This window comes from Ochotona princeps, chromosome 22, assembly GCF_030435755.1.
Source record: "Ochotona princeps isolate mOchPri1 chromosome 22, mOchPri1.hap1, whole genome shotgun sequence".
Classification (NCBI taxonomy): Eukaryota; Metazoa; Chordata; class Mammalia; order Lagomorpha; family Ochotonidae; genus Ochotona; species Ochotona princeps.
The window spans coordinates 16,966,989-17,180,111 of record NC_080853.1 but is presented as its reverse complement, the minus strand read 5'-3'; the positions used below and the strand labels follow the sequence as shown (position 1 = coordinate 17,180,111).

Sequence of the window (213,123 nt, the reverse complement as noted above, 5' to 3'; positions counted from 1 at the left end):
TTTAAAAAAAAAAAGATAAAACAAAAAAAGAAATCAGCAAATGCATAGATTTTTATACACACACACACACACACACACACACACACACGGAACAGTACTTACATCTAAGCACCACTGTCAGCATCTGCTGAACTGTAGGGCAGAGGGAGGAGAGCCCAGAAAGGGGCTTTTCTGGTTGTTGGGCTGTTGCTGATGACAGGAGATTGAGTCATTCATTGGTTGCTCCACTTATCAAAGGCCACACTGATGTAGATCAGCCCAGCACTTGTGCTGAGCACTGGAAAAACACGGGTGACCAGCAGCACACACACACACATCCCATAGAATGGCTGTACTCCCTCGCGGGCCCTGGGAGCAGCACGATGTGCGCGGGCCTGGGATGGAGAGGAGCCAGCGGCAGAAAAGGACGGACGCAGGCTGCAAGCACAGGAGACAGAGTCTGTCCAAGTAAACTCAAGGAGCTCGGCCTCCGAACAGCAGGTGGAAACGAAGGTGGGAGAGCCCACTAAGAGCCTGGCAGTGTTTAAGGGACATGGACTGTATCTTGATGGGGAGAGCCTAGCAGAGTCAGTGGAAGATGCTGACACCTGGGGGCAGGGGGTGGGGCTGTGGGACACCACAGACACTGCAGACCCAATGTGGCTCTCCACCACACAGAGCTACCGTGTAACTCAGAGTTACAAACACAGAGTTACCTCAAACACAGAGTTACCGTGTTTGAGGAGGATGCAACGATGCAGACGGGCTTGCATGTGTGGGTCACCTGTGTGTAGCTGAAGCAATACACCAAGGGTCCCCACTCCTGGGGGCCAAATAAGAAGGGGCATAAGGCTCTGGTCCAGGATCGGACCTGATGACTGTTAGTCACATCCACATCCAAGGTTCCAGGATTCCCCTGCAAGCCAGGGAGTTGGACTTGGCGTGTGGGGGGGATGGCGGGGGCTGTGGGCTGGAATCTGTGGCTAGGGAGCTGCCCTGGGCAGCAAATGGGTTAATGCTCAAATAACTTTTATATATGAATTAATGTGTAGAGTTGGGAGCCAAAATCTGTTCCATTAATTTTTCCATCCATTCCAGGAGCAGTTAGGTACACACAGTAAAGTTTATTTTGGTGCATGGTATACTTCACTCCATTAAAAATAAATTAATCAGCAAATTCCTGCCTGGCTCAGCTCTGGTTTCTGTAAATAGTGCCCAGCTGTAATGAGTTACAAGGTGTTATTATCTCACACACACAGGGGCTTCACTCTAGGGCTCCGCGTGCAACAAAAGCTTCTTAAATAAACTCAGAGAAGGCGGGATGATTTGTAATGTTTTCACAGAAGTGGGACATACCTCACCCATATAGAATTTCTTTATATGACTCATTTTATAGCAAGTTAAATGAAGGAAGTTGGACGGGGGAAGGAGGGGCAATACGGTTCCCCGCCCCTTTCTTCAGTGTAAGAAAGTCCCCCAAGATGTGACCCTCACTCCAGAGGGAGGGAGGAGGGGACTGGCGCACAAGCACTGGACCATCCTGGCCCTGCAGCACATGTGCCAGGAGTTGGGAGGGGACACAAGTCAGCCAGGACCAAGGATTGCTTCTCCCAGGAGGGGAGGCCCTGACAGGGAAGGTGGCACGCTCTTTACCCAGTTCGTGGGGATGACAAAGGGACCTTTGTTCTGGAGGCCTCCTGCAAATGACGTGGGATGGGACAAGCCCTGCGGCCCTCAGAGGCCTCCTGCGTCCTAGAGGCTGGCGCGCCTGACCTCTCCCCTTGAGCTGGACAGGGTTAGCGTGCTGCATTTACCATCTGAGAAGTTTCTAAAAGACATAAAAAAGAGCCTGGCAGAGATAAGGCTCTGCTTCTTTTCATGGCCAACTCCGCCTGGTGGCCCAGAGCCAGTGGACAGAGGCTCGCTGCCCAATTCGAGTTGACTGTGTTACCAACTGCTCCTAGGCCATGGCAGGCCCTCAGCGGGGTGTCCCCCTTTGAATCTACCCATCCTTTCCTCAGCTTTTGGGAAGCATTGTCAATCACATGCGGCTGCTAGAGGAACTTGGAGAGCTCTTTCCTGGAGCTTCTCCTGAGGAAAAGCAAGGCATTCTCCCAGCACTTTATCCTACCAGAACAGACTCCTGAGCACGAGAGAAAACTCAACTGAAATGGGGACAGGTATGCGACAGGGGCTGTACATAGGTCAGTTCAGGCCTCTCTATGCAGGTCCTGGGACAAACAGGCACTTCTCTTCTGGCAGCTCCTCAAAGCCAGCTGGCTAAACGACTGGAGGGGGCAGCGTGTCAAAGACCCTCGTCGTTGTAGGTAGGGGAAGGGGGCTTCAGGATGCTCTGAGGATTCTTCTCCACTAGAGGGCGCCAGCTCACCTCTCCTGTTAGCAGCAGATCCTCCCCATTCATGGAGTCCAGGTACTGCATCTGTGAGGGAAGGGCAGGGACAGCGACAGCACAAATGTGAAGCACAAATGTGATGTGGCGTAAGCAGAGAGAGGCAGGAGGGGACAGGAGGACTTCTTATCTCCCAGATTATCTGATTAAGATTTGGAGAGGCAAGTTTCAGGGAAACTCACTGGGAGGTTTTAGGGCACTGTCTGCCACACACACCATAGCCCCCAGGCCCTCCCTGGAGAGCTCTGGCAAGACAGGAAGTCAGGGCTTGTGACTTGCAGAAGATGTCCTGTCTATTTCCATCAATGCTGCTACTAAAGAATCCTGAGCCTGCCCTCCTGGCAGTGCTGCTCAAAGAGGCCACTCCCCAGGCTGGCAGAGGGGACAGGAGCCCCTATCACTAGCGGCTCATGCAGAGATAGGGTACAGCACATGTTCAGTGCTTCTCACTTGGACTCGGTCCTGGTTTGTGTGTCCCCACTGACCCCAGAGCTTGTCAGTGCCCCAGCACCATGCTGCCCTTGATTGGTCATGAAGACAGCTATGATCCCAGGCCGCCCTGCTGCTCCCTGACCACTCTTGGCTGCAGTCCCAGTGTTCACTCCATAACACAGCCCACAAGTCCTGTGTCCTCCTGCTCCCAAACCCACAGCTGTTCTGACACCAGGAGTAGAAATTGGGTCCACTCTGGGCTGCCTTCCACCTTGGGCCTCCAGGGTGTCACTGTCCCCGGCAATGCTGGATGCTCGGGCTGGGAACCTTAGGGCAGGACCACTTGTTGCGGAAGGGAAAGGGAGGCCAGGGAGTGAATGCAGGGCTGGGTCTCAGGAGATAAAGGCGCCTGTGGGGGACTTCTGGGTGGGGCAAGCAGTGGGATGAGAAACACCTCCATGCAGAGAGGCAAAACCCAGGGTGAGAAGTGATCTGAGCACAAGCTGACAGCAGGTTTAACAGATGAGCTCCTCCCATCTGGGGGAGCAGGGAGGGAACTGTCTTTTGGATTTTGGGCCACACCCTCTTCCAACAATTCAAGCTGCTGGCCCTGGAACTTCATACTGGCCTCTCACACACACCTCAGGTCTAGATGTTCACATGCCCTGCTATCGACCCAGAAAGGAAGCTTAACTGCATTGTCATCTTCTTCAAAACCTACACTTCCCTCCAACTACTCCATTTCATCCTCTACACCACAATGTTGCCCATCTCCTGGATTAAAAATCTCAACATTCTTTGACTGGATCTTGGCCCACTGGACACACCAAGCAGCACATGCTGCTGCCAGACTTCAGTCAGCTCAGGGGCCACTTCCCTAGCGTGCTGGGTCCCAACAAGCCTGTCCCTGCCCTGCCTTCCACAGCGCTGGGGCCACACAGATGCCACCACAGACCCACTCACTCCAGGGCGGCTTGGGTGCCTCACTGTCCTCACCAAATAATGAGTCCTCAAGGCACATGATTGGGCCTTATTAATCTCTACTTATCCAGCAAGTAACTGGCACAGCCAGTGCTCAAAGGTTTGATGACAGAACTGGGTCCCCAACAGAGCTTCTGGGTTCCTAAGAGCCCCAATCTCTGCTTTCCCATTGTCCAACTTTCACTGGGGTGACAGGGGGCTCCTTATGGGGACACCAGGGTGGTAGCCCTTTCCTTTAGGGTCTTCACAGAGGTCCCAGCTGTGCCCTGTCACAAAGTGCACAGGTGCCCTGGCATGAGCCCACCTTGGCAGATGGAAAAGCTGGCTGGGGTTCTCAGAAGACACAGCATGTGCCTTGCCAACTGCTACTTCCGTCCGAGGTTGAGTCCAGGCAACTGTGCTGGGCTCAGAACTCTCTGAGGGTGGGGCCCTTCTGCCATGCTGCTCTCTCCCCTGGCTCTGGCATATTTGAAGAACAGTCAAACAAGCATCCTGGCTTCTGGAGTCCTCCACCACCTAGGCCTCAAGAGCCCCAAGATGTGGTTTTTCCCATAACCAATTGGCCAGTCCAATGGGCCCTGTCTTCTCCTGAGGAGCTAGGGTCTGGCTTTCCCTTTCCTGACCCTGGAGATTAGAAGGCCATGGCCACAGGTGAACAAGGGAATAACTATGGGGTGAGGCCCTTCCTACTTATGCCCAGGAAGCAAAGGTGACTCACGGGACAGCCAAGCTGCTGAGCTGTCTGGAGCAGCTGAGGCCTCAGGTGGCCACATGAATCACCCAACTTGGGGTCCCAGGCCAGCTGTGCAGCTGACTCACCGGAGATCCTGGGAAGGCTCTCCTGTCCCTGTCACTTGGCCCACTCAGCTATGAAGTATGAGTTCTCTGGGAGCAGTAAGAGCAAGGAGTTCACTGCCCAAAGTTGCAAGAAAGCTGGGTAGGTAAGCAGTCCCTGCTGGGAAACCTCCTACAGCTCAGATGTTGGGGAGCCCTGGGGATCCACAGGGGTGAGCGGGGGACTGTGCACAGCCGTGGAGAACAGCCAGTGCAAAGAGGCTGCAGGGTGTCTGTGGAACACTTCCTGGAGCCCAGGCCCATGAGGAATCAGACACAGGCAGTGAACCCAGTCACAGTGGCTGTCTGCTGCTCTAACCAGCATCCAGGACTCTGTGGGCCCAGCATCTTAGCATGGAACCTGGCATGCAGCACACAAGAAAATGTGCAGAGAATGAGTAGCTGCAAGGTTCTGAAAGCAGGATGGGTATTCATCAACTGTTCCTCTCTCGTTCGCCCCCATTCCCTGTCCCCCGGCTTAGTTCGTAGCTGGACATGCAGCAGATGCCCGCTACTGAGGTGATGTGGTCAGAGTCCCCTCAGCCTCCCATGATCCTGATCGTCTAGCATCCACAGATCTCTGGGAGGACCTGCTCACCTGTTTCCTCACATACTCCACCAGCAGTTCAAGCTGCCGAGGATCTTCACACTTCTGGTTGAAGAAGGTTCTCCAGAGAGCAGCTGCCAGCCCATGGTCGTCTGAAAGGATCCCCTGGAACACAGAGCACAAGGACTTGTCTCCTGTGAACAAGCTGGCCACTGGGGAGCTGGCTCAGGAAGACATCACAAACACCGTGCAACAAAAAAGGAGGAGCTATGCCAGAGAGCCGGGAAGGCTCTGACAAGAACATGTGGCTCAGCCCCTTCATCTGATGCACATGGCAAGAATGTGAGATCCAGAGGAAGGTGATGCACAGCTGGGACCCGTGTCTGACTGACCTTCCCGGGAACACCTCCCTCTACTGCACACTTGAGAGGCCAGGGAGAAAAACTGGAGTGATCGTGCTCCCACTGTCTTCCGTAGGACACATACAGGACACATGTGGGTGGGTCTGGATTGTGCTGTTTTCTTGTTTTAATTTGAAAGGCAAAGTTAGAGAGAAAAGAGAAACAGATCCTCCATGTGATGCTTCACTCTCCAAATGGCTACAACAGCCAAAGCTGGGCTGGTCCAAAGCTGGGAGTCCAGAGCTTTTGCTGGGTCTCCTAAGTGGAGACCCTTGGCCCTTCCTCCACTGCTTTCTCAGGCCATTGACATGGAGCTGAATAAGAAGTGGGAGCAGCCAGGACTCAAATCGGTGCCCATGTGGGATGCTGGTGCCACAGGCAGAGGCTTAGCTTCCTCTGCCAGGTGCCGGCTCAGGACTGTGCCTTTATGTTTTATGCAAGGGCAGAAATCTTAAGAAGAAAAAAAAAGCAGGTATCTGCTTCTTCAGTTACCCAACTCCAGGCTGGCCATGGCTGGCCTGGCCTCTTCCAAGGCTGAGGAATATACTATTCAGTATGTGTGCTATGAGTTAATTCTGCTTGCACAGGGAAGATCGAATATAAAAGAGGTTCCTTAGATCCTCAGCCCCAGGCTGGGCTGCTTTCTAACCTGGACCTCTAAAGAGGGGCGAGGAGACGATCCTTGTTCCCAGAATTGACAGTGACAAGGTAAAGGTGGAGGAGTGGCCCTGTCCTGGGGCCAAGGCAGTGTGTAGAACCTGGAGGCCAGGGATCAGATCAAGGCTTTGATCTGCTGCTGCCCAGCTCAGTGTTGGCGGCAATTCACCAGAGCTGGGTCTCAGCTTTCTCATTAAAATACCTTCTCTGCCTATAGTATCCTTAACTTACAAAAGCAGGACAATGTGAAGGTTTTTTGTTAAAGGTAACATGTTGAATCAAAGACAAGAAAAGCATGTGTGTTAGGCAGCTGTGGATACTGTTCAAACAGCAGAATTCAGGAGCCAGTCCACCTGAGTCTAAATGCCAACTTCTGTCAGCTCTATCCCCTGATGACTGTATGGCTCCAGGAAGGCCATCAGCACTTCTGTGAGCTCTAGTGTCTCATGTATTAACAAATCAGCATAATGATATGAACCCTGATACTCCAGTGAGGAGTACTAATAATGGCCATCAAAAGCTCTGTAAGTGGTAAATACTGCTCAAAGACTTAGGACCCTGTACCCACTGTTAGACTGTGGGCTGGTCTCTAGGGCACTGTGCTATGTGCAGTCTGGCTCTAGACCTGCTGCTGGGCAAGGCCATGTCTCTGTGGAGTTTGGTGGAAAACATTCCACCTGCTCTGAACATCCTCTGCTAAACACGCCTACAAATTCCACAGCTCAAGAGAGTCCTGGCCTGATGGCTGAGTCAGGAAAGCCATCTTCTGGCAGATGGTATTAGAAGTCAAAGACAAGTTCAGGCACATCACCAATTCTCCAAATTTTCTGCTAACACAACAGTCTGCTTAGGTCTGCACCGCCCTGGGCACATGCTGGAGTGCTGCTGGTTGCAACCTACACGTGTTAGCTACACAGGTAGAACAAGAATGGGGACAGAACAGGCGGCTTAGGGACTTGGGGAATGAACAGAGTCCGGGACAGGAAGAGCTGGGAGCCATAGCTAGCTGCTCTAGGCAGATGAGATGGCCCAGCAGGGGTGACTCAGTCATCAGGAGCTCCTGGGCAGTTGGAAGAGAACCAAGAGGCAGGCTCCTTAACAGGGATGGCGACCTATCTGCTCTGTCCATCAGGTCCCTTTATGCACCCATTCCTAATGACCGTGTACCCAGCAGGGCAGTCGTTACTATCCCCATGTCAAAACCATGGACACTGAGGCTTATGGGTTACCCGGTTGATTGGTATTAGAGCTAGACCAGCATCTACTGATAGGGTTGGAGAGGGTGTCTGACCAGTTCTACTCAGAACACTGCACCTGGCACAGAGAGGCAGTGCTACAAAAATGGCAACAACAACAAAAAATCAATGCTAGGAAGTCCAAATGAAAAAGTGCCAATTTTATATTAAGGAAGCAGAGAAGGAGAAACAGTTTCAGGAGCCCAAGGCTACACTGCATAGCAAGTTTCTCACAGTCCAGGAGGGTTCCTACCTGCTTTTGCTCAGAAAGCACACAGAGAGAAAGCAGCCCTCAGGAAATGGAGACGCAGAGGTATAAACTGGCTGAGAGCAAGCTGGGAGAACGTCCTGGGCATTATGGTAGAGTCTCACTCAATGACAACTGACTTGACATCGCTGTGTCCATGGAAGGAGCAGACCAAACAAGACTGTAGGAAAGGGCTGCTGTGGAACAGCACTGCCAACAAGAACCTTCTGTCATGGTGGAAATGCCCTCTACCTGCACAGCCAACACAGGGCACTGCCAACCGACAGTCACGGAACACATCAAGTGTGACTAATGTGACTCTATCTCTCCTTCTCTCTTTATATCTGACTTTCCAACAAAAATAAATACATCTTTTTTTTTTTTTTTTGAAAGAGCTGGAGCCAGAGTTGTGGTACAATAGTAGGTAAAACTGCCATGTGCGATGCCAACATCCAAAATGGGTAGATCTGTGTCCCAGCTGCTCCACCTCCAATCCAGCTCCCTAGTAATGGCCCAAGTATCTGAACTTTTGTCACCACCTAGGAGACCTGAATGAAGCTCCTGGCTTCTACCTGGTCCAGTCCTGGCCATTGCAGTCATCTAGGAAGTGAACGAGCAGATGAAAGATCTCTCTCTCTCTCTCTCTCTCCCTTAAATAAATACATCATCTTACAAATAGACAAACACAAATTTGAATGTTTAGATATGGAAGGACACTCAAGATCAATGGCTCAATGGAAATACCATTACAGGGCCAATAACTTACACCTAGCAACATTAATATCCTACATCAGAGCATGGGTTTGAATCCTGCCTTGTCTGCTTCTGATCCAGCTCTCTGCTGATTTGCTTAGGAAAGCAGCACACGATAAGCTTGAGTGTTTAGGTCCTTGTCATTCACATGAAAACCTAGGTGAAGTTCTGGGCTCCTGGTTTTGGCCTTGTCCTGCCCTGACCATTGCACCCATTTGGGGAGTAAACCAGCACATGCAGGATCTCTTTCTGTCATTTTCCATTTTGATTAAAAAACAAAAACAAAAAAACCTTTGAAAAACGAAAAAAGCACTTTAGAAAAATAGTGTGTATCACAAAACTCCCATTTTCATAAAGAAAAATACCTAGGTGTTTTTCTCTAAGTACAGATAACATGTGGAAGGACACCACATACACTTTTGAGAAAGCTTTCTTTTAGGCCACGGACTTGGTTGGAGAGGAAATGCCCCTCCATTTCTGTTTCAGCCTCTTATATCCAGTTTCACGAACCTTAAAAATGAATGATATTGCTTAAGTGAAGGCATGTGATTTTTCTAGAAGACTGTGTCTGATTTATCTATATCCCTCCATCAAGTACCAAGCAAGGACTCAATAAAGGCTGGTTAGTTGACTGATGTAACTACACTAGGTAGTGCTGGTTCTCAAACACTAGGTGAACTGCTGGGAACATTTAACCCAGGTGTTTGGTCAAAGAGGGAGAAGTTAATACTAACTCAAATGGAAGGTAGTGATGGGGGGTCCTGGAAGCCTCCCTCAGAAGGTCTCATCAAAAGCTTTTGATGGCAATGGGGAGGGGCAGGTATTTGGCCTGAATCCTAGCTTGGTTTGAGTTCCAGCCCCACACCCCTTTCCAGTTTCCTGTTAATGCATATCCTGGGAAGGCAACAGGTATCGGCTCAGGTAACTGGGTCCCTCCACAACTGTCGGAAGCCTGGACTGAGTTCCCAGCTCCCAACACAGTTATCATGGGCATCTGGGGAATAAACCAGCAGATGGAGGAGCTCATTTTCTTTCTGTCTCTAACCCCTCCTAACCAAATCTGATTCTTTAAAAAAAAAAAAAATAGGTACAAATGTAAAAGGAGACTTTGGAATAACTACCTTAGTAATAATAATAATAATTAGCTTTTGTTGGGGGCATTGCTTGGTCTGAGACTTGACAAATGATCTTACCTCATCATATCCCAAGATTGCTGCATAAAAATTATTTGTCATCAGGATCATGTTCTTCTTCAGGATATAGGGGTTAACCTATAGAAGAAAATGGTAAGAATAATGTATAAAATAAAGGAAAACCCCACAAAAGCATGATTTTTGGCTCTGAGTATCAGACTCTGAGTAGAATAAGAAACAGAGTCCCCAACAAGGTGCTTGTGCATTGCTGATTCCCTCTTCTGTCAGGGTTCTCCTTCTTTTAAGTCCTGATTACAAATGACACAAAATAGTTTAATGAACCAAGCACCAACTATGTCTGGTTCTATGCTAGAAGGATGCCATGAACACTAAATAGACAGATATAAGACACAGTTTCTTGGGGCACATACCACCATTGAGAACATACTGAATATAAACATACACTTTATAAAATAATTACACTACAATATGTTGCCTTGAGCCCTATTCCAAATGCGCTGATTGATAAACTATTTGCAGTGCAAATGACCTCTGCTTGCGGGAGCCAGGGAAGAATTCCCTAGGAGTTGATGTCTAAGCAGAGCTTGAAGGAAGGAGAAAGTTACAGGAGATACTGAGGGGGGTCAGCAGCATTCTAGAAAGAGGGAATAAGGTGTACAAAAGTTCGAGAACCAGAAAGAAAATGTATGGGTAGGTCCAGGGAGGGTGAACACGCAGGAACAGGTAGAACACTGAAAATGTTTGTTGAGATCAGGTTAAAAAAAAAAAAAAAAGAAGTCTTAAGAGTCACTCAAAAGAGTTTGTTGTGGCAAAAGGCCAAAAGGAAAGAAGTTGTGAGGAGGAAAGAGAAAGGGAGGTGAGATCCATGAGCTACTTAGGAGAAAGGAGTCCCCGAAGCTGTGGAGAAGAGGGGAGAGAAGGTAAGTAGCTCTGGAGTGGAAGAGTTCATGCTGGGAGATGGATTCAGAGATTCAGTGCCAGTGACACAGGACCCTGGGAGCACTCCTTTCAGAGAAGGACGGGGAGACCTTCCAAGCCGAAGCGCACGCCACTCGCTGTCTCCACCCAGACAGTAACACAACTGAGGGCTGAGCCTCTGCTTTACGGTTTTCTGGGGTCCCAGCAGCAAGTCCCATGTAATGTGTAACTTAGAGTGAGGACTCAGTATTCAACTTGACAGTCTTTGAAATCACTTAAAGTCATCTGACTCTTTATATGGAGAATAATATTTGTATTTAATGACCTTGATTACGACCACAGCCACCCTTTCTCCATCTCCTGAGCACCTCATGGATATTACTCCCTCTGTTAATTACTGGAACTCATGTGGACAGATGCATTACTGTCACCAACAGACAGACTCAAGACAGGTGAAGTAACCGCCTTGGGTCTAAGAGCAAACTAGAGAGAAAGCTGTGATTGGCATCCATGTTGGTCTGAATCCAAAAGCCCATGCTCCTTTGGCTCCAACAGGTTCCCACCTCCAGGAAATAACTTGATCTTGATTCACAAATCAAGGACTGTTTACAATAGGTCCCTGAAGAAGGACAGAATGAGTTGAAAGGATCTGGATTTAGAATCAGAAAACCTGAGTTCAGGGCCATAGTTCTGCTATATATATAGGATGTGATCTAGAGCAAGTCAACCCATCCGAGTCCATTTCCCTGTCTTTTAAACACTCTAGACCCAGAGCTGATCGAAGAGCAAGTGAGTTAGTATGTATTCATTCATTAATTTAACAACTTGTGCTGAAAGCCTTGGTAAACTGCAGAGTACTCTGCAAATGCAAGGAAATATGACTAATACCTTCAGGTTTGTTTATATAAAACTAAAACTAGCTCCAATACTTTATGGTCATGGACAATTTTCAAAAATGAAGACAGAATTGTGAAGCTCAGGGCTGGAAAATGTGAGAATGGATGTAGCTGGGAGTGCACACCATGCCCTCCCCCAGCCACCTTCACTCCAGGCCTTGAGGACCATCCATCTATTGTTACTCTCTGTGCATGTTCCCCCACACCCCACATCCCACATGCCAGTAACACAATGTGGTACAATCTCTCTCACTAGCATGCAAGCTACACAAGGAACATCCACTAGCAAGGAACTATGATTAATCTTGGCACACCCAATTCTTGAGTCTGAGTATCGCGCATAGAAGGTTCTACCCAATGATACTAATTGGCCTTGCTGATTATTGTTGTTGCATCTGCCTACCTTCCAAGTTTCTGAAATTTCAGAAATATATATTGCTCCAAACTTCTACTCTATTTTTTCCCAGAATGGGCTGATTGAAAGGAAGAATTAAATAAGCCAGGGGCCAGTGCTGTGGCATAATGGGTTAAATTTCCACCTGTGACGCAGGTATCCCATGTAGATGCCAGTCCGAGTCCCGGCTGTTCTACTTCCAACCCAGCTCCCTGCTAATGTGCCTGGGAAAGCAGTACAGGATGGTCCAAGCATCTGGGCCCTAATAACCATGTGGGAGCTCTGGGCTTCTGGCTTTGGCGTGGCCCAGCCCTAGTCATTATGGCCATTTAAGGAATGAACCAGTAGAGAGAAGAAATCTCTTTCTCTCTGTAATTCTGCCTTAAAAAGAAAAGAAAGAAGGAAACAGAGAAGGAAAAAAGAAATCTTACAGAAAAGAAGAAAGAACTCAGAGCTAGAGTGCATTCCTTCTGACATGTGGTGATGCTACTGTCATCAAAACCTCTGGATACCTAATGCAGGGCTCCCCCCACTCCTATAATTGTTTTATTAACTGTGCAAGAAAAGCCCAAGCCACAAAATGGTATCTAATGAACCTGCTCAGCAGAGATGGCTGCACCCAACTCATTAACTTTGACAGCTCAGAAGGCCCCAGAGATCACCTATTTCAACACACTTAAGGCAACGGTGAACTGAAAGTCAAAAGGAGTAAGATACTTGTCCAAGGTGACACATCACGTTATGGTCAAAGCCAGCGCCAGGATTACAACCTGATTCCTAGCCTGCTACTTTCCCTAGTTTACCATCTGCAGGGCATTTCTGGATCAGTTTGCAAACCTCTTCAGCATGGCACCTAATATGTGGGCACACAAGCACTTTTCTCGGGAGGCACCTGCGTCCTGACTGGCTATCGCTCAGAAAGCAAGAAGCAGAAACAGAGCTCCTTACTAGCAAGGCTCAGCTACCCCCTGGTTCTGACATTTCTAACTCCAAGAACCTCTAGCTGCCTGTCCCTTTCCCCTCTAGCCGAGACATGGCAAGCTACCACAGCCAGGAATGGTTTTCAGACACCATCACCCTGCCTGGACTGGCTCATGAAAAGGGCCCTTCCTGGCAGCGCACAGAAGCCTGATCAGTGCAGACACATGATCTGAAGGCAACAGGTGAGGGTGAGTGACAGGCAGCTTCCTGAATGACTGGATTCATCCTGCTGGGTGCTTCTAGCCACCCTAGCAGCCAAGGGGAGCTGGGGGCTGTTCTCTGGTGAAAGCCTGATGGATTTTACTCTCTGGCATAAGCTTTGGTTTGTCAATGTGCAGGTTCCCTATCCTGCCACTGCCTCCTGGATTGTTCTATGTGGAGCATCGTGTTCATGAACACACGGATGCAACCGGCAGAAGAGCATCCTCTCCCAGACAGTGCCAGGCTTTTCTCCTGCAAAACTCATCCTTTCCATGATGCTTTGCTTTTATATAACGCCATACATGCAGCACCACCGCAAGGAAAAGGTTCCTTTTATATCAGTTACTCATATTTTCCCATTTATTTAAACCATTAAAATTCATGCAGATATTTTATAAGCATCAGGATTTGGTCACTGGTATTACTGAATGTTTAATAATAAACTAAACAGAAGAAATCAGAGGGTTAAATGATGACTGCAATTCCTGTAATGACTTAATTAAATTTTTATTGAGTACATAAACTATGATGTCATCTCTAGCCAACCACATGTCTGCTTTCCCAGCATGTCACAGGGTGGGAGCGCTCAATAGGAGACTCTGCTAAATGAGCAGCAAGTCTGAGCTCAAGTGGGGAGGGGAGGAAGGCTCATGTAACACACTCAATAAATTATCCGTTCATTTTTAAACAAAGTCCATGAGTTATAATATATTTGCCATGCACTTTTTATGACATAATAAAAATGTTACCTTAAGGATTACTTAACACATACTACAAATGTTATAGCAGAGGCAGGCACAAGGGGCAAAGAAAACAAACATGAGCAGGCCAGGGACAGGTCCTGGAGTTTATGTCCCAGGGGAACGGCACAGTATATTAAAAAAGAACACAAAAAAACAGGGATGCAAGAGTTCAGGGTCACTAATCAGTGGATTAATGAATGAGACAACCAACAGGGAACACAAGCGAGGCAATCAGGAATCCTGCAGGGCACATGTTTAATTAAGGTGGTATTGTTGAGGAGTAACATTAACTTTAAAGAAATGCTAGTTCATTTGAGGCCGATTCGCCTTCCTCTTTACCCCTTTTCACATTGCTGCTCTTAAAAACGTTTATGTGACTGCTTAACAGAGACTACCTGGATATAGGACTGGAGGGAGATCAAGGTTTAACTCCTTCATGAACGCCACAAGATTCTTCACATTCTGTTCTTGGTCACCGTTCTTGCTTTATCTCCTCTGGTCTCCCTGCTTTCATGTCACTCTTTAGTTAGGGTAAACTTTTGCAACTGCCACAACTAGGTTCTGTTCTCACATTTCTTAGCCATAATGCTACTGGGAACCCTTCTCTTTTCTTCATTTCTTTATCCACTCACAGAGGAGATGCTAATTTCTTGTCCTCTAAGATCCGGCTCAAGTTACTACAAAGCCTCCCCTCTCTCCAGCGTACAGGTGCCATGAAAGTGATCCAAGTTCAGAAACAATTCCCATAATCCACTGTTTACTAAATGCTAAGAACTGCTGAGAGCTTTATTTATATGAGTTTCCTTGATCCTTCCCAGTGACTCCATGAGATAGGCGCCATTGTGAACAAAGGAAACTGATGTGTGGAAAGTTATTACACAGTTAGAAAACAGTGAAATCAAGATTAGAACAGAGCACTACAACACTCCAATGCTTATCCATGTTGGAACCACCACCACCACCACAAAACCATGGCTGTTTCTCTAGAGCCCCCACACTTCAGGTTATCCGTAGAGGTAGAGCTAAAAAGTACGAATACAGTCTTAAGGAAACACAATTCAGGGACTCCAATTTCAGTGGTGACTAGAGAGACCAGCCCCCGCATGGCTCTTCAGTGCCCAACAACAATACATCAGACATAACTACATTAGCTACCCCCATTTCTAGGAAAACTGATAGGGTGGGCTAGGGGGAGACAGGAATAAATATGGTGGGACAGGGAGAACAGAAAAAGTTGGTTGGAAAGTTCAATAATTGATGATCAGGAAGTTAAAGTTAAAAGAAGGCAGAGAGATAAGTTGCTACCTATGGTAAGAAATCGTCAGAATACATGAATTACAATGGGTATCAGGAGAAGGGGGATTTTGGGGAGGCTGATCCAATGGATCAATTGGCTAATCCTCCTCCTGTAAGTGCCAGGATCCCACATGAACGCTGGTTCGTATCCCAGTTGCTCCACTTCCCATCCAGCTCCCTGCTTGTGGCCTGGGAAAGCTATGTAGGACGGCCCAAAGCCTTGGGACCCTGAACCCACGTAGGAGACTTGGAAGACTCTCCAGGCTCCAGGCTTCAGACTGGTTCGGCTCCGGCTGTTGCGGTCACTTGGGGAGTGAACCTGCAGACAGACTGATCTTTCTCTCTGTATCTCCTTCTCCCTATAAATCTGACTTTCCAATAAAAAAAAAAATCTCAAATGATAGTTAACCTTAGAGGTGGACATTGTGCTGCAGTGGGTTAAACTACCACTTGGGAATCCTGCATCTTGTATCACAATGCTAATTCTCTCTCTCTCTCTTTTTTTAATATATATTTTTAAAGATTCATTTATTTTTACTGGAAAGGCAGATATACAGAGAAGAGCAGAGACAGAGAGAAATATCTTCCGTTCGATGGTTCACTCCCCAAGTGAGCACAACAGCTGGAGCTGAGCCAATCTGAAGCCAGGAGCCAGGAGCTCTTCTGGGTCTCCCACGCGAGTGCAGAGTCTCAAGGCTTTGGGCCGTCATTGACTGCTTTCCAGGCCACAAGCAGGGAGCTGGATGGGAAGCAGGGCCTCCGGGATTAGAACCAGCGCCCATATGGGATCCTGGCATGTTCAAGGTGAGGACTTTAGTCACTATGCTATCGCGCTGGGCCCATCTCTTTTTTTTTAAATAAAAGATTTATTTATTTATTTGAAAGGTAGAGTTATAGAGAGAGCGAGAGTGGAAGAGGCAGACAGAGAGAGGGAGAGAAATCTTCCATCTGCTGGTTCACTACCAAATGGCTGCAATGCCTGTAGCTGGACAAGTCTGAAGCCAGGAGTCAGAAGTTTCTTCCAAGTCTTTCATGTTGGTCAGTCACTCTGCTTCTGATGCAGCTTCCTGAAATCAGCACAAGATTACCCTCACCGACAGAAGAAATGTGGACAGAGTTCTAGGCTCCTGGCTTCAGGCTGACCCATCCAGGTCTCCCTATTATAGTCATTTAGGGAGTGAATCAGCAGATGGCAGATTTTAATCTCTACCCTTCATGTAGATGAAAACAAACATTTTAAAAAAAGATTTATTTATTCTTTTTTTTAGTGGAAAGTCAGATTTACAGAGAGAAGCAGAGACAATCCCCAAAAGGCCACAATGGTCAGAGAGGAGCCAATCTGAAGCCAGGATCCCCCTCGTGGTCTCTCACACAGGTGCGGGGTCCCAAGGCTTTGGGCCGTCCTACATAGCTTTCCCAGGCTGCGAGATGGAGCTGGATGGGAAGTGGAGCAGCTGGAATATGGACCAGTGCCCATGTGGGATCCCAGCATGTGCAAGGCAAATAATTTAGCCAATGGACTATCCTGCCAGGCCTGAAAACAAACACTTTTTAAAAGGATAACTTTAGGGGCAGGTAAGCGGTAGTTAAATCAACATTTGTGATGCTTACTTCCAGGCGCAGTTGCTCTGCTGCCCGCTTCTCTTCCTGCCAGTGTGCAGGGTGGCAGCAGACCACGTATCAAGGACCCCTGGGGGAGGCTGAGACTGAGTTCTAGAACGCTGCCTTTGGCATCTGGGAAATGATGGAAGTCTTCACATCACTGTGAAGAATTCAATGGAAGTCACAAAAAAAGGGAAGAGATGCCTTTTCTGTAAGATGAGGACACTAATATTCCACTTTACATATTATGATGAAGGTTAAAAAGGTAACACCTTTAAGCTTTCAATAAAGCTTGTTACTTTTTTCTTCACATAGGTTTTAATATATCCACTGGGAACACTTACCGCACTATTTTAATGATCTGTTTACAGGCTGAGCCCCTCCTCCCACCAAACACAGAGCATTAGACTGTGAGCAACTTGAGGGCAGACCCGGTGCAAGGCTCAGCATGCATCAGCAGAGTCACACCATAGGATATTTCCTGCCACATGACCTCCTGTAGCACTGAGGTGCACACATTTAAGAAACTTCAGGAAAGCTCCTGGGGAGCTGAGCGGGTGCGCATACATACTTGCCTGAGAAAGCCTGACTCTTGCCTATTTACTCTGTCCTTGCAAGGGGCCTCAAGTCTCAGACTTCCTGTCACTTACAGGGTAAGAACCAAGTAATTCTAAGAAATAAAAAGGTTAAACATAAAATGACTTTCATTTCTACTGTTCTGTAAGACTCTGATGGAGGAATAGGATATTTTAAAATATTTGATAGGCAGCAAAACGGGGTGGTGGGAAGGAGAGAAAGAAAGAGAAAGAGATCTCCCACTCACAGTAACGGGAATTCTCCCATTGCCATTACTCACTTCCCAGATGGCCACAACAGCCAGGCTTGAATCAAACTGAAGCCAGGAGCTGTATCTATCCTTGTCTTCCATATGGGTGGCAGGGCCTAAGCACTTAAACCATCTTTCACTGCCTTCACAGGTACATTAGCAGGAAGCTGAATCAGGAGTAGAGCAGCCAGGACTCAAATCAGCACTCTGAAAAAGCAGGCCAGTGTCACATGCAGCAGCTCAACTCTCCAGACCACAAGGACAATCTCAGGCCACATTCTAGGAGGTAAAATTTGGGCTAATTCTCGGTTTTTATTTTCACCCTCCGCCAAGATTCATCTATTTTTATTTTTATTTGGGAGGCAGAATTACAAGAGGGAGAAGGAGAGACACACACACACAGAGTGACAGAGATCTTCCATCCTCTGGCTCATTTCTCAAATGGCTGCAACAGTTAGAGCTGGGACAGGTAGAACCCAGGAGTCAGAAGTTTCTCTCAGATCTTCCATGTGGTTGCAAGGGCCCAAGCACATGGATCACCTTTTGCTGCTTTTCCAGACACATTAACAGGGAGATGGACTGGAAGTAGAACAGTCAAGACTTGAACTGGTGCCCATAGAGATGCTGGTGCACCAGGTAGAGGCTTCAGCCCACATATTTTCAAGTCTTAAAGAAAGGACTTAAGCCATGGATAACAAGCATTAGCGTATTAAAGTTTGGGGAAAGCTTTTATTTTCTGTCGTGGAACACAAGAAAACAAAATTATTTCATTTATTACGGGTCAATGATGGTCATAAAAGTGTTGAACGAATTAGTAAGATAATTGCCTGAAGTGTAAGCAAAATCAGATTTTTAATTCTGTTCATTCCTACAAGAATGATTTTTTTAATAATATTTATTTATTTTTATAAGAAAGGCAGATTTACAGAAAGGAGACAAAGATTTTCCACTTGGTAGGTCATTCCCCACATGGCTGCAACAAAGCCGAAGCTGAGCTGATCTGAAGCCAGGAGCCTTCCCTGGGTCTCCATGTGGGTGTATGGTCCCAAGTCTTTCTCTGCTGCTTTTCCAGTCAACAAGCAGGGAGCTGGATGGGAAGTGTAGCAGCTAGGACACCATATAGGAAACCAGTGCCCACATGGGATCCGGTACATTCAAGCTGGAAATCAGCCAGTTGAGCCACCATGTCAGCCCAACAAGGATGGCTTTAGCGTAAAATAAAAAGGAAAATAAATGGTGGGGAAAAATGTAGGAAAAGGAGAACCCTTAAGCATCACTACAAGAAATATAAAGCAGTGCAGCAACTGTGGAAAAAAAGTTTGGTGGTTTCCTAACAGGTTAAACAGAACTGTCCTATGGCCCAACAATTCCACATTCTACCAAGGTTCAGAAAACATTATCCACAGTGGCTGAAACGTAAAAACAAGTGTCTATCAAGAGATAAATGGATAAATGGAATATATACACACAAAAGGTATGAAATTTTGACATATACCACAACATGTATGGATCCTGAAAACATGCTTAGTGAAGTAAGTGATACAAAAGGACAATATTGCTCGATTCCACCTACAAGAGACACATCCAGAGAAAGAGAAATAGCAGCTACCCAGGAGCTGATCACAAAATTTTCATTGGGGAAGGAAATTTTGGCTGTAGATAATGGTGACGGTTATATACAGTCAATGTACTTAATGCCATATGTAGCACATATTTTAACACAATCAATGGAAATCCAATTACAAATGGTTCTTTCCAGTTTTCTCAACCTGTAACTTAACCATGTGTATATATTAAAGCTTCTCTTACCATACTTACCCATTTTGCACAGTAATATTATGCAGTAATTTAAGTTCTTGACTAGACCATAAGCCTAGCTGGGCACAAAATTCTACATACACTGCCTTGAACATGTCTGATAAACAAGTAGTCCATGTCTTCTATATTGTCCCCAAGATGTCCATATGTTTATGTTAAGACACAACACTGCACACCATCATGGTCATGCTGAGGGTGATGAAAGGCTTCAAAGGAGGTATGCTTTGTCACAGTTACAAAGAGATGGAAAGGCACATACAGAAGTCTTTCATCTGCTGATTCACTCCCCAAACTACACTTCAATGTCCATTGACATGTATGAGAGGTGAATGGGATGTGGGACAGACTGTACTAGTCTGCTGCACATATTGGCAAACACAGGAATCAGGGCAGGGGCAGGCCTGGTGGGGGTCATTGCAGATAGCAGACTAGGCTGCAGCTCCCACTGGTTTGCATGAGGGCCGAGTATGTGTTGGGCAGAATCAGGCTGGACTGCAACACCCATTGGTTCGTGTGGAAGACAGGGCTGGAAACAGAACCAACCCAGCAATTGCAACCATCAGCATATACATAGCTGATTGGGGCAACAGACTGTTCCGGACCCTGTACTGGCATGCACATACAAGAATGAGGTCTGGGATCACCTCAGATGAAGTTTCTTTGAGGATCCCTCCAACTGAACTGCTGATCTCAGAACCCCAGCCATGAAGAGAAGTACAGGTTCCATGTTGTGACCATGGAGGGCATGTATCAAAGCTGAGGCCTCCTCAGAGACTCAGACGGAGCAGTGGACAACATATCAAGGTGCACATGGAGGATATGGCAGCCCATCTGAACCTGCAGAGTACACCTGGTACCACAACAGAGGACAGAGGACAGAACAAATCCATCATTACCCCAGTCATGAGTTCACAATGAAAATCTGGGCAAAAGGAGACTCTGTCAGCCAGTGGATTCTGGAGAGCATTCATTGTGCTTGTAATGGCAAGATTGGCAGCAATTCAGAACTGCTGAAATATCAAAACCTCTGGAGCAGTGCCCTTGGAGCCAGGAGTCTCCTCTGGTTCTCCCATGTGAGCACATGGATCCAAAGACTTTACTCATCCTCTGCTGCTTTCCTAGGCCATTAGCAAGGAGCTGGATAGGAAGTGGAGCAGTTGGGGCTTGAACTGTGCCTATATGGAACACCAGCACCACAGATGGAGGACTAGCTTGCCATGCTACTATGCCAGTCCCAAAGCAATATTTATTACACTGGGAATTAAAGGCTGAACAGGTACATTCAGTCAGAAGAAGAGGTATGTGCAAAACCACAGCAAGATGTAGCATTTCCAGAAGAGAGACTGTAACAGACAGCTCTTAGTAGAAAAAAGCAAAAAGCAGAGTTGGAAAGAACTATAAATACCCTTGAAAGCCACATGAAAGAAAATCAGGGTTCTAAGCACAGGTAAAGTACACAGATTTTTTTTTTAAGATTTATTTATTTTTATTGGAAAGTCAGATACACAGAGAGGAGCAGAGACAGAGAGGAAGATCTTCTGTCTGCTGGTTCGTTCCTGAAGTGGCCACAATGGCTGGAGCTGAGCTAATCCAAAGCCAGGAGCCAGGAGCTCTTCCGGGTCTCCAACACAGGTGCAGGGTCCCAAGACTTTGGGCCGTCCTCGAGTGCTTTTGCAGGCCACAAGCAGGGAGCTGGATGGGCAGCGGGGCCAGGATTAGAACCGCTGTCCATATGGGGTCCTGGCACGTGCAAGGCAAGGACTTTAGCCATTAGGCTACCACACCAGGCCCGACAGATTTTTGAAAAGCATCCCTAGAGGTATTCTGCACATATGGACCACTTAGTAGGGTTAAGGCCCAGAAGTAGGAACACCAGAGCAGGCTACCATAGTCGCCTAAGAAAGAGATGGTTTGGAACACAATCAATTATGTAGCAAAAGGAATAAAAGGCAGACTCGGCAGCAGCATCAACAGGATTTGATTATCAAGTAGATGTGGAGAGTGAAAACAGGAGGCTGTGACTGGACAGGAAGAGAAGAATGCAACTGTCCTTTGAAATCATGCACTGATGGCTTTCTGACTCTATACTCAACCAGTCCTGCAGGGTTTTAGCCATCACTGGGCCCTAATGTCTCCTGTACTGTAGTAATGGAAAATCTTACTTGGATAAGATGTAATATGAGCAAGATGTGTGTTTAGCTTGAGCCCAGCATGCGTCTCCAGCACGGTAAGGGCACAGCACACTAGGGCTTAGGAGCCCAAGCTCACTTGCCAGCAATCTGTTCACTGCACATCACTAGCCATCATTTCTCCGGCCTCTCTATGTTCTCTACCTGTAGTCGCGGTGTCTGATCAGCTGACATGTGGATTTCCAGAGACACTAGCATGCTGCTAATTGTACTCTGGCCTTATGACTACATTTAACAAGGTAGAAAAGCTGCAGGCATAACTTTGCTTTTTTTTTAACGATTTCTAATAGATTTGGGTTGAGTGGGTATAGTGGAAAACTAGCAAAACTACAGGATGTTTGTTCCTCACCACTTTCAAGCCTCTCAACTACACATAGAAGCCAAACAGGTGAAAATAATCAACCAACTAGTCATTGTTCTCCAGCCATGCCTTCTCCTGATTCGATGATGGAACATGATCAAAGTAGTGAGGCCTCCTAAAAGAACCGAACCACTGAAGTTATCCGTTGGTGACTCCACATGGCACAGGAAGTAAGGCCAAAGGATGCAGCCCCAAACAGTAAAGGAAACATTTCCACAGGCCATTCATATTTCTGTGCCCTCAATGTTTTATGGGTCAGAACTCTATATTTCCAAATTATTGATACAATACTAAACTATGAAAGACAAGACTCCCAAATGTAGAGAACAGGAAATAAAGACTCAGAAAACTCAAGAAACTAACACAGTTAACACTCAGCTAAAACATGGTGAGGATGGTCACCCGGGGGCAGGCACTTGGTGTCGTGGCTAAGATGCTACCTGTGATGCCAGGTACCTAGGTTTGTATCCCACTTCATTAGCAGGAAGCTGGGCTGGAAGCAGAGTAGCCAAGATGCAAACTGTCACTCTGACACAAGATCACAAGCAGCGGCTTCACCTGTCGGGCCAACACATGGGCTCTGCAGAGAAGTTGATCAAAATTTTTTGATATTTATTAATTTTTCCATAATATGCATTTTTCACAAATCATTTCAAGACAAAATATAAACAAATTTCATAGGTTGATTTAGGTTCTATCTCCAAAACACCTCATTACACATATGTAAATATTTAAAAATCTGAAATCCAAAAGACATCTGGTCCCAAGCATTTCAGCTAAGTGATGTCCAACCTGCATCATGTAACAAAAGAGAGTAGTAAAATAAACCAGGGGAAGTTATACTGTCTGCTTTAATACTACTAATGTGCAGGGCTGATGTGTTGGCATAGCCCACCAATCCTCCTCCTGTTGCAAGCACCAGCATCCCACATGGGTGCTGATTTGTGTCCTTGCTACCCTGAGCCCTGGGAAAGCAGGAGGACGGCGCATGTGCTCCATTTCTTGCATCCACGTGGGAGACCTGGAAGAAACTTGTGGCTTCTGGCTTTGGATTGGCTCAGCTCTGGCCATTTGGGGAGTGAACCAGTGGATCGAAGATCTTTCTTTCTCTACCTCTAAATCTGGCAAATAAAAATAAAAAATAACTACTACTAATGTGTAACACCAACAAGCCATTTCCCATTTTCCTTGCCAGAATTAAATTTTTTCTCTTGGAAAGGGCTGGGTTAGGATCATCTTTGTAGCTTTCATGCTTTTACGAGCTTGTTGACCACTGATGTGATTAGGAGAGAGACTAGACTGTTCTGTGATTCTGACGTTCATATCCAACGGCTATTTCAGAGCAGACAGCCCCCAGCTGGATCCCGCACTGGTTCTCAGACGTCCCCAGGTGCATCACTGAGCTGCAGATAACAGAGAAGGAGCCAGTTCTTCCAGAAACCTTGAACATGAAAGGCTTGCAGAACAAGTCGGATGTCCGGCAAACTGTCATTAACTCTTGTAAAATCTACCCTGGGTTGCAAACTTTTTTTAACTCATAGATTCTTTTCCAGGCCATAATGGTCCTTATAAATAACTTGGTCCAGGCTCTTTTATCTGTGTGTGCTGATTAATCACAGAACCTGGAATAGGGAGTATTTCTTTATTCTTATTTATTTTTAAAGATTTATTTTATTCTTATTGGAAAGAAAGCTAAACAGAGAGGAGGAGACACAGAGGAAGATCTTCCGTTCACTGGTTCACTCCCCAAGTGAGCACAACGGCTGGAACTGAGCCAGTCCAAAGCCAGGAGCCAGGAGCCAGGAGCTTCTTCTGGGCCTCCCACACAGCTGCAGGGTCCCAATGCATTGGGCCGTCCTCAACTGCTTTCCCAGGCCACAAGCAGGGAGCTGGATGGGAAGTGGGGCTGACGGGATTAGAACCGGCACACATATGGGATCCCGGCGTGTTCAAGGTGATGACTTTAGCTGCTAGGCCACCATGCTGGGTCCTCTTTGTTTTTAAACTTTCCCATCTTCTTCCTCCAGAGAAGTAGTCTATAAAAAACAACTCTGACTAATTTAAAGGCACAGTTACAAAGAGAAGGAGAGACCTTCCATCTTCTGCTTCCCTCTCCAATTGGCCACAATGGCTAGATCTGAGATAGACCAAAGTTAGGAGCCTGCAGATGCTCAAGGCTTACCACATGGGTGCAGTGACCCAAGGACTCGGACCATCTTCCAATGCTTCTCAAGGTGCATTAGAACGGAGCTAGATATGATGTGAAGCAGTCAGGACTCAAACCAATACCCTCATGGGATGCTGGTATCACATAAGGCAGCTTTATTGGTTATGCCAGCCCTTACAGAGGAACTCTTCTTTGGCAGGTAACTTACATAAGGACCTAAGCACAGCTGACAATAAACACCTTCTATTTTTGAAAGACATAAATATCTATATTTAAAATGCCAGGCACAGGGGCCAGTGACATGGCCTAGTAGACTAAGCTTACAACCACAACACCAGCATCCCAGCTAGTCAGAGCTGCTGTATTTCCTATCCAGCTCCCTGTTAAAATGTGCCTGGGAAAGCAGCAAGGATAGTCCAAGGCCTTGTGATCTTTCACCCACATGGGGGTCTTAAAAAAGCTCCTGGCTCCTGGTTTTGGATAGGCTCAGCTCTGTCCATTGTGGTCTCTTGGGCCGTGAACAATTCAACAGAAGACTTCTTTCTTTCTGGCAGTGAACCATTCAATAGAAGACTTTCTTTCTCTCTCTCTCTCTCTCTCTCTTTCACTATGCCTTTCAAATAAAAATGTAACAAATCTTTAAAATAAATGCCAGAAACAACAACATTCATTTGAAATCCAAAAAATCTTACTAGAAGGGGATGGAACAAGGATGAAAAGAAGAGTGGAGCAAGGCCACTGAATGATCACTGGCCATCATCTCATCCTTCTTCCCAAACCATGCACACACTGCAGGCATGTCATTTCTTCACCCCAGCAAGGCCCAGAAAGGGAGTAATACACACAGCTTACACCTTTTATGATTCTGGTACAAAGTTCTCTCCTGGGAGCTTAAAGGGGTTAAAAGTCCAACACCAAAAACTATATACCTTTGTAAGTCACGAGCAAAGAAGTACTGCAGCAGTTATTAAAAAAAAAAAAACAAAACAATAAAACACAACTCACTGAACAAAGTAGAGTAGGAGGTGTTAGAAGTCAAGTGATTTACTCATTAGGAACCACAAAGGGCTTTCCGAAGAACAGCAAAAACACCATTAATTTCCCTAGTACCCTCCTTTCAAAGGGCTTCAAAACAAGGGGTTACTATTTCTCCAGGCATAGCTGGAAAAGCTAAAATATTCATGTCCACCTTACTCTGCCCCAGTGATCCTAACAGATTCAGCCAGGATGAGCTATCTGCCTGCTATGCACCTGAGCCACACAGGCAGAATGGGAGACACAGAGTAGAGGTAAGCACTGGATCTCCATCCTCCAGAAAGGCAGCACCTCATGAGGCATGACAGACACAAAATCAGGTGTCTTTTCAGTCAGTGCCGCTGGAAAGCTCTGCAGAGGGTACCCTGATAGCTCCCACTGATCTAGCGCCAAGTCATATGGTGGGACTTCTCTTACAGAGACACCATTGGAGATGATGAGCAGCCGAGTCTTACATAGGGTCTCCAAGCCACACTGTGGAAGAGCAGGGATCGGAACTCAGTTACCTCAGACTTCAAAGCCTAAGCAGTAGGTAACTTCTCGGGAAATGAATGATCTCTTCTGGGCCTGTTAATACTGAGCAACCACACCTGAGTGGGGATAACACCAGCAGCACACACAAGGGCCCTCACTATGCCTTGGGGGAGAATGGCCTGTTTTCCCAGCTCAGAACAGCATAATATAGTTAATGTACGCACATGGCTTCTCAATCACAGGGTCAGCTTCTATGGGTCAAAAAGCCAAAGGCAGCCATGTCCTGCAGAAGGGAACAAAGCTCTCCCTTGCATGAAGAGCCAGTCCTGAGCTCTTCTTGTGGCTCTGCTGACTACTGAAACCTGCTTGGTTGCAAAGTCCCTGGCTCTCCTCATCCTGTCTACAGCCTGTGAGAGCAGGCACCCTTGGCTGGAGAACCCTGAAGAAGGGTGTGGCTTGGTGGAAGCTACGGAGAGTTCACCTGGTGGGAGTGAGGACTGCTTCGTTTGCCAAAGCTCCATTTTGAAGGCCAAGGAACTTGGAAACAAGAGTGACACATATGTAGGCCACAACTCCCAGATCAGAGAAGTTACTGAAAAGAAAAATTAGCCTTGGAGAATGCCAGGGTCTTAGAGTCAGTTTAGCAAATAGTTCAACTGTAACTGCACGGGACTTCAGACAGAGGAAGGAGAAGGTTCTCCAAAATCCAAGAGTCAAACTGAGCCTGGAACTAAGGAAATCTAATTCCTAGTCCAGAATTCTTCCCACTTTGGCTCATGGCATCTTGCTATAAGTTCTGAAATACCAATCATAAGTTTTGAAATATCAATCTCATCCACTTTCCCCCCATTCCTTGACCCTCTGCACACTAACTGGTTGTCCACATGGGCATGCATCCCTCTCAACTATGTAAACATCATAAAAAACAAACTCATTATTTAAAAAAATGTCAACTTCAACTTAGCAAAACAACAATGCAACACTCTGATGCACCCAGATATTCCTGTTAATTTTAAATAATTTTAACAAAGTGACTGTGCTCCTATCAATCAACAAGTTGGTTAGTTAACTAACTCGTTCCTTATTGCTTATATACTGCTTACTCCCCAAGATGGTTCAAACTGGCTTACAATTAAAGGTTTTCTTTTCTTTTTTAAAGACTTATTTATGTGAAAGGCAGAGAGTTATAGAGACTGGATAAGACAGATTCTTTCATCCATAGGTTCAGCCCCCAAATGGATTCAACAGCCAGGGCTGTGTAAGGCCAAAAATTAGGAACCAGGTGCTTTTTCCAGGACTTGGGATGTCCTCTCTACTTTCCCAGATACATTATCATGGAGCTGGAAGTAAAGCAGCAGGGACTTGAACCAGCACCCACATGAGACACTTGGTACTGTAGGTGGTTGCTCAACCCACTACTCCACAACACTGGTCCCTGAAGAACCAAAGTTTCTAAATCACATTTGGGCTTGTGATTTAAAAGCTGTGGGTCTGGCGGCCACAGCCAATTACTTTAATTTTGCTTCCCCTCATTTCTCCTTAGCCATAAAATGAAGACATACTCACCTCTATTATGGGGTAATGTGTAAGGATTAAATGAGATAATGTCTGCAGAACACCTGGCACAGAATTTGGGTCTACAGAATGCATCTCAATCAAAGTGCAGGTCAAAGAAAAGTTAAGTAATAAAGTGTGTGAACATCTAAATAAGGGAAGCTTTGCGCTAGCTGGCAGTCACGGCAAAGGAAAGCACGAGTGTGATACCACTCTCATTATTTAATACAGGAATGTCTCAAAGTCCATCAGGATAGGGACAGCTCTTAATTCACTATGCAGAGAGGTACACACACACACACACACACACACACACACACACACACACACACTCTTGCATCCATCTATCTTTTCTCCAACAGGAAAAGAGCGAATGGCTCTCCAGAGCCCTGCTGGCCCTCTGACACCACAGTCCTGCTGCCTGCAGCGAAGTGCTTCAAGAGTTAAAACATTTTTGTGCCAATATTTTAAGAGTGCAGAAGGTTCCAAATTACATGTAAAATAAACAATGCCAGACTGTGAAAACTCTTGGCTGCAACGTTCTCTGATGTTAACAAGAGTTTCTTTATTACTGTAACCTTTCAGAAGTGAATAAAAATTATTTCTCTGCCCTAGTTTTGCCCTCCAGTAAAAGGGAAGAGAACAGTGACCATGGAAAGAGTTGTACAATGACCTCTCATGAAGGAGGGGGCAGGGAAGGGATAAGTTTTTAAATACAAAGCCGTCCATATATGTTTTCTAGTCAAAGGTTAGGAACTGTATTGTGCTGTTGCTGATGATATTGTGAAATTTCACATCACTAGTATTTTTATGTAGCTAAAGCCCTTAGAGGAACAAAAGGGTATTTGCAACAGCCCAAAGGGAGTTGGCACTATGTTAAAAAAGCCCAACTCTTGACCAGGACTCGTCAACTGCTCAGTGAACCTCTTTTCTAGGCTGAAGGACTCTCAAAAGAGCAGTGAAGAAAATACACGTGCGTCCAGTACTCACGACAAAGCAGGTTGTTTTGCAGACACTTAAGGAAAGAAATCTGTTGGTATTAGCATAGAAAGATTTCAAAGCACAGCTAGTCTAGAGAATCTGCTTTTACGATTGCAGGGAAAGAAAGGGGATCGTTATTTAAAGGAGCCCAAACATTCTCTGTCCTCGCGCATCCCTCCGTACTTCTATTTGGAACGTTCTATCTGTCTGGCACACACCTGGAAACCAGAAAAGATCCAACCCAAGCTCCATTCCTCTATCTCAACAATTTTAAAGCACCTTACTTTCTTAACACTGGAATCGTCTACTTAGACGTTTGTTTTCGCCTCTTAGATTTGGGCATCAAGGACAAGGTCCGAGTCATCTTTGGCTCTTCAGTCATTAACACAGTACCTGAAGTCATCAGGCCACAACCAAATGGATGCATGGATGGATAAAACTTTGTTTGTGTCTGAGACAAAATCAGACAGAGAATGATGAACTGCTAACAAAACAAACCGGAACACAAGCTCTCCTCCCCAGAGAGGTGAGTTGATCTGACGTCCTCAGGCTCACCCAGAGAGTAGCTAGGCTGGCCAGAACTCCTTCCACTATGCCACAGTTCCTTCCAATTAATGTCTGAAATGGTGGGTTTAAATGTTTAGTTGGTAGTAGGATAAGAAATGCGACTAAGACTTCATATTGTAAGAAGGTTGTGTCATAAACAAGTGAACATTCTGCTATGAATTCAGTTAACTGGACAAAACACACAATCTTAGAGCTTCTCAAGAAGTGAACACAAAGGGGCTGGCATTGTGCCAGCGTATGTTAAGCCACTGCTAGTAACACTGACATTCCGTATTCAAGTTCTTCTTAGAGTCATGTTTGCTCTGTTTCTGATCCAACTTCCAGTTAATGCTCCTAGGAAAGCAGAAGATGGCCCAAATACTTGGACCTCTGCCATCCAAGATCAGGTCAGAGTTGCACCCTGGCTGTTGTGACCATTGGAAGACTAATTAGTGGATGGAAGACATTTCCCCCTCCCCCTTTATCTCTGATATTCTAGTTTTCAAATAAACAATCTAAAAGCAGAAACAACTCAAATGTCCACCAAATGATGAAGATATGCTTAAAATGTGGTATTAGCCATAAAACAGCTATCCACAAAAGTGCTCAGGCATACTACAACATAGCTAAATCTTAAAAACATTTTGCTAAATCAAAGTTGCCTAACATGGATGGTAATAGTGTATGATTCCATTTATTTTAAATACTCATTAAAGGTTAATTCATTGCCATGGAATGAATATGGTTTGTCCCCTTGCACTCATGCTAAAGTTCAATCCCTAAAGCAGGGCCTAGAATGATGAGCTAGTGGCTACATCCTCATGTTACATGTGCCAGGATCCCACATGGCCACCGGTTCACATCCCCCTTCCAGCTCCCTGCTTGTGGCCTGGGAAAGCAGTCAAGGATGGCCCAAGGCCTTGGGATCCTGCACTGTGTGGGAGACCTAGAAGAGGTGTCTGGCTCCTGGCTTTGGATAGGCTCAGCTCTGATCATTGCGGTCACTTGGGAAGTGAGCCAGTGGATGGAAGATTCTTCTCTGTCTCTCCTTCTCTCTGTAAATCCTCCTTTCCAAAACAAACAAACAAACAAGCAAACAAAAAACAACCGGAATCTTTCAAATGCTCCATTGGTGCTTTCTAATCCCCAAAACAACTTGAGGGGTTTTCAAAATGCACTTTGATTCCAAACTTTTCAAAGCACTCTTATATGTTAATAGTAATAAGAAGATAGAAACCTAAGCTAACAATGGCATTTAGAGGTGGGGTGTTTGGGAGGTAACCGGGATTAGATTAGATCATTAGGGTGGGGCTTCCGTGATTGGATTCTGGTAGCTTAGTCAAAGGGAGGCAAAACACAGATGACACATGCGCTCCCTGTCTCTGACCATGTGATGCACTGGGCCACCTTGGAACTCTGCTAGGAAACGCCACCCACCATAAAGTGATACATCAAGGGGGCCCTGCCAGAGCCTCCAAAATGGGAGCAAAACAGAACTCTTTATAAGGTAGCTTGTTTCAGGTATTTCTATATGCCAGTGGAAAAAAAAAACTAATGATCTATAGAAAGAAAATTAAAGTAGCAGCTTCTAGGACCTAGGGAAAGCACAAATGAGGAGTAACTATGTGTTAATGGGCACACAGTTTCTGAGGTAACGAAAATGTCTTGAAATTAGCTATGATGGATATATAAAACTATAAATTTATGAAAAACATTTAAAATGGCATATTAATTTATATCTCCATTTAAAAAAAAAATCTTTGCCCTCTAAGGTAATATTGACCTAGAGCAGTCAGGACCAACATATTAAATGCTTAAAATCCAACGGGCTTGGGGCCCAGCATGGTGGCCTAGCAGCTAAAGTCCTCACCTTGAACGTGCCAGGATCACATATGGTCACTGGTTCTAATCCCAGTGGCCCCGCTTCCCATCCAGCTCCGTGCTTGTGGCCTGGGAAAGCAGTTAAGTGCTCCAACCAGCAGAGCCAGTAACGTGGACAGGGAGAGGGTCTGGGGATGAAGCACTGACAGGACACCAGTGATGGTAGAAGTCTGTGGAGTCGTTAGCCCACAACAGTCGAGGACAGCTCAAAGCCTTGGGATCCTGCACCCACGTGGTAGACCTGGAAGAAGTTTCTGGATCCTGGCTACGGGTTGGCGCAGTACTGGCCATTGCGCTCACTTGGGGAGTGAATCATCGGACGGAAGATCTTCCTCTCTGTCTCTCCTTCTCCCTGTATATCTGACTTTGCAATAAAAATAAATAAATCTTAAAAAAAAGAAAGTCCAACGGATTCAATGCTGCATGACAAAAGGGTCTTAAGTTAGTAAAGTTTGTTGGTTAAAAATCTTAACCAGAAAAAAAAAATCTTAACCAGCCCAGCACGGTGGCCTAGTGGCTAAAGTCCTCACCTTAAACGCACCAGGATTCCATATAGGCACCAGTTCTAACATTAGCCACCCTGCTTCCCATCCAGTTCCCTGCTTGTGGCCTGGAAAAGCAGTCGAGGACAGCCCAAAGCCTTGGAACCCTGCATCCATGTGGGAGACCCAGAAGAAGCTCCTGGCTCTTGGCTTTGGATTGGATCAGTTCTAGCCATTGCAGCCACTTGGGGAGTGAAACAGTAGACAGAGGATCTTCCTCTCTGTCTCTTGGCCTCTCTGTATATCCGACTTTTCAATAAAAAAATTTAAAAAAAATCTTAACCAGAGGACCCGGCACAGTAGCCTAGTAGCTAAAGTCCTTGCCTTGCAAATGCTGGGATCCCATATGTGCGCCAGTTCTAATCCCAGCTGTTCTTCCCTTGCAGCCTGTCTGCGGCCTGGGAAAACAGCAGAGGTAGACCAAAGCTTCAGGACCGTGCACCTGCATGGGAGACCCAGAAGAAGTTCCTGTCTTTGGACCAGCTCAGCTCTGGCCTTTGTGGCTACTTGGGAGTGAACCTGCAGACAGAAGATTTTTTTCTCTATATCTTCTTTTTTGTGTGTTTGCCTTTCCAATAAAATAGATTAAAAAAAAAAAAATCTTAACCAGAGGTGGATATTCTCATGCAGTACATATCAGAGTAGCAGCTCCAGTTCTGCTCTGCTTCCGATCCATCTCCCTTGCTAATGTACCTGGGAAGCAGCAGAAGATGGGTCACCTACTTGAGTACCTGGCACCCATGTAGGAAAACTAGATGGAATCCCTGGTTCCTGGCTTCTGCAGCATGGCCCAGTCCTAGCTAATGTGGTCATCTGGAAAGCAAATCAGCATATAGAATAGATTTCTCTCTCTCTCTCCTTTCTTCCCTCACTGTCATTTAATTTTTCAAATAACTATACCAATCTTTAAAAACCAAAACCAAAAAACAAACAAAACACAAAACACCTTGAATACCAAAGTCATGACTTTTTTTTTTTTTTAAAAAGATTTATTCATTTTATTACAGCCAGATATACACAGAGGAGGAGAGACAGAGAGGAAGATCTTCCGTCCAATGATTCACTCCCCAAGTGAGCCACAATGGGCCAATACGCGCCAATCCGAAGCCAGGAACCAGGAACCTCTTCCAGGTCTCCCATGCGGGTGCAGTGTCCCAATGCACTGGGCCGTCCCCAACTGCTTTCCCAGGCAACAAGCAGGGAGCTGGATGGGAAGCGGAGCTGCCGGCATTAGAACCGGCGCCCATTTGGGATCCCGGGGCTTTCAAGGCGAGGACTTTAGCCGTTAGGCCACGCCGCCGGGCCCAAGTCATGACTTTCAGTAAGAACTTTTCCAGGCAATATAATATAGTGATTATGAACATGGGCTAGGGTCAACACAGTGGCTCAACAAGCTAATTCTCTTCCCTGTGTGCTGGCATCCCATATGGGTGCCAGTTCATGTCCTGGCTGCTTCACTTCCAATCCAGGTCCTCACTTTTGTACCTGGGAAAACAAAAGATAGTTCAACCTAGATGTTCCTGGCTTTAGCCTGACCTAGCCCCAGTCATTGAGGATATTTGGGGAGTAAATCAGTAAGTGGAAGATATCTCTGCCTCTTCTTTTTGTAACTCTGTTTTTCAGATAAATAAATCTTTCCAAATAAATAAATAAAAATAAAAGGCTCCAGAGTCTAGAGTATAGTAGGTTTTGTTTCAATCAGGCTCTCACATTTGCTGTGAAAGCCTGGTTAAATTATCTGATTGCAAGCTGATGTCATATAACAAAAGAAGCTGCTGCCTGCAAAGCCAGTTTCCTATATGGACATTGGTTCAAGTCCTGGCTCCTCCACTTCTGATCCAGCAACCTTCTAAATAGCTGACTAGTGGAAATGGCCCAAGTGTTTAGGTAACTGCTACTCATGTGAAAGTCTTGGAAGAAGTTCCTGGCTTTGGCCTGCCCCAGCCCTGGTCACTGCAGCCATCTGAAAACTGAACTAAAAGATGGAAAATCTTTCTATCCAACTCTCCTCCCTTTCTTTCTGTAACTCTTTCAAATAAGTAAATTAGTCTTTTTGTTTTTAAATTATGTAACTGATAGGTTTAATAACACTCTCAAAAGATACATTCTAATCCCTGGAACCCAGGAATATTACCTTATATTGTAACATTGGAGTTTTCAACTGTGACTAAATTAAGAATCAATCGATTGATCCATCCATCAATTTGTTATTTTGAAAGTCAGAGAGAGAAAGAGACAGAGATATCTTCTATCTGCTGGTTCACTTTCCAGATGCCTGCAATAGCCAGCAATGGGTTAGGCTGAAGCCAAAAACCAGGAGCTTCTTCTGGGTCTCCCAAAGGGGTAGCAAGGACCCAGGTACTTGGCCATCTTCCACTGTTTACCCTGTCCATTTCTGAGTTAGATCGGAAGCAGAGCAGCTGGGATTCAAACAGCACCTAGATGGGATGCTGGCGACTGGTTTCAGCTTAACCCGCTATGCCAATGGCATCCCTTAAATTAAGATTATTGAGGTAGGAGCCTATCTTGGATTAATCAAGTGGGCCCTAAATACAATCACACTTATCCTTGAAAAAGGCAGAGGCAGAAACAGATGCGACCCAGACAGAAAAGAGGGCAGCGTGAGCACTGACAGAGACTCAAATGAGGCAGCTGCCAGTCAAGGTGCACTGGCAGTCACCAGAAGCTGGAGGCACAAGAGGCAGACTCTTCCCTCCAGCCTCCAGAGGGAGTCAAGTCCTGACCACACTTTGCTTTTGGCCCAGTGAGATGGATTTCTGGCCTCTGTCACCGTTCAGACCTGATGTTAAGTCATCAAGTCCATGGCAATCTTTCTGTGCAGGAAACTAACACCCTGAGCCTTGGCTCTCTCATCTGTAAAAGAACAATAGAAATACTCCCTACCTTACAGGTAAAGCCGTGAAGAGTCAGATTCAAAAGACTGCTTGGAAAGTGCTGACTAAATGTTAGCCACTACCCTTGTGCGGCTCTGCTCAAGTCTCACAGGTCACGAACCCATGATCCTCCTACCAAGGAGAGAAGAGCATGCGAATGGCCAGGAGCCCTGAGCTCCACGCTTCCAACTGCTTCCTAACTTACAGTCAGCTCTCCTAGATGACAGCATTAGTCTAGGAATGGTGGTTCTTAGACTGGCGAATTTGTTGGGGGAAAAAGAAAAAGATTATAGAGTTCTCTCCACAGAGCTAGTCAAGTAACTGATCCAGGATGCAAGTATAGGACTTGCACTGGTTTTTTTTTGTTTGTTTTTTGTTTTTAAGATTTTTTTTATTATTATTGGAAAGCCGGATATACAGAGAGGAGGAGAGACGGAGAGAAAGATCTTCCGTCCGATGATTCACTCCCCAAGTGAGCCGCAACGGGCCGGTGCGCGCCGATCCGAAGCCGGGAACCAGGAACCTCTTCTGGGTCTCCCACGCGGGTGCAGTGTCCCAAAGCCTTGGGCCGTCCTCGACTGCTTTCCCAGGCCACAAGCAGGGAGCTGGATCGGAAGTGGAGCTGCCGGGATTAGAACCGGCGCCCATATGGGATCCCGGGGCTTTCAAGGCGAGGACTTTAGCCGCTAGGCCACGCCGCCGGGCCCAGGACTTGCACTGTTAACACACATCCAGGTGATGCTGTGGCTCTGATCTGGAGACCACGCACTCTGAGAATTTCTGGGTCAGATTATTTTAAGGTCCCTTTTTACCGTTTCAAAAGTCTAAGATTTCCCAGGAACACACATCAGATGTAGCACTCAAGTAATGAATGCAGCTGTACTATCCTGAGATAACCCTAAAATTTGGTTCTTTGACTAAGAAAGTAGAGGATGGAAGGGTGACTGCAGAGATGCATGGTGAAGACTTTTTAAAAAAATTTTTTAATTAAGTAGAAGGAAAAATCTGGAGCAATGGTGGGAACAGGAAGAAGCTGTCCCCCTAGCCAACATGCTGGCCCCGTTTTAATTTGTCTTAATCTCACTTTTCTGCCTTTTCATCGGGCCCCCTCCCCCTCATGCCCTCTAGAAACACTTCTAGGTGTCTCCTGAATTCATTTATTGGCTTTGCTGAGCGCAGTATAATACTGCCTTTGTTAGTCTCCCAGGCCGGCCCCTCCAAGCATGGTGTTCAGTCTCAGTATTCCTCTATGCTTAAAAAAACACAACCAGTGAATTTCTGAAAAAATCATTGTAAAATCAACTAAGGCAAATTCATTACGATGTCGAGACTTTCAGATTCTAAATGCAGGGAAAAGAAACAAATTCATCTGTCTTCTCCCTACCCCTTAAATCTCTATAAGTCCTGCTGAGTAGGAAACCTCTGCCGTACTGGATTAGAAATTCAGAATTAAACGGGTCTTAGGCTGGGTGCTGGACCTTAAAAATGGAATGTCCTGCAGTTCAAGAAGAGCTCTCATCCTTATCTATGAAGTCTGGTATATGACAGGAGGAAAGGTTAACTTTGGGGGAAGGTACTATGATCCGTGACTGGGGTCCTCACTCCACTGATTTCTGGTTGTATCACCTCAGGCAGATCCATTCAATTCCTCTGAGCTGCTACATCCCTCAACAAACAAACGAGATGACAGGAACAGGTCTTTGACCGGAGATGCACATCAGAAACCTCCAGAAGATTGTTTCCAAAATGCACATAATACCTCACATTCTCCATACAAGTGAGAGCCATCAAGAACCTCTGAGGCACCAGGTCTAGACCAAGTCCTTAATAAAAAGATTCTAGAATAATACAATATAAACTAGTATTTAGGTTCACATTTGTGAATATTTTGTCATATGTGCTCTATCCCTAGGTTTCCTTTCCCTTCAGCTAAATTATTTGAAGATGTTACAGAAATGAAACATTTTATCCTTAAATACTTCAGCACTGGGCTTGACGTGATGGCTCAATAGCTAAATTCTTACCTTTCAAGCACCAGAATCCCATATGAGTGCCAGTTCATATCCCAACTGCTGCACTTCCCATCCAGTTCCCTGTCTGTGGTTTGGGAAAGCAATGGAGGATGGCCCAAAGTCTAGGTACTCTGCACCTGTGTGGGAGATCCAGAAGTTCCTGGCTTTGGATTGGTTTAGCTCCAGACATTATGACCAAATTTGGGAAGTGAACCAAAAGGCGGAAGACATTTCTCTCTGTCTCTGTTTCTCTCCATAAATCTGACCTGCCTTTCCAGTGAAAATGAATTAAAAAAAAAAATAAGCATTGCTAAGAAGGTTGAAGTTTCATCCCACACGTGATAATGAGGGCACAAAGGTTTCTAGGCTAACAGGCACAAGACCCGATGCAGGATTTATGAAGAAAATCCCAGGCAGTTTTTTGGTGGGAGGACTCAATAGAATGTCCAGGCATTAATTCAGGAGCCATTTGCAATTAAGGGAGAGATGACAATCAACATGTAATAATGGAACTCAAACAGGATAAAATCTGGAGATGTCATGGGCAGAGAATGGACAAGCCCACTGGATGCAGAGAGTGAGGTACTACTGAGGATGACTCTAAGAACTGTAGTTTAGCGGACAGGACTGACGGTGAGGAAATTACAAGTGTGAGTTGCGTCAGTGCATACAGCTCTAAGCTGTCTCGTTACCTGGGGTGGGGAAGAATGAAGAGGACGCCCAGATTACAAACGAAAGGAATGTAAGGGGTTGCAGTGTTAAGCTGTTCTTAGCCAGTGAGTTGAACAGTACAAATATTTAAGAAGAGGTATCATAGATGGGTATTATACAGGGCACTGGATACCTCTACCTCTTACGAGTCCCTGGACTCCAGTCCCCAGTCACATCTCTGTTTTCTGCTGATGAGCACCCTTTGCAGGCAGGTGATTGCCCAACCGTTTGGATCTCAAATTGAGTTCCTGGATCCTGACTTCAGCCTGACCCAGTCCCAGTTGGTGCAGAGCACAAACTAGCAGATCGAAGTACTTGTCCTCCTGCTTTCTCTCTTCTTCTCGCTCTCATTCTGTTACTCCTTTGCTGTCTTTGTGCCTCTCTTTAGCTTCCTATATAAAAAAAAATTTTTTTTTTGAACCTTAAAAAAAATTGTGACAAGGGACAACCAGGTGAAACACTCCATAACAGTGGGCAGATGTGACTCCACTTAGGTATGATTTCTTAGCAACTCTGTCATTTCCAGTAAATGTCATGAAGATAGCTAAACACAGCTATCTGCTTCTGTAAACAAGCTTGCCAGCTGATTGGCTTAAAGTGTGGTTTGACCTTTAAGTTGAAGTTGATTGGATAATTACTGTACAACAATGCTAGCTTAAAAACCCCTGACTAGCCATGCAGTGCAGCTGGGGCAGCCGTCTTCAAGCTTGGCTAATCAAGGCTCCTCCTTCCATCCTACACTATGTCCAGCATGATTTCTCTCATTCTCCGTGACAAAATAAATAAATGTTTATTTAAAAACTAGAAACAAGAAAGATAAAATTTACTCATTTACTCATTGAATCAAGAAACATTTCTTGAGGCCAGTGTTAATATGCCTAGTAAAGCTTCCACTTGCAGCACTGCTATCCCACAAGGGCACCTGTTCTGATATAGCTCCTTGTTAATGAGCCTGGAAAAGCAGTGGAAGATGGCCCAAATACCAAGCTCCTGGCTCTGGCCTGGCCTAGTTCTCGAGGCTGTAGTCATTCTAGGAGTGAACCAGTGGATGGAAGATCTCTCCCTCTAAAAATGTCATCCAAATGAAAGAAAAGAAAAGAAAAGAAAAGAAAAGAAAAGAAAAGAAAAGAAAAGAAAAGAAAGAAAGAAGGAAAGAAAAGAAAGAAAAAGAAAGAAAGAAAGGAAGAAAGAAAGAAAGAAAAGGAAGAAAGAAAGAAAAGGAAGAAAAAAGAAGGAAGAAAAAAGATTTACTGAATGTCTTTTATGTATGAAGTTCCATTTTAGGTATCCTAGGAACACGAAAACAAATCAGAACTCACGAAACACACAATCTATAAATTAAGGTAAAAATGGCCATGAAAAATGATCAAATACATAGTTGAAAGTTTCATGTTTCATTTCATTTTAAACACAGAAAGGTTCATAACTTGTCCTTCCAGGACACCCCTGAAACGAAGTTCAGTGTGCCACTCAGGATAGAACACCAGAGTCCTCAGACTGGCATCCTGGTTACACGCACACACCCATCTGATGCCTTGGAAAACTGCCTAAAGCACCTGCTCTGAGTACTTCGGCTTGGGGGTAGGAAAGCTGCGCAAAGAAAAGAATTCATCCACCAGAGGTACATCTTATTTGGACCCTGCTTAAATTCATGAACCAATCCCAAAAAGGAATTACTCTGCCTTCCGGGAATGTAGCCGTCCTTCCCTGAATAACCGAGTGCTCACTCCAACAGCCAAAATCATTTAAAAAGTGTTCAAAAGAACAATGGATGAGAACAAACAACTATTCTTATTTTCATGGCCTGGCGCCCAAGGGATTATTCTTTATTTAAACTCACACCATTCATATCTGATGCCATAAAAACTGTACCTTTAGATTGGTCCTTGCCTTTAAAAACAATACCTTTGGCAGTGAGTTTTAATTTTGACCTAGAGATGTGAAGTACGGCAGAATTTTTACCTCATGGTAAAATAGAAGACTTTGAAGAATTGTTCAGGGGAGGAGGAAAGAGATAAGATTTATAGAAACCTAGAGGGAAATTTTCAGAAAAACTAAAGTTTTTGTTAAAAGTTAAAGCTTTTGTAGGCTTAGAAACATCAAATATCTTCTGTATAAATCGAGAATTTAAATTAAATAATTTAGGAAGGCGTGGAAAACAACAAAAGATTTAATAGTAGAGAAAATGATTTCTCAACTCTTCTTCTTCCAATATTTAAGATTAACCCAGCAAACAAACTCAGAATTAAAAAGGATATCTCCCAGTCCCACTTTCTCCAGGACTTATCATAGATCTCTCCTGAACTGCCTTCTTGGGCACCTATTCAGACAAGAGAAAAGATAACAGAAAAGATAACAGTTTGCATGAGATCCTGTCCCAAATGAATGCACCTGTAAGACAGTCAATACAGGTGAATGACAATAATAACAAAACAGAAAAGAGCAGGTATCAGGAGAGTACATATAAGTTATTATGGTACTTCCAGCCAGAGGAAACTCGGATTGGCTTCCGGTCTGGAGTGGGAGAATGTCAAGGAACTGGGGCTGGGGTGTTAGGGCAACCGAGGTCTATGCACTGTATGAGGAAAGACACAGGTGCTCAGCCAGGCTGCAGGGAAGTGCATGTGAAGCAAGGATGGAACGTTGTGTCCACTGCAGTGTTTACTAAGTGCCACGCACATGTTCTAGAAGGCTTTGCATTTTTAAGGTTCAAGAAGGACTAGGGGAAATGAGTCTGAAGAGGCAGTCTGGAGTATGATCACAGAGGACTTTGCAAAGCAAAATGCCAGGAAAGCAAAGTAGTCAGGACAGCAAAGCAGAGTTTCACAAAGCAACACAGCACAGTCCACAGCTCCTCTACCTCTTCCTAAATCTTCTGCATCACCCCATCATGGCAGTTCTGTGACAAAGCAGCAGAACACTGATAGCAAAGAATCTTTGGAAGGCTTGCAGAAAAACATACCAAGGAGCATTGATGAGTATAAAGTGTAACTTCTTTTTTTTTTTTAATAATTACATTGCATTATGTGACATAGTCCCATATGCACTGGGATTCCCCCCACCCCTCCCCAAATCCTCCTAAAGTGTAATTTCTTAACTACAGCCCATCCCTACCCCTCCCCATCTCTGTTTGTATGACCTGGGAAACTTAAACCTGCTCATTGTGAGCCACAAGGTGGAGATGTCTGGCAGGGTAGAAACAAGAGGAAGCTGTTGAGCCAGCCTCAGGTTGCCATTAACACTTTGAGTTGCTGCCTTGAGCTCATTTTTATGTTTGTTTTTTAAGTTTGGTTGAAATGTCACAAATGGAAAAATTAAGTAAAGCGCCCTGGTTAGCCACAAGACTGGACACACCTGGCTGCAAACCCAGCAAAGAACTTACTTCATTATTAGGAGAGGCAGAGAGTAAAATTTACATCTGAAATCAGGCCTGATTCAGGAGAAAGTGCTGAGGCCAAAGGCGCTGTCTGTTTTCACAGCTGTGTCAAGTCTTAGTTCTTTACTCTTACTAACACTCAAGAGCGCGGCCAGAGCCCAAGGAAAAATGGTCTCCAGCCTCTTCAGCTGCAACTCTGCTAACAAAGGTTTTTAAGAACCAGTTAATGAAATAAAACAAGACCAGATGAGGTGATATAATGAACTTTATTTCCACAGTTAATTTATATGTTTAAATCCCAAATAATTTTTTTAAGGTCAGAACACTCTAAATTATTGATGTGATTTTTCTAACCTCAAATGTAATACCTGTTTTTTTTTTTCCTGTACCAGCCTCACCAATAATATATGAGTCTGTTCCATTTTTCATAATAGTTGGGCTCCTTAAATTTTCCCACTAAAGGAGACTAGAATTCTAATCTCAAAAAAGGAGCTCTAGATTCAGATCTCTAATTCATCATTAATCGTAAGTGGTTTTGTTGGTTCTTGATCTAGCCCACACCAATCCACTCAATATAATGGCCTCTAGGAATTCTCTGGCCTGAGAAAAAGCACCACTGCATGGACTGGTTTTATAAATTCTACTTTTTATATGAGTTCTTACAGAAGTTCACTCAGGATGCCAAATACTACAGAGATAGATTTGCAAATTACCACCTTTAAACAAAAGGTTTTCAAAGCTGCAAAGAAACTTGAAAACCATGTAGTAAGTTCTACCATTTTTTTTTTTTTAAATGAAGAACCTGAAACACAGAAGAAACCCTTGCCAGCTAGGGTGAGAATCCAGTCAGACTGGCATCCTAGTGTCTACACCACCCCATTACTTGAGGTAGGATACTCAAAGACTGAGCTCCCTCTATACATACACACACTCTCTCACACATGCATGCATTCACAAAAAATAGCTAACGTACAATTTTTTAATGCTTATTTTCATCTTATCTGAAAGACAGAAAGACGGACAAGATGATCTTCCATCAGCTGGTTCACTTCTCTGACGCCTGCAACGGCCAGGACTTAGGGCAGGCTGAAAGCACGGGTCCAAAACTCAATCAGGGTTTCTACCATGGGGGTAGCAGGAATCCAAATACATAAGTCATGATCTGCTGCCACCAGCATGCACAACTAGTCAACAAGCTGCATGGGAGGTAGAACAGCTGGGGCCTGAGCCAGGTTTTTTGAGAGGGAATCAGAGTCTTTCTAATGTATCTTAACCACTACACCAAATGTCTGTCCAACATACAGTGCCCCCCAATATTTATTTAGATGAAAGATAGAGTTGCAGAGATACAGGAAACACAGAGAGATATCTTCCATCTACTAGTTTACTCCTCAAATAGCCACAATGGCCTGGGCTGGGACAGGTCAAAACCAGGAGCCTGGAACTCCATCCATCTTCCGCGCAGGTGGAAGGAACACAAACACTTGGGCCATCCATTTTATGCTGCTTTCCCAGGTGCATTAAGCAGACAGCTGGATCAGAAGTGATGCAGATGAGACTTGACTTAACACTCTAATATGGGAACATCAGCATCACAGGTGTTGGCTTAACCCACAGCACCATAATGCCTGCCACCACCACCACATATAGTTTTTTCTGCCTATTTATATAGTGTCTGTTTAAATCATGACATAAGAAAGAGATAGGGCCCGGCGGCGTGGCCTAGAGGCTAAAGTCCTCGCCTCGAATGCCCTGGGATCCCATATGGACGCCGGTTCTAATGCCGGCAGCTCCACTTCCCATCCAGCTCCCTGCTTGTGGCCTGGGAAAGCAGTTGAGGACGGCCCAGTGAATTGGGACACTGCACCCACGTGGGAGACCTGGAAGAGGTTCCAGGTTCCCGGCTTCGGATCGGCGCGCACCGGCCCGTTGCGGCTCACTTGGGGAGTGAATCATCGGACGGAAGATTTTCCTCTGTCTCTCCTCCTCTGTGTATATCTGGCTGTAATAAAATGAATAAATCTTTAAAAAAAAAAAAAAAGAAAAGAAAGAGATAAAGGAAATTGTAACAGGAAAGCAATAGTAATAATGGTCCCCCAACTCTTCCAGATCTCGGTTGTTTCCAAGTCATTTTATGTGTATGGCCTTTGTAATGAAATCAGAGCCTGAGCATTTCTCCTTATGAAGCCAAATGAAGGCTGTGTGGCAGCATTCCCTAAAACCTTGCTCTTCACAAGCAACCCTGCACCACGAGCAACAAGCTGGTTAGAAATGCAGATGCCCTGGTCTACTGCCGTTCAGTCAGAATATATATTTCAATAAGAGAGACACACAAACTGTGGATACAGTAATATTTCAGAAATTCTGAGCTAAAACACTTCCCTAAAGGTAGCATCCTATCTTGAATAATACAGATTAAAAGAGAGAAAAGAAGAGGAAAAAAGACAAGTAGTTCCTGAAGGGCTATCCTGATATCCACCTGGGCCAATCCTAATGAATCAGTTATGACTCATCTAAAGAACACACTAGCTTTCACACAGAATTCCAGAGGATGAAATTCAATCTATTCACCCATTCCTCAAGTATTTCATTAGCTCAGTGTTCACTACATAAGGAAAGAAAAAGCAAGACTGCTTTCTGCCTTTATGAAGTTTAGAGTTAAGTAACATGAACAATACAAAGTAACACTAAAATGCTCAAAGAATAAATTTACTGGAAGGAGAGAGGACATGGATTAAAAGATTTCTTGGTCCAGGAGTCAGCAGTTTGTGGCTGATGAGGCTATTAGATATGGGACAGCTGTGACCCACATGGCTCTAGTGGCCCAACTTCCAGTACCACTTATTCAACTGTGATATGAAAAACAGGCTCAGTAATAGTAGAGTTACTACTGCATCACTGCATGGCAGTCTACCAAGACTTTGGCTGGTGAGGGGATAGCACTGGTAACCATTAAATGGGATGCTTTGAGATTGCCAACACCACACAATGCTCACAGTGTGTTGCCACAGAGCTAGGCAGTTAGTACTTGAGGACATGTGCAATACTCAGCTATGTGAACAGCTTAAAGGCCACCAACCTATTTCTGGGCAGTTAAGACAGCAGGAAGAAATGCCAGTGAGGAAAACAAACAAACAAAAAACAAACAACAACAACAACAAAAAAAGATGACAATTACAAAGAGAATTAAACAGTGACTTCAAAATGCACGATGACAATGGGTCCGGAATCATGGCACAAGTTAATCTGCTGCCACCTGCAATACCAGCAACCCATATGGGCACTGCTTCATGTACCAGCTCCTACACTTAAAAAAAAAAAAAAAAGATTTATTCATTTTTATTGGAATGTCAGCTATACAAAGAGGAAGATCTTCTGTCTGCTGATTCTCTCTTCAAGTGGCTGCAATGGCTGGAGATGAGCAAGTATGAAGCCAGGAGCCAGCAGCTTCTTCCAGGTCTCCCACATGATTGCAGGGTTTCAAGGCTTTAGGCCATCCTCGACTGCTTTCCCAGGCCACAGACAGGGATCTTGATGGGAAGTGGGCTGCCAGGACACGAGCCAGTGCCTACACACGATCCTGGTGCATGCAAGGCGAGGATTTTAGCCACCAGACTACCATGCCAGGCCCCGCTGCTATACTTCTGAGCCAGCTCCTGCTAATCACCTGGAAAAGCCGCAGAAGATGGCCCAAATGCTTGAGCCCCAGCACCCATGTGGAGACCTGGAAGAAGCTACTGGCTCTTGGTTTTGACCTGGCCCAGCCCTCCCAGTGCAGCCACTTAGTAAGTGAACCAGTGGATAGAGGATCTCTCTGGGTCTCATCCTCTGTCTGCTGAATTCTGCCTTTCCAATGAATTAAAAAAAATCTTAAAAAACAAAAAACAAAACAACAAAAAAACAAAACAAAAAAACCTCCAATATATACAATCATCTTCTTAGAATGGTCTGTCCCAAATGAATGATGATACTGAGAGGCAAACTCATATCTACTGTGCTTCCTATATATACAGTTCCTTCAAGACAGGAGAATTGGCAAAACTCAGTCTGTATTATATTCTAAACACACAACTATCATTTTATGACAAGGCATAAAGACTTAGATCTTACATACAGAGCAAGCACAGGATATCACGAGCAAGTAACATGGGAGTACATAAAAATAATTACAACAAATTGAAGTAAACATAACATCTCATTTAATTCTCATGAAGTGTGGAAAGGTTTCTAAGACATATTATCAAATATAAAGATTTTGAAATAACATCTGAAATATGCAAGGGTGGCACAAAAAGCTTGTAGAAAGACGTTTGAAATAATGCACATTTTCATGAACATTTTTTTTAATAATCCCTCATATTTAATGGAAAAAAGCCAATATTCAGAACTGTATATACAACAGTCACATTTATGTTATGCTGAAAGAAAACACATTTACACAATAAAATCGTAGAGAGAACAACTAGAGAGATATCAAGCTTTACAAGCAACTTTTCACAATGGTTACAGCACTGCTGGACTATGGAAAGACTTGTTTTTTGAAAAAAAAATATTATTAAATGCTTTTCATTGTTTGGTTTTATTCTAAGCATGTATGACTTCTATATTACACCTATAAGCTTTGTTTACTTTGCTTAGTTCTTACTTTGCAAGAAAAACATTGTTCTATAATGAAATAAATAACATCTATTCATTTTATAACCTAACCTGATGGTTCTGCTTTGGATGTTCTAAGAAAGGAAGCAACAAAATGGGAAACATCAAGAAATTACGTACTAAGACATGGCCTGGATACAAAATATAAACAAGAGAGGAGACTTTTGTTTCTACTGTTTTTGGCTTCAATTTTATCATCCTATTCCATGGGATGCGCATATATTATACACTCCTTTTTCTCAGGTTAATCATTAAATGCAATAATGTGCATATTCAATAAATACTTTCCCAGGTTCCTAGTGATCAAGAAGCTTGCCTCAGTTCCTGCGAGCCAAGGACCAGCTCAAATACTAACTGATGTCAGACGCACAGTGTCCCTAAACCAGATTGATTCCCTTTATTCACCGATTCCATCCTTCCAACCACCACAGCGTAGGCTTTATAATCTTATCTCTATACACAGGTATCTTCATACTAACAAAATACAGTAATATATGCAAGCACATAAAAGTTTTGGGCATGTTTTGTACCCCTCCACCCTACTAGGCAGAAAAAACTGACTTAAAAACTTAACTGACACTTGGCAGTCAGCAACATTTCACAGAAAGCTAAAAGTAAGGTATTCTAGAACAAATAAACCATCAATCTGAGTCAGGCAATCCCTTCACCAGAGTTGTCTAGACCCAGAATGGGACAGCACTCACTTACCCCCATGACTCGGCCACGCTGCTCAACATCCTCCCACATAAAATGAACTATGATACGACACATGTATTTCCCACTCCGGCCTTCCTGCTTCATTCGGACTAGACACATCCTAGGGATGGGGAATAACACATATAAACATCACGGGCTGTTGGGATTGTTCACATCACACATGTCCAGTGAAGGTCTGCTTATCTAAAAGTGATTCTGGCATAGGATGTTGAATCAAAAAACTGGAAATAACCTTACTTCTTAAAAAGCAAAAGCAAAAACAAAAAAAACCTGTGGTATAAACCCAACACTACAGAGTACATTTATATTCAGTTTGAATTTGCTGAATTTTTACACATTATACATCTATGTGAATCCATACAGGTAATACCCACATCAAGATAGCTTATCAGGGACCAGCGCAGTAGCCTAGTGGCTAAGGTCCTCACCTTGAATTTGCCGAGATCCCATATGGGCACAGGTTCTAATCCCGGCGGTCCCACTTCCCATCCAGCTCCCTGCTGATGGCCTGGGAAAGCGCCTTTCCCAGGTGGGAAGACCCACAAGAGGCTCCTGACTCCTGGCTTTGGATCAGCTCAACTCCGGCTGCTGCGCTGCTTGGGGAGTTAATCATCAGAAAGAAGATCTTCCTCTGTCTCTCCTCCTCTCTGTATACCCGACTTTCCAACAACAACAAAAACAACAACAACAACAAAAAAAAAACAACAGCTTATCTAATACACCTCAGAAAGTTTCCTCACTTGTAAAAGAGACATTCATTTGTTGGAAGACAAGCAAAGAAGTCTAAATCCTTCATATTACAGATAATAACAGAGTCCTACAAAAGTAAAATAATTTGTCCAACACTTTACCTGCAAGAGCTAGACACAGAATTGTGCTGTCCTATATGTGGCCATAAGCCACCATGGCGGTTCTTGTGAACTTTTTTTTTTAAAGATTTATTTATTACTTTTATTGCAAAATCAGATATATAGAGAGGAGGAGAGACAGAGAGGAAGATCTTCCGTTTGATGATTCACTCCCCAAGTGAGCCGCAACGGGCCGGTGCCCGCCGATCCGAAGCCAGGAACCTGGAACCTCTTCCAGGTCTCCCACATGGGTGCAGGGTCCCAATGCATTGGGCCATCCTCAACTGCTTTCCCAGGCCACAAGCAGGGAGCTGGATGGGAAGTGGAGCTGCCAGGATTAGAACCGGCGCCCATATGGGATCCCGGGGCGTTCAAGGTGAGGACTTTAGCCACTAGGCCACCGCGCCAGGCCCAGTTCTTGTGAACTTAAAATGTGGCTTGTCAAAATTGAGATACAGGACAGTTTAAGATTTGAAAGGTTTAGTTACAGAAAATGAACACAATATATCTCACTTATTTTTATACTGCTTTTGCGTTGAAATAATGTTTCAGATATAATAGGTTAAATTTATTATTATTAAAATTAATGAGTTCCTTTTTACATTTTAAGATATGGCTACTATACGACTTGGTATTATATTTGTTGGATAACAAATTATAGAAAGTATTGATTACATGTGTATTTTTTTTAAAAGATTTATTTTATTTTTATTACAAAGTCAGATACACTGAGAGGAGGAGAGATAGAGAGGAAGTGGAGCTGCCAGGATTAGAACCAGCGGTCATATGGGATCAAGGTGAGGACCTTAGCCACTAGGCCACGCTGCCGAGCCCTACATGTGTAATTTTTTTAAAAGATTTTAAATTTTTTATGGGAAAGGCAGATTTACAGAAAGAAGGAGATACAGAGAAAGATCATTCATTTTGACTTCCCAAAAGGCCACAGTGGCCAGAGCTAGGCCAATCTGAAGCCAGGAGCTAGGAGCTTCTTCTGGGTCTCCCACATGAGTACAGGGGGCCTCCTCTACAGCACGAAGCTGGATGCGAAGTGGAATAGCTGGGATATAAACTGGCACCCATATGGGATCCTGGCACTTGCAGGGTTGATGATTTGCCAATTGTTTACAAAACTGTTTCCCCTACTGCAACATAAATTCTAATGAAAGAAAAAAGCAAATATATTTTTCAATATTCTGTCACCAGGGTTTAAATACAATAGAAAATATATATTTGCTGAACATATAAATGGATAGAGGAGCACATGTATAGCCTAGCAGTAAAAATACCCAGGTTCTACACTGGAGTGCCTGAGTTTGATTCCCGGACCTGGCAGACTCTGGGAAGAAGTGATGACAGCTTAAATAACTGGGTCCCTGTCACCGACATAGGACACCTAGATCCTAGATCCTGGCTCTAACTCCAGTCCAGTCCTGACTGGGACACACCTTTGGGGATGGAACCAGCAAATGGGGGCTCTATCTCTCTCAAATAAGGAATTCTCAAATTCCTGTGCAGAATTTAACTAATAGGGGCATTTATTTGACCTAGAGGTGAAGGTATCAGTTTGGACACCCATGTGCAACATCAGAGTCCCTGGGGTTGATATTTCCCTCAGGCTTTCAATTCCACTCTGCCAATGGCAAGAAGGACGGGAAGTGGAATAGCTGGGACATGAACTGGCACCCAGATGGGATCCTGGTCTCCTACATTGGTGGCAGGGGCCCAGGTACTCCTGCTGTCTTTCCCTGACTTCCCAGGCATATCAGCAAGGGGCTGGATGAGAACAGGAACACTCAAGATTCAAACCAAACCCTCCAATATGGAATGTCACCACCATGAGAGGCAGTTTAACCTTACTATGCCACAACACCATCAGTGGGCTGTACCTAACGAAAGGAATCTGAACAGAGATAAACTTAAGATACTGCACTTGGACCTAAAAGAACAAACATAGCAGTGCAGGATAGGCAAATCATAACTATATGTGTAAGCTGAATTGGAGTTGAGAAGGAGGATATTGTGTCTCCCCCTCAAAATAACATGGGCTTGAAAACAGTAACAGAAATATATCTTCAATGTGCAAATTCAGAAGCTGTGGTCTATTCTCCGTTGCTTTATTGGGCCATAAGCAGGGAGCTGGGTGGGAAGTGGAGCAGCCAGGACATGAACTGGCACCCATTTGGGATACTGGTATTTGCAGCTGGAGGATTAGCCAGCTGAACCATCACACTGGCCCCATGATTGATATTGTGACTGTAAATTTTTAATCACTGAACTCAGCCTAAGAAATACCATGCTACAGCAGTAACAAATTACATCATGGGAACAGTGTGGCTACTTATATGACACAGAACAAATTCCAAAGCAGAAACAAACTGTGGGAAGCTCAACAGACCTTTTTCCTAAGAGCTTTCTAAAAGTTAATCAAATCAGTAATGTCAACCTCTCACCAGAAAAGACAGTGTATGTCTTGATGCTTTAGTGTCAACAGAGTCCAATTCATCAACAGAAACAGTGAGGTAACGGAATTCTTCATTCATTTGACAATTCTGCACTTTTTTAAATACGCTTACCCTCTGAGAATTAAAAGGCACAGATTTTTTTCAGAGCATAAACTTTCTGATTCTATCAATACTAAGTGAAGAAGTATTTTTCCTTCAATAGATTAACTTACTTATGTGAAAGGCAGAGTTAAAAGAGGAAGATCTTTCACATTCTGGTTCATTCCACTTCCCATCTAGCTCCCCATTTGTGGTCCAGGAAAGCAGTGCAGGATGGCCCAAAGCCATGGGACCCTGTTCCCATGCAGGAGACTGGAAGAAGCTCCTTGGCTAAGCTCCAGCCATTGCAGCCATTTGGGGAGTGAATCAGCAGGTAGAAGGCCTGTCTTTCCTTCTCTCTGTAAAATCTGCCCTTCTGATAAAAAAAAAAAAAAATTTAAGTGAATCTTAAAAACAAACAAACAAAAAGCTGCTAATATGTCCCATAAGAAAGCTGCAATGGAATCTGAAAGGATTACTTCTGGCTAAGTGGAGAAAGCTTCCTGGGCTTGAAAGGATGAGCTGAAGCTGGACAGGTACAGACAAAAGATAAAGGGAACTTCAGCAGATGGAATATTTTAAGTGTATATGGGGCATTGAAATAGTTCAGCACTTCTCAAGGAGCAAGAAATAGTTAGATTTGGGGGAGGTCAGGGTTATAGGAAGCAGAAGCATGAAACTAGAAAAGCCCTGCAGGACTTTGAAATGTCTGGACTTCACCCAGTAGATGACAGCTAGCCACTGGGAAGACACACGTAGTAAGATCAGCATCCAGTTACTGAGAGGAGATGAGTCTGCAGCCAACCTATTTTCCTCAGCCTTAGCCCTCTAATCACAGGGGACAGAAAATGACTAATTTGGGGGCCAGGTACTGCAGTATAGTTAGTAAAGCTCATGTCTGTGGTGCTGGCATCTTATATGGGCACCAGTTCAAATCCTGGCTGCTCTACTTTCAATCTAACTCCCTGATAATGTGCATGGGAAAGCAGTGGGAAAAAGGCTCAAGTCCTTGGGACCCTGTACCCACATAAGAGACCTGGAAGAAGTGTCAGGCATCTGGCTTTGTATCAGCCGAGTTCTGGTCATTTTAGCCATTTTGGGGAGTGAGCCAACAGATGTAATATGTCGCTGACTCATCCTCCCTGTCTGTAACATCTTTATATAATAAATATTTTTAAAAAAAAAATGATAAATTTGATGAATATAAACTTTGGTAGAGTGCTGGTACTCAAAATAGTCTGAGCCACAAGAAAATGGCCTACATCTGCCTTTTGAAAGCTATACAATCAGAAAAGTGTGTGGGGCCAGCACTGCAGCACAGCAAGGTGAGTCTATGCCAAGTCCCAGCTATTCCACTTCCAATCCAGGTCCCTGCTAACATGTCTAACTTTGTCTTTTAACTAAACAAATAAACCTTTAAAAAAAGAAAGGAAGATAAAGAGCAAGGGAAGGAAAGAAGAAAGGAAAGAGGAAGGGAAGAAGGAATCAAGGAAGAAAAAGAAATGTTTGCTATAATCTGAATTTAATGTTGCTGGCACTCAATGACTCAATTGAGGCTAATCCTTGCAAGCACCAGCATCCCCTATAGACACTGCTTCATGTCCTGACTACTCCAGATCCCATCCATCTCCCTGCTTGTGGCCTGGGAAAGCGGTGCAGGAGGGTCCAAAGCCTTGGGACCCAACACCCATGTGGAAGACCCAGAGGAAGTATCTGGCTCCTGGCTTTGATTTGGCTCCTATCTGCCTGCTGTAACTATTGGGAATGCACCAGAAGATGGAATATCTTTCTGTCTCTACTTTTTTCCATTAATCTGATCTGCTTTTCCAATAAAAATAAATAAATCTTACATACATATATGCACACATGTACATATGCATATATGTATATATATCTGTGTGTGTATATATATATATATGGATTTAAACATGTAAAACAAAAGAAGCTTCTAAAAGACTGTACTTGTCTGGTTTGAGAGACACCTGATTCATGCAAAACTCTTGCAAATACAAATTTTTCAATATAAATTTTTTAAGATTTATTATTTATTTTTATTGCAAAGTCATATATAGAGAGAGAGGGGAGGAGAGACAGAGAGAAAGATCTTCTGTCCTATGATTCACTTCCCAAGTGACTGCAATGGCCGGAGCTGCACCAATCTGAAGCCAGGAGCCAGGAGCTCTTCCAGGTCTCCCATCAGGTGCAGGATCCCAAGGCTTTAGGCTGTCCTCCACTGCTTTCCCAGGACACAAGCAGGGAGCTGGATGGGAGGCAGGGCTGCCAGGATTAGAATCAATCCATATGGGATCCCAGCATATTCAAGGCAAGGACTTTAGCCACTAGGTCACTGCACCGGGCCCTTAAACTAAATTTATCACACACCCAAAGCAGTATTCCTATCAAAGAGAACCATACGGAGGACCCATCATGAGTTCTACTGGGAAAATACGATTCTGAACCATAGGGCTAAAAAGTTGCCAGTACAACAATCAGCTAACTAAAAGCTCAAATAACTTTTGCCCTGAGTTTGTGAATCAAATTCTCTCAGCAGCTAAGGACAGAAAAAAAAAAGTCCTGTTGTAAAGAACTTCTGTGTTTATCTTCTGCTAGGGAAAAAACAGAGCTAAAGACTGGGCCCATCTCTCAAGACAGTCATCTGCTTGGAACACCCAGACAAGCAGTTCGAGGCTAGTTGGGCCGTGTAACTTGAGTCTTAGCACACTGAGTTTACTCTTTCCTCTGTTTAAGAACTGATTTCAGTAGATAGTACACACACACACACACACAGAGTAATAAAATCTGTCTTCGTTTTGTCTATATCCTCCAGCCAGTTTCTGTCCCATAGGTACTCACTGTTATTAGTTTCTCAAAAATCCCCCACACATTATCTACACAAACAAGCTTATTTCAGAATGTAATCTTTTTACATAAATTGTAGCTTCTTTTCTCTCCATTTTCACAATACTAGCATTCAATAGACACTATTTTTTAAAAAAGATATTCCAGTTCATTCTAGGATATAAAAGCCAAAGTCACTGGAAAAACAAGAAAAACTATAGAACCACAACCTTCATGAATAGAGATTATGTTGCGAAAGACTGGCAGATGACAGAGTGTACAAGGTACAGGGAGTTAAGGTGCCACTTAGGGTGCCTGCATCCTGTATTAAGAGTTATGTTTAACTCACTATTTTTTGCTTCCTTCTTTTTAATTGGAAAGCCAGATCAAAGTTACAGAAAGAAGGAAGGAAGGAAGGAAGGAAAGAAAGAAGAAAAGATCGATCAATTGATCAATCGATCTTCCATCTGTTGATTCACTCCCTAAGTGGCCACAATGACCAGAGTCGAGCTGACCCGAAGCCAGGAGCCAGGACTTCTTCCAGGTCTCCCACACAGGTACAAGGTCCTAAGGCATTGGGACAATCTCCACTTTCCCAGGCCAAGAGCAGGGAGCTGAACTGGAAGTAGAGCAGCCAGGACATGAACCAACACACATATGGGATCCTGGCACTTGGAGGTAGAGGATCAGCCACCTGACCCATTGCATCAGGCCCTCAGGGCAGTATTCTTACACTATCCAAACACTTCTGCTACAACATGATGCGATCTTAACTCCAACATCGTTTTTCATCCACAGAAACCATAGTACAACAGTGAATCCCTTAGGACATCAGAGATAACAGATTTTTAGTATATTAAGCTGTTAGGGCAACATCTGATCTAGGCTGAATTCAACTTTTTCCTATTCTGAAAATAACTAATTTGAATGCTGACATTGTGTTGCAACAACTAAAGCCACCACCTTCCATGCCAGCATCCCATATAAGTGCTCGTTCATGTCCCATTTGTTTCACTTCCAATTCAGCTTTCTGCTAATGCGCCAGGGAGAAGAGCAGAAGAGGTTCCAAGTACTTGAGTGAAAGACTTGGGTAGAATCCTGGGCTCCTGGCTTTGGCCTGGCCCAACCGTGGCCAAGTAGTCTCTTGGTGAATGAACCAGCAGATGGAAGACCTTCCCGTTTTTCCCTCTCTCCATGTAACTCTGCATTTCAAACAAGTAAATCATTTAAAAAATAATAACTAATAAGAAAAAAGAAAAACATTTCACAGCCTAAATAGATAGTGCTAATGATTAACTGCTAACAACTATGTGCCAGGCACATGGATGCATGCAGTAGACAGATGGTTTCATTCAATCTTTACTCCTTTTTCTTTTTTTTTTTAATTGCAAAGTCAGATATACAGAGAGGAGGAGAGACAGAGAGCAAGATCTTCTGTCCGATGATTCACTCCCCATTCACTCCCCAAATGGCTGCAATAGCCAGTGCTGTGCTGATCCAAAGCCAGGAGCCAGGAACTTCCTCCAGGTCTCCCATGAGTGCACAGGGTCCGAAGGCCTTGGGCAGTCTTCGGCTGCTTTCCCAGGTCACAAGCAGGGAGCTGGATGGGAAGTGGAGCTGCCGGGATTAGAACTGGTGCCCATATGGGATCCTGGCACGTTCAAGGCGAGGACTTTAGCTGCTAGGCCACCGTGCCGGGCCCAATCTTTACTACTCTTTGAGGCTGGTGTTCTTACCGTCTCTACTCCACTATCTAAGGAAATGAATCTCAGAGAAATAACTTTCCCAAAGCTAAAAAAGTTAGTGCCAAAAAGCTAAGATCTAAACTGAAACAATCTATTTGCAGAGCTATGTTATGTTTTTTGTTTTTGTGGGGATTTTTACCTTTTTTTTTTTGCCTCATTTAATGACTAGAATAAAACTGCCAGAATCCACTTGCTCTATTTTTCATTTAATCCTCAGGAAAGTAAATTAGTTCTAAAAATTAGCATCAAATTAGAAGGAGCACATCAGAAAAGACCAACTCACTTGAGGCAAGCATACCTGTAAGAACAGAAAGTAAATGTTGGCAGTTCAACAGGAAAAGATCTAAAATTTTATTTTATTTAAATCAGACACCAACAAAGAAAAAAAAAAAAAACGTTTGGCAATTGAGGTTCAACAGGACAATGTAAATCTATCTGGCACATCTCAAAGATCACAGTCTGGCAAAAACACATTTGAGGGTTCCTGGGACATCCTGAATCATCCAGAAAAGGTTAAAGAATGTTGCAAAGTAAAGGGAAAATAAGTAAATCCAAAATGGTTAGCAGAAACAATGTCTCAATGACCTGGTACCCACTGTACATCAAAGCCGACACCTGTCACACTCTGAGCTCACACTAACCTTTGTGTCATGAGGTAGGTGTCTCAGCAGCTCAAACACTAGGTTCCAACAAGGAACGGAGCAGCTCCACATTAACTCACACTGTGGACTCACTGCCCACAGTGAATACTGACAGGTCAAATTATATCTGCCATTAATTCAAATTCATCATTTCAGAGCTCTATTGGGTAGTGAGGGTTGGGGAAAGATTCCAGTTTAAAAAAATCATTAAAAATACCCCTAAGAATTAAAAATAAACTTTAAATGGTTAGGAGCAGCTCCTGCTGCTCCTCCCAAGTTTGATGATGTTCTTAAACCCACAATTTATTATGGTGGTTCCAAGCTTCACAGTACTATCCTTGTCTCTCCGTGATTCCAGCGGCTCATAAATAATAGTGATCTCTTTTACATATAAGGAAGGCAAATAATCCAGTTAGCAAACTAAAGAAAAAAAGTGACATTCAAGCCTTAGTCCGACAGCTCCTTAATATCTATAAACACAGGCAGGAAAAAATTAAAGAGCAGGCAGAGAAGAGACAAAGAAAACTCACTGCACATGAAATCTCAAATAATAAAGGGCTAAAAATACCAACTATGCCTTATGACAAATAATAATCATGACAGCTCTCTTTTACCAAATCTTTTTAATATTCATTTGAGACTTGTCACTGCAAAATACATTTGCGGGGGGCGGGGGGGGGGCTGGCATTGTGGTATAGTGCATAAAGCTACCACGGGCAGTGCCAGCATCCCACATGTTCACCAGTTGCACCGCTTCCGATCCAGTTCCCTATCAATGCACCATGAAAGCAGTGAAAAGAAGAAAGAAGAAAACAAGGGAGGAAGGAAGAAAGAGAAAGATGGCTTACCTGGGAGCCCAGAAAGACACCCCTAGCTCCCAGTTTTGGGATCGGCTCAGCTCTGGACATTGAGGTCACTTGGGGAGTAAACCAGAGTAGCACAGGATTACAATTGATTGGATATCCTTTGTATGAGAACAATCAAATGGATACCTTTTGTACACCTGATTGGGTATCATTTGTGTGAGAACAGTTGAGTGGGCAGCATGTGAATGAGAACACTTGGTGGGATATACAAAACAGAAGAGTTCCAAACAAAAGTATAGAAATATTTGATGGGCTTTGTGATAAGTTCAATACCGCTTCCTTTATCCAATATGACCCTCGTGTATAAAGTCTGATGCCACTAATAAACTTCGGCTTTCAACCATCAGTCCGTGCATGTTATTATCAGCAGGACAGCGCCAAACCAGCAGATGGAAAACCTCTTTCTGTAACTCTCCCATTCAAATAAAGAAAATAAATCTTTTTTAAAAAGAAAAGAAAAAAAATGTGTTCTACCAGTCATTCCTTTAAAAAACAAAAACAAATGTATTTGCAGGGCCAGCCTGGTGACACAGTGCATTAAGCAGCTGCCTGCTCTGCTTCCAATTCAGCAGAAGACAATTTAGTGCTTAGATATTTGTAGCCATTTGGGGGGAGTGAACCAGTGGTTGAAACTTCTCTTTCTCTCTCACTCTGTTTCTCTCACTGTCTTTCAAATAAAATCTAGGATGCACTTGTATTCATAATTTCTTCTAATCTACTAATAATTTACTCATAATCAACTGTCCCCAGCTCACAGAAAGCTGACACTCTGAGAAAGTTAAGCAAATTGAAGTCACACAGCGGAGAAGACTGGAGTTGGAATGAAGCCTGATCTCCAAGCCACACCAGTCATTCCATTTTGCAATGACATAGTGCCAACAGCCTGTGCCTGCTCAACAGGACAAGAAGACAAACCACTGCCCACAGCAATAAAGCAACAGCAAGGTTTCCTTGCAATGATTCTCTCGTTGTTCCCAAAACCTTGGAGAAAGGAATTCTTGTCACTTCTGATGCCAACCTCCTGCCATGTCCTGGCAGCTCTGAGCATCCTTTGTACTCACGCTGCATGGGTCCTCTCACAAAGCCAATTGTGCTTTGGTCCTTGTTCCTCTAACACCATCTTCTGTAAGCTGCTTAGAGGGGATCTGATTCTAAATTCACTGAAGACAAGCAGGCACACAGGTGGGTCTGCTGCTTGGTCTGCTCTGAAGGAATCCTGAAGACTTTGTGCAGCTTGTGTCACCAGCGCAGGCCAAGGAGGCAGAGCACACACGGCCGTACCCAAGGCCCAGCAGCACTCCTGAACTGAGTGTATTTGTTTGTCAGCTGGCACACTGACCCTTTCCCAGGGCTTTGTACATGGCTACCTCCAACTCGTTTCCTAAATTGCATCCTCATGAAGTATAACTCTTCTACAGAGGAGCCAAGACAGTCAGCGAGTAAACAAGAGGAGGGGGGCACCTCCTGAAGCCATCTCTCCTGACAAGGAACCTCCTCCAAGAGCTACACCTGGCCTGCAGCCTACCTGTCAGAGTTACTACAAACAACTAGTTCCTGTGGATGTCAGGGACCGGGACACTCTGGTTATGCAATGTTAGTAAAACGTTGTTGTACAGGTCCTTGATTTATGGGGGGGAAAAAAACCCTACACATGTAGGTGTTAAAAACCCCACAAAGAACCCCAAAGATAAACTTTGGCTGGGGAACAGAGCAGATGTACCCAGCAGGGCTTACCATCTCCAGCAGGTGTGGAGAGGCAGGAATCAGGCAGGAGCCCCCATGCCCTCCAGCCAGGGCAGTTTTAAAACGCCCTTGGAGAGCCAGCCCGTGTCTGGCAGGGCAGTTCTCATGCTGGCTCGGACTGGAACTAGCTTTCCTTCCAGCCGCTTCCCACCTCCAGTCTATACTTTCTTCTCTTTCTCTCAGCTCTCTCCTCGCTTCTTATAACAAGATGCCAGTGTTTCCCACCTTGAAAGAAAAAATTAACAACCCAGTGCCCCTCCAACTTTTTTCCTCCCATAGAGTGAAAATCCTCTTACCTTTCTCACACAAAACTTTTTGTTTTTTTAATTTTGATTAATGTGCAATCCTTGGCGCTGGGTAACACAGCAGAGGCGCTAACTATCGTCAGGGGGAAGGCAGTGTTTTAAAATGATAACATCTGAATTGAACAGTGAAGGAAAATTAGGAGTGTGACAAGAGAGGAAGGAAGAACGGCCTTCAAGACAGAAGAAACTTGATGTCAAAGAATATTGCAGTGCAATTTTTTTTAAAATTTTATTTGAAAGTCACAGTTTCAGAGAGAGAGGAGAGATACAAAGAGATTTTCTACCTGCTGGATTATCCCACAAAGGGCCACAACAGGCAGCCACTGTGGTACAGCAGGTTACGCATCCCATATGGGCATCAGATTGAATCCCAACTATCCCACTTCTGATCCTAGCTTATAGCCTGGAATGGGCAGGACTCAAACCACAGCTCATATGAGAAGCTGATATCACAGATGGCAGTTCAACCCACTATGCCAGAATGGGCCCCAGAAGCAAGAAAATCTTAGGGCCGGCAGGTTAATCCTCGGCCCTGTGATGCCGACATTCTATATGGATGTTAATTGATGTTCTAGCGTCTCAACTTCCAATCCATTTCTCTGCTTATGGCCTGGGAAAGCAGGAGAGGGTGGCCTACGTCCTTGGGACCCTGCACCCACCACCTACATGGGAGACCCAGAGGAAGCTCGAGTTCCTGGCTCCTGGCTTCAGATCAAATCAGCTCAGTTCTGGCTGCTGTGGCCATTTAAGGAGTGAACCAGTGGATAGCAGACTTTTTCTCTCACTCTCTCTCCTTCTATTGTCTGTAAAAATCTGCCTTTCAAATAAAAAGAAATAAATCTTAATTTATTTATTTTACTTAATTTGGTAAAGGAGTTAAGTGACAAATCAAGTCACAGTTAGGGTTAGATGATACAGGCACCCAGAGAGACCACAAATACACTGGGGCAAGACAGAAAATAGAGAAAGAAACCTGCTTTTATCAAGTCCATGTGGGGATGCTGGACATTCCAGGCAGCAGCCTCTCCCAGAATTTTTTCTGTACCCACAGTCAGCAAAGACTATGTATGGACACACAGTCATGCAGCTGTGAGTGCAAATAATGCACAGCTGATCAAGGTCCTCTGGAAACTGGAAAGAAAATCTCAATCACAGACAAACTGTGGACCTTGGAAAAAACAGGCTGTGAAACATCAACAGCTCCTCCAAGGAACGAAGAGGATGTGAGAAATGCTACTCCTATCCTATGGGCCAACGGGGAACAATCACCCTTGGAAACGCAGGCAAGTATTCTGAGAAATCTGCCTTCATGGCATTTTTATGTTTTAGCAGCTTGTTCCTGGTTTTGTTCGGGGATTTTCATGATTTTCTGAAGCCACCACACCTCTCCCTAATGCAAGCACCTCCAAGAGCTATTTCAATTTGTCTATCTTTTGTAAATCTATTAATCTCTTTCACTTTGCACTTGGCTATCCCTCGGTTGCCCTCCTGAAGCTTCAAACTAAGAGAACAAGGCTAGAAGAACACAGATGCATCATTCCTCCTAATGCCATCCATTCTTCAGAACAAAGAGTTTCCCAAATCCTCCTGAAGGACCATAGCACGGAGCCACCAAGTTCCCTTAGTGTATCCTTCCACTACATTCCTCCACAAACCTGCCCTAAATGCCGTGGACAACCAGCTACCCTTCACTGCTCTATGTTCTTGTGCATGGTCTGTTTTTGACTCCTTATATGCTCTTCCTTTCTCCAACAGAAATTCTGTTCACTAGTGATAAAGCTTCCTGAGGACACGACAGAACCCCTCTGTATCCAACAGCACCTTACAGTTCTCTGTTCTTCCCCAGCATCTGCCTGTGCCATGGCCCACGTATCTTTCGTTGCCATTGTTTAAAAACAATCGTACATTATGCCCATATTCTACTAGACTATGTTCAATTAAAAAAAAAATTCTACAAGTTTATTTATTTGAAAGAAGAGAGATAAAGACAGGGAGTTCCCATTTCTTGGCTCATACACCAAATGCCCACAGTGGCAAAGGCTGGGGCTGTACTTGAGCAAAGCTAGGTGACAGGGCTTCGATCAGGCCTGTCCCCATGGGAGACAGGCCCAACCACTTCAGCTATCACTGCTGCTTCCTGGCACACATACCAGCGGCAAGATGGCAGACCACGTTTCTTAAAATTGAGACTATGTTCCAGCCTTCTCTCCACTGTTCACGGCCATGAACACACAGTAGAGTCTGATGAGGACTCAAACCATAAAGTTCCTGACTTACTCCACTAAAGTCTGTGGATTATCAGCAGAGAGGGAGACTAAGAACATGCAGACAGCCTTCCTCCTCCACTTTGCTGGAGATGGCACGCACCACCCTGCTGAGAACTTAAACCAACCTCAACAACAAAGACTCAGCAGGCGCAAAGTGGAAACTTGAAAGGTCTGTATGTAGCTGCAAGACTCACTCGGTTGCTATTAGTCAGGTACTGACCTTGGGATGTGGGCACAGGGATTATATATTTTATTTTGTCATCCACTCCCTCTAACACTCTTATACCTCTAGCTCTATGGGCAATAAAGAGTCTTTCATTCAGGCTGAATATTATCTTTGAGCTCCTCTGGGAACAGCCTAGCCTTCTCTGAACCCTCTCACCTTGCCAGGGAATAATTCCATGGCATTACCTCTGCAGTAACCCCTTCTTGGAAAAGTCATTTTCTCCTCCACAAACCCACTTTCTCTACCCTGCCCCTTCTTCTGAACCTTTACCATGAAATGGACCTCTCCAGAAAGTATGACACACTGCAAAGAACTGACAGGTAGAACTACTAGGTACTCCAGCAGCAGAAGCTTCCTCACTGAATATAAAAATTCACAAAATCCTGATTCATAACTATCTTACACGTCTTATCTTCCTCACTAGACTGTGAGCCACTTGAGAACTATCCTCACTTCCTAACAAGTACCCAAGACAGAGTGTGCACTCAAAAACTTACATGCTTAGAAAATAATAGTGACAATGTAAAATAAACTGCTGTCCCAGGCCCCTTGGCCAAATTCAGTGACGATGCGAGTTCAGAAGCAGCAGCATTGCAGAGACAAACAAAACCAAAAATGTTTTTCCGTAGCTGGCCCTGGTGATGCAAGGGCTCAGCTGAAGGCAGCCTCAAACAAGAATCCTTTTGACAGCGCAAAATCATTCTCCAGGTTTTTCAGATACTCGCTATGGTCAGAGCAGTAAACTTAGTTCTCCAGAAACTACTTTCCCGAGATCTGGCAATTCAAAAAAAAAAAAAAAAAAAACATTCCCCAGTGCCCACTTCAATGACTCTCCTATACCCTTCTGACCTTTACTTCTGCATAACATTAGATGAAAAATCGATTTTTTTTTTGCTATTTATTTCACAGCTGAAGAAAAAATATACTGTGTAAGGTGTTAAATATTTTTACATGCAACAAACGTGGCAGACCTGTATGCACACTTTGGAGGTGCTGAGGTAAATGTCAGCACTGTAATTTGTTACAGGTTTCTGATGACCAGCAATGAAAGTGACCACGGATTCTCACAATTCCAACCACTTTTACGTAAATGTGAACTTTCCTAAAACAGCCTAAGGAGAGAACTTTCCATCCAAGCTCACAGGGTCTCTCAGAGATACTGATAGTATTGTTCACTGGGCTAGGTGCTCTTTTGAAAAAAAAAAAAAAAAAATCTTTCAAATATTAGTTTCTTTCTGGGCCTATGCTTTGACCTTTAATAAAAATGTGCTTCAAGACACCAGTTATTAAAAATGGAAGTAACCGTGTTTAATGCTTGAAGAGCTGCCATTTCATATAATCAACCCTGCAGAAGGCTAGACCTTAACAAGTTACCAGTTTAAAAAAAAAAAAAATGACCTCACTTACCATACGTGGAGTAGGGTTATAAGAAACCATGAGTTGAATGTATCTGGCATTTGACACCCTAGAAAATAACAATAAAATATAAATGTGTGATGTATCAGGGAGGCATACTGACTATTATTATAAATATTGGTAGGAATTTGTTTCACTAAAATACACGGCGACTACAGTGTTTCCTGATTATACTATCTCAGGGGTCACTGATACCAAGGACTGACAGAGACTGAATGAGGCCAGCCAGCCCCCCAGTTCCAGCCTTGTTAGCACCTGGCTGTGTGGCCTTGGGCAACCCTCCCTAGTGAGTCTGTTTTCTCACTTAGTATAACCTGGCCTAGAAGATCTCCATGGTTCCTGCCAACCTCTCTGGAATTCTCTTCCCTTGCCAAGTTTGACTTCCCAACAGTCAGGCAAATGCCACCTTGACGACAACCCCTTTGGACTATCAGCTTCTTTCATTTGAGCCTCACAATCTCCTTCTTCGTATCTTCTTTCTATAAGGTTTACCAGTGTACTATGGACATAAGTAAGCTGAATTTATCCCAAAAGATAATCAATCTATCCCAAAAGATAATCATCGGGAATAAAAATTGAGGCTCTAGGTGCCAGAGCAAAGTGAGAAAGAAAGCAGACTAGGACAGTAGTCACCCATTCTTGGTTTCAGAGCCAACAAATCAGGGCATTGCTTTGACATCTCACCTCTGAAATTTCAGATTTCTAAAAGATGAGTATAGGTAGTTGGGGGGTTACCCCACTCACTGGATACAAAAATTCCTTATCACATCACAGGCAGACAAGCTGACAGGAGGATGAAGAGAAAAGAGAGCAATGAGAAATTTGGAACCTTAAGATACCCTGCTCTTGGGAGCAAATTCTAAAGACAGAGACAGTGGGGTACAGTATTGTGGTGCACAGGTGACACCAGCACCATCTGAGAAGTGTCTAAGTACCAGCTATTCTCTTTTTACTTTTTAAAAATTTACTTATTTTTGGGAAGGCAGATTTACAGAGATGAGGAGAGACAGAAAGATCTTCAGTCTACTGGTTCACTCCTGAACTGGCTACAACAGCCAGAGCTGAACTGATGCAAAGCCAGGAGACAGGAGCTTCTTCTGGGTCTCCCACATGGTTACCAATTCCCAAGGTTTTAGGCCATCCTAAGCTACTTTCTCAGGACACAAGCAAGGAGCTAAATGGGAAGTGGAGCAGCTGGAACACCAACTGGTACCCAAGCGCGGGTGCTTGAAGGGGGAGGTTTAGCCAACTGAGTCATTGCATCAGGCGCAAGTACTGGCTAATCTTCGTCAGGATCCAGCTTCCTATTAAAGTGCCTGGAAAAGGCAGCAGAAGATGGTCCAAGTACGTGGAGGCCCATTTAAGAGACTAGGGTGGATCCTGGCTCCCAGCTTCAGCCTGGACCAGCCCTGGCTTTTGTCGCCATTTTGGAAGTGAATCCACAGAAGAGTTCTCTGTCTCACACACACATACATTCCCTCTGCCCTCTCCCTCTCTTCCTATATAAATAAATCTGGGTGGGAGTGGGGGGAGTAGTAATAACTGAAGTATACAAAGCATTAAGTAATAACAAATAGGGAAATAAAACACAGGACAAGTCTCACAACTGCACTCTCCATGCCAAAAATAAGAAACACCTGGGTGGATAGTGTGCCACTCAGACTAGGTGCTTCACATGCGTCAGCTCAATGAGCCTCCTGGGTCATCCTGCCAGGTGGGTTTAGGGGTATTATACCTGCCTAAGAAGTAAGAAAACTGACTTTTAGAGAAATGAAGGCAATTGCTCATGGCCACAAACCTATGAAATGAGACACCTGTGATCAAATTCATATCTGTTAGATTCAAGACACTGTGTGTCGGGCCTGGCGGCGTGGCCTAGCGGCTAAAGTCCTCGACTTGAACGCCCCGGGATCCCATATGGGCGCCGGTTCTAGTCCCGGCAGCTCCACTTCCCATCCAGCTCCCTGCTTGTAGCCTGGGAAAGCAGTTGAGGACGGCCCAATGCATTGGGACACTGCACCCGTGTGGGAGACCTGGAACAGGTTCCTGGTTCCCGGCATCGGATCGGCGCGCACCGGCCCGTTGCGGCTCACTTGGGGAGTGAACCATCGGATGGAGGATCTTCCTCTCTGTCTCTCCTCCTCTGTGTATATCCGGCTTTCCGATAATAATAAAAAAAAATCTTAAAAAAAAAAAAAAAAAAAAAGACACTGTGTGTCATTCTGCCTATATAATACTAATGTCAAAAAACAGCACTCTCAGAGGACCCATACTACAGCAGTCACTAAGAATCCTCATCTTAAAAAATCAGGAAAACAGCCTCAAAAAGCCCAAATAACTCAAGGGCAGCCATATTAACAACCTAGTGTCAGGCTAGGGTCTGAATCCAGGTCTGTCACAAAGTGACACCAAAATTCTCTGCTGAGCTTACTGGGAGTGCCTAGCAGCTGTCAAGTGGACTTCCTCTCAGAGCCCAGCAGGAAGGTGAAGGCTGGCTTGGCCAGCCACACAGCTATTAAGACACATGCCATCTGAGAGTAGGCCAGCTGTCCTCCACCTAGAACGAGAATAGCCCTGAGAAACTCTCAAGCCTGGAACTGAAGTTGGGTCTTTTTTTGGATGCTAGAACAAAACATGAAAAAGTTTTCTTGGAAGTCTGTCTTTCAATCTGGAAAATGAAATTTGGCTGCTTCCAAAGGACAATCTGTTCAACTGCTACCTCTACATCAAAGCTTCCCAGCAACCTCCAAGAGCCTTTCCAATTTTCTCCAAGAGGGAATCAGCTTGGGCTGGAAAGCACAGACACACAGGCAGGCCAACAGCTGGACTCGGGTCACCGTCTTCCCTTTAAGGGGTCGACTCAGGGCTGAGGATGAGAAAAGAGCTGGCATACGATTTGAGTCTCTCTACCTATTGGAGTTAGAACAGAAACCCACAGGATAAAACCAAAAAAAAATAAAAATAAAAATAAAAATAAAGCCAATGAATGCTGACAGTCAGCCATGCAAATCTACAGCAGATTCTTTAGCTAATGAAAAGAAACCTGTTTGCATACTTCAAAGTGAAAACCTGCAATATGCCTTTGCCATGATCATACTTATTTTTTCCTTGTGATTAGTTCTTGATCATACTCTTATTCCAGTGTACATTCAGCGTGGTTTTTGAGGCTGTCTGCTTTCTCAACATTGAGCTGAGAAATAATTCACCACTGTTGACAGGAAGGAAGAATTAGCACACTTGTTTCTTAGTATGGAATCAAACTGCCTCATTCAAAATCTGAATTCTAGTTTACACTCACTACCTGATTTGGGAAAGTTACTTGACTTCTTAGGATCTTGATTTTCTGCTGCATAAAAATAGAGTGGGGGCCTGGCACAGCAGCCTAGTAGTTAAGGTCCTTGCCTTACCATGTAGGCACTGGTTCATATCCTGGCTGCTCCACTTCCCATCCAGCTCCCTGCTTGTTGCCTGAGAAAGCAGAAGAGGATGGCCTAAAGCCCCGTGACCCTGAACCCACATGAAGAGACCCAGAAGAAGCTCCTGGAGGAGGTTCCTGGCTTCAGATTGGTTCAGCTCTGGCTGTTACGGCTACTTGGGGATTGAATCAGCATGCAGAAGAATCTTCCTCTCTGTCTCTCCTCCTTTCCGTATATCTGACTTTCTAATAAAAAAATTAAGCAAATGGACTGAATAAAAAAAGAACTATCTTCCTATCCTATTAGTTTCCTCATCAGGTAAGAAAAGTAATTCTCTGTTTTTGGACTAAATTGTCCTCAGATGAAAAACTGGTAAGAGTCTAACAAACAAGTAGTCAAAAACATTTTCTTGGCTATGCAGAAACAAAAAATGAAAGATGGACACTAAATCATAGTTGCAATCCCATATGGTATTTAAATTTCTACTATCAATCTGCTGAAACAGTAAAACAGATTATACTTCATTTTTAAGTTGATATAATCGTTAAATAATCAAAATTGAATATAGTTTTTGCATTGATGTTACCATCTTACATATAAATATTTGTTGTCAGAGAAAAATATCAAGTATTTAAATTAAATGTTTGGCGCTTTAGGAATATGATTATTGCCACAGAAGTGCCCAGTATGCATTTGCTCCCAAACTCTATGGAATTTTAAATGGCTAAAATTCTCCTACTGACTTCACAAGCAGATGAAGATCTTTCTCTCTGTCTCCCCTTCTCTCTGTAAATCTGCTTCTCCAATAAAAATAGAATAAATATTTAAAAACAAAACAAAATGAATACTACACTGATACAATCCACTGCTCATGGTGATCCACACCACTATAATCCTTTCAGAAAGTAATTTAGGTACAATGATATGTACCATTTGACTTGAAAATCCTTTAATAGGAAAAAAAGAAAAGAAAGAATAAAAAGGATTAACTAGAACAGTCAAAAACTAGAAACACAAGGGTAGTGATTGCCCATAAAATTCAAAATTACAAATTAAGAATTTAACAAAAAAAAAGAAAGTCAATGTCCAAATGATAAATAAAACATGCAGAAGGCAAAACGGCATACATTTACCGTGGGTACTTACGTAAAAAGAGGTGAACAAGGGGGATAATAATGTCAGATTACCAGTCAAATTTTAAGTCTGGCTTTTAGAAATTTATTAAGATGTTTTCATTATAAGGGTCTATTTGCTTATTCTTTTGAAAATAGCTTGGGTTACATTATTTTGTGCAGGAGAGTATATTTCCTATTAAAATCACCATAAAAATGACAAGTAGATTCATTTCCCTTTTGAGAATGATTAAAGAGCAACTTACTTAGAAAGAACTCCTCGAAGTCAGTTTTCTCCACACAGCTAGTGTACATGCGCAGAGCTGCAATCTTAATCTTCTAGACAGAAGGAAGAAAAATAAACTCGAGACGTGACCAAGAGGATGTTCTACTGCTATTAGACGTGAGTCACAAAGCTTCCATTTCTTTAACTATAATGAAGGGTCAAAACAGCCTCCAGGAAATTGAAACATACAGGTTTGTTTCTTTTTCTTAAAGCTAGTCAATCACACTGACTTCACATTTTAGAATCTGAGTACAAAAATAGCAAAAGGTTTTCCCAGGGGCTGTTGTACAACCAAGGGCTAAGGTGTCACTTGAAATGCCAGCACCCTACACTGGAGCACAGCTTAATCCAGACACTCCGCTTCCTGTAGAGACTAGGACGGCAGCAGAAGACAGCCCAAGAACTTGGGACCCTGTCATCCACATAGGAGACCAGGATGGTGTTTCCACTCCTGGCTACAGCCTGGCACAGTGCCCCTTGCTGTAGCCACTTCAGCAATGAACCCACAGGCAGGGAAAGAGAGAGGGATGTCTCTCTCTCTCTCTCTCTCTCTCTCCATCCCTCCTTCTCTTTCTCTGAAGTCCTGCTTTTCTAATCAATCTTACAAAAGAGCCTAAATCCTTACAGTGCCAACAAATCATACCTGAGTCAGTACAATCTCAGCTGCTCCACTTCTGATCCAGCTCCCTGTTAACACATCTAAGAAGGGCAGCAGAAAAGGGCCCAAGTGCTTGGATCTCTGCTACCCACATGTGAGACCGGGATAAGAGTGCCAGGTTCCTGGCCACAGGCTCATCCAGTTGCAGCCATTGCAGCTGTTGTAGCCATTTGGGGAATGAACCAGCAGATGGAAGACTTCTCTCATCCCTAAACCTCCAACATTCTCTTTCAAATAAATAAAATAAAATCCCATAATTCAAACTCTCCCTTAATTTCAACTCATTTGAGTCTCAACCTCACTGTTCAGCATGATCCACATTAATTCTTTATAATCTGAAAGCCTTATTAAAATAACTAGCCATTCATCCAACCAAAGAGGGGGTAAAAAAAACAAGCCTCTGTTTTTCCCTCAGAGATGCTACTATTTACTTTTATCAGTAAGGCAGATTTATAGAGAAGGAGAGACAGAGAGAAGATCTTCCATCCAGTGGTTCACTCCCCAAATGGATGCACTGGTCAAAGCTGAGCCTATCCAAAGCCAGGAGCCAGGAGCTTCTTCTTTTTTTTTTTTTTAAAGATTTATTTTTATTACAAAGTCAGATATACAGAGAGGAGGAGAGACAGAGAGGAAGATCTTCCGTCTGATGATTCACTCCCCAAGTGAGCCACAACGGGCCGGTACGCGCCGATCCGATACCGGGAACCAGGAACCTCCTCCGGGTCTCCCACGTGGGTGCAGGGTCCCAATGCATTGGGCCGTCCTCGACTGCTTTCCCAGGCCACAAGCAGGGAGCTGGATGGGAAGTGGAGCTGCCAGGATTAGAACCGGCGCCCATGTGGGATCCCGGGCGTTCAAGGTGAGGACTTTAGCCGCTAGGCCATGCCGCCAGGCCCAGGAGCTTCTTTTGAGTCTCCCACATGGGTGCTGAGTGGTAAGGACTTGGGCCGTCCTCCACTGTTTACCAAGGCCATAAGCAGGGAGCTGGAAGGGAAGCTGAGCAGCAGGGACACAAATCGGCACCCATATTGCATTCCAGAGTTTAGGGGGGGAGGTAGATTAGTCAATTGAGGCATCGTGCTGAGCCTCAGATAACACTACTTATTAACTCTTTCAGGGATGGGGGTTTGTAGAAACGGTGTTTTTCCACTTACATTGTCTTTAGTTTTATAACTTGCATAGATTCAAATGAAACTAAAGAAAAGTCAATGAGGAATTTATAGGGCAAATTTAAAATATGTACGATCACCAAGGTAAACTAAAAGCGATACTCTATGAAATTCACACTTTCTAAAAATTTATTTATTTATTTATTTATTTATTTGAAAGTTAGAATGACAGAGAGATATGGACAAACATCTCTGGTTCACTCCCCAAACTGCTCCAACGGCTGAAGGTGGATCAGGCCAAAGCCAGAAACCAGGAGCTTCACCCAAATCTCACACATAAAAGGGACCCAATCACTTGGGCTATCCTACACTGCGCTCCCAGGCACACTAGCAGGGAGCTGGATCAGAACTTGCAGCAGCACCCACATAAGATACCAGTGTTACAGGCAGTGGCTTAATACACTAAGCCACAATGCTGGACTCTGCTAATGATTTTCTATACTCCCTACTGTTAAACCACCAATCTTGCTGATTGGCAGAAATATGATAAATTAAACAAGGATTACATCTCTGACTGTAATTAAGACTTTTTTCAATTGCTAATTTGAGCTCTGTCACATTTTCAATGTTTTAAACTAATGTTCATGCAAGATAAAATAGAACATATAATAAATGGAGATCAGATATACTTCTCTGTAAATAAACATTCAAAACCCACATTTAAACAAAATCCACAGTAAAACATTACAAAACATGAGGCAAATTAAACCTAAAAGTGAGCTAGCATTGTGGCACAGTGAACTGTCCCCTCTGATGTCATCATCCCACATCAGTGTGCTGGTTTAAGTTTCCACTGATCCCATTCTCATCCAGCTCCTACTAATGCACCAGAAAAGAAGCAAAAGATGTCCCAAGTGTCTGGGGCTCCTGCCCATGTGGGAGGTCTGGATGAAGCTCCTGGCTTCTGGTTATGGCCTGACCAGCCCCAGCCACTGTGCTCATTAAGGTAGTGAACCGTAGATAAAAGACCTCTGTCCCCATTTCTCTCTTTCACTCAAATATATAAAACAAATCTTTAAGGAAAAAAAAAAAAGAATAATGAAGAAAAAAACTGAAAAGAGAAAAATGATACATCAATGAAGCCAAATCTACTTATACTTAGCCTTTTAAAATTATCAATGAGAGGGGGCCCAGCCCCACAGCCTAGTGGAACCGCATGTGGGCACTGGCTCTAATCCTGGTAGCCCCATTTCCCTGCCAGCTCCCTGTTTGTGGCCTGGGAAAGAGTCAAAGACGTTCCAAAGCCTTGGGACCCTGCACCCACATGGGAGACCCAGAAGAGGCTCCTGGCTTCAGATCAGCTCAGTTCTGGCCGTTGCAACCACTCGGGGAGTGAATCATCAGATGGAAATACTTTCTCTCTGTCTCTCCTCTCTGTAAATCTGACTTTCCAATAAAAATAAATAAATCTTTTCAAAAAATACATCAATGAGAGAAGTGTTTGGTAGAGAGGTCAAGATTTCATGGTGGATACCCACTTCCCACGTCACAGTGCCTCAGTTCTGGTCCTGACCTGCTCAGAGCTCCAGCTTCCTGCTATGCCCTCCCTGAGAGGCAGCAGGTATGGGCTAAATTAGCAGCTGTGGGAGACCCAGACTGATCTCCCAGCTCCTGGTTTGGCCTGTCCCGGCCCTGGCTGATACAGGTAGCCGGGGAGTGAACTAACAAATAGGAGATCTCTGTCTTTCTTCTTTCAAATAAAACAAATAAATATTTAAAAATACACAAATAAAAACATCAAGAAAACACAAACCTTAGCCAGAATGATCAAGGATAAAAACAAGAAAAATGAAGAAGCAGCAGTCTTTTGGCACAATGATTGAGACACTACTTGGGACACCAATATCCAATATCAGTGGACAATACAGTGGAAATTGTGCCATACAGTGGGTTAAGGTGTCACTTAGGATGCCTGCAACCCATATTGAAATCAGGTTTACTCCCCTTCCAATGCAGCTTTCTACTAATGTGCTTGGCAAGGGAACAGATGAAGGAACAAGTATTTGGGTTCCTGCCGCCCACACTGGAGATCTGAATGAAGTTCCAGGTTTCTGGCCTCAGCCCACCCCAACCCTACCTGTATATTTTGAGGGAGTGAGCCAGCAGATGGAAGAGTGTTCTCTCTCAAATATTTTTTTGACTCATTGGACTCATCAATTCATTCCAGAATATAAATTTGATTCAATCAATATCATTCAACCCACAGCAGACCAAAAAAAAAAAAAAAAAACCTGTTTAACCTTGTCAATATGTACAGTTCTGGGAAGTATTTAACCATAGACCACACTAGTTTGCACCTACATCAAATTGATGTTATCCTAACAATATCATTAATAACACTATGAATACGACGGTACAGTTTCTATCTGTGAGACACAGAATTTAGGACATCTAATAATCCTTGTAGTTTCCTTCAGTACCAATATATAAATCTCTGAATGCTTTCAAGGCCCAAATCCTTCCTTGAGAAAAATGTTTTCTCCCACACATTTGTAAAAAGCTTTCACTTCAAGTAATGACAACGTCACCAGCTTGGCCGGTGTATTTATACAGTGCTCACAATGTGGCACCAGGAGCATTTTACAGTTCTTCACTTTTCCTGCAGCAAAGCCAAGCCTTTATACTTGGGTGAGCTATTTTCCTGGACAAATCTCTAAAGCAAGTCCGTTAAGACCATCACCGAGTGACTGAAAACAACAACTGAAGGAAAGAACCTCTTTAAGAATCAAGTGCTGGGGCCAGCACATTGGCTCAACAAGCTAATAATTGTCCACTTCCAAGTGCCGGCATCCCACCTGGACACTGGTTCACGTCCCGGCTGCTCCACTTCCCATCTAGCTCCCTATTATGGCCCGAAAAACAGTGGAGGATGGCCTAATGCCTTGGGACCCTGCACCTGCGTGGGAAACCCAGAAGTTCCTGGCTTCAAATTGGTCCCAGCCGTTGTGGCCACTTGAGGAATGAACCAGAAGATACAAGATCCTTCTCTGTCTCTCCTTCTCTTTGTAAATTTGCCTTCCAATAAAAATAAATAAATCTTTTTGGAAAGAGAAAGAAAAAATAATCAAGTGTTGTTCATATAAGTTAAGGAGGTGGGTGAACTAACTCTACCCAGTCAACACAAGATGCTCTGTGCTTCAGACGGTTTCAAGTTTACTTCATCTAACCTAGGAGGACTGTGTTACCCCTCTAACTAGCACAGAAGCCTCTAAGAGGGCTTTAGGAAATGGAAACCTGGTCTCCATATCTTTTGTCCCATCCTATAGATGAAAAACCAAACCTAGTAAAAGGCTTGTGGTAAAAGCTGTGGGAGAGCTAGAAGGGGCTTTTCAGTCATTTGAACCTCCTGCTCATACTTTGTGCTGGGATTCTTTCTACCACATTCTTGACTCATGGTCAACCATCTGGGCCCCTGTTGAAGCAAGACCAATGTTACCTTGTAAGTCTACCTATCCCACTGGAGGACAATTCTTGTTGTTAGATTTTTTTCTTTTATTGAACTTAACATCTGCTTCATGTAACATTCATTAAACATTATTGTGTCTACTGCAGAACCTCAGGTTAAGTCTTGCTCTCTATTTTATTTTTAAAATATTTGATCTTCAAATACCTGAAAAGACCTATCAAGTCTTCTTTAGTCCAACCCAAGCATCCCTATTTATTCAAACATATATTCAACGCAGTTTTTTTAGGTCTTCACAAAACACACCGCACATCTGTGATTACATTTCTTAACTACTTGTCTGGCCAGGAATAATTTTTTGGCATAATGCTAACATGGAAGCTACCTATTCTATGGCATGTGATTAAATCTTGTAAATACTATCCCGACATTACCATACAAAATGTCTTACTCAGAATTGCTATATAAAATAATAATTTAAAAGAAACCACTATATGAGACTATTCAAATAGGTCAAGAAAAAGCTACACTTAAAATTTTAAGTATGAGGGTCTGCTGTGGTATCCTACTGGCCAAAGCCCTCTCCTTGCATTTGCCGGGATCCCATATGGCACTGGTTCATGTCCCAGCTGCTCCATTTTCCTTCTAGCTCCCTGCTTGTGGCCTGGGAAAGCAGTGGAAGGGCACTAAGCCGTGGGACCCTGCATTCATGTGGGAGACCTGGAAAAACCTCCCAGTTCCTGGCTTCGGATCAGCTCAATTCCAGACATTGTGGTCACGTGGGGAGTGACCCAGCAGATGGAATATCTGTCTCTCTGCTTCTTCTTCCCTCTGTAAATCTGACTTTCCAATAAAAATAAATGATTTTTTAAAAAAAATTCTAAGTATGAGAGCCAGCATTGTGGTATATGGGTTAAGGCACCATCTATGACACGGATATCCCATATGAGCATCAGAATTGAGAAAACAGTGGAAAAAAGACTAAGAACTTGGGCCCCTGCCATTGACATGGGAGATGCAGATAGGTTATCAGGTTCAGGGTTCAGGCTTGACATTATCCTGGTCATTACAGCCATTTGGGAGTAAACCAGTGGATGGAAGATATGTCTCTTCCTCACTCTCATTACCTCAGTCTTTTAAAATAAATACATCTTAAAGATTTATTTATTTTTATTACAAAGTCAGATATACAGAGAGGAGGAGAGACAGAGAGGAAGATCTTCCGTCCAATGACTCACTCCCCAAGTGAGCCACAATGGTTGGTGCATGCCGTTCCGAAGCCGGGAACCAGGAACCTCTTCCAGGTCTCCCACATGGATGCAGGGTCCCAAGGCTTTGGGCCGTCCTCGACTGCTTTCCCAGGCCACAAGCAGGGAGCTGGATGGGAAGTGGAGCTGCCGGGATTAGAACTGGTGCCCATATGGGATCCCGGGGTGTTCAAGGTGAGGACTTTAGCCGCTAGGCCACGCCTCCGGGCCCTAAAATAAATACATCTTTTTTGAAAATTTAATGTAAGATTCTAAAAGAAACATGAGAAATACAACTGAAAACATTAAAGAAGGGAGCTGGTGCTGTGACTCAGTGAGTTAAGCCACCACCTGTCCCAGCTGCTGTAATTTTTTTTTCAAAGCAGAATTACAGAAAGAAGGACAGACAGACAGATCTTTCATCCACTGGTCCACTCTCCAAATGGTCACAATGGTCAGAGCTAAATCAATATGATCCAAAGCCAGGAACCAGGAACTTATTTCAAGTTTCCCACAGTGGGTTCAGTGGCTTAAGGCCTGGACGATCCTCCGCTACTTTACCAGACCATAAGCAGGGAGTTGGATGGGAAATGAAGCAATCAGGAATTGAACCAGCATCCACATGGGATACTGTTGCCACAGACGGAGGCTTAGCTTACTATGCCCGATCCTGTTCACTTCCTTTCTTCTTCTTCTTCTTCCTTTTTTTTTTTTTTTTAGGATTATCTTACTTTTATTGGAAGGACAGATTTACAGAGAAAAGGAGAGATACAGAGAAAGAGAGAGATCTTCCATCTGCTGGTTCGCTCACCAAATGACTACAACAGCTGGAACTGAGCTAATCTGAAGCCAGAAGCCAGAAGCTTTCTCTGGGTCCCCAACATGGGTACACAGTCCCAAAGACTTGGGCCATCCTACCCCACTCCCTCTTCTTTTCCCAGACCAAAAGCAGGCAGCTGGACAGGAAGCAAATTAGCCAGAACACAAATCTGCACCCATATGGCATGGCAGTGCTTTTAGGTAAAGGATTAATGTGTTGAACCACTGTGCCAGTTCCCCCATGTTCCGCTTCTAATTAAGCTCTGTGCTATTGCACCTGAGAAAGGTGGTAGTGATGGTCCAGTATTTGGTTCCCTGACTCCCATACAGGGGACCATGATGGAGTTCCACTCTCTTGGCTTTAACCTGTCTCAGCCCTGTCCAATTACAGCCATCTGGGGAATGAACCAGTGGATCAGATATCTCTGTGTAACTTTGCCTTTCAAGTAAATAAATCTTAAGGAAAAAGAGAGAGAAGAAATTGATACTGCAGACGTGAAAGACAAGCAGGCACTGTACTTCCCAAATCAAATACATGTGAAAACACAAAACAAAGGATTTTGCTGGTACAATACATGAGTTTAGTCATAGCTTTCTGAGGCAACACTGTTGAAAAGCAGTCGGTATTTCATAATGAAGCTAAGTTACATTCCTCCATCTAAACCATCCTACACACTTTGATGTTTTGATGTCATAAATTTTAAAATGAAGATCAGAGAAAGTAGATACTGCCACATCATGACAGATTTATAACATGCAATCTTTAGAGATTCAGTTGAGATTCACAACAGGGATAAAGATACATTGGAGGTTAACTTAAGCTAAAAGAATAAAGGAATTTTCCTAATGATTTAGGAATCCTTAATGCTTGCCAATTTCCCCTCTGGAATCAGAACAGAACAGACCAGAACAAGTATACAGTAGCAGGCAAGTGCAACCTAAAAATGACAAAATTAATTTTATCAATTAATTAATCTTCCTGTTCTCATTTATCTTTCAACTTGTAACTTTCAAACAAAATACACTCAAAAAAACTTTAAAAAAATATTTTAAGTATTCAAATCCAAATATTATAATCATCATCTCTTTGTTAAACAAGAAGAGAGATTCTGGTTAAGAACACTACCAAATATACCAACAGGGCTTGGCGCGGTGGCCTAGTGGCTAGAGTCCTCGACTTGCAGGCGCCAGGAACCCATACAGACGCCAATTCTATTCCTGACAGCCCCGCTTCCCATCCAGCTCCCTACTTGTCGCCTTGGAAAGTAATTGAGGATGGCCCAAAGGCTTGGGACTGTCTCTGTACCAACGTGGGAGATCCGGAAGAAATTCCTGGTTCCTGGCTTTGGATGGGCTCAGCTCTAGCCACTGCAGCCAATTAGGGACTGAATCAGCAGGAAGATATTCCTCTTTGTCTCTCCTCCTCTCTTTTTATAAAAAAGATTTATTTTTATTTTTTTATTGCAAAGTTAGATATACAAAGATGAGACAAAGAGGAAGATCTTCTGTCTGATGGTTCACTCCCCAAGTGACCACAACAGCCAGCGCTGTACCGATCTGAAGCCAGGAGTCAGGAGCTCTTCTGGGACTCCAACACAGGTGCAAGGTCCCAAGGTTTTGGGCCATCCTCAACTGCCTTCCCAGGCCACACGCAGGGAGCTGGATGGGAAGTGGGGCCGCACGGATTAGAACTGGCACCCATATGGGATCCTGGCGCATTCAAGGCGATGACTTCAGCCACTAGGCCATCACACTGGGCCCTCTACTTCCCTTCTAACTTCCTGCCTGTAGCTTGGGAAAGCAATTGAGGACAACCCAAAGCCTTAGGAGCCTGTATCCGCATGGAGACCTGGAGAAGCTCCTGAGAGTGAACCAGCAGAGGCAAGAGCTTTGTCTCTGTATCTCCTTCTCTCTTTAAATCTGACTTTCCAATAAAAATAAATAATCTTAAAAAAGAGAGAGAGAAAGAAGGAAAGAGAGAAGGACAGACATAAGAAAAGAGGAAGAAACTTTACATCTGCTGGTTCACTCCCCACATGGCAATAATGGCGACAGCACACCAGTCCAATGCCAGGAGCCAGAGGCTTTCTCCAGGTCTCCCAAATGGATGAAGTGGCCCAAAGACTTAAATCTTCCTCTGCTGCTTTCCCAGGCAAATTAGCAAGAAGTTGGATAAGAAGTCAAGAAGCCAGGACTCAAATTGGCACCCATGTGATATTTTCGTACTGCAGCCAGAAGCTTCCCTCACTATGCCAAGGTGCCAGCCCTAGGTAATACACTTTGAAGTTCCCAGAAATACAAAATATGAAATATCAATTCCACATTAACAAAGGAGTTGCTTCAAAAAGCTTAAAAGCAATAAAGACAAAGACAAAAGAAAAAAAAAAAAAAACAATAAATTTACCCATTTACTATATTTCAAAGGTCCTGTGAATCCCATAGCTTCGATTATCTTTGTAAAGGCACCAACTTTCTCTTCATCCGGTTGGGATGAATCCTTTGTAGCAGGAAGCTATTTAACCAAGGAAAAGGAAACCAAAATTAGTTGAAGAAAAAATAATTTAATACAATGTTTTTGTTCCCCATTAGATATGAGGGCATTTTCACTACTTAGATTTTCTTTTTCCACCCACAATTTTTAAAACTTTTTCTAAAAATGTTTACTTAGACAGCCAATGTGGTGTGCCAGCCTCCCCAATATAGCTGCCAGTTTCTGTTCCACTTCCTATCTAGCTCCCTGCTTGTGACCTGGGAAAACAGCGGGAGAGGGCCCAAGTGCTTAAGCCTCTGCCACCTGCAAAGATCCAGATGGAGTTTCTGAGCCAGCCCGGCCACTGAGGTCACTGCTTTCTCTCCCCAGCCCCCAGCATCTTTCAAACAAATAAGTAAATCTTTGTTAAAAAGTTATTCAAAACCATAATCAATAAAATACATATATGAATAATATCAATCAACGCTAGAACTGATTAAATATTTTTAAATCCTAATGTTCTCTGTGTAATTAATTTTAACACAATCTACATTAAGAATGACTACAGAAGACTATAATTGGGAAGTGAACAACCAAAAAACTATTCCGTTTATTTTGCTTTTAAAATGTATTTATTTTTATCAGAGTTACAGAGAGAAGAGGAAACAGAAAGACAGACCTCCCTTCTACTAGTTTGCTCCCCTAATGGCTGCAGTGGCCAAACTGGGCCTAACTGAAGCCAAGAGCTAGGAGCTTATTCCAAGTCTATTGCACCAGAACAGGGTCCCAATGCTTCGGGCCATACTCTAGTGCCTTCCCAGGCCACAAACAAGGAGGTAAATAGGAAGTACAGCAGCCAGAACCCAAACCGGCACCCATATGGAATCCCAGCCCAGCATATTGGCCTAGCGGCTAAAGTCCTCTCCTTAAACACGCCAGGATCCCATATCTAATTCCAGCAGCCCCACTTCCCATCCAGCTCCCTGCCTGTAGCCTGGGAAAGCAGTCAAGGACGGCCAAAGCTTTGGAATCTGCATCCACATTGGAGACCTGGAGGAAGTTCCTGGCTCCTGGCACAGCACCAGCCATTGCAACCACTTGGGGAGTGAATCATCAGACGGAAGATCTTCCTCTCTGTCTCTCCTCCTCTCTGGAAATCTGCCTTTCCAATAAAAATAAATAAAATCTTAAAAAAAATAAAAATAAGAAACTCACAGGCCTGGAGCATGGTTCAACTGGTTACCCCTGTAGCTCCAAGTATGGCTTCTCATATTGGCTCTGGGTCATGTCCCGGCTGCTCCACTTCCCATCCAGCTCCTTGCTTGTGGCCTGGGAAAGTAGAAGATAGCCCAAAACCTTGGGACCCTGTATCCATATGGGATACCAGGAGAAAGTTCTTGCCTTCTGGCTTCAGATTGATTCAGCTCCAGACATTGAGGACACTTAGGGAGTGAACCAGTAGACAGAAGACCTTTTCCTCTGTATCTTTTCCTTTTTCTGTGGGTTTGCTTTTCTTACGAAAATAAACCTTACATAAATAAAATATATAAAAAAACTCAAAAACTTCCCTAAAGTGTTTTCTTTTCTTTTTTTTTTAGATTTATTTTTATTGGAAAGGCGGATATACAGAGAGGAGGAGACACAGACAGGAAGATCTTCCATCTGGTGCGAAGTCCAAAGCTTTGGACCGTCCTTGACTGCTTTCCCAGGCCACAAGCAGGGAGCTGGATGGGAAGCGGGGCCGCTGGGATTAGAACTGGCGCCCATACAGGTTCCAGGCATGTGCAAGGCAAGGACTTTAACCACTACGCTATCATGCCAGGACCCCAAAATGTTTTCTAGGCAAGGCACTACAGTGCAAAAAAAGAGAGGACGGGCCCGGCACAGTAGCCCAGAGGCTAAAGTCCTTACCTTGCACATGCCGGGATCCCATATGGCTGCCAGTTATGATACAGCAGCCCCATTTCCCATCCAGCCCTCTGCTTGTAGCCTGGGAATGCAGTCAAGGACGGCCCAAAGCCTTGGGACCCTTCATCCACATGGGAGACCTGGAAGGAGATCCTGGCTCCTTGCTTCGGATAGGCGCAGCTCTGGCTGTTGCTGCTACTTCGGGAGTGAATCAGTGGATGGAAGATCTTCCTCTCTCTCTTCCTCTCTGTATATGTGCCTTTCCAATAAAAATAAAATAAATCTTTAAAAAAAAGAGAGAGCGAGAGAGAGACAGGTGACAAGGCTCAGAGGCTGGGGAATGGGAAAGGGAGAAAATCCAATCAGCGAGTCACTTTCTTCCCTGTACCTGAACCATGTCACATCACCTCAATGTGCCTCACCTATTCCCTCAAACTCCCCGCTTTACCTATCTCATTAGCGATTTTGTTTAGACACAAAGAACATCTGTGTGAAAGCACACTACAAACATAGAAAACAAGAATAATTCTCACCTTATTTGTGGTGTGATACTTTCTACTCAGTTGTATATGCATTCCAGGAATCTGCACTGAGCCATCACACCCTCGGGACTGGCTCATCTGAGCGTGCTGGAAAACAAACAAACAAATGTAGTCACACCGCATATTCATTTGGAGAGCTAATCTGTGCAAAGTGAAAACAACAGAATTTATCCAACCTTGCTTAGCCAATTTCTGATGATGTGATCACCAAGAGGATCCAAAGTAAGCACCATGAATGGTGTCTATACATGCCCATGCTCAAGAAATATTCTAATCACTTAAATATATAAGAATCGGATCCAATATATCTAGAATAAAGTTTTAGAAAAATCTAGGATTTAGAACTGTAGTGGGCCCAGTGCAATGACTCAGTGGCTAAGTCCCTGCCTTGCAAGTGCCAGGATTCCATATGGGCACCGGTTCATGTCCAGCAGTTCCACTTCCCATCCAACTCCCTGCTTGTGGCCTGGGAAAGCAGTAGAGGATGGCTCAAAGTTTTGGGACCCTGCACCGATGCATGAGAGACCCAGAAGAAAATCCTCGTTCCTAACTTTGGATCGGCTCAACAGCCATGGCGGCAACTTGAATAGTGAACCAGTGCATGGAAGATCTTTATTTTTCTCTCTGTAAATTTGCCTTTTCAACAAGAAAAATAAATAAACCTTTAAAAAGAAAAATAGAACTGTAGTAATACCTATTAAGTACTGGCAATACATGGAGGAAGAAAAGAAAAAACAGACCTCATCAATTTTAAATTTAAAATCTCTTCTGCCAAACTCAGTGGGCAAAGGTACCTTCCTGAACCTTAGGAGTAATGAGGAATAAAGGATATAGTATATGGAAAAATATTTCTCACAAAGTAGTTACTCGATTCACAGCACAATTTCTCAATCAACCTCATCGTTATTATCATCACTGCTCTAATCACAACTGCCTCCTCTTGTTCACAATGTATTAAAAAGCAATTTGGCAAAGTAGTAGTCACTCATTAAAGTTATTGCAGACAGGGCCAAGTGGCATGGCCTAGCGGCTAAAGTCCTCGCCTTGAACGCGCTGGGATCCCATATAGGTACCAGTTCTAATCCCGGCAGCTCCACTTCCCATCCAGCTCCCTGCTTGTGGCCTGGGAAAGCAGTCGAGGACGGTCCAATGCTTTGGGACCCTACACCCACGTGGGAGACCTGGAGGAAGTTTCTGGCTCCTGGCTTCGGATTGGCACAGCACCAGCCATTGCCGTCACTTAGAAAGTGAATCATCGGACGGAAGATCTTCCTGTCTTTCCTCCTCTCTGTATATCTGACTTTGTAATAAAAACAAAAATAAATCTTAAAAGAGAAAAATATTTTAAAAATTTTTAAATACTCATATACATAAAATTATAGGTTAAACTTTGACCAGAAAAAAAAACAGAAATTACTTATTTTATGAATTTAAAATCTGGTTCCTAAACTATCAAAAATATTACATTATCAAAAATAAATACTACATTATCTTCGTAACAAAAAAGGGGGTGGGGAAGGACCCCTTTAATTCTGATTTATTTCAAGAAAAGAAACACATGCAATAAGTACGATTTTTTTCTTCTAATTCTAACAAAGAAAAAAATATATTTTCTAACTCTAAAACAATACTATTTACATTTCTTCCCAAGTCACAGTATTAAAGAGTCGTCAGAATAGAGCACTGTAGCACAGCCCATTAGTCCTCCACTTGGGACACCTACACCCCACATCCAGTGCCTGGTTTGGCCTGATTCCTTGTCTTTCTAATCTAGCTAATCCTGCTCAAGTTTATCCTGGAAGGCAACAGAGAACGGGTCGAGTAACTGAGTACATGCCACCCATGTGAGAAAACTGGATGAAATTTCAAAGTCCTGGCTTTGGCAGGCACTGGGAAGTGAACCACCAGATTCTCTGTCTCTCTAAATAAAATATTCATTCAAAAAAATTTACCAGGATTCTCCTGGTCAGTCTCAAGGACATTAAAATTATGCTTTAATTCCTGAGTATCAAGTAGTCTTTGTAAAACACAGAGACAACCTAGACACAGAACATCCACGTTATACACATCTGTGTAATGGGTCACCTGGAACACCAAGCATGTAAACTAATTCAAAGAACACAACAAGATGACATGCTTTGGACTAAATTCTCTTCAGCTACATGAACATTCTGTGTCCCTGTAACTCCAGAAGAAATAACCGTTACATATTTTTACTCTTCCATTATCATGAGTTGACATTTCACACTACATTCAACTGCCAAAACAAAAACCAAAAAACAAAAGACAGAACAAAACAAAACAACAACAACAAAACAAATATCCACTTCTAAGGCCAAAATCTAGTTTTCACACACACATACACACATCTATAAATACATATTTGCCTTTTTTTATATAATTAACATTTCACCTTGCTCCACAAAAGGATTCACCTAACCCCTGAAGACTTCAATTTTTCATTTATTTAAATACTAATAACATTTTGGGCCTGGCGCAGTAGCCTAGTGGCTAAAGTCCTTGCCTTGAATGCGCCAGGATTCCATATAGGCGCCAGTTCGTGTCCCAGCCATCCTGCTTCCCATCCAGCTTCTGGCTTGTGGCCTGGGAAGGCAGCCAAGGATGGCCCAAAGCCTTGGGACCCTGCACCCGCATGGGACACCTGAAAGAGGCTCCAGGCTCCTGGCTACAGATCAGCTCAGCTCGAGTTGGTTCAGCCACTTGGCAAGTGAATCAGCAGACAGAAGATCATCGTCTCTGACTTTTCAATAATACTACAACAAATCTTAAAATAATAATAACATTTGGGCCCGGCGGCGTGGCCTAGCAGCTAAAGTCCTCGCCTTGAAAGCCCCGGGATCCCATATGGGCACCAGTTCTAATCCCGGCAGCTCCACTTCCCATCCAGCTCCCTGCTTGTGACCTGGGAAAGCAGCCGAAGACTGCCCAAGGCCTTCGGACCCTGTGCACTCATGGGAGACCTGGAGGAAGTTCCTGGCTCCTGGCTTTGGATCAGCACAGCACTGGCTATTGCAGCTCACTTGGGGAGTGAATCATTGGACGGAAGATCTTCCTCTCTGTCTCTCTTCCTCTCTGTATATCTGACTTTGTAATAAAAATAAATAAATCTTTAAAAAATAATAATAATAATAACATTTTGTAAAAGAGAAAAATATTCCAACATGATTTTTTTTTTAAAGAAGCCTAACCTTACCACTTAGGCTCTTGCCACCTCACTATGCTCTACAATAACAGTAGTCTGTTCATCCCTTCACGGTTCCCATCATAATATACCATTATATATTTATTTCTATACTTGCATGTTTTCTACTGCCACTATGAAAAACAGACATCAAGGGTAAGAACTATCTATACTACCAAAATCAAGTGAAGTACGCTGCACATGCGAAATACTCGGATATCTGCTGAGTAAACAAAGCCTATCACCTGCACAATTTTTTAGACTTCTTTTTATTTAAAAGGCAGATTACAGAGAAAATGAAAGATCGAGAGTGAGACTGATCCTCCATCCACTGGCTCGTTCCCCCAAATGACTGCAACAGCCAGGGAGGGGCGGGTCCAAAGCTGGGAGCCAGGAGCTTCTTCTGGATCTCCTAAGTGGATAAAGGGTCCAAGGACTTGAGTCATCCACTTTCCCAGGCCATAGTTAAGAAGCAGGATCAGAAGTAGAGCAGTATGGACTAGAACTGGCATTTATGTGGGATGCTGGTGTAACAGGCAGATGATTAGCCTGTTAAGCCACTGCACCAGCCCCATCCTGCACAATTTCTATTTCTCATTAATTCCTTCCTGTCCTGTCCACACACAGGCCACACATGCTTCACCCTATTAAATGGCCATGACATGTTACTCCTTGTGTCAAGTTTTGGGATACATACCAAATCCCTTTTAAAAGAATCATAAAATAAATAAGACCACATAGAAAAAACAAAACTAAATATTATACTTCAAGCTGAAACAAAACAAAGGTACAGGTAACTACAATTTATACACATGTATAAAATGGTACCATCATTTTGGAGAAACATTTAGCAGTATCTGTTGAAACTGAATAATCCCATTTCTAGCAACAAACTCCAACAGAAATATACACCTACATTCAAATGGTATGTACAAGAATGTTAATAGAAACATTATTCATCCATCCACAGAAGAATGGATGAATTAACCGAGATACCTTCATGTAACAAAATATTACACATTTACTACTATAAAGAACAACATGGATAAATCTCTAAAACAAGTTGAAAGAAAACAGAAACTCACAGAAGATTGGGTACCATATATTTAGAAGGCAAATTAATCTATGGTATTCACAGTGAAGCCTGTGGTTAGCCTCTTGGTTGGCAGTAGTGACTAGACGGAGATCAAAGAGGCTTCTGTGGTCCTGGTAACGTCTATTTCTTGATCTGAAGGCTGAGTATGCTCGCTTGGTAATAATTCATTGGACTATACACTTAGGATTTGTGCCTTTTTGATATTTATAATAGTCATAAAATTGTACAAAAATGTTTAGCTATGTGGAATAGGCATTGCAAACAATAGAAATTTACAAATGGAAAAGAGAGGTCATCAGAAAAGATCGCATACAGGAAGAAGAGATAGGGAAAAATGAAGAACGAAAAGGCATAGGTAAAGAAGCCTAGTGTAGTGTCAATAGAAAACAAACAAAAAAGAGAGAGAGAGACAGAAGACTAAGCTAACAACACCCTAATTCTATCTCATGGATTTAGTTTGAGAATCGATTAAATAATATATGTGAAAGAGATTCGTAAACTATCATGTATAAATCAGGTAAACACCTGTTCCAGACTACAATGATAAATTCTTCTCTCACTAAAAGGGGATCGCACTGAGGCACGGTGGGTTAAGCTGGCACCAGCAGTGCCAGCATCTTGTATGGGCACCAGTTCAAGTCCCCATCTGCTTAACTTCCAATCCAGCTCCCTGCTAACACACCTGGGAAAGATCAAGTCCTTGGGCTCCTGAACCCATGTGGGAGACCAAGAAGAAGCTCCTGGCTCCTGGTTTCAGACCAGCCCAACTCCAGCTGTTGTGGCCATTTGGGGAATGAACCAGCGGATGGAGGATCTTCCCTCTCCATTCTTCCTCTTTCTTTGTAACTCCATGGAAGGAAGGAAGGAAGAAGAAAGCAAGAAAGGAGAGAGAAAGGGAGGGAGAGATGAAGGAAGGTTGGTTAAAAAAAAAAAGAAAAAGGAATATAATATTTCACCCTTACTTTTTTTTAACAAGGTTCTGAAAGCTCAGAAGCTCCCAGATATGAGCAAGAGAGAAATGGAGATGGACTCAAACAATTTTTGAACACTATATTTTAGACACACACATATATGGATCTTTCAGCAAAACTAAACACTTGGAGTGGATGGATGCCCTCAACAGCTAAGATACCAGTCAGGATGCCTGTAATCCACATAAACTATCTCCCAGGTTCAAGTGTCAGCTCTGCTCCCATTCCAGCTTCCTGCTAATGCACACCCTGGGAGGCAGCAGCTTTGGGCTCAAGTACTTGGGTCCCTGCTACCCACAGGGGAGAGCTGCACTAAGTTCTCAGCTCCTTGCTTTTGCCCTGGCCTAGTCCTGCCTGATGCAGGCATTAGGTATAGCAGCTCTTTCTAACAGTCTCTGTTTCTCTCTACAGCTCTCAAATAAAAATTAAAAGCAAAAACAAAATGATAAGCTCTAGCAGGACATAGCCCACTTTGTCCTTCATTTATATTCTGTCTCAATGCTTAACTATTTGGGAAATAAAATCAATATTCAATAAAAGCTAGGTAGACTCTTTTAATTTTTTTTTTTTTTTTCAAAGAGAAGGACAACCTGGAGGTGGTCCAAAACAGAACCGCAGGAATGATCAAAGGGATGAATAAAAGGTCCTAGTGGAAAGGTTAACATGAATTGAGGGTGTTTAGCTTGGAGAAAAGACAACTGAAGAACTAAGGAGTAACTTATAATAACAACACTTGAACTGGAAGAAATCTCAAAGATCTTCCAGTCCAACCTTTTAATTTCAACGATGAGGAAACTAAGACCAAGGGAGATGTTGGAACTTGCCAAAGGTATTTTTAGGTCATTTTACTTTTTTTTTAAGTTTCACTTTATACAGGGAATAGAAAATGTGCCCAAGTAGCATGAAAATGGCAGCAAAAATAACCGTTACAAATTACTAAAGATACTCATTATGCCCAGTATCTACATATTCCCTATTTCAATTGTAAGAGAGACCTGTAGACACTATTTGTTTTTCTCATTTTAGAAATTAGGACACAAAGACTCAAAAAAGTAAAGTTCCTTAACAAGGGGAACACACATATAAAGCTATCTCTGTCCCTACAGAAAGCTGCCTTCAAAAACCTGAGTAGGTATGAAGGAAAAGAGTTTTATGTTGGTTTGTGCTTCAGTCAGAGACTGATTGATGTGTCATCTGGTAAAAGCTTTTCTCCTGCCAGCAGAGTGCCGTAGACACTATCCTGCAGGAATCCATCCCGAGCTTGCATCAGAGACCCACAGTGGTCTCAGGAGGTTTTTCCACACAATTTGGTTGGCTAATCTATAAATACATGACATTTGCACATACACACTAAGGTTTTCATACCAAGAAGGAAATGGCAAACTTTACCTGGGAAAGGCCAGACAGAGTTCTGCTCCACTGTCTTTGAGTAGGAAACACAGGTACCAACTGGCTGCATACTGGAACCCACTGGCAGATGCTAGCCTGATTCCTCTACAGGGAAAAAAAAAAAAAAAGTCAGGAATCTGTATCTGACTCCTTTTGCAAATGACAAAGGGTGGATCATGAAACTGTGACATAAGAAATATATATTTGTTCTCTACTTCTGGTTCCTGGCAGAGGGCTCTTAAAAAACATTGGAAATTCTGAGTGATAGTGGTGTTTTGTTTTTTTTTAATGTAAAATCTTGTTTCTTCCTATTCCTTTTTTTTTTTTTAAGATTTCTTTATCTTTATTGGAAAGTCAGATACATAGAGAGACAGAGACAGACTTTCTGTCCACTGATTCACTCCCCAAGTGGCCAAAACGGCCAGAGCTACACCAATTCAAAGCTAGGAGCTTCTTCCAGGTCTCCCACGTGGGTGCAGGGTTCCAAGGCTTTGGACCGTCCTCGACCGCTTCCCCAGGCCAAGCAGGGAGCTGGATGGGAAGCAGAGCCACTGGGATTAGAACCGGTGCCCATATGGGATCCTGGCTCGTTCAAGGCTACCATGCCAGGCCCCGTTTTTTGTTGTTGGTTGTGGTGGTGATGGTGGCCTTTTTTTTTTTTTTTAAGTATCTTGTCATTCATGAATTTCAATTTTACTTGAGTTTATGTTAATGAAGTAACTCCTGGAGCATGTACAGCTGGTTGCCAGAGGCAACAGAGCCCTAGACCTTTCACTTCAACATTTAAACCTCACAATCACCATCCAATAACCTGGATGTATTGCTATTATCCCATTTAAGCAGATAATGAAGTCACCTCTTGAAATATCAGCATCCCACATCAGAGTACCAGTTGAAATCCTGGCTGCTCTCCTTCCAATCCAGCTCCTTGTTAATGTGCCTGGAAAAGCAGCCAACGAAGGCCCAAGTGCTTGAGCCCCTGCCACCTGGAATGGAGTTCCTGGCTCCAGGCTTAGGTCTGGCTCAGCTCTGGATAATTGTGGCCTTTGGGAAGTGAATTAGTGGATGAAGATTTCTGTTTCTTTCTCTCTTTCCCTCTCTGATTCTGTGCCTCTCAAATAAATGTTTTGAAATAAATAAAGATAATAAAACTAAAGAATGCATAGGATAAACAACTTACTTACATCACACAGTTAATAAATAGCAGGGTTAAGATTTAAATCCAGGAAGGGCAGGCCAATCCCAGAATCTATATCCATTTACAAAATAACACAATAAAGGGAGAATCTCTAAGTCTGTTCCTAGCTCGACCTAGTCTTGAACCAATTTAAAAATAGTATATTGTGGAAAGGGCCACGTCCTTAGAATCAGAAAGCTAATTTGATTCTTGGTTCCAGTGTTGACAAGCTATACCTCTGTGATACTGGGGTACCTCTGCTGTAAAACAAAGCTAACATCTCTACTTCTCAGTATTACAAGGACAAGTTAACATAGGTAACGTCACAGTACCATTCACCTCAATTCAGAGCTAAATCAGAAGCTCCATTTCCTCCCGAGTACCCAGAAATCGGGTGAGGTGGTACTACAATTTCAAATGCTTTAAATATCTCACGTTCCAAAATAATGTTAACCACTTTCAATAGGCCACTCACAACACCTTACTTCCAATGAAAAGTGCTACTAAGAATATTTTATTTCAACTGAAGTTTGATCTATTGGAACATGCTTTTAAAAAAAAAGATTTTATTTATTTTTACTGGAAAGGCAGATCAGATTTACGGAAAGGAGACAAAGATCTTCCTTCCACTGGTTAACTCCCCAAATAGCTGCAACAGCCAGAGCTGAGCCAATCTGAATCCAAGAGCCAGCAGCTTCTTCCAGGTCTCCCACGCAGGTGCAGGGTCCAAGGCTTTGGGCCATCTCTGACTGCTTTCCCAGGCCACAAGCAGGGAGCTGAATGGGAAGTGGAGCAGCTAGGACGTGAATCAGTGCCTACCTGAGATCCCAGCACTTTCAAGGTAAGGACTTAACAATTAAACCATTGTGCCCAGCCATTCTTTTTCTTTTTTAAAGACTATTTATTTGAAAACCAGCATTACAGAAAAAGATAGGAAGGGACAGAGTAATATCTGCATTCTACAGGTTTATTTCGCAAATGATTGTCATGACCAGGGCAGGGCCAGACCAAACACAGGAGTCAAGTCTCATCTGGGTCTCCCACATGGGTGACAGGGAACCAGGCATTCATCATCCACTGCTTTTCCAGGAACATCAGCAGGCAGCTGGATCAGAAGTGGAGCAGCCATAACTTGACCCAGTGCCAATATGGAATGCAGGTGTTGTAGGCAAGTGGCTTTATCCACTACACCACGGCACCAGCCCCAGGAATGATTTGTAAATGAGACAATTTACTAGCATTTTGTTTGGCTAACACTGACAGGCTTATCAGAATCATTCAATGTCAGGTGGCAAAGGGGTGGGGGGGAAGCAAGAGGAAATAACAAGTAGAAACAATGAAAACTTCTGATTTTCTGAAAGATTTCATCATGTTTTTTTTTCCAATATAAGCAAAAGTCTTGGGCCCAGTGCCATGGCCTAGTGGCTGAAGTCCTCACCTTAAACGCGCCGGGATCCCATATGGGCACCGGTTCTAATTCCGGCAGCTCCGCTTCCCATCCAGCTCCCATCCAGCTCCCTGCTTATGGCCTGGGGAAGCGGTCGGGGATGGCCCAAAACCTTGGGACCCTGCTCTCGCATGGGAGACCCGGAAGAGGATTTGGGCTCCTGGCTTCGGATCAGCACAGCACCGGCTGTTGCAGTCACTTAGGGAGTGAATCATCAGATGGAGGATATTTCTGTCTCTCCTCCTCTCTGTATATATCTGACTTTGCAACAAAAATAAAATAAATCTTTAAAAAAAAAGTCCTCTCTATAATTCTGGCTCTACTTAAAATACCTTAAAGCAGCTCTTATTAGAAAATACGAGCACTGAGCTCTGTTCATTCCTTCTCCAATCCTACAACAATTCTTTACAAATCCCTAATTGAAACTGAGCAAAAAGGTGTTTGAAATCTGGGTCGGCCATTAAATAACTATGTGGTCCTGAACTAAGTACACAACTGAGGCCTCTGTTTTCCTTATCAAAAATGGGAATAATATAGGCTACCTCACCAGTATGATCCAAGGAATACTTTTTAAAAGCACTTAGAAATATAAACACAAAAGCATCATTGTTCTCATGAACAACTGTTAGTGAATCACATAAGATCTTCTTTCTCCAGCAAACTGTCATAATGAGAATCATCTTCTTTTGGTAGGAGTTTGATGCAACAGGTAAACCACCATTCAGGAAACCTGCATTCGATATCTACCAAAGCGCCTGGGTTCGAGTCCTGGCTCCACTCCCAATACCATCTTCCTCCTCATTATACCCTGGAAGACAGCAAGTGAGGGTACAAACACTTGTTTATACCCACCTGTTAGAACTTGCCAGGTTGTTGAAACACAAACAGAAAACTAACACCACCCCTGTAGGAGACCTGAATTGAATTCCTGCCTCCTGGCTCCTAGCTTTGGCCAGGATCAACCAAGCTGTTGAAGGCATTTGGGTAATGGACCAGGGAATGAAAGATTTTTTTTTTTTCTCTTGACTTTTTTTTTCACTCCCAGCTTCTGCCTGACCCAGTCCTGCTACTGTGTGGTCTTTTAGAGAATGAACGCCCCACCTCTTGTTCTGCCTGTCTTATAAAGTATTTAAACGATCACATACTGAAACACAGAAAGATGGGGGTCACAGCCATGGTGTAGTACATTAATCCTCCACCTGTAGTGCCAGAAACTCATATGGCCACCAGTTCCTGTCGGGGATGCACCACTTCTGATCCAGCTCCCTGTTAATGGCCTGGGAAAGCAGAAGAGGATGGCCCAAGTGCTTGGACCCTACACCCACATGGGAGACCCAGAAGAAGCTCCTGGCTGCAGGCTTCTGGCTTTAGATTGACCTAGTTGCGGCCACTGTAGCAGATGGGAGATCTTCCTGTGTCACTCCTTCTCTGTTGTAACTCTATATAAATGGAGATGACACATTGTGTTTTTGTTGTTCTTGTTACAGAAAAACAACACAGCACAGGTTTTATTGTTGTTTTAAAAGATTTATTTTCTTTTTATTGGAATGGCAGATACACAGAGAAGAGAGACAGAGAGGAAGATCTTCCATCTGATGATTCACTCCCCAAGTAACCGCCCAACGGCCGGTTTGGAACCGATCCGAAGCCAGGAGCCAGGAACTTCCTCCAGGTATTCCACGCACGTACAGGGTCCCAAGGCTTTGGACCGTCCTTGACTGCTTTCCCAGGCCACAAGCAGGGAGATGGATGGGAAGTGGGGCTGCCGGGATTAGAACTGGTGCCTATATGGGATCCTGGCATGTTCAAGGCGAGGAGTTTAACCCTAGGCCACCGCGCCAGGCCCAATGCACAAGTTTTAAAAGGTTTTTTTTTTTTTTAATATTTATTGATTTTTATTACAAAGTCAGATATAGAGAGAGGAGGAGAGAGAGAGAGGAAGATCTTCTGTCTGATGATTCACTCCCCAAGTGAGCGCAACAGCCGGTGCTGTGCCGATCCGAAGCCAGGAACCAGGAACCTCCGGGTCTCCCACGCGGGTGCAGGATCCCAAAGCATTGGGCCATCCTCAACTGTTTTCCCAGGCCACAAGCAGGGAGCTGGATGGGAAGTGGAGCTACCGGGACTAGAACCGGCGCCCATATGGGATCTCGGCGCGTTCAACGCGAGGACTTCAGCCACTAGGTCACTCCGCCGGGCCCAGGTTTTAAAAGTTGTATGCAATAAACAAAGTTTTTAAATTCCATTTTTTCATGAACTTTCTGAAGCACCCTGACTCACTCAAGAGCTTGAAAAAACTTTACAGATGATCTTGTTCTCCAGGCTCTTGGCTTCCAATTGGATTGGCTCAGCTCCGGCCATTGCGGCCACTTGGGGAGTGAATCAGCGGACAGAAGATCTTCCTCTCTGTTTCTCCTACTCTTTGTATATCTGACTTTTCAAAAATAAATAAATAAATCTTAAAAAAAAAAACAAGATGCAGTGTGGCCTGCTTCAATAGGATTTAGAAAATGCTCAACCATAACCAAATATGTTGCTTCCTCCCACTTTGTTCAGAAAAGTTTTGAGCAAGTCAGCAAAAAAATGAAATGAGAGGAGTCAGGTTTCCATCAGAGAAAATGATTAACAAATCAAGCAAAGCCAAGGGGTAGGTCTTTAATACACAAAAAAATAGACTACACATTGTTTAATTTTGGATAAGATTTGACTCCTCAAACTCAACAAGACATTTAAATCCCAAAGCTAGGCCTTGTACAATGGCTCAGTGGCTAAATCCTCCCCTTGAGATCCCACCTGAGCGCACCTGGCTGATCCACTTCCCATCCAAAGCCTTAGCACCCTGCACCCGTGAGGAAGACCTGGAGGAATCTCCTGGCTCCTAGCTTCATTTTGGCTCAGTTCCAGCCAATGTGGCCACTTGGGGAGTGAACCAGCAAATGGAAGATCTTTCTCTCTCTATCTCCTTCTCTCTGTAAATCTGCCTTTCCAATAATAAATTAATCTAAAAACAATTAAAAGAAATAAGATGTTGCTTGCGATATCTATGTCACAGATCACAGCCACTAGGTTCAAGTCGTGGGTTCCACCTCAACCAGGTTCCTACAAATTGTCACTTTAGCAGGATCAGGTAATAGGCCAAGTAGCTGTGTCCAGAGACCCCAATTGGAAGACAAGGACTGAATTTCAGGCTCCTGGCTTCAGCCAGACCCAAGCTAAGCTATTGCAAGCATTTGATAAGTTAAGCAGGTGAAAGAATTGCTCTCTTTCAAATTAAATGCATAACAAATTAATTAATTAAAGAGTTATTAAAAAGCTAATGCATTAATGCTAATGGTTGCTATATCATGACAAGAGTTGTACCAATGAGGTACATAAGGCTGGGCCTTTGGGGAGTCACTGATTTAATCCACTAGGGTAGAGGCCACAATGACACCTCAAGGAGAAGCCACATAAAAGGCAAGCTTGGGAGCAGCATGGTGACACAGCAAGCCAATTCTCAGCCTGGAGTGCCATCATCCCATGTGGGTGCTAGTTCGAGTCCCAGTTGCTCCACTTTCCCAGACAGCTCACTGCCTGTAGCCTGGGAAAGCATTAGAGGATGGCCCAAAGCCTTGGGATTCTAAACATGCATGGGAGATCTGGAAGATACTCCCAGATCCTAGCTTCCAATTGGCTCACCTCCAGCTGTTGCAGCCGTTTGGGAGGTGAACCAGAAAATGTAAAATCTTTCTATCTCTCCTTCTCTGTAAATCTGCCTTTCCAATAAAAATAAATAAATCTTAAAAAAAAGAATTTTGTTCTTAAAAAATGCAAATCAAAGCTACAATATCAATGACATACCACTTCATACCCATTAGCATGGCGATTATCAAAAAACCAAGTTTTGGTGTGCATATGCAGAAACTGGAACTCTCTGGGCCCGGCAAAATAGCCTAGCGGTTAAAGTCTTTGCCTTGAATGCATCAGGATCCCATTGGGCACCGGTTCTAATCTCAGTGGCCCCATTTCCCACCAGCTTCCTGCTTGTGGCCTGGGAATGCCGTCTAGGATGGTCTAAAGCTTTGGGACCCTTCTCCCATGTAAGAGACCCGGAGGAAGCTCCTGGCTCCTGGTTCCTGATTGGCTCAGCTCCAGCCGTGGCGGCTGCTTGGGGAGTGAAGCATCAGATGGAAGATCTTCCTCTCTGTCTCTCCTCCTCTCTGTATATCCACCTTTCCAGTAAAAATAAATAAATCTTTAAAAAAAATGGAAGAAATCGGAACTCTTCTGCACTGCTGGTAGCAATCCACAAGTTTTAGCTGTTATGAAAAACGGTATGGCAGTGCCTCAAAGGTTTACAAAATTACCACACCATCTAGGAATTTCACATCTGTATATATACTCCAAAGAAGTGAAAGCAGAGCCTGAAACAGATCATCTGTACCCCACCTTTACTGCAGTCTGACTGGCTACAATCAAGACAGAAGCAGGGGCCGGTGTGGTGGCATGGCAAATTAAGCAGCCAATTCAAGCCTCAGCTGCTCTACTGATGCTCGTGCGCTGGGAAAATAACAAAAAGTGGTTTAAGTGTCTGAGCCCCCGACACCCATGTGGAGACAGACAGAGCTTCAGGATCCTGGACTCAGCTAGCTCAGCTGGAGAATGAACCATCAGATGGAAGAGAGTCTTAAACTCTCAGCATACCTCCCTTTTTCTTACAGAGACATAAATAAACCTCTAGGAAAAGAAAAAAAAAAAAAAGTAAGTACTCATCCAGGCATCCTTAAAGAGAAAAGCAGATAACCAACCCAGAAAAGAGCATATTATTTAGCATGAAAAAAAGATCTGACACACGAAACATGGATAAACCTTGCTACATGATACATGCAACACGGAGAGTCAAACACTGCCTCACTCCACTTGTCAGAGGCACCCTACAAACAGAATCACCTACATGATTCTACTTGGCGTGTCAGGTAAACACATGGGGACAGACTGTAGGATGATGGCTGCCAGGAGCTAAGGAGAATAACAGAAGTTACTGCTTAACAGGCACTGAATTTCAGATGTGAGACAAAAGGCAGTTTTCAACCATATGAAGATACGATAAGCTACAAGTGCAAAACCAAAAAAGTTACAGCGACAGAACTGCTTAAGCCGCAGCTGTGTCAACGGCATGCCACGTCTGAGTCTTGGCGGCTCCATTTCAGATCAAGCCCTCCGCCAAAGCGAGGAAACCAGCAGATGGAAGATAGATGCCTTTCTCCCTGTCCACTCCTCTCACACTCTGCCACTCTTACAAATAAATCTTTCTTTAAAATTGGTTAAAAAGCTATGTTTGTGCTATTAAGTATTTTATCACAATTTATTTTTAGAAGTACGAGAGTGGCTTTTGGCAATTTCTGTGATTCCTAAGGGGGAAAAAAAAAAAAAAAACGAGCCCAGGACAGTTCATGACACCACAGCCATGTGTGGTTTCACCAAATGTCCAACTTCTCTGCTGGAGTTACGAAGCAATAGCAAAGTATTCATTTTCTCCTCCTTGCCAAGCCCATCAGTGGCTCTCCACAACTGCACTTGGGAGAAAACTGGCTGACAAGACAAAACCAGGAAGAACTAAGACTAGCAAGAATGCTTCAATACTACTTTTTGGTAGTCCAAGGGATGCTATAAATGGCATAAATCCAGAGCTATAAAACATTTTAAACTTTTGCTAGGGGGCCCGGCACAGTAGCCTAGTGGTTAAAGCCCTCACCTTGAATGTGCCAGGATCCCATATGGGCAACAGGATCCCATATGGGCGCAGGTTCATGTCCCAGAGGCCCTGTTTCCCATTCAGCTCTCTGCTTGTGGCCTGGTAAAGCAGCCTAGGATGGCCCAAGGCCTTGGGACCCTGCACCAGAGACCCAGAAGTTCCTGGCTGTTGGCTTTGCTTTGACTCAGCTCAGACTGTTGCAGCCACTTGGGGTGTGAATCAGCAGATGGAAGATCTTCCTGTATCTCCTCCTCTATGTATGTCTGACTTTCCAATAAAAACAAATAAATCTTAAAAAAAAAAAAAAAAGATTGCCAGGAAGGGAACCAGTATGGTGACTTCACAGCCTAATCCTCCACCTGCAAGTGCCAGCATCCCCTATTAAGCGCCAGTTCCACTCCCCATACAGTTTCTTGCTTATGGCCTCAGAAAGCAGTGGAGGATGGTCCAACTTCTTGAGCCCCTGCAACCTCATGGGAGACCTGTCTTCAAGATCCGATCAGCTCCAGCCACTGTGGCCATCTGGGGCGTGAACTACCAGATGAAAGGTCTGACCTTTCAAGTAAAATAAATAAACCTTTGTGGGGGGCCTCAAAAGCACAAGTGTCAAGGAGCAGACTGTAGCTGCTCAGAAAAACAATGTCCCTGATCCAGCTTTTGATAGACTTGGAAACATTACAGATTTTCCCATTGCTCTGTGCTCACTGGGTCTTGTACAGCTTCCATCACACAGCCCAAATGCACAGTTAAAACCTGGCTTAAAATGCCTGCCCAGTCGCACTCAGACTCTACGGGTCCGCGGGAGACAAACGCCCTCCGGGTCTCTCTGAGTTGGAGGCTTGCACACAAACTTGCCCAAGGTCACGCTGCGCGTGGACGACAGACAGAACCCCGTGAGAACCGCAGTGCCCCGCTCTCTGAGGCAGAAGACGGGCAAGCACCGTCCCGTCCGGACCCCGGGACACCGACCCCATCCTCGAAAGAAGGGGCAGCCTCGGTCAAACTGCCTAGAGCTGAACAGCTGCCTCAGTTTCCCCTCAGAAAAGCGACCACGCAACCCAGCTACCGCCCAGGCTCCCCTTTTGCACGTCCTTCAGGTGCTCTCCCAGCCGCCGTCCTGTCCGCTCTGACTCCAACCCGGGGACCCGGCGGGCGACCCTAGAAAATCACTCTTTCACTCACAAGGACTCGCACCAGCAACGCCATGTTCCTCAGCAACCATTTCCGGGTGAAAGGCGGGTTTCCGGAGTCCCCCGCCGCCACCGCCCCTTTCCTACACGGGTCTCTCGCCCGCGGCGCAGGCGCGCGGAGACTTTCGCGCGCACGCGCAGGTGTCCCAGGCTGTGTCCCTCCCGGTGTCTGGCGTCACAGTGACCCAAGGGCATTCTCTGGCGCCTTCCTCCTTGACCCCACCCTCCAAGCTAGTCCACTCTCCCTCCTTATCCCTCTCCTCTGCCAGCCTCTGCCCCAACGAGTCCTCATCCTAACCCCTGCTCCTAGACGCCATCTGTGACACACACACCCCCCCTTCTTTAATGAGAGTTGAAAAGAACAGGACCCTCGGAAATGCCAATATTTGAAAGGAGCCTGGGCTCGGCGCGATAGCCTAGCGGCTAAAGTCCTCGCCTTGAACGCGCCGGAATCCCATTTAACACGCCAGTTCTAACACCAACCCACCCACCCCCACCCCCCGGCAGCCCCGCTTCCCATCCTGCTCCCTGCCTGTAGCCTGGGTCCCAAAAACTTTGGGACTCAGCCTCCGCGTGGGAGACCCGGAGGAGGCTCCTGGCTTTGGATTGGCTCAGCTCCAACCGTTACGCTCACTTGGGGAGTGAACCATCGGACATAAAATCTTCCTGTCTCTCCTCCCCTGTATATATCTGACTTTGCAATAAAAATAAATATTTAAAACAAATAAAAAGAGCTTGAAGCGAAGTACTTGAATGTACCTGGCCCAGTTGGGAGCTCTCGATGAAGCTCCCGGCTCCTTGTTTCAAATCGTGATGTACCAAAATAAACGTATCTTTTCATTTTCCCCCTGAGTTCTTTGAAGAAGCCTTGTTTTAATCCATTTCCTGTTTTTAAAAACACCACACCACGGTTTGGGTATATTTTAAAGAGAAGAGATTTATTTTGGCTCACTGTTCTGGAAGTGCAAAATTGAGGGGCCACATCCGGTGCTGGGCTTCTTGCTAGCCAGCACTCTGAGGCAGGACAGGGCACTGCACAGGAACGATGGGGAGCCAAGAGTATGTTCACATAAGTGTCCTCGGATCTCTCCCCTTCTTCTTTAAAAAAAAAGTTTATTTATTTTTATTGGAAAGGAAGATAAGATTTACGGAGAGAAGGAGAAACAGAGAGAAAGATCTTTCATCTGCTGGTTCACTCCCCAAATGGCCACAATGGCTGGAGCTGAGTCAACCCAAAGCCAGGAGCCAGCAGCTTTTTCCAGGTCTCCCATGTGGATGCAGACTTCCAAAGGTTTAGGTCATCCTCTACGCTTTCCCAGGCCATAAGAAGGGAGCTGGATGAGAAGTGGAACAACTGGGACTTGAACTAGGGCCCATATGCAATCATAGCACTTGCAAGATGAGGATTTAGCCAGCTGGGCCATCATATTGGGCCCTCTCCTTCTTCTTGTTAGGCCGCCAGTATTCACTTGTGGGGACTCATGACCTTGTCTAGTGCTAATCACCTCCAAAAGGCCTAACCTCTAATTACTAGAATTGGCTTAAGTTTCCACTATTTTAAATCATTTTTTAAATCTATTTGTTTGAAAGGTGCAGTTACCAAGAAAGAAGCAGAAACACAGAGCTCTTTCTTCAACTGGTTCACTCCCCAAGCTCATTAGAATTAGACCAGGCCATGGACTGGGAACGCCTCAAAGTTTCTTTGGGGATTCCCCTGAACAAAACGGAGGAATCAAAACATTAACCAAGAAAAAATGGAAGATGGAGTAGATCAATCAACCACCTTAGCTATATGCTTGCAGTGAATAACTGGACAAGGGGAAACTCTAAGATAGACTATGTCAATCAGTGGACTCTGCACCAGCCTCATCGTACCTGGACTGTTGCTGATGATATGTTGGAGCTTCTAATTGATAGAGGTGACGCTCTGCTGGCTCTGCCTTCAAACCTGAGAGGGCCTTCCTAAGAGGCCGTTGAACTTGACTGGACAGTGGGATGCTGAATGTTGTATGGTGTGAGCTTGTAATTAGGGAATCCCAGCGGAACCTGAGCTGTGGTTATGCATCATGGTGAAGGAATTCACCATGGGGGAAGGGTTTGGGGTGAAGGGGGAGAATCCCAGTACCTATGAAATTGTGTCATGTAATACAATGTAATTAATGAATAATAATAAAAAAAGAATTAGACCAGGCCAAAGCCAGGAGCCCAGGTACAGGGGCCCAGCAGTTGACCCATCATGTGCTGCCTTTCCAAGCACAACAACAGAGAGCTGGATCCGAAGTGGAGCAGCCAGAGGACTAGAATGGTCACTCACATGGAATGCCAGGTTTGCAGAAGGTAGCTTAACTCACTATGCCATGTAGCTGGCCCCTTTACCCTCTTCATAAAACTTCAGAATGGAAGGAAAAGAAAAAAAAAAACCTTCACAATGGGAGTTAAACTCTCCTATGAGTTTCAGAGGGGACAAGCTGTCTTCAAACCATAAGTCAATTTAAGACACACAAATGCTCCCACCCACCTTGCCAAATGTCCTCTCTGGGCTGGCTGTTGTGCTGAGTCCCTCTCATATCTTCTCAATGAGTCCCTCAAAATTCACACATGATTTTTACTTGTTTCTTTTGTTTTTGTTTTACAAATGAAACCAAAGTTCATGCAATTGAGTGCCCAAAGTCTCTCAGTGATAGAACTTTCCTTTTTTTTTTTTTAAGATTGATTTATTTCTTATTAGAAGGCAATTATTATAAAGAAAAAGGAAAGAGAGAAAGCTATTGTATCTGCTGGTTCATTCCCCAAGTGGCTGCAATGGCTGGAACTGAGCCTATCCAAAGCCGGGAGCCAGAAGCTTCTTCCAGGTCTCCCATGTGGGTGCAGGGTCCCTAAGTTTTTGGACCGTCCTCGACTGCATTCCCAGATTCATCAGCAGGGTGCTGGATTGGAAGTAGAATTACCAGGGCTGGAACCTGCAGCCTCATCTGTTACGCCGCAGTGCCAACCCCAAATCTGGACAGTGTTTTGAACCTGCCAGGGCTCATGACTGTGGATGGGAGAGTAATTATGAGTTTTCATGATGTTTTGGTGGGAAGGTACCGAACAGGTTAGCTGCTTATTGTGATTGGGACAGGAGGTGGGTAGCTGAAAGGAGGTTTTCCCAGAGGGAAGCAGAACAGAACATGATGGTTATTAAAGGCTGTTCCCAAGTACCTTGACATGATGGCACACCTAGAATCCAGGTGGGCAAGGCAGGGCGGGGGTAGGAAGGAAAAGGTGCACAGAGTGAATGACTCTTTTGTGAAAGAAAGTTCTGGAGCAAGTTGGGGGGTGGGGAGGAAGCTCCCAGAGGATCAAGGCAGAGACACAAAATGTGTTCCAAAGCCCAGGCCTATGGCAGGAAAAGTGCTTTAACACTGAGGACATGAAGCTTCTGATGGAGAAGGTGGAGAAGCTCCAGTACTGCCAGATCTTTCCAAGAACCCAGAGCCTTGCAGCCCAGGAAATAAACACTTGTGAGAGCCAGTACCACCTGTGGTCCCTTCATCCCTGGCGAGCTGCTGCTGGCTTCCTGGCCTCCCCACAGCTTCCACACTGCTTTCCCTGTCTCCCCAGAACCGCCCACAACACACACACACACACACACACACACACACACACACACACACGCTGGCTTCCCCAGTACCTCCCTTCTGGACTCACCAGGACTCTGTCAGCCATGGCAGCTCTGTTGTTACTTCCAGAGTGCCCAGGCCCACCACTAGCCAAACAGAACGAAGCCTGGCCAGGGAAGGCGCCACTCCAGGCTCTGTCTGGCCCCTCCAGGACAGGTAATAGCCTCCCAACCCGGGAGTTAGCTCCAAGGTAGCCTTGTCTCCTACCCTGGGCTCTTGCTGCAGATCCTGACAACTCAAGATTCAGGCCTAGAGGGAAGAGACACAAGATCTACCCATTGCTGACCTGGAATCTGCTGTCTCAACAGCTTTGGCTAGAAGCCCTTTGGGATTCAAAGACCCAGTTGGAGGGGGGGGGAGGAAATGTTGAAACTCCATGGGTGGGAACCAAGGGTTGGACTTCTCATGGTTCTTCCTCTTCAGCCAGGTAGAACATGGACCTGAGTCCTTAACCTGAGGACCCAGTGCCTAAAATTCCCCCACCAAAGGGCTGGGTTTCTTTCCAAGAGTTCATATCTCATGCCTCCCCAGAGATTCTAGCTGAGGTGGAGGGAGCCAGCATTTACTCTGTGTCAATCCCCCAAACAGGAGATGTTGTCAGGATGTGCCTGGCATTGGTCCATCTAAGATCAGTGTGGAGGTGATTTATCTAACGTGTCTGTTTACGCAAAGAGTAACATACAAGGTGGAGGGTCCCAGTCAATGTCTGGTTGAGCTCTGTGGGTGCTCAGCACAAAGGTACCGAGCCACAGACAAGGTTGTGGTCAGTGGCATATGGGAGGTGCTGTGGGGGTAGAGGGGAAGAAGAGAAGCTTAACCGTCCCGAGTCCCCAGGACAGGCCTTGAAATGGTGCCCGGTTAGTCCTGTGGGGGGTGGGGGAAGGGCAGGGCAGATGCTGGTGTGAATGAATGATTTTATAGCAAATGAAGTTCCCAACATCCCTTCTGCTTAGGGATATGTTTCAACAACAGTAAACTTGCCTAAGGAATATTGAAAAAATGTGTATATCATATATATATGATTCTATTATCAGGCCCCAGTTGAGCTGGTGGAGAACAGACCATTGGGGCCTTGGAAGGAATAGAAATGGGGTTAGAGTTGAGGCCCCGCCTTGTCCATCCAGGCCCACAGCACTCTCCGCCCCATTCTGTTTTGGTTTCCAGGAGTGGGGGTGGGGCCTGGGCCCTGGAAATCAAGTTTAGACTCTAGGCCACCCCAAGCCTGTCTCTGAGTTAAAAATTCTTTGAGGGGTCATGGGTCCCCTGTAGTAAACAAGAAATGTATCACATTGTCAGGCACCATTTCACTTTTTATCTCATAAATGTACATTTTAATCTAACAGTCTAACAGCCACACTCTTCACCCCTTCCCAAGCCCTCTGCCCCTCTCTCCCACCCCTGAGCAGTTAGCATCTGATCTGTCACCAAGCACCAAGGTGATTCAACCAGGAGGTTGCACCTGTGGCTGTTTCCAGAGGTGCCTAGTCCTCCTTGGATGGTGTCCAGAGGCCCAGGTGGCCTAGGTAAGGAGAGAACGGGAGGATGGGGCAGGAGGGAGAGGATGAGTCTCTTTGGAAAACACTGGCTCCAGGACCTCAGTCCCATCTGTAATCTGTCCCCCCCAGGGCTGTCTCTGCCAGTCAGAGCAATGAAAGGGCAGAAATGCTCAGAGGGGAACTCGGGGACAGAGATTTTTAGCCCCAGGTGCACACAGGGAGTGAGTGAGGCTCTTGGAATCCGTCCACTGGTAGGCTATGCAGATGCTCCCAGCTGTAGCCTTCTAAACCCTCTGTGATGCCAGGTGTGCAAAAAGGGGCTCCTGGGATTGGCCCCCAGGAAGACAGAGGTTTGAGGTGCTACCTGCAGCCACAGGACTCCACGACCATGTCCTCGTACTGTTTGTATACCACGTTGTTGGCAGAGTCAATGAAGAGGATGCTAATGGGGCTGAGCCGCGTGGGCACACAGCAGGTGGGTGGTGTGGACTCAGGGTCCATGGAGTTCATCAGGGTCTGGATGACCGCGTGGTTTGTGGGTTCCAGGTGGGAGCGCAAGGGGAACTCGCACAGCCCTTCGCAGTGGAAGGCCTCGTACTCAAGGGGCGCAATGATCCAATCGTCCCAGCCCATGTCTTTGAAGTTGACATGCAGCGCCTTCCGACTGCAGCGGGCCTTGAGGTTCTTGCTGGGTCTCTTGCCCTGGCGAGTGGCCAAGGGGGCGCGCCGTTTCCTGCGCTGGCTGAACAAGTACTCATACACGGTCTTATCATCCTGGCCAGAGCGGGCTTTGATCTCATTAAAGAACAGGTCCCGCTTCTTGGTGCGGCCGAACACTAGGAACAGAGCCTTCTCATGAACCTGCCGGGCAGTCCGATCGAAGCCCAGGCCACAGAGGTCCACGGCCCGGCCCCGTTCCCAGGCCTCCAACTCTAGACACAGCTGGGCCGAGTTCTTAAAGTTTCGGAAGAGCTTCCAGATGTCGAACACCTCCCAGCCAGAGCCGTCCAGACCTGGCACGGAGCGCACATCCAGCAAGGCTGCCGGCTGCCGGCCGCTGGGGCAGCTGGACAACTTCAGCTGGGCAGCCCGCCCGTTGCTGGGGGCCAACGGCTTGGCTGTGTCCAAGGGCTTCTTCCGCAGGATCCGTAGCTCAGCCCCTAGCAGCCCATCCTTCTCCAGGGCGCTGATATCAAAGACGTACCTCTGCTTCCTGACCACAGGCCCTCGGTCATCTAGAGAGAACACCCAACAGTCACTGCTGACAGCCTCACCAGGGAGCCCATCACCTTGAAGTGACCGAGAGAGCTTTCCTTAACCTCTTGCCTACTCTGACAGAAGCCAAGCCCCAAAGCATGGGAGAACCTTTTTCAGAATGAGGGAGCGTCCTATGGGCAACTATGGATGTTTCCAGAAGTTGGTTGGGGTTGCCTTGGGTTGCCTTGTGGGCTGTCTTCTGCACCTCTCTCTCTCTCTCTCTCTCTCTTTCTTTGCCTTATCCATCATCCAATAGGATATCTCTGAAGGAAGAGACATAAAAATTACCTTAGCTTTTCCAGGGGGAAAGAACCTGTAACTCAGAGAAGTTAGGTGCCTTGCTTGAAAAAACAGCTAGGAAAAAAGCAGGGGTTGGAACTCTCGCCTGCAGCTTTTTATCCTCAGCCTGTGCCGCTTCCACATTCTCTTCAAGGAGACCTGAGTGTGCTCATGTTGTAGAGGAGACACTTGGAAACAGGAGTGACTCGACAAGGGTCATGTCACTGGTTGGCCCAGCTGCTCTGGTTCTGTGGTCGAATGACCGTGTTGTGGATGTGTCGTATGCTGCTGTGTATATGAGTGTGTGACATTTGTGTGTGTGTTTGGGTGTGATTGGGCTTATGGTGACTATGAAAGACTATAGCTGAGTATGGATGGATTTCAAAATGTTTGCACCGAAATAAACCGATCTTTCAATTCCATCTTGAAGAACTTGCAGAAGCGCCCTGGGTGTGTGAATGACATGGTGTATGTGTGTTTCACGGGGCCTGAAAGTGAGTGGGTAAATGTCAACGTCAGAGTCATGTGCACACAAGGTGGGTGAGTACGTGTGTGTGTGTGAGTCTCCACGTGTGTATCAATGTAAGCCATCGGTGAGAAGTTAGCAGGATCTCTGAATCAGCATCCCCTCCTTCCTAAATACCAGTCTGCCATCGAGGAGATTTCATATATTGCTCCAGAAGGTGACTAATTAGGCCTTTAACCCCCCCCCATCTCCCCCTCCCCAAGCTCTGTTAGTGCTAGGGGGCACAAGGACTGATTTTATGATTCCCCAAGGGGTCACAGCTTTCTCTGGCTGGGCAGGCAGCCAGGCCACCTCCCCCACTCAGCCAGACCTGCTGCCTCTGTGCCTCACCACCACCCTCCCCAACCCTCAACCTCTCACCCAACCCCCACCCCTCCTTCCCCTAAAGGCCAGCTCTAATGAGGAACCTCTCCCCATCTCTGTCCCCTCCCCCATCCTGCCAGCCAGAGTCCAGGAGCTGCAGGTGACCTTAGTGGTCAGCAGCTCACGTGCCTTCGCACACTGCGGAGAAACTGAGGTTGTGAGTAGGGAATGCACTTGCTGGGGGTTCAGAGGAAGAAGCTTCAAGAGCAACAGGAGGTGGTTGAAGGGAGCGATGTGGGGAGCACACAGTCTCCAGGGAGCCCCCAGGGTTTAGAAGGGACTCTTTTTCAGGGTCCCCCTTACAAGTTAGACCCCAGATCTGCAGCCTCCTCACATCTCTCAACACCCTTCTGTGACTCCAAGATGCCCTACTTATTTATCATCAACCCTGTGCTCTCTGCCTCAGCTTGGGCAGAACCCGTTAGAGATCTCTGCCTACCAAATGGTAACATCTACAAACTCCAGGAGCCTGGGAAGCCCAGCCAGCCGGCACAGGCGCTGAGCATGTTCTGCTCTGGTCAGGACTCCGGTCTCCAATCTGCCCCCAGCTGGCAGGTCTTGGTGCTCTCCTCTGCACCTTGCAGGAAGTGGCTCTGGCGATTCCCAGGTGCCTTCCAGCGCTGACAGGCCAGCAGTCCAACACCTGCTGTGTATGTGTGAGAGAGAAGCCCCAGGTACCCACCCCAGGCCAGGTACATGAACCCTCCTGCCCCAGTACACCCCCAGTACATCCCCACGCCCCCACACCCCTATCCTGCATGCGGACGCCCCTCCCTTGGAGTCATGCCCCTGCCACCCCACCTGCTCACCTTGCCCTTTGTCAATGAAGCTGGTGATGGTGTTGGCAAGGCCAGCCTCCAACTTCACGCTGCTGTTGCCGCCCTTTCTGTCAGCATCGGACAATGTCCTGTACAGCGAGAGCATGTACTCGTGGGGCGTGATGGGGGGCGGACGGAACGGCTCCTTGGGCTCTCGAGGGGTCCCGGGTTCCCTGGTTTTCTTCAGCAGAAATGAGCTGGGGACAGATATTGCCTTTGGGGGCACCTTCCCCCCGGGAAGCTGTCCTTTTGGGGTCACAGTCCGTGCTGCAGACTGCCTGGTCTGGGGAGGATGTCCTGGTTTGGGCTCAGGGCTACCCAATCTGGGGGGCAGCTTTTTGGGTTCATCCTTCTTGGGCTGGGTCAGGTCTCCTGTCTGCCCGGTGCCACCCTTTGCCCTGGCATTGGTGGTTAGACCCCCCGGCCTGAAGATATTCCGGGCCAAGTTGGGCTTCTCCTTGGCCTCTGCTTTGGTCAGCGCTGGCCTGGCCCCCGGAGGTCTCTGGCCCAAACCAGGGGCACCCAACACAGTACAGATGAATTCCAGGTCCAGCCAAGCCAGTTGCCAAAGCAAGAGAGTGAGGAGTGTGGGGAGTCTCATCCTCTGGTCAGCCGCTGGATGACAGCGAGAAGGGCAGCAGGAGCGCAGGAGCCTCTGGCTTGGCAGAAAAAACCATGAAAGGAGTGGACTTTGAGAGGCAGCGGCAGAAGCAGTAGCGGCAGCAGAGTAGGTTCTGTCCTCAGTGCGAGACTCCTGAAGTCTGCCGGGCGTGTGTTTGTATCCAGTCCCATAGTGGAAATGCTCTCGTATCCAGACGTGCACCGTCTCCAGTCAGCAGCTGAAAATAACTCGTTCTTGAAAGGAGAACGCCGACCGCCCCCTTGCTCCTGCACAACTGACGGAGGGCTTGAAGGAGGCTTGTATAAGACTGAGGGATTTTTCCAAGAAGGAAGAATGGCGTAATGCTGCCTGTGTGCTCTAGTTCCCCCCCCCCCTTGGTTTTGAATCCTTTCCAGTGAAAATACTTACACACACACACACACATACACACGCACAGACCTGCAGGTGCTCAGAAAAATCTTTTACAAACCTGAACTCAGGAATTGGAAACGGAATTCCAACCCAAACCAATTTAATTACTCTCTGATGTCATGCTGTCTGAACTCATTTAAGTGCAATATATTTATGTGAAAAAATCTCGGCTGCCCTTCTGGAGGCCCTGGCTCGTGGGGGCTCTTGGCACAGAGCCCCACAGCAGGACCCATGGCTTAGGGGGCTCCCCGTGTGCCAGGCAGACTCAGAAGTCTTCATCTGCTCTTCACGGAGCAGCCCACCCCACCTGCCTGGGGATGGAGTGACGCCGGGGAAGGAGCTCTGAGATCTTAAACTCCAGAAGCAAGAGGAGGGTGGGTTTTCATTTAAGTCCTTGCCATGTTTCCAAGGTACTTTCAACCCCTGCGTGTTGTCTGGAGCCTGATTTGTTCTCTCTCTCTCTCTCTCTCTCTGTGTGTGTGTGTGTGTGTGTGTGTGTGTGTGTGTGTGTTGGGGGTAGTACAGATAGCTGTATTTACTTGCAGTTTCTTTTGTTTGAATAATCTTGTGGTGACCCAGAAATAGAAAAATTTCTTGGTGTCCATTATTTCTATCTCTGGGTGAACACCCAGAGATAGAAAAATTTCTTGGCGCTGCCCTCGAGTGCAATTGACAGAGCTTCAGGTGATTTCTTGGGGATTGGGGGCACTGCCTACCCTGGCACCCACTGCTTGGAAGGAGGCAGCTCCTGGTGTCCCCCACCCAGGCAAAACAGCCTTGGAGTTCTCTGAGGCTGGGGCTGCAGCGACCCCTGCAGGAGACTGGAAAAGCAGGTTTCTGCACAGTGCTGTTCTCAAAGCTCATAAACAGCCCACTTCATTCAGGAGCCTGTCCCTTTAGAGGCCATGGTCACGGCACCTTAGGATTATGTGGGAGGGGGAGGGCATTTGTCCCCTTCACCTAGAATGTTCTCCTATTCCCTCAATGAATGAAGACCTCCTCATCTTGAGGGGTCCTGTGGGCTTCCTACAGGCGGCCTTCCTTGCTCCCTAGGCAGAGCTAAACACTTCCTCTTGCCCAGTTCACTACAACACTAGGCACACTGCAAGAGAGACGGCAGTAGGGGAAGCAGTAGTCATGTTGCATCCTTTTGAATCCCAGGGTCTCTGAGTCCACCCAGTAGAGATCTGTGGTCACTCTGAGGTCAGTGGGTGGGTTTCCCAGCAGAGTTTAGCACAACAGACAAACTCTACGGATCGGCAGCGGCGGTCAAGCTCCCAGGCCTCTCATGGTGGTGCCCTTGTTGATCTGCAAAGCACAGGATACACTGCGATCATTCTAAGCTTCATTTGAGATTCTAAGGTCAGAAAAGACACTTTAGGGACCAGCACAATGGTTCACAAGCTATTCTTCCACCTTGCAGTCCCAGTATCCCATGTGTGCACGGATCCGTGTTCCTGCTGCTCTGCTTCCCATCCAGTTCCCTGCTTGTGGACTAGAAAAGCAGTGGAGGACAACCCACAGGCTTGGGCCCTGTATTCACATAGGAAACCTGGAAGAAGTCCTGACTCCTGGCTTCAGGTCAGCTCAGCTCTAGCCGTTGTGACCATTTGAGAAGAAAACCAATGAATGGAAGATCTTTCTCTGTCTCTCTTTTTTCCGATAGATCCGCCTTTCCAATAAAAATTTAAATTTTTCTTACATTTATTTATTTTAATTTGAAGGTCAGATTTACAGAGAGAGGAGAGACAAAGACCTTCGGTCTGCTGGTTCACTCCCCAAGTACTACAACAGCCTGAGCTGAGTCAATCTGAAGCCAGGAGCCAGGAGTTTCTTCCGGGTCTCCCATCTTGGATACAGGGTCCCAAGGCTTTGGGCCGCCCTCAACTGCTTTCCCAGGCCACAAGCAGGAAGCTAGATGGGAAGTAGAATAGCTGGGACATGAACCGGCACCCATGTGGGATCCTGGTGCATGAAGGCAATGACTTTAGCCACTAGGCTACCATGCCAAGCCTAAAAATTTTTAAATCTTAGAAAAAGTGACAGTAGAGCTTCCCACTTTACCTCAAAGGCAATCTTTCTGGCGTTTGGTGGATGGGCAGAATTCATTACCAGCCTTCCAGTGGCTTGGCTTCCCTGTGGGCTTGTGTCTTCTCATCCATTCCTCACTGACAGCCCCTCCTTCACTCTACCAGCCATATCCCCCTCACTGTCCCCACCCTCCCTCCAACTTTGTGAGTGACTTCTAGACCTCCAGGATCCCTGGGTTCACCCCTGCTTCTACCTACCCACTAAGTAAGTACAAACTCATGTGCTGCCTCCTCCATGAAGCCTTCCCGTATGCCTCAGAAAATGCATACTCCTCCCAAACCGCACTCTCTGTGTTCCTTCTTTTTTTTAAAAAAAAAAAAAAATTATTTGGCTCGGCAGCGTGGCCTAGTGGCTAAGGTCCTCGCCTTGATCCCATATGGCCGCTGGTTCTAATCCCGGCAGCTCCACCTCCTCTCTATCTCTCCTCCTCTCGGTATATCTGACTTTGTAATAAAAATAAAATAAATCTTTAAAAAAAATTATTGTGATGATCTTTACATAGTTGATTAGGGCTCAAACAATCAAGGGCTACAGGAAAGTGGGTAAGATCATTGTTTCTAGATTCTCTTTTTTCCTTCCTGTATTTGGGGTAAGGGGAGAGACAAAGGGAGAAGCCACAACCACCCTCCCACCCATCCCAGGGTCCCTGATGTGGGGCATGCTCTGAGGGCTCTGTGTTCCTTCTATGCTAGTGAGTCCAAACTTCTCCGGCCCTGCTACCCCCACCCCCATCCCCAACACTGGTCATTTCTTTAACTCTGTGTATGCTTCTCATATTTTGATCATAACTTAATTCCTTATAGCTACAATAATTTATTTATGTGTCATTCCCATTTGATTATGACTAGACGGTACCATATTTATATTTCAATTATTCCCAGTGCTTGGCGTGGGGCCCAGCACATAGCAAATTTCAGTATGTGTTGTACAAATGAATGAATCTGTAACTGGCCGTTTTGTACAAAGGCCGTCATTCTCTCCTTTAAGAGTAACTTGCGGACATGTCCTACCTTCCCTGCTGGGCATTGATTTCCTTAAAGGGAAGCATTCCGTCTTGCCATTTCTTAGGCATTTTGTAAGTTCCAACAAGTGGCTACATGGAGGGGTGAGTGAGTCAAATAAGCAAGATGTCCCAATACCTGGCTTGATAAAGAGAGAGCTCAGGGAACAAACAGGCCTGGCTTAGAATCCTGGTTCTGCTATGCACATCCCTTGTGTTGAGAGATTATTTCACCCTGCCCGAAATTCTCAATAGGGATCATGACAGTACTCGCCTTGCAGGTGTTTTTTGTTTGTTTGTTTGTTTGTTTAATCCCCAAACCTGATTGCTCTAGCTAGCACCTGCTGACTATTCATAATAGCTAGCAGTCAACTGGACTCTGGTGTATTAACACAGGTGAAATTCAAAAAAGGTCAGACCTTTGTTTAAAGGCCTTGGCCCCCAGCAACATACCCGGTGAGAGATGGGGAGGAAGGCCCAGGGCACTTCATTCTAAGCCAAAGTCTGGCCAGCAGGGTAGGTGCTCTTGTTTGAGAATGGTGGGACTCCCAGGCATGGGGTGAACGCAGGGAAAGATGGTGCTGAGCTAGGCTGGAAGGCTCTCTCCCGGGAGAAGCCCAGGGTTCCTGCCTGGCCTGCTCAATAAAGGTGACTAATCACTTCTGTCCCCTCTGGTAATTGCAACCAGATGCAGCCGCTGGCAGGGCTTCAGTCCCGACATGTTTAATTATGGGGACATTGAGTCCCCAGGTCCCCCATGTCCCCCTCCCTCCCCCTCTCCTGTCAGCAATATTAATGTCAAACTTGAAGCAGAAGATGGGAGCCTTGGGAAGTCATTGGCATCAAAATAATCCTACAGGCCCTTCTACCCTTCTATCAGATTGAGACTTAAACTTTATTTTTTTGGGGTAAGATTTAGTTTAGTTTTATTTGAAAGGCACATTTACAGAGAGAGAGAGAGAGAGAGAGAGAGAGAGAGAGAGGGAGATCTTCTATATCCTGGTTGAATCCCCAAATGGCTGCAACGACTAGAACTAGGTTGATCTGAAGCCAGGAGCCAGTAGCCTCCTCCAGGTCTCCCATGTGCGTGCAGGGGTGCAAGGAGTTGGGTAATATCTGTTATTTTCTCAGGCCATAAGCTGGAATTGGAAGTAGAGCAGCCGGGATATGAACCTGTGCTCATATGCAATGCAGGCAACACAAGCAGAAGCCTAATTTACTTTGCCCTGCCATGGGTCTGTGAACCTTTGCCTTGTACAAATATTTCGCTGTCCATTATTTCACTGGTATAGTAGAACTGCTGCTGGGAAGTCAGAATATTATGATTCCTGTGTCACAATGAGCAAACAAATGAATAGATAAGTAAATCTTTAAAAAAAGAATCTCGGGTCTGGTGCAGCAGCCTAGTGGTTAAAGTCTTTGCCTTGCCAGGAGAGCTTGCCACGGCTTTGCCTGGCCAGGAGAGCTTCCCCCGGCTCTCCTACGCAGGTGCAGGGTCCCAAGGCTTTGGGCCATTTTCCACTGCTTTCCCAGGCCACAGGCAGGGAGCTGGATGGGAAGTGGAGCAAACTGGGTATATAGCCGGGCCATATATACAAAACCCTATTGTCAATACTGTCACTGTGTCATCAATGAGAAAACTGAATCTTAGAAAAGTTAATTGATGGAAGATCTTCCTCTCTGTATATCTGGCTTTCCAATAAAAATAAAATAAATCTAAAAAAAAAAAAAAAAAAAGAAGAAAAGGAAAAGTTAAGTGACACACAGCCTCATGACTAAAGATGACCAAGAAGGACACAACCCAGACTACTGACCCGCCTGCAAGGCCCTCCCACACCATTCGAGCACATTCTCCTCTGTGGGGTCTAGGTTGTTCCCCAGCCCCACCTCAGGGGGTCCCGGGGAACTGCAGCAAGGGCAGAGGTGCCTCTGCTCCCCACCTTCGCAGCTGTCAGTCAGGTTCATGATTTTTAACTCCCTGGTGGAGGCCACGGCTCAGCGCGAGTTACTCAATGGCTCCTCCTGCCGAACTCCGCAGAAACTGCACCCTGAAAGCGGCTTCCATGGTGGCACGTCAAGCCTTAGGCTAGCTGCCACTCCACCACCAGAAACTGAAGCTGGAAATTGTGTATGTGTGTGTGTGTGTGTGTGGAGAGGGAAGTGAGTAAAATAATCATACTTTGCACGTTGTGTTTTTCTAGAAAAATATTTATATATTTGAAAGGTAGAGTTACAAAGACAGCAATAGAGACAGATCTTCCCTCTGCTGTTTCGCTCTTCAGGAGGCTGAACCAAAATAGAAGCCAGCAGCTTTATCCAGGTCTCCCACTTGGGTGTAGGGCCCTAAGCATTTGGACCATTCTCTACTGCTTTCCCAGCCACTAGCTGGGAGCTGGATTGGGAGCTGCCGGTACTCGAACCTTTGCCCATAAGGAATGTCAGCGTCACGGGTGGTGGCATAATCCACTGTGCCACAGTGTCAGCCCCTCCCATGTTTATTCTTAAATTAAAATGTTTTGGGCCTGGCGGCGTGGCCTAGCGGCTAAAGTCCTCGCCTTGAACGCCGGGATCCCATATGGGCGCCAGTTCTAATCCCGGCAGCTCCACTTCCCATCCAGATCCCTGCCTGTGGCCTGGGAAAGCAGTGGAGGACGGCCCAATGCATTGGGACACTGCACCCGCGTGGGAGGCCCGGAAGAGGTTCCTGGTTCCTGGCTTCGGATCAGCATGCACCGGCCGTTGCAGCTCACTTGGGGAGTGAATCATTGTATGGAAGATCTTCCTCTCTGTCTCTCCTCCTCTCTGTATATCTGACTTTGTAATAAAATAAATAAATCTTTAAAAAAAATTAAAATGTTTTATTTTCCTTTCAAAATAATTTCAAAATTCTTAGGCCCGGCACGGTAGCCTAGTGGCTGAAGTCCTCACTTTGCATGTACCAGAATAAATCTTGAAAAAAAAAAAGAAGAAGAAAGAAAAAAAACTCTTGAAAACAAACATTAGTAAGAAAAGTAATATGGATTCATCTAATAGCTGGTTCACTCTCCAAATGTTTTCAATGGCTGGTGCTGGGCCAGGTGGAAAAGAGCCAGGAGCTTCATCTGGGTCTCCCATGTGGGTAACAGGGACCCAACACTTGAACTATCATTCACTATTTTTCCAGGCATTTAGCAGGCAGCCAAATTGGGAGTGAAGTAGTCAGGACATGGAGTAGTCAGCACACATTTGGGATATCAGAGTCTCAGGGCAATGGCGTTACCCACTTCCCCAAAACACTAGTCCCTCAGTTCAGTCAGTGACTAATCAATGACTAATCCTCCTCTTGCAAGCACTAGAATCATGTTAACAGCGCCAGTTCATATCCCGGCTGCTGCAGTTCCCATCCAGCTCCCTGACTGTGGCCTGGGAAAGCAGTAGAGGATGGCCCAAAGCCTTGGGACCCTGTGTCCACGTGGAGACCTGGAAAAAGCTCCTGGCTTCTGACTTCGGATTCGCTCAGCTCCAGCCGTTGTGGCCACTTGGGGAGTGAAGCAGCAGGTGAAAGATCTTTCTCTTTGTCTCTCCTTCTCTCTGTATATATGCCTTTCCAATAAAAATAGATAAATCTTAAAAGAGAGAGGGAGGGAGAGAGTGAGCAAACGAGCAGTTTTCCCCTCCCATCTCAGTCTGTCTCCCCACAGAGGACCAATAATTAGAGCTGGGGACCTGGTAGTCTTACTGTCACCTTTGAGCTCAGAAACCTCCCACCATGGAGTTCCCATACAGGAACACTAGTACTAGTTTCACTTGGCAGCTGAGAGGTTTGGAATTGACAAAGAGGAAATCGGTTTCCGGGACACTGGCAGAGCCCGGAGTTCAAAGCTAGGTGAGTGTGACTTAGGTCTAGTGTTTGGAAATTTCTGTCATGTTCCTTTGTCCAGTTTCTGTCCAAGACCTTAGGGTTTCCGCTGCTGTGTGTGTGTGGACAGTGATAAATTCCCAGTTTAGCATGTAATTAAAGGTTTGTGTTAGAGCCAGGAGAAGACCTGGTCTTGTGGGAGCCGTGATCAAACATTTGGACCAGGCCACTCCCTCCCCTTTAAGAATGTGATGTGTGAATGCTCAAGTTCCCTGGCAATAAGGGAAATCCAAATTAAAACATCAATGAGGTACCACCTAACGCCAGTAAGACTGGCCCACATGAATAAAAGCACCAACAACACTTGTTGGCGAGGTTGCGGGGAAAAGGGAACCCTACTCCACTGCTGGTGGGGCTGCAGGCTGGTACAGCCTCTATGGAAATCAGTATGGAGAATATTCAAACAACTCAAATTCAACATACCGTATGATCCAGCAATAGCACTCCTAGGAATATATCCAGAACACTTGTTTTATGAGAAACCAACATGCACTCCTATGCTCATAGCAGCACAATCAGTAATTGCAAAAACATGGAAGCAACCAAAATGCCCATCAACAGAGGATTGGATAAGAAAGCTATGGTTCATCTACTCCATGGAATACTACTCAGCTATTAAAAAAAACAAAATGCAGTTCTTTGTGGCCAAATGGGCCAAACTGGAAACCATAATGCTAAGGGAAATGAGCCAATCCCAAAAGGTTAAATACCACATGTTTGCCTTAATTTAAGATGATATGATGTTACGTATAACATGTTATGTTTTGAATGTTATATGTTGTGTATAAAGTAAAATTGAAGTGTAGGTGAGGTGGTCACAGAAGGTGGCTGGGAACTCGCATTTACTTTTAACATATTGGTTACTCATTACTATGTCAATTAATTCCATAATGATGTAAATTTTTGCTGATGGTATGTTGGAGCTTTCAATTGACTGGGATGATACTCTGCTGGCTCTGTCTTCAGACCAGAGAAGGTATACCTAAGAAGCCGTTGAACTTGACTGGACAATAATATGCTGGACTCTATGTTTGGTATACGCTTGCAATGGGGGAATCTCAACTGAACTTGAGCTGTGGTTATGCAACAAGGTGGAGGAATCCACCATGGTGGGAGGGTTTGGGGAGGGGTGGGAGAACCCAAGTACCTATGAAACTGTGTCACATAATACAATGTAATTAATGAAGTTAAATAATAAATAATTAAAAAAAAAAAAAAAAAGAATGTGATGTGTGAAGGGAACTGGTCAATTATGACCGGGCATAACTGCCCAAGGAGGTAGAGTCAGGATCAAGGAGAATAAAAACCTGCCACTAGAGGGCGTTGCATTACTGTGGAATCACCCAGGCCAGGGAGATTTTTTTGTACACTAGCCCGAAGAGTTCCCGGAGGACATTCCTAACAGTCCGGAACCCCTGTGCTCTAACACCCGGATGTGCCTTCAAGGAAATTCTGCAGGCAATGTGCTCTAATCATGCCTGCTTGGTGTGCTCCTCCTTCAGAATCAAGAACATGAAATAGCCTGTTCTTCCCCCTGAGAGTCTAGGAACTGTGGCACTAGACAGGGTCATGTGTTGATTTGTTGTGCTTTTGGGTCCCTCTCAATGTTTAGCTCAGGACTTGCCACGTAAAAGGCAGAACAGTAACCAACTGTTTATAATCTACAGTAAGAGAGCACATTCTTTGAGTTCCCTAGGTTCTGGGTCACACTGATAGCTTGTGGGGAAAAAAAAGGAGAAAATGGTTGTTGTTGTTGTTGTTTTTTTTTCTTCCTTTTCCTCCCCTCTATCATCATCAGCTCCCTTCAGTCCATGCTGACACAGAGAGGAAGAAGCGTGGGAACCTGTATTATCTTGGGTCTATCAGGTGCTTTGATCACCCTCCAAGCATCCAGGGGTATTTCCGAGTGTTTTCTGGGGTTCCCTGCTGCAATCTTTATTTCTCAGTTTTCTTTGCAAAGCTATCTCCATGATCACGCTCATTTACTTCATCTTATTCTGGGGCCCCTCGACCCTTCCAGGCAGTCTGAATGAACACGACCTGGAATGGGTCTATGCAGGCTCTCCTTCATTCACTTGGCTCCTACAGAGCCTCCAAGGAAACCCTCCCTGACAGATTCTGGGACAGTAAGCCGCACTGCAGCCTCGCCTGGGACTGCCACCAGAGCTGTAGCAGCTTCATCTCTCGCTGTTAGATAGGAGGCGGCTCTCACAGCACAGCAGTGACAGATTCTGCCTCAGGATCCCTGGAGAAGTCACTCCCCTAGTCACTGGGCTGGAGCACTTAAGGCACTGGTTCCTTCCAGTTGTCCCCAAGGAGGGGTGAAAATACCCCAAAACAGCTAGAAGTACTCCCACACAAGTTCTCTATCCTCTGCTTAAAAAAAAAAAAAGATTTTATTTTATTATTTTTTTTTTACTGGAAAGGCAGATATAGAGAGATGGAAAGACAGAAAATTCTTTTATTCGCTGGTTCATTCTCTAAGTAGCCATAACAACTGGAGCTAAGGCACTCTGAAGCCAGGAGTCAGAAGCTTCTTCTGGGTCTCCCATGCAGATGCAGGATCCCAAGGCTTTGGGCCATCCTATACCTCTTTCCCAGGTCACCACCTCGGAGCTGGATGGGAAATGGAACAGCCAGGATATGAACTGGCGTCCATATGGGATCCCGACATGCGCAAGGTGAGGACTTTAGCCACTAGGCTACCACCCTTGGCCCAGCACTTGGCTTTTCTACATCTTCGGTGCGGTGGGTGGGAGAGGGTAGCAGCTCCTCAGTTTGTACATGCTTGTGCGTCATCATGGCAGATGCTGACCTGTGCAGAGACACAGCATCCCAGACATTCCTGGATGGGAGTGCCAGCCTGACTTTGGCAGGGTGTTGGAGTCATTTCTGCTTGGCCTAGTATGGTTCACTACCCAAATAGCTGCAACAGTCAGTAATGAAGCTGACCGAAGGCAGAGGCTAAGAAGTGGATCCTGTTCTCTCACATGTGAGCTAGGGGTCTAAGTACTCGGGCCATCATAAGCTGCCTTCCCAGGCATGTTAACACGAAGCTGATGAGAACCAGAGCAGGCGATCTTCCACCTGCTGGTTTGCTCCCAAAGTGGACACAATGGCCAGAGCCGAGCTGATTGAAGCCAGGAGCTTCTTCCAGGTCTCCTACGTGGGTGCAGGGTCCTAAGACCTTAGGCCATCCTTGACTCCTTTCCCAGGCCATAAACAGGGAGCTGGATGGGAAGTGGTACAGCCAGGACACTAATGAGTGCCTATATGGGAAGCTGGCACAAGAGGGTAGATGGGCTGGTGCAGTAGCCTAGTGGCTGAAGTCCTTGCGTTGTATGTGCCAGGATCCCATATCGGCACCAGGTCTAATTCCAGCAGCCATGCTTCCCATCCAGCTCCCTGCCTGTGGCCTGGGGAAGCAGTCGAGGACCGGCCAAAGCCTTGGGACGCTGCACCCACGTGGAAGAACTGGCACAAGCTCCTGGCTTCTGATCGGCACAGCTCCAGCTGTTGCGGCCACTTGGGGACTGAATCAGTGGATGAAAGATCTTCCTGTCTCTCCTCCTCTCTGTATGTCTGACTTTCCAATAATAAATAAATATTTAAGGAAAAAAGAGGGTAGAAAGTTAGCCTGTTGAACCCCACCCTCATCATCCCCTCTTTTTAAAAATCATGACTTCTTAGCATGTTTTTTTTTACTCAGGGACTGGAGATGTTCCTTCTTTGTAGATTGTATTGTTTCAGAATCAAATTCTTCTTTCTCTATCCCTACTTATTTTTCCCAAAGTAGCTACTGAGAACATTTTCAAGACGACAGGAGCAAGACCACCATATATTTCTTAACCAAGCATTTGCTCTCTTCTCCCATTCTTTTTGAAAGCATCTTAACTAGAAAGTCTACTTTCTGGTTCTTTCCTATTACTCGTTCACCAACCACTTAGCAAACTCCACCCTAAGCACCAGGTCCTTTGATGGTGAAACAAGCGTCTCCCGCAGGATTTCAGTCTCATGTAGTGCTGCCCAAAGAAATCAGTATCATCTGCGGGTATTTGCTGAAATGCAGGACACTGGCTTATTGAATCTCTAGAGGGAGATGTAAGATTGTGCATTTAATAAATGCCCCGTGTTTTGTTTGCTAATCCCTACTAAAAATTGAGAACTTCGAGTGGAAGTATGAAGCTGGTAAATGAAATTTATAGTTCTACCAGAGTGTACTGATTATATATTTAAAAAACAAAAACAAAAACAAAAAAACCCGACATGAGTGCATTGCCCTAGTTTCAGAAGGGATAAAAAGAATATCCTCCTGAAGTCAAGCTTAACAGAAAAACCGTAGCTCTCTGGACGCAGATAGGTAGGTGTTAACCTCTTAAATGTTAACAACACCTGAACCAAACAGTACAGCGGCAGAACCAACATGAAATCGGCTGTGAGTGCTGTCGCTTGAAGTTCTTTGGAGCGTCGGGCTCAGAAAGTGAGAAAACGCTACAGCGATTCGCCCTGCAGATTTGATTGCGAACCAGGAGCCGGTTCCTTGATTTTTCCACGCAGCTGTAATTACGCTAGGAATGAGGGGGGGTGAGCAGTGCGCAGGCGCAGTTAGAACCAGGTGTTCTTGCACGTGCGCAGTAGGTGACTCTGAAGTCAGACGGGTTGGTTGAGGGCAAGTGTTTCTGTTCTCATTATGTCCCTTGTTGGAATCCAGATACTCTGGCTGTCCCCAACCTTGGAGCGGGGATCTAACATCTCAATTATAATCTCCTCCTTCCTTCTGAGGTTCTCGGATCAATCGGCTGCCAGTGTCCAACATGGCGGCAGCCGCAGCGCGCCGCCCTGGACTCCCGGCGGGGCGGGACGGACCTGGCCGGGCCTGAAGCGGGGGAGGGCCCCACCATCCAAAGGGCGGGAGTTTGGGGGGCGGGGTCTGGGCCGCGCGCTGCTCCCTCCCCGGCCCGGCCTTAACCGCGGCCACGGTCGCTTTTCCCCTCTGGAGCACATCGGAAATCCGCGGCACCCGAGCGGTGAGATGGGGCTTTAGGGCAGGCGGGAGGTGCCCTGGTTAACGGTCCGGGCCCAGGAACCCGACGCCTGAAGGAATCCCGTCTCCCTGTAGGACGGGATTGTGTCCCGTGTCCCTCTAGGATCCCGAGGCCCAGAGAGTTGGGACTCGTCCTAGGCCCCCCAGAGGCTTCCCTCAGTTTCCTTCCGCCGCCGCCCCCACCCGGGCGCCGTGGGAGAATTCCATGACCCTCGTTCCTGACCGTCCACCAGCCCCGAGCTGAGCGGATGCGGTGGTGCACGCAGTCCCGCGCCCGCTGCTTGCTGCGCCCCGGGGGCCCTGCAGCTTCTGGGGCCCGCGGAGGCTTTGCACGTGATATGTGCGAAAGTTCAGTCCCACCTGCCTGCTTCTCTGTCCTGGGATTCGGGTTATTCCTCACCCCACTAATGCATGATCTGCAGGGAGCCTTTCCCCTCCGTCCTCTTCCGGAGCCCCGCTCGCGTCCTGCTTTTCTGTGTTTGCACTCATTGCACCCAGGTGCTTTCCTGTCTGCTGCTTGGCGTCCTGAGCTCATTCCTTGGAGGACGTTGTGCTGTTTCTACCCCAGGTGCAGTACAGGATGCTTGCACAATGTCAGGTGTCACTAAATGTGTTACATGTCAAGTGTCCTCATTTGACACATGGAGAAGCTTAGGCACTTGTAGGTCAGGTTGATTGGTATACAACCAGGTCGGTGGAGCTGGAAAGCTAACACTTCGAGTTTAATGGACAGCCATAGATTTCACCTCCCTGTTAGCCTTTTGAGGTGTGGAAGAGGTCAATATTCAGATCCTTGTCTTACAGAGTAGGCTCAGAAAGGAGACTTGGTGGTCTCCGAGTCTAGAGTGAGTCTTTGGGCAAAGTAAGACCAGAACCAGGGCTGCCCTTCCTCCACTCACGCTTTGACCTTTTCCCTTGCTCCTTTTCCGCCAGAGCGCTCTAGGCCGAGGTGTCGCATCCTGGGTGTTGTTTTCACGGTTCTGCGGAACTGTGCCTCATGCAAATGTAATTTCCCAGGTCTGTGTTTTGGAAGCAATTCATGGGATGGAGAGAGCATAGAATTCAGAATCAGATTGGGCTTCAGTCTTTGCCACTCACCAGTTTCCTCTCTTGTTTTTCTTTTTAAGGTTTGTTTTATTTATTTTTATTGGAAAATCAGATTTACAGAGAGAAGGAGAGACAGAAAGATCTTCCATCTTCTGGTTCACTCCCCAAGTGGCTACAATGGCCGGAGCTGAGCCAGTCTAAAGCCAGGAGCCAGGAGCTTCCTCCAGGCTTCCCTTGCAGGTGCAGGGTCCCAAGGCTTTGGGCTGTCCTCGACTACTTTCCCAGGCCACAAACAGGGAGCTGGTTGGGAAGTGGAACAGCTGGGACATGAACCAGCGCTTTCATAGAATCCCAGTGTCTGCAAGGAGAGAATTTAGCCATCATACTGTGCCCATGCTTTTTCTCTTTGAATCTCCTGGCTAAGATGCCTGCTATCTTTCTTTGTCGGAGTAAGACTATCTGTGTTCACATTTCTCTTCAACCAAATGTCACCTGTGTGACCTGGTACACTTTGCTTGACCTTCCTAAGCTTCCGTTTCTTCTTTCATGTATAAAGAGCAATATTCACAGCTATGGTGAGGTATGATGGAAAGACATTGAAAGTGTCCAAGGTTCTCGTCAGGACTTGGTAACTCCACTTCCTGTCCAGTTCCTGGCTAAGGTGCCAGAGAAAAGCAGCAGGTGATGGCATGGGTACTTGAACACCTGCCGCGTGGTGGGAGATCCGGATGAAGTCGTGTTCTGGCTTCTGCCTGGCCCAGCTCTAGCCATTGCAGCCATGTGGGGAATGAACCAGCAGATGCAGAGCCCTGTCTCTCCCTGTTTATGTTTCTATCCCTCTGCCTTTCAAATAAATTAATGAAAAGATTCTTGTGAGGACGACACGACATAAATGTATAAAGCAGCTAACAAAGTGGGCCATGGAAGCACTCTACAGGTATTAACAGTGGCGAGGAGGACTTACCCAGGGTCACATGCCCTCTCTTTGTTTTCCCATCCTCTCTTGCATTGTCTTTATTATTAACCACTTTTATTGTAATTGTTTGCGTCTCCCTTCACCTTCCGTAATTCATGCCTATCTGTAATGCCAGCCACTATGGATGCAACGAGAAAACAGGATCTCTTGTTCTAGGTGGAGTTTCCAAAGGCAGGCCAGGAAGCCCTCGTTCTCTGGATGTATCTCATGGTCCGGCAGTCCTGGAAATAGTCATCCTCATGTTCCCTGTTAGATGAGGCTTCCTCTTCATATTTTAAAGGTTCCCAGGGGTCCTGTAATAAGCAAACCTAGCACTTTGTCAAACCCAGCTTTCCCAGACTGGATATTTGCTGCGTAAATCCAAGTCCTCTGCTTCAACAGTCCTCTAACTCCACCTTGTGCTTTGGTCCCCAGCTTAAGAGGAAGCCCAAGTAACAAAACGATGGTCAGAGACTCCCTGGGGAGCAAGCAGCCTCTGGCTGCAGCATAAGGACTGGTGGGCCTCCTCTCTGTTGCCCCCATGGAGACAGGCAGCCCCAGGTTGAGCAGCATGAAGCCGCAGTCACTACAGCTGGTGCTGGAGGAGCAAGTGCTGGCCCTGCAGCAGCAGATGGCGGAGAATCAGGCAGCCTCCTGGCGGCAGCTGAAGAGCTCTCAGGAGGCCCAGCAGAGGCAAGCCACCCTCGTGAGGAAGCTGCAGGCCAAGGTGAGAGAGGATGGCTAGCAAAAAGAAAAAAACAAACAAACCCTCATGTCGTTGCTAATATGGGGTTAGGGTTGTCAGAGGCAGAGCCATGGGATGGGAGTGCCCACTGCTAACTGGGTGAGATGGAGCACCCAGTCCTTGCAACTCACATGGGCAGATGTTCCAGGTAGTGTGGATTATGCCCTTTTTGAAGATGATGTTCACAGGCTTTAACTTGCTTGTTCTATTCTAGAGCTAAGACCTGAGTATGGGTTTTTAAGTCTGAAGCCCAATTTTTTCTCCTACTGAGGTGGCATAAGAAAGTATCCTTTCAGTGCCCACACAGAAATTGAGATGTTACGGCTTTGACTCAGCATCACCATCCACTCCCCACATTCACAGCAGGTTTGTCCAAGATCCCCAGGGACCTCAGATTTATATCAGCTGTGTCTACTGCCCAGGCCTTGCTTTTTTTGTCTTAGGTGTTGCAGTACCGGAGCTGGTGCCAGGAATTGGAGAAGCAGCTGGAAGCCACTGGAGTAAGTACGATTGGGGCCCCCTGATCCCCCTGTGCACTCAGTGAATGATACACTTATTAGGCTTTATTTGCTCCCTGGAGGAAGGTGAAGGGATGATTGAGGGTGTTTGGTAGAAGTCTTCTTCTAGCTCTTGAGAGTTTTATCGTGTTGCTACCTGTGTGTGGCCTGTTGGGGTCCCACCTTAACCAAACGGGAGCAGGGAGTTACAGGACACAGATGCAAGTTTTCGTCCAGCAGGTGGCAGTGTTTGTCTCAGAGAACCAGGTGCCTTTGCAGGCCTGAAAAAACACAGGCCAAGGGGTTGATACATGGTGTTGACTGGATAGAACTGGCTTTGTAAAACCCGTTTACCTTTGCTCCAGCTCCTTCTCTGCACCTTCTCACATTCCCTTCAGAAAAGTTCTTTCAAAGGAAGGAAAGAACTCACCAGACACCTTCTATGTAGTCCTGGGACCATTGAGCATTGCCATATGATTGTGTCATTTTATCTGCACAGCATCATTCGGGGGGAATGAGATCAGCTTCATTTTGTAGCTGAAGACACTGTAGCTCCAAAAAGCTAGGTGGCTTCCCCCTTCTCAAGATCCACACATTACCATGCTGGAAGTCAAGGTTAGCCATGAGACGCACCCGAACCTTGAGCTTCCAAGGTTGAGGATTCTTTCACTACCAAATGCCAGGTGTCAAGAGGGATCAATGGTTTGCTTTTGGAGAGCCTTGCGGTGATCCTGCCTTTGGGGTTGCAGTGATTGGGAAAATAAGCATGTTACTGACCCAGACAAGAAAGTGTAGAAAGGAAGTGAGGTGCTGTAGAACGGGGACACCAGGGAATTGACCTGAGTGATGTTCTTTCTGGTGGTAAACAAGGCTTGTCTCTGTCTGGCAAAGGGACCAGTCCCTCAGAGATGGGAAAGTGTGGAGGAGCCAAACCTGGAACAGCTTCTAATCCGGCTGGAGGAGGAACAACAGAGGTGATGGACCCCAAAGTGTCTCATCGGGGTGATGGGCCAGTGAGTGGAGAAGGCTGATGGAATGAAGCCGTCGGTCCTGAGGCTGACATGGACTTCAGCCTGAACCCTCGGTTTCTGGCAATGGAAAGTTCCGTGGCTGTCACCTTATTCCCAAGAGATCCAAGGGTGGGACCCGACCTTTATTTTGCACTTGCACTTGCTCCTCCCCAGTGCAGGTGTGAGAACCTAGCTGACGTGAACACCCAGCTTCGACTGCACTTGGAAAAAGCTGACATGGTCAACAAAGCCCTTCGGGAAGACGTGGAAAAGCTGACAGCGGACTGGAGCCGGGCCCGAGAGGAGCTCATGAGGAAGGAGAGCCAGTGGCAGATGGAGCAGGAGGTAGGAAGAGCAGGGCTGGGACTGTGACAGGAGGTCCGTCTTTGGCACTGCCCTGGTCTGTACTCTGAGGAATGTATCTCGGGGCTGGAGGCAAACTACACAACTGAGCTATCGTTGCAAATACTGCTCATCGTTTTTACCTATTGGCAGGTCTCACGTGGGCCTTCATCCTTGTTCTGCCATTACCTGCCTGTCTTAGATTCTGCTGGCGGGTGGCATGACATGCTGCAGAAGTGACTAGATTTGGATTTATGCAGAGCTCAAAGCTTGTGGGTGCCCTTCTTTTTAGAGGTCTGCCAATCTAGACGCTAAGGACATTGAGTAGGGAAGAAAGAGTGGCTATACGCTCTGGAAATGTTCAGATCCTAGCTAAAAGAAATAAATGTTTCCCATACCTTTGCTATGTGCTAAGTGATTTCTTTTTTTAAAAAAAGATTTATTTATTTTTATTACAAAGTCAGATATACAGAGAGAGGAGGAGAGACAGAGAGGAAGATTTTCCGTCCAATGATTCACTCCCCAAGTGAGCCGCAATGGGCCGGTGCGCGCCGATCCAAAGCCAGGAACCTGGAACCTCTTCCGGGTCTCCCACACGGGTGCAGGGTCCCAAGGCTTTGGGCCGTCCTCGACTGCTTTCCCAGGCCACAAGCAGGGAGCTGGATGGGAATTGGAGCTGCCGGGATTAGAACCAGTGCCCACATGGGATCCCGGAGCGTTCAAGGCGAGGACTTAAGCCGCTAGGCCACGCCGCCGGACCCGTGCTAAGTGATTTCTATATGTATTGTGTTACTTAATCCTCCTCATAAATCTTTGGAAATAGTTCCCATTTATATCCTTTTCTAATGTAGCCCAGAGGAAGGACAGGTCTCATCTATGGCTCTCTGACTTTTTAAATCCCAATCCCAGTTTTATTTTTATTTGTTAAAGATTTGTTTGTTTATTTGAAAGTCAGAGTTATCTTCAATTTACTGGTTCACTTCCCATATGGCTGCAACCTCCATTGCTGGACCAGGCCAGAGGCAGGAGGCAGAGCTGCTTCTGGGTCTTCTAAACAGGTGGCAGGACCCTAAGTACTACATCACAACACTGCCCTCCGCCTCTGCCAAGTTTGTTAAGCCCTGTGGCAGAACCTGTTTCTAGACACCCTCTTAGAGTCTGTCTCCTTAAGTCCCTCTGTTCTCCCTGTAGCTGGTAGTTACGAAACTAAGAATGTTTTGTAGGAAAAAGAGTGCTCTGTCCTCTGTTAGTATAGTTAACTCCTGAATTTCTGATCACACAGTTCTTCAAGGGCTACCTAAAAGGGGAGCACAGTCGCCTGCTTGGGCTATGGCGGGCGGTGGTGACCTTCCGACGCCACTTCCTGGAGATGAAGTCAGCTACTGACAGGTGAGTATGGGGGTAAGAAAGGAGGAGGTTGCCCTGCCAATACTGGACTTACTGCAGTGTGCTGCTGTAGAGCGGTGTGATTAACTATGAGGCTGGGTGGGTAGAAGTGTTGGTATTGCTGGGTTCAGATGATTTTGCTCAGACCTGCCCAGTCTCCACACTCCCGTCTATGGTCCCCACTGGAGTCCGCCATTTTCCTTTCTTGTGCTCAGAGATCTGATGGAGCTCAAGGCTGAGCATGTGAGGCTTTCGGGGTCCCTGCTGACCTGTTGTCTACGCCTGACTGTGGGAACACAGTCTATGGAAGCCAGTGGATCTGGGAGAGTGGAGGGGAGTGAGCCAGCCCAGCTGCTGCTGCTGCTCAACAAAACCCAGGAGCTGGAAAAGGAAATCCATCGGAGGAGCCAGGAGCTAACCCAGCTGAAGAGCCAGGCGGATCTGGAGAAAGCCGAGCTGCAGGATCGGTGAGGTGACCTGGAGTCCCAGGAGGGGTACACGGAGGGGAAGGGGATGCCTTTAAGGAGCTGAGGATGGGCAAGGGGATCTGGAGAGCAGTTCCACCATGAGCAGGGAGAGGTGCTGGGGGAGTCCAGTGGGAGTCCTGCTGCCATGGGTGGGGCTTGTCGCTGACCCGTCCCTCAGACCGTGGGGCCATCTGGACGTGCAGCGGTCACATGACTGTGGCTTCCGTCTGCACCAAACCCAGAGCAGCCAAGCTCTTCCCTACCTTCACACATGCTGGCCTTAACCTGGCACACCTTCTTCCTTATGCTCTGCCTTATCCTTCAAGGCAGGGATGGGGAACGTCTGGCCCATTGGCCATCCAAGGCCCATTAAATCAACTGGTCTGGATCTACCAAGGCAACCATATGCAGGACTTGAAATTCAATATAAGAGGCTAATTTTTAAGTTGGAGTATTGTATGGTCTGTGAATGAAGTTATAAATAATATATAAATATCTAAATGAGCCTTGATAGAGGAAAACAGTCTCCACCCCTGCTATAAAATGTAAATTGGTGATGGCCTCTCTGAGCTCAGTAGCCTGTAGAATCACTTCGCCTGCTGTGGCCTTGCTTATTACAGCTTTGAGCTCACTGATTACTTTGTTTCCTTTTTTGTTTTGTTTTCTGGTTAGGCTATTTTGATTTTTTATTATTATTATCATGAAATAGGGTGTTTCAAAATGATAAGAAGGGTACTCTGATAAGCAGAGCGTACTGCTGTATCCTAGGCCAGCACCCCTGCAGAGGGCTCTGTGTGCACCTGTTGGTGGTGTGCGCACATCACAGGACTGTGTTGTCCTGGTGTTATTTTTGGAGACGCTGAGAAGCACAAGAACAGAGACCATGCCTCAGTAAGCTTTTTGTCTTTAGTACTTTGTACTTTATCTGCAATTTCAGGAGGTAGTTAATAAATGTAGAGTGATGCGATAATTATACGAATGGCCACAAAACTCTTAAAGATTATGTGGAATCAAAATATTGTCTTTCTGAACAAACACTCAAACATGTGGCCACCTGTGTGATAGCAGAGACTAAGCTCCCAGATACAGTGTTAGGTGATAGAGATGTCTGGGGGTGTCACTGGACTTTGGTGTTAACATCAGGGAGATTGACCATAATCTCATTCAAATCGCCCCTCCTTTTTCCCTATCAGAGTCAGAACCTTGAGCCGGAAGGACCTTGGGACTATCCCATGTGACAATACCGGTGCTCTTATTGGCTTCAGGGTGCTTGACTTCAAGATCAAGCGAGGCCTGGAAGGGCCTAGGCCAGGGCTTTTCTTAAGCTCTCGGGCCCCCAAACACGTGTTCTGGCCTTGCACTGTGGTAAATCCCTGCATGCATCTGAGTGGCTTTTGACTTTCCTCTGTGTTTGAGAGTAGCATTACATGGACTGCAGGGAGTACTCAGGGACTGGGACACCCCAGGGGTTCTGAGGGGGCTGCAGTGGAGTGTCCGTTTTGGGGCAGGAGCGTGCCGCAGAGTAGCCCTGTCCGCATCCACCGTCTGCCCAGATGACCGTGTTCACACCGCTCTTCTCTCCAGGGTGACTGAGCTGTCTGCTCTGCTGACCCAGTCTCAGAAGGAGAATGAAGACTATGGGAAGATGGTCAAGGCTCTGAGAGAGACCGTGGAGATCCTGGTACATGTTCCTGGTATTGGAGCGGGGTTGGGTATTGGCGTCTGGGTTCTGAGTCTTTTTTTTTTGTTTTAAAGATTTATTTTTATTACAAAGTCAGATATACAGAAAGGAGGAGAGACAGAGAGGAAGATCTTCCGTCCGATGTTTCACTCCCCAAGTGAGCCACAACGGGCCGATACGCGCCGATCCGATGCTGGGAACCAGGAACCTCTTCCGGGTCTCCCACGCGGGTGCAGTGTCCCAAAGCATTGGGCCATCCTCAGCTGCTTTCCCAGGCCACAAGCAGGGAGCTGGACGGGAAGTGGAGCTGCCGGAATTAGAACCAGCGTCCATATGGGATCCCGGGGCGTTCAAGGCAAGGACTTTAGCTGCTAGGCGATGCCGCTGGGCCCTGGGTTCTGAGTCTTTTATGGCCAGATGACCACTTAAGTGTTCCATGATGCAACCCTCTAAAGCTAAAACACAAATTGTCATTGAGTCTGAAGATGAGTTAACTTACTTGTTCAACAGGCGTTAGTACTGTCTCCTCTCCCAGCCACATGCCTAGGGAAAGTGCAGTGTCTTCTGAATATAGGGTGGCATAGGTATGCAGTGTCCTTGTCAGAGAGGTGGCAGGTCCACCAAGAGGCACATTGGGAAGTCAGCAAGTCCCAGGAAGTGAATGTGTAGAGAAGCTAGTTGTCTTCAGAAACACCCAAGGAGGAGGGCAGCACGTGTCCTGTGAGTCAAGGGCTTGGGGAGCATCAGGCTGTCCTCTCAGGGTTGAAGAACCGCCTGGGAGAGAGTCAACGTGCTTAATGTTTTCAGACCAGAGTCGAGGGCTGTGTCTTATGGGCTGGTAGATTCTGGCTCAGACTGGTGCTGTTCACTGGCTGAAGAGTCTGTCTTGTGGAGTGAGCTTTTACTTGCCAGGTCAGTATCTGCCAGTAACCTTATCAGAAGGACTCTCTGAAGTTGGACATCAGAAGAAGCCTTGAATCTGTGTTTCCTTTAGTCTCTCTGAATGTTTAGGTCTCTTATTTCAGGCAGCTTCAAAAGTCCTGTCCCCAGGCACACATCTAACCCTGTCCTCTATGCTGGGATTGAATGGAAGCCAGACTTTTTCTTTTTCTTAAAGATTTATTTATTTTATTGGAAAGTCAGATGTATAGAGAGGAGGAAAGACAGAGAGGAAGATCTTCTGTCTGATGATTCACTCCCCAAGTGGCCACAACGGCTGGTGCTGTGCTGATCTGAAGCCAGGAGCCAGGAACTTCTTTATGGGTCTCTCACATGGGTGCAGGGTCCCAAGGCATTGGGCCGTCCTTGACTGCTTTCCCAGGCCACAAGCAGGGCGCTGGATGGGAATTGGAGCTGCCGGGATTAGAACCAGTGCCCATATGGGATCTCGGCGCATTCAAGGCGAGAACTTAACCATTACACTATCGCGCCAGGCCCCAGAAGCCAGCTTTTTGATGACTTTTTCTTTTTTTGATTCCTTTTTGTCAGGAACTTGAAATCCACAGGGTTCAGATAATGTAAGCTGTGAGATGGGTTGCAAGAACTGGTTTTTCGGTGCTGCAGGTATGCCTGAACTTGGTGTTAAGGAGGTAGTGAGGCTTGGCAGGGACTAGGGATGGGGGCTGGGTGTGTTGGCTTTTCTTTCTTTTTATTTTTGTTTTTAAGATTAATTTATTTTTATTGGAAAGGCACATATACAGAGAGGAAGATCTTCCATCTGATGATTCACCTCCCCAAGTGACTGTAATGACTGGAGCTACACTGATCTGAAGTCAGGAGCCAGGAGCTTCTTCAGGTCTCCCAAGTGGGTGCAGGATCCCAAGGCTTTGGGCTGTCTTCGATTGCTTTCCCAGTCCACAAGCAGGGAGCTGGAATGGAAGTGGAGCTGCCTGGATTAGAACTGGTGCCCATATGGGGTCCTGGCGCATTCAAGACAAAGACTTTAGCTACTAGGCTTTGTGCCGGGCCTGTGGCTTTTCTTCTTTAAAGACTTATTTGCGGGTCCATTGCAATAGCCTAGAGGTTAAGTCTTTGCCTTGGATGCCATATGAGCACCTGTTCATATCCCGGCTGCTCCACTTCCCATCCAGCTCCCTGCTTGTGGCCTGGGAAAGCAGTCGAGGATGGCCCAAAGCCTTGGGATCCTGCACCCATGTAGGAGACCCAGAAGAAACTCTTGGCTCCTGGCTCCTGGCTTTGGATTGGCTCAGCTCTGGCCATTGCAGCCACTTGGGGAGTGAACTAGCGGATGAAAGATATCTCTCTGTATCTCTGCTTCTCTCTGTAAATCTGACTTTCCAATTTTAAAAAATATGAATCTTTCGAAAAAAATATTTATTTGAGGGGCCAGCACAATTGCTCAACAGGCTAATCCTCAGTCTTGCGGCACTGGCATACCTTATGAACACCGGTTCTAATCCCCACTGCTCTATTTTCATTTTTTTTTTTTAAAGATTTATTTATTAGTATTGGAAAGGCGGATATACACAGAGGAGGAGAGACAGAGAGGAAGATCTTCCATTCAATGATTCACTCCCCAAGTGAGCCACAACGGCCAGTGCACGCCGATCTGAAGCTGGGACCAGGAACCTCTTCCGGGTCTCCCTTGAGGGTATAGGGTCCCAAAGCTTTGGGCTGTCCTCGACTGCTTTCCCAGGCCACAAACAGGGAGCTGGATGGGAAGTGGAGCTACCGGGATTAGAACCGGCGCCCATATGGGATCCCGGGCGTTCAAGGCGAGGACTTAAGCCGCTAGGCCACGCTGCCGGGCCCCACTGCTCTATTTTCAATCCAGCTCCCTGCTTATGGCTTAGAGAAGTAGCAGAAGACAGCTTATGCCCTCATGCCTCTGCACCCACGTGTGAGACCTGGAAGAAGCTCTGGCTTCTGGCTTCGGATCAGCTTTGCTTGTGGCTGTGTTGGGAGTGAACCAGCAATAGATCTGTGTCTCTCCTTCTCTCTGTAAATCTGCTTGCTTTATTTATTTGAAAATAGAGACCATTAGTTTGCTGGTTCACTCTCCAGATGGCTGCCACTATCAGGGCTGAGCCAGGCCAAGACAGGGGTCAGGAGCTTCATCTGGGTCTTCTATATGGATATAGGTGTCCAAACACTTGGGTCGTCATCTGCTGCTTTCTCAAGCACAATAGTATTGAGCTGGATTAGAAGTGGAACCTTTGGGACTTAAACCAGCACCCATATGGGATGCCAGCATTGTAGGCAGTGGCTTAACCAACCACCCTATAATGCTGGTCCCGACTATTAACATTTTGGGATAAGGCATCTGGGTCTCATGTAGGTGGGCAATGACCCAGGCACCGAAGCCACTACCTGCCACCTTCCAGAGTTCTTATAGGCAAGAAAGTGGACCTGGCTGTAGAACTAAGACTTGACTCCTGGCACTCTGACACCAATGTAGGCATCCCCAGGCGAGTCATTTCTGCTGTACTCAAACACCTGCCACTTTACCTATTTTAAAGAGAAGAAAGTTTCAAAAATCATTTGCCTGAGGTTATCACCTTAGCGAGAACCCTGATTTGGGGCTCATCATCATTTTTTCTGCACTTTTACAAACACATCACATGGTCCCTGGACAACCATTAGCATTCACCTCTATGTAGTCAGAGAAAAGTAGGGAAGCAGAATAGGCAGAGAAAGATTCTGGGATGGTTTGTGGTCTGGAATTCTAAGTTTTCTTTTGGGACTTTGGCTCTTAGGCTGTGTTCTGTTCCCTGTTCAGGAAACAAACCATGCACAATTAGTGGAACACGAGGCATCTCTTAGTAGGAATGCCCAAGAAGAAAAGTTGTCCTTACAGCAAGTGATCAAGGATATAATCCAGGTACTGGTAAGCCTCCTGGCAGTGATAACCAGGCTGTGTCCCCACCCTTCTCCCCAGGACTCCATGTCCCTCCACCATGCCTAGATGTCCGGCCTCTGAGGTGTTATGGTCTTCTGTGGATGAGTTCTCTGAGTGTATTGGAAGATGAAACCCTAGGGAGTAGTTCAGCTTTCATGGTCCAGCGCTGGCTTAGTGGATGGATTCTCTTTCCTGTTGCCAGCTGTACTTCTCAGGCCACAGAGAAGGATTCTGGTCTTCACTACCTCAGTAGCCACTGCTACTTTCATTTCTTGTTGTTTCAGGAAGTGTATCAGTCTTCTTGCTAGTCCTAGTTTGGGGTCACCAGAGGTGGCGAGGTGAAGGGACCAGTGTTTTTATTGTTGTTATTATTATTATTATTATTATTATTATTATTATTGTTAAATCTCTCAGATAAGCAGAAAGCATCAGGTTCATCCAGGCTGGAGTGTAATCCTCTCTGCGGACTCCAGGCTTTGGCCAGTAGGTGGTAACCCCACTGTATTGGATTTCAGGCCGTGGTAGAAGAAGGGGACAGTGTGGCTCAAGGTTCTGGTCATGAGAGTTCCTTGGCATTGGACTCCAGTGCCTTCTCCTCCAAGTTTGATTTGCAGGATCCAGACAAGGCTCTCACAGTTGTGCGTTCAGTGCTGACTCAAAGACGCCAGGCTGTGCAGGTGAGAACCCCGGAGGTCCTTTTCAGCCCCCCAATGTGGGTATCTAAATTGATGTGCGCCGCAGCCTCCTCCCTTGCCCAGATGGTTCACTTGATTTTGTGGACCAAACTTGAAATGATTTTTTGTCACTTTCCCCAGGTGTCTGTTAGAGTCTGTCTGTTGAGGTGTATTAGGGGACAACAGGCACTTGCTGGTGACACACTTCATGTGGCATGCAAGCTTTGTATAACGCTGTAGACAGACTCACAGCCAGAGGCTTGAGAGGAAATGTTTCCTGACCATGGGGGGTCCTAGGCACACTGATTGTTACCACATGCCTGGACGCATTTCAAGATGTTCAAGTTTTAAGCCTGGGGCTGCAGAAACCTGATGCCCTTAAATCCCCCATTTTCTGGGCTGGCGTTACCCTTGTTGTAGCAGCCCCCGATCCCCTTGTTCACGTTTCTGCATCTCTCCTCTTGTCCTTGCCCACTCATTCACCATCTGGTCTCTGTTGCTGTCCCTCCACAGGACCTACGACAGCAGCTGTCCAGCTGTCAGGAAGCCATGAGTGTCTTGCAGTGCCAGCATGATCAGTGGGAGGAGGAGGGGAGAGCCCTGAGACAGCGGCTGCAGAAGCTCACAGGGGAACGGGACAGTCTGGAAGGACAGACTGTAGGCCTCCAGGGAGAGGTGGACTCTCTCAGCAAGTAAGCAGGCCAAGGCTCTCCATCCCCTGCCGCCTGTCCGGGTGTCCATGCTCATATAGCCATTTACCCATTCCCAACTTGTTTTCAGTTGGCCCCTCCTGTTATGACCCCCGGGCTGCTCCGGGCTGCTTTGCTTTGTGTTCTGCCTCTTGCTGGGTTTTGGGTCTTGGTGATGAAAGTGTACCACTCAAAAGGAAAGATGGGAATGTAAAAGGAAACAGGTACCCCCTTTTCCCTTGACTCCCTGATGTTCACTTTCAGCAAGAATGTTAGGCCCCAAATGTCTTTTACCCATCTCTGGTCTCCTTGCAGAGAGCGAGAGCTTCTGCAGACGGCCCGGGAAGAGCTGCAGCAGCAGCTGGAGGTGCTGGAGCAGGAGGCATGGCGCCTGCGCAGGGCCAACACGGAACTCCAGCTGCAAGGGGACTCTGCCCAGGGCGAGCGGGAAGAGCAGCAGGAGGCACTCCACCTGGCCACCAGGGAGAGGGAGCATCTGTGAGTTTGAGCAGGCTCCTCCATGCAGAGCCTGGCTTCCCTTCCATCCCACTCCCCCCTCCACCCGCTCCCTTAGAAAGTGGGGCACCTAGAAAAGCCTGACAAGCAGGTGGTTCAGATTTGCTCACTGCTCTTTTCTTTGCAGAAAGTTGATTCTGACTTTGCTGAGCACTCATAGGGATAAGGCGGGGTGGGAATATGGAAATGAGTAAGACACAGGCCGTGGTCTTAAGAGCTTGCAGTCGAGTGGAGAAGACAGGTACCCCAGGAACTGTCATGTGAGGCTGGGTGAAGGATGGGTAAAGAGGGTTTTGAGCTAGATCTTTAGGGAGCGTGGGAGTAGCAGTCAATACCTGGGAACCAGGGGAGGCCTGGTGGACAAGGGTGGATTCGGAGAAGATTCCTGCCTATTTTGATTGGTAGAGAGGGAGACAAGAATTGAAAGAACTGAGTAGCAGTGAGGAGAAAGAAGGAAAGTGTGAGGCCTGTTCTGAATAGATTGGGCTAGCTCAAGGGTAAGACTTCTGGGAGAGAAACTCAGGATAAAGGGACCCAGCGAATCTGTGCACTCCGTCATATGATGTCCCAGAGAGAGCAAGGACTTTTAGAGCCAGGCGGAAAACCTGATTTCAATGTGGGTTTTCCGCTGGACAAATTACTTGTAAAATGGAGATAATATTTACTTTGAAGGGTCAGTAGGCTATCAGGACAGCATTTGGAAAATGCCAATGTGTGGAGCCTGCCATATTGAAGGTCTTCGTTAGCAGGAATGTATCTTTTATATAAATGCAGTTTTGAAGACAATTTTTAAATTTTTTTATTTGGAAGGTATAGGAGGGGAGAAATAGAGAGGAAAGAAGGGAGATGATGAGAACGAGAATAAGGAAGCTCTTCTGTCTGCTGGTTCCCTCCACAGACGCCTGCAATGGCTGGGGTTGGGGTCCCAGAACTCAATCCGGGTCTCCCACATGGCTGTCAGGGACCCAAGTACTTGCTTCCCAGGGTTGCATTTGCAGGAAGCTGCAGTTAGAAGCAGAGCTGCTGCTCAAACCCGAACAATTGCAGTGTAGGGTGTAGTGTCTTAGGTGACCTCTTTACCACTGGGCCAAACACCCACCCCAAGATGTATCTGCTCCATGGTTGACGTTTTCCCTACGGCCTTCCGTATAGACTCCAGGCCTTCCTGCACGTAGGAGGTGTGAGCCTGGGAGCCTGAAGGGAGGCTGTGCAGGGCATGGCTCGTGTTTGGAATGATCTTCCCTGAACTGAGGGGAGGGGCAAACAGTCGCATGTTTTTAAATTTATCTGACCTGGTAATATGTCTGTATGACGTCAAAGTCTACATCGGGGTGGACATCTGACCGAGTGATTATGATGGCTGTATGTTAGCTCAGAGTCCCTGGGTTTAGGGCCCAGCTCTGGCTTCCAACTGTAGCTTCCTGCCAGTATAGGTCTTGTGAGGCAGTGGTCTGGCTCAAGTGCTTGGGTTTCTGACACCTTTCTAGGATACCTGGGTTGTGTTCCTGGCTCCTGGTTTTGTCTGGTCTAGCCCAGTCCCAACACCAGCTGTTTTGGGCATTTGGGGAGTGAACCAACAGATGGGAGCTCTGTCTGTGTTCCTGCCTGTCATATACATTTATTTCTTTGGTGGAGAATGTGGGCACCTCATGCAGATATAAGCACAAATTATTTTTTTTGTTACTGATTTATATAAATTATTTTTTTACTTGTGTTCTTGCATAAGGAGCTTTTAGTTTGGGGAAGACACACACACACACATATATATATTCACATAGTGTGTGTGTATAATAGACTATATGTACATTTGTATATAATATATACTATTATATGTAAATGTTTATATCAAACTATACTGTTCTGCACTGTGGTTTATTCATGTGATATAGTTTAGCAATAGAAAAAAAAGATTTATCTGAAAGTAAGAGTTACAGAAAGGAGGAGAGAAATATCTTCTGTCCACTGATTACTCTCTAAATGGCCACAATGCCAGGGCCAGGTCAGGACAAAGCCACGAGCCAGGAGTTTTCATCCAGGTCTCCTACATGAGTGCAGGGGGCCAATCATTTGGATCATCTTCCACTGCTTTCCTGGGTCATTAACAGGGAGCTAGATCAAAAGTGGAGCTGCTGGGCCCGGAGGCGTGGCCTAGCGGCTAAAGTCCTCGCCTTGAAAGCCCCGGGATCTCATATGGGCGCCGGTTCTAATCCTGGCAGCTCCACTTCCCATCCAGCTCCCTGCTTGTGGCCTGGGAAAGCAGTCGAGGACAGCCCAATGCATTGGGACCCTGCACCCGCATGGGAGACCCGAAAGAGGTTCCTAGTTCCCGGCTTTGGATCGGCGTGCACCGGCCTGTTGCGGCTCACTTGGGGAGTGAATCATCGGACGGAAGATCTTCCTCTCTGTCTCTCCTCCTCTGTGTATATCTGGCTGTAATAAAATGAATAAATCTTAAAAAAAAAAAAAAAAGATTTACTTGTTAAAAAAAAAAAAAAAGAAGTGGAGCTGCTGGGACATAAACTGGTGTCCATATAGGAGGCCAGCACTGCAGATAGTGGCTTAACTCACTGTGCCACAGCTCCAGGCCCAACCATCTTTTCCAGTCTGTTCTTAGAAACCTTTCTTATTCTGTTGCACGGTAAAGGTAATTATACTTCTGTTACCTTTTGGGGTGTAGCCATTCCCTGAGACATCTACTAGATACCTCCTCTCCTTTTGTCTTAGCCAGGAGATGCTGGCTGTCCTGGAAGCCAAACAGTCACAGTCGCTCAGTGAAGTGATCACTCTTCGGGAAGCCCTGGAGTCGAGCCGTTTGGAGGGGGAGTTACTGAGGCAAGAGCAAGCGGAAGTGACCGCAGCGTTGTCCAGGGTGCGTCGTCGGCCTCCTCTTCAGTTGTGGGTGGGGAGTTTACAGAGTTGTGTCCCCAGGGGTGTGGGCACGCAGCCCACCTAGTCCCCACTCTTCACGTCATGACTGGCTCCTGTTTCTTTCCTCAATTACTGTCTGCTGCTGGGTTCTCTCACTCCCAACACAACCTCTGTGTTGGAATTATAAAGAGTTAAAGTGTCAGCCTGGTATGTCAGTCTGTTAAAAACATTTATTTGCTTTGCTGCTCTGTGATGCCATATTCAAAACCCCTTGCCAACTGTACCATACTGTGTTTCTGGCCTCCTGTTCCACCCCCAAGCCCATCCTCACTCTGTGCCCTTTGCTCTGGCCACACATCATCAACTGTGTCCTCAGTGGTGCCGTGTTCTTTGGTGACCCTGCGAGCACTTTGCTCTGTACCTGGTTGGCTTCTCTTCTGCTCCCCTAAGTGCATACTGTACCTTGTATTACCCCACGTGTCAACCCCTCCACCTTATATCTTTAACTCTCCCAAACAGAATTCATACGTTGTTTGAGTTCTCAGAGCACTTTCTGCTTCCATGTTCTGTGGTGTCATTACATTTATACTTGTTTGTGAGCCTTCCATCTGTGCCTTGTCTGTGGCTCCTGCCTTCCTCCAGAGAGAGCAGCATGCTGAGTATGCAAGGAAGGCAGTGGAGTGCTGACTAATTTCTGCTCAGAAGGTGCAAGCAGGTGTTGAGACTGGACCATTTTCTGTTGTGGGAGAATCAGAAATAGGAAACGCTCCCATCTTCTTTGTTTTTCAGGCAGAACAGTCCATTGCAGAGCTGTCAAGTTCCGAGAACAGCCTGAAGGCAGAGGCAGCGGACCTTCGGGCTGCAGCTGTCAAACTGAGCACCTTAAATGAGGCTTTGGCCTTAGACAAGGTTGGGCTGAACCAGCAGCTTCTCCAGGTGAGCAGCCATGTCTTTGGTCTCCAGGCCAGGGCTGGGTCCCACCTGCAGACCAGCCAGCGACAGAAGCAGCTGATTCTCACAATAGAGCAGGACCTTTAAGGGATAGATCAGCTTCTAAATGATCTGAAATGAGCATAGGGAACTTAGGCTGCTCAGACAATCTAGATCAGACTTAGCCGTTAGAAATGTAGCAGCCCCACCGTTGGGCTTGAATGGTGAGTCACCTGAGCTGGGAAGGAGCCCAGGTTCTGGGGAGAAAAGTCCAGGTTCTTAATCCTGTTAGTAAGGTCAGAACAATCACCAGCCAAGGGTCTGGTGAGGAGCCAAGTCAAAGAAACCTCTGGCTTCACCTGAGCTCTAGAAATGTTCTATATCCCAGGATTCTGAATTCTTGAGAAGCAATTTTGACATTTTCATCATCATTTTCAGCCTCCCGTCTAGTTAGTCCCTGAAATACAGACGTTAAATCAAACGAATGGACTTCCCCTACTCAATTAAAAGTACACCTGTGGTCATCTTTGTCAAACAGATTCATACCTCTCTTGGGTTTCACTTTCTGCCTGAACCTAACTACTTGTCTTTGCTGCCCCACTCCCCTCTCTGGATTTTTGTTGAGCAGTTAGAGCAGGAGAAGCAGTCTATGTGCGGCAGAATGGAGGCGGCAGAGCAGGCACGGAGCTCCTTGCAGGCAGACCTGGTGGAGGCCGAGCAGAGCAGGGAAGCCCTGTGGGAAGAAAAAACTCATCTGGAGGCTCAGCTGCAGAAGGCAGAGGAGGCCGGGGCTGAGCTGCAAGCAAACCTCAGGAGCATCCAAGAAGAGAGGGGAGAAATGCAAGAGAAGCTAAACGAGGTGAGAAGACAAAACGGACATCATCGGGCCAGATGTGGTAGCTTAGCAACTAAAGTCCTCACCTTCAATGCACCGGGACCCCATATAGGCGCTGGTTCTAATCCTGGCAGCCCCACTTCCCATCCATCTCCCTGCCTGTGGTCTGGCAATGCAATCGAGGACGGCCCAAAGCCTTGGAACCCTGAACCTGTGTGGGAGACCTGGAGGAAGCTCCTGGCTCCTGGTTTAAGATTAGCTCAGCTCCAGTCATTTCAGCCGCTTGGAGAGGGAGTGAATCAATGGATGGAAAATCTTTCTCTCTGTCTCTTCTTCTCTCTGTATATCTGACTTTTCAGTAAGGAAATAAGTTTTAAGAAAAACTGACATCACATTAAGCCGTAAGACATGCTCATTGTAAAAAAAATGCAAACAGTAGAGTCATGATTCAAAAAGCACATCTCACTGTCAACAAAAGAACCGTGTTATCAGTTTGTGATGTGTCTTCCAATGTTTTGAGATTTATTTATTAATTTGAATGAGTGACACAGAGAGGGAGAGACAGAGGAAAGTTTGATCCACTGGTTTGCTCCCCAAATGCCTGCAACAGGCAGAGCCAGGCCAGACCCATCCAGGAACCAGGACCTCCATCCTGGTCTCCCATGTGGGTGACAGAAACCCACATGCTTGGGCATCTGCTGCTTCCTTGGCACATGGCAGGGAGCTGGAACCAAAGAGGAGCCAGGGCTACATGCAGGTACTCCAGTATAGGTTGTAGGTATCCCAGGTGGCAGCAGGTTAATTCACTGTGCCATAATATAAGAGAATTCCTATGAGAGGATTCCTTCATGGATTCCCCACTTTTTCATAACCTACATGCTTCTGGTATAAGCTCTCAGAAGACTGCCTATTTATTTTGATCATCACATTCTTCACACTACCGTTATCTATCTCATTTCACTTATTTTCATACCTGCAGTCTGAGCACAGTGGCAGGGGGCCCAGGAAATCTTTCAGAGCCAGTAATGGACCTGGTTGTAAAGTCGTCTTTTTCTTCTCCCGGCCCTCTTACCACTTGGTAATTATACACAGTCTCCTTTTCTGAGGACACCAAGCACTGTCTTCCTGTTAACATCTGTGTGTCTTGACTTCCCAAAACCAAGACTCTTCCTGTCTCTGGCTCAGGGTCTTTTTCACAGGCAGCATCCTTCCTGCACTGGGGACTCTATGGCTTTGTCAGAGAAAGGGCCACATGCCACTTGGTCTGAGTGCACAACGCTCAGGGCTCACAGAGGTGGGCCCGGAGTCCCTGAGCCTGTGATCCTACCCCTGCCTTTGTTCTGTCCTGAAGGTCACCCATTTCTTCCCCTCAGGTACAGCACCAGCAGGAAGCAGCTGTGGCTCAGCTGGAGCTGCTGCAGCAGGATGCAAAGCGACAGGAAGAAGTGCTTGCCAGGACGGTGCAGGAGAAGGAGGCCCTAGTACGAGAAAGAGCATCTCTAGAGGTGCGGCTGCAGGCTGTGGAGCGGGATCGCCAGGACCTCGCTGAGCAACTACTGGGCCTCAGGTAGGGCCAAACACAGAGAGCTGTCACGGCAAGAAGTGGCCACGCTCGGCTCTATGTCCCAAGTCTGAATGAGTTCTGGATTTATAATGGCTCCCCTAACCAGGTAATCACTGGGAGAGGGTGGGGGCTTAGTGTGTAAAAATTCTTCCTGATTCCTGATCTCACAGCTCTGCCAAGGAGCAACTAGAGAGCACTTTGTTTGAGGCCCAGCAGCAAAATTCTATGATGGAAGTCACCAAGGGGCAGCTGGAAGTTCAGATTGAGGCTATCACTCAAGCCAAGGAAGTAATTCAAGGTGAGATGCTGACTGGGATAGCGCATGTCTCATTCTGTGGGGTGGTGAGAGCTGGCAAGGCCCTGGGAGGCTCCTGGAGGTTCTTCTCAAGCCATGGACAGGGCCTCTGAGATGCACATGGAGACTGCGGGAGAGGGAGAAGGTGATTAGATAAAAGGAGAGAGGCAGGTGCTCCCAGAGCTGATCCTGCCCCGGGCGTCTTAGGAGAAGTGAGGTGTCTGAAGGTGGAACTGGACACTGCACGGAACCGGGCAGAGCAGGAGCAGCATGCAGCAGCCAGAAGGCTGGTCCAGGTTGAGCAAGAAGGGCAGGCTGCCCTGGAACAGCAAAAGGTGGCCCACGAGGAAGAAGTGAGCCGGCTTCGGGAGAGCTGGGTAGGTGGTGGGTGTGGCTGGGGGATGGGAGAGGCCGGTGTAGTCTCTCCTCTGTGAGGACACGGCCTGCTGACTGGTGGTCCAGAAACTGCTGCTCAGAAGAGTGGAATTTGGTCACCTTGGTTAAAATCTAGTTTCTAATGTTAAATTTGTTAATATACAACTATTACTAAGCTCTTGGCAAAAATGAACTCTGTGTGAAGTGTGGTTGTGGTTATTGTTCTTTTGGTATATACAGAGAATGAAGAGTGAACTCTCAGGTTGAAGATTAATAAACTGATCCCAGGATATAAATGGACTGAGGAATACCTCTGATGCATTCTTGCCCAATTCAGAACTGTTTTTCTTTTGTCTTTCATTTTAAAGATTTATTTATTGATTTGTTTGAAAGAGCTAGAGAGAGAGGAAGAGAGGTTGTTTCCCAGATAGTTGGAGCAGCCAATGCTGGGCCAGGCTCAAGCCAGAGGCTAAGAGCTTCAGCTAAATCTCCCATGTGGTCCAAACAGCTGGGCCATCCTCTGCTACTTTTCCCAAGCCATTAGTAGGGAGTTGCATCTGAATTGGAGTAGTTGGGACTCAAGCTAGCACTCACATAGGATGCCAGTGTTGCAGGTAGCAACTTTACCAGCTACATCATAACCGTGCCCCTGACACAGTGTCATTTTAATATATTCAATTCATTTTAATATATTCACATTCCCTGACACAGTGTCATTTTAATATATTCAATTCTCATTAATTTAGCACCACAAGTGAATCATTTTAAATTGTTTTATACAGTCAATATTTGTTTAGACACTGTGACAGATTTGCTTATTCACAGATCCTTCTTGCATATTAGGTTTTATTTGGATTTATTTTCCTTCTGCTTGAAGTGTAATTTCCTTTAGTTATGATTATGTTGGCTGAAAAGAGCAGAGGGTGGCCCAGATTCTTGGACCCCCTACACCTGTGTGGGAGACCTTGGGGAGGCTGTAGACTCCTGGTTTCAGATCATCCCAGTTCTGGCTGTTGCAGCCATTTGAGGACTGAACCAGTGGTTGGAAGATCCTTCTCCTGGTCTGTCTGTAAAAATTTGATTTCATACAAAAATGGGTAAATCGTTTTAAAAAATTTATCTCACTATAGGGTACCTTTCAAAATAAATAAGTCCTTAAAAGAAATGAAGTGATTTAGCTCAATGCTCAGAGTATTTCATCCTCCCCCTTTTTTTTTAATTAATGAGGAGACTGATGACCGTGACAGTTAGAAATCAACTGACTGCCACCTGGGCAGTCTGACTTCAGTGCCCGCCACCATGTTCTGGGAACCAAAAAGAGTGTGCTAGGAGATTGGAGGGCTTTGGCCAATGCTAGACCTCTGGGAGATACCTCTCCTAATCTCATATACAAAGTAGGGACCACTTCATGCTGGGCCAAGTCTCATGTCAGCAACTCTGAGCATGGGAGAGTGGGCTGAATCCCAGTCACCTCCTCAGCTCATTGTTAGAGTGGTCAGGTATGCTGTGGTCTCTTTGCAGAAAATGGATATTTGTGGTTTATATGAGGAACAGTTGTATTTTAGAAGATACTTTCACATAAACCAATAATTTGATTGTTTTATAAATCCCATTTGACTCATTAATTTGAGCTAGAGCAGGCAGGGGTTCCAGGCTCAGAGAGGTACCAAGGCCACACAGCTCATGAGGCGTCAGTCCCCCCCCCTTTCCTACTTCCTCTCCTCATGCATGCGGTTGTAATGGGGTTGCCTTCTCACGGCCAGGAGAAGGAGCGCTCCCGGCACCAGCAGGAGCTGGCCAAGGCCCTGGAGAGCCTTGAGAGGGAAAAGCAGGAGCTGGACACAAGAATGCAGGAGCTGCAGGCAGAAGCTGACGCCATCCGGGCACAGAGGGAGGAGGAGCGAACCCAGGCCGAGAGTGCCCTGAGCCAGGTGGGCAGCTAGGAGGACTGGTGTTTTGGTTCCTTCCTTTTCGGGGTGCTACAGATAGGCTTCCGGCAGAGAGAGTGGCTGCTCCCTTTGCTTGCGGTGAGCAGAGTAGCCCACACCATCAGTGCAGGGCTCACGGCACGTCCTACTTCCTGAGGGAGGGCAGACTGCACCACATCCTGCCAGCGAGCAAACCAGCAGCTAGATTTGAACTTCCTGGTTCTGATGCAATGGACTCACCTTCCTCTGCCCTGGGCCTGCCCCATCTGCTGGACGAGTCCCCGCACGGCTAGGACACACCTGTGGCCTCGTCAGAGAGCATGATAACTCTGAGCCAGCAAGCCCTTACCCATCCTGCACCTCCACAGATGCAACTGGAAACGGAGAAGGAGAGAGTGTCCCTCCTGGAGACTCTGCTGCGGACCCAGAAGGAGCTGGCAGATGCCAGCCAGCAACTGGAACGGCTGCGACAGGACATGAAAGCTCAGAAGTTAAGGGAACAGGTATGGGCAGGGGCAGGCATTCCCTCATGTGGCATGGGCATCCTTCCTTGACACTTCTTATGCACCATGCCCTGTGCAACATGCTGACATGTGACAGCACACATGTCAGGTGTGCCCTGACACTCATCATGACAGATACAACCCCCGCTCTCAAGTGGCAGAGACAGATGAAAAATAAGCAGACCCAGCCTACATGAGAAAATTCTAGATTGTGGTGTGTGCTGTAAAGGAAATAAATAGGATATGATTGAGAGTAAGTCAGAGAAGGCTACCTTGGGCATGGGGACTACCTAGAAAGTGACGTGTAAACAGAGGTGTGAAGGTTGAAAACAAGCAGTAAGATAGCTGAGCCCTGAAAAGATCCTGTTAAGTAAAAGGAATAATTCACAGGAGGGCTCATGTCATGACTCCCTCGATATGAATTGTGCAGAAAAGGCATATCTGTAAAGACAGCACAGATTCATGGAACTGGGCAGGAGGACAAGGTGATTGATGTAGAATAACTACTGTTGGCTACAGAGGGAGGGAGTTCTGTTTTTTTATTTGTTTTGTTTTTAATTGGAAAAGCAGAAAGTGAGTAAGACCTTCCATCTACTGGTTCACTCCCCAAATGTCCACAAAAGCCAGAACTGGGCCAGGTTGAAACCAGAAGCTGGGAACCCAATTCAAGTCTCCCACTTGGGTGGCAAGGACTAAGGACTTGGTCCAACACCTGCTGTGTGTATTAGAAGGAAGCTAGAGGGCCTAGCCTTGTAGCCTAGTGGCTTAAGTCCTTGCCTTGCATGCGCTGGGATTCTATATGGGCAGTAGTTAATGTTCCGGCTGCTCCACTTCCCATCCAGCTCCCTGCTTGTGGCCTGGGAAAGCAGTTGAGGACGGCCCAAAGCCTTGGGACCCTGCACCTGCGTGGGAGATCAGAAGAAGTTCCTGGCTCCTGGCTTCAGATTGACTCAGCTCCAGCCATTGTGGCCACTTGGGGAGTGAACCAGCAGATGGAAGATCCTTCTCTGTCTGTCCTTCTCTCCATAAATCTGCCTTTCCAATAAAAATAAATCCTTCAAAAAACAAATAAGTGAACTTATTTGTTCACTTAGGCCCTCTGATGTGGGATGTGAGGTCCCACGTGGCAGCTTGTCTGACTCCCCTGAGGTACAGTTTTTCTTGGGGTGATGAAAAGTGCTTATAAAGCAGACTGTGATGGTAACTTCACAACTGTGCATATCTTAATAAAATCTTTTTTAGAATTTTTTTTTAAGATTTATTTCATTTTTATTGGAAAGGCAAATGTATAGAGAGGAGGAGAGGCAGAAAGAGAGATCCTCTGTCCGTTGATTTACTCTCCAAGTAGCCACAACAGCCAGAGCTGTGCCAATCTGAAATCAGGAGCCCAGAGCCTCTTCTGGGTCTCCCACGTGGGTGCAGGACCCCAAGGAGTTGGGCCGTCCTTGAACTGCTTTCCCAGGCCACAAGCAGGGAGTTGGATGGGAAATGGGGCCTCCAGGATTAGAACCGGTGCCCATATGGAATCCTGGTGCTTGCAAGGCAAGGACTTTAGACGCTAGGCCACGTCGCTAGGCCCTCAATAAAACCTTTTAAAAATAAAATGATTTTGGCTGTTGTTCTAACTCCTACCAGTTATTGACCTTGTTTCATGGTTTTTCAGTTACGGAAATGTATAGTGGTGGGGTACTTGGATCTACCATATCCAGATGTGAGGGTATAATGTAACATACATCCCTGCTTTCAGACGAAAGATGGATTCCCAATGAAACTGTTGGAAATGTGTAGACAATGGGATGCTGAGCTGTCAGACATTGTCTGTACCAGCAGTGTCGGGGTACACTTAAATAAGAGACTGATGGAATTATTATTTATGAAGGACTATACCATTGTGATATAATGGGGAAAATCTGTCAGGGGGTGGGAGTTTGGAGGGGAATCCCAGTCTACACAGAAAAAGAAAAAAATTATATATGTATATATATATATATATATATAATTTTCTATAAAAAATATATATGCATATAAGAAAAAATGTATATGTATATATAATTTTGTGTATTTATATGTATGTGTGTATATATATGCAAAAACAAAATCATTTGAAAAACATTGCAGGCTAAGGACATAGCCAGCAGAAGGCCTAGTACCGACAGAAAGCATCTGAGGAGTTTGAAATGTAGAAAGGAGGCAGTGTGGCTGCAGTGCAAGGGGCTCAGTGGGAGGAACAGGGTAGGTGGGAGCCCAATGTCAGTCACACTGGGCACCTGGGTTTGTTCTAGGACAGTAGGAGCTATTGGGTGGGACACCAGTGGAGCATAGCTTGTGTGTTTGTAGGGTGTCATGATATCAAGTATAGGTGGGGGTGTGGTCAGCAGGCTGTTGTGATGCCTGGGTAACAGACTGTTGCCACCTCATGCACCATAACTAAAGAACCTGGGTGAGCCCATGCATGTTTTAATGGAAGAGAGGGAGTGGGAGGCAAGGATGTGAGGTGAAATAGCATGACGACTGGCTCCACCTCAGCCTCTGCTAATCTGACCAAAAATAACAGCATGTATATCCCCTAGATTGTGGAGACAGAGGCCTCCGTGGGAGCTTTCCTATGTTCACTGGTTGTTCACTCCTCCTCCCTCTGCAGGAGACCACTGAGCTGCTGCAGACCCAGCTGCGGGAGACTCAGCAAGAACTGAAGGAGGCTGCCCGGCAGCACAGAGAAGACCTTGCGGCTCTCCACCAAGAGGGCAGTGCCCTGCTGCAGGATAAAACAGACCTGCAGCAACAGGTGCCTTCCTCTCCCCTGGCTTCCACAGGATGAGGGAGCCCTGGCCCTGCTGCCTGAGCTAGGGAGGGTCAGGGCAGCCTGGTGCTGAGGGGACAGTTGAAGGATGCTCGGAGCCAAGCACATGCCCCTTAGAGCCCCAGCCTAGCAGACTCTTTCCTCTGCAGTGATCACGGTGCTTGGATTTCCCTCCAACAATCCCAGTTTTGATTGTTCTTCCCAACCTCCATCTAAGTCCAATGTTTTCAGGAACCAGGTTGCCTTTTCATTCTCAGATGTTCTGTTTTTTTTTTTTTCATTTTAAAAAGCTACAATCACTATTCACTTGCCCATTGCTTTGCCTTTTGGTATAGCTCTTTCTGGTTTTTGTTTTGTTTTTTTGTTTTTTGTTTTTTATTCATGCCTGCTTTTACATAGTGCATGTGAGGCCAGGGGGACAGATAACCAGGAGAAACAGATGTTGCTTAAGAACAGTGTGTAGATTGGTGGAGCCCTGAAACTGGGCTGCTGACTGTGGTGCTTGTGGAAGATCCAAAGGTCTTAGCCTGAACACATCTTCCTACTTGCCGCCTTGCCTGCCATCTCACCTTTTACCCCCTTAATTTTCCAGGTGGAAGACTTGAAGTCTCAGCTGCTTACCCAAGATGACTCCCAGAGGATGTTGAAACAGGCAATTCAGGAGAAGCTGAGGGAGGCCCAGGAGTATAACCAGATTCAGGAGGAGCTAGAGAGAGAGAAGGCCAGGTGGGTTAGACTGCGTGGAGGTAGGTTTTGCCTTTGCGGCCGCAGTGGTCACTGTGACACTGACAGGTCTTTGTTTAGGTCATCCAGTCTTTCAGGTCTGCTACTCTGATACATAGATATAACCATGTGATAAAGATGTGGTCCCTATTCTCAAAGCTTCTCCCAGATTCATTTAACATGTCTATTGAAAATACCCATTATGCACCAGGCACTATGCCAGAGTTGGTAATACAGTGGTGAACAAGACAATGTGGTCTCATTAGGATTTGTAGTGTTGCAGGGAAGACTTTAATCAAATATTTCTCTGAACAAATTATTACAGATTTTGACACATGTGAGAAGGAAAAAAGTAAGGTTGTGAAACAGAAATGAGAGAAAGGAGACCTACTTTATTAATTGTTAGCGAATGCTTTCATAGGAGGTTGCATTTAAGCCGAACATTGAAAGATGAAATGGAGCCATCTAGGCAAAGGAGTGAGACAGAACCTTAGGTAGTCATTGTCATTGCTTTTTCTATTTTAATTCTTAAAACTGTGTTTAGAACAGTTAGATGAGCAGGTAGATTTTCATGCTCTCAGAGAATGGCCTGGCCCTTTGACCCCCCTCTCTTTCCAGCCTGACTCTGTCGCTGGTGGAAAAGGAACAGAGACTCCTCGTCTTGGAAGAGGCTGACTCTGCTCGGCAAGAAGAGCTGAGCTCCCTGCGTGAGGACGTACAGGAGGCTCAGGAAGGACAGAGGGAGCTCAGTGCCCAGGTACTTCTGCCCTGCCCCTGAGCCGTGTGTGTGTGAGGCAGTGGGGGATTGCTCAGTCAGTCTCTCCTTTTTTCCCTATTGAAGATAGGCTGGCACCCCAACATCTATGCCAGGAAGGTGAAAGCCAGGCGAGGCAGGATGGGGACTTGAGAACGTCCCTTGTGTAGAACCTGAGAGCCCAGAATTAATACCCAAAGAGGCAGAACCCACAAAAGCCTCGTTCCAGCACAGCCACTTCCTAGTGTGTTTGGGCTGCTGGCCGTAAGGGGACTTGAGCCACCGAGTAACACTCTAGAGCAGGTAGGCCACAGCCAGACGACCCAGTCTGCTGACAACCAAATCCCAACATCGGGTACAGAGGAGAGGAGACTTGGAAGGGACAGCTGGGGGAGTAAGCAGCAGACAGTAGATCACAGTGATGAGAACCCAGGTTGAGTGTAGATCCTGCTAGGGTCAGCATGGTGACAGGCAAACAATTCCAGCCTCCCTCCCAGGGCCTTGCTTGGAGGGAGATGGCAGTTGAAGGGAAGGTGAAAATCTGAGCTCCTGTCAGGTCTTTTTGGCAGTGCTGGTCTAGAGGAAGGGATTTCACAAGGACCCAGGTTGGGCTCTTAGTCCTAAGTTTGACTGTCAGTACCACAGCTTCCTGGTTGTGAGGGTATCAGTTCCTTCATGTACAGGCAAGATTAGTGTTAGTAGCACATGAAGCATTCAGGAAATGGTAGTATTCACCGTCATTGTGATCGCTTGTAGTAGGCCCAGGGTTTGGGGCAGAATTCTAACCATGGCAGGACATCACAGCCGAATCCCATTTGTTGACCTGGGCTTGTGACATCCAGATATCAAATCTAGAGGAGCACTCTTCTCAGAGCCCTCTTACCTGCCAGGGAGTTGAGCCTGCAAAAATCCTCCCCATCCAGCTCAGAGTTGGCACAGGGATTGAGTGTGGTCAGGCCTGGGAGCAGCAGGACAGGGTACCCACTCTATGCTCAGGCTAAGTGTGCTTCCTCCCCGGCAGGTGGAACTACTGAGGCAGGAGGTGAAGGAGAAGGAGGCCGACTTTCTGGCCCAGGAAGCACAGCTGCTGGAGGAGCTGGAGGCCTCTCGGGTCACAGAGAAGCAACTGCGAGCTTCCCTTTGGGCCCAGGAAACCAAGGCAGCCCAGCTGCAGCTGCAGCTGCGCAGCACGGAGAGTCGGCTAGAGGCCCTGGCCGCCGAGCAGCAGCCTGGGAGCCGTGCGCAGGCCCAGCTGGCCAGCCTCTACTCGGTCCTGCAGCAGGCGCTGGGGTCTGTCTGTGAGAGCAGGCCTGAGATAGGGGCCGGGGGAGACTCTGCTCCCTCCCTCTGGGCCCCCGAATCAGGTGAGGCAGCCACTCAAGATCTGAGTCCTTTGGGCCGAGGTCAGGCCTAGCTCACAAGGGAGAGGGTAAGGGAGACTGCAGTTCGTTAGATAATATTGCATGAGGGGTAAGGCCACAGAGCCTAGAATTCATTATAATCTGAGTTTGAACCTCGTGTTTTGGCCCTTTGCTTAGCTTCTCTCTGAGTTTGATTTTCCTCAAGTATAAAATGAGAGTTTTATTTATCGATTTAAGGAAGCTATTAAAAGCACCTAGCTCACAATTTTCCTAAGGAGTTAATGAAATCCTGATGTGTGTAAATAGCTCACACAGTCCCTGGCACTTACTAGCTGCATGATGAACAATTGCCACCCATTACACGGTGCCCGCTCTAGTGCCCGACACATCCATCGATACGCAGAAAACACATGACGGATGAACAGCTGAGAAGGGAGGAGACTGTGGGGAGTGAAGGATGGCTCTTTGTGTTCATAGCACGGCAATCAAGTAGGTTTTCTCATTTCTTCAGACCAGAATGGCACTTGGAGCCTCTTTAGGAGAGGGCCTCTCCTGACCGCCCTCTCAGCCGAGGCGGTAGCCTCTGCCCTCCACAAGCTGCACCAGGACCTGTGGAAGACTCAGCAGGCTCGGGTAGGCTCCACACCCTTCTTCCTTGAGCTCTCCTCCCACCCCTGAAAAGCGTGAGACAAAGATGCAGGCAATTGTTTGGCCTGTTTTATTCCTGAGGTTAAGTTGGGGTGACTGCCACTCCCGTCAGAACCACCCAAGCAATGTCAAATAGAGTATTTGGGTATTTGGGTTTCCTTGCCCCTGCTTGTGTCCCTGCCCCTTAGGGTTGTGGCAAGAACTGGGTGAGTGACGATCATGAAGGAGTACTCCCCACTACAAACCCCCATAAATGTGTGGTATTTTCTCAAACCATTTTTCTCTCAGCTATCAGCAACCTCCAAGAACAACCCAACAAATTTGTGACCATTGAGATTTTTCTTTAAAGATTTATTTATTTTCATTGGAAAGGCAGATTTACAGAGAAGGAGAGTCAGATCTTCCATCCGCTGGTTCAGTCTCCAAATGACTGCAATGGCTGGAGCTGACCAATCTGAAGCCAGGAGGCGGGAGCTTTCTCTGGGTCTCCCGCGCAGGCGCAGGGTCCCAAGGCTTTGGGCTGTCCTCGACTGCTTTCCCAGGCCACAAGCAGGGAGCTGGAAGGGAAATCAGGGCTGCCAGGACTAGAACCAGCACTCATATGGGATCTCAGCACATGCAAGGCGAGGCTTGCATGCAAGGCGAGCACATGCGAGCCACTAGGCTACCACGCCGGGCCTGAGCACCTTATTTTCAAATAAATAGGTTGAGGTGAGTGCTTGAGCCAGGCTGGGAGGTTTGTGGAAGATGAGGAGCATGAGGCTGTGCCTGTCTGTCCTCTCCCAGGATGATCTGAAGGATCAGGTCCGGAATCTGGAACAGTGTCTCACCGAGGCTGAGGCTGCAAAGAGCCAGCTCCAGGCACAACTGCAGGGCCTACAGCATCAGCTCTCCCAGAACCAGGAAGGTAAGACCCTGCAAGCGGGCAGGGAGGCATGGAGGGAGGGCAGCCTGGAATGGGCAGTGACAGACCTGACAGCCACTCTCCAGCTTACCTGCAATGAGGAGGTACCATCTGTTGGGGTGGGAGCCTCTGGATCTGTTTCTGTGCTTCCTGCGTCCTTTGCTCAGAAAGATTGGGAGGAAGAGATCTGGTGAACTGAGAGCAAGGCCTGAGATGAGTGTCTGTTTTTTGTTTCTGAGGGAGACCCAGGACTGGGACTAGGAGAACATGATACAATCCTGCGTCTCTGCCATTTATCCACACTGCTTACTTATTTTTATCTTCTCTTACATGTCCGTGAAAGGCAGAAGACTGGGAGAATGTGAGCAGAGGGGATCCAGGGAGAACATTCCACACTCCAGCCAAGGGCTGGGAGGGGTCCTAACCTCTCAGAACGGAAAGGAGAGGCGAAAATCTTGAGGCTGAAGGTTTTGTTGCAGAAGGGAAGGAAACAGCCCGGGGAGTGGCTCCTGCCCTTTGGGTGTCTTTGTCAAGGCTCTCCAGAGCTGAGTTTCAGTGAATGTGACAGAAATGGAGTCGGGGTCAGGTACCCTGCAGAGCCACCAGGTCCCTAAGAACCTTTGTGAAATCATAGAATTGGGGGCTGGCATGGACTTCCAGTGTCAGCTAGTTCAATCCCACGTGGAGTCCAGGGGTGAACTCTGATCAGGATGAGTAAGCGTCAGGATCCGGCAGCAGGGCTGGGGCTGGCAGCAGCAGGGACCCCAGACAGAAAGGAGCAGCTGGCAGGCAGGGAATGTCTCTAGGAGCCTGGGTATAATTCTCTCCTCTGGGCTCTGTCCCTTTTGCTTCTCTTCACCATCCTCCATCTGCCTCTGCATCCCCCTTTTCCCCACCCCCAACCACGAGTCTGATGTCACTACCTTTCTTCCTAAAGAAAAATCCAAGTGGGAAAGAAAACAGAGTGCCTTGAAATCTGAGCTGAAGGAACTGGAGGAGACTGTGGCTTCCCTGCAGGGCCGCCTACGGCAAGCAGATCTACAGGAAATGGAAGCCCAGGTAAGGTGGTGCTGATTTTAGGGTGAGGGTCACCTCAAGAGTAGTCACTCAGGGCCCAGGCCCCACTTTGGCTTATGATCATGGGCCCGACTTCCTGTAGCAAGTCACTTGATTCTTCCAGCCTTTCCCCATGTCCCAGAACACCACTGTTAATGTCACAGTGATTCCTTCTCCAGTTACTCTCCTGAATGAAGAGTAAGATTTTGGTCCCTTGCCTTAAAGGCCCAGAATCTGGGGCTGCCTCTTATTTGTGCCACACTGTCCTTTCTGGGCATAGAACCCTTGGGAGGTGGTAGGGAGGCTCTTTTATAGTGTTGGCTTAAGTGGAATACATCACTCCCCACCCCATCCCCCCAGTCCCTGCCCTTGCTGGTGCCCCACAGAATGAGAAAAGTAAGAACCAGCCCTGGAGTGACAGTGCTAGGGAAGTGGAGATTAAGATGGCTTTGCTGCTTGTTTTCCAGAGTGAGCGAGAGTTACTGCAGACAGCCAAGGAGAACCTGGCGACCCAGGTGGAACATCTGCAGTCCTCGGTCGCAGAAGCCAGGGCTCGGGCAAGCGCGGCCAGCGTCCTGGAAGAAGACCTGAGGATGGCCCGCTCGGCACTGAAACTAAAACATGAGGAGGTGGAGAGTGAGCGGGAGAGAGCCCAGGCCCTGCAAGAGCAGGGCGAACTGAAGGCGGCCCAAGGGAAGGCTTTGCAGGAGAACTTGGCCCTGCTGACCCAGACTCTGTCTGAAAAAGAAAGAGAGATAGAGACTTTGCAGGGAGAGATCCTGCAACTAGAGAAGCAACGGGAAATGCAGAAGGCTGCCTTAGAGCTGCTGTCCCTGGACCTGAAGAAGAGGAACCAGGAGGTGGACCTGCAACAGGAGCAGATTCAGGAGCTGGAGAAGTGCCGCTCCGTATTAGAGCACCTGCCTATGGCCGTGCAGGAGCAAGAGCAGAAGCTAACTGTGCAGAGGGAGCAGATCAGGGAACTCGAGAAGGACCAGGAGACCCAGAAGGACCTCTTGGAGCACCAGCTCCTGGAACTGGAGAAGAAGGCCCAGGTGATCGAGTCTCAGAGGGGACAGATCCAGGACCTGGAAAAGCAGCTGGTGACTCTCGAATGCCTGGCCCTGGAACTCGAGGAAAGCCAGCACAAAGTGGAGTGCCAGCAGAAGGTGATTGGGGAGCTGGAGGGCCAGCGGGAGATGCAACGGGTGGCTCTGACCCACCTCACCTTGGACCTGGAAGAAAAAAGCCAGGAGTTGCAGATGCAAAGCAGCCAGATCCAGGAGCTGGAGAGCCACAACACCCTCCTGGCAAGAGAGCTGCAGGAGAGGGACCAGGAGGTGAGGTCCCTGCACGGGCAGATCCACGAGCTGGAGAGGCAGCAGCAGGAGCTGGCTCAGGACCTCGCAAGGCGGGACCAGGAGCTGGCGCTGCAGAAGGAGAGGATTCAGGTGCTGGAAGATCAGAGGACGCTACAGACCAAGATCCTGGAGGAGGATCTGGAGCAAATCAAGCAGTCCTTGAGGGAGCGAGGCCGGGAGTTGGCCTCACATAGACAGCCGACACAGGAGCAGGCTGAGGAGGGGAAGGGCCCAGGGAAAGCACAGAGGGGGAGCCTGGAGCACATGAAGCTCATCCTGCGGGAGAAGGAGAAGGAAGTTGAGAGCCAGCAGGAGCAGATCCACGGGCTGCAGGAGCACAGGGGCCAGCTGGAGCAGCAGCTGCAGGGCCTGCACAGGAAAGTGGCCGAGAGCGGCCTGCTGCTGACCCAGCGGGAGCAGGAGATAGTGGTCCTGCAGCGGCACCTACAGGAATCCAGGGAGCAAGGGGAGCTGAAGCAGCAGTTGTTCCAGGGTCAGCTTGAAGAGGCCCAGAGAGCCCTAGCCCAGAGGAACCAGGAACTCGAGGCCCTGCAGCGCCAGCAACGGCAGGCTCAATGCCTGGAGGAGAGTGTGAAGGAAAGGGCCAGTGCCCTTGAGGGGGCTCTGGAGCAGGCCCAGGAGGCCCTGAAGGAGTGCCAGGGAGAACTGGAGGACCACAAGGAGCAGGTGCGAAGGCTGCAGGAGGAGCTGGCAGCAGAGGGACGCCAGGTCCAGGCCCTGGAGGAGGTGCTGGGAGACCTGAGGGCAGAGTCTCGTGAGCAGGAGAAGGCCCTGCTGGCCCTCCAGCAGCAGTGTGCAGAGCACACCCAGGAACATGACGCAGAGGCCAAGGACCTACAGGACAGGTGGCAAAAGGCAGAGGCAATGCTTAAGGAACGGGACCAGGAGCTCGAAGCTCTACGGGCAGAAAACCAATTCTCCCAGCGTCAGGAGGAGGCTGCCTGGGGCCAGGCCACGGCACTGCAGGAGGCCCTCAGCAAGGCCCAGGCTGTTCTGCAGGAGAAAGAGCAGCACCTCCTGGAGCAGACACAACTGAGTCACAGTCTAGAGGCTAGCACCGCCGCTTTGCAGGCCACCCTGACCACCTGCCAGACACATGCCCGGCAGCTGGAGGAGGCCCTGAGGACACGAGAAGAGGAGATCCAGGACCAGGGTCTCCGACACCAAGAGCGCGTGCAGCAGCTACAGCAGGCACTTGCCCGGAAGGACAAAGAACTGAGACAGCAGAAGGAACAGGGCCAGCTGCTGGAGACATTTCTGGCCAAGAGGGACCAAGATAAGCAGAGTTCGGGGCAGGAAGGTGAAGAGTTGGCGGGTCTTCATGAGAACCTAAGGGAGTTACAGTTGGCTCTGGCCCAGAAGGAAGAAGAACTCCTGGAGCTGAGGGAGGCCCAGCAACGGAAGGATCTAGAGGATTTGCCCCACAACCACAAAGCTTCCTCCATGGAGGAGCTGTCCCCAAGAACGGATTTGTCAAGTGCCAAGCTGCAGCGTGACCTGGAGCGACTGCAGGTGGCCTTGAGGCAGACTGAGGCCAGGGAGATTGAGTGGAGGGAGAAAGCCCAGGACTTGGCACTGTCCCTTGCCCAGAGCAAGGCCAGTGTCAGCAGTTTGCAAGAGGTGGCCATGTACCTACAGGCCTCAGTCTTGGAGCGGGAATCAGAGCAGCAGACGTTACTGGTGAGTCACTCCATGGGCAGCAAGGGCCATGGAAGAGAGCCCCATCTGACTGAGCTCAGGGGCTCCCTGCCACCCTGGACCTTCTCATCCCTCAAGGATATGAGAAAGCTGAGATCATGCACATGCCCGTGTGGGTTTCAGGATACTGTGCTAGCCCCAGAGGGGTACACAGGGCACCACACAATTATGGCCCCTCGCCTCTTGGAGCTCTAGTAGAAAAGGAGCTGCGGTGCAATATGGCTGATGTCTAACCCAAGGTCGGTTAGGTCTGGGTGCAGGCATTTGGCCTAGCTGTTGATACATGACTGGGTTTGATTTCTGTGTACCCCCAAAACAGTGTACCCCCCCAGAATGGAGCATAAAACCCACACACAGTCAGCAAAAGTAGGTTGACTGCAGAACAGAGAGGCACTGTCTTTTTTGCTAACAGAAACCCAGCCCATTTTCCCCTGAGGAAATTAACTCCATCTCCTGATCCCTTGCCTAAGCTGCAGAGAACACTCCCCACCCTACTCCCATCTGGGGCAGCACCCCCAGGAACCTGCTTTCTGGAAGCTCTCCCAGCTCTGCTTCTGTTGAAGGCAGCAGGTAGAGGTGTGAACTCGGTACAGTTCTGTAGTTGGTTCGCTGTGGGAACCAGGAAGTGCCTCCCCTCCACTGACCCTTGGATGTTTTTAGAATAAAATAGGGAATGATTGTGTGGAACAGGCTAATGGTTGTACAGTGCGCAGATGCTGCAGCAGAAAGGGCCATGCCTGAGCAGGGGACCCTTCCTGGCAAGGCTCTTGGATCTCCTGAGAACACATTCAAACACCTAACTGCCATCAGGGCCGCTTCACCCTCTCCTTACTCAAGGAGGTTGTTTAGATGCAGCGCATTGTTGTTGTGGGACCTTTTCTCTAAGAAAAAAAAAAAAATGTATACATTTTAGTTGGGAAGGCAGATTTATAGAGAGAAGGAGAGACAGAGAGATCTTCCATTCTTTGGTTCAAGCCCCAAATGGGCACAATGGTTGGAGCTAAGCCGATCCAGAGTCAGGAGCTTATTCTGGGTCTCCCATGCAGGTATAGGGTTCCGAAACTTTAGTCCATCCTCCACTGCTTTTCCAGGCCACAAGTAGAGAGCTTGATGGGAAGTGGGGTAGCTGGGACACGGCGCCCATATGGGATGCCGGCACTTGCAGGGGAAGGATTAGCCAGTTGAGCCATTGTTCCAGCCCCCAGTGGGACCTTTTGTTTTAAGCCCTTTCCCTGCCAGGCACTGTTATTCTCACTTTCTTCCAAAACTACCCTGAGAAGAACTGTCACCATTCTCATTTTGTACTTGAGAGGTAACAGCCGAGAGGAAAGTAACTTATCCAAGTCGGCTGGCTACCCCATGCAAAGCGGGAAGAGGGGTCAGTGCAATTGGCTTCCTGGCCTAGGCTTTTATCACAGGGTCTTCCTCTCTCCCCAACGACCCCACTCCCCACCCCAGGGTGTCGTTTTATAAATCAGGAAGTTAGGGGTCCGGCATTGTAGCCTAGTGGCTAAAGTCCTTGCCTTATACGTGCTGGAATCCCATATGGGTGCTGGTTTATGTCCCGGCGGCCCCATTTCCCATCCAGCTCCCTGCTTGTGGCCTGGGAGGGCAGTCAAGGATGGCCCAAAGCTTTGAGACCCTGCACCCATGTGGGAGACCCGGAGGAGGAATGTCCTGGCTCCTGGTTTTGGATCGGCTCGGTTCTGGTTGTTGCAGACAGTGGAGTGAATCAGCGGATGGAAGATCTTCCTCTGTGTATATCTGACTTTCCAATAAAAATAAATAAATCATTAAAAAAATCAGGAAGTTGGGATTTGGAGTCCCTGCTCATTGCACAGGATGATCACTGGGCTCTAAGGGGGTGGGGGAGTTCTGCTCCTAGCTCTGCAACCTAGGGTCAACCCCTGTGTTCCTTTGTTCTATTCATCTATAAAAATGAAGGTTCTAGACTAGAATCACTCCAAGACTGCAGGAAAAATAAGCCTGTCACCTGCTGGGAAGAGAAGACCGTTTTCCAAGGCTCAAGGGTGGGGTGGTCTGGGTCTGTGGTTGGCATGGTGTGGATCTGCCCTATACCTCAATGTCCCAGGAGGAACTGGAACTTACCAGACAGGCCCTGGAGAAGGAGCGGCAGCCCAGCCCAGGCTTGACCATCACAGCAGAGCGGGGACCCAGGGGAGAGCAGGGCGGACAGCCTGGAGAGGTGAGCTGGGGACTGGGGTGGTGCCGATGGCCCAGGAGGAGACTACTAGCCAGGGGCTCCCCCAACCCTCCACCCCTGAGAACTGGGTCCCTCCACCCCAGACCTGCCAGACCTGGGTCCCTGAACCCCACATCTGCTCCCCTCCCTAAGGGGTTGCCCAGTCGAGCAGGTTCTTCCCCACAGGTCTCAAGAGCAGAGCCGGAGCTGGAGCACAGTCCTGGAGGGGAGAAGAAGGAGCGGTGGAAAGAAAGGCTTGAACACCTACAGCAGGCTGTGGCTCGGCTGGAGATCGACCGGGGCAGGCTGCAGCGCCACAACCTGCAGCTGCGCAGCACGTTGGAGCAGGTGAGTAGCTCGCGCTGTCCTGAGCCCCTCCTCCGCAGCCCTGCAGTCACCTTACTTCTCCTGCAGCACCCAGAGTAGGCATCCCTAAGGCTGAGTCCCTCACACTGCTGCTTCCTGAAGGCCCCTTTCTCCTGGAGCACAGCCGTTGCCTGTGGCACTGTCTGCCCTCCACAGCGATAGAATGGACTCATTGTGACAGAGCCAAACAGCCCACAAGGCCACACACTTCCTGCATGAGAAACTAGCTGACTTTGCACAGAGGCCCAAGGGCCTGGCACTCCCTCCTCTATGCAGGAGCACTTGGTGCTGTCCTGGCAGGCTCTGTCTTTAGCCCAGGAGTCCCCATGATGGCTGTCCTTTTATCCTCAGCCCTCGCCCTAATTCCTCTTCCATATCCTGGCAGGTGGAGCGTGAGCGGAGGAAGCTAAAGAGGGATTCCATGCGTCTATCCCGGGCAGGGGCCCAGGAGATCAGCGAAAGCACCGTTTCATCACCCACACAACAGGTCTGTTTGCCTCAACCGCAACTTTAAGAGATCCCAACCCCAGCCACCCTCTGCATTGCATATTCCAGGGTGCCCCTCCAGAGTGCCCCTCCTGGCTGGGCTCTGCCCCATGTGACAACTCTCAGTGCGTCCGCAGCATCAGTGGCCGGGTGCGGTCAAGGCCAGTGGCCCTGCACCCTAAAGGGACCCTGCATCTGTCACTCCCAGATTCCCACCTGTAGGAGCTGGCCTCACAGGGCAGACTCCCCAGCCTTTGGTTGCTGCGGTGCTCACTAGCCAGACCTGCCCAGGATCTCAATCTCTTTGTTATGCTCTGTTTACATGGTTAGGGTCCAGGGCATTTCCCCTTTCAGAGTCCCTTTGTGATGCAAAGGGTTTAGGGAGGACCCCTGCTGGCCAGCCCCTTTTTAGCTGCTCTGCACGTATCTCTCTATAACAAGCCCTAGCCCTGCAGCCCAGAGGTAGTTCCCTGCCTTTGAGGACAGCTGCCCAGGGCAGACCCTCTGTATCCTGGGCTCATGGCCCCAAGTGGGCACCAAGTGGACCCACAGTATCCTTCTGTTCAATAGAAAAGTGCCCCAAAGAAACAGATGTGTCCGGGCCTTTGGATGTTCAGTGCTAGGTCTCTATGGGTGTCGCCTGTTAGGTTGGTGTGGACCCTCCAGGGCCTCTCGGCCTCTCCTTGCCTCAAGGCCATGGTGCCCCGTGGGGTTCAGCTGAAGTTCAGGCCTGTCTGATCTTTGCCAGTACCAGCAGGACCATAAGGAGGTGGCTGAAGGAAACCCGAATGTGGAAGGGTCTGTTCTGACATGGTGCTGTTCTTCCCTAGGATGGAAAAGGAGAACAGAAGGGTTCCTCCCAGGCCAAGCACCTGATGGAACTACAGAAAGAGGTACATTCTGGAAGGATCTGTTGGAAACCTTCCCTCACACTCGGGCAGTGATGCCTTAGGGTCTGCTGAGTCCCTGGACCTCTGTGCCTCAAACAGGGAGAGGGAGATAGCACCAACCTTGCAAACACCAGTCCCCATGTGGGGCAGGAAAAGCCCCGCTCCCTGTCTTGTTTGTCCAGCGTAGGAATGGAGAGGACAGAGCCATGTAAGACCTCCAGATACTCACTGAGGAGGGGAAGGACCGAGAAGAGACCACGAATGCTCAGAGGACGGGCCAGCACAGGCGGCACCATCTTGGCCTCTGCTGCCCTTGGCTGCATCCTGGTGGGCAAGATGGCGACCATCACATAAGGCAGAGGAGCCTGGCACCAGGGCGGGGTTTGCCTCACAGCCGCGACCAATTTGCCCCTCTCCAGGAGACTGTGTCAAGTGCTTTCTGACCTTGTAGGCCTCACCTGAAGTTTCACTCTCCTTTTCAAGGCCCAGTAGTGATAAGCATGGAATTGATTTTTTAAAAAGATGTATTTATTTTTATTGTAAAGTCAGATGTACAGAGAGGAGGAGAAATAGAGAGGAAGATCTTCCATGAGGTGATTCACTCTCTAAGCGAGTGCAACGGCCGGTGCTGTGCTGATCTGAAGCCGGGAACCAGGAACTTCTGGGTTTCCCACACTGGTGCAGGGTCCCAAAACTTTGGGCCGTCCTTGACTGCTTTCCCAGGCCACAAGCAGGGAGCTGGATGGAAAGCTGGGCTGCTAGGATTAGAACCGGTGCCCATATAGGCTCTCAGCATGTTCAAGGCAAGGACTTTAGCTGCTAGGCCACCATACCAGACCCCTGGAACTGATTTTTAAAGCTTTATTTTGCTAAGTTGGAAGAGTTCCATAATGAGATAGAGTTCTCCCATGTACTGGTTCACTCATCAAATGGCCAGGGCTGGGCCAGGCAAAACCCAGGAGCCAGGAGCTTCTTCTGGGTCTCTCACATGAGTGTGGATGCATTAGCTGCTTTCTCAGCCATATTATTAGCAGGAACTGGATTGGAAGTGTAGCAGCCAGCATTCAAAGTTGCACCCATACAGGATGCCAGGATTACAGGTGGTGGATTAAGCAGCCCCTCCACAACACTGACCTGCAAGACCGAGACTAGTACTTTGAGTTCATTAAACTCATACAAGGCCTTGTCTAAGGTGAGACCAGAGAGGTCTATTGGGTGTATTTAAGAATATAAGGAGGCATTTACTCTTTAAAAAAAAAAACTTCAGAGAAAAAACATTTTAAAGATTTATCTGTTTGAAAGGCATTGACAGAAATCTTCTTCTGTTGGCTCACTCATTCCAGCTGCATAGCCAAAGCCAGGAGGCTGTAACTCCATTTGGATCTCCCATGTGGGTGGCAGGGTCCAAGCACTGGGACCATCATCCCTAAACTTCACATGTGCATTAGCAGATCCTGGCACTGCGATATGGGATGCCACACACTGCAAGCAGTGGCTTAACCCTCTGCCTGAAACACTTGTTCCTGATGCAGAGTACCTCCTTAAGTTCTGTACCCTCAGCATCTTGTGCCACCCCCTAATCCTGGATGCCAGTAGCTAGGGTTCCCGTTAGCTTCACCTGTCATCTCCGCAGCCCCATGGGAGGGTTGGTTAATGATTCTAAACCTTGCTGCCACATTAGAATTTCCTGGGAAGCTTTGGGGAAAAACTACTGATACTGAGGCCTCGCCCCCAGTCTAGTCAACTCAGAATGTATTTTAAAACCTTCCAAAGGGGAGGTGACCATTTGGTGCAGCTAAGAGGCTGTTTAGGTTGCTCGTATCTCCCACCAGAGTACCCAAGTTCAAGTGCAGGATGTGCTTCTGCTTCCACCCTCCTGGTGACAGCAGTGGGCGATAGCTCAAGTGCATGAAACTCACAGATGGAGTTCCAGGCTCTGAGTCCTGAATGTTGCAGGTGTTTGGGGAGTAAGCTAGCAGATGGGATTCCTTTCTGCGTATCTCTCTCTCCCTCCTTTTCTCAAATGAAAGAATTGGAGTGCTGTACCAACTAGTGCTACAGGAGTAGCTGCAGAGCAAAAGTGGGGCAGCTTTGGGGTCCTCCACTCTACCCCTCTTGGTTTTCCTGCCCCCAGGTGGCCCTGCTGCGAGCCCAGCTGACCTTGGAGCGGAAGCAGAGGCAGGACTACATTGCACGCTCTGTGCAGACCAGCCGTGAACTTGCAGACCTGCACCACAGCCTCTCCCATTCACTCCTTGCAGTGGCCCAAGCCCCTGAGGCCACTGTCCTAGAGGCGGAGACTCGCAAGTTGGACCAATCCCTAACTCAAAGTCTGATGTCCCCAGGGCCAGTCCTACTCCATCATAACTCCAGCCCCATGACCCCTGAATGCACCCCCAGGTAGCAGCCACAGCCAGGATGGGATACAGGCCAGCGCGGGAACTCAGACAAGACAGACAACTGCAGGGGAGTCCTGGTCCCTCTGCATGGCTACAGATCTATCCGTCTCTGTTTACCCACCTGGACACCCCAGATCAGCTGCCCCAGGAGGAGAAAACCTGCAAGAGTGAGCAGTGCCCAGGCCACAGAGCCTCCCAGAGGGCCTGGCCCCATCGGGGGCATCTGCTGCCTCTCATCTAGGATATATTTCCCAGCACTTCACCTCCCCTCGCCTTCCTTGTCCACAATAAACCTGGGATCGTTGCATTAGTTCGCTGCTGCCATGTCCACTTGTATAACTGGGCCACAGCAGCACGTCATCAGGATCGGAAAGAAGACTTGGCCAAAGGTTTCTGTGGGGTGACCGAGAACTACACTGCCCCTGGTGCACTGATTGGGAAGGTTGCCAAAGACACACGGACGAGACAGCCCTCATGCTCAGAGCCTCTGCAGGCCAGCCAGTAAGACCTGACCCACTCACGTCAGACACACCCGTGGGTGCTGAAATGCAGGGGCTGCGGAAGGGAGGCGTGAACTGTCCCTGAAGAACAAGGAGGAGTTGGGGCCCATTGCTGAGACCACCTAGGGAGGGACACCAGAGTCCACCCGTGGCAGAGAGCTGGGGTGGAGCTTTAGAGTGGGCCCCTGGTTCTATCTGTGGACAGGGAGATACCACCAAGTGTTACAAGGCCAGTGGCCTCACAAATACTGTTTACCTCTACCTTCCTGGTGGAATCTATGGAGTTAAGCTCTTACTTCATTCCCCATCTGCTCTGCATAAATAAATGTCCCTGAAGTGTCCCCTTGCTGGGCGTGGCAACGGGAACTGGTCCCCTGTCATCCTAGTGAATGACAGGCCAGTTGGGGATTGTGGCAAAACTTGTTGCTTGAGGCGTGGCTCTCAGAGTGGTGGTCTGGCCAACTCAGCTCATACATTCAGATCTATTATCAATAAATTCCTCAAAACCAACAGCTGATTTCATTCATGGAAGTTGGGGCTGGAGTTCAGCTTAGTAGTTGGGGGGCTGGTTAGAATACCTGGGTCCCTGCATTTGGGTGCCCAGGTTGATGCCTGGCTGTGGCTCCTGAGGGGATTCCTGCCATCTACAATTGGAACTTGGACTGTGCTCCTGGTTCCTATATCCCGGCTCCTGGCTCCCAGTCCCTGTATCCAGGCTCCTGGCTCCTGGCTCCAGCCTGGCCCAGTCCCAGCTCAGAAGCTGGCAGGGGGCCCTGTGGTTCCCTTAAGAGTTCCTTCTTGGTATCATAATCTGCAGCACATGAGCCACACCAGAGAGCCAGGGAGCCAGGGAGCGACCTGCCAGTGTGTGAAGGACATTTCGGAGGCTGCAGACAGGGCCCAGTCCTAGACTATCTGCTCTTCTCACCTGTCCCAGCCTTGCTGAGTCCCCGGCCTCCACTGTGGCCCTCACCCTGAGGCCTCCCTACAGGTGTTCAGGAGTGAGCACAGGCTTCCCTCACACTGCAGCTGGGGAGCCAATTTACTGCCCCAGCTTTCTCAAGTCCATTTGCCTTGGCCAGTAATGGGGCCATCTCTAGGGGAACCTGAAGGGAGGGTTAGGGTTAAGGAAGGAGAGTGTGGATCACTAGGGCAGAACCCAACCTCACCTGAGGGAATGAGGCCAGCACCAAGGGGCCTGCTGAGGTGGAAGACCCGCCAATGGGAAGTGCCTGTGGCTGTACACCCCTTCCTCATGGGTTCGTCCCTGGAGGCTATGTTAATCACCAGAACCTGCTGTGACAGAGCTTGAAAGCAGCAAGGATCAGAGTCTGGGCTGTCTTCCTGTTCCCAGAGAGCACCACACCTGAGTGCAGGTCGTGCTGCTATGTTCGCAGCGAGTCTGTGCTAGGTGCCTGGGCAATGATGGTCACACCACAGCCCACGTGGACCTGCCACTTCGGTACAGGTGGAGAACCGTGGGCAAGAGTGCTCAATGGAGAGGAGATGCTGCTGTGAGATTAGAGCAGCCACAGGCCCTGGTCAGCACTTAGCCAAGGGAAGCCAAGGGGCTGTCTGCTACAGGCCAGAACTCCCACCTGTCATCCCACTACATTGCAGCACTGCAGGCCACTCTTCAATGATACCAGCAGCCTGCTGTCCTCACAGTCTGTTGCCCCAATGAGCTTACACGCATACTGGTGGTTGCAATTGCTGGGTCAGTTGTCTCCAGCCATGTCCTCTGTGCAAACCAATGGGTGTTGCAGCCCAGCCCAGTCCTGCCCAACTACACACTTGGCCACGTAAACCAATGGGAGCTGCAGCCTAGTCGGGAAAACCCACAATAACCCCCACCAGGCCCACCCCTGCCCTGGTTCCCATGCTTGCCAATATGTACAGTAGACTGGTCCTCTGTCCCACATCCCATTCACCTCTCATACATGTCAATGGACATTGAAGCCTGTTTCAGCCCAACCAGCCTCACTATCCAGCCCATACACGTGTCGGCAGGTGTCACTTTCTGTGTAGCCATGCCTGTCCCAATCCTGGTTCTTATACTCACCAGAGTGGCAACCCAAAAGGGAGGTGCCCACTGTTTCCCTAATGGGCTCACTCCCACTCCCAGATCTTGCACTCTCCAGGTGGTTCTGTGGTAGAACTTGACAGAATTTGTCCCCGTGCCAGCATCTGCCAGCTGATGCTGCAGCAAAGCCCAACCAACCCACACTCACTGGCTTATGCATGCACCAGTAGGAACAGTTAACCCAGCCTGGCTTCTCCCTCATCCAACTCACATGAGGCTAACAGGTGTTGTTGCCCTACCTAGCCTGGTCTGCTCCCAATCCCAGCCCTCATGCTCATCGGTGGTCCAGCAGGGAAGCCCCATACACTGCCCCTACTGTGTTCATTCTCTACCCTCTGGGTTTCACGTGTGCTTATTGAGTGCTGCAGCCCAGACTGGTATGGCCCGTCTTGCCTCTGCATCTGCCAGTGGGTGCTATATCCTGGCCCAGGTGATTGGCTTTCAACTTTAAAGTTTACTCCCCACCCCCAATTTGCATCTGATCCTACTCTTTGATAAGATGTGGTGTGAGAGCCCTGTGGCCGGGCGCTGGCAGTCAGGGCCCTGTTACAGAAGGCAGCTCTGTAATGCCATTCGGAATCCAGGGAGAGGAATAAGCCAGAGTTTTATTCAGTGGGCAGAGCCATTTCCCTCTAGGGTGTGCCTGGTGCCCAGTTCCTCTTGGACATTTTGGCAAGCCCAGGGCCACCTGGGGCCTCCTGAGGCACCAGCTTAGCTGTAGTTTCTGATCTTTTTGTTACATTGCAGCTGACGGATTACCTGGGATTCTGCCGGGAAATATGCACTCTTCTCAAACCAGTAGCTGTTGTCCCAGTAATGGGACCACCTTTGGAGATGATCTTCTCCAAAGCCAAATAAGGATACCTGGCAGACAGGAAGGATGGGAGATAGAGATGCTGTCTTGATCTGCCCTAGGACGCTGTCTCTCCCCATGCCTGCCGTACCTGCTATGCTTTAAAAATATACTCGATGGGGCCCGGCGGCGTGGCCTAGCGGCTAAAGTCCTCGCCTTGAAGGCCCCGGGATCCCATATGAGCGCCGGTTCTAAGCCCGGCGGCTCCGCTTCCCATCCAGCTCCCTGCTTGTGGCCTGGGAAGGCAGTCGAGGACGGCCCAAGGCTTTGGGACCCTGCGCCCGCATGGGAGACCTGGAACAGGTTCCTGGTCCCGGCATCGGATTGGCGCGTACCGGCCCGTTGCGGCTCACTTGGGGAGTGAAACATCGGATGGAGGATCTTCCTCTCTGTCTCTCCTCCTCTCTGTATATCCGGCTTTCCAATAATAATAAAAATCTTTAAAAAAAAAAAATACTCGATGGGCCCGGCGGCGTGGCCTAGCGGCTAAGGTCTCGCCTTGAACGCCCCGGGATCTCATATGGGCGCCGGTTCTAATCCCGGCAGCTCCACTTCCCATCCAACTCCCTGCTTGTGGCCTGGGAAAGCAGTCGAGGACGGCCCAAGGCTTTGGGACTCTGCACCCGCGTGGGAGACCCGGAAGAGGTTCCTGGTTCCTGGCTTCGGATCGGCGCGCACCGGCCTGTTGCGGCTCACTTGGGGAGTGAATCATCGGACGGAAGATCTTCCTCTCTGGCTCTCCTCCTCTCTGTATATCTGACTGTAATAAAATAAATAAGTCTTTAAAAAAATATATACTCGATATCTAGCCTGTAGGCTTCTTGGGGCTGGGAGAAGGGGGCCCCCCTTCTCCAGGAGAAAGGGCCTCTGAAGAGGGGTCGCAGATGGATGGCAGAACCCAGGGCTTTCTGTGCCTCAGTTGGAGAGTAAAAAGGAGTCCTTAGAGAGGATGGGGAGGTGAGGGTGGGGGTTGGTGGTCCAGGCAGAGCCAGCAGCTTGGGAAAAAGCATTAGGCCACCCAGTGTGGGAACCTCAGGGAGAGGCGAACTCAGATCCCGTTGAAGTGAGGGCTGAATTTGATTGAAAGGAGGATAAGAGCACAGGAAGGGAGGGATGTGGATTAGGAATGATCCTCTACCTGGTCACAGGTGTGCAAAGCGTATAGCAGAGCCACGAACCCCAAGGACGGGTGGATCCCCTGCTGGGCCAGCCATCGCTCCTGGATGTACTTGAGAAAGGAGAGGCTGATCACCAGCACCTGCAAAGGTAGGCAGAGGCAAACTGGAGCTCACCTAGTGTCACCCACATGACCTCCCCGTCTCCCTGCTGCTGCCTGGGTCTCTTACCTGGTCTTTCTTCTCTGTGGTTCCACTAGGAAAATGTACTATCTGAAATCTTAAAAAAAAAAAAAAAAAAACTGTGTGTGGGGAGCGGGTTTTGGATTTCAGAGGCATTTCACTCAACAGCCACCAAGGTTTAAGTAAATCTTGGGGTTACCCTAATATTCAGCAAAAATAGCTCTTTGGCATCCCCATTGTCCTCCCCTGCTCCCATCACTGTCCCCTGAGGGTCATACCCAGGGTTTTGTGGCTTCCTGACTGAGTGCTGTAGGTGCAGGGTCTTGATGAACCACTTCAGACCAGAGGAATTCAGCGGAAGCAGCAGCAGCTGGGTGCCAGGCTCCTGGGCCCTGGCAGTCTCGGGGTACATAATGCGTATGCTTGTCCGGTTTCCCACATCCATCTCAAAGCCTTGGACAGGCGCCTGATTCATCCTGGACAACAGGGAAGAGTGGTTATTCGGAAAGAGGAGGAATCAGCCTGGTCTTGTTTCCTCTCCTGCACCCCACCTGAGGATCAGATCGTGTTGGTTAATTCGAAAACCATGGCCGGAGCCCTTTAAGGACCTTGAGCTTCCCACAACAGCACAGGTCAGGCAGCTGGACCCTGCACGGCCTAGTTCGTGGTGAGAGGATGCGTGATTCCACTGCTTATTGTCCACCTTCTGCTCTGGCTTAACTCTCTGAAGTCCCTAGAAGGAATTCAGGAATGAGTATAGGGGGTCAGTCCAGGCTTCAGCTGCCTGCATGGGTGGTTCAGAGCCTTATTCCATGAGAGATGGCCAAGGCTGGGGTCAGGGCACAGGCTGGATGGAGATCAAATATAAGCACTGACCAACCAAAGTATCAGAGCATCATAGGATATGGAGTCTTCTGATCTCTGCAGGGGCTCAATGGCCCTTTCATAGTGACTGTCAAACCAGGGTGACTCGCCGGGTCTCCAGAGGCAGGCAGAACACAGTTGGACACCAGGCAAGCAGCCACACTCTCGGGAAGACTCCCTGGAACAATGGCAGTCTCTGCCCACATTTTGATGTCTGGGGCTGAGCTGCCGGTCCAGGAGGGAGAAAGTCAGCCATGACAAAGTCACACAAGCAGCCACCAGGCCCACAGAGTATCTTCGAATCTTCATCTCTGACCCTGACAGTGGTGCCCTGGTAGATAGCAGATCAGCTCTGTACCAGTACTGGAAATGAGGGTCTGGGGTCACCCACACCCAACACAACCACCCTTCTACTGAAGGCCTCCGTCTGCCATCCCTCAAAACCGCATCTTCCCCCAACACCTCATTTCTGGCCTCTCCACCCACCACACAGGGGAGCTGCCTGGGTGACAGACTAAGGAAAGGGAGTCTTGTGTGCTTTACTCCAGGAGAACAATGCCCAGTGGGGCCTTTTGTCCCAGCTCAGTTGTATCAGGGCCCTCGTCACAAAGGCCACATTGTGACCTCCTCCATCTCAAGCTTGTAGGCAACTCCCCGTCCTCTACTTTGGCATCCAGCAAGCAAAGCTTGCAAGTCTGTCAGGGGGACAAGGAGGGCAAGGGAGGACAGACATGTCCCAGTCAGGGAGGTAAGCAGACAGCAGGGAGAACCCAGGCGGAGAGGCATATGGAGTGTCCTGGGCCAGGGAAATGTCTCCTACTGAGGCAAGTGAAGAGCTTGTACATTCAAACCCAGAAGCTTCCTGGAGGTTCACTTCCTTTTTGACGAATGGTACAAACTGAGTATGTGTACATTTTTTTTTTAATTTAAATCACATAATTCTGATTTAGTTTTGACATTTAACAGGCATTTAATTTTTTTTCTTTCTTAAGATTTATTCATTTTTATCATATTGGAAAGTCAGATTTACAGAGAGAGGGAGAGACAGAAAGATCTTCCATCCACTGGTTCACTCCCCAAGTGGCCACAACAGCCAGAGCTGAGCTGATCAGGAGCCAGGAGCCAGGAGATTCTTCCAGGTCTCCCACGCGGTTACAGGGTCCCAAGGCTTTGGGCCATCTAACGCTGCTTACCCAGGCCACAAACAGGGAGCTGGAGGGAAACTGGAACAACCGGGATCTGAACCAGCACCCATATGGGATCCTGGTACATGCAAGGCGAGAACTTTAGCCACTAGGCTACCATGCTGGGCCCAGCATTTTTCAAATTTATTTAAAAGGTGGACAAAATTCTACCTAACTCCAGTGAGATTGGCCTACATCTAGAACTCTACTAATACAACTTGCTGGCATGGATGTGGGAAAAAAAGGTACCCTACTTCGCTGTTGTTGGGAATGTAGTCTAGTGTAACCACTATGGAAATCAGTATGGAGAGTGTTAAGAGAACTGAAAATGGGCCCGGCGGCGTTACCTAGCAGCTAAAGTCCTTGCCCTGAATGCACTGGGATCCCATATGGGTGCCAGTTCTAATACCAGCAGCCCCACTTCCCATCCAGCTCCCTGCTTGTGGCCTGGGAAAGTAGTCGAGAATGGCCCAAAGACTTGGGACCCTGCACCCATGTGGGAGACACAGAAGACACTCCTGGTTTCTGGCTTCAGATTGGCACAGCTTCTCTGGCTGTAGCTTGGGGAAAAAGAAGTGGGGCTACCCCTCAGGGCTTTGCCTACAGTAGCCCCAGCCACACTCTGCCCCTCCCCTCCACAAGGGAAAGTCAGAAGCCAGTAGGGGTCAGCATGATGTCTCCCTGCAGCACCTGTAATGATCTCTTCTCCCCTATCCTGAGAATGCACAGGTCATGTATCTGAAGTCCATGCCCACTCTGAACCTTCAGCAGCTGCGGGAACCCTGGGAAGACACACACACATGCAGCCTTGAAGTCTTCCCTGCAGATAACAGCAGGGAGTTGGGCCCAGTTCTTTGCCCCTGACTGGAGGAAGCAGCCTTAGGGGAGCTGTAATCTGGGGTCAAGGTAGGAGCCAAGGGTTGAGCTGTAATCTGGGAGGTGCACTGAGCCAGGGCATGGGGCAGACATGTGTGCTGAAAATGAGCAATAGACAAGATCCAAGGAGGCTAGTGGGCAGGAGCAGAGCCCCAAGGGTCACAGGTCATATGTTCTTTTGTCCTCCTCAGGTACCCTACGGTCTTCCATTAGCAAGTATCAAACCAGCTCCATTGCCCAGCTGTGCGGTGACCGGAGGAGCAGTTGAAGGTCCCAGAAGGGCAGCCACACTTCCCAAATCTGAAGCAAGAACAGCAGCAACTCCATGGTGCCAGGTCTGTCCATTCCTTCTGGAGGGTTGATTCCAGTGGCAGTTCCAGGTACGGGGCCATCAGCCACAAGATAAGCACCCAAAAGACCCACAGGACCAAGATCTGCCAGCGCTTCATGGCCAGCCCAGGCGACAGCAGGCAGCAGAACGGCCTCTCCTCCTAGAAGGATGAGGAACTGAGGCCACAGCACATACGAGCAGCCCCCTGCCCCTGTCCTGTCGGCACCCAAGGCTCCCCAGCCTTGCATGCCTTGCCGGCTTCCAACCCCTCATCCCCTACCCACCTCTCCCAGGAGGGCCCAGAGTGGGCCTGTGAGAGAAGGTACCAGGACAAGATAACAGGTATATCCTCCGAGCAGGAGGAAGGGCTGGCTGTCCTGCGGAACCTGGTGTCATCCCACTTATATCCTGGATGGCATCACAAAGCACATTGTGATCCGCTGCCGCTCCCCTGCAGCCTGTCTGGAAGAGCCCTCCAACTCCCATCCTCCACTGCGCAGAGATCCACAGTGATGGGGACCAACCTTGCCCCCCCCGACTCCCTTATATCTTTAGTCCAGGACTCCTGTTCATGAAATGAATATTTCTGGAATAAGTGAGCAGGGACTGAGAGAGGACTACAAATGACCCACCTGTGATGGCTCCTCTCTGGATCCCACATCGGACAGCTTCTTGGCTTTCTGCTTAGATCTCTCAGAGACAGCTGACATGGACAAGCCTGCGGGTGGGCTCCCATTTTTGCCCACAGCTTCCTAATCCTTTCCTGAGGCCTAGCTCGGCGGTGCCACCTTGCCCCCAATAACTGATGCCATAATCTACATGTTGTTCCTCATTCTTCCTTCTCCTCTGACACCTACTTCCTGTTTAAATCCTTTTGTTCCTCACACGGGTGTCTACTGTTGCAGGTGAGTTACTCAAGCCGGGCACATTACACCAACCCGGACACATTCTTTTTCTTCAGTCTGTCCTTTCCCCTAGGGTGTGGGATCCAGCAGTTGAGAACTCAAGGAATCATCTACTACACGAAGGAGACATCCCCCACCCGCCTCACCACCTCCAATTTGACAGGAATCAGGGGAAGTACCACATGACTGCAGCGACAGTCTGAGCTATCTTGATGCAAAAATGCACCGTGAAACTATTCACTTTCCCCCTGACGGCAGGACAAAGTCCCTTCCTTGCAGACCTTCCCAAGTGGACACGGCATCTTAGCCCATGTAACTTTCTATTGGGTCATTGGGTCATTTCTATTTGGGGTTTCCCGATCCATCAGCGTTGGTATGGAGATGAATTAAGATGTACTGACACAAAAAGAAAATGCAAGCCAGTGGATGACACACAGGTGCGTTCGTCATCTTCCCCATCCCAGCCCCAGAACCACAAGGTCAGTTCACAAGGTGACGGCTCTCTGCTTTTAACACCTGGGGGTGCTTGACACTCGTGGCACAAACTGAAAACTATGAAGCTGCCACCTGCAACACTGAGATCTCCCATCGGAGCACTGGTTGGAGTCCACTTCCTTTTTTTTTTTTAAGATTTATTTATATTTATTGGAAAGGCAGATATACAGAGAGGAGGCGAGACAGAGAGGACGATCTTTCATCTGATGGTTCACTTCCCAAACGGTCGAAACGGCAGGAGCTGAGTCAATCCGAAGCCAGGAGCCAGGCGCTTCCTCCAGGTCTCCCATGTGGGTATAGGGTCCCAAAGTTTTGGGGCCGTCCTCGACTGCTTTCTCAGGCTACAGGCAGGGAGCTGGATGGGAAGCAGGGCCACTGGGATTAGAACTGGTGCCCATATGGGATCCTGGTGCATTCAAGGCGAGGACTGTAACCACTAGGCTATCGCGCAGGGCCCTGGAGTCTACTTCGAATCGGCTTCCTGCTAAGGTGCCAGGGAAGGTAGCAGAGATGCTCAAAGTGCTTGGGTCCCCACCACCCACATGGGAGACATGGATGAAGCTCCTGGCTCCTGGTTTCCATCCAGCCAGGTGCTGGCTGGCTGTCGTGGGGTGCTGACTAGGAGAGTGAACATTTTCTCTGCATCCCTGTCCTCTCTGCTTTTTCCCATAGAACGTAATTCAGCATACATTTTTAAAGTCATGCCTGCTTTTCTTCTTGGCCAATGCGGCTTAGAGATGCAGGTGACCGGGGTGCTGTCTCCATCACTGTGCCCAAAACCTGTCTCCAAAGGATTAATTCAGAACTGGAATCATACAAAAATAAAAAAATAAATCTTTACAGAAATGAAATCATACGATGCATGCGATCCTGCATCTTCATTTCCACCCTTACAAATACATTTGAAATAAACCTACAGGAATTAATCTAATGTATCCTGAAAAGCTGTGTTGGAAAGCACAGAATGAGTGCTCTCTGATTTATTCAACGGTCTCCCTGTCACAGGCATTCTGTTTGGCGTCAGTATTTTTCCACACAGCCTGATAATCTGGCATGCTTTAAAAACAAACAAATCTGGGCCCCACGTGGTAGCCAGCAGCTAAATTCTTCACCTTGCATGTGCCCGGGGATCCCATATGGGCACCGGTTCTTTTTTTTTTTTTTTTTTTTTTTTTTTTAAAGATTTATTTTATTTTCATTACAAAGTCAGATACACTGAGAGGAGGAGAGACAGAGAGGAAGTGGAGCTGCCGGGATCAGAACCAGCGGCCATATGGGATCAAGGCAAGGACCTTAGCCACTAGGCCACGCTGCCGAGCCCGGGCACCGGTTCTTATCCCAGTGTCCCTGCTTCCCATCCAGCTCCCTGCTTGTGGCCTGGGAAAGCAGTGCAGATAGCCCAAAGCCTTGGGATCCTGCACCTGTGTGGGAGACTCCTTAAGTATAAATTAATCTTAAAACTATAATAATAAAGCCACTACAGCTTGGTCACAGGGGACCATGTTCTACATCATGGACTGCCACTGCAGCCGCAGCAGGAGGGCAGGGCTGCACGAGGTGGAGCACACTGGGGTATTTCAGCAAGCAGCGCTGAGAAGCAAAATCAACCCCAAAGCCCTGCCTGGTTTCCCGTGAGGTGGGGAAAAGCTGGAGAGAACCAGGTCCAGCTGGTACCCGGCCCTGACGGCCAACAAGTTATTCAACTGCTCCAGGCCAGCGTACTGGTCCACAAACAGCAATGAAAACCACGTGCGCTTTGTGCGCCGCAGACGCTCACGCTCGACCTGCCCCACAGATCTGATGCAGCAGGTGGACGCAGTTATTCCTAACCAATGACCGCTGGCGCTCTAAAAAACCATTGGGGTGGGATGTCCGGGACCCCGCTGGGAAGCTCTGGGTGCAGCTCTAGCCATAAGAAAAGCCACTTGGTCCGAGAACCGCCACAGTTACCCCCCAACTCTCAACTGCCAGGTCCCTGGCCAGCTGGACAGCACGGCCCCGTGGGCGGGACGGCCTCTCTGAGAACGTGAGAGGGGTGGAGTCAGGCATGCGCACTGCCACGCCGGCTTCAGGAGCCCAAGGGGGCGTGGTTGCCACTGCGGGCCGGAAGCGGGAGGCCGCAGGGGCGGGGCCGGGGGTGTCCTTTTTCCGGCCGGTCCCCATGGAGGCGCTGGGGAAGCTGAAGCAGTTCGATGCCTATCCCAAGACTCTGGAGGACTTCCGGGTCAAGACCTGCGGGGGTGCCACGGGTAGGTAGCGGCGGGGCCGGGGTTGCAGGGGAGGGGAGCTGGCTGGACGCTGGCCGGCCTGCTGGAGGCCGGAGGAGCGCCCCGAGGCCCTGCTGATCCCCCGCTGTCCGCCTCGCAGTGACCATCGTCAGTGGCTTGCTCATGTTGTTGTTGTTCCTGTCCGAGCTGCAGTATTACCTTACCACGGAGGTGAGGGGCGCGGCCGGGTCGGGGTGGGAAGTTGCGGGGCTCTGGGGCGTTGGGTACCAGTCTGACCGCGGCCGCGCCGCCCCAGGTGCATCCCGAGCTCTACGTGGACAAGTCGCGGGGAGATAAACTGAAGATCAACATCGACGTTCTGTTCCCGCACATGCCTTGCGCCTGTGAGTACATCTCCGTGCGTGGGAGCTGCAAGACCCGCAGCTCCAGCCTCCAGGGGTCTACACCCTGACACATGCCCTGCGTGGTTAGGGTCCCCTCCGGCCCCTCAGCCCGAACCCCTGCTTCCAGATCTGAGCATCGACGCCATGGATGTGGCCGGGGAGCAGCAGCTGGATGTAGAACACAACCTATTCAAGAAACGCCTGGACAAGGATGGGGTCCCCGTGAGCTCCGAGGCGGAGCGCCATGGTAACAGGGTGGAGCAGTTACATGGGTCTGGGGTCTGGAGCTGGGTGAGAGTAGCTGGGCCCTCCCTTCCTCGCAGGTGGCCTGTGTTAAACAAGCCTGGAGAAGACAGCTGGCCAGCCTGGCTGCTGAGGTCCGTGGGGTTGATGTGCGGCCAGGTGCTGCTGGTTTGACAGCACTTGGTGGATGGCTCTTTGGTGTGGGTGCTGTGGCACACCCTCTGTAGTTGGACCTGTGCTCCTTTGAGGATGTCTTCCTCTAGCGCTGGGGTTAAATTCATCCCTGGGGGCATAGGCTTTGGAATGCTGATTGTTGAGGGTTAGGACTCACATCACCGTGCCTGGGTTCAGGTCTTGTAAACAGTGGCCCCCATCGTGTGGAACTGTAGGATGACGTTGCTGCAGGCGGCTCCCATCCATGGATGGTTTGACTTTAGGTGTTTTGACTTTCTGGTGGTGCGGAAGTGGACTGTGAGCAGCCGTGTGCGTCTCCCTTCAGGGAGGGCCTTCAGTACCTTGGATAGCTAACACTTGGTTCTCGAGTAGGTTTTGTTTGGGATGGTTTTGCCCAACTGGAGGATGATGGAAGGTAGGCAGGGCAGGACTGAGCTGCTTATTAGATCCATTTAGGTTTATTAAATCCATTTTCGACTTACCATGTTTTAAAGACTTATTTTTATCCAAGAGGTAAATTTACAGAGAAAAGGAAAGACAGAGATCTTCCATCTGCTGGTTCACTCCCAAATGGCTGCATTGGCTGGGGCTGAGCTGACCTGATCCAAAGCCAGGAGCTAGGAGCTTCTAACAGGTCTCCCACATTGGTGCAGGATCCCAAGGCTTTGGTCTGTCCTCTGCTGCTTTCCCAGGCCACAAGCAAGGATCTAGATGGGAAATAAAGCAACCAGGATATGAACCAGCACCATATGAGATGCTGGTGCCAGGCAGATTAGTCTGTTGAGCCACCACACGGGCCCTCATATTTTCAGTGTTTATGGGGTCTTAGGCAGAGGAACCCAAGGTAAACAGAGACACATCTGTAATGGAAAGCTGTCAGGGCAACCAACTGCTCCATTCTAGCTTCCATCCCTTTTTCTTTTTTTTGTTATTTTTTGTTTGTTTGTTTCCATCCATTTTTCAAAGCAGCTGGCCTTGACCAACTTCCCCACCAGAGTGAAACTCTGTGTGGAGATCTCCCCACTTCCAGCGTTTTCCCTCCTGAGGAGTGAGCATTCTCATTCATTCCTACGGCAGATGTGTGGTACACACTGTGGAACCAGTGGAGCTGGCTTGAGCCTTGCAGGTGCAGGAGAGCAGGCAGCAGTGACCCCAAAGCTTGCAGCTTGCACAGGTCAGGGACTTGGAGTAGAGGTGACCAGAGAGGAGATAGGGGAGAGCTTGGTGGGATGGGGGTGGGGGTCCAGAAGGAAGGATTATATTCTTATTACTGTGAAACAAGTTATCCTGGAAGCTAGTAGCTTAGTACAGCAAACGTGTGTTTTATCTTCTTCCCCAGGTTGGCAGGTTGGATGTTCAGGGGGGCCCGGTGGTCCCTGCTTACAGTAGCCATTCCTGAGGTCCCATCAGGTATTGCCCAGAGCCACAGGCTCTGCCTCTAGAGGGCTCACTCATCCAGCTGTGGGCAGGACACCTCCGTGCTTGGCCAGGCGTGCCTCTCAGGCTGCGTGAGTGGCCTTGTAGTATGGCATGGCAGCGGCCTTCATCCGTGAGGTCTTGTGAGTGACCCACGAGAGACCCTGTGAACAGCGACAGCTTGGTGACCTGGCCTCGGAAGCTGCCCACCGCCATCTCTGCAGCATGTTGGTGGTTACTAGGCCAGCGCTGGTCACTGGGGAGGACACTGCATACAGGTGGGAATGCTAGAGTGTGGGGACCAGTGGGGACATTTTGGAGATCAACTCCCACAGTGCAAGGTCAGGACTACAGGGGAGCAGGTTAAACTCGGGATATCTGAGGTTAAGTGTAACAGTCTGGGATATGGGATTTAGAGCAGGAGAGGGGCGGAGATGGGAGTTACAGCACCAGACTAAGGGAGAGAAACCCTGAGGGTGAACGGAGGTAAAGGAGATTTCTAGTAACTGTATCCTCACCCTCTCCTGGAAATAGGTGTCCAAAAAGGACTAAGTGAGATTAGCCACTGAAGTAGGAGAGATCCAAGAAGTGTTCCAGAAACCAAATGAGAAAGAATTTCCAGAAGAATGGGAAGGCTTGGTGTTTGGCATAGCAGGTAAAGCTGCTGCTGCCTGTGGCACCAATATCCCATATGGATGCTGGTTTGTGTCTCAGCTGCTTAAGTGCTGATCTGATCCTGCTCCCTGCTAATGGCTTGGAAAAGCAATGGACAATGGCTCAAGTGTCTGGGCCCCTGCACTCCACATGGGAAACCTAGATGAAGCTCCTGGCTCCTGGTTTAGCCCTGCCATTGTGGACTGTTAGCTAAGAGTAAAGAAAGGGTTGAGGGGATGGTTTTGAAGCCCCAAAGATAGAGAAGCAGGTATAAATTAGTCACTTCAAAGAATAGGGGAGTGGCCTGGTGAGGGTGATGACAGAATTACCAGGCTTGCTTAAGGTCGTGACAGGTCAGAGTAAGCACAGAATCTGACCGGGGCTTTGCTTTGCCTAAGAAGCTGGGCTTGTGCAACCAAGGGAGAGAGACAGTGAAGTGTGAGGATAGGAGAACCATGGTCCATGGAACTTGGCAAGGGAGGAGAGGACATGAGGAGGTGCATGTTTTCGTGGCATCTGAGAGTTGGTGGCTGTCAGGTCCCAGGGAGAGGGAACTGGAAAACAAGGGGAAAGTCGGCAAAAATTAAAATTAAAATTGAGTTTTGGGAGGTTTGTGGTTTTCACTAATGCCAAGTTCTATGTCTGTGCATGGAAATGGGTGGCTGGGGGCGGGGAGAATGATGCAGTAAGAATATTATTGGCAGTGAGAGCCCAGGTACTGACTGTTGAGACCACATGGTTGGGAGAGAGGCAGAAACTGGGTATGAGGGAGGGCCCTGAGAACCACTGGTCTGGCCCAGGAGTGTGGGCAGGTGGTTAGAGCTGAAGATGTCCCGTCGTAGGTCATCCTGGTACAGTCCCTTCCGGTGAGCAAGCCTTTCCAGGGATACCCTCCACCCCAAGAGAGCTGTCCTATGTGAAGTGGGGTGAAGGTCACGTGTCCCAGCTGGCATTTAGTACTTCCTAGGCCTGTTTCCTTACGTCTAATTTCATTTAAACAGTCTGTGTTTAGAAGTATATAGTCGGTATCGCTTGGTAAATATCAGCTGGAAGTACTATGGGCTGCTGGCTGGAGGGCCAGGGTCGCCTACGTCCCTATGCTGCCCCTAGCTGTGCCTCTGCCCTCCCCTCAGAGCTCGGCAAGATCGAGGTGACCGTGTTCGACCCGAACTCCCTGGATCCTGACCGCTGTGAGAGCTGCTATGGCGCGGAGTCTGAAGACATCAAGTGAGTGGCTGCCTTGGGCAGGGGAGCAGGCGACATAAGGCACATCTGGAGGCTGCAGTGTCCTCTTGCTGAGACCGACAGGGAGGCTGAGCCAAGGGTTAGAAAGGAGGGGCGTGGATGTGTTATTGAGCCACTGATGCGGTGCAGGCAGCAGAGGCTCTGTGACAAGGGCTTGCCCTTTGAGCCCTGCTCAACAGCTTAGAGAGGTGAATCAGGGGTACCCTGTGGAGTCCTGTGGCCGGCCTGGTGCAGCCCTGAGTTCTCATAGAGGCCAGCACTGTGACACAGTGGCTAAAGCCTCTGCCTGCTGTGCTGGCATCCCATGTGGGCACCAGTTTGAGTCCCAGAAACTCCACTTCTACAGCCTGGGGACGTAATGGAGAATGGCCCACGTGCTTTAGGCCCATGTACCCACGTGGGAGACCCTGAAGAAGCTCCTGGCTTTGGACCTCACAACCATTTGAGGAGTAAGCTAGTGGATAGAAGAGCTCTTTTTTTTGTCTCTCCCTCTCTCTTTCTCTCTTTTTTTTTTTCTTTTGTTGTTGTTGTTAAGATTTATTTATTTTGTTGGAAAGGCAGATGTACAGAGAGGAGGAGAGACAGAGAGGAAGATCTTCATCCGATGATTCACTCCCCAACTGAGCCACAACGGCCGGTGCTGTGCCGATCCAAAGCCAGGAGCCAGGGACTTCCTCCAGGTCCCAAGGCTTTGGGCCGTCCTCAACTGCTTTCCCAAGCCACAAGCAGGGAGCTGGATGGGAAGAGAAGCTGCCAGGATTATAACCGGCGCCATATGGGATCCCGGCGCGTTCAAGGCGAGGACTTTAGCCATTACGCTATCACACCAGGCCCTCTCCCTCTCTTTGTAACTCTTTCAAATAAATAAATTTAAAACAGAAACTAAATTTAAAAAAATCAGAAACAAAAACAAACCCCAAAACTTTCTCATTTGTGTAAGGATTTAAGGTCTGTAATGGGAAAAGTCCCTAAGACAACAGGCTCAGCCCAGGCTGTTCAACCCCCCACATATGGGAGCTGATGTGTTTCCTGGGCCCTGAGAGCGACTCAGGGCGACTTTGTCACTTAAGTATCATTTTATTTTTGAAGATTTATTAATTTATTTGAAAGAGTTACAGAGATTGAAAAGAGTCACAGGCAGGAAGTGGAACTCTGTCCGGGTCGCCCATGTGTGTGAAGGAGCACCCCAAGCCATTAGCAGTGAGCCGGATTGGAAATGCAGCAGATGGGACATGAACCGACTTCCATATGAGATGTCTGCGTCAGAGGTGGTAACTTGACCCACTATGCCATGATGTTAGCCCCAGAATTTTTTTTTTTAATATTCATCTATTTTTGTTGGGAAGGCAGATTTACAGAGAGGAGGAGACAGAACTATCTTCCATCTACTGGTTCACTACCCAAGCAGCTGCAACAGCTGAAGCTGAGTCAATCCAAAGCCAGGAGTCAAGAACTTGTTCCAGATCCCAAGGCTTTGGGCCATCCTCTGCTGCTTTCCCAGGCTACAGGCAGGGAACTAGATGGAGAGTGGAGCAGCCAAGACACAAACCAGCACCCACATGGGATCCTGGTGTATGCAAAGCAAGGATTTAGCCACTAGGCTATCATGCTGGGCCCAAACCACTTCTTTGTCTAAAAGAACTATTTTTATTGGAAAGACAGATTTTAGAGAGAAGGAGAGACAGAAAGATCTTCCATCCACTGGTTTACACCACAAATGGCAACAATGGCCAGAGCCAAGTCGATCCAAAGATGGGAACCAGGAACCAGGAGCTTCTGGGTCTCCCAGTTGGGTGCAGGGTCCCAAGGCTTTGGGCCGTCCTCCACTGCTTTTTCAGGCCACAAGCAGGGAGCTGATGGGAAGTAGAGCAGCCAGGACATGAACCAATGCTCTTATGGGATTCAAGCTCTTGAAGGCACAGTATTAGTCAGTTGAGCCATCGCACCAGCCCCTAGTTTTACCACTTCTAAGTGCACAACTCGGTGGCGTCAAGTACATTCACAGTGCTGTACACCCATCACTACCAGCTATTCCAAACTTAATAGCACTTCGAGTAGAATGGGAATGCAGATTGCTTTTTATAAAACATTTTGTTGGAAATACATATTTTGAGAGTTGTGTTGCCCCTCAGGAAACGCATTTGGGGGTCAGGCACGAGGCTAGCTGAGGTGTCAAGTGCAGGCAGACTCTGTAGGTTTGTTTGCCACCATACCTGCTCTGGCCTTGTGCCTCGAGGACACTCAGCCCCGCACCCTGCTGCAGGTGCTGTAACACATGTGAAGATGTGCGAGAGGCTTATCGCCGCCGAGGCTGGGCCTTCAAGAACCCAGATACCATCGAGCAGTGCCGGAGAGAGGGCTTTAGTCAGAAGATGCAGGAGCAGAAGAACGAAGGTTGCCAGGTGTATGGCTTCTTGGAAGTCAACAAGGTACCAGACAAATGAGCTGGGCTCAGCTGGGCTGGGAAGAGTGCCATGGTGAACTGGGGGGCCACTGAGGCCCTCAGTGGGTGCGAGGAAGACATGGCTACAGAATAAGAAGACTGTCCCTTGCAGGTGGCTGGGAACTTCCACTTTGCCCCCGGGAAGAGCTTCCAGCAGTCTCACGTCCATGGTGAGTGATCCCTTGTCCAGCAGGGAGGTCCAGGCCCGAGACCCCTCGGAAAGCTAGAGGTCCCTCACCTACTCACTGTCTTGGTCCAGAGGACACCCTCATCTCGGGGCAGCCCATCTGTGGGTGGGGACCCGTCTCAGCGCTTACTGGTTTTGTGCCTTAGGGAGCATTTGTGGGCTTCAGTGTTCTACATAAAGATGGTGGTGATGGTCTTTTTCTCACCAGGTATTTGTACAGGTAAAACTGGAAGCCCAGAGCCTGCTTGTGGTAGGCGTTTGCTCATAAGAGAGCCGTGTGATGTGTGGCTTTGGGGGAACAGGGCAGGGTTGGAACGTAGATCTGGCAGCTCATGAGCTGTGTCCCATCCTAGTTGGTCTCTTTGGTGAAGTGGATTGGCAGTGCTGGAGTCTGCCTCACCAGCTGCTGGGATGTATGGGAGAGTTAACTGGCTTGTGCTTACCTGTGCTCTGCTGTGCGTCCACTTGACTTAGCCATCCCCTATAGCCAGCATGCTGGTTTAGTGCTGAGACAACAACAGGGAACCAAGTTGGGCTCTCAGAACATTCTAGGAAGGAACAAGGCAAGGAGCAAGGATGTGCAGTGTGTGTTCTGTGTTAAGTACTGTGATCTGCCACGAGGTAGGATAAGCATGGTGGAGGCAAGGGCTCAGAGGGCCGGCGCAGGGATGCTATTAGCAGGATGGTCGGCGACACTCTGCTGGGGTGATATTTGAGCAGAGATGTGAAGGAGCCCAGCAGCCTGCCTCATGGATGCCTGAGGAGAAGTTCCCTTGCGGAATGGGAGTCCCTCAGGCAAGCTCAGGCTGCAGCAGAACAGTTGGGTGTGAACAGAGAACGTGGCTGTGTTTGTGTGCAGGTATTTGGGCAAGGCATGTGGGAAGCTGGCCTTCCATGCCGAATGAGAGGGGAGGCCATGTGAGCACTTGTGGAAGCTATGTGCAATATGGCACGGCTGTTAGAGACACAGCTGGCTGCTCTGAGAAACCAGGAGATGGAGGGATCAGAATCCGAGCAGCTGTTCCATGGTTGGGCCACACGGCAGCAAGTGAAGGCAAAACCAGCAGATGTGAGGGGTGATGGCAGGAGGGGTCAAGAATGGCCTGCACCTCAATGTAGGAGACGGGGTGTGGAGGGACAGGGCTTGACAATGGCAGGCAGTGGCATAAGGCAGACATTCATCTATTGATGTTCTAGGCCTTTGGGATTTATTTGGGTGTCCTTCCAGACCAGCTGTGGATTCTGCAGCCTGGAGTGCCAGGACAAGAGTGGTCTGACGCTCTAGGGTTGGAGGTGGCAGTGTATCTGTCCTGCGATGGGGTAGATAGGAAGAGGGAAGTGCAGAGCTGAGTGCCACGCCTCCTTTGCTGAGACACTGGGGAGGTGGGGGTACATGCCAGGTGAAGGTTGTGCTGCTGCCGGTGGGGAGAGGCTTCAGAACTCTCACATCCTGGGGAACAGGATGGGTGCATGTGGCGTAGTGGCCAATTACTGTCTGGACAGAGTTGTTGGGCAGAATGGTAGGGATCGCATAGGAAGGGTTTAGGAGGATGACGAGAGGAAGCCCCTCCCAGATTGAAACGTGGACCGACAGGGGGCTTTTCTCCGGTAGGTAACATTGCAGACTGATAAATAGCGTCAGAAGTGACAGGCTACAGAGGGGCCCACGAAACATTGAGAGGGATGGTCCTGGAGTGAGGGCCTCGTGAAAGGGGAAGCAAGCAAGGGCCCTGGGCCTAGCCCTAGTGCAGCGGGCAGGGAGCGGGGGTGGTGGGCGCTCTGAATGCAGGGCTCATCTCCTCTGGGTGTTTGTTTTCTCCGTGATGTTAGCAGCAAGGTCATCTGCTGGGTGTGATGGGGGACAGTGAGCTGAAGGTGGTAGTAAGGGGCAGGGGCTTTAAGCCCAAGAAAGATAGAGGTATGGAAGAGGAATAGTTGCCCTCAGGGGGGCCGGGGGCTGTGGTTGAAGCAGAGGGTGCCATGGGTATTCAGGGGCTGGTACTCCAGAATGAGCACCCAGTGCCTGGCAGGAGGACTCAGCAGAGATGGGAGCCAAGAGCCAGGCCATGACAAGGGGCTCGAGGGGAGGGAGTCTAACAGGGTGTGGAGTGAAGGCAGTGTGGGGGCACCCATGGGTGTGTCTGCAGAACCCTGTGGGGCCTGAGAGGAAGCTGGGGCAACTGGTCAGATGACACACGCCAAGCTGTCAGCCAGGGCTCAATGGAAGCAGCCCTCCACCTGGGGCTGTTGTCCACTGGCCCAGGCCCAGAGCGCAGTATGTGGAAGGATGTCCCGACACACAGTTGCTTTGCTCACAGCTGCAGGCAGAAGTCCTCATGGTGGGGGGTGTGTGTGTGTAATCTGAGCTCTCACCTGTTAACAGCCTGTGCTGGACAGCAGCTCTTGGGGGCTCAGGGCTTCTTTCAGGTCACTCTGCTTCTGTCCCCAAGGTGCTCACACCCTCTGGCCATGGAAGAGCTCCCTTGAGAGAGGACAGGTGGAGGCCTGACGCAGGCCAGCCCCTCCTGCCTCTCCCCCTTGCTGCACTGTTCTTGTCTGAATCTTTTGTTCTCTCCCTCCTTCCCTCTCTGCTCGCCTCCCTTTGCTGCAGTACATGCTGTGGAGAGTAAGTGGCCCTTGGGGGCAGCCTGACCTCCTAGGATTGGGGGGTGGTGTGTGGATGGGTCTGGGTCTGAGACCTGCCCAGGCCCGGCTGCTGTGTGACGTTACCGGCCCTAGAATGCGTCTTAGAGGTGGCGTTCCTTACAGCAGAAGGCCCAGGGGTAGGAGGCAGGAAAGACTTGTTCTGGAAGCAAGCACAGGGGCCCTTTGGGGTTTCCATCTGTGGGTGGGCAAGGGCATGACAGCCTCAGTGTTAAACAGAGGCTGAGAGTGGGTGGGTATTGTTTGTGTGACGCAGGCAAAGCCTCAGCAGGGAAACACGCCTGAGTCTGTGTGTATGTTTGAGAGTAAGTAGGACCTGTGTGCCAGTGACCCCTAAGAAAGGCACAGACTTGCCCAGGCCCATGGCTCACCCTCTCTGGTTGGTCAGCAGGACCTGGGATGCCAGGCCACAGGGTGAATGGGGGACATCACAGAAGAGCCCAGCGGATCACATTTCAGAGGGTGGGAGTGAGAAGTCCAGGTGGGGACTCTGGGGGGTCATTGCCCCTGACACTTTGTCTCTTCCCTCCTAGTCCATGACCTGCAGAGCTTCGGCCTCGACAACGTATGTGCCCTGGGGCGCCGTAGGGGTTGGGGGCCTGATGTGGGGACATTCTGGGCTAGGGGAGCCCATGGAGAAAATACCCCCTGTTCTCACAGGGATTTGACATGATCGGAGACCTGAGCAGGTGGCAGGGGAGGGGGCAGGCCAGGGTTTGAGAAGAGCATCCTTGATAGAGGGCAGACAGGGCCTTGGGGGGGTGTTGCCCAGGAGCAGCAGGGCAGGTGAATCTGAAGAGTTGGCAGGACACAGGGGCCATGTTGGCGGCTCTGCCCTCTCCTGGAGGGGAAGCTGGCTGCTGCTGAGGATGGGATTTGGAGCAGGAGTGCAGCTAACTGATCCGGGGCCCTGCAGCCTGAGCCTGAGGGGGTAGAGACCTGCAGGCAAGGTTGGCAGCTGCCACTCAGGGCCAGAGCCCAGGTCATGCATACCTGACGTGGGGTTTGAAACCCAGGAGCCCACGGGCTGGGTGCAGAGAATTCCCATGGAAAAGCCTCAGGAAGTGCCTTCTCCTGCCCCCTCCCTTCTGCCTTGACTACCCAGAGAAGTCCAGGCACCCTCTGCCCCTGGCTAGGAGGGTTGGACGGGGCATAGTGTGGGATCTCAGGCTTTGGTGTTACCTGCAGATCAACATGACGCACTACATCCAGCACCTGTCATTCGGGGAGGACTACCCGGGCATCGTCAACCCCCTGGACCACACCAACGTCACTGCACCACAAGGTACCAGCCTGGGAGGTGGCCCCCACTGCCAGGGTCCTGCCTGGTAGCCATCTCCCTCACTCTCTTCTCTGCAGCTTCCATGATGTTCCAGTATTTCGTGAAGGTCGTCCCCACTGTGTATATGAAAGTGGATGGGGAGGTGAGTGGGGCATGTGGATGGCAGAGGTGCCTGCTGTGACCACACCCAGGAGTATGTGCAACAGTGCCCACTGTGTGCTGGGAAACAGGCTGACAGAGTGAGGACAGCTACTTCCCAGGCGGAGTTTGGGTCCTGGGGCTGTTGGCCTACAAGGCACTTGCCCCTTCTGCTCCTCCTGCCCTGTCCCCACTGTCCCTGTTGACTTCTGCGTCCTGCCCCTGTGGTCTGTTCCAGGCTAGGGGTGAGCCAGGACAAGGCCCTTCTGCTCCCTGCCAGCCTGTGGAGCTGTGTCTCTAAGCAGCCTATAATGAGGCACTCATTCCAGCCTGTGGCTGCGGCCATGGAGAGCTGTTCCCATCCCTGGGCCCCCAGAGACAACATCTACCAAGTGCTGGGGCTGGCAGGTGTATCAGGGTGGCAAGGCCGGGAGCAGCAGTAGCCGCCAGCACCAAGCACTCCTTCCTTGGGTAGCACAGGACTTGCCCTCCCCTGCCCTGCCCTGCCCAGGCTGCCCTCCCTCCCAGGTGCTGAGGACAAATCAGTTCTCTGTGACCAGACATGAGAAGGTTGCCAATGGGCTGCTGGGCGACCAGGGACTGCCTGGGGTCTTCGTGCTGTATGAGCTCTCGCCCATGATGGTGAAGCTAACAGAGAAGCACAGGTGAGGGCAGGCAAGGCCAGTGGTGGGGAGAAGGGGTTAGGGTGCCCACTGAGCCCACCCACTCCCCTGCCAGGTCCTTCACTCACTTCCTGACTGGAGTGTGCGCCATCATTGGGGGCATGTTCACAGGTAAGAGCCTCAGGGCGGCTGCTGGCTGCGGTGTGGTGGGGAAGGTTGCCCCCGGGGAACCTTAGAACCCTTTGAGGACCAAGGGGAACTGGCAGCCGAGCCGGCGGGGTACCCATGCTCTTGAGGTCAAGACGGGCCCAGCCAGGCTACCACCAGCCCTTGTCTCTCTGCCAGTGGCTGGACTCATCGATTCGCTCATCTACCACTCGGCACGAGCCATCCAGAAGAAAATCGACCTCGGAAAGACGACGTAGTGCCCCCTCCCCTCCATCGGCCACTCCTGTTGCTCTGCAGCCTGTGGCTGTACCCCTGCCTCTCGCAGCATCATCCCTTCACCTCAGATCCAGCCCCAAGCCAGGTTGATAAATCTATTGATTGTGATAGTACTTGCGGGTCTCAGCGTGGTCCTTTGTCCAGCTTTAGTCCAGGAACAAGCCTCTCCTCAGTCACTCACAGAGGACAACCATGACTGACAGGCCAGGACCCCAGGCTCCTCTGGGTACCTCCTGTGGGCCTCCCCTGGTCATCCAGGCTTTATCCAGATGACTGTCCACTGCAAAGCCCTGTCCTCATGCCTCCCTCTATGGCCTTAAGACCTCAGAGGAAGCTTCTGGAAGCCACCTTGGCCCCCCAGGCTAATGCAGGCCACCCAAAGGCCACCATTGCAGGGTTCCAGGTACAGGTGGGGCTGGTCACCTCTACTGTCAGCAAGCTGCTAATGCTCTCTGACCCTGCCCTGGCCAAGCCCCATGCGGCTCCCTCCAGGCCCTTGCTGTCAGGGCAGAGATAGCCGTGGCCATCCCAGAGCAGGGTTAGCAGCTGGCCCCTGCCTGCAGGGAAGAACCCAGGCCCAGAGACCTCCCACTGCCTCCCGGGGATTCATGCTCCCACTTGAGGGAGCTTCCATGTAAGGCCACAGGGGAACAGGAAGACGGTGACAGTAAAACCACTGCAGTCTCACCTGGAAGGCAGTCTGATGAGCCCTGCAGGAGCTGAGCAGCCTAGGGTGTGCACTGTAATCTGCAAGCACTGCCCCAGGAATGCACCAGCACACTGGACCATCTTTTTAGCTGCCCAACAACCATGCCCTCTGCCCCCCGGGATCCTGAATTTCCTCTGGGAACCCCCATCCTCACTCAGCTCAGGTAGCCCTGGAGAGGGTTCATCTCCCACCCTGAGGTCCTGGGGAGACCCACAGTTCACCTAGCTCATCCTGTTGCCATGAGCTGGCACGAACCAGGTTGTGGCAGAGCGGGAAGGCTTCCTTCTGCATGTGATGGTGGGGACAGTGTTGCTGGCCCTGAAATTCCAAGAACCTGGCTGCCCATTTTACCAGGGGACAGCAGGGCTAGACCAGGAGGCAGTGTTGGTTTGGATGATGCTGTTTGAATCCCAAAGCCTGCAAGCTAAGTCTTGGCACATTCGGTGAGAGGACTGTCAGCACACGGGGTCAGGAGTGATGGCCAGCTGCCTGGAGGGCACAGCCCAGCCCTGAGCCCCCTACACTGGCAGGAGGCTGCCCTGTGCATTCTCCCCATAGACCCCTAGCCCTCAAGACCACCCACAAGCACCTGGATCCCACACCACCTGCAAGTGCTGGTCTCACAGTGCATAGTTGGGGTGGCAGCAGAAGAATGATGAGGTTTATTCACAGAAGGCACCAGACTGGGCTGGCTCGGATGGGACCAGGGGACTGCAGGAGCCGGAGCTGAAGGGCTGGCACCGTGCTGGAGCCACAGGTCAGTTGGAGTTGGAGGCCCTGTGGAGTGGGCTGAAGATGGCCTGGCTGATCTGGCCGGGCATGGTGTAGAAGACCAGCAACAGGAAGACGGTGATGAGCGCCAGCAGCAGCAGCAGCACCAGAATGCGCCAGTACCGGCGCCAGATGAAGAAGGCGAACGTCTTGAGTGGGTTCACAAACCAGTGGAAGGAGGTTTTGGGGCGGCTGTTGGGGCAAAGGGTGTGAGGACAAGGGGAGGAAGTGCCTCTGGCCACGCACCCACCGCCCTCTCCATCTCTCCTGGTCCTGGCCTCCCCTGCCCCACACTCACTTGGGCTTCTCCAATGGCTCTGGCTCCTTCCGCCCCTTCCCTACCGGCCGCTTCTCAGCCTCCTCCACAGTCAGCAGCTCAAACTCGGCCTCCACCTTGCCCTGGGAAGAGACCCTCCTGCATCATCAGGAGCTGCGGCCCTGCTCTGACCTGACCCCGGCTGTCCTGGCTCCCCGGCCCAGTCGCACCCACCGTGAGGATGTAGACATTGCCGCCTGAATCTATGAACTGTAGGTCCTCCGGCCGGCCCTTTCTCCTCTTGCGCTTCCTCTTCTTCTTGCCAGCCTGGGCCTCCCGCTCTTCCCGCTCCATGTCCTCAGCCTCCCGCAGCTTCACCACTGGCCACCAGCCCCGCAGCCTGCGACTGCGGAACAGATTACACCTGGGCCCCGCCCCATCACGGGCCAGCCGCACAGAGCACTGCTCGGCGTTGCGGGCACCCCGCACCATGTCTGGTAGCTGCAGCTCCAGGGATCCTGTGGGATCAGAATTCCCTGGGTTAGGTATGAGCTGGAGACCACAGTCCCACCCCCATCAAGTGGAAGAGGGCTGAGGGCCAAGAAGAGATTCCCAAAGCAAGGACCAGTAGCCACCGGGTCATGGGCAGGGTGACCTGAGCAATCATTAAGTCAGAGTGAGGCAGAAACAGGTAGCCATAGTCAGGGCTTAATAAAGTCAGCAGTTAGTGCAGTCTGGCCTTGAGTGGTGGGATGCCTGGATGCCAGCAAAGGGGCAGAATAGGGAGCCGAGGAAGAGGGTGGGCAGGGTAGAGGCCCTGAGGCAGACGGGGCATGGGGCTGGGAAGGCCAAGCTGTACCCAGGAAGTCGTTGGCCGAGATGTGGTCGTAGTCCCAGACCTGCAGCACCAGCACGGCCGGCTGTCGGAACTCAGCCTCCTCCAGGGCAAAGGGTCCCGGCCGGCGCCGGACGCTGACCTCCCGCTCGGTGGGCAGGTAGTCGAAGCGGAACACAAAGCGCCAGTTGAAGTTCCCCTCCCCGGTGAGGGAGTTGAAGTGCACATCTGTCTCCTGCTTGTCGTGCTCCAGTCCCTTCACCCAGCTGTGGCCAGCAGAAGGGTCAGGCCTGGGCTGGAGGCAGGCTGGGGACACAGCCTCTCCCACAGAGGGCTTGGGCACCACAGCGGGTAACACCTACCTCTTCACATAGATGTCACTCGACATCTCCCCGGTAAGTGGGTTCACGTCGTCCAGAACCACATCTTCCGTGTTCCAGATAACAACACGGAGCTCATAGCTGGGCGGGGCAGAAAGGACATTGGGGTTGCATCTCTGTGAGGGGCTGCCAGGAGCAGGGAAGCCCTGGGCCCCCCGGCTGGGGATACTGGGCTGGGCACCAGGATACCGTTGATCCTGGGAAGGGCCAACCCAGGCACCATTGACCCCCACACCCACCCCAGCCCCTGCACATGGTGCAGGGCCCCAGAAACACCCTGCAGGGCCAGTGAGGTTTCCTTCCCAGGATTTTGCAGTCAAACCTAGAGCTGGAGCCACCGTGAACCAAAGCAATGTGCCAGCTGAGGTTCTGAGGTGCAGGACACCAATGGGTAGAGCAGAGAGGAGCACGAGTGGGGAGGTAGTGAGTGTTCCTTGGGCAAGGGAAGGGGCTGTGAAGTTCTGGGTTCTCCCTTCAGGATCCTGGCTGGCCTGGGCAGGTGGCCTGGACAGCTCTGGGCCTGGGTCAGTTCCCCCTCCGTGATTGGTGGCACCTGACATTCTGCTAGTACTCCCTACCCCCAAGCCAAACTGGCAATGTCTGGGACCATGATGGGGCAGTTCTGCCTGGTTCTGCAAGGGGCAGGCCATCACCCAGGATGGGCCAGTCTGGGTGTTTCACCCCCACAACCCCTGCTCGGAAAGAGGGTTGGTTCAGGAAGCAGCAGGTGCCCGAGGCCAGGAGGACTAGGTTCTGCTCAAGTGGCCAGGCTGGTAAGATGCAGACCTGGTTCTGCTACAGCAACCTGCCCCCAGGTACACAGGGCAGCAGAGTCCAGAGCAAGAGGGCAGGGTCCAGCCCTGTTGGAAGTGCCCCCCTGCTGCCTGCCACCACCATGGGGACACCCCTCAGACCAACTCAGGTTAGGGGGGAGTTCTGACATCACAAGGAGCAGACACCCACTCAAAAGCAGACACAAAAGTGAAACTTAATGGCTTATCTAAAGAAAAAGTCTGCATCCTCAGGTATATGGGTTCTCGGGGAACCCTGCACAGGCAGAGACCCAGCTGGGTGCTGTCCCATGGGAGCGGGGCTCTCACCTGATTGGCTGCCGAGGCTTAATGTCCACGGGCGGCGGGGCAGGCACATCGCGGGGAAAGATGTCGATCCACATGTGCAGGGAGCCCTGGGAGCACAGGGCCAGCTGCAAGGGTCTTGCTAGGCTCCTCCAAGCCCGCCACCAGCCCCGTGGCCAGCAATGGAAGGTTGAGATCAAAACTACAGTTTAGGATAGGGAAAGGGGTTGGATCGGGAGCCCCAGCACTGAGCCTTGGAGGCACAGGGTCAGGGAGTGGTCCTGCAGGACAAGAGTCAGGGGACAGGATTCCAGGAGACAGGTCCTAGACTGGTGCCAGGAAGGTGGGCACCAGCCACAGGAGCTGGCATGCAGGCCCCAGGGGAGGTTGGGGCATCCTAGGGCCCGGGTCCAGGCCCATGTTGGGGAGATCTGAGTCCCGGGAGTCTTGGGATTTCTTGGTGTGGTGGGGAGAGGCGGGACCCTCACCTGCAGCAGCCCCGGGCTGCGGGGATGGTAGAGGGGCCGTGTTTCCACGTGCTCGGGCACCAGCTGGATCCCGAGCTCTGGCATCTCCTGCCAGTGCTGCAGTACCAGCAGTGCCTGGGCCTCCTCCACAGTGCCACCGGCCCCACCGCCTGTGACAGGGAACATGCAAGTTGGGGTCCCACACAGCTGCCACCTGCCATCCTACCACGGAATGCTAAGCTGAGGCAGCCTGTGTTGGATGAATTCCCCGGGCGGGGCAGGGTCCCCGGGGCACACATGGCAGGCTGTGCTGGTAACTGCTGGTCAGCGCTCAGCTGCCCAGCTGGAAGGGCCCTGGGCTTGACCTCCTCTTCACCCCCCAAACACCTGTGCCTGCTCAAAGAGGTATGGCGGCACCTTGGAATCCCGCTGGACCAATCCCCAGGGCCCCGGGCCTTGCCTGTGCAGCACAGTGGGGGCTGGTACCTTGGGGCAGGGTCTCGGGCGGTGTCGGGAAGACTTTGCTGCCCACCTTGACAGCCACAGCTCGGTACTCAGGGCAGGAAGGCCACAGCGCTGGCAGAGTCCCGCCAGGATCTGCGACGGTCGGAAGGCATCACGCCATGCATTGTACCCATCCCTGCAAGTGGAATATGCTTTAGCTGGGACCCATGAAGGGTCACAGGGCTCCAAGGGGAGACGGGGTTGTCCCCGCTAAGGGTAATGACAAAAGTCAGAGCTGGCTGGCACATGTGCTTCTGAGACACACTGGTTGACCAGGACACTGGGGCTCAAAGAGGCCATTCTAGTGACTTTTGAGTCCCCAGCACCCACACTCAGGGGTTGGCCACTGAGTGGTCATATCACAGTTGGAAAGGGGCACCCTGTAAGGCATCATGGGTCCCTGAAGCTGCAGTTGGTCAGGGCCCTGCCAGACTCACACATCATACTGGGAGGCCAGTCCGCAGTTTGCCCTGTGGTGGCTATAGAAGCGGTTTTCCACATCGATGCGGGTCTCTCCTATGAGGTCGTCGGAACCCACGAGGTCATGGTCAAACACGGCCACGGTCAGCTCTGGCTCAGCTGGGAGTGAGATGTTGAGCTCCAGGACCCTGGCAGGAAGGAATGGAGTTGAGAACCTCTCCCTGCCCTGGGAGGTGGCCTGGGGTGGGGAGAGATCCAAAGCCTCTGACCATTGCCACCCCTCCCCATCACCATGCCAGCTCTAGGAGTGGCAGGGCCCCACATGGGTCAAGGTGGAGTTCTTCCCCATCCCCAATGCCTAGGCCCTAGCCTCACTCTCCAAAGATGGGGTTGAGCTGCTTGGGGATGTAGCGCTCCTTGGTGTCCTGCCTCTCCTGGCCAGCGCTCACCACCACGTAGGGGTCTGCTTTGCCGTTGGGGTCCGCGGGAGCGAGGTTGGTAGCCTAGAGTAGTATGGTTGCAGCACAAGGTTACCTTCGCTGGACCTAGGCTCCGAAGGAGTAGAGGCCAGCAGCCGTCCAGGGAGGGACTGCCGCAGGAATCGGCTGGGGGTGGCCGAATGACTGCTTTTCCTTTCAGATAACTTCAGGATTCCTTAACTACATGAATAGGTTTAATGAAAACAGCAAAACTCAAAGCACTCAAACTCTGGCACACACACTCCCAGAAAGAGATTTCCGTGCCCTGCCTGGCTCTGCCTGGGCTCCCTGCCCTGGAAACCAGGTCCAGAGCAACCTTCCCACATTGGCACTGCCACCCACCCTTCAGAGGCAGCCATTTGGTCCGTGAGCCTCAGCAGCCACACAAAGTGTGTAAACATATACCCATCCAACCATTCTGGTTTTCATTTCAGTACAATATTCAATAAATTGCAAGAAACAGTAAAATTTTCATTTCAAAATAGGGCTTTATGGGCCTGACATGGTAGCCTAGTGGCTAAGGTCCTCGCCTGGCATCTACTGGGATGGGATCCCATATAGGCATTGGTTCGTGTCCTGGCTGCTCCACTTCTCATCCAGCTCCCTGCCTATGGCCTGGGAAAGCAGTTGAGGACAGCCCAAAGCCTTGGGACCCTGCAACCACATGAGAGACCCATAAGAAGTTCCTGGTTCCTGGCTTCAGATTGGCTCAGCTCCAGGCTTTGTGGCTACTTGGGGGAGTGAATCAGTAGATAGAACTTTCTGTATCTCCTCTCTGAATTCTGCCTTTCTAATAAAAATAATTTTTTTAAAAAGACTTATAGGATGGGAATTTAGCACAATGGTTAAAATGCTGCTTTGGGGTACCTGCATCCCATTTTAAAGTGCCTGGTTTGGGGCTGGCACCATGATATAGTGGGCTAAGCTCTACCTATGGCACTGACATTCTATGTGGGTGCTGATTCAAGTCGCTGCTGTTCCACTTCAAATCCTGCTCCCTGCTAATGACCTGGGAAGGCAGCGGAAGATGGCCTAAGTCCATTGACCCCTGCACTCCTGTGGGAGATCTGAAGGCAACTCCTAGCTCCAAAGCAGCCCAGCTCTGGCTGTCATGGCCATCTGAGGAAGTGAAGCAGCAGATGGAAGATCTTGGTCTCTCCTACTCTCTCTGTAATCTGCCTTCCAATAAAAAATCTTTCAAAAAAGCAAACTGCCTGGTGCAAGTCATGGTTCCTCCACTACCAGTGTAGCTTCTGGCTAACATGTACCCTGGGAGGAACAGATAATGGCTCAAGTACTTGAGTTTGGGTTCCTGGATTCAGCCTGACCCAGCCCTGGCTGTTGCAGGCCATTTGGGAAGTGAATCAGCAGGCAGAAGATCTCTGTCCTTCAGACAACAAGGGGAAAAAAACAAACCTTAAAACTTACTTAAATAGCTTTGAGTTTGATGACCCTGCCCAGAGGCAGGTGTTCTGAGTGCAGTTCGCACAGGGTGACCTATGACACTCAGCAGATAGGTGTGCTAAGTTAACTTTCCACTTACAATATATTTGACTTTTGGTGGGTTTAGGACGCTGTGCCTACACACTGGGAAGCATCACTGTCCTCATTCCTGCTAACCTCCTCCCTTCTGTCCACCCTTGGCCACTCCTCCTCCATAAGAGTCTCTTCAGCATCTGGTTAACCCCTCCTGCATCTCCACCACACCTGTACTTCCTTACACAAACAGCAGCAGACTACAGGTGCTCTTTGCTTTTTCCAGTACCTTCTGGAAACTATTTCTATCTGTTCATAGGGATCTGACCCATCATTTGTTATGACTGCATAGTTGTCCACTGTAGCTCACAAACCCTTTCATCCATATATGGGTATTTGTATGAAAGTTTACATTTATTATCTCTCATTTTTAGAAATTATATTTGGCTGCTTCCCAAGCTGCCAGCCACTTTGGAGAGCCCTTTGTGAAATATCTGAAGTGTTTGATTCACACACACATCTGAAGCCCTTAAGTGTCTCTTTTATGTTGTTTCTCTGGCCAATTTTTCCCAATAGTTTTGTAATTTTGTATATGGGTTCCGGTTTGGTTATTTAACTTTTTGGCAACAGTGAGTCCAGGTTTGGGACCACTCTGAACCAACCTCTTACTTTGAATTTTTTGGATGTCTAAGCAGATAGTAGAAATTCAAGCCTTAAATCAACGTGAAGGCAAAGTGCAAATAACTGGTTCTCAGGGTAGTCACCCGTCTCTGCGTCCCCCTCCCCTAAGCACAGAGGTTCTCTCCCCAGGGAGTGGGCTTGTCCTTGTCCTCCATTCCTCACCTCCTGCTTCATACAAGGCCTCAGTTCCAGCTCCCCACCCAGCATACCTGGGTCAGGACCACAGCTCTGGATCCAGGAGCCACAGGACTAGTCTCCCACCCAGTTGGAATTCCAGCTACGTCTCCTCTGGGGCCTGCTGGGATTTCCCTGTCCGCTGAGCCTAGCATTCCTCTCAAAGACCTGTCACCTGGCATTTCGAGATGTGTCCCATCAGCAAGCACCACACTGCTGGAACTAGGGCGTCAGCTCACTCCCAACTGCCTGAGCCTGGCTGCGCCACGAGCATGCTCAGTGAGGTTGGGGTTGGGTGAGGGTGTCATTGACTCCTGCCTTCCAGGCCTGGCTGAGAGATGAAGTCTGGCTTCTTCTAGAGCCTTCTGCTGTGGAGCTCCCATGTCCAATACCTTTGCTGGAGGTGGTGGGAGACCTGCTCACCTTCACGACATACACTCTGACCAGCAGCTTGAGGGGCCGGTTCTGGGGAATGCCCCGTGAGATCTTGGGCTCGGAGGACATTGCCTCCGACTCGGGGTAAATAATGAAGGATCCCTGTGGTGGGGAAGACAGAAAAGACCCTGATTCATGTTTTCCGCAATCCCTGCCCATGCTCCCAGGCCCCTGCTTTCCCCATAACCACCTTGAACTTGCCCACAAAATGCTCAGAGCCTTTTTCTTCTCCGTCTCCGTCCCCCTGACTGCCTTGCCCCCGGTACAGGGGAAACACATTCAGCCAGTCCTCAAAGTGGTTGAACTCCTCCTCCAGTGACCTGTTGTAGATCTGAAAGGCCAGGCCTCTGTGATGGCCCACATCCTGGGACCGGGGACTCCCTCTCCCCCACACCCCAGGTACCTTCAGGGTGGCTATGGTTTTTGTCCGGGCCATGGAGCCTCTGACTTCAGCCTCACCCTGGCCTTGGACCTCCCCATCCACAGAAGCGAGGTTGATCCCACCTGGAAGCAGTATACCCACAGCAGGTGTCTGAGTGAGTGAAGTGCTACAGGCCCGGAGCAGGAGTACACAGGGGGACTCATACCTGAATCTTCAGGATCGTCTGTAACATCCTCCTCAAAGTTGGGCTGAAATTGAAGGGACCATCAGAGCCTTCCCCCTCCTTCCCCTCCTGAGTCTAGCCCTCATCTGAAACACACAACTGTGAAGTCCTGACTTGGGTTCTAGCTGGGTAAATTCCAGCTTTGCATTTGCCTAGTCCTGAACCAAGGCAGCAACTGCCAAACGCATATGGCCTCTGGGCACCAGAAATGTGACTCACCTAAACAGAGATGTGCTTTGAGTACAAACATATCATACATGAAGATGGGGGAAAAAATTAGAATGTAAAACATCTCATTATTGATTTTGATAATGACTGTTAGATCATATTTTGAGTATGTTCAGCTAAATTAGATTATTAATTTCACCCATTTTTAGTTTGTTTGAGAAAAGCAGAGACACAGAAATCTTCCATCCATTCTCTGAATGCCACAACAGCTAGTGTTGGGTTATAAACGACCCAATCCAAAGGGTGGTACTGTGGCATAGCACACAAAGCCTCTGCCTGCGGTGCCAACATCCCATTTGGGCACTGGTTTGAGTCCCAGCTACTCCATTCCCAATCCAGCTCCCTGCTAATTGTCTGAGAAAGCAGCAGCAGATGACCCAAGCACTTGGACTCCTGTACCCATGTTGGAGACCTGGAAGAATCTCATGGCTTCTGACAGGCCCAGCTCTGACCATCAGAGCCAAATGGGGAGTGAACCAGAAGATAGGAGATTCTCTCTGTATCTCTGCTTTAAAATAAATAGATAAGTAAATAAATAATTCAAGCAAAAGAAAAAAAAACCCTCAATCTAGGTCTCCTAGGCGGGTGGCAAGGAGCCATGTACCTAAGCTATCACCATTGCCTTTTAGGGTGCCTACCAGTAGGTAGGTGACATTGGAAATGGAACTGGGTCTTGAACCCAGGCATTGTGATACAGGACATGGGGACCCCAGGCAGTAGCTTCTCCCCTGCACAGTATGTCTGCCCCATGCTTCTGTGTTATACTCCAGACCCAGGAATGCAGTCTACTTCCCTCATGTGAATGTCAGTGACCAGACTACTAAAGCCACCACCTGCTGCCCCACTCCCACTCCGGAGTGAGCATTAGCAGGGAGCTGGCGGTTGAGTCACAGCACCCACACATGGGACATGAAGGCCCCAAGTAGCCTCCTGGCTGCATGCTGCAAGACCTGCTCTTTTTTTTTTTTTTTTAAGTGTGACTACTACAAAGTCTAGACCAACACACACAGATCACTTCATGATTCCGTTGGACCACCCAACTTCAGATAACGGAGCTAGAACTGTTTCCAGGGTGAGCAAAGATGACCACAGGGAGAAGCGATGTACAACCACACAGCCCGGGCAGCGGGAGAGCGCACGTCCCGCCCACCCACCTGGCCCTGCAGCTCCTGCAGCGACGCGTAGTACTTGGACCACCAGTCCAGCTCTTCAGGATCAGGGATGTCCTCCTCCAGCTCAGGGCCTTGATTCAGGAGGCCTCCTAGGGGGAGTTTCTTCAGGAGAGCAAAGGGAAGGACTCAGGGCTCTTCACCCAGCATTACCCCAATCTTGCCCGCCACTGCTGCCCACTTCCCATTCACTACCTTCAGGAATCCTCTGGATAGCCCTGCTTCAGCCATGGGGGCGTCTAGCGCCTGTGGTTCTGGAAGGGGGATACAACACCAGATCAGGCAAGTTGGAGACAGACTCCATGGCCCTGGAGCCATCTCTGCCGGGAACCAGAGGAGTGGTGGCTGCTGACCGCCAGGGAGTAGGCCTCACACCTTGAGGTCTTTTGGGAGGTACCAGCTCTCCTGCATCCTCTTCTCCTTCCTCCTCCTCAGGGGCATCCTCAGGACCCTGGAGTGTGAACCGCATCATGTGGGGGACGATGTGGGATCCCACCAGCACTGTGCGGCCAAAGGCCCGGCGTTCAATCACCAGGATACTGAGTGGGGGCTGCAGGTAAGGCTGCTCCGGCAAGTCCTGGGGGTGACGAGAGAAGAAATGGGCCTCTGAAAGCCAGGGGGAGAGGGGAAGGTATCTGCCAGGACAGGAGGGTACCACTATGGGATGCTGGCATCACAGGCAGTGGCTTAACTTGCTATGCCACAACACTGGCCCTGGTGTGTGTGTGTGTGTGTGTGTGTGTGTGTGTGAGAGAGAGAGAGAGAGAGAGAAAGAGAAGTGCTGTCCATCAGTCCCAGCCACCGTGACCATTTGCCCACAGGATTCTGTCATAGCGCCCTCAGGCTGAGACACACCCTGCAAGCTGAGTGAGACACCTGCTTGCAGCTCATCTCACGGCACTGACACGCCATCTAGCTCCAATTCCCTGCTTGGGAAACAGGGCCAGGAATGGGTGCTGGGGCTTTTTGCTGGTCTAGGCCACTGAGCTTCTAGCCAGCCACTTTCACCATGATGTTTCCGCTGCTGGCTCCTCACAGCACTCGTCCTCCAGGTGCTGTGGCTTGTGACCTTCCAGCTTGTATTCTTTTGTACCTGCAACACCCATCTCACATGCAAACTCCAGCTCCAAAGAGACCAGGGCTGCCACCTGCACTTGGCTCCAAAGCCTACCTTTAGTCATCAGAATCGGTGTTTTTCTTCTTGGCCGGGGTGTCTCAGAGACTACGCAGATTTCTTGAGACTCATCCTTCAGCAGAGCCAAGAGAGCACCCCCGAGCATGGAGTAGTTCAGGAATCATAAACCACAGCCCCACCAAGCAAGTCTGGCCCGCTGCCAGCATGTGTAAATAGTTTTATTGGGACACAGCCAAATGCATTGAATTACATACCATCTATAGTTGTTTCATTGCTGCAGTGGCAGGAATGGCTAATTGTGACTACAGAGCCCAAAGGCCTAAGAGACTCACTCTGTGGCCCCAAATGACCCAAGGGGCCTGGCCAGAGAGTCCTCGTCTACCGCCCACCCTCACTCCCCTATCCCCTACTCCAGGCTCACAGCCCACGCCCTCACCACAGTCAGGTGCTTGACACGCTCTGTGAAGTTGGGACTCTCGCGGTAGCTGGCCAGGACTTCAGACTCCACTCGTCGCCCAGCCACCTCCAGCACAACCTGGGGCTGCTCCACCTCAAACAGATGCACACGCCCAAGACTACGCAGGCCCCAGAACAGCACCTGCAGCCATGAAGTAGGGCACACAGGGGCCTGCTGTGACCCAGGGGCATCCAGGGCAGGGACTGGGATGGGGAGTGAAGAGACTGTGACAGCCTGACACTACCTCTATGCGAAACTCTCTGAGCACAGGTCGCACACTGGGCGGCAGGGACAGGCGTCCAGAGAGGGGATCCACTAAGCCTGTCAGATCCTGGGGCTCCACATCATGAGGCACCGAGGGCTGCCAGAAGCAGAGTAGAGATTAGAGGTCCAACAGTCATCAGCCCAAAGGAGGCTAAGCCTGGGCTTGGGGGAGGGGTATGTAAAGCTGCTGGCAAGGCATCTCCCAGGCAAGGCCAGATGAGTGGACGGCTGGCGGGGTGAACTGGAAGGAAAGGCAGGTGGCTGAGGTGTAGGGGTGGGGTGACTGCAGGAGCAGCCAGCAGCCTGTAATCCCTGGGCCTGGCAGGTAAACCGTGGTCTGAGCACTTGTGATGGTCCCTAGGATCAGGAGGTTCCAGGAGGTGACCCCAGGACAGACTTGTAGCCTCTTCAGACCCCAGGAAATGCCCACACTGTGTCTTCCTGGGAGACCACGCAGCCCAATGGACGAACGAGGCACACCAGTGTGAAGGGGGGTTCTGACCTCAAATCGGCCGCTATAGTCCAGTTCGATGAGCTCAAAGGTGGCAATGAGCTCTCCCGCTGCCCGGGGCCCATTCCTCAGGGGGAAGAACTGCAGTTCAGGGCGCTGGTATGGGTCCTCAGCCAGCTTTACTCTTGGGGCAGCCAACGCCCTCCCCAGGAACACCGCAGGGCCCTGCATGGGGCAGGGCAACAGAAGAGTCTCAGGAGCCAGGGGAGGTGGAAGGGGAAGGCAGGTGGGCCCAGGCGACACTCACAAACTTGTTGTAGTCAAAGACATTGACAATCACCAGCGGAGGTTCTTCCTGTAGGTGTTCCCTCCGCCCATCCACAATCAGCTGATCAAACACCAGGAGCTCGTCCCACAAGGGACTCAGTGTCTGCTCCAGGACCTAGGAGGCCGCATAGACAAGGGACCGCTGTCAGAAGGCTGCCAGTGTACAGGCCCTCCCTGCTAAGCTAGAGGCCAGTCACAAATGCAATGGGATGAGGACAAAAGTTAAGTGCAAGTTTGGAGGTGAGCGAGTGTTGGGCCAGCATCCCTGTTGGTACAACTGCAATCAGCCACCCTCAGAGCCAGGCCCACAATGGACCCCTGAAAATGACCCTCACCCTTCTCTAAGATTACACCGGTTCCAATACCCCACTGCCACCCAAATCAGATCAGTTCCCCCAGCGTCCAGTCCTGAAAGTGCAGGGAGGGAAGGGAGCTTGGCAGGGACGCTTAGCTCCACGTCTCCTTGTCTCTTGGTCCTTCATGCGACGCAGGCCTCACCCGCGTGGTCTGGCACTGGGTGGAGATGAGCACTCGTGCAAAGGGGTCCGAGAGGCCGCTGTCATCTGCAGCCAGCACACCACGGGCCTGGTACAAGTGAGCCCGGAGCTGGAAGTAGCTAAAATCTGGGGTGTGGAAAAGGAAGGAGCCAGGTCTGCTCAGGGGACCACCTGCCTAATGAGCCCCGCCCCTGGGGAATGGGGCCAGGCTGCACACTCACCATCACGGTAAAGGCTATGGGGCAACCCGGCCGTGGGCTCGGGCAGCAGCTCAGGGGGCAGCTCCGAGGTGCATGCCTTGGCTTGCTTGCTCAGTCCCAGCCACAGGAAGAGCTCCAGTTTGGCGCAGACTTCCCCAGGGGCTGCTCCAGGGGTCTGTGATGGCCAGCAGACAGGTTAGAACCCCAGGAACCTGTTGCAGAACCATCCCCAAGCTTCCTGATCAAACAACACTCACTGGGCCTCAACCTTGCACCCCTCTCCATGGCCTATTTCTAACATCAATGCATCCTGTTCCCATGAGCTCACACCCCAAAACCACACAGTACCCTGCATGCCTCCTTCTCACACCACGCTTTCCCCATCTCTGCAGGGCCATCTCTCTGAGGACATTTTTGGGTACAGTGTGCACACCCTCACGCCTGTAAGGAACCAAGAAGTCCCTGTCCTTTTGTCACTACCCTGCTGGTATCAGAGCCTAGATTAGAGGTCAGCGCAGGCCCAGACAGCACCACCTGTTGTTCGCCTCCATCCTAAGCAGACCTGGACAAAGGCATAGTCTCCTCGGCCCGGTACTATGGGGCAATTGGCTAATCCTCCCTTTGCAAGCAGCCGGGATCCCACATGGGGTCCCATTCATGTCCCGGCTGCTCCACTTTCCATCCAGATCTCTGCCTATGGCTTGGGAAAGCAGTAGAGGATGGCCCAAAGCCTTGGGGTCCTGTACCCATGTAGGAGACCTGGAAGAAGCTCCTGGCTTCAGATTGGCTTGGCTCCAGCCATTGTGGCCATGTGGGGAGTGAACCAGCAGATGGAAGATATTTCTCTGTTTCTCCTTCTTTCCATAAGTCTGATCTGCCTTTCCAATAAAAAATAAACAACTCTTAAAAAAATTAAAAAAGCATAGTCTCCTCTTAGTTTTGTGGAATTGAAGAGTGTGGGATTCCCAGTTAGAAACCACAGGCCTGGACCTCTGCAGCCCAGCCCTCTCCTAGAGCCCACCTTTCTCCCTCTCTCCCCAGCACCTGCACCCTCAGGGCCCTCACTGTGAGCAGCAGAGTCTGGATCTTGCCACAGTCCCGGCCACGCTCTTCCTCCACCACAGAGAACAGCACATCCTGGGCAGGGATTCGGGCCCAGGCCACACGGCGCCGCCCGCTGAGCATCCACACCAGCACGTCAGGAAAGGACAGTTGGGGCTGTGGGCAAAGCATGAGGTCATTCAGGTGGGAGTGGAGCTGAGACCCCCTGCTCCCACAGCCAGGGCAAGCTCCCCATCTGTCCGGATCTCTGCCTGGATGCCCTATTTCTCCCTTGTTTAGTTTTAAGATTGTGATAAAATACATAGAAGGGAAGGTCAGCCATCTTAACCATACCCCTGAGGGCACAGTGCAGTGGCAGTGTCAAGCACATTCACGGTGTGGTATACCCATCATAAACACATCCACTTCCAGCGCTTCCCACCATCTCCAACTGAAACAAGCCCCTCTTCCCGTTCTCCAACCAGCCCCTGGCAACCAGCATTCTACTGTCTGTCTCCAGGGACTTGACCCCACGCTAGCTGCTTTGTATGGCTGGGCCAGCACAGCCCTTGCTGCTCTGGGACCAGCTTCCCCTTTCCCTCCTCCCAGTCTGGTCCTCCCTAAACAGGTCTCAACCACCCTTGAGCCACTGTAGCATCTTTCTAAGTAATTTCTACAGGCTGTTACTCTTTTTCTTACCCACTTACAGATGGAGAGTTTGTCCTCCTCACTAGGACATCCATCCCAAAAAGGCAAGGAACTTGGCAGGGCCTAGGTCCCCATGATCTAACGCACTTAACAGGACTTCAAATACTAACGCGTAAGCAAGCAGAAGCAGGAAGCTATCTTTCCCTCCGAAGCACAGAACTGACTCTTCCCTGCACCTGTTCAGAACCAGAATCCCAACATTCCCAACATTTAGCTGACTTCCCAGCTAAATCACAGGCATTGAGGGAGTGAACCAAATGATGGAAGCACTCTCAATGTATCTTGAGAGGTCAGCACTGTGCATGGCACGTTGAGCGTCTGCATGCAGTGCTGGCATTCCACATTGGGCCCAGTGCATGTCCCTTCTGCTCAACTTCTGATCCAGTTCCCTGATAATGGTCTGGGAAACAGCATGAGATGATTCAAGTGTTTGGGATCCTGCACCCATGTGGCAGAATCAGAAGAATCTCTTGGCTCCTGGCTTCAGATCACCACAGTTCTGGCTGTTGCAGTGGATGGAAGATCTCTTTCTCTGATTCTCTCCCCCTCCCATCTGAGTCACCTTTCAAATAAAATAAATAAATCTTTACAACAATTCTTTAGGGCCAGTCTCAATGGCCTAGTAATTAAATAATTGCCTTGCATTTGCCAGGATTTGCCTGGGCACCAGTTTGTGTCCAGGCTGCTCCACTTCCCAACCAGCTCGCTGCTTGTGGCCTGGGAAAGCAGTGGAGGATGGTCCAAAGCCTTGGGAGCCTGTACCCGCGTGGGAGACACAGAGGAAACTCCTGGCTTCAGATCGGCTCAGCTCCAGCCATTGCAGCCACTTGGGGAGTGAATCAGAGGACGGAAGATCTTTCTCTTTGTCTCTCCTTCTCTCTGTATATCTGACTTTCCATAAAAATAAATAAATCTTTTTAAAAATTATTTCTTTCTTACTCTCTCCCTCTCAAGTAAAAAATAACAAAATTGGGCTTGGTATGGTAGCCTAGTGGCTAAATCCTGACCTTGCACATGTCAGGATCCCACATGGGCACCAGCTCGTGTCCCCGATGCCCCATTTCCCATCCAGCTTCCTGCTTGTAGCCTGGGAAAGCAAAGGAGGGTGGCCCAAAGCCTTGGGACCCTGCATCTATGTGGGAGACCCAGAAGCAGCTCCTGGCTTCAGATCAGCTTAGTTCCAGCCATTGTGGGCCAACTTGGGTAGTGAATCAACTGATAGATCTTCCTCTCTGTCTCGCCTCCTTTCTTTAAATCTGCCTTTCCAATAAAAATAAATAAACCCTTAATAACAATAACAAAATTAATCTTTATAAAAAATTTTGCCCTCTCTAATTGTTCAAAATTTGTAGTGCAATTGAATGTGCTGAAGTCTCTGACCTGTCTTCCAGCTGCAAGGCCTTCAAGTCCCAGGCTTGCACGTGCTGTTTATTCTTCCTGGCTTATTAAACTCCAGCTTAGACCTTGAACTCTAACACCAAATCCCAGCTTCTGGATGCTTGACCTTGATTATACCCTCAGCTCCAGCACCCAAGACACCTGCTACACAGGGAAGATGGAGCAAGAGAGTCCAGGAAGAGCTGACTTTGGAGCCTAGCTCTGCTTAGCTTTATGGACCAGTTGCTCTCTATTTTTAAACTTCAGATTCTGCTGCTGTCAACAAGGGCAGCCCCTGCTGCGGGGAGTTGGGAGACTCGCACAAGGTAACACACACAGATGCTTAGCAGAGGGAATTCTTCAATAGCACGAACTCCCACCATTCCTCACTGCGTGCTGTTTCAAACCTCTGACCAGGAAGGCCACACCCAGGAGGCTTTGCAAGTCTTCATCCACAGAGCATGCATATCCCCAAGGTCGCTGCCTGGCCCTAAAACTCTCATTTTCACCTCTAGCAGCTCACAGAGGAGCTTGGTCCTATGCCCAAAGCAAAAGACCTCAGCCCTGGCATCACTGCCAAGCACGAATGTTACCGTTGCACCAGTTGTTTATGGGATGCTCCAAATGCTTGCAGGAAAGGAACATTGGGCAGGTGAGATATTACCTCCTGAGCCAGAAAGCGCAGTTTCGCCAGGAGCTTCTTGGCCAACGCCACCTTCTTTTTCATGTTGCCCTGCCTCAGGCCCCTTAGAAGCCACAGTCCTTGCTTTGCCAACAGGTTCTGGAAAGGTAAGCAAACAGCATGAATGCAGAGCCCCTGCTGAGTGCCCCACTTCCCTTCCCTGACCCCTACCATGCTGTGAGTTAGCAATTTCCCTCGGCAGCGATCCAGGGAGTTGGGCCGAGTCATGGTCCTGCGCTCAGCACCAAGGCAAAACTGTCTGCAGGAAATGGGGCACACAAAGTAGCAGGGAATGAGAAGAGAGAATGTGACCCCTCGGGGTTGTTTCCCTGGGAGCCCCGCAAAGCCCTCGATCATGTTCTCAAAAGAGGTGCTTTTCCTTGTCCAAGAATGGCCTCCCCTGCTTGGACCTCTCCCCAGTTCTTGAAGGCCAGCCTCACTTTGGAAACCCAGAGCTCACCACTATTTATCCACCATCCTGGATATGTCAAGTATGGCCTCAGGACCAATCCATTTCAGTTGGTTGGTCATTAGAAATCACTGGGGCCAGTGTTGTGGCATAGCAAGTTAAGCTTACACCTTAAGTGACACCATATCCTATATTGATGCTGGCTCAAGTCCCAGCTTTTCTACTTACAATCCAGCCCCCAACTGATGTTCCTGGAAAAGTAGCAGAAGATGTCCCACGCACTTGGGTCCCTGCACCCACATGGGATACTCAGAAGAGGCTCCTTGTCCTGGCCTCAGCCTGGTCCAATCCTGGCCATGGTAGCCATTTTAGGAGTGAACCAAAAGATGAAAGATTTTCTCTGTAACTCTGACCTTCAAATAAACGATTCTTTAAAAAAAAAAAATCTCAACTTCTCCGCAGACCCTGAATATAGAATCTTTAGGCTTATCATTTGGGGGACTTCCATGAATATTTTACAGAGTTTTTATGTATGTGTGTATGTATTTGAAAGACAAAGTGGCAGAGCAAGAGGCAGGGGAAGTGACAAGGGCAGGGATGAGAAGGGAGAAAAAGAGAGACAGAAGAGAGGATCTTCTGTCAGCTGGTTTATTCCCCAAATGGCCACTATGATCACGTGCCAGGAACTTCATCTTGGGTCTTCCACATGAATGGCAAGAGTCCAAACACTTGGGCCATCTGTTTTATTATTATTATTAAAGACTTGTTTATTTTCTATAGGAAATCCAGATTTGCAGACAGAAGGAAAGACACAGAGAAAGATATTCCATCTGCTGGTTTACTCCCCAAGTGGCTGGAATGGCCAGAGCTGAGCTGATCTTAAGCCAGGAGCCAGGAACTTCTTCCAGGTCTCCCATGTGGGTGCAGGGTCCCAAGGCTTTGGGCTTTCTGTTGTTTTCCCAGGTCACACGCACAGAGTTGGATGGGAAATGGAGCACCCAGGACACGAACCAGTGCCTATATGAGATGCTGGCAGATGCAAAGCGAGTATTTAGCTACTAGGCTACTGCACTGGGTCATCAGGCTATCTTCTAACTGCTTTGTTAGGTGCATCAGCAGGGAGCTGGATCAGAAGTGGAGCAAATGGCCTGGTGCAGTAACCTAGTGGCTAAAGTCCTCGCCTTGCATGTGCCAAGATCCCATGTGGGCGCTGGTTCATGCCCAGGCAGCCCTGCTTCCCATCCAGCTCCCTACTTGTGGCCTGAGAAAGCAGTGAAGGTCCAAAGCCTTGGGATCCTGCACCCACATGGGAGATATGAAAGAAGCACCTGGCTCCTGGCTTAAGATCAGCTCAGCTCCAGCTGTTGTAGCCACTTGGGGAATGAATCAACGGACAGAAGATCATTCTGTCTCTCCCCTCTGCATATGATTTTTCAATAAAAATAAATATATCCTTTAAAAAAAAGAAGAAGAAGAGGAAGAAGAAGAAAAAGTGGAGAATAGTGAGCACCTCCAACCTATCTCACTGCCTCCCCTGGTCAGTGCCATAGTGGATTCCTTTTCCTGCATCCTGCCCTTAAATGCTGGGGTCCTCCAGGTCCTGAGTTCTCTACTGCCTAGATGATTGTAACAACCCAACTACTAAATTACAGGTCCCTAACTTCTAGAATTCTCCCTAGAATTCTCCCTGCCACTCCCCTCACACAGCTAACTGCCTCCCAGATGTGTCCGTTTATATTTCACATGTGTGAGAAAGTTAATAAGTCAAAGACGAGCTACACACACACAAACACACCCTGTTCCCATGAGCCTGCCCCCTTCCCCTCCTGTTTCCCACTGCTCAAATAGCACCGTCTACATGGCTGTGCAGGCCAAAATCTCAAAGACTCTTTCATTTGTCATTCATGACTCCCTGCTTATGCTATGACTTCAATCCCTACAACTGTCTCCACATTTCCCCTGAATCCACATGTGGCACTCCTCCTCCACTGCAGTCATCCTGAATTCAGTTCACCCTTTTCTATCACCTGGAACATCACAATGCTCCACAGAGGGATCCCCCTGTTCCCTCCCTGACACACTCTCCCCACATGCTGATCCTTTTCAAGGACACCTTAGAACATTTCTGTTCAGAACCCACAGTGGTCTCCCATCCCACACAGAGCAACAGCCAAGCTCACTACAGGATCCCACGAGACTCCCACATGATCCTCCCAGCTCCTTCTTTCCATTGCCCCCTCCAGGCCCATCCACTCTACTCACTGCTGATTTTCCAGCTCTTCCTCCAACACGCCAGCCTTGAGAGCTTTGCATGCACTCCCCTTCCGCACGTGGCGGGCCACTTGGTCTTCCTAACACCACCTTAACATTGGGCTCCCCTCCTCCACCCACTCTAAGCAGCAGCTCCTCTAATGCTTCCCAGCTCTGTTTCCCCCTTAGCATTTATCCTATTTATCATACACACTTCTCTTTGATCACATGATCTTATCTGTGTCTCTATTCACTCTCTGTCCCACTCTCTCCCTGGAATGGAAGAGGCTTCTGGATTTTTGTAGACAGAACTCTTGGGCCTCACACGCTGTCTGCCAGAGTGCTGTGAATATTTTTGAGAGGAACATCTTAAAGAGAGACTTAATGACCTAAAGCACAGTGAGGGTCCAAGATGGAAGTGACTAGAACATGTTTCTGTGGTTGCAGTAGCTGAGCAAATTCCTGCTGTAGGAGAGGGGGGATAGAGCCAAGCTCACAGCTTCAGCTACTGGGGCGGAGATACATACCCCGCTACAACAGAAGGAAGAGGGGCAGGCAGGTGTAGAAACCAGCAGGTGCAGACTGCATGGAAGAAGTGAGGCAGCCGCGTTCCTCTAAAGCAGGAGAGGCCATTAGTGGGAACAAGTGTGGAGAAGGGCAAGGGATGCCAAGGAGGAAGGAAACATTGTAAGCCTGATTCAGGAGCCTGGAAAACTGAGTTCTCTTGGGACAGAAGGCAGCAGAGGGTCTAAGAGTGGCCCACGACTTTTCTTAAGGATAAACACATCCTGACTACTCCCCTGCAAAGCATCACGCACACGCACTGCCCTGGTCAGCCACTGTGAGCCTCCAGCATCCCACCCACACTGGCTCGGCGATCAGCAGCAGCCAGGCCTTGGCTCTCAGCTCACCTGCTCCCAGCCACCAGTTCTTCCAGTGCCTGCTTGAGCCGTGCGCAGGCCCCAGGCCCCGGCCTGCGCTGCATCTTCTCCACCTCCTGCAGCCCCAGGTCCTGTGCACACCAGCAAGAGGATCAGAGAGCCTTGGGGTGCCTATTCCCCAACCCTTGTTCCCTCTCTGTGAGACCCCATCCAGCACCATCACACCTCTCTGGCCAGCCTTTCTTCACCTCCACAGGGGTTGGTGATTCCGTTTTTATAGCTGCCTCCTGGCCCCCTACCTGTGGGCCCCGCCCATCCTCACCCTACCCCCACCTGGCTGCAGCAAGTCTGATTCCCTGCCCTCAGTTCTGCTCCTTGAAGCTGCCCTCTGGCCTGGCATGACCAGGGTTCTGGTGCCGTGGTGCTCTGCCCATTAGCCTTACTCCAGTGCTCCATCAAAGGCCATGGCCCCAGGCGCCATCAATGGCCAAGCCTGCCCAGTCTCCCTAAGGCCCAGCGTCTCCCTGGCCCTCACCAGTCGCTCGGCCACTTTGAGCACACAGTTGCTACTATGCAGGCGCCACGTGTAGTCCTCCCAGCGGCTCCACACATGCACGCATGGCTTACGGTGCCGCAGGGGCAGGCAGAGGTATGGCCTGGGTGGGAGGACAGGAGCAAAGGCTTTGCTGGAGGCTTGGTTCCCTATCGCCCCCTTCCCATCCTCCAATAACCCAGCCACTCACCCGCTGCCATCCATGGGCTCAGGTTGCTGAGCAGGAGTGCCCAGCTCCTCCTCCTCTTGCTCCTGCTCCATCCCCACTTCTAAGTCCAGCAGAGGCTGCACCTCTGCCTCAGTGCTCTCAGGTTCCTGTCCGGCCCTAGAACCCCGGCCCACACGCTCCTCCTGTCGGCCCGAACGACCTGCCTCCGGGCCACAGGGGTCAGGGAGGCCGCTCGAGGAGGAGCACACCTCCTTCGTTAATGACCTCCGTCTCAATGGGAGTCTGACCCCATTCCTGGCTGCAGTGCAGGAACCCAAAACCTGACCACCCTCAACTCGTGGCCCGCAGGGGTCCCAGGAGGCCACGCACCGATAGAAATCTCGAAGCTGATGGGCTGGGAGGCCACCGCAGGATCAATCATGGTGGCCTCGAAGAGCACACCAAAAAGCAGGAAGTCTTGGAGGGGTGCCAGGGCGTTCTGGGGGAGGAGTCAGGTGGGAATAGGCCCCTTAATGCCTTTGGTTCACAAAACCCACACAAAAACCTGCACCAAGGTCTGGAAGGCACTGCAGGCCTCCACCCTCCCTCCGGGTCCCCTGCAACATGCACATGCAGGAACACAAAGCATCCACACTGCATGCCACTCAGGCCACCACACTGACACCCTCCACCGCCCATGTGTTTGAGGAAGAGGAGGAAGGACTACACCCTAGAGCGACCCCACTCCCTCGACTATCAATCCCAGCCCCCACCTCTGGCAGGGGCAGCAGCTCTTCCACCTCCACCTCCACGGCGCTGGGAATGTCGGGCCCCTCTGCACTGGAGCCAGCGGCCGCTGCCGGAGCCCCCGAAGGGGCCTGGCCGTGCTTGGCTTTCTTCTTCTTTCGGGTAAGTCGGGACAACCTGGACCCCTTTGAGGCCTGGGGGCCCTCAGGCTCAGCCCTGCCTTCCAACACCTCCATGGACACGGCCACCAGCAGTCGCCCACGGAACCAAATCCCCTGGCCAAAGCCCTCGTTGAGATCTTGAAGACCATCCCGGAGCCCCCGGCTGGGGAGTGAGCCATACAGGGGCACCCAGGCCGGGCCGAAGGTGGGGTTAAACCCCGCTGTAGGAGGACAAAAACAGGACTTTGGAGGGGAGCGCATGGTGGGTGGGCCCCAGGTCCATTCATGGGCCACGTCTTTAACCCCTCCCAGAAGGGGAAGTGCCGGTCCTGGCACCACCAAAGCAGTGCTGAAGGTCCCTGGACCAAGCTAGCAGGGGAGGGGAGTGGAAGTGGAGCACAGTGCATGTAGGAGGTCCCTGCTGTGGCGGCCACCGGGCAGGCTGCTGTGGTCTAGACTCCAGAAACAAAAGCGGCTTCACACCCCAGAGGGCGACAGGACAGGTCCCTGTGTGTTACCCAGCCGCTGCACGGAGCTAGGAGCCTAGAATGGGTTTGATGAGGAGGGCGAGACCCCTGGACAACCCAGGCTCTGAGGCGGACGACGTGGACGAGGCCGACCAAGGCTCACCCGCGCGGCCTGGGTGGGAGATCTGCCTCAGGTCCAGCACGTGCGTGGCGAGGGCCACGTCGCCGAGGGGCGCATCGTCCCGCAGCTGCAGGCGAAGGCCGCGTGTCAGCGGCGGGAAGAGCTCCAAGAAGCTCAACTGCTCGTTCCACTCCGGCGCCACTGCCTCACTGCGCACCGACGTCTCGCCCTGCAGGAGCAGGTGGCGTGCACCGGTGAGGGGTGAGGGGTGAGGGGTTAGAGGTGAGGGGTGAGGGGTGTGTGGGCGCGGGAGCCTCTTGCCTGCTGTCCCAGGAAAGACACCTTCACGTAAGGGTCTAGGAGGACGCGCTGGTCGTGCAGGGCGCGGGCCAGGCTCCCCAGCAGCCCGGAGCGCAGCGCCGGCAGCCCCTCGGCGCGGAACACGCGCACACGGAGTCGCGCCCACGGCCGCTCGGCCGGCACCCGGCGCGGCAGGAGCAGGTTCCTGGGGAGCAAGGGTGCTGAGGGCGGGCCGTCCCCAGCCCGAGACACGCCCCCACATGGAGACCACGCCTCCCGCTGGATGGACTAGCCCTCGAGACCACACCCCTCGCTCGGAGCCACGCCCCTTCTTCCCCATCGCCAGCCACCTGCACCTCTGCCCTGCTCACTTCTCGATGTCCGCGCTGTGCCCCGGCCCCGGGGGCGGCAGGGAAGGAGGCAAGTCCCCGCGCGCCCTCACAGACAACGTGACCTTGACAAAGCCCTTGATGCCGGTGCGGGTGTCCTGGGGGTCGTGCAGTGGAGCCCATTTCTGGTAGAAATGGCCATCTGGGGGAGAGGGGTGGGCAGAGGAGGAAGCCCAGCTCAGGAATGCTGCGAGGCAAGCTTCTGGTCATGGCCCAGGCCGAGCTCTGGGCCGCTGCTCAGGGAGGAGGAACTCGGCGGCACAGAAGAACAGCAAGCCCTTCAGGGAGTGCATCCCAGGCCAGGCAGGCCCCTGACCCGTGGAGAGGGGGTCGGGCTGGCTGGTGCCAAGAGAGGAGGGCTCGGTACCTGGCTGGTCGAAGATGATACCCAAGTCCATTCTGAAGGTGCCAATGCGGGTGGCCATGAAGGGGAGAGTCTGTGAGTGGAAAGCCTGGGGGGAGGTGGTGTTAGCCCCGAGTAGCTTCCGCACCCTTCCCCCTTACAGGGGGAGACCCTCAGCTGTGACCCCCCTCACCGTGATCTCCAGCAGCAGGTCCTGGAGTCGAAGCCGGGTCTCGTGGAATTCAAACAGGAAGTACTGGGTTGGAGGAACAGCAAGAGAAGGGCAGAGATCGAGGGGTTCACACCAGCTGTCCCCAGCCCCATAGACAACTCTGGGACACCTCACATTCTGCCCTTTTCCGCAGACCCACCCACCTACCTCATTGTAGAAGGGGCAATTGGTCCCACGCTGGGTGGTGGTCACTCGGCGTTGGTCCCCGACCCGCACAGCCACATAGGGATTAATGTTGACGCCCACCAGCTTCTGGGCTTCCAGCACCGTGACCCCCACCTGACGGATTGCAGAGAAAGGAGGAAAGGAAGATGCAATTGCTGGTGGCAGAATACAAGGTGGGGCTCCCACAAGCAGGCTGGAGGTGGGAAAGTAATGAGGGGGTACCTGGAATTCCTGGGCTCTGGATGCCTGGTAGGGATCCCCGCGGGTCAGGCCCCGGGAACGGCTGCAGGGAAGTCCAGGGTCAGTGCTCACTTGCCCTGTTCCTGCCCTGCTCTGGGCTGAGTGGGGGTCTCCTGGCCCCCTGAGCTTCCCTAGATCCTGCCCCCATCTCAATCCTACACCTGCATTTGACTCGTCCCTGAAGCCATAAAACCACATGTTTACTTCTCAAAGATGTGGGCATTGAGATTGGAGACACGACTTGGCCCACTCAGGTACCTGTGCAAACCGACCTAACCCAGCTTGCCAGGGTCTGTGCCTGTCAGTGACCCAACTTGACCACAGGGAAACCACCCTGGACCCTCCTCTGGGACCAGATGTCTGTGAGAGGATGGGCATGGGGCCAAAGGTATGGGGAGATCCTCTGACTCAGTGGCAGGTGTGGGAGCAGGTGTTCAGGGGCCACGGGGTACCTTTTGAGGCGACTGAACATGACCCCGGACAGTTCCACATCAGGTTCATCCTCCAGCCCCAGCTCCAGCTCCAGCTCGTTGTCCTCATCGTCCTGCTGGCCCAGGCTTCGAGCCAGCCGCCGGCCCAAAGCCACCGCCTGCCGCTCCAGTCGGGCCTCCTCAGGCCTGATGCGAAGGGTTTCAAGAGACATCGCCTGGGACCTGTCATTTATCCCTGCAAAGCCCTTGACTTTCCTGATCCCAGGACTGACCTCTGACCCTCAGACTAATCCTACAGAATCAGACCTCTAACCTTGAGACACTTCAAATTCTAGAACTAATGCCTAACTCCAGGAGGATTGAGCTCTGACCCTGGAGTTAACCCTGGGACACCCCACACCACAGGCTGCTAACCCCAGGACAGGCCCCAGTGACCCAGGTCATCCCGTACACTGTATACTTACTCAAGCTCCTGGAAGCCAACATTGGGGATGATTAACTCAGAGCTGAAAGGTGGAGAAACAAAACGAGAGGGCTAAACCTTAATGCAGATCCGCAGCCCAGTAGACATCCAGGGGTTTCCAGTGTTTGGCAGATTCAGGATGGAACTGGGGACCACTTCCAGGCATTGCTTATGATGTGGGGGCGGGGGTACCTGTCCCGAATGGGTGCTCCAAAGTCCTCCTCTGCCCAGTCTCCAGTGGCACCCTCTGGCGGCTGGTACTTCAGGTCAAGCTCCACCTGGATCTAGAAGCAGACACAGTGTCCCCTACAACTCCTCAGACTTTGCTGGAACAAAGAGAGGCCCCCAGATGCCTCACAGAGGCGGTTTTCCAGCCTGCGTTTATCCATGATGATGCCCACCTACAGTCTGTGATGGACTTCACCATTTATAACTTACCGCCTCAGAAGGCCAAACACAGCTCCTAATGCCCTGTCTCTCTCAGAAGGGCCTGGCTGTGGACTCCACGGCTCTATGTGGCCTGACTGCTCCTTCCTGGCTCCTTCTCATTGCAGGTCCTCTTGCTGCTCCACACCCCAGCTGCACTCCCTTTGGGGAGCAGGCTCATGCATATGCCAGGTTGTCTGCCTGGAATATCCTCCACCAGCCCCATTCCCACTTGATAGAACCCACCATCCTTCTGGGCAGGGCTCAAGCAGTATTCCCGCAGGGAATCTTTTCTGGCAATTAGGAAACCACTTTCAACTCCACTAGCTGCTTTGTAACATTGGCTGGTAGCAACTTTACGCTCCTATTGGCAGTATTTGTTTATTGGCTGCCACCCTCTGTAGACAGGCTACTTCAGGAGGGCACATCCTTGTCTAGTTTTGCTTGCTGCGGACTCCTCGTTGCTCAGCAGAGCACTTGCTGTGATAAGAGCTCAACTGAGAATGATGGCGCCCATTGCTGTAACTTATCATGGTAAGCCTTCATCTGCAGTGCCAACTTCTCATATGAGTGCCTGTTTAAATCCTGGATCCTCCACTTCCAGTCCACCTCCCTGTTAAACTGCCTGGGAAAGCAACAGAGAATGGCCCAAACACATGGCCTGGAAGATCTTGGCTCCTGGTTTCGGACTGACACAGCTCTGGTTGTTGCAGCCATTTTGTGGAATGAATCCATGGATGAAAGATTCTGTTACTCCTTCTTTCTTTGTAATACTGCCTTTCAAATGAAAATTAGTTTTTTAAGATTTATTTTGTTTTCACTGGAAAGTCAGATATATAGAGGAGGAGAGACAGAGAGGGAGATCTTCTGTCCAATGACTCACTCCCCAGGTGGCTGCAACAGATGGAGCTGAGTCGATCTGAAGCCAGGATCCCAGCGCCTCACTCAGACTTCCCACATGGGTGCAGGATCCCAAGGCTTTGGGTCATCCTTGACTGCTTACTCAGGCCACAACCAGGGAGCTGGATGGGAAGCAGAGCCACCAGGATTAGAACCGGTGCCAATATGGTATCTCAGCATGTGCAAGGCAAGGACTTTATTTTTTTTTTTTAAGATTTATTCATTTTATTACAAAGTCAGATATACAGAGAGGAGAGACAGAGAGGAAGATCTTCCGTCTGATGATTCACTCCCCAAGTGAGCCGCAACGGCCGGTGTGCGCCAATCTGAAGCCTGGAACCTGGAACCTCTTCCAGGTCTCCCACATGGGTGCAGGGTCCCAATGCATTGGGCCGTCCTCGACTGCTTTCCCAGGCCACAAGCAGGGAGCTGGATGGGAAGTGGAGCTGCCGGGATTAGAACCGGTGCCCATATGGGATCCTGGGGCGGTCAAGGCGAGGACTTTAGCCACTAGGCCACGCCGCCGGGCCCAAGGCAAGGACTTTAGCTGCTAGGCTACAGCACTGGGCCCTCAAATGAAATCTTAAAACAAAACAAAATCAAAAATTCAGTACTAGGTGTGATTATATTATGTAATGACCAAGCCTCTTGGAGATACTAAATAACTTCAGTTGGAAAAAAAAAAAAGCAGATTTGAGATTGAGGCCATGTCTATTTCTACTACTGTGTGAGTTTCCATCCTCTGTGAAACTCCAGAAAGATCCAACCAGGTTTAACCTTGTCTTCCACAAGAACCAAACCTGCTTCAGGGTCAGGGAGCAACTGTTCTCCCCCACTGTCACACCCCTGGGCCCAAGTTAACCGTGGTTCTTGGCCCATGGGAGATCCAAGCAGGTACTGTGGCGAAAGGAGCCCAGAGTCGGAGGTGAGGGAGAAAGGTTGTTCCTGTCTGTGAAGTAGAAGTGAGGGTGGGGCAATGGACAGCAGGTACACTCACCGGGGACACGCGCAGATGTTCATCCACAAGGGCCTCCCGTAGCACCAAATGCCCAGCACTCTCTAACTGTTGTAGGGAGATTACCAAGGTCCCCAGAGACCTGCAGAAGTGGCAACAAAACAGAAGAGTGACCCGGGGAGTGGCAGCAGCAAGCCACCCCACTCCCACCCTCAGCGCTGGCTCCCCAGACCTGCTCACCTGGGACTGAACACGCGGCTGCAGTTGACAACTCGCACAGACAGACACTCCCCAGCCAGCGGAGCCCCGTAGTGGGGCCAACGGAACAGCTAGACATAGGAGGGAGCGTGTGACACCTGGTGCTGGGTTAACCCAAATCCCCAGTCCAGAGCCTGTTCCCAAACCCGAGACAGAAACTGATCCTCCAGACTTAGAGCTCCCTCCAGAACTGACTGCCCAAACCTGGGGCTGATCCTCTCAGTGTGAGAAGACTGACCCCAAATCAGGGGTGACTTTTCCACAAGTGGGTCTGACCTCTCAGTGCTGTGACAGACCCCATCTCCTCAGGCTATGCTTCTGAAACCCCAGCATGAGCCCCTGAATTCAAGTATGGATATGGCCAGTTCGCCATCCAGGAACAAACTGTACTGACCTCGCCGATGTCTGCTTCCCGACCACAGTGGATTTTCCTTGTTTTCTGGGTAGAGCCTGCTCAGAACTGATACTAGTCATTTCTCTGCTCTTCACATCCCCAAAAAGCATCCACATCCCTCACCCTTGGCCCGATGTCCAGGCACCCCCCTTTCTCAATGGACCCTTACAAGATGAGAAGGGATGGAGACAGTGAGTTGGAGATATAGGGCTGGAAGAGAGACAGGAAACAGGCTATACAGATAGTGAGGGATCATTGCAGATGTAGGGACTTCAGGATCCAGAGACCCCCACCCCAGTTCCCAAACTTCTTAGAGCACCCCCACATATCTCACCTCGAAAGCTGAGCTTGACTTGCCGGTCATGGGTGCCTGGCAGTCCCGTAAGACGCCGCACACACACGGTCAGTGCCATAGCCCCAGTGCCAGTGGCTCACTGTGTCTGCTTGCCCTCCTGCCCACCTGAATCGCCTCTGACTCACTGGACTCACCCAGCAGGTTCAGCAATCCCTGCCCTTTAGTCAAACACACAGGCAGCAGGCCCAGTGGTCATAGGGAAAGGCAGGGGAGAACCAAGAGATGGGGGTGAGGTCCCTGGGGTCAGGCCCATTCTGCTTGCCTGAACCAGTTGCAGATTGGCAGGGCTGTGTTAGCCTCCATCCTGCATCCTTGTAGAGGGGGAGATGGCTTAGGGAGAGCTGGAGTAAGAGGGCAGGATTCCAGCCTGGTTACTGCCCACCTAGGAGGCCTCAAGACCATGAACTTGATGCTGCTCTTTCCTCCTTTCTCTGTTCTCAGTGTCCAGCTCAGGGTCTGCACTTATTAGGCCCTCAAAACACTAGCTAGGTCAATGGATAGATGAATAAATGCTCCCGCCGGCCAGCATTTGTGCTATAGGTGTTTGACAGATTCATTAAATGAATGAATGAACGAATGGACAATTGACTTTATGTCTGTAGCTTGCACATAGCAGTTGATCAATGCAACAGAGGCCCTTAACTTACAGTCCTAGAAAGCTCAAGGGATCCTATACCCCAGACAGAGAACCTGCAAACCTTGGATGTGATCTATATGATAGTGAATATGCATGAATTTCTCAGAGCACAGAACTTCTCTGTTAGATCCCTTAAGCAGGTGCACAATTGTCAAGCCCATTGAAGGAATGATGGTATCTTTTTTTAATATTTCTTTCTTTTTATTTAAAAGTCATATATACAGAGAGGAAAGACAGAAAGGAAGATCTTTTGTCCATTAAATCACTCCCCAAGCTGCCGCAATGGCCGGAGCTGCACCCCAATCTGAAGCCAGGAGCCTGGAGTTCTTCCAGGTCTCTCAGGGAGGTGTAGGGTCCCAAGGCTCTGGGCTGTCCTTGAATGGCTTACTAGGCCACAAGCAGAGAGCTGGATGGGAAGCAAGGCTGCTGGGACCAGAACCAGTACCCACACGGGATCCCAGCGCATTGAAGGTGAGGACCTTAGCCACTAGGCTACCACGCAGGGCCCATCACAATAAGTTCTATGAGAAGTGTTATGAGAATGTTTAACCAGGCAGTTAATCTAGTTTGGAAATCCGAAGCCAGGAACAAGGAACCTTTTCCAGGTCTCCCACACAGGTGCAGGGTCCCAAGGCTTTGGGCAGTCTTCCACTGCTTTCCCAGGCTCCAATCAGGGAGTTGGATGGGAAGTGGGGCCACTGGATTAGAACCGGCGCCGTATGGGATCCTGGGCATGCAAGGCACGGACTTTAGCTGCTAGGCTACTGCACTGGGCCCAGGAATGATTCTATCTGTAAGTCTGAGCCCATGCTAAGAGACAGAAACTGTATGTTGAGGGCCTTTTGCAGCCATCCACTTAGTTGTTCTAGTTACTTATCTGCCATGAGCAGGACTTGTGCTGTGCCATCCTGGGAGTGGGGTCAGTTTAGCCACAGAGAGCTTCAGTTGGGGCTCCATCACTCAAAAAGCCCAGAAGGAGTGCAGTTGCCTTTAGAGTAGAAAGGAGTCAGGGCCGGGGATCTAAGAGGAGGGAGAGCAGGGTTGGAAGTGTTCAAAAGGGGCTTTGAGGCCAGGAGATGAGAGCAGAGACAGCCAGGCAGGCAATGGAGGAGAAAGCAGGGTGTGTCTGGGACGTGCCATTTGTTCAGTTGTGTCTGATTACAAGGCATGCACTGGGCAGCAGTGGCAGATAAGATTAGACCTTCAGTGGCCCTGGGTCTTGCCATGGTGCTTCCTTGTATGTCACCTTTTCTGTCTCACCACTGGGGTTGGAAACCCTGTGCTGCCTGTTCCTCAGGTGTTGGGTATTGGGATGAGTTTAGGAGCTAAAGAGCATTAGACAAGAGGGATGGTGTCTGTCCCTTCTAAGCAAAGTCCAGCTTGGCCCCTAAGACCCTCTGCCGTGAGGGGAGGGCATCCCCCCTGCTCTTTCAGCACATGTGAGGACACTGAGGACCCAAAGGAATTCATGGTCAAACAGGAAACAGGCATGGGGCCGGGGAGGACCAGAATTCTTTGTTGGTAGTACCTTGGCATTCCTCTCCCTATTCCTCCTCTTGGGCTCTGTGGGCATCCAATCAAGCAAAGGGTTGACGTCACCCCTGGAGCCTGGCACTGGCACCTCCCCTTTGGGCTGGAACACAGCTTAACTGACTGTCCCTGTGCCTCAATCCCTCCAAGAACTACTCCCTGCACTTTCTTGCATTCTAAGGAAGGTGCTTTTTTGGGGATCCTGGGGATTCTAATCCATCCACAGCCTCTGTCCAGCTGTGTAACTCATATGACTACTCCTCATGGCGTGGCTCTCATGGAATGCGGCTGATAAAAATATACATTCTGGAATAGGCATTTAGCCAAGCAGTTGAAATGCTGGGTAAGATGCCAGCTTTTGGTGCCAGCACTATGGTACAGCTGGCTAAGCCTCCACCTGTGGTGCCAGCATCCTATAAGAGTACTGGTTCAAGTTCTGGTGGTTTTACTTCCAATCCAGTTCTCAGCTAATGACCTGGGAAGGCAGTGGAGGAGCACCCTTCTACTCATGGGGGAGAACTGGAAGAAGCTCCTGGTTTCTGGCTTTGGTTGGGTCCAGATCCAGCCATTGTAGCCATTTGGGGAACAAACCAGCAGATAGAAGATTTCTCTCTCTCTTTCCATCTTCTCTCTGTAACTCTGCCTTTCCAATAAAAAAATAAATCTTTGTTTTAAAAAATCCCTGGTTTCCACTTTGCAGTATTGTGCCGGATTTTGCAATCCCCGGAAAATCATCAGCAGTCTCAAGTCGGTGTTAATGCATAAAGCACAGTTTATTCAGGTTGATCTAGGTCTCCCAGCTAGCCCCGACCAGCTCTGCAGGGCTGGGAGTGGGGAGGGGCAGCTGCAGCTGAGGCTGCAGCAGGAACAGCAGGGCAGAAAAAAGAGAGAGGGGGCCCGGTGGTGTGGCCTAGCGGCTAAAGTCCTCACCTTGAACGCCCCGGGATCCCATATGGGCGCCAGTTCTAATCCTGGCAGCTCCACTTTCCATCCAGCTCCCTGCTTGTGGCCTGGGAAAGCAGTCAAGGACGGCCCAAGGCTTTGGGACACTGCACCCGTGTGGGTGCTGAACTCAAAGCTCTCTGGCCTGACGACAGAAGAGAGAGGAGGGTGGCTGAAGGGCTTGCAGAGCAAGAGACTAAACGTTTAGAAGTGCCCTAGGGGGCAACAGGAAGACAAAGTAGGTCAACAGGCTCCTGGCACCCCCCATCCCATGTGAGCACCAGTTCAAGCCCTGGCCACTTCACTCCCAATGCAGTTCCCTGTCAGTGCACCTGGGAAAGCAGTGGAAGTTTTTCTGAGCACTTGGGACCCTGCCTCACACATGGGAGACCAGGCTGGAGCACGAGGCTCTTGGCTTCAGACACTGGGAGTGAACCAGGAAATGAAAGATCTCAGCCCTCACTCCCTCTCTCTGGAACTCTGCCTTTGAAATAAACAAAGTAATTTTCCTTAAATGCCCTGGGTAATGCCCTGATCCTGCTCCTTCTTACCATCCATTCATTCATTCATTCGCAAACATCGAAGCACCTACTAACCACCTAGATCTCATCTAGGGATACACTAGTGGACAAAGTAACCGTCCCTGCCTGAAAAAGTTCATGTTGTGAACCTGACTGGTAATGAAAAAGGTAAAATACACGACATCATAATGACAGGTGTCTGGGAGAACACGT

At 48.7% G+C, this 213,123-nt stretch overlaps 6 protein-coding genes and 1 long non-coding RNA gene across 12 annotated transcripts; 2 read left to right on the top strand and 5 right to left on the bottom strand.

Moving 5' to 3' along the window:
• Positions 1 to 1,083: 1,083 nt before the first annotated feature.
• Positions 1,084 to 94,228, bottom strand: LOC101530110 (ubiquinol-cytochrome-c reductase complex assembly factor 1). 2 transcript variants are annotated; one of them, XM_004585758.3, is made up of 10 exons: positions 94,065 to 94,228; positions 84,525 to 84,629; positions 77,858 to 77,953; positions 75,351 to 75,458; positions 65,631 to 65,703; positions 60,828 to 60,885; positions 45,393 to 45,501; positions 9,670 to 9,747; positions 5,235 to 5,348; positions 1,084 to 2,419 (listed from the first exon to the last, which is right to left on the bottom strand). In XM_004585758.3, the coding sequence occupies exons 1-10, from the start codon at positions 94,086 to 94,088 to the stop codon at positions 2,285 to 2,287; spliced, it is 900 nt and encodes a 299-aa protein (XP_004585815.2). In that variant the 5' UTR covers positions 94,089 to 94,228; the 3' UTR covers positions 1,084 to 2,284. The 2 variants fall into 2 exon arrangements, with proteins under 2 accessions (XP_004585815.2, XP_058535320.1); XM_058679337.1 differs by having other exon boundaries at positions 93,971 to 94,075.
• A 5,071-nt stretch (positions 94,229 to 99,299) lies between these two features.
• Positions 99,300 to 103,401, bottom strand: GDF5 (growth differentiation factor 5). The gene is made up of 2 exons (XM_004585762.2): positions 102,465 to 103,401; positions 99,300 to 100,465 (listed from the first exon to the last, which is right to left on the bottom strand). Exons 1-2 carry the CDS (start codon positions 103,072 to 103,074, stop codon positions 99,591 to 99,593), a joined length of 1,485 nt encoding a protein of 494 aa, XP_004585819.2. The 5' UTR covers positions 103,075 to 103,401; the 3' UTR covers positions 99,300 to 99,590.
• Positions 103,402 to 114,779: 11,378 nt separating this feature from the next.
• On the top strand, positions 114,780 to 156,685 carry CEP250 (centrosomal protein 250). Of its 4 annotated transcripts, XM_058679344.1 has the most exons (33): positions 114,780 to 115,522; positions 117,977 to 118,268; positions 118,730 to 118,786; positions 119,675 to 119,757; positions 119,973 to 120,138; positions 121,418 to 121,524; positions 121,737 to 121,988; positions 123,573 to 123,669; positions 127,409 to 127,510; positions 128,044 to 128,205; positions 128,716 to 128,894; positions 129,207 to 129,389; positions 132,132 to 132,276; positions 133,065 to 133,211; positions 133,834 to 134,064; positions 135,414 to 135,607; positions 135,775 to 135,902; positions 136,107 to 136,276; positions 138,038 to 138,205; positions 138,571 to 138,705; positions 141,347 to 141,490; positions 142,098 to 142,231; positions 142,847 to 142,985; positions 144,004 to 144,346; positions 144,855 to 144,976; positions 145,778 to 145,898; positions 146,833 to 146,954; positions 147,419 to 150,013; positions 152,124 to 152,237; positions 152,421 to 152,582; positions 152,986 to 153,087; positions 153,917 to 153,979; positions 156,111 to 156,685. In XM_058679344.1, the coding sequence occupies exons 2-33, from the start codon at positions 118,083 to 118,085 to the stop codon at positions 156,378 to 156,380; spliced, it is 7,323 nt and encodes a 2,440-aa protein (XP_058535327.1). In that variant the 5' UTR covers positions 114,780 to 115,522; positions 117,977 to 118,082; the 3' UTR covers positions 156,381 to 156,685. The 4 variants fall into 4 exon arrangements, with proteins under 4 accessions (XP_058535327.1, XP_058535328.1, XP_058535329.1 ...); XM_058679345.1 differs by lacking the exon at positions 127,409 to 127,510; XM_058679346.1 differs by lacking the exon at positions 114,780 to 115,522 and having other exon boundaries at positions 118,193 to 118,268; positions 119,968 to 120,138.
• A 2,852-nt stretch (positions 156,686 to 159,537) lies between these two features.
• Positions 159,538 to 162,495, bottom strand: LOC105941862 (CMP-N-acetylneuraminate-beta-galactosamide-alpha-2,3-sialyltransferase 1-like). The gene is made up of 6 exons (XM_058679507.1): positions 162,460 to 162,495; positions 161,661 to 161,842; positions 161,388 to 161,585; positions 161,158 to 161,206; positions 160,950 to 161,069; positions 159,538 to 159,822 (listed from the first exon to the last, which is right to left on the bottom strand). The coding sequence occupies exons 3-6, from the start codon at positions 161,582 to 161,584 to the stop codon at positions 159,670 to 159,672; spliced, it is 519 nt and encodes a 172-aa protein (XP_058535490.1). The 5' UTR covers position 161,585; positions 161,661 to 161,842; positions 162,460 to 162,495; the 3' UTR covers positions 159,538 to 159,669.
• A 1,697-nt stretch (positions 162,496 to 164,192) lies between these two features.
• LOC131482970 (uncharacterized) lies at positions 164,193 to 164,785 on the bottom strand. The gene is made up of 2 exons (XR_009247449.1): positions 164,649 to 164,785; positions 164,193 to 164,524 (listed from the first exon to the last, which is right to left on the bottom strand). It is a non-coding gene; the product is annotated as an uncharacterized LOC131482970 (long non-coding RNA).
• A 3,059-nt stretch (positions 164,786 to 167,844) lies between these two features.
• On the top strand, positions 167,845 to 180,001 carry ERGIC3 (ERGIC and golgi 3). 2 transcript variants are annotated; one of them, XM_004585763.4, is made up of 14 exons: positions 167,845 to 168,013; positions 168,132 to 168,202; positions 168,288 to 168,375; positions 168,503 to 168,622; positions 171,996 to 172,089; positions 174,371 to 174,536; positions 174,663 to 174,720; positions 177,349 to 177,363; positions 177,935 to 177,966; positions 178,590 to 178,686; positions 178,761 to 178,825; positions 179,350 to 179,486; positions 179,560 to 179,615; positions 179,790 to 180,001. In XM_004585763.4, the coding sequence occupies exons 1-14, from the start codon at positions 167,926 to 167,928 to the stop codon at positions 179,867 to 179,869; spliced, it is 1,167 nt and encodes a 388-aa protein (XP_004585820.1). In that variant the 5' UTR covers positions 167,845 to 167,925; the 3' UTR covers positions 179,870 to 180,001. The 2 variants fall into 2 exon arrangements, with proteins under 2 accessions (XP_004585820.1, XP_004585821.1); XM_004585764.4 differs by lacking the exon at positions 177,349 to 177,363.
• A 1,235-nt stretch (positions 180,002 to 181,236) lies between these two features.
• Positions 181,237 to 209,338, bottom strand: LOC101531585 (fer-1-like protein 4). The gene is given in 46 exon segments (XM_058679885.1): positions 181,237 to 181,560; positions 181,667 to 181,767; positions 181,859 to 182,142; positions 182,484 to 182,725; positions 182,822 to 182,920; positions 183,940 to 184,025; positions 184,404 to 184,526; positions 184,680 to 184,717; positions 184,869 to 184,943; positions 184,946 to 185,022; positions 185,324 to 185,494; positions 185,682 to 185,809; positions 188,540 to 188,653; positions 188,742 to 188,882; positions 188,955 to 189,138; positions 190,492 to 190,658; positions 190,749 to 190,807; positions 190,929 to 191,130; positions 192,125 to 192,286; positions 192,390 to 192,506; positions 192,912 to 193,085; positions 193,168 to 193,302; positions 193,686 to 193,810; positions 193,906 to 194,059; positions 194,950 to 195,102; positions 197,675 to 197,791; positions 197,864 to 197,951; positions 201,263 to 201,363; positions 201,768 to 201,888; positions 201,976 to 202,153; positions 202,324 to 202,432; positions 202,707 to 203,062; positions 203,472 to 203,658; positions 203,751 to 203,934; positions 204,101 to 204,260; positions 204,486 to 204,570; positions 204,655 to 204,717; positions 204,841 to 204,972; positions 205,081 to 205,141; positions 205,551 to 205,715; positions 205,994 to 206,035; positions 206,185 to 206,276; positions 208,316 to 208,415; positions 208,514 to 208,602; positions 208,926 to 208,981; positions 209,260 to 209,338. Coding segments are annotated over 46 exon segments (6,081 nt in total). The 3' UTR covers positions 181,237 to 181,355.
• Positions 209,339 to 213,123: the final 3,785 nt, after the last annotated feature.

Excerpts from the sequence above, each read along its gene's own strand:
- LOC101530110 (XM_004585758.3), bottom strand. The coding sequence starts at position 94,088 with ATGGCGTTGCTGGTGCGAGTCCTT. Across the intron at positions 84,630-94,064 it reads CGTTGCTGGTGCGAGTCCTT|AGGAATCAGGCTAGCATCTG; the intron begins GTGAGTGAAAGA and ends TTTTCCCTGTAG. Across the intron at positions 77,954-84,524 it reads CTCTGTCTGGCCTTTCCCAG|CACGCTCAGATGAGCCAGTC; the intron begins GTAAAGTTTGCC and ends TTTGTTTTCCAG.
- GDF5 (XM_004585762.2), bottom strand. The coding sequence starts at position 103,074 with ATGAGACTCCCCACACTCCTCACTCTCTTGCTTTGGCAACTGGCTTGG. Across the intron at positions 100,466-102,464 it reads CTTCATTGACAAAGGGCAAG|ATGACCGAGGGCCTGTGGTC; the intron begins GTGAGCAGGTGG and ends TGTTCTCTCTAG.
- CEP250 (XM_058679344.1), top strand. The coding sequence starts at position 118,083 with ATGGAGACAGGCAGCCCCAGGTTGAGCAGCATGAAGCCGCAGTCACTA. Across the intron at positions 128,206-128,715 it reads AAAGACGCCAGGCTGTGCAG|GACCTACGACAGCAGCTGTC; the intron begins GTGAGAACCCCG and ends GTCCCTCCACAG. Across the intron at positions 138,706-141,346 it reads CTCAGAAGTTAAGGGAACAG|GAGACCACTGAGCTGCTGCA; the intron begins GTATGGGCAGGG and ends CTCCCTCTGCAG.
- LOC105941862 (XM_058679507.1), bottom strand. The coding sequence starts at position 161,584 with ATGAATCAGGCGCCTGTCCAAGGCTTTGAGATGGATGTGGGAAACCGG. Across the intron at positions 161,207-161,387 it reads AGGAAGCCACAAAACCCTGG|ATTTCAGATAGTACATTTTC; the intron begins GTATGACCCTCA and ends TTTTTTTTTAAG. Across the intron at positions 159,823-160,949 it reads CTTTGCACACCTGTGACCAG|GTATCCTTATTTGGCTTTGG; the intron begins GTAGAGGATCAT and ends CCTGTCTGCCAG.
- ERGIC3 (XM_004585763.4), top strand. The coding sequence starts at position 167,926 with ATGGAGGCGCTGGGGAAGCTGAAGCAGTTCGATGCCTATCCCAAGACT. Across the intron at positions 168,203-168,287 it reads AGTATTACCTTACCACGGAG|GTGCATCCCGAGCTCTACGT; the intron begins GTGAGGGGCGCG and ends GCGCCGCCCCAG. Across the intron at positions 174,537-174,662 it reads GCTTCTTGGAAGTCAACAAG|GTGGCTGGGAACTTCCACTT; the intron begins GTACCAGACAAA and ends TGTCCCTTGCAG.